This window comes from Urocampus carinirostris, chromosome 11 (genome assembly GCF_059441175.1).
Source record: "Urocampus carinirostris isolate Australia breed hairy pipefish chromosome 11, RoL_Ucar_1.0, whole genome shotgun sequence".
Taxonomy (NCBI): Eukaryota; Metazoa; Chordata; class Actinopteri; order Syngnathiformes; family Syngnathidae; genus Urocampus; species Urocampus carinirostris.
In genome coordinates, this window is record NC_142359.1 from 16,284,919 (window position 1) to 16,558,717 (window position 273,799).

Consider the following 273,799-nt stretch of genomic DNA (forward strand, 5'->3'; position numbering starts at 1 on the left):
TATTTTATTTTCGTAATATGAATAATGCAACCCCTAATGTTGTGGTTTAAACAAAATTTTGTCCCCTGTAAAAAATCCATAAACAAAACTATTTCACCTGGGGCTACTGGAGATCATGTTGATATAGCTCTACCAAAAAAAAAAAGACTTAAATGAAATAATAATAAAGCTCCTTGATTGGCGGCTCTCTGACTTTGCACAACACGACAAGGACACCAAACCCAGGTGGGGCAGCATGATGAATCTTTAACAAGCAAATGTTTATTTTCCCTTGCAGCCTCGCAATCTTCCGCCCTGCGTTGTTGATAACCTCATTTAGGCCAAACAATCTGAAGATGAAGGTTACTGTGGAGGTACTGGAGTTGAAGATTACAGCCGATAAATAAATAATAGACTCTGAAGAAAGCAGACGTTTGAGGGCGGCAAATTCCGGATCTATAACTGCGTCCTTGATGAGCGCAAGAGGGTACCTATACTTGGAAACATCACACTTACTGGTCTGTACCTCTCTGGAGGAAAAAATTTACTTACCTGGTCTTTTTAACACCATCTTGTCATCCTTGGTGGCCTGCTGAAAGCTATCAACGCCGTGAGATAAATGTGAGTGAGTAATTTAGTTTTATGGAATCGAAAATATACTTTTAGACAAGATTTCAATCATTCAACTTTTTTGAATTTTCTGTTGTTGTCTTATGCCATGTCAAACTCAGTGACGTGTGGTAATGTTCATGTCTTGTAAGGCACAGTCAGATATCCAAAAAACAAACGTACTGTACACCTTATTTAGCCACTCAGCCGTCTTGCCAGACTTGAAGGGCTGTACTAACTCTGTTAGCTTGGTAATATTACTTCTTCTATTGGGTGTAGTCTCACCCTTTTGACGCAAGGCACAGAATTATCTCGTAGCCCATCCTGGGACCATTAGACAAAAGTGATTCTCAGCAGTAATGGTAAATGTGAAAATTCAGCAAGGAAGAATACCCGAAATTGTGAATTTAAACGAGAAATAACTTTAACACAGAATAAATATAACCATTAAATATCCAGTATTTCCATCCATTATCTGCACCGCTTATCCTCAGTAGGGTCGCAGGGGTGCTGGTGCCCATCCCAGCCATCTTCGGGCAGTGGGCAGGAGAGACCCTGAACTGGTTGCCAGCCAGCCGCTGGGCACACAGAGACACACAACCATTGACGCGCTCATTCGCACCTAGGGACAATTTTGACCGGCCAATTAACTTAATGTTTTTGGGAAGGTGGGAGGAAACCGGGGTACCCGGAGGAAACCCACGCATGCACGGGTAGAACATGCAAACTCCACATAGGGAGTCTGCGGTAGCTAGACTTGAACCGTGAACCTCCACACCATGGGGCTGTGCTCTAACCACCCATCTGCTGTGCTGCCACCTTTTAATATATTTTAAACTTTATATTTCCTTAATGACAGGTGAGGCACATCCTCATCTGCCTCCCCTGAATGTACATTACTGTTTAAAGATCATTCGACCCCAAACCAACAGAAAATATGTAGTTTTTATTAAAGCGATAGGCCCCATGACATTTGTGTTAAGACGAAGCAGCCCGAGTGGGTGTGGAATTATTTGGTCGGACACCCCTCACTACCGTTGCTATCAATACAGACATCGCTAATTAAATTTGAGGGATTTACACCTGAAACACCAACCTCGTATGATTTTTTTTTCCAAAAAGGACTTATAGGTGACTTCTTTGAGGCAATCCCTAATTAGATGCAATCATGGAGTATGATGAAAATGATCGAGGCAAAGTTTCTCCCCTACGCCTAATTGGATCGTCTGCGATTCGTCCTACTTGAAAAGCTCTCCGCTCCGGTGGTTCGCGCCTTCCTTCGAGTGGCCGCCATTGGGGAGGGAAACGGCAACTGATTGAGATTTTTCGAGACCATCTCAGCGGAATTGCTGTCGTGCAGGCTTTTAATTAGATAAAGCGCGGACGGGTTTCAAGGCGTACTTTTGAGCTGCATCAAGCTAAAAGGCCCCGCGTGTGGTAAACATCAGCTCAGACAGTACTGGAATCTAGATGAGAAGCCAGAATGTGTGGATTGGTGGGATGGAGGAGGCTCCTGCAAAAGGGGAGACTTGATATCGGGAGCTATTTATAGATACTGAAATGGATGGCTCCATTAATAGCATGGCCTACCCTTTATGGAAATGGAAATTACAGGACACGGCTGGACGTTCGTGTCATACATCGCCTGTATGGCAGAATTAACAAACGCCGCCTGCCACGTGGCTCAGATTTACAGTTTTCTGCCTTCAAGCAAAGAACGCATCTTTTTCGAGGGTTTGCCCTCAGCATGACCTCATCAGTCACATATTTAGTTAAAGAGGACAGTGTGTGTTGTTTAGCGCCTCCTAGTGGTTAAAATAAATCGTTACAAAAAAATGTCGGTCGTGAAACTCATTTGATGCCATACGTTTCTCCCAATGGTTTGACTCCTTATCTTTTAATAGAAAAAAAAAGTATGTTTCTAGTTTTTATCACTGTTAAGTCAACAACAATTGAACATTGCTATGTGGCTTGAAAATACTCATTACCTAGAAAACTTCGTAAAAAAGCTTTTTGGGAGAGGATGCATTTCAAGCAAACTTTCATTTCGGCGTGTTTTCTTTTTCAACTTGCATTTGTGATACCGCCAATATCTAAACAATGCTCTCCATAAACACAAGTGCACAAAATAACATTTTATTGCAAGAACACTGAACTTAAGTATGAACAATGCATTAACAATGCAGGAACTTTGCAAGGTTTTTTCAGCGCCTGATGTTTCCAGTGACGTTATCACACAATATCGGTCACCATGGCGATTGTGTTCCAGCAGACATGCAGGAAACACTCATCCCTCTGCGTTGAGGATGACAATGGGACTTCGTCATCTTTTTGGAAAGAAAAAAGCTTGATCTGTACTTCTCCATATAGTTGCTTCTCTCGCAAACTGCTTCACTACCCACTTGCCCTATGGGGCCACCTAGACACCAGAATACAGGAAGCAACACTACGAAGTGGGGGCTCCATCAATGTGTGGACAAATATCTGATCAAAACCACTCCTACCTTTTAGTAGTGATTTATTACACTGAAACAATTCTCAAATGCTTTATATTACTGAGCTGCGCCAAACCCTTTATAGTTTTTTTTTTGTTTTTTTTTTTTTCAAATAAAACCCTTGTTTTTACATTTTGGGACTCAAGGCCAACGCTTCTGAAAACATATAAACTTACTTTACAGCACTAAATTAGTTAAATGAGAAGCAACAAATAAACAAACTTGCATTTTTTACAAATATGCATAGAGAATTATTTATTTTACATGACATGAGTTGAAATAAATGCCCTCTGAATTTAGTAGTTTGATATGATGCTTTTCAGGGAGGAGGTTGTCACCACTGTTGAACTTAAGCTTAAAGGACAGTGGGCGTACCTTCCACGAAGCTTACTGTGAGTTTGTCTTTGAATCAATTGTGTTAAACATGTTTTAACTGCAAGGGCATGGTTATAAAACACAATTCGGCTGTAATTAGTTCTGGCGTGTCGCCATGAGTCATTGAAATTAAATGTGACGAAAATGATTTTGCAAGAATCCATGTTCAGAGCAGTTCTTGTAATACACACATTAAAATCTGAATTAGTGTTTTTTCCTATCTGCTGTATCATTAGATTTAATTCTGATTGACTTGATCCATAATCCTAAAATATATGTTGTCATGTCTTGAGTTTATTTTGTGTAGAAATGAAGCCCATTATCCAGTCCTCTGGCTCTGATGGCCCCCAAGAAAATAGAGTTTGAGACCCCTACTATGGTGTCATCGATACAGCACCAAGGTAAACCAGCAAAAAAAGACTATGACCACAGGAGATGTGTAATTGAAGCCTTACTTCCTTCTCCAGATGGTGAAAACTGCAAGAGTACAATACAATGCATTGAGATCATATGCCAATAAGTTCACAAAAATTAAGCGCTTAAACTTTACATCTGTCTGAACTATAACAAGTTATAGTTGTTTTGTCATCATATAAAAACTTTTAGAAACATATGACATTGCTTTATAATCCTTCAACATGGATAGAGATGGATTGGACATGCAACCGTCCTGTCAGTCATTGTGTGAGACTACTGATGACAACAAATCACAGAACTGAAAGTGACACGAAAAACCTGCAGCATTAGTTTGCTATATTTTTCAAATATCTTTAACACTGAATACTGTTAATTGTGACAGAGGCAAACAAACAATCAAGACACTATAACAATGAGGAACATCTGCCGGGAAAATTGTAAACATGAAAGACGGCAACTGCCCAACTGGTTTCGAAGGGTTGTGAACGAACAAGCAGCTATGAGACACCATTAAAAAAAGAAATGCTCGAATAAATAATTTATGGCCATTTGACTGTTGCTGACGTGTGCATTTTTGTTCAGCAAGCTGTGTGCATTATTGAAGATAGAGACGCCTCGCTGTTCATTCAATCCATTCCACGAGTTTATTCTTGTGCTTCACACGAGTAGTACAAAAACATGCAAGACACGTTGCCTGAAATTTATTCACAACTCAAATAAATAATGAACATTATCTTTAAACAGAAAATGGTAGGGCAGCAACTAACAATTATTTTAATTGATTGATGAATTGGTCGATTATGATATCGCTTAATCGATTAATCAGATATTTAGAATACAAATTTTGAATTTCCAACTTTTTTCATGTATTTAAATTTTTAACGTATAGAAAATTAGTGCACAGAACAACTAAATACTCTATAATGTATAACAGTCAAAAAAAATCAAATTGTTTGTCAAATAGCTTGAAAATAAACAAAAATGCAAACAAATATCTCATCTCATCAGCCGTACCGCTTATCCTCATTAGGGTCGCGGGGGGGCTGGAGCCCATCCCAGCCATCTCCGGGCAGTGGGCAGGGGACACCTTGAACTGGTTGCCAGCCAATCGCAGGGCACACAGGGACAGACAACGCATTCGCTCATTCACACCTAGGGACAATTTGGACCTGCCAATTCACCTGAAAAGCATGTTTTTGGAACGAGGAAACCGGAGTGCCCGGAGGAAACCCACGCAAGCACGGGGAGAACATACAAACTCCGCACAGGAAGTCTGGAGCTGGATTTGAACCCACAACAGGTTCCCATGACATGAACTGTGCCGCACAAGCGCTAACCACTGCGCCGCCGTGCTGCCGGGCAAACAAATATATGCTATGCAAATATAAGATATTTTTGTATTTATAAAAATGCTCATGAGGGGCTCTCCGCTGGGGAAAGTACTAGAAAAGGAAGCATGTACCATCATCTGCACTCATATTTGCATTGGATTAATGTAATGAGTGGCAAAAATCGTGCAAACACAACGAATCGATAACGAAATTTGTTGTAAGAGCTTTTAATGATCAGTTTTAATGAATTTTATCGATTTGTAGTTGCTGCCCGCGTAGCAGGCTATGTAAAGTGAAATTAAATTAAGACTAATCTACGTTTTGTTTGAGAAAAACTTGGATCCCGAGAAAAAGGGTTCAAGTTGAAGACTGAGGAAGAAGAAAACCATTTAGTGTCATTTGACTTGAGAAAATGCTGAGCTTAGTCCTCCTCGGATTGATATACTATCAAACTGATGTCAACTTTTGGAAAATACTTGGATCATCAAGCTAACCACTGACCACGGTGGTGATATGACATCAGAAAAGACTGCAAACTCAAGGTCCAGCTAGCAAATGTGGGCAAACGCTTGGCGCTTTGCAGTCACTCTGTGCCGGCGGCGCTGCGTCCTGTCGCATTCAGCACTGAATTGAGTTCGCTCAAAAGATTTGGGGGCAATTTAGCATCCCTGCCCGCCGGGCTGGACCACCTGCTGGCTGTGCGAAGGCTGCTTTGCTGGGAAGCGGGTAGAGCCTGCGGGTACGGCTGGTGCGGGCTCGCGACGAAACATCGCCGAGACCCAGCGGGATTTGGACCGGTGCTCCCCAAGGTGATTGAAGTCCGCTTATCCGTTGTCACCTGAGGGTGTATACATACATACTGGACTGTCTCAGAAAATTAGAATATTGTGATAAAGTTCTTTATTTTCTGTAATGTAATTAAAAAAACAAAAATGTCATACATTCTGGATTCATTACACATCAACTGAACTATTTCAAGCCTTTTATTATTTGAATATTGCTGATTTTGGCTTACAGCTGAAAAAAACTCAAAAATCCTATCTCAAAATATTAGAATACTTTCTCAGACCAAGTAAAAAAATAATTTTATAACAGCAAAAGTAAATCAAACATTTGAAAATGTCCATTGATGCACTCAGTACTTGGTTGGGAATCCTTTTGCACGGATTACTGCATCTATCCGGCGTGGCATGGAGGCAATCAGCCTGTGGCATTGCTGAGGTGTTATTGATGCCCAGGATACTTCGATAGCGGCCTTCAGCTCATTTGCATTTGTAGGTCTGGTGTCTTTCATCTTCTTCTTAACTATACCCCACAAATTCTCGATGGGGTTCAGGTCAGGGGAATTAGCAGGCCAATCAAGGACAGTGATGCCATGGTCAGTGCACCAGTTACTGGTGGTTTTGGCACTGTGGGCAGGTGCCAGATCATGCTGGAAAATGAAATCCTCATCTCCATAGAGCTTTTCAGCAGATGGAAGCATGTAGTGCTCTAAAATCTCTTGGTACACAGTTGCATTTACTCTGGACTTGATGAAACACAGTGGACCAACACCAGCAGCTGACATGGCTCCCCAAACCATTGCTGATTGTGGGAACTTCACACTGGATTTCAAGCAACTTGGATTTTGCTCCTCTCCAGCGTCTTTGGACTTTGGACCACTCTGCAACTGTCCAGTGCTTCTTCTCCATATCCCAAGTCAGACGCTTCTTCCGTTGTCTTGAGTTCAGAAGTGGCTTGACCATGGGAATACGGCTATTGTAGCCCATTTCCCGGACACGTCTGTGAACTGTGGCTTTTGATACCTGGACTCCAGCTTCAGCCCACTGTCTTTGAAGCTCCCCCAAATTCTGGAAGCGGCTCTTCTTCACAATTTTGTTAAGGCTGCGGTCATCTCTCTTGGTTGTGCAGCGTTTCCGGCCACATATTTTCCTTCCAACAGACTTTTTGTGGATTTGCTTTGAAACTGCACTCTGTGAACAGCCTGCTCTTTGAGAAATTTCTTTTTGTGTCTTACCCTCCTGATGGAGGGTATCAATGATGGTCCTCTGGACAACAGACAGATCAGCAGTCTTCCCCATACTTGTGATTTAGTTTACTGAACCAAGCTGAGTGTTTTTAAGGCTCAGGAAACCCTCGCAAGGTGTTTCGAGTTAATTAGATGATTCAGGTGATTAGTTGAATAGCCTACTTGTATACTTTTTCATGATATTCTAATATTTTGAGATAGGATTTTTGAGTTTTCTTAAGCTGTAAGCCAAATTCAGCAATATTCAAATAATAAAAGGCTTGAAATAGTTCAGTTGATGTGTAATGAATCCAGAATGTATGACATTTTTGTTTTTTTAATTGCATTACAGAAAATAAAGAACTTTATCACAATATTCTAATTTTCTGAGACAGTCCAGTATATATTATATATATATATAATTATCATTGTTTTTGCTGAAGCATGAAAAATCAAAATGACCCAATGAAATGTTGATCTGCTGAGTTCTTCATTTGTAATTGGTACCGTGTGTCAGAAGTAAAATCGGGCCTAAAAAACCCCACCCAACCCGACCCAAGTCTGTGGGGATTAAAGCCCGAACCCAACCAATTAAATTGATTTGCAGGACAGAGCCCAACAACAACCCCCAAACTTCACATTTCATTTGTGAGAATTTTTGAGGAAAAGTGATTTATAATAACAAATTAAAGCCTGTCTTTAATAAGATTGTACAAACATTAACATTATTTTTATTTTTTACATTTTTAATTTTCCATTATTTACTGATTTTTTTCAAGAGTTGACAGGAACCTTTTAAGAGAGTTTGTCTTTTTGATGGGTTCAAAATTGGACCATAAACCACAGCAGCAGTACGTAAGCATTTTGAACGGCACCTTAGGAGAATGAGAGAGGCATAGAGACAAAGAAAAACCATGAGGGGTGGATAATAAAAAAAGGCAGTGAGAGAGAAGCATTTTAGAACCGACCTAAAACCGCTTTAAAATAGCAACATACTTAAAAGATTTGGGCCCAAATATTATTTAAATGTGTGCCTAAACCACAATGATTTAATGCAAAGGTGATGTGCGTTGTTTGAGGTGTCCTTACAAAAGTTGAAAGAATATTTTATCGATTAACTATGAGTCAATATGCCCAACTGAGTTCAAAGAGCCCTTATAATTTTCCGGTTTTATCGTACGTTTAACAGAGCTGTCTAGGGTGGAACATATTAGGTAGGAGTAATGAGGGTACGTTCGCGAACAACATATCACTAATTCGGCATGGAGCTGAAGGCGTAGTTGTAATATCCAAGGAATGCCATAGGTATGCATGTGAGTTAGTTAGCAATTAGCATCATTTCTAATGAATTTTTTTGTGAATGTAATTTTTTGAGTACAGAGTGGTTTTTCTTTTTTTTTTTTTTTTTTTTTTTTTTTTTACCCAATTGAAAATAAAACACGAAATGTGTTTCAGGGGCCGTTCTCTTACCACTGCAGTGGAGGTTGTATCCCTTGCAGCGATGTCCGTTATCGGAGTTCCAAAATCAATAGCGTGACGGATGGGTGCTCAGACTCACCTGTCTGCTGGAAACAGAGTTTTGCTGCAGGCGTGTTCTGCCCCCAGCTACGGCTCCCCCTTTGGCGGCACTTTGAAGTGTGGCGTCCCCCGACCCTGGGCCCAGGTCAGAGCCAAACTGCAAGTGGGGAAAAGGAGCATCGAGGTGTTGAAGGGACTTTTTGAGACAGTCAACCAAGCGCTTGGCCTTTCGACCCGCGAAAGCGTCTTTCTTATCCTCAGTCTGCTGGGACGTGCTGTTGAACGCACGTGGATAGCTACTTGCCACCGCCAATTGCACCTTGCTACAAAATGGTGGACTGTGGTTGCCAGGTTGCTATGGAAACTGCTTTCGCGAACGTTTGATAACAGGTAAAAGGGTAAAGCTCTCTCAGTTTGACAATTTAAATTGTCATTGATATCAAAGTTGCGAAACGTATGCAACAAGATTGTACATGGCACTGCTGGGCCATGTAAAAAATACTTTAAAGGCAAAAAAAAATACAAAATGTATAAAGTTATACCAAAAAAATGTTTTTTGCCTAGTTGTTTTGTACCAACCACACAACCTTTAGGGCAGGGGTGTCAAACTCGTTTAAGCTCGGGGGCCACACGATAGAACAAACATTCTCTCGGGGGCCGGTTTAGTAGATTAGAGAGAAAGAAAAAAAAAGAGAGAAAGAAATAAGAGAAAGGATAGGGAGAGAAAGGGTGGGACAAATAAGGGAAAGAGAGAAAGAGAGACGGACAGAGAGAGAGAGCGTGAGATAAAAACAGAAATAGTGAGAGAGGGGGAAAGAAAGAATGAAATCCAAAGAGAGACAGAAAGAGAGAAAAAGAGGAGAGAAGGAGAGAAAGAGAAAAAGGGGAAAGACAGAAGGGGAAAGCAAGAGAGAGAGAAAGAGAATAAAGGAAAAAAATGGAGAGAGAGCAAAGAAGGTAAAAAGACATAGAGAGAAAGAGACAAAAGGAACAGAGAAAAAAAGACACAGAGAGTGAAAGAGAGAGAGTTAGAGAGAGTGAGAGAAAAATGGAGGAAGAGAGAGAGAGAAAGAGAAATTGGAGAGAGAGAAATCCAAGTGCAGCGTTTGTGAGAGCCACCAGGCTTTGGCAACATCAAGTGGACCTATTGCAACCTACAGCTCTCTTTCTCTTGCGCTTCTCTGAGCCTTGTCTCGCGGGCCGGATCCAACCCCCTAGCGGGCCTGATCCGGCCCGCGGGCCGCCTGTTTGACACCTGTGCTTTAGGGTATTTTTATAAACATTGACACATATTGTGAATGTTCTTTTATCATTATTACTTTAACATAAATCTATGTGAATTTGCAACAAAAAAAAAAATCAAATTCTTCAAATAAAGATAAACACAAACCAAAATGAATAAATAAATAAAAAGGATTGCTGATTTATTTTTGTACGAAACGACCATTTTGTTTTTTTTTTAATTCTCTTCAGTTTAAAAGAACAGACAATCTTTTTAATCCTTAAATAAATTGATGCAGTTTGGGGGGATTTATTTAATCAATATGTTAATTAAAGAACCCAACTTTGGGGGAAATTGATTTAAACAAATTGCTGGAATGTTTTTTTACCAATTTAGTTTTTGGTTTTTTTCAGACAACCCAAAAAAATTCAGTTATCTCAAGTAATGGTTTAGTCCACGCTTGGATCATTTTTAGAGTTTTTAGAGTATGAAGAATTTTGTCATTGCTAGCACAAAAAAAAACATTGCCCCTCAGCTTCAGTTGTCTTTCGATTAAAGGGACACTGTATAACAGTCGAACACTAGATGTTGCATTATTGTGTGGTGCAACCGAAAACGAGTGCTGCAAAAAGTAAAGAAGAATACAAACTGCTAAGCCTCAAAATGACCAAAGTGCACTTCTAATTTTTTTGCCAAGCCTTTCGCAAGGTTTTTGTTTTTAAGGGGTACTCAGAGCATGTTTAAATAATATTTTATGTATTTTTAATTATTATTCAAATCAATATTGTCTTTTGTATTTTTAGTGAATGAACTTTTTCTTACCAACACTCGAAGCTAGGTAATAGATAGATAGATAGATAGATAGATACTTTATTCATCCCCGAAGGGAAATTCACTTTTCCAGCAGCATCCCTAAGCTGAGAACAATCGAAAATAACTGAGAACAATCGAAAATAACACGGGAGCTGCTGCCCCTTTAAGTACATTCAGAGAGGAGCCTTCAACCATTTTGGTGTGATCCCATATTTACTCATCATCCTGCTGAGTGCTACGTCCAAATGCTTTAGAAACAGAAAAATTGAATTCCCCTTTAGATCAATCAGGACCTGCCAACGCTGGCCTTTTTGCTTGCGAGGGCGGTAAAAGGCTTTTAACCGAGTGAGCACCTGTGATAAACAAGGCCGAGTTCCCATAAAGGAAGGCAAGCCAGTAAGGGAGGAAAGGAGGGAGGAGGCGGGACAAATACTAATGAAATGTCTGCACGCCGCCATGAAGCGGCGGGCTTCGACGGCTCGGAGTGATGGAGTTTGGAACGGCGTGTTTTATGAACGTGTGCATCTTGCCGGGAAGAAAAAAAAACAACGGCTCATTTTCAAGAGATTCAGTCGGGTTAGAACCATTTGGACAGCTTTAAGGCAACAAACTATTGTGTTTTGATAAACAGCAGCACATAAAATACTGCGGAGTGGAAAATTGTGCTTGGTCAACTTTGTCAACAAAAATTGATAATAGTAAAAGTCGACAATGAATTGCATTGTCAAGTATTATCGCCAGACACATTTTTCCAACAGAGTGAGGCATCTCTACATGAATATAATCTCTGCTGAGAGTTGCTCAGGATAGTTTTTCAAGTGGTAACAAACAAAAATGACAGCATCAACCTCAACTATGCGTCCGTAAACTTCTAAAGATTTGAGACTGAATACCGCAATTTCAGTTTGGGCTGTATGTTGTGAGTACCGTATTTTATCGACTCAATTTTTTTTTCACAGTTTTGCCAGGGGTTCGACTCCAGTGAGAAATTTCTGAGAAATTGTTAACACATAATTATATAATTGAATTTTTTTTATTACCAGTGCTGTTCATCACTTTACATGTTATTTTCACACCAAACCTCATGATGGCGCCCTATGCCTGTGTTGATAATTTTAACCTTGCCCCGCTGTGCCGAAAAATACCCCCCACCCCAAAGCATATCTAACTCGCGCATAAGTCACTAAAATGACTTTGAATCTCTTTTTTTGAGGAGATGTAATAGAACAGTAAAGCACAGAGAATTTTCATCTTGTATAGCAATTACTTTTGAGCAAGTTGAAAATATTTACTCTGGCTAAATGAAACCTTTTCTTCCAAATCAGGACACGAACGTTCAGAAAATAAGACGTCGTTTCGCCAAAGTAAATATTTTCAACTTGCGAAAAACAACTGAAATAAAATGGCACGCAAAGGAAGATCTTATTCTGCAGATTACAAGCTGAAAACAGTGAAAGTGGTGACAATGAGTCTGACGTGAGTAACGTAGAACCAGAAGACAGAAGCAACGGATTGTTTACCGTGAAAGTGACACAAAAGATGAAATGTCATTGGATTTAGTGAGTAGGTGTGAAAATGATAGTTTGGTAAGCAAGTTATTTATACTTGAGTTAGGGCCCGGTCACACAGCCTTTCACGGGCGTATCGAGGCTGAATCACGGCCAGAAATTTCTGCCCGTGAAGCAGACGCTGTTGGAAGCTTTGAGATCGCCATACAGACGAGATACAGCCGTGCTTTACACGCAGTCGGAAATTCACACACGGTTGGCCGCGCGAAAAAGTTTTGCGCTGCTCAAAACTTTAGACCACGTGTAACCGCGGGCGGCACACGTGGTACACACGAGGTAATGACGCGGTACAGACACGGAACGACGTGCTACGGCCGCGGCCAGGGCGTGGTTACACGCGGGTAGGACGCGATATTTTAGCGGGTAATCGTGGGTGGAGCACGGTCATAGCACGTTTGTTCTGCGCCTGCATTGCGGTGTTATCACGTGAATTAGCGTGTGTAACGCGTGTGACGGTCAAACGCCTTTCTCCGCGTATATACAGCGCGATTTGCCGAGCACACGTCAGTTGTGCTCGAGACGTCAAGGGGTGAACATGGATCCCCGTCACTGTAGTGACCTCGTCTTAATCCATTTTTATTTCTTGACATTTCTTTTCATTTCATAACAAGATAATAAAATAAAAATGAAAAACTATTACAATAATAACATTGGCTTCTTCGGTGCCATAGCTTGAAATCTTGATCTTCGGGACTGTGTCTTGAGCGGTTATGATTTCTACAGCCCGGTGTTGTGCCGAGAAATGCATCCCTGTCGAGATTTGCATCCCCTCGCTACTATAACCACTTTTACTTCGTTTTATCTCACTTTTATATCATTTTTCGAGAATGTGATGGCGAAGATATAACCAAAACCACTTCGACTTGCATTTGTTGGGAATGTATACAATTTAAACCATTCTGTCTTTGTATTTGTTGTGAATGTAATCGAACGGTAATGCACACCGTATATGCACTCTACCATAAAGCTTATTATGCTGAAATAAGCTTTATGGTAGAGTGCATGACAGTTTCAATACGAGCGATTTGAATAGAAAAGGGCAAAATAAACATGTTACCTGCTCAAAAGTGATTTATATACGGTGCATTACCGTTCGATTACATTCACAACAAATACAAAGACGGAACGGTTTAAATTGTATTACATTCCCAACAAATGCAAGACAAAGTGATTTTGGTTATATGTCCACTATTACATTCCTGAAAAGTGATATAAAAGTGAGATAAAACCAGGTCAAAGTGGTTATAGTAGCCAGGGGATGCAAATCTCGGCAGAGATGCATTTCTCGGCACAACACCGGCTCGGCAGCTTTTATACCCGTGGTCCACACGCGGAAATGACGCGATGAGGAAGCGGAACAGTCGCCAGCGTCTGTTTTGCGGGCATACCACCGATGAACAGCGGGTTGGCCAATTTTGCGCATTTTCCATCGCGGGCAACCACGGGCAAAAAAAAAAAAAATCGCAAAATTTTACCCGCGATACAGACGCAAACGGCTGTGTGACCGGGCCCTTACCTGGATAAATTTCAATATGTTACATAACAGGCATGTCAATCATGTAAAGTTCGTATACCATACAAACTCATTCGCCCGTTTTTCTCTTAATCTAAATTGCCTTGTAAGATGATATGTACGTTTTTCCACCTTAAAAACTTCTCGTTTATGCCTATCAAACACCGGTGTCTTGTGTTAATTTCTCTTTCCCTCACTGATCTTGTATTTTGCTAGGAGACCTGATGTACCTCCATCCTGATGATGTCGGTCACCCAGCCCACCTGGTCCTTCCACTCCTCGCAGCAGAAACTCCTGCAAGGGGAAGGTGGCTTTTGCATTACTTGGACGTGAACATCAATGGAAAATGATTCACTGACTCACCACTGCTGTTTCTCTGTGAAGATTGTAAAGCCCCAGCTGTTGAAAAAGAGGAGAAAAAGCACACGCTGTTAGGCTTTTTACATCCATCCAATGTTTCAACTTCATGTTGTCGTGCAGAAACCAAAATTAGCCACTTGTTAAATCAAACAAGGGTTAACATGTTTTCGGCACTACATTATAAAGCTCATCAGATTATAAAGTACACCCCCAAAAAATCTTTTGTCATACATAAGGCATACCAGACTGTAAGGTTCATTATGATAAGACCACAGTAAGTGTTTCCTTTGTATACGGGTACATACTAATTCATTCATATGTGTATCTAAACTAAATTGCAAAATGGTGTATGCAACAAAAATCAAACCTATGTACCAACGGCGAAAGCACTGGGACTTTTCAGTAGTACAGATGACATATGAAATGGCATTTGAGTTTATCCCATTATTACTTTATTTACACAGTTCCATAACACTGATTTGCATAGTGCATTCTGATGGGGTAAACAGTCTCTCCGCTTTTAGGGTGCGCCTTATACTGCAAAAAGGAGGTATATATGCTGCCACGTCCAATAACCTCTTGGTTTAATATGTATGCGTGCATGAAACAGCTTGTATAGTATTTTGTTGGAAGACTTTCTACCCTCTCCAACATTAGTTGGTAAAGACGTGGAGAGACTGTGTAATCTAGCAGAATGCACTATGCAAATCATTGTTCCTGGCGTCGTAAAAATAATGTGATAATGAGATGAGGTCTAATGCCTTGTTGCCTTTCATTTGTACCACTGGTAATCCAGTGAAAAAGTGTCGCCCTTATCGCCTCTACTCTGGTTCAATTCCCATTGCTTACAATGTTTTGCTATTGAAGCCAGCCTTGTTAATCAATTTGATATATCGTTGCACAATCATTGCTCAAATACCTTGTAGGATAATGCATATTAATAATGACTGTATGCATTTCCCATCTTGTACGGCGTATTTTGCGGTATATAGGGCAAGCTTTCAAATTTTTGGCCAAATAGGGGTTTGAAGGTCTGCCTTATATTCTGGTAAATCTGGTAGTAAACTGCAGATAATTATTGCTCAAATATTAGCAGCTTTTAGCTCAGCATTCGGATTGAATGGTCCATTGTGTCATTTGTTGCATCAACTTACTCTAATGATTTTTTCCAACCACTTTTTTCTGGCTTTTTGGAAAGCGTATTACATAAAAGCACTCAATAATATTCCTACAAAGCGGTTAATATTATTGTGCACACTATATTTACGTGAAAATCTTAATCCATCTCCAGAATCTTAAATAAAAAAAGGCAAACTTTGAACAAAATGGGAATCGAACGTGATTGTCGGAGCGGTTTAATCACATGCAAAGACTTCGTTTTGCCTCAAAATAAAGCAGCTGTAGATTAAAATACTAGTCTTGAGTCAAACTAATTTATTTGTTGTTTAAATTTGATAAAATCAGGGGGGAGGGGGGTTGTTTTAACCGGTGAGCGTTTTAAAGGGGAGAAAAGCATGGACAAAACAATGAGTTTGATGGGAAACTAACAAAGCTATCGGTTAATAAGTTGAAGGACAAATTCGAGTTAGAGGAATGCCAACAGCTGGGCGGCAGTAGCTCAGGAGGTAGAGCGCTCGTTTTGGGATCAAGAGATCCCAGTTTGAATCCCGGCTCGTCCGTGTTACATGTCGAAGTGTCCTTGGGTAAGACACTGAACCCCTAATACCCCCAATAAGCAGGTTAGCGTCTTACAAGGCTGCAATACAAGGCCGCTATTGGGAAATGTGGAGCACATTGTAAAGCGCTTTGGGAAGTCATTGACTTGAAAAGCGCTATATAAATGCAGATCATTTCATTTTCATTTCATTTTTTCAGTAGTCCAACATGTTAAGCAGTAGTGTTGGTGAGTATGATTATCTTTACAATAGCGACGATTCTGGCAACACAATTTAATAATTGCCTTTTACTTTAGTACAGGCAAGTAAGACGGTTGCCTAAGGAGCTATGTGGTAAAGTGTGCCAAATTGTCTTATGTTTGCATTGTAATTTTTTATATGAGCGTTTTCCTAAGATATTTAAATATGAATGTGTTCAGAATTTATTAGATTTTCATTTATCATGTGATTATTTTTGTGTTTGCAAGTTGAGGTAGCTGAAAAACGAGCTTCCACGGGTCAACAATATGCAGCCAAGCTTTTGTGTAAATAAGGCGAGGTAGCCCGAGTTAGAGGAATATCTTGAGCAGTGGATCATCGAGCAAAATACTTTTCAGACTCCGTTGTGCGTATCACTAGGGTGCTCTTTCTTTAAATGTTGTTTTATCCGTGTGTTTTACTTTGTAATAAATACGTAAATAGACCACAACCAAACTCAGTTTCGCTCCTGCTGTATTTTTAAATAAGCACACTTCTATGCTTCCCTGTGTCGTTTTAAGGCGGCCGCGGCAGAGGGAACCCACCCCAATAATAAGGTGCGCCCGAAAATAAAACCAGTTATGGAGGCTACGCCTTTTAACATGGTGCACACATGGTCATAAAAAACAGTATATTCGATAGCTTATGCTTTTATTTTTCTGTCCATTCCTGCTGCCTGGCTAATGGCAGAGAAAGGGAGAAGGATGAACCAGGATGAGTCAGCGGACCAGCTCCTGTACCTGAGGCATGTCCTCATCTGCATTGACAAGCTCTTTGAAAGGGGGAGCTTTGTCGTTGTTTTTTTAGACTCCTTGAAGTATTTCAGTTATTACTTAGGTTTATTGTTGATATTGATCATGTTTTGTGATCCGGTGCCCAAGCAACATCCATCGCAGGATGTTAATCCTAGATGGGGGACTATCTTTTGTGTGGTTCCTTCTCAGGGTTTTTGATTTTCCTCATGCAGGGTTTTTTGATGTTTTCCTTGCCTGCATGCAGGTTTCCGATCAGGGGATGTTATAATTGTGACCTGTGCAGCACTTTGAGACTCTCTGTGATGCAGGGCTATACAAATAGGATTGTCTTTACTTGGCACACAGGTATTGTGCAACATGGGCATCCCATGAGGTTTTATAGCGAAGGAAATCAGATGAAGCCCAAAATAAAATCTTAAAGCAAATGTGATGTTTAAAAAAATCCAATGAGCATTGCAATCCCACGCAGGACACATGATATGAGAAGGCATTTGCCGGTGTCTCCTTCAGGTGAGAAAATAACTAATGAGGTGGAGGCTGGAAGCCTTATGAGGAGCAGGGGAGAAGCAAGCCTGCAGGATCGAGTCAAAACGTTCTCTCGCTCTTGCACACACAAACATACCATAACGCACAAACTCACACAGGAAGAGCCAGGCCTAATGAAGTAGCGAAACGCCGCCGCTCCTCACCCCCTTGTCGGCTGGCGCTCTCTGGATTTTCTGCTCTTCATTCGAGCGCATCCCCCAGCCCACTCCACAGTCTATCCATGAAACTGCGCTGTCTCGCTCTTTTTTCGCCGCCGCTGCCTAAGTCAGACACCCCACCCCCGTGCAGCGTGATTCACACAAAAAACACTCGCCTCGAAGCGGCTCCCGTTGAACCGAGGGACCCCTAGTCAGCGATGACTCAAACCCAAATTTCTTTTTTTGCACGGCTACCTGCTTGGAGGCTTCAGCTTCTTCTTCAGGCCCAGGTAACATTTAGCCCCTTTGAGATGGATCTCCTTTTCAGCTTTTGCGCTCTAAAAAACACACGCAGGCATGTTAGCTAGGTGAACCTCTGTCAGGTTCAATAAGACATTTCATGCAGTTCATGCCAAGGAAGAAGAGACACAGACTCTTAATTCCTCTGCCAGCAGGGAGAAACTGAGAACAACACACCTTAGAGTTTGCTCAGCAAATTCTGGAGCAGGGGTCTCTGACCGTTTTCAAGCTAACTAATACTACTTTTTGTTACAAATTAGCGCAATTTTTAGCGCTATTTTGATATGCATTTCTAACTTATCATGCTATCACTACAGTGTTTGTACACCTTTTTTGTGGACAAATTCAAGCAATTTTTAAGGACTTTCAAAACCAAATTCTTCAATTTCTCAATTTCAAAGAAGAAATCAGGGTGAATAGTGTATTTTGCAAAGCCACAAATATATATGTGATTCACACATGCTTTTTTTATAATAGTGCGTGTGCATTTATCAAGCCATATGATTTTTGGAAATAATATATATTTTTTGAGACAAATCTCTCCCCATATAGGTGTTGGGTAAATATGACAGATATGAAGCACGCGTTATTAGTTGTAGTAAGTTCTTCCCATTCCAATTTACCACTGAAAAGCGCTACCTAAATTTTTTTGTACGCCCTAGAATAAATTTTCATAATTGATACGTAATCCATTTGCTAATTCACATTTCATAGCCCCTGTTTAGCTGTAGCATGCATTTGTCCGATTGGGCGCGACCCATAGAGGACTATGACGCTTCATAAGACAATGCTGTACAAAGTCATGCCAGCTGGTGTTAATCACGAGGCACCAGAGAGCAGTGTCAGCATCATTTTTAGGCAGACTTGTTGAGAAACATGGCAACAATTTGACCGACATCATTTGAGGCGGCATTAGAGGCAGAGCGAACATCTTTTGATCAAGAAGTCGCAGGTCCAATTCCTGGCCCCTCCATGTTATATGTCGAAGTGTCCTTGGGCAAGACACTGAATTCCTAATGCCTCCGATAGCAGGTAGTTGCCTTGCATGGCTGACGCTGCTATCGGTTAGTTAGTGTGTAAAAGGGAAAAATGAGAAGCAAATTGTAAAGCGCTTTGGGAGGTCTTCATTGACTTGAAAAGCGCCATATAAATGCAGACTATTTACATTTTCGCCCAAAATCTGAGCGCTTTTCATTCCTTGAAAACACAACATTAAATTCTAGCATTTACAAGGATTTCAAGCACCCGTACGAACCGCTTTTTAAAAAAGCGGCGCTTGTTGTTAGGTAATTAGTTGCATTTTCAGATGAAAAAAGCTTAAGTGGAAGCGCCATTTTTTCGCGCACAGGGCGCCACCGGTAGCCACGGGCGCTCTCCTTCCCGCCAGGATTACGGCACCTTGTTTAATTATTAACACTTCCTTGCACGCCATGACAAATCCCATGTTTCAACTGCGGATACACGGCGAGAAGAAAAAGCCTCCGGGGAAAACTTACCTGCCGGTCCTCACATAATCCAATGCACTTTTTTTTTTTTGTTTTATGGAAAGTCAGCAGGAATTATTTGGCTGATTTTCCATCCGTACGAAAACTGGAGGAAACGACAATTCCCTGGCACGGGGGAAATTAAGCTGTGACTCTGTTTTTTTTTTTCAATTCATTATATAAAGTTTACTGGGATAAAGCAGATGGAAGTCAACAAGTTGTGTAAATGTGAAAATCCACCACAGGGCGAGTGTTTTCTGCAGGGGTGGGCAAACTGCGGCATGTGGGCCCCATGCCATCCGTCAGGCTTTTTAATAGGGCCCACCAAACAAAAGTGGTAAAAACATGGTTCGAAAACCTTTTTCATGGCCAAATTTGATTTCTTTAGTACCGTTAAAAGAAGGAATCCAGTGTGAATCAAGTATTTTGCAGATCCACAAATATATTTATCTGTAATATCCATCTTGTTTGTTATTGTTATTTTACATTTCTGGATCCAACCAATACCTGTGCAAATAATTTTGAAACAAATCTCTCCCCATTTAAGTGTTGGGTAATAATGAATTTTAAAAAAAAAACAGGAATAAGTAGCTTTCATTTTCAGTTGCAGGAAACATTTGCATTACAATTTACTACTGGGAAACGCTAACTTAATTTTTTGTTATAGCACATAATAAATGTCTAAAATTGATATGTAATTCTAGCACTGATACACATTTTATAGTGCCATGTTATCATGTAGCATGCACTTCCCCTTTTGGGCGATGACACTTCGTAGGGCAATGTCATACAAACTAATGCCGGTTGATGTAAATCAGGAAGGAAAAAGAAATGCAAAGGCAAAGCAAAGCCACCAGAGAGCAGGGTCAGCATCATTTTTGAGCAGACTTGTTGTTAAACATGACACCAATTTCAAGAATGGACAAGCACTTCACCGAAAATTCCAGGACTTTTCAATCGTTGACTAAAACACCAATAAAATTCAAGCTTTTTTTAAGAATTTCAAGCGCCTGTTAAAACACAGGAAATATGACAAAAAAATTCAAAATCAATCCAAAAGAAATACAATAAAAATACTATAAAATTGCGTCAAAACTAAATATCAAAACTAAGTTCTTAAAACAGAGACCTAAAATATTATTTTACTTGAATTGTGAGTGTTTCAATACCAATTTGATAAAACTAATCTATTTTAAAATGATGATACAAAGTAATATAATAGTTTGATGTCTTAATGTGTATATATTCATAAATACACATGCAGAAAAATTGGGTAGGTCTCTAGGCAATTTTTCAACCCAATGCAGTCTTGACTCCATAAGTTAACCTACGAAATGGAATATAAAGGTGTGCTCACTTTAAAATCTCTGTAGATAAGCAGCGTCTGGCCACGTAAAACCACAAACTTGTCCTGGAACTTGTGGCCGGAGAGCAGCTTGGAGCAACCATCGGTGAACTTCAGAAGTTGGCTTCTCACCGGCTGCTGCAGGTCCACTTGGGGGAGGAAAACAAACTGCGGTGAAATGCAACTACAGAAAAGCTTGTTTTAAAAAAAGGAAAATATTTGGAATAAAACGGGAAAAAAAAATGAAAAACAGATAAATTCAGACGCTTCCCAACTTATGACAATTCGACTTACGAAAAACATAAGATACGAAAAAAAAATCGGGATGTCGAAAACAATCAGGACATTGCTGTAAGATCAATTTTGTATTGTGTGCACCTTTTTCCGTGTACAGGACAGTACTGTAGTGCTTCTTCTCGCCACAACCGGTAAAGTGTAAAGAAGAGGCGAGCCGTTTCTTTTGAAATGAGAGTTGAATAAGAAAGCTTGATGCGGTTGAGAAAATGGCCTGAACACTTTTTTCAGCCACTTTTTACCACGTAGGAGGACATCTTGAAGCGCATCTTCCAAAAGTAGTTTCAACTCAACTTTATTTATCTTTCTAGAACATATTATTTTATGGAATGTTTATTTTTTAGTACAAAACAATACAAGTTATTTATACAAGCCTTAAACATACTTATATAAACCTTAAACATACAACATAGAGCACTTAAGCAACTTACGAACAAATTAAACATACGAACGATCGTCCGGAACCTCTCTTGTTCATAAGTAGGGCAGCGTCTGTATGCCCAAAAACTTGAAAAATACATTCAGAAAATAACAAAATAAAACCAGTAGAACAAAATAAAACATACTCAGAAAGATATACAAATGATTTTTCTTTTTAAAAAAGAAAGAAAAAAGTATTGAATAAAAAAGGAAAAAAATATTTGGGGGGGGGACATAAAAAATGTTTTTTTTAAATAAAGATAAATATTCTATACTTTAAAAAATGTATAGAAAAGTAAGAAAAAAGAAACAACACTTTTTAAAACAACTAAAAATATTTTTTCTGAAAAAATAACAACCCTATAAAAAATAAAAAAATAAAAAAAACAAGAAATTATTTAGAAAAACTAGAAAAGAGAATTGAGAAAACATAGATATTTGTTTTCCAACAACTACATTTCTGAAATGGTAGGAACAAAGATATTTGGAAAGAAAAATTCCCCCAAGAAAGGCTGAAATACAGATATTCTGGAAAACATTTTCCCTCCGAACAACAAAGGGAAAATAATCAGTATTACAGAAACAACATTTTCAGAAAACAGAAAAACATAATTTAAAAAAAATAACTGAAAATCAGGAAAAACTGCAAAAGAAAATAGTTCCAAAAACAAAAAACTAAACAAAAAATAGTCAAAACCCCTTGAAGATGTTTTTGTTATTCTAGTCTTTAGTAGTGTTTCTCAACTGGTGGGTCAGGACATAAAAGTGGGTCGCAAACCCATTTTTAGTGGATCGCTGCCCTTTTCTCTGGCAAAAAAAATCAATAGAAACCGTCCAAATTGTATATTTAAAGGAACCACGCCTCATTTTTTTGTTATTTTGATTGTTTTTGCCCTTTTTCGGCCTCAAAAAAATGAGTCTTAAGAGAAAAGAAAAAAGGAATCACTGACGACCAGAATCCAGTCGAACAAAGAAATGACGAACGAAATATGAGAATTATTTACAAGTATCTGCCATTGAAGCACTGCTTGAAGGTACAATAAATGGTTCAAAACTATTATATTTTTAGGTTCTTTTAACACATATATTGGTTTTTATCATCCACAAAATTAGGTCATTATTGTTGTTAAGGTACATTATTTTTTAATATTTTAAGTACGAAAACGGTTTAGTATGGGGCTATTTTAAAGCAGTTTTAGTGATCGTTTATGCAATGTGGGCTTATATGCGAGTATATACAGAACCTGAAGAAGTTTTGGTAATAACAATATAATATTTTCTACTATCTCTCCGTTACATTGGGCAATCCTTTCATTTGATACATAGTCTTGATTTGAGTTATAGCTTGTCAAGACAAACCAGTTGAGAACCACTGATCTAAAGTCAATTAACAAATGACAATAATTTGCCCCAACAATCAGCGGGTTTCTGTGGGCATACCTTTGTCTTCTTTAGCTTCAACAAACTTCTTGAGAACCAGAAAAGCCGAACTGGGACAGTCCAGCGTGCTCCACTCTAGCACCTGCTCGAGAATCTTCTCGCTGTGGTGCAACGGCCTCTCTGAATCAAATACAGAAATAAACTTCTTGTATTAAAAAAGCAAAACAAGAAAGAAAACAATGTGGTTATTGATGGTAAAAACGAGCCTCAGGCACTCAATTTCCGCGCTAATTGCAACGGAGCGCATAACAAAACGCCGTTGTTCTCCTCATTTCAGCGGCAGCTACGTTATCTTGAGCGGATCAAGATATGATTATAAAAACACACTCATGTGCAAAATAGACTAATTATCTCTTGCTAAATGGAGATCGGGGTGTAACACTATCAGCACACTTCTCCACTCCCAACTTCTTCCTAACCTGGGGAGGTAAAAGAACATAAGAGGAGCCATAGCAGTGTGACGTATTCACAGTATCACTGTTATCTCTTTTGTTATCTCACCAGAAAAATATTAACTAGGCCTTATCTTCAGACGGCCTCCCAAAATACCACTTAATGGCTCAAGGGCTGCAAATATGTGGCGATTTGCAACTTGCAAATTTAACAATGGAATGAAAAGTATTTCATTTTTATATTCATTTTTTTCCTCATATTTTTTATGGTCTTTATTATTGATCACTTGTTCTTATTCCCCAGCGCAAGAATAAGCGACAAGCAATGAGTCTGCTGTTTTGTTATTGATTTATCAATACTTATGTTACTTACTTTATCATTAATTGTGTAGTTTTCTGCTCGTACAGAGTATCCCAAAAATGTTTATCCATTTTAGCAGTTGATAACTGAATTATTTAACTCTTTCTCTATTGACTGAACCTATTGAACCGAGTGATGGCGACCAGACTCAACTTTGCAGAAAGGGCATTTATTCAAAAATGCTACTGGAAGTATGAAAACAGTAGAAGTGGAAAGATAATTAAGTCAAGTCAAGTCAAGTCATGTTTATTTGTATAGCCCTTAATCAGTCTCAAAGGGCTGCACAGATCAAAGACTATTGCAAACTACAGACTATTATGACACCATCCTCTCATCTAAAACCTACATGAGGGCAAATAATACAGATATTATCAACATAAAATATAGGTTATTCATATGCTATAGAGTAGAAGTGTGTTTTAAGCTTGGATTAAAACATTTCCACTGAGGTTGCAGAGCGAATCTCAGGGGGAAGAGCATTCCACAGCACCTGGGCCCGGATGGAGAACGCTCTCGAACCTGCGGATCTCTTCTTGGCTCTTGGGATCACTAGTAGACCAGCGTTTTCAGAGCGAAGGCTCGGAACCAGAACATGGGGGAAATTAAATCTGAAAGATATGAGGGAGCAAGTCCATGCATGATTTTGTATAATACCAACAGAACCTTATAATCACATCTTAAGCTAACAGGGAGCCAATGCAGGTTAGCCAAAATCGGGGTCATGTGATCAAACTTTCTTATTTTATTTAAAAGCCTCGCTGCAGCATTTTGTACCAGCTGAAGGCTCTTGATTTTGGACTTCGGGGACCAGAGAGTAATGATAATAATGATGATGAAGATAATTAAGAAAGGAGTTTAAGAAAGGACCACCAACAGGAGTCAGCATCACTCGAATTAGAGTTTGAACCTGGTGGAACTGTTCAGAATATCCATAAGATGGATCCTACAAGACCAGATACATTGAAAAGCCCCACAAAAGAAGAAATATTACTGAAAACGATTAAACGACTTCCAAGAGTCTTTGTGGCAAGCCAGTCTTGAAGTAGGCATTTCTAAATCGTCTTTCCATCAGATCATGAAATGTTGTCAATGGAGAAGTTACATTCAGAGATTAATCCATGCTCTTAATGACAATGATCCAAACCAAATAGTACAGTATTGCGAGTAACTGTAGAACTTTCCCACAAAGATTGTGTGGAGCGATGAGGCCTCATTCAAATTAAATGGTCTGATTAACAGGCACAATTGCACCTTGTTGGGACCTGAAAATCCACACGTTATGATCAACTATCATGTTAATTTACCAGGAATTCATTGTGTTTTCATACTTCCAGTACCATTTTAAAATACATTTCCTTTCTACAAAGTCAAGTCTGGTTGCCATCCATCAGTTCAATAGGTTCTGTTTATAAAGAAAAAATAAATCATTGGGTTATCAGCTGCTAAAATGTGCATAAATTTTTTGGGACACCATGTATTTATAAACACAATTTTTGGAGTCATTTTAATTGACCTGATTTTAGGACTTCATTGTCTGAAGACTAAATTTGAGTCGAGACAACATCAACAACACTCTTGGTTTCCCGTTAACTCATTCAATGCCAGGCGTTTTTCTCAATTTGGGAGAGCTGGTGCCTGCCAATTCTTGCCATTTCTACTCAATTTGAAGGCCTATAGAAAATGAAGTTCCCTAGCTATATTGGCATCAAAGCTTCAACACTCATCTTTTGTAAGAGAAAAAAGTACATTTTTAGCTTTTACCATTGTTTAGTAAAGAACAGTTGAACATTCTTGAAAATACTACTTTCCAAGAAAACTGAACAAAACAGCTTTTTGTGAACGGATGCATTTAAAGCAGAACTTTCACTTCGGTGCTTTTTTTTTTTTTTTTTTACATTTGCCTTCCGGTGATCACAGCGTTCCTGCGGACATTCATGAAACGTCATCCCTCTCTGACCAGTCATCCATCTCTGACCAGACGCTTTTTTTTAAGGAATAAGGTCTGCTGAGGAGTTAACCCCCCATTATTAATTGTCCATATATCGCGACTCCCACCACACTGCTTCACTACCCCTACTCGCCTCATAGGGTTGCCTAAACACACTCATTCGCCGGAAAAGGTAGCTACATTCTGAAGTTGGGCTTCCTCGATGTGTGGACAAAGATCTTATCAAAGACACTCCTACTATCTACTGGTAATTTATCATAATGAAACAATTCCCAGAGGCTTGATACTTGCTGATGAGCAGCGGGAAACCCTTTGTAATAGTTTTTTTTTACAATAAAACATGAAAAAATATTTTTACTATTTGGCACTCAAAGAAAACATGACGGCATCGAATGAGTTAAAGAACGCAACGTACCTAACTCGCCGTTCTCAATGACTTCGAAGGCGGTCCACGCGTCGGCGGCATCAAAGGAGACGCGGCGCATACGGAGCCCACTCTCGGCGAGCTCGGCCGAGCGCATGCTGGGCCAAACCTGCCACAAAATTAAAAAGCTATTGTTCCTTTACTTTGCACTTTCACAATCAGTACGGTAGAGGAATAAATATCAGCTCTGAGGTATTCATAATATATACAATAAAAATGTTGGCAACTTTGGTGCTCTCTTTAGGAAAGAGAGACATTAGGTCAGTCCTACTATATAAAAGTCACCATTTTTATTTAGGTGCAACCTAATAGCAGTGAGCAGTATTACTGTATGGAGAAATGAACAATACAGATTAGCACAAAAGTAAGACTTTTAAGTACACAAATTATTATGTCATACGTAAAAGCAAAAGCAGACATTTAGCATTGGGCATATGGTTGGTTGGATCCCTTAACCACAAGGGTAGTAGGGGAACCACTTCCTCTGTGTCCTGGTCAGATACAGCCTGGTGGCACCCATCCCTCTCCAGGCCAACATATTTTTCCACCCGGTCTCAATTTGAAATGTGTTAAACTCCAAAATGAGGCAGCCATGGCATCGCCACAAGCTGAATTGCACTTTACAAATGTGAAAACCATAGTGGGATTATGCGCTTAGGTACCTTGATCAAACAGCAATTTTCTGGCCCTCGTTTTTCCAGGTACACATCCAAGATCAAGTCCCCAGCTGGTGAGAACTACATCCGTAAATAAGAACCAAAAAAAAGGTCACTAAAAATTCATTTCAGGGTAAACTTCATGAAATGCATTCTTGCGGCTTGGGTTTCTTGTCAACAGTAACACTTAATATAAAAATTGATAATCACAATAAAAAATCACCACCTCCGATGATATCAGCAGAAACCAATTCCTCTCTCTCTCTCTGTTTATTATTTGTATAAATCCTCTTGGGTTTTTTTTATTATAGAAACACATTTCTCTCTATTATTTGTATGAATCTCGTTTTTTGATTATAGAAACAAATGTCTCTCTCTCTCGCTCTCCCTCACTCTTTCTGTGTTTATTATTTGTCTATATCATCTTGGTTTTTTATTATAGAAACAAATTTCTCTCTCCATTATTCATATAAATCTCGTTTGTTATTATAGAAACAAATGTCTCCTTCTCTCTCTCTCTCTCTTCTCTCATTTATGATTTGTATAAATCATCATTTTATTATAGAGTTATCAAGAGAGTAATGTTTTTCAAAACATGTGAATATTGAATGAACTGTTGCTCTCCCCCCAAAAAAAAATCCCATGTTGATGCAATGTAAGGTTATGTTGTCCTATTTTGTCCTGTCCATTACCAGGACACACATTATTTTTACAAGTCATTGGCACACAGTTATACAACTAATGTCTGACTTATGACCTGATCGACTTAACTCCACTTGGATGACCAAGGCCAGCAGATGGCCTTTTTTTCCCAGCGAATATTAATTTTTCAAATAGATATTCACTCTTTCAATAAAACTTCTGGAATCGCTGTGCGTATCAGGCCAGCAACACACACAACTATTTTAGGTAGTCAGCTGCTACAGTAATTTACCACTAGACTCAGTACAGTAACTAGATACGGGTTTGACAGCAGCCAATTTTTTTTACGATTTGTTTTCTGTTTTGCGGATTTTTTTCCCCCTACTTTTCAAAAGTCGGAGAATCTTTTTTTGTAAAAGCCGTAAGTAAATATTTTGGGGGGGAAACAAAACAGAAAAGAAAAATAGAAAAAACAGAATTACAGATAAAAAAAAAATAAACAAAAACAGAAAAATTATTTGGAAAATTGGAAAAATGAATTCAGAAAAACTTGAAAATCAAATCCTTGGAAAACAAAAAAGAAAATACTTTAAAAAACAACATTTCAAAAAAAAAGAAAAAAAAGAGGAAAAAAATAAACAATTCTGAAAAAAATGATATATAGCCAGGGAACCTAATAAAACAAAAATCAGCTTTTTTTAAAAAAACTAAATTTCTTAAAAATGAACAATACATATTTGGGAAAAACAGGATTAAATTATACAATTTACGACTTACATCCACCGACAATAGCCGGCAGTTGCTCATGTTCTTTCCACTTTTCCATTGGATGCTCACTCTTTTAATTCAATTTCTAGCACCACAGCGCGTAGCAGTCCGCCAACAAGACGACTAAGTTTGCCAGTCACTCGGCACAGCTATGTACCATTAAACTCAGGACAGTAGCTAGAAACCGTCTCGACAGAAGCCGGTGAAGTGGATCTATGGGGCCGGTCACACAGCCGTTTGCGGCTGAATCACGACTCAAATTTTGCGTTTTTTTTTTGCCCGTGGTTGCCCGGGATGGAAAATGCGCAAAATTGGCCAACCCACTGTTCATCGGTGGTATGCCCGCAAAACAGACGCCGGCGACTGTTCCGCTTCCTCATCGCGTCATTTCTGCGTCATTTTCTCGTGTGGACCACGGGTATAAAAGCTCCCGAGCCGGTGTTGTGCCCAAATCCGACTCCCACGCAACACCCACACCGCCCCACCCCCTCGCGTGACTTTTTCATTCACGTTAACAAACGCATTTTGTAGAATACGATCGCACTTTATTGTTTAAATAAACGTGTTATATAGACTAGGATCTCCCAATTGTTATAATTATCTCGCTTTATAGTTTTGATAAGCGTTTTATATAGAATACGATCGCTTTCGTTGGAAGCGCAGCAGAATGCGCGTTCATGCGAGGGGGGGAGGATTTAACGTTCGATAACGTTCACAACAATAACAATGCCGGAATGGTTTAAATTGTATTACATTTCCAACAAATGCAAGACGAAGTGATTTAGGTTATATGTTCGCCATTACATTCCTTAAAGTGGGATAAAACGAGGTAAATGTGGTTGTTGTAACGAGGAGATGCAAATCACGGCACCGGGTTGTAATAATCATAACCGCACAAGACACAGTCCCGTGAAGATCAATATTTCATGCTATGGCATCGTTTTTATTTTATTATCATGAAAAGAAATGTCAAGACTAAAAATGGATTAAGACGAGGTCACTACGCTGACGGGGGGGAGGGTTATTTGCTATCTTCTTTATTCATTTTCCATTATCGATCAGTTCATAATACGCTACAAGGCTTAGGAGCCGGGACTCTTATTCTCAGCCAAAAGGCTAAGCTAAGGTCCTAGCATTAAAGCCTTGCTGCGACTATTGCGAATGCACCGAAAGATTTATTCGAAATGAAGAGAAACTTCGCTGACGGGGATCCATGTTCACCCCCTTGACGTCACGAGCACAACTGACGTGTCCTCGGCATTCGCGCTGTTTATACGCGGAGAAAGGCGTTTGACTGTCACACGCGTAACACGCTAATTTCACGTAATAACACCGCGATACAGGCGCAGAACATGCTATTACCATGCTCCACCCACGATTACCCGCTGAAATTTCCCGTCCTACCCATGTGTAACCACGCCCTGGCCGCGGCCAGAGCACGTCGTTCCGCGTCATTTCCGCGTCATTTCCGCGTCATTTCCGCGTCATTTCCGCGTCATTTCCTCGTGTTGACCACGTGTGCGGCACGCGGTTTAACACGTGCTCAAACTTTTGAGCAGCTCAAAAGTTTTGAGCGCGGCCAACCACGTGAAAATTTCCGACCGCGAGTAAAGCACTGCTCTATCTCGTCTATATGGCGGTCTCAAAACGTCCAACAGCGCCCAACAGCATTTGCTTCACGGCCAGAATTTTCTGGCCGTGGTTTAGCCTCAATACGCTCGTGAAAGGCTGTGTACCCGCGCTTTGAAGAATTGAGCAGCGCAAAACCCTTTCTTGCTGCCACCCGCGCGCGAAATTCCGACCTCGTGTTAGGCACCGCTGTATCCCGTCTGAATGGCGATCTCAATGCGTCCAATAGCGTCCGCCTCAAAGGCAGAAATTTCTGGCCGTGATTCAGCCGCAAATGTCTGTGTGACCGGCCCCTAAGACCGGTTGGTCGGAACCAATGTCGTATGTCACCTGTACTCTATTGAAGAAGAAAATAACTGGCATTTGCCCAAGAGGGGTTGGGAACCTTTTTGACTCAAAGAGCCATGAAATTATTTTCTTTTTGTTTTGTTTTTAAAGAGTCAAGGCCTATATTTTAGGAAAAATTTAACACAACCACCAAACCCACTCCCCAGACCAAATTTGAATCTTCAGCACATTTTTATTTCACTGTGTGACGTTTGAAGATTTGATTAAATATTAATAATGCCAGAGACTTAAAATCTTTCTCTATCTTGGAGTTACTTAAGAGCATTGAGGCTCATTTTGAGTGTCAAATTTGTCATAAAAATTGTATCAAATAAAGGTTATTTTGTAAAAATATCACAAAACACTGCAAGTTTGCAGAGATCTGCCCACCTCTACCGCTCAACCAATCAAATTGCCCTGGCTGCTTGGCTGGTGCTTTTGTTCTGTGGGTTTTTATTATAAAGTCTCTCAATAATAATGTAGATTTTTTTTTCATGAGCTTTCATATGAAAGATTAATTCGAGACATACAGCCTAAACAGGGTCTGTTGGTGTAACACCGAAGTTGAAACCTTACCTATTTTGACCCGAACATACAACATATCTTGCAAACCATACATTCCGGACCCCGGGCCTAAGAAGTAAAAATGATAACAAAATTTGACTATTTGAAGTTTATGTGAGAGGGATGTTACCATTGAATAGAAAAGTTTTAGTTTAGTTGAATGGAAAACTAAGCAAGAATGTGAGATGTTTTGATGTATCTCCAAGTCCCTGGCAAAATAGGCTAACAGGAACAAAACCCTCATTCCCCACGTTCCCACCCCAGCCTGTTTCTCATCCTGCCCCTTGCCTCAAAGCCAGCGCCCCATTTCCAGGAATGAAAGGCTGATTTGGAAGATCCCAATGCACGCACACAAACAAAAGCCAACCGTGACGGATTTGCATTTGCCGGCGTTGACTTACTGTGGTGTCCTTTTTGTCATTCCAGCGGGTGATGAAACTATTCTCCCTCGCCATCTGTTGCACCTGCTCTTCATTGACCTGTTGCAAGACCAGTCGGGAATCAATTCAAAAGAAAACAGCTAGGTAATGGAAGAGACACTTTTCCCTAAAAACAATTTCTATCTTTCAAGTTGGTGGCAGATGAAAACAAATTCATTGGCGACGATGCACTGGGATGTATTTTGTGGGTGTAATCGCATACAACCTGTCTTATAAATCGATAGGAAGTAAAGGTTGAATGTGCAAAATCTACATGAATGAAAATTGAAAACTGTCAATTCCAGACTACAGAGCACATCTGACTATTAGCCGCATTGCAACATGAGATATTTACAAAGACAGTACACAGAAAGAGTTTTGATAATATACGCTACCTTAACCCTTTAACGTGGCGGGCTGCAGGACTTTTTAACAAATTTGTGTCTGTATGATGTCACTAGTCACTGAAATGCTTCATGCCACATATCATTAAACCCTTGGGATTCAAGATATAATGACCATTTCAAAATGTACTCATCAAAATAACATCACTATCAGTCTGAAACAAGATACCCGTAAGCTACAAAGCCGGCGTAAGTCACATTACGTCCCCTGGCCGTCTTCGACTTCTTTGAATGTCCGCGAAAATGGCTTCGCTACATTAAGAACAATCCATAGATTTCAACCGTGTGTAATATTTACCTAAAAACACCCGATAATGCCGACAATTGAATAGAAATCCGCCTTAAACATTTCTCTTTCGTTTGGATGCTGCTTATTGCAATCGGATTGTTTCACAGCATTATTTCCGTTTACAAATAGCGTAACATTTGGACTATAGAGTGCACCTGATTATAAGCCGCACCCAGTATTTTTTTAAAGGAAAAAAACATTTAGTACATACATAGGCCGCACCTGATTATAAGCCACATGTGCCCACAGTGAAACATGAGATATTTACAAATAAAGAAGATACACAGAGTTTTAATAATATACGGTACCTTAACCCCTTAACGTTCCGACAGCCCGCCGGTGGGCCGCTGGACTTTTGATAAACAAATGTGTGTCTGTACAATGTCACCAGTCAATGTAATGTCATGCCACATATCATTGGAAATCTTAAACTCTTAGAAATTAAGATAGGATGACCCTTTCAAAATATACTCATCAGAGGAACATCACGATCAATCTGAAGCAAAATAACCGAAAACTATAAAGCCGAGGTAAGTCACCATTACGTCGCCTGGGCGTCTTCAACTTTTTTGAATGTCTGCGAAAAAGGGCTTCGTTACATCGAGTACAGTCCAAAGAATCCAACAGTGTAAAATATTTACTCCAAAACACAAGATAATGCTGACAGATAAATCGAAATCCGCCTTAAACATTTTCGCTTCGTTGGACATTGCTTCTTGTAATTCATTCGTTTTGCCTTACTAATTCAGTTTACTAATAAACAGACTCTTAATTATTCCCATTATGGTAGTTAGCCCTCCCTTTTCGATTGACAGCTTTTCCATGACGAGGTTCTGTTCAAGCTAGTTCTATTCATGCAAAAAGAGCGAAGTTTAATGTAACTTACTCGTCTTCCTCGACACCTGTATTCCACGTGTCACACGCTTACCTTTCCTGCTCGCACGCCCCCAGAAAAAACGCATGAATTAGCCATATTGTTGCATAAGCCGCAGGGTTGAAAACTTGCGACAAAGGTCGCGGCATATAATCCGTATTTTACTGTTATTCATAAATATAAACTGTAATTAAAAGTAATGGAAGTTTAGTATTATAATATGTCCCTTTTGAAGCAATTGATAATTTACATTGAAAAACTCATAAATGCAATTACTAATTCCGTTTGCATGAAATTTGACGAATATCTTAGTAAATTTAATTCATAAATAATACAAAAAAATAGCATGTACAGAAAAATGTTGCATTATTTGAACGTTGGTCATGAACTTTTGATGAACTTTTTTAAGCATAGCATTATATTTTCACCATTTTCGTTTGGTGGGCCGTAACAAAACACTTTGTGTGGGCTCGGGCGGCAATTTACCCACCCACGCGCTAAATGTAAACATATATTGCTTCAATGGATGTTCAGGTTTTGAATACCTTTTTATGGCCAAATTCAAACACTTTTTAAAGACTTTCAAAGATATTTTTATTCTTATTTCTCCAGTACCGTTAAAATCACAGTTCATTTGCCAAGTCATATGATATTTAGATCTTAAATAAATCGCTAAAATATTTGTTTTTCGAGACAAATCTCTCCCCATATAGGTGTTCGGTTAAAGTGATGGTAAAATGTAGTTTAGATTTTAAGTTGCAGGAAGGTCTTTCTGTTACAATTTACAACTTGAAAAAGGCTAACCTTCAATTTTTAGTATCAAAACAATCCTAATAAAAGTCCATAATTGACACTTAATCCTTATACTACTACAAAGTTCATAGTGCTGTTAAGGTGCAGCATGCACCTGTCATCTTGGGTGAGATGATGATGATTCTTCACAGGACAACCTCGTACAAACTAATGCCAGCTGCCATTAATCACAAAGGAAACAGAAAGGCAATGGCAAAGCGATTCACCAGAGAGCAGTGTCAGCATGGTTTTAAGCAGACGAGTCAAGCATTTACAAGCACTTGACCCAAAATTAAAGCACTTTTCAATGCTAGAAATCAAAACATTAAAATTTAAATATTTTTAACTATTTTGAGCATCCGTATGAACCTCGACTGTATTGCATATTGGGTCAGTAAAATCACGTGTGGTGACCAGTGTTCCCTCTAAGCTGCGCGCGTGCACAATTGCGCACTGCTCCCACATTCTCAGCGCACAAGAAATTCTAGCCAGCGCACAAAAATAAGGGCTCAAAATTACTAATTAAGAAGCGACTTAAGTCAAAGTTACAGTGCATGAATGTAAAAATACACAGGTTCCCCTGACGTTGTGTCCTAAATGCGGTATTTTGAAGTCAAGTCGAAGTAGAACGAAGTTGAGTAAAGTTAGTAGAGGTTGTCGAGAACTGGATTCTTCGGCTCGGCTCACTAAAAGGAACCGGCTCTTTCGGGTCCTAATCGGCTCTTCAGGTTGTTTTTGCTTCTTTAATCCCAACATGACCAAATATTATGTAAAATTATGCACAAAGGAAGGAGGGAATAGAACAAAAAAGAAAAAAAACACCAAAATGAGAAAGTAGTGAAAAGCTGAGAAAAAAAGAAACAAAAGGAAAACAAAAAAAGAAGGAACAATTTAGAAAAAAGCCAGAAAAAAGAAAAAAAAGAAATGTAGGAAAAAAGGAAATAAAGAACAAAAAGAAAAAAGTAACAGCTCGGAAAAAATAAACAATGAGATTTTTTTAAAGGAATTTAAAAAAAAGTAGAAAAAAAAGAAAAAGTTTGTGATGCATTCAAATAATTTTCAAATATATCAAGTGAATCTTGTTGCCAACATTGTACTTCCACTACAAAATGTATTAAGTACAGTTCTGTATCTTACAACCGACTAAATAATCCCCCAAAAATGTTAATATTATGCGACAAAATATATCAGGAAATAAAAAGAAATGGATATCTTGTGAAGGAATTGTAAGAACAAACGACGTTTGTAGGCCGTACAACCTTTGCAATAATAGCAATTAGTCAATTCATTCAAAAGAGAAAAATGATTTTGCATTGCCGGAAACTCAGCAAAATGTAACTTGATGTCAAGTTTTGGACATGTTTGATAATTAATTATCTTGCCACACTTGGTATTATGGTTGCTCACTGTTGTTTCAAGTGTTGCTCACCGACTTTGTCTGAACGCTCAGACCCGTGGAAAATTAGAGGGAACATTGGTAGTGACACACATCTATAAACATTGTATGCATTTCCAATCGTTCCACAGAACTGTGCGCTACATAAGGCGCCAAATTGGGGCTTTTAGGTGCGCCTTATAGTCTGCAAAATACGGTACTTTTTTAAACATAGGGTTATATTTTTACCATTTTTTTTGGCTGCTCAGATTAGAATGCCTCATGTGGGCCGCGGCCCGTTCACCCACCGGTGTGTTAGACGTATTTTGCTTGAACTGAGGTTATAAGAAATTCAGACTTTATGAAATGGTGAACTCACGTGGAAAAGCGTGACATAATTGTGGATGAGGTCTCGCACCACGCGGACCTCCTCCGGCGTTTGCCCCTGCGTCTGGAACAAGCAGCAGGAGAAGACCGAGGCCAGTTTTTCACTCGACATGAGGTTGAGGTTGCAACACTGCTGAATCCTAATAACAAAAAAAACCCACAGACGCACAGCGTAATGGCTCCAAAATCAACTTGACATTCAAAGCCCTTCGGTAGTCGCATCAGCTATTTCATGCGCTCACGTGGAAATCTATTGTGGGGTGACTTGCGTCAGATCAGAAATTAAATTGTTCAAAAACAAACAAAATACCTGTAAAGGTGTTGAAGCAAAGCATCCAGTGTGGCTCTGTTGGTTTTCGGCAAACTTTCAATAAAGGCTGAGTATTTTTGGACTCTCAGGCTCTCGTTGTCTTCATCTACCGTATAAAAATGACAAAGACGTTTTAGAATATTTAAATGTGTCATTTCTATAGCCACAATAATGTGAGTTTTCCAGTTGTATCCTTTCTACTCTTTTAAATCATCACTTACACAATATTTTAATCAAGTTAATCATGTAGTGGTCATTATTCTGCTTTTGATTATCCATATAATAAAATGTACTTGTTACTTGTAATACAGGTATTCATATAAATGTTATGCAGTCTCTACATTCTTATCAAACCACCTGCAGGATATTCAGTCTGAACAACTATCGTAAAGCTGTTGCCTTGAAGATTTGAGAAGCAACTGTGTTATGCCCATTTTGTATATAAATGATAAAGTGCACTTGTGAACTCCATTCAAGCTTTGTTCTCTACTCCCAAGCCCAGAATATTCAGTTTTATTCATTTTTAGTATTAGAATTACATCATCCAGGGAAATTTTACCCACTCTACTCGGATTTGATTCCCGTAGCATATAATAATTCGTGACTTTGGTCAGCGATACTTAACGACTGATAAATCATTGCTTTTATATATAACGTAAGTCTATAGCTCCTACTGTGGTCATGCGCCTTGTCGTCCGGTAGGCCTTATGAATAAAAAATATATGACAACAGACTATTTTTTGGGGGGTGCCTTGCAAGCCAGTGCGCCTTATAGTGTGGAAAATACAGTAATTTAAATACTGTCAGCTGGACAAACACATTTAGAAAGAAAGAAAACTTGGGTTTTCACATACCCAAAGCTGACAGCCAATAAGGATAGAGCTCCTTGCTCAACAGTGCATCCTCCGCTTGCCATAGAAAAGTCTTGAGCGTGTCGGTCACGTCCTCAAGGTGACGCTCTTTTTCCCGCAGTTTGACATTGCGGGCATCCAGGGTGAACTCTTCCAGGAGGCGGGCCACCCTGTCAGGATCGCCAGGCTGCTGATAGACACCTTCCTGGCACAAACCTGCAAAGACGAAAAAAATGTTTACTGGTGGGTTTCCCTGAGAAACGCAATCTTCACTTACCGTATTGTGTGACAAAGGCCATGCAACTCTCCACCACGATTGGGACGCCATTTTTGGTGAGCTGTTGGTCTCCGAGCGCCTTACCGTCAGTGCCGGCCGCCTGTGTGATGGCGGACAGCCACAGTGCGAAGTCCGTTGTGTTGAAACCGTGGATGTAAACAGTCCTGGGAGAACAAAAGAAGTAAAAAAAAATTCTATAAAAAAGCAGTGTGTAGAACCTTAACCCTCTTCTATTGTTAACTTTATAGCGGGTCGGTGGCAACCCGCAACTTAAATCAGCTGTAAAACATGCTAAAAACAATAGTACATCATCCTTTTTTCCCTCATCTCTTGGTTACCTTGTAAGGCTTCCTTATCAATTAAAATAGTTTTAATTTTATTTTTGGTGTGGGTCTCTGGCTCTTTTTTCTGCCAGTCAGTATACCCTTTAATCTCGATTCATTCAGTGCTGGTGACGTCTTTACCGATCAATAGCTCCAAGTCCAAATTAGCATTAACAATTGGCTAAAGAATAAAAATAAAAACATGCTAACACTGCTCTTAATCACTTATTATTTATCCCCTGCAAAGAACAACATTTATCAGAAACAAATGAAACTCATATTTTGAATCAGCGGCATCTGAACTAGCATTAACAAATCGCTAAATAATAAAAACAAAAATGTTGAACATCATGTACCGGAAAAAAACTCAAAATATTTTGAATCACAGAACTCAGACATGGACTTACTCACAATCAAAATAGATTTAAATTGTAAAAAAAGAAAAACAATATATAAATAGGGTTTTCTGTTACCTGACTACTACTGAGGGGCATAACCACACATATGCTAGATGTTTTTTCCATTCTAATAATATTAACTAACTTTAAAAAAAGTTTTTTTGCAATAAAATGTTATTTTGCAAGCAGATTGCCTTTGTTTTACGGAAAGCTTTGTTTAGATATTGGGAATATCACATATACAAAAAAAAGCATCAGCGTGAAAGTTCTGCTTGAAATGCATTTTTTAACAAAATCCCATTTTTTTCAGAATTTTTTTAGGGAAACAAGTATTTTCAAGATACAAAATGTTCAACTGTTGTTTACTAAACAGTGGCAAAACATGCAAACATATATTTTTTAAATGAAATATAAGGGTTGAAGCTTTTTTATGTCCTGTTCCTATTTAGCTACAGAACTAAATATTCTGTAGGCTATTAAAAATGAGTGAGGATGGCAAAAATTGGCTGACACCAGCTCTTCCTGTTTGAGAGAAACATCTGGCATTGAATGAGTGAAGAAAAATATCATACCCTGGTATTTTTGCTCACGATCATCTTAGTGTCAGGGTTTCGGCTCTTGCCAAGTGGTTTAAATTTCATTTTCACTTCATTCGGCATTCGTTTTTCAATTGCGTCATTGAAAGGAGCTCTTGGCGGCGTCAATCAAGCTGAAGTTTGCCAAACAAATGCACTGCCAATTTGTGCTTTTCAAGACAATGAATTTAGCTACACAGCAGAACTTGATGAAAGCTGAAACTGGTAAAAATCAGAGGAAAGAAGAAAAAAAATCTCCCGCCGACTTGCTTTGAATAAGATCATTGTCATTAAGAAAGAAAAGCAATTGGAAGCGGATCGTTTACTTTAAGGTTGCGTTGTTAAACAGTCATCTGAAGCCAACTTCAACCCAGCATGGGCTTGCTCAAGAAAGACTGTACAAAAAATAGAAAACAAGCTATATTCTGTTGGTATTTTCATAGCTTTAAGGAAAGCTTTTGACTCAAATCATGATATACTACTTAAAAAGATACAGAAATATGGAAATAGAGGAATATCTAATCACTGGGTTAAATCATACCTCTGAAATGGATCCCAAAACATACGGATTGGTGAAAGCAATTCAAGTCTTATAAGCATGAGCTGTGGAGTCCCTCAAGGATCTGTGTTGGGACCTTCATTTTTTCTTTGTACAAAAAATGACTTATCCAAATTAAAATATATTCTTTGCTGATGACACAACAAAATTAGGCTCGGGTACAAATTCACAGGGATTGCAGACAGAAATGAAGTAAAATAGTTTTTGAATAAGTCTTCTCTGCAAGGGAAAAAAATGAAAAAATGTAACAGGGGTGGGCACTTAAAATCCTCGGCTTCAGTGTACTCCCTTTGGGCACATATTTATTTATATTATTGTATTGTTAAGCAGTTTTTTATATTTCTTGTGCAAATATGTTGTTGTTACCTTTTGTTAATTAATAGCTGATGGTGTTTTATTTATTTTTTGTGTACTGTGCCCAAATAAATTTCATTAATTCCTTTAAATACAAAGCACCGGCAAATATTTTTTCTCCATCAGGGATAATGACGTACCTTCCACCTTCCACCATCAGCAGCACTTGGATGTTCTCCTCGCCTTCACTCTGGATGCTTACGGCTGGTCACAAGAAAAGCGAAACGGCGGGTCAAAGGGTAACAATGGATTTCTTCCCAAAAAGTCCCGAAATAGGTTCTTTCACCCTTGCTCCAGTCCGGACCACCTCTGGGATTTGGAATGTGTGCTCCGGATTGCTTACTTGGAGTGTTTGCAGACGACACAATGTATAAAAATGTCAAAGTCATCAGAGAGTTAGCAGAGTTGATCACGGAGTCTCTTAAAACGTAAGCGGATTAGGCCGTTCTGTGCCGCGGGGGTTATACAGATCTAATTTGCGGCCTATTAAAAGCTCCACTTAAGCTGTCTAGCGGGGGACTGTTTGCTTGTGGCAATTTTCAGCACAACTGCCTGACGATGTCACTGCGACAAAAGCGTGCGCTTCTCACTTCGGACGGCCACGAAATGGTGAGCAAGCACAAATCTGCGATTTGCAGACAAAATTGAAAAACGTTTGATAAGATTTTAGTTTATTTGGTTTTTAATATTGGGACACGTGCAAAGGAAATTGGATAGGATTGCAGGTTGTTATTGGGACTATTATAGTTATTATTGTTTGTTATTTCATATTTTATGCACTGTTTTCAGCATTGTCACTACCAGCCAATAATGTTGCTTTGGGGGGCGGACCTGCTTCCGTAGAGAGATTCAAAGGTGGGCTGCACGTTTGAGGTATCCTCAAAGAGAAAGTTGAATATTTTCTCGATTAAGTATGTGTCAAGAATGCCCATTTATCTGACTTTTATTAGAGCTGTTCAGGGCGGAACAAATTAGGTTCATAAAATGGGAGATTGGGGTGTGCTGGAGTGACGTCATGCTCTAACCCAGGCATTTTCAACCAGTGTGCCGCGACACACTAGTGTGCAGTGAGAGATCGTCAGGTGTGCCTTGAGAAATTATCCAATGTCACTTTTTAAAATTTAAAATTTTATAAAACATTTATGTATCATTTTCTGCAAATATTATATCATTGTCAAGTGTCTGTGCTGTGAAAACTAGCTGTATTATAAATTATATTGTAATTAAACATCCTGCACAGTGTCATTTTATAACATTTTTGGTTAGTGGTGTGCCGCAAAATTGTTCCAATAAAATAAACATTGCTCTAACCCACAGGGCTTTTTTCGTTGTTATTTCTAAGTGTGAAATAAAAATTGTGAAAGTAATAAGAGGCCTTCTTCAAGTACAGTCAAAACGCCAACCCAGACCCCAAAAAACGTAAAAGACGAGTTAATTTGAGCGCACTTAAGGAATGCACATACTTGCATGCGCATCATGAATGAGCTGACTAAGTCTGCAATCATGACTTAAGACCAGAAGATGGTGGCGGAAAGTAACAAGGTTCCAAATTCCATAGGGCTCCTTTAATTTAAAAAAAAAAAAAAAAAAAAAAAAAAAACGGGATGGCTTTTATAACAGATTTGGAATTCGGCATTGTGAGTTGATTGTGATCAGCGAGACTTTTCGACTGATCAATCATTGCACAAATACCGTAAAACGTTGTGTTTAATGTGCATCCAAAGTTCTTTTTAAGGTAAAAAAAAACGTGCATTTTAAACAAATAAATACGGTACATGCAGACATCCACGGATGCATCTATATTCCTTTACTTTTTTTTAATAAACCATTTAATCAAATTGGAATTCAAGCAAAGTCATATATCATGCCCCTTTTAAGTTATATATTTGATAATAAGCATTAAAAAAAACTCAAAATACAAAAGTGTTTCATTATATTAGATAAATATCTTCATATATAAAATAAATATATGAGAAAACAATACAAATGCAGAATGTTGGTGCAGTCAAAATAAATTCTCTGTGAAGAACATATTTTAAGGACAGGGACATAGAGGGACACTGGGGACAAGAATGGCATCCAAACAACCATTTTTTTGGTAATACTTTTTTATAAAAACTTGTGGTTCACTGGGCCAGATTAAATTACTGAGTGACTATATGTGGCCCTCGGGCTATAGTTTGCCGATCTGTGTTTGAGGACAAATAACCCCATTCGGAAGAGATGGGAAAATCCCTGCATAAAATGCTAAATCAGGGGAAAACAATTTTTGGGCAAAACAAAATACAAATAGCACCAAGCAACAGCATCGTAACCTTAAAGGTATTCCCAAATTCTAAAACAAGCAAAATGTGAGGAAAAAGTACGTGGTTTTTGCATACAACCCATTTATTTCATCTGTATATTCCAATTTTTTTCCAAGATAATACATTTTGAAGAGAGCCTGTCTCGTCTTTGACTTCCTGAGCTGTGACGTCATGTGAGGAACACTAGCAGGCAAGCGAGCCAGGCAACATATTGGTTCATGTGTTAATTAGTCAAAGAGGGTACGGAGTGTTTTAAGCCAAGTTTTAGTAGTTGTTTGTGGAGGATGCCAAGGCGTTGCTTTGCAGGTGGATGCAATAATGGTACAACAAAGGGCGAGCAGCCAAAAATGGGCTAAATGGCAAAAAACCCCACAAAGAGAGCTAACGGAGGCTAACTGGGAGCTATCAATAAAAGGTGGTTGCAGCCTTGGCATAAAAACTCTAGGCTGGCTGACAAAAAACCCGAAAAGAGCAACCAGGCTAACCGGGAACCAACAGCGAAAAATGGTTACGGCAACAAACCGTATATAAACGGATGGACACGGCAGGCTGGATGGCTAGCTGGCTGCCAATGGGGGCTAATCGGGAGCAAACAAAACTGAAGGCCTTCAGCAGCCCTGACGCTAACGGGGAGATATCCAGACAACAGTTTACCAAATGCGACACTCACAATAAAAAGAACACAAACGAAAAGCCACAATTGCCTACAGAAATATAATAGTTGTAACGAAGACAGCTAAACTCACTCAACGAAGCTTTTGGAGGTTGAAGCATTCAACTCAGAAAAACACACTCACAATGGCCCCAGCAACTGGGTAAGCAAAGTTCCAATTTCTCCAAGTAGAAATGAGTGTTCAATACAATCGCTAGTTGTTTCTGAAATGCCTCACATGTTTTGTTAATGGGATTCGCTATTTTGAAACTATTGAGTTCCTTCAAAGATGTCACAGCTCTAAAGGAAACAAGCCAGATGGGTCAATTTTGACATTTAATTTCTCGAGTCCACCAGCATGTGGAATAGTTTGCAACATATCTGCATAAATGTAGGGAGAAACACTACACGTTCTATGCCTAGTTGAAAAAATATACATATTTTTGAACACAGTTTAAGTTTTTAAAAGGGTCTTACTGAGCTCTTGCAGCTGTTTCAGATTAAGTGTTTCCTCTTCCCCTCTATTATCGCTGGGGCCAAAGTACAGGACCGATCCGGCCAAGACGAACCAACCCGTCCTCCAATGGAAAAGGTCGTGTCCCTCCTTGTAGAGTAGCCAGCCGATCAAACGGGTCGTCTCCTGAACGAGAACTTCGGCTTTGGGAGGCACCAAGCACTGATGGGAAAACATGTGCAACTTTCATTGAAAATAGGATTCATAAACAAAAGTCACCTCCTGACACGATGGTCACCTTCTTGCTACTGTGCTCAGTCTGACACAGATGGCCAAGCATAAGGACTCGCCTGCAGCCGTAAACTTTTGATTTAAATACTGAGATGGAACGTTTGCGTAGGAAGCAGAAAGAAATATGGAGAAGATAAAAAAGCTCTGACCTTAGCAAGTGCTTGGATCCAATCCCAACGCATTTCCTGCGTTTCAGCACCGATGACGAGCGTCCGCGAGGTGCGTAAATACACCTCCACCGTGAACACAGCACTGGGGGATGAAAAAACGTGTACATTTTTTTTTTTTTAAAACAGCCACTTAATGGTAATGTGTGCACAGAGGGTGTAGATCGGGGTGGGCTGCATACAGCGCAGCAGGCTTATTGATGTGGCCCGCTGAACAAAAATGGTCACAATATAATGACAATGTCAAGAACCGGAACAGGAGGAGGACCTAGAAGCGTAACGTTTCTTACACAAGGGAATGGGGCAGTCATGCACATTAACACAAACACCAGTGTTTTGGCGATCACTGGGCGCGAGAAGAAAGACAGCAGTCTGGTGTGGAACAACAGGAAGCCAGAGACCAACAAGATCGATACCAGTTACACGAGCAAATACAGGACACATGGTGTCGATACTGGACAGAACGGGACTGACAGGATTGATAACAGATAAAGAAGACTGAAGACAGATAACAGACAAGACGAGATAGACGGGAACGACACCAGACACTGGAGCCCGGAGACCGATATCAAAAGAGGACGAAATAAACGGGAGCTATACCGGACAGGATACACAAACAGGATACCGGACAGAGTCAAAACACACGTCTTGCGGGGGCAGAGGTTTGTTGACGGACTGACAAAGGGTGAGTGAGAGCACTGAGCTTAAATAGGAGGGAAGCCAATCAGTCAACAAGCTACAGCTGGCGCCAAACTGGCGGGGTCGATTGGGCGCCATGGGCAACTGTGACAAACAATGTGTTTAATAAATTAACAGCTACTTACAAAATGTTTTGGGTGCCACCTTTGTCCCCATTGTCCCTTTAAACATCTATTATAAAGATACTGCAAAATTACTACAAAACTTAAGATTACAATTAATGCTTAAATACAGGGACTTACCGGTAAATGTTTTTACTTTCATTCTAAAAAGAAATGAAATACAAAAAAAAAATACTAAAATACTATAGTACAGAAATACTACTACAGGAAAAACTGCAGCACAAATACTACAAAAATTCAGCTACAGTAATAATATCAAAATATAATGGAAATACTATGGGAACGACAAAAAAAAAAAAAGAAAAAAAAATAGAGAGCCATCAATAAAAAAGAGGGAAAAAAGCAACACAATAGAGAGGAAAGAACCACCAAAAAAAGGAAAAAAATTAAATAAATTCCACCCCCCCAAATGTAGGTATAATTCTGACCAAACTAGGTGGGATTTCCTTCATCTATATTTGGGGCCCACACCACATAACTGCCAAGCAGCGGTCAATGGTAGTCGGTTCAAATGGCCTGTTTTGTGTGGGCGGGGGCCACAGCCCCTGATGGGCCCCGGGCGTGACCAGGCAACGCCTTCTCGGCAGGTGCCCAGACACAATTGAGATAGCGGACTGACTTGGCACCACCAACAGAGAAGCGTTTGGACTCTACAGCTGAGTGTTGCTGAAGGCTTAACGGCGCACTTTGTCTACGGTTCTCCTTTGCCACTGCCTGAAAATTTGGCCAAACTCCAAGGAGAAAATAAAGGTCGTTTTGCGTGCTTTTTAAAAGAGTGTGAAGGTCAGAATCGTCGGCGGCCGCTGCGAGGCGAAAAGAGGAGAAAAGAAACTTATCAGCAGCCGACATGCTCTGTATGCTGGAGTCCCTCTGAAGTGGATTTGTAATATTCATGGGAAGGTTTGCGTCAGGGTCCGAGCTTGAATTCAAAGCGTCCTCAAAAATGATCCAATTTCTTTCACGGCTTTGACCGAAGCGGCCAGCAGTGTAGACAGACGCCAGCGCCGCATTTGCGTTTGTTCAGAGTCCTCATCCGCAACGAAATGCTCTAACCACGGATGTACTACTGTATTTACCACACTATAAGGTGCACCTGATAACAAAGTGTAAGTTAGACTCTGGTGGACCTCCTTCCACCAGGGGGGTGCAGAGCGGGTTTGGAACTGGGCATCGGTGTGTCTAAATTCTTCACACCTGTCCTTTATTATCCTCACCGTTTATAACAGAGGTCGGGAACCTTTTTGACTCAAAGAGCCATAAAAGCAAAAAAATATCGTAAAGTTCAGACTATATGCCGCTGCTTTTTTCCTAAGCTTATGTAATGATGCGGCTAATTTATGCATTTTATGTAGAGGTAAGAGCTTGGGCCCAGGCTGTTAATCATTAACTCGGGCCTGACGGGCTCACAGTTTTTCCCTCATTGAGAATCTACACAGCATGCTCTAACTTTTACTCAAGGAATTATTTAGAAAAAGAAAATATTTACCAAACTATCAGTTCAACTCAAAATCACAAAATCCAAAGAAATGTTCCTCCTCGGTTTTCGGTTAAAAGACGCGCGGGTTCGTCTTTCCACCTCCCTCACATCAGACTTCATTTCTGTTTCTTGCCAATAGCTTACAGGCTTTACTTTTAAAAGTTCTGCTTTTTGGCCAAATCTTTCAATTTTTGCAGATTGTAATCTGAAGAATCAGATTTATTTTCAATGCTATTTTTTTTTTTTGTCGGGTTCGGGCATGATCGAGTTTATATACCCGCGACTCAGGTCAGCCTGATATTTTTTGGCCTGATCTTACCTCGAATTTTTTGTAATGGCCACCAGGGGCACCCGAGCAGTAAATGTAAGAGAAACACAAGAAATATATGTATGGAGGAAGACGCAAGTTGCATTAAACATCACGCTTTGCGCAGGAATAAAAATAAAATGAACAGACCCTCATCATGGAAAAGGTGTCAATTGAAAAGGGAAAGCTAACTACTGTAATGGGAATCATTTTACGAGCCTGTTTATTTGTAGACAGAAACGGACTGATTATAAGAAGCAACATCTAATGAAGCAGAAAGGGATGGATTCATTTATTGTGGTTACACGATGTAGCCACGAAAGTAAACCAGTGAATTATCAAAACAGACAATTGATAATCTTACTAAATCATTTTACTTCAAACACATATAAATCTTAATAATGTGTTCACATGTTTAAAACATTCAAAAATTGAATTTAAGACATTTTAATTATATTAAAGCCTTATTTTTAAATAATGAATTCAACGCTTTTTAAAACTTTTCAAGGATCCGCGGGAACACTGTATACTATTCACATAGGTCAACCTTTTTTTTACTTTACTTTTGTAACAATGACAATAAAGGTAGAGTGGAACCTCAGTTTTCGAACGCCTCTCAGTTCGAACAAATCGGTTCTCGACCCAAAATTTCGAGAAATTCTTTCTTCGCTTTTTGTTCAAAAAATCGGAGTTCCAACGCCGGTACGCTAGGGGCGTGAAGAACTGTTGTCACGTGAGCACGCACTCCGTTTTGCTTTCGTTTTTAATATCGGTGAACGGAGTGTTTTAACCCCTAATTATGCCTCGGAAGAAGGTCGGTGCAAGCAGCAAAGTTGCTACAGGTGAAGAAAGAAGAGTAGTGCGTACAACTATTGCATTTAAGAAAGAAATAATAGCAAAATATGAAGAAGATGTGCGAGTTTCCCTTCTTTCGAGGGAATAGAGCATGGCTTCTGCAGACCACCACAAAGGTAAGAAATCCTATTCATAATTCTTTTCTTTATCCTTTAACCACTCACCACTTGTTGTGGAGACCGTGGTGCTAAATGACGTGTAAACGACCTGATTTTTGTATTTTTACACGTTCATGTTAACGCGAACATACGGTTAGCTTCATGTTTACTTTCATGGTAAACGTTCAGGGTGTTGTAACGGATTAAAACGATTTTACATTACTTTTAATGGGAAAAACGATTTTCGGTGATCGACCAAATCGGTTTTCGAACAGGGTTCTGGAACGGATTATGGTCGAGAACCGAGGTTCCACTGTATATTCTATTCTATTCTAAAACGGTGAATTCTCCTTAAGGTGAGGGAAATGTTATGCGTATTAGCTAGCTAGCTTAATATTACTGCGCAATACGGCAAATAAACTTGATACGATTAATGTTGGCCCAACTACAAATGGGACACAAATCCAATAAAAATAACAATATTTGCATTTCTTGTCATCCTAAAATTATACAAAAACGATTATTGCAGTTTAGCGAATTGTGCGAGCTGGAATTCGGGTGAAGTGGGGAAGGAACCGGGGGGTCAGAAGGGGTGGTGGTGTTACAACATTCCGCCAAAGTAAACAGAAAATACGGCGCTCATAAAGGCTGGATAGGTCAGCGTTAAAGTGAATCATGCGCCAGTGAGAGATATGCTAATGCAACAAGCGTCGCGTGGAGGGAAAAAATGACACACAAGACTGTTTACTAGGGAGGTGTTGTTATATGGTGGGGGTGGGTCATTCGTGATTTACATAGGCAGTCAATTCTGCTGCATTCCAATAAATAAGAAGAAATGCTTTCAAGTGCCTAAGCTGAGTGTGCGCTCTGGAAAATTAGCAGTTGAAACTGCTGCCAATGGTGAATGGCGGTGAGAAATAGGTGAGCAAAATATGGCCGGCGGGCTCTTTATAGACGGCCACATTCCCTTATCAAGCGCTTCAAGTTGTTAAATCGGGATTTTACAGTGGTACCTTTTTATAAAGGCACGAGAATTTCGATACATAGACACCTTGCTACCTCGCACTTCGGTTACTGCTGTTGGACCGCTTTGTGGATTTTCATAGTGTATTCTGATTGGCCAAAGAGGAAGATGCTTTATATAGCCAACTAAGTTGAACCTCTCCACCCGCTAAACCTGCTCAAGAGCCATTTGTGGATCTTTGGCGCTCCCTTGTGGCTCCCAGGCACTTTTAAAAAAATGTTTGTTTTTTTAGGTCGCAGGTTCAATTCCCGGCTCCTCCAAGTTATATGTCGAAGTGTTTTTGGGCAAGACACTGAATCCTCAATGCCCCCAATAAGCAGGTAGGCGCCTTGCATGGCTGACTCCCTATTGGTGTGTGAGTGTGTGTGTGAATGGGTAAGTGTGAAGCACATTGTAAAGCACTTTGGAAGGTCTTCATTGACTTGAAAAGCGCTATATAAGACCACTTACCATTTAACCGGAAGGTAAATGCAGTTTTCTATAATGGCCACAAGATGACAGCAAAGTAAGTAAAGTGAAGTGGATCCAGTCCTTAATTCATAAAGTTGTGCAATAAAACCGCAAATTTATTTTTAAAATTAGAATTTGAAGTGGGGCGTTTTTGTATATTTTTTTTAAAACATGCATAGAGTACAGTTCTGTGATTTGTTAAACAAATACTTGTGTCTGTAAATTTAGTTTGTTCTTGAGTAAATAAATAATGTTATTGAGTAATAGGCGAATAAATAAAAAGGAAATAAAGGTTTCCACCTCTGGGATTTTCACATTTCACCAGTTTGTGCATGTGCCTTTCACCATCAGGCACCTGATTTCGTTAATATCATCTTATTTATTTTGTTACTGTATATTTTTATTTTTTTAATTACTTTTAAAGTGTTGTTTATTGATCAGGAATATGTGTCGTATAGCTAGTTAGGATCACGTTGATGCTTTGTGGGAGGACGGTAACAAACCAACCATCCATTATCTGCACCGCTCATCCTCAGTTTGGTCGCGCGGGTCCTGGAGCCCATCTAAGGTATCTTCGGGCAGTGGGCAGGGGACACCCTGAACTGGTTGCAAGCCGGTTGCAGGGCACACAGAGACAACCATTCACTCACTCATTCACACTTAGGGACTATTTGGCCCAGCCAATTCACATGACATACATGTTTTTGGAATGTGGGAGTAAACCAGAGTGTCTGGAGGATACCCACGCAGGCACGGGGAGAACATGCAAACTCCACATGGGGAGGTTGCGGTAGCTGGACCTGAGCCCTTAACCTCTGCACTTTGGGGCTTCGCGGTACAGTAACAAACCGATTCGTTTTTAATTATATCAGATGGGGAAAATGTCCTCACATGGAATCTGAGCTACATGCACGACCCTGAAGAGGTACAACTGTTTTCAATAGATGCAATAAAAGTTGTCATTCTTGTTATTTTTGGTTAAATGTGCATGCATTTATACCCTGTGTCGGTCATGGTCTCGGTGTCACAGATAGCCAGGCTAACCACGTCGGCGATAGCCAGCCTGCCGACCGCAGTGGAGCTCTTTGCACTCTCGTAGTAGGTCAGAAAACCGCCCTCCAGCGTGCACCAACAGCGCCTGGTCTCTGCAAACATCAGGACATCCCAAAAAAGGTCATAAGCCTTCGAAAGGCAAACACGTCCGTCACTCTATGGGGTTTGGTAAGTTTGATCGGATTAAAAGTGTTGATACTCTAAGGTTGTACAGATTTTCCAGACTATGTGGTGCTCCTAAAACCCCAAATTATAAATAGGTGCGCTCTATATACGGATACAATTGCAAATGCATATCGTTATATTACCATGTTTGTGCAATTATTGATCAACCAGAAAACATCGCTGACAGCAAAAGTATAACAGTGATGGCAAAGGTGATTGAGCCCGGGTAACAACCGCGAGAGCGCTGAATCCTAACCACTATGCCATCAGGGACATAGATGGCAGACAGAAAAGTAGTAGATATATGTCATAATAACATCATTTTTAGTCATAGTACCAGTTACAAATGTTAGAGAATGGGGAAAAAGAAGTGCTTAAAAATGGGTATAAATGTTTGTTTAGCTTTACTTAAGCTCAAACTAAGCATTGCAAGTGAAAAACATTAGTGAACACGTGCGTCCATGATCAGAATTTACTGACAATGTAAACTATCAATACAGTACCAAGACAAATGTTGCAATGTATAAATGTAATGTCCTTAAGTCTGATTTATCATCAAATACACCAAAGAGTTATCTTCTTCTCCTGACTTTTTGTTTTCTCTGATTCCGTTTAGTCTAATATGATACCATGACTAAAAATAGTGTGATGTCGGGAGAGAATGCAATGGCGGCGCCGGAGATTCGGCTTACTGCGGTTAGGTGACTTAAAAACTCTCATAAGCTACCCCTGCCGAGCCTGTATCCCAACTATGCAGGATCCATTACTAAACTGATGACCTGGAGCTATAACTCGTGTGAAATTCTACATTCGGGATGGTTATACTTTTACCGGCTCAATCCGAGGTTATCTGATTTCAGCGTGCAGCTAGCCAGCCGCTCTCCAAGCCGCTTTCTTGCACTATGAGGAGAAGCCCACCATTTTGGTTGTACAGACGCTCCCCTACTTACGACCATTTGACTTACGAAAAACGGTAGATACTAACTTTTTTTTGGAGATATCGAAAAATACCTGGACATTGCTGTAAGTTAAGATTAAGTAAGATTTTGTATTGTGTGCACCTTTTCCCAAATACAGGACACTACTGTAATGCTTTTTTCCGCCGCTACCGACATACGGCGGTGTGAGAGGTCACCCAGCATCCACCCCAAAGAAGAAATCCGCTTCCTCTCCACAGTTTGTGTGTATATATTCTATACTGTATCTCCAGCGCGCTAAGAACTTTGACATTTTCATCACTTAATATCTCGTGCAACCATTCAATAGGGTTGGTGTAAAGTGTAAAGAAGAGGCGAGCAGTTTCATTTGAAATGAAAGGGGAATATGGAAACTTGCTGTTGAGTAAATCGCTGGATCGCTCTTTTTGGCCACTCTTTACCACAGAGGAGAAGGGGGCCTAACTCTTAAAGCTTATCTTTCAAAAGTAAGTTAAACTTAACTTTAATTATCTTTATAGAGCATATTATTTTATGAAATGTTTATTTTCTAGTAGAACCCAATACAGGTTACTTATACAAGCCTTAAACATTCTCATATGAACTGACATACAAATTATAGCACTGAAGCAACCTACAAACAAATTTAACTTACGGATCTCGTTCGTAAATAGGGCAGCGTCTGCACTTTTGTATAATGAAAATAAAGACCATTCATTCAACCGTAATTCTTTGTTTTGTTTTTTCATTTGTAGAGCTATAGTTGTTATTTTGTTAATCATATACCCTCGTTGGTAAAGACGTCATCTCGAGGTAAGTTTGACCCTTTGGGGTTTTCCCATTAACTGCGATAACCAAGTGATTACTGTATTTGAATAAAGAAGCCTTAGTAGGTTATGGATCGTGGCGCTCTATTTTTCAAATGAAAATAACTCAAACCGGGTCTGGAAAGAAAAAAAAAAACTGTTGAACGGATGCCACTTGATACCGCCGCCGCACCGTATCAAAAGCGCATCTTCTTTTACGAGCATCTGACTGGGCGAATTACACATCCAGTAAGAATGAAGTTCATGCAAACATACTAATTTTGGATTTTCAAAGTCGCTATGCCATCTGTTTCTTTCTTTCTTTGTTATGCTGCAAACAAACAAGCTCACACAGAGAAAAACAAACCCGGCGCGCCACCCGTCGCCCCAAACTTTCCACTGTATTCATCTCATGAATATGCTAATTCTTCTGCCAACTGTGCGCGGCGTTTGAGAAGAAGCGGATGGCGTCCAAATGAAAGCGCCTGCCACGGCCTTTTTTTTTTTCCTGCAGGAAAAGGATGCGAGCGGCACAAGGACGCCATTCACCCTTGCACCGCGGCACAGTGTGGCTCCTTTCCGCCGTCCTTTCTCCGAATAGGGCGGACTTGAAAAGTGCAGCGCGGCTACTTGCTGCGGCATTCAGAAGCGACACGGTTAAAAAATAAATCCTTTAAAAAAGAAATTGGAACGGAAGCCACGAGTCAATTTCTCTTGATGCCATCAGTGCAGTATCATGCAAAAAAGGCTTATCAGAAATTGATTCCTTCTAGCATTTAATGTATTAAGTTCAAGTTCAAAGTGTTTATTGTCATATGCACAGTAAAGAACTGCTTACTTTGCTGTCCGCACAGTTGCCAGCGTAATAGAACTAAAAAACCATATACATGTGTACATAAAAGAATAATAAGAATATTAAAAAGAAGAAAATACAAGATTAACTCAAGATGAGTTAGGGCAATAAGATAAAACACAGTTGAAAGTGACAGTAGCACAAGAAAAGTCCAAGTATAGTCCAGTTTAGTGTCTGTAGTGTGCTGAACGCATCTGTGGTGTATTGTTCGATCAGCAGCCGTTTAAGAGTCTGATGGCAGAGGGGTAAAAAGGGTTCTTTAGACGGGTTGTCCTGCATTTCACACTCCCGCACCTTCGTCCTGAGGGCAGAAGTGTAAACAGTCCGTGTTGTGGGTCTTCAGCAATATTTTTCGACTAATCAGTTATATATATATATGGTTATATACATAATGTATATAACACACACCAAAACTTTTAAATATTTTTAGGATAAAAAAAAGTCCATTATACTAGTGTTTGAAACTCATGACAAAAAGTCACTGCACACAAGTTGCCTGCCACATTTTTCACAACTTGAAACACAATAAGACGACTAATCGCGAAAAAAAAACAAAAAACATTGTTGCAAAGTATTAAGGATTGATAATCAGAATATATAACAGAACACTTTCAAATTAAGTTACGTTAGGAGTTAATTATAAATCTACTTATAACATTTATTCCATGTATATGACATCGCTGTTTTCCATCTGCCATCAGTATGTACCTGTATTTACTCATCTTCACGTGAACTCCTCTTTCCACGATTCTTTTAATGTACGTTTACGTTTCGGAGCGTCATAAATTTTGTTAGCTTCTGTTGAATATTTCTTCTTGGGCTGAGGTTTTGGCTTGATTCCTAACCACTTATCAATTTTTCTTGTGCAAACACACAACCATATAACGCTCGGGACAGTCCGGAAGCACAAAGTTATTCGATGGAGGCTTCTGATTGGCTGCAGAGTATGCAAATTGCCAAACGAACCGAAATTCAAACATTTCCAAACCGGACAAAGATTTTGAAATCAGAATAAAGCAAACATTTGATTTAAAAATAATAATAATAATAATAAAAAAATAAAAAAAGATTTTTCTTGAAAAAGTTGTCGGCCACCCGGGCGGAGACGTTTTGTAAGTTGTACGCCCGACGTAAAAGATGCACGCTCCGGGCATCTAGGCGGACGTCATTTCAGACACTGATTATACATATACAGAATATATATTTCCTGACTATTGATTTGATGTGTTTTCATGGCTTTTTCCTCTGAAAAGTGGGGCATGTCTACTCCCTCTGAGTAAATAATGTTTGCAGCATATAAAGATTCGGCACCTTGCAATGCAGCATGCTGTGCAGTACAGAGAGCATTGGGGAAAAAAATTCAAATTGCCGCTTAAACTTGAAATGTGACATTATTTTAAATTATCGGAGGGGGGAGGTAGAGGACATTTGTAAGTTCTGTTTCCACGCTAATTTTGACCGGGCTCCCTCCGTCCCCGCTCTAATAAGCAAATTTGTAATAATGACGAGTCTCCCGCCGTGGTGGTCTTAAGAGGCGTGCTTGATTTCCCACTAGCTCTGCCTGCTCTTATTAAGGACTTGAAATTATGCATGAATTCATGCGAGGGCAAGCCAAAGGCGGCTTGACAAAAATTGCCGGGTGCGCACTTAACGACAATCAGGCAAATGCAGCATGAGCATATTTAGGCCCGATTATCCGTTCTTTCCGGAAGATTATCCCAAGATGTGAGGTGTTTTCAATGTGATTTTTTTTCCTTCGCTGTTAGCTGCAGAAAATGTTGATCAGAAATAGGAAACTTGTACGAGGAATTGCAAATGGAGAAGCTTTTTGCCGTGTTATGGACGAGATAGCGATTGCACAGATATGGGGTAATCTGCCTCCTTAACAGTTGTGGGCTCACATAAACAGATGACAATTGAAAAAAGATGGCTACATACGGTCCATGCTTAATATTGGCCCTAAAACCATTCTGGCATTTTATTTGATTTTGGCACCCCCCCCCCAAGCCAATTGGACCATACAACAAAAAATGCTCCCATCCCAAATTAGAGTAATAGAAGCAAGCAAGCTACTGTTGGAATTCGGACATGAATCATTCTTCAAAGGTAAGATGCGTGATTTGAGGTGTCCTCATAAAATTTGAAAGTTATATATTTTCTCTATTAAGTATGTCTTAACAATCCCCATCCATCCATTATCTGCACCACTTATCCTCAGTCGGGTCACGGGGCATCTTCGGGCAGTGGGCAGGGGACACCCTGGACTGGTTGCCAGCCGGTCGCAGGGCACACAGAGACTGACAACTCACTCACTCATTCACACCTATGGACAATTTGAACCGGTCATTTATCCTGACATGCAGGTTTTTTGGGAATGTGCGAGTAAACCGGAGTGCCCGGAGGAAACCCACACAGGCACGGGGAGAACATGCAAACTCCACACAAGGAGGCTTTGCGCTAACCACCCGGCCGCCTTGCTGCTTCTTAACAATTCCCAACGGAGTTGACTGAGCACCTTATGGTTTTATTTTTTCCACCACACCTATCTGCGATTATTTTACTTTTAGAAAAGCTATAGGGCGGAACACATTAAATACAAGAAATAAGGGGGTAAGGGGGTACTGGAGAGTGACATAATATATTTGTTAGTGAAGCATAAAATTGTAAACTCCATGCCGCAACCCGAACACCAAGAAAAATGAAAAGAGAAGCGCATCTTAGAAATGCACGTACGCGCACACGTAACATAGTAAGCTTGACAGAGGCTGAAATGATGACACAAGCCAGGAGATGGCGGCAGGGAGTAAAATGGTTCCAAATTCCGCTAGGTTTCTTTAAAAACTATTAAAGTAAAAGGAAACTTTAGAAGAAAAAACAGGTAGTAGTTTAAAATAGCTATTAGGTTTTAAAATAATCCGTCATTCTTATGAAATATGCAGTTAGTATTATTTAAAATGTATAAATCAAGTTCCAAAATACTTTTTTTTTTTTTATTTCCATGGTTTTATGGAATACATACTATTCGGTGAGCCTTATGATGCAGAAAATACATATCCATATTTGAAATTTTTAAGTACGCCTTCCAGTCCGGAAGTGCATTTTTGTAGTCCTTGGCCTCCAAACAATGCAGTTGCATAAACTAAAATAGTCAATCAAAGCGTATGCTTGTTTTTATCATAAAATAAGAATGACGTTCAATTCCAAGTTTGGAGATCGATCCCGCCTCCGACATTTCAGCGCTCATTAGCAAAACAGGCGGCACAAAACCCTAACCCTAGCACACACATATACAAATCCTGTTGCCAATCATCTGCCAATCTCATTTCTGGTGATCAAAACAAGAACAGGACAGCTTGTCACTGAGCTTAAAATTTGAGACAATGACAACAAATGACAGCCTACAGACCGGAAAACAACATTACCTCTTGGCACCTTCTCTGAATCCTAATGTCATTAATTCAAACAGCGGGACTATTTTTGTTTGTTACTCGAGCAATATGAGTGATTGAAAATAGAAAGGCAGTGCAAAGTGATTTGATTTTGAAGGCAAATGGATATGTTGTCTAGGATGCCACTTGCTGCCGGGCATCTTACTTTGTACAACTGAAAACGCTGTAGGAGAGGATCTGCCGTGCTCCTGCAGAAGACATCAACCGTGTTCATCTTTCTCCGTTTTGCAGCGTTTCGCCCCCGCGAGCGAGCCCCCCACCCAAAGGCAGCATCTGAGACGGCTCGCTCTCCCAATTATGCGCCGGCCCCGGGGAAGCAGCAGCTGTTTGGAAAGGCCGGAGCTCTGGGGAGCCCAGTTGAAGGTGCGGCAGCAGAGGGAAACGGGAGTGGATTGCGGTCAGGTCGCAGTGGTGCTTTTTAACTAGCTGGCAAAAGTTTGGCTAGCGCAGCAGTCTTTTTCAGGTCAATGTTAGCTTGGGTTGAATTTCAAATATTTCAAAGTACTCTCCTAGGTCTGATTATAAAGTTATCATGATTTGTTTCTTGGGTACAGAGTCTGGCTATAATCTGCCCGGAACAGGGGTTTGCAAAGTTTTTGAGTTAAGGGACACATTTGGTTAAACAATGTGAAAAAATGGCAAAGTTAAAATTGGGTATCAGTATCAGGTATCAGTGCTTGAATACACAAGCCTTAATTGTATGTCACCGGTAATCAAAACCATGGGCATCCTCTAGTGTTATCTGATCAGGAACTTGAACTTGGTACCATATTTTCCACACTATAAGGTGCACCTGACTATAAGGCGCACCACCAAAATATAGTCTTTTGTCATACTTGTTTTAATGTATAAGGCGCACAAGACTAAAGACAAAATTAAAACTACAGTAAGAGCTACCATTTTTAGTCGTGAATACCCATTTAACATTTTATGCCTTTACGGTATATATTATTTCAATATATGATCAGCAAAAATATAAGAAAAATTTCAAAGTTATGTATGCAATGGGAATCGAGCCTAGGCTGCAGGGGTGAGAAAGCCAAAATTGAACAACTCCTTAGTATATCTGAGGATTAAGACGACTTCACGTTTATTTACATCTTTAAGGACAACTTTCAGTTTTTTTCTAACATTCTTTTCGGGCACTGTGAGTAAAAATAGTGTGCTAATGAGATAAATCGAACGTCTTTTTATACTGTATGTCATCTCTACCACTGGTGTTTGTGTGGTTGAATATTGGCACTCAAACTGCCGCTACCTGGGTTTGATTTCCATTGCATACAGTGATTTGCGATTTTGGTATTTTGGTCAGCAAGGGTTTTTAATTAAACATTAACTACACAAATACGGTAGTATACCGTAAAATATCTTGTAGTAACCAACACGACTATCTACCAGATGCATCTCCAATATCCACCGTATTTGTCGGTATATATGGTGCACCGGGTTATAAGGCACACTTTGATATTTCTGGCCATTTGGGGTTCTAAGGTGAACCATACCCCAAATAATACGGTATACAATCCCATGTTTGGATAAAGAATTTAATAGTGATTTTTATTAATATTAGATACTTTTGGCATAATGTTTGTCAACCCGTGCTTTTCTCGTGGACGACATTTATTGATTGTTGTGACCTGAGTGTAGATGTGAGATTAAACGAATGCGATTTTGACAAATGACGGATTGACGCTGATTGATCGATGACTTCTTAACCGAAGCGGAACCGTGAATGAGCCGCACTACATCAATGCCTCAACATTCAATTGATGGAGACCTGTCGGCCCACCCTGAGCTGACTCACCGTCACCTCTGCGTCGATCCACCGGCGTCCTGCCGTGGCCCGGCCAGATATAAAGGAAACCATCCAAGAAGGAGGACGCTTCGAGCTGGGTTGTGTTGTCGGACCACGGATCCTGTCTTGGGAAATCTGAGAGGCAAGTAGAACACAAGAAGTAATCCAATATTGATCACTTACTCTGCAAATACACACTCACAAAAAACAGCCACCATGGAGTGAAATTGTCCTAGCGCTCTCCAACGCTCAAAAGTTGAGTAATCGTTTGACTATGTGACTCCTATGATCAAACGACTTCGACCAGGTTGAACACACTCTTCACGCCTAAGCTCAAGCAGTGTTTAAGGACTTCCAATTCTATTTTCCAATTTTCTCAGTACCATTAAAAGAAGGAATCCAGTGTTAATGTATTTTTCAGAGCCACACACATAGATATGATTAACATATGTGAGTTTTTAACTTTACGTGTACATCAATAAAGGTATAAGATTTTTAGATCTTGAGTAAGTTGTAAAAATGACGATAGTATGAACTATGAATGTTACAGATTCAGGTGCACTTGATAAATGTCCACAATTGATTTGTAATCCTTGCAAGAATGCACTACTTCAAAGCGGCGCTGCCAAGAGCGGCTGCCTTTTCCAGCAGCTGCCCTGTTGTTTTATTGTCTGCTCCTATCTTCGGTGTTTTTTCTTCCCGTTTTGACAACTACACTATGGATTACTTCTATCCTATGGACATGGGTTTCAACGCACAAGAAATGCGTGTATTTCAACTCCTTGCCCTGAGGAATTCTCGTGCCGGCGTGATGAAGGGGCCCATGGTGGAAGAAAAGCCGAAGCTAGCGAAGCGGCTAGCGGCGTTATAAGTCTTCGGTACCATCCGTAATCATGGTAAATGCGAACTCACGACCAAATATGATCATCGAGTGCTTTTTGAAAACATCGAAGCGCACAGGGAGCGCAGTTGCTGTGTTTTGCGGAAACGTGGCTCACGTTTAGCATTCCGGACGCTAACGTGTAGCCACCCGGAGCCACCTGGAGAAATCCGGCTTCAACGTCGCTAAACAGAGACATGAAAGCCGGGGGGAATCGGAGAGGAGGCGGACTTGCTAACACGAGGTGGTGTATCCCTGGATTCTCACAAAGAAAAGATTTCCATCTGCCGCAGGAATGTCGAACTTTTGGACTGGCGTGACGTCATCCACTCCGCTACAAGCACCCTCGGGCATCATGTTAATCTGTTAATAAACAACGGGGTAGACTGCTGGAAGTGTGAATTTCCCTACGGGGATGAATAAAGTATCTATCTATCTATCTATCTATCTATCTATCTTTTCATACTGTCCTGTTTAGGTGTAGCACACACCTGTCCTCTGGGCCACGACCTGTAAGGGGCGATGACGCTTCAAAGGGCAATGAAGTACAAACTAATTTGAGCTGCACGGAAGAAGAAATGCAATGGCACAGTGAATCCACCAAAGGGCAGTGTCAGTGTCATTTTAAAGCTGACTTGTTGAGAAACAATGGAACGATTTTAAGCTTTTACATGTACTTCACCCAAAATTCAAGCACGTTTTAATCTTTGAAATCACAACTTTATATTTCAAAGATTTCAAGCACCAGTAAAAACCCTACTTCCAATTCCAACAGCAAACCTTTACCAAAAATTGCTTGACAAAAGAATAACACGTTAAATTGCAATGTTGAATTCCATCCATCCTCTTTGGCTTATCAGGTCTGGGGGCTGCAGCTTTAGCAGGGAAGCCTTGACTCTAACAGGCCCTTAGCCACTTCATCAAGCTCATTCAACGGGATCCTGAGGAATTCCTAGGCCAACAGAAACAGACCTGGGGTGGGCAAACAATGCATTAAGCAGAGCTTTTTAAGCCAACCCGCTGAACAAAAATCTTAAAAATATCATGACAACATTTTTACTGTAATTGTAAAAAAGTATGAAGAAAACATAAGAATATTGTTGGTTTTCAGAGCCAGGAAAGTAAAGTTTATAGAAATATTTAAAAAATAAAACTTCAGCAATACTACAGAAATACGTCGAAAATACTAGTGCATTAATACAAAAGAAATAGTACCAAAAAAAAACGACAGAAATGCTACAAAACTTAAATCAGGGATTTACCACAATATTTTTCTATAATTGCAAGAACTTCAAAATCAATCTGATAAAACTACTGTATTTTCCAGACAAAAGGGGCCCCTTATAATCAGGTGAGCCTTATAGACTGGAAATGTCGGAAATAAAATCAGAAATGCATGACAATACAATGAAGTGCTTCTATATATGGTAACCGTTAATGAAGTGATCAAGTTAAGTTAGAAGTGAATTTAGATTTCCTGATATTTATATTCTATGAAATACCATTTTTTTTAATTTTCTGATGTTTTTTTTTAACCTTAGTTTTAATTTAATGAGCTTTACAGTCACATGCGACTTATATATATGAAATAAATAGCTCACACAGGAATATTTTTAAGGTGCATTTGATGGTCAAGCGCACCTTATAGTCCTGAAAATAGAGTAATCCATTTAAAAACAAATATAAAAATAAATATAACATGTAGATATTTGCATGTAGATTTATTGTTAAATTCAAATGAAAAAATAGAATAGGTACCTGGGCTAGGGCCCCTGGCCAATTTTTATTTTAAGCCAATGCGGCTCACAAGAAGTTTTGAAATAGACTCGCCAGTGTCGTCCTCATGGCCACCTCCCACCGGACCATATGCCCAGAACACCTCACCTGGGAAACGTCCAGATTTCCAGCCCCGTTATCTGGCTAAGCTCAACATGAAGGAACAGCAGCTTTACCCTGACCTTCTCACCCTATGTATTTTTTTGAATCATTTCGCTAACTATTTCAAAACCGTCCCAAATCAAACAAAACAAAGCATATGTCATTTTGATCTCATGAATCCATGCTATGACAAATAAATGAGCCAGTAGACATGCTGTAATGAGTTTCTTAGAAGGAGTCTTTGAAACGGAACCCATGCCATGGAAACCAGTGCTGGTTTTGGTGGCCCGCGGGGTTGTCGCGAGCTTCGGCTGCCCGGCCGCCACAATGGAGTGCTCCATTAGCCATCTGGTTGCCTGTGGCAAACGCCGCAAAGCGCTAGCTCGCCTGTAGCGGACAGCGGGCGACCAAGAAGCTGAACAAGAACCGGGCCACGCATACTAAATACCATTATCATCGGCGTCGCGTGTAAGGCAGAAGAGGCTCTGATAAGAACATGCAAGGCAACATTCAGTAATAGACCAGCTCCAGCAGTCGCAGAAACTTTCCAGCTCTAAAACTCATCAATTTACAGAAGCTGAATACAACAAAATGTTCTGTTTCATAGTATTGGCTCTCAACTTTGACCAGCTCGGTAGCCTAGATGATAGGGCGCCCGCTCGAGACTGGGAGGACGGTGGTTCAAGCCTCGGTTGAGTCATACCTGAGACTTACAACATTGGTACTCATTGCCTCCCTGCTTAGGGGTTGGAATTGGGGGGTTTGGTCACCTAATGACTCCCAACACAGCAGTTGGGTCTAAAATGTCGGAGCCCTGTTTGGCTGCGGCTGCATCGGCTCGCTACAGTTTAACAGTACGGGTCAGGTGTATCGACATTTCGTTCTGTGTGCATGGTTACAAAGAATGACAATAAACGTAAATTATATTCTATTTCTAACTTCGACAAACCAACCATTAGCCATCTGGTTGCGTGTGGCAAACGCCTGTAGCGGACAGCGGGCGACCAAGAAGCTGAACAAGAACCGGGCATAATAAACACACGTGATCACTGGATCAGCACAGAATGAGTGCACATTGTTGACCCAAAAGTTAAAATTCTTAAGTTGAGTTGCGTTTAAAGAGTCACAATTTACAAAAACAGCAACAACAAGGAACACAATTTTCTTTTGCAATTCCCAGAGGAAACAGGTTTACAATTACACCTGTGGCTGAAAGCAATTAAAAGAACTGACTGGACCTAAGACATCATTAGGAATGCGTACGTTTGCAAAGTCCATTTCATAACTAAGTTACCGTAGCCATCTGGTTTAGCTATACTTGAATGCCAAATGGTTTATTGAGTACAAGCAGGATAGGTGTCAGGGAACTGTGAAAAGGGTTTGTTACCAATGCCTACTATAGACTGTTAATTTGGTAAAACTGATGCAAGCTAGTAGATCTTTTATAATAATAATTACTATAAGAATAACATTATTATTAATATATATTTTATACAATATACATTTAATAATGTTAAGTATAAACTTTTTTAACACTCAAAATAAGGCGAGAAGACATTAATGGATTTTTAAAAGGCCAGGAGAACGGGAGAAGGGCTCTCAGATAAGACAATTTCATCCTTTCCTTAAGCCCTTCCAGAGTCCTTTCTTTTTATTAACTCTTCAAGGTAACAGACAACAGCAACAGCAGGACAAAGACTAGGAACCTTCCCGTGGTGTCCTGCGAAGGGCTCTCTCCCCGGGGAGCCTTACGAATCCAACTCAATCCACTCAGACTCGCTCTCTCTTTCTTTCTTGGTCCTCTCTCTTTTTTTGTCTCTCCTTTTCTCTCTTCCCCCTTTACACTCTTGTCTCTCATTTTCTCTATCCCTCTCTTTCCTACTCTCTCCCCACCTCTCTCACTCTCTTTTCCCCCTTTTTGCGTTTTACTCTGTCTGTCTTTCTCTCTTTCTATCTGTCCCTCCCTTTCTCTTTCTTCTACTCTCCTCTCTCCGTTCTTCTTAGGGCGGGCGACTTCGAGAGCAACCCTGGCCCCCAGTCAAAATGCCAGTGGTGCTTTCGAACCATTCGCTGCGACCACACCCCAATCACCTGTACTACCTGCCTACGGGGCTTCCATGAATCATGCACCGGCCTGTCCGAACGTACTAAGGACTTCAGAGGCTCTGTCTGCTTGGTTTGCTTGGGTCACACCCCGTCAGGCCTGGCGGCACAGGACAGTTGCAGCCCCCTCTCCTTCGGAGAACTACGGAGCCTCCCATGAGCGAGTCTAGCGCTCTTAAGGATTACCTTAGGCGCCTTGAGTGACTCAACAACAACAACAACAGCCCCAAAGAGTGTGGATATAAAAGAACAGCATCATGATGGGCTGATGGCAAGATTGACGCAATAGTCACTGAACAACAGTGAGTCCTTTGCACTTGTCCGATAGTACCAAACTTATCAACTAACTTTATTATATTGTTCAGAAGAATAGTTATTAATTAATTGTTGCTATCATTTTTATTGATTCCATTACCACCAACAATGTATTTACAATGGGTGAAAGCCAAGGAAATACAAATCTTCTAAAGTTCAAATTTAGAACTCTGAACTAAGCTACAATAAATATGAACTGGTCATCTGAGCCACTATTTTCGTCCATTTACTTTGCTGGCATAAAAGGTAATTTACTCATTCCTTACCCGATACATACCAGCACCGTATATGAGGCAAAAAGTCACATAAAAGCTCCACAAAGTAGCCTGCACAAAACCTATGTGTAGTGCTGATTTTTTTTTGTTGACTTGGATCACAAAAAAAATAAAAAATAAAGTCACCATCATGCTGCTAGCACATACTTTATGCCCCTTGAGCTGTTCTATCTCCAACCCAACAACTACTTCTGTCAATCAGCTGGTATAAACTGACATGAATTCTGCCATACTGCAACTACGCGCTGCTTGGCTACTTCACACTTGTTTACAAACACGGAAAGTCCTCTATACAAAGTTCTTCATTTTCAATAAGACCTTGTTGAATCCCATTTAAAACAAAAATAGATTTATAGAGTGTTTCAAACATCTGCTCTGCTTTGTTTCCTTTTCGGTCTAGATCAATCAGGCGGCCCGCGGGCCACATCAGGCCCGTTAAGGGATTGAATCCGGCCCGCGAGACAACACTCAGAGAAGCGCAGGAGAAAAACAAGCTGCAGGTTGAAATAGATAGATAGATAGATAGATACTTTATTCATCCCCGTAGGGAAATTCACACTTCCAGCATATGTCAACTTGATGTTGCCAAAGCCAGGTGCCTCAAAGACACTGTACTTGTATTTATTTGTCTATCTCTCTCTCTTTCTTTTCCACCCCTTTTCTCCCACTCTGTCTCTTTCACTCTCTGTGTCTCTCTCTTTCTCTTCCTTAGTTGCTCTTTGTCTCTTTCTCTCTGTGTGTCTTTTAACCTCTTTTGCTCTAACTTCCTTTTTCCTTTTCTCTCTTTTCACTTTCTCTCTTCATACTCTCTCTCTATCTCTTTCTTTTCCACCCCTTTTCTCCCACTCTGTTTCTTTCACTCTCTGTGTCTCTCTCTTTCTCTTCCTTAGTTGCTCTTTGTCTCTTTCTCTCTGTGTGTCTTTTAACCTCTTTTGCTCTAACTTCCTTTTTCCTTTTCTCTCTTTTCACTTTCTCTCTTCATACTCTCTCTCTATCTCTTTCTTTTCCACCCCTTTTCTCCCACTCTGTTTCTTTCACTCTTTGTGTCTATCTTTTTCTCTTCCTTTGTTGCTCTTTGTCTCTTTCTCTCTGTGTGTCTTTTAACCTCTTTTGCTCTAACTTCCTTTTTTCATTTTCTCTTTACTCTTTCTCTCTTCATACCCTTCATGCTTTCTTTCCTCTTTTCACTCCTTCTGTCTTTCTATTTCTCTTTGGATTTCTTTCTTCCTCTCCCTTTCTTTTCCCCCTCTCAAGCGACTTTTTATCTTTTGTTTCTCACGCTCTCTCCCTCTCTCTCTTTTTCTTTCTTTGTCCCGCCCTCTCTCCTTTTCCCTCCCTCTTTCTCTCTCTTTTTCTTTAATCTACTAGTCTGGCCCCTGACAGAATGTTTTTTTCTATCGTGTGGCCCCCGAGTTAAAATGAGTTTGACACCCCTGGTCTAGATGAACAAATATGGAGCATTTCAAGGGTCACATTGGGACTTAAATGCCCCTCTGGGAAAGAAATACGAAACCAAGCAAATGAAAAAGGACAGAACCCAATGAAAGCCTTTGACTAAAATGGATAGAAGCCTGGCGCCTTTTCACATGACAGCAGCCAGCGCGACTGGTCTATTCAAATGAGAACACTGCAACACCTTTGAGGTGTTCCAGGGTAAGCAGGTGTAGATGTGAAAGGCGGCCCGGGGGTGCAGGGGGGTTTTTGGCCTACAAGCAAGCCACATCGCTGGGGCAGGAAGGTGCACCAGATGAAGGCTTTTTTGCCACAATACGAGATTTGGAGCAATTTAACATTCAGGTGTTCAGACGCATCGTCAGACATCAGTCTCAAGGGGGGCATATTAAAAACATGGAGAGGTCGGGGCACAATTATTATTACTCACAAAAAAACAGATCAGGCTTCCAGTGGGGGACACAAACCCTTAGTAGGGAGGTGGCAAGCCACCTGTGGCCCACTCATTGTAACGGGTATGCAGGTGTTGCATACAATAATAAAGACCAAAATTCACAAGGACAGATTATAATAATCCTCATCAATATTCGTGGGGTTTTTTTTCGTTTCAGGCCCGAGCCCGACCGATTAATTTGACTTGCAGGACCAAGCCCAGAGCAGAGCAGAAATTTTATATATATAGTAAGGAACCGCACCCGGTTCTCTGGGTCTGACAGGACCGGACGCAGGATACAGAGGCGAAGGGTCATCACAAACTGTCACATGGATCCTCCACAACGCAAGATGTAAAGCCTGTCTTTTGTAACGAAATATAAGTTAAACAAGTCTGTATAAACATTTATATATCTATGTCTGCAGAGAATACATTAACCGACAATTTTCCATCATTGATGGACTTTAAGTGTTGACGGGACCATTTTAAGACCATCTGGCACTTTCAAAGAGAGCGACAGAAAGAATAATTATAAGGTTAATAAAGAAAAGGCAGTGAGAGAGAAGCCCGGCCAAAGCGTAACATTTTAGAAATGACCCGATACAAATTTAGGGTCGTTCTCGCATTGACCTTGGACTCGGGTTTAAGATCTCACCTCTAGATTGGATCTTGTACACTACGGGAAAACCTAAAGTTTGGGGACACCCAGACAATTTAGCCTTTTCCTATGTCATCTACAACCCTAGGGGTCTAGTGATTACACAGTAAATTTGGGCTTATTATTATCATTAATATTACTCTTATTTCTATTGTTATTACTATTACAATCACATTAGGTATTATCACTTGTGTTATTCGTAGTAATGAAAAATAGTCAGACATTGAACCGGTTTGTGAAACAGAAATGTTGCCAACCACTGCTTTGAAGGACTGAATTGGCTTGCTCAATTTCAGTCAATTCATTGCCCCGTGCTGGCTTTTTTCCCGTGAAATAGCATCAGCCTTTACCTGTTGTTCAATCAAGTTGAAAGCAGACATTACACTATAATCTTCATCATTATCGCCGTGGCAACGAGCAAAAAAAAATGTGCCGAAAAGATGAACCTGTGCAGAAATTCTGCAAAGGATACATTGCATTTAGGCTTTTGAAGATGGCTGCAAACTAGAGGTGATATCTTGAGCTCGAATTTTGGGTCAGGTCCCTCTAATGACAAAACCTAAAATGTCAATCATTACGTTTAGGTGGCTGCCCTTTTTTTATTATTCACCCGGTATTGTTCTCTGTTAAAGTGTCTCACTAGTGTCTTGAGGACGTACTGCTGCTGTGGTTAATGGCCCGATTTTCCCCCTGTCAAAATGACAGACGGTCAAAAATTGTTCCTGTCAACTCTTAAAAGATATGTAAATGATGGAAAATTGTCGATTGATGTAACCTCTGAAGACACATAAATAATGTGAATATTTTTACAGTCTTGTTTAACTTAAATTCCGCTACAAAAGACAGGCTTTAATTTGTTATCATAGATCACCTCTCCTCCTGAGTCCTCACACATAAAATATGGGGGATTTCACTCATAATTTCTGGGACTGCCCAGAGATATTACATTTCTGGAGGAATATTCAGACAGAAATAAAATGAATTATTGGTTGGGAGATGCGGTTGAACCCAATGACCTATGTATTGGGAATTTTGCCAGAAAAGTTATTGACTGTAATACAACTATGTACTAAGGGTAATGCTTTTGGTAGCAAGGAAAATTATCACAATTTCGTAGTTGAAACCACAACCTCCCGAAACAAAACAATGGAGAGACAAATTAAAGCAAATGTACATTATGGAAAAAAATCACTTCACCTTCAATTTGAGGAAAGATAGAAGCCTATTACACAATTTCTACTTGATGTCTAAACACCTCACCATTTAATATTATTTACTTAAGTATGGGAATGTCAATTGTGTAAAAATGTTTTGCGTTGTTGTATGTTGGGTGACTCAACTCTGTTGAATTGTGTGTGACAAATAAAGTTATTTAAAAAAAAAAAAAATATATATATATATATATATATATATATATATTATTTTTGCTGGGGACGCATAGTCTCAAAGTGACAAAATTGTCATTATTACCCGATTACTTTTTATTAACAAAGATTTACTGCACTCCAAACTTTTCGTCAGGCAGATCCGCCATTATTGTTTTGGTCTCGCGGTTCGAGTTTTCGTCTGCACGCCGATCTCGGCCAACGAGATCTCGTTGTGTAGTGAAAGGAAGTCCGTCTTTTTTTAGAGAACCGGCTTTTTTGGCTCAACTCATTAAAAAGAGCTGGCTCTCAAACGGCTCACTTGCTTTGATGATTGATATTACGAATTATGTTGTATAAAGAAGTTAAGAAAAAAAGGAAGTATAAAAGGAGAAAATAAAAAAAGACAGGTTTGTGGTTGTCCCTTTAATCGGTATTACCAACGATAATTTGATGCAGAAACTGAATGAATATATAGATTTGTATTATATATTTGTTGCCGATTTACGATTTCAACCTCGATAACACAACATTTTGGGGACCCATAGATCTCTGTTGGGACCCATAGATTTTTGAGCATGCGAGTCCCCGGGACCCATCACTTTTCAGAGGTAAAATGAATTAATAATTTGATGATTAAAACTGAATGAATAGATTTATATTATATATTTGTCGCCGATTTACGATTTCAACCTCGATAACACAAAATTTTGGGGACCCATAGATCTCTGTTGGGACCCATAGATTTTTGAGCATGCGAGTCCCCGGGACCCATCACTTTTCAGAGGTAAAATGAACACTGTATATATATATATATATATATATATATATATATATATATATATATATATATATATATTAAATTTTGGGTTTGCTTCGGTCCTGTTAATCAAGTAAATTGGTCGGGCTTTGGCGGGGTTGGGCTTTTATACCCACAAGCCTGGGGCAGGTTGAAATTTTTGTCAACAGGGGGCGTCATTTACCCGAAAGCTTGTTGTGATGCAGGAACTCCATCTGCAGCCTTTGGCCGGCGCGCTGAGCCAAGAGGTACGGCGTGGAGCAGGTCGGGTCCCCGGTGGCGCACATCACATCTGCCCCGCTGAACACGAGCTCCATGGTCCGGAGAACATCGGGTGTCACCACGGCAGCAAGCAGCGCCTGGATGCACATCAAAGCACGTACGATAGTGGACTAGGTCCATCGCCCCCCCAAAGACGCTTGTTTTAAACCTGCTCAATAATGCATAACAAAGATAATACTTAGCCATTTCTGGGTAAAACTTCAAGCCACTGTGTTGATTTGTGATTGCCAACATAATTCACAGATGGTCAGAAGATGCGCAGAATAAACTCAAGTCTTCAGAGTAACCGAAGAAAGTGCACCAGAGCCAAATCTCTATTACCTCTTCTGAATATAGCTCATCAGTGATGCGTCATTGTGATTTTCTAGTAAAATGATTTTGTGTTATTGGTTGACTGAGTCTATTTAACCCTACTTTCAATAACAAACCTACTAATAACATAGTAATAACAAAATGTTATTTCAGAAATGCATATCAAACTGGGTGCCCTTTGCGTTAATTAATTTAAAAAAAAAAAGATTGAAAAAGGTTGGAGACCCCCGATCTATAGTTTTGCTCATTTTAAAGGGACAATGTTTTTTTGGGGGCCACAAGATGTCACTGTATTGTGTAGTGCAGGGGTGTCTAATGTTGTACCTGCGGGCACCAGGAAGCCCCCTAAAACCATCTTAGTAGCATGTGGACTGGTTCGAAAAATGTATATTGGTCATTGTGATTTACAAGGGATTTTCTTTTTCCTGGGAACCCCTGGTGTAGTGCAACCGAAAATGAGTGCTACGAAGCACAAGGAAGAATACAAACTACAAAGTAACCAAACTGTAACACTTTAAAGTTGTTCTTATTTTGAGGTACCCTTAGCAGCAAGATGGCAAACGATCACATCCCTTTAGGTTATTTAAAATAAATACTTTTGATTTATCGACAAGTATTTAAGAAAAATGCTTGTTTGTATCCTAGTTGTTTGGTGTTTTTTTTCACCACAGGGAGGCGATATATAACACACAATGTCCCGTTAAGAGATATCTTCTACCTATATTAAAAGAATATATTTACAAAGTGATCAACTCAATACTAGTTAAGACAAGTGTGCTTATTTTATGTATAAATGTCCAAATTTAAAATGATTTAAGATTACATATCGAAGAAGAATTACACAATGATAAAATATTTCCGCAAATCAGGTAATATTTCAACCAGGGGCTGGGGGTGTAGAAATGTTTTTAACCACTGTGCCTCAATGGAGGAGGTAAGATGTACAGATTACTTTGGCGGCAGGACAACTCTTCCATAAAACGCCACCGCAAGACTACATAAAAGTTTAGGATGAAGTTCTGCACGGTGCTCTCAAAAGAGAAGTTAAAATAAGATCACATTTTAATACTTGCAGCGCCAGTCATTTAATGGCTCATATTCTTCCGAAGGGAGGGGCGACGGTTTGGGGAATACAGGGGATGAGGAGCAAGCCGGAGAAATGGTCCGCATCAAATATAATGATACAATTAAAATGAGCAGGGGGGCACAGTCAAAAAATGAAAGGGTACAAATCAAATTTCGGGGTTTGGTTACTGTTCAGGTGCTGCTTTAAGAAGTAGATTAAGGCTATAAAAACTGTCAAGTCCCGCGAATACTTCCTAAAATGTGTCTAAGACTGAAAGCAAAGTTGTACCCTGAAACTTTTCTAACCACAGTTTTTGAGCAATGAGAATTTTTGCGAGCGAAGAATGGAATTCAAGGAGAGCATCCGTCCCCTGCATCAATCCCATTCCTTCCGTCTGCTCCAACGATGTGACATTGTGCACAATGACCCGCGACAAAGTGGATGTAAGAGCGGACGCACGGAATCTCAAAGAGCAACCTTTCCTTTTCATCCCCGTAAGCGAATGAGCCAGCAGCATTGATCGGCGTCCGCCCAAGTCGGGCCACGTTCTGAGGAAACAACCTGACGATTACCTCAGAGATCTTGCAAAAGGCCACCCAAAGAACAAGTTTAAATATTACTCCCATTGGTTATCCTTCTTCCTCCAGTATAAGGATTATTACTGCGTTTTCCAGACGATAAGGCAGACCCAAAATTTGTTATAAGTACGTCCTTTAACCCTGTACGCTTTAAGCAATGCAGAATACAGTTTTACTCACAGTGACAGTAACACTGTTAACACTGTGAAAACACTAATATACACAGTGCATTCTGAAAGGTTTTCTCCACTTGTGCGTCAATAACATTGCGAAAGACTGAAACAGGTAACAGAAGGTCTTTGTAAGGTTTGCCTGAACATAAGCCCAGTTCTTTTATCTTAAATGTTCCCTATACTAGAAATGAGAACCAGCAGACTGCATATACTCTTAACTATTTACTGGAAGTCAGAAAGATTGAAATCACAGCTGTGGAGCATTTTTAGCATGACGCAGAAGAATATAGTTCCAAGTCTTATACTCTCTTGGCCGCCAACCCACACTGGGGTGAGGAGACCTCTTTAATGTGCCTACATGACACTCTCAACAAGAATGCAAGAGTGCTTTTAGATTGTAAAACTACGAAGCATGAACAGGTCACAGCAACCTAGTGGAACAAATCTTCCATCTGAGTTGGCCTAATCCATGTTAAACCGGGAGGTTATTGAAGCATAGAAAAGTTGTAGAGACAGTTTAACCTATCACTATGCAAATAAGGGTTTCTGGCACTGTGAGTAAAATTACTGTGATTATGTGATAAGTTCTAATGCAGGGCTCTCCAACATGGTGTGGACACTGAGGACAGCAGCGGTGCCCACGGACATGATCTGAAAATAGTTCAACATTGCTGGGTCATTGTGATTTTTTAGTAAAATGATTTTTTTTCAGTGATTGACAGAGTCTATTAACCTTAACATTGTAATAACATAGGAACAACATCGTAATAACAAGGTAGTTATTTTGGAAATGCATATCAAACTGGGTGCCCTCAGTGCTAATAAATAACAAAAAGTAGCTCTCAGGTTGAAAGTGCTTGGAGAACCCTGCTCTAATGCCTTTGTTGGTATATTGTGAACTGTGTTCTGCAGCAAACAGCGCACAGCAAATCCTATTACGGGGGCAGTGTGTGTGTGTGTGTGTGTGTGTATGTGTGTGTGTGTGTGTGTGTGCGCGCAAAGCATGGCTAAAGTTATAGATAGAATTTCATTGGCTCTCCACACTGAAAATAACTGCATTAATTAAATCAGACTCTGACGGAAGTCAAAAGAGCGCAAAGAAATTCTGACCAGAAGCGTGTGCTCCATGGATTATTAGCGGATTCGGGAACAGACTGAGGCAGAGTCAAGAGATAAGGCATAAGCCGCGTCGCAGACCGGGCCTACTGCAGCTAGGCATCTGTTGGAGAAATTGCTGCCAGTTGACTCCACTTACAAGGCAGGGACTAAGACCTGCCCTGATACCTATAAAAAGCCACACACAAGCCCCAATCGTCTCTTGCTCCCAACATGCGCTTTGCCCAACACCAGCTCTCCCGCCATGGACCCCCGTGAGAAACCTTGGAGGTCTTCAGAGAGCTTGGGCTAGCCTTTGTTTCTTCAGAAGGCCGAGACTCCATGCGGGCCTGACCTGAAAGCAGAAGGTCGGCGTCTTCTGGTCCGCCATCCTTCTCAACAAACACTTCCAACAAAACACCTTTAGGTTCCCGTGAGGTAAACCAAGAAAATATTTCACTATAGACTGTTTTGGTACAAGGGCAACTAATAGTTCATTTTGCACATGCTATGAAAATAGTTCCTGATCGTATAAACACATTGAGAGTTTTAACACAGTTTATAGTTCAATGATTTCATTATGGCAACCAAATTTATTTCCCAATTCCTGTTTTCTAAGACTGTGACGGCTTGTGTCAACGGCGTCCTTCATTTCTTTTGTGTGATTTAATTCTCCTTGTTCATGTAAATAAATGAAATTTGTTAGTTTTAAACACATGCATTATTTATTTGTGTGACTCTAATATTTTCTTTTTGGACTGATCAATCATTCTCCCTATCAATGAACTGAAAAATCAACAATTTAAAGCTAAAATTTAAAAATGTTTAGAGTATTGCTTCCTTCGTGATGTATGCTAAACACAATATGAGGCTATATCGAATTATTTCAGGAGGAAAACCATGAGCCCTACCTGCTGGCCGAATCAGTAACCACCTAATCAGATTCTGAATTTAAAGCAATTTATTCTTCACTATGTAACAATTCTCACAAGCTACACTTACCCGTTTACCCATGAAATAGAGGACCTGGCGCTACAACTCGTGGGAAACTTTTACATCCGGGACAGTTGTTTTCTAACTATCATGGAGAACCGGTTTAACTCAAGGAAACCCAATGCTAGCGTGTCGCTTGTCAGTAGCTCTTTAAACGGCTTTCTTACATTGAAAGTAGAAGCCCTCCAATATAGTTGTACTGTATTTTCACAACTATAAGACGCAGCCGGCAAAAATATTTTTTGTCCACACATAAGGCGCACCGTACTATAAGGCGTTACAGCGGGAACGTCAACAAAACATTCAGATAGTTCAGTCAAACTTATAAACCCCTTAACATTCCGACGGCTCACAAAGAAGCAAATACGTGTCTCAGACGCGTAGGGACACGGTGCGTCACATCTTTTTCGGCCAATTGCAGGCTTTGTTTTGCCCCGCTTAAGACTATGCGAGCTTATAAATGCTAAAAAGGACCCGCTTCCTTCACCTCCGAATAATTTTAGCCAATAGTGACTGATTCAAATGATAATTGACACATTAGTTAGGAAATAAAACGCCGGTATATATATCCGAGCATACACCACGGATTTCGGACACTACTTCGCCTACGGGGGGAAATCTAGTCGACGGCTGCTTATCTTAGTTGCAAGACCTTGCGACTCAATATTGATCCATACATAAGGCGCACTGTATTATAAGGCGCATGGTCAGCTTTTGAAAAAAATAAAGGCTTTCGGTGCGCCTCATACTTGTGAAAATACGGTACTTTAATATAATGACAGTAAAGACCATTCATTCAACCACATTGTAGATCTATAGCTGTTATTTCATTACAGTCGTATACACTCAGACGGGAAGGACATCATAGAGAAGTAAATTTGATGCTTGAGGGCTAATCTGTGGATTAACCACGATAACCAAGATAATACTGTAGTTTATTTGTTTTACTCAATTATCCTTTCATTCATTTAATTTGTGTTATTTTCTTGCGACATAAATCGTCTCAGTACAACTCGAGGGCCTGATTATGGATCCTCGGCTGGCCAACCTCCCTCGGTACCAGTTCTGCAAACGCCCTTTCTTGAGGGGGCAAAGACTGCAGCAGCCGGTGGGAATTATACTATGTTTATGTGTGCGCGGGATGTCATGCTATAAAGGGTCGTGGAGGTGCTGCGCCCTGCAGAGACAAGCCGAGGTCATCGGGATATGAGCTCCTAATGGGGAATGCGGGAATTCAGGAGGAACCGGCACAGAGGATAAGTCTGAAACATTCATTTTTAATCCATAGACCCCAAAGATCCATAAATCTCAGCAGGGACCTGGATTTTATCAGTGTTCTTTAAGGAGAAATGTACTCTCTTTCAAAGTAAACGTTAAATTATAGACATTACAATTGAATTTGCATTCAGTTATTATGTCTTACTTTAGATGCAAAATTTGCAAAATTATAGTTATTTTAGTGGAGACGATTATCACTAAACCACGCTACTCCCAAGCGAAGCAACCGATTGCATTCTTCGCTGATCATGTTGCATTAAAATACCATATTCACAGTCGGAAATGTCAAATATTCCTAGATCATTTTATGGGGTTTTTTTCAATCTTGTTCCAGTATGCTATCTAAAGTACTTCTTTCTATTAAGTTTCACTACATAAACGCTTATTGTATCTCTAAACTTCCAGTGAAGGGTCTGCACAAGTCTATGTACAAAAGTATGCACTAAGCAGTTTAAGAGCCAGCTTGTAGTGCAGTGTATTAGTCGATTGGAGCAAAATACCATGTTTTATATTTATGTGAGGAACTGGCAATAAAAAGCACCCAAAGTTGGGTGGATTGGTTCATATATAAATAATATCAATACTAATCAAGTACTTGAATTGAATTTATACTATTGTCCTGGGATCCGTACTTGCACATATTTTCTCAAAATATAATTTATGTGGTCAGAATTGTATTGCACTTTTTGACTTTTTAAAATACTGTGCAAGAAATGGTATAGTTGCTACATTTGTATTTTAGTTACATTACTCCTTTTTAGGATTGACTTTTGTGACTTTTGTTATGAAACAGCTATGGTAGAAATATAATTATAGGAGTTTTGATACTTTCAAAGTTTTCATTGTATTTATTTAATAAAAAATAAAACCTGTTTGTGCTGTGTTTATCATAATTATAATAAACAAACTAATACTTGATGTTATTTACTTGAATTGGATCAGCATCGCAAATTCCTAATATCGCCAACACGTACCAAATAGTGGATTCAGGATAGGTTTCCTTTAAGACATTATATAGCAGGGCAAAATGGGCTGATAGAGAATTGGATTCAGCTGCTTGGAATGGTAGGTAGTTGGGAGCTGCAGTACCCTATTTGGTTGCCAGAGGGCATTAGAGACCCCACAAAAGCCGATCACATTAAAGCAGATGTCTATCGATTTTTTGGGGTATTTATTGGGGGTGCCTTGACACTAAAGACACTTGCGGAGGCCTAAAATACGACTGTGTACATTTACACGAAAATCAGCTCAGCCGTTTTGGCGCCTATAAGTCACACACAAAAAAACACACACACACAAATTGGGATTTATAAAGTACGCAGTTTTACTATTGAGTAGTTGAAAACAGATTTTTTTTTTTCTGTGCATTTAGTGTTGATATTATCCATGCACACTCATACCACACTTCACAAGTTCTGGATATTTCTCATTTTTACTGTTAGAGAGACTTGGGGTGATGCTTGATGTAAAGCAGTTAAGAAGCAACGCCGCAAACGTTCAGCGAACGAATATCAGATTTGTTTGATTCTGAAGTGACACTAAAAAGCGTCTTTTGCGATCCAAGCCGCTGACCCATAAGTCTTTGGTGCTTGTCAAGTGTCCCCGAGGACCAAGCGTCGGTGGTACGCGAGCAAGAAGAGCCGTCACACCCAATTAGCTGGGCTGGCAACGCTTGCGCAAGGACTTATAGTTTACATACATTGTTTGCGATTTGTGCTCTATTTTCAGGCGCTTGCAGTCGGATGATCCCATCTAATGTCTGTCAAGAGCACTTAGTGGATGTAATCGCTTTCTTTTTGAAATAAATTTGAAAAGAATGTGGCTGAGTCAGCTATTTCAGAATTTATTATGCCTATATTTAGTAAAGAAGTAGGTAAAAGCGGGCCTCAAAAATTCGTCCTGACCTGACCCAGGCCCGCATGCATTGAAGCCCGACTAAGCCTGAGCCTGAATAATTAACTTGTTTAGCAGGACCCAGCTAGAAGCAAACACGGATTTTCATATTTATTGGTGAGGCCTCAGGAGGAGGAGAGGTGATTTATGATAACAGATTCAAGCCTGTCTTTTGTAACGAAAGTTAAACAAAACTGTATAAACCGTATGCATATTTTACATTTATGTGTCTGCAAAGGTTACTTTAACCAACCATTTTCCCTAATTGATTGAATTTTTTAAACATGAACATTTTAGGACCGTCTGTCTATTTGATGGTATTAGAATTGGGCCGTTAAGCACAGCAGCAGCACGTCCTTAAGAGTCTAGGCAGCACTTTGGTAGAGAGAGGAAGGCAAAGAAACAAAGAAGAACAAAGCCGGATGGAAAAGCAGCGAGCAGGAAGCACAGCCCCACCCGACCCTAATGTAACGATTGACATTTTCGGCCCGGTTGGGCGAGGCGTCAAAATCTTACCTCGAGAGAGAAGGCGCCCATTCACAGTAATCATTGCATTGCAAGGACAATTCTTTGCATTTCTCCAACTAGTCTTAAAAGGTGGGGTGCATAGTCTGAGGTGTCCTTTAAGAGTTGAAAGTGAAATATTTCCTGTATGTGTTAACAATGCTGAACTGAGTTCAAAGTGCTTTATTTTCCATCACGCCTATCTGTTTTTATCTTACTTTTATCTTACTTTTGTTTGTCCTGTTCGGGTTGGAACCAACCCCTAAAAATATAAAAAAGAAAAGTCTATTTGAGTGCGTTCAAGGGATTTCACGTACTTTCATGCAAATCATGTATTAACCTGCCGCTTAAAGTAATGATTGCAGCCTTGAATTTTCAAATCGCGCATCCCGCCTTTAGGGAAAATCGTAATCTGTGATCGAAAGAATACCTTGATGAGCTGCTCCGAGTTTCGGAGGCCCTCCAGTACACGCTGGTACTTCCTCTCCTGGTACTTTTTGCAGATGAAATTAGCGCGCTGCTCGTCCGAAGTGTCAGCATGGAGCTCTTCTTCCGGGGGGAGGTTGGCTGCCCAGAAGCTGTTGGCCTTCTGGTTCCCCACTTCCAAGAAGAGCTGAGATGAAAAGAGGGGCTGTAGGCTGGCAAAATACTATGGAGGGGCCTGAAAAGTCTGACAATTTGTTCGCATATCTATAACATTTCATTGCCTGTCGGTACCTCAACCAGCTCGTTGCTCCACACGCCACTGTCCAGCTTCAAGCTCCTCACCTTGGAAATGTTTGGGCCCAGCGCACAGTGTTGCCCTGGCACGGTGGATAAGAAATACATGCGGTGATCCCCACGCCACTCTTTCAGTGCTAATCAAGATGCTATTCATTGCTAATGGATCATGAGCAATTGATTTTTCCTGCTGCTCGGCCCGTCTCTCGGCGTGAGGCCCAAGAATGATTGACCTGTAAGCAACATGGCTCGCAGCAAGCAAAAATGATTCCCCAAGTTACCTCAGGTAAAGCATGCTGCCTGTTGTAGCGGAATTTGGAGTATTTTCACACAAAAGCAACTGTGGAAAACACTTGATAACACCCAAGCTCTGCAACTATTAGTGATAAGTTACACCTCATCAAAAGATGAACTGAAGCTTAAAGGAAAGTGGATGCATATTGCACGCAACTTTCGGTAAGTATCTTCCTTTGAATAAAATGTGTCAACATGTTTCATATGCAGCAGCACTATTGCCTTCTCTCCCGACGCTGCCTCAGTCGCCTCCCGAACCCGATAATAATCCACGGAGCACCCGCTGGTGATCACCGTTTTTTGAACTCTTGTGACTTTCCTCAGAGACCGATTTGATTGATGAATGTCTTTTCAATGTAACAAGCCGCTATAAGCTAGCTGTCCTGCTCTTTGACTGCATGAACTAGCCTATCACAGGCACAGAGTAAGTCACGCCCACCCAACACACACCGCTGCCCCCGTGACAGCATTTGTTGTCGGCTGCAGAACACAATGCACAATACGTTGATATCAAGAACAAAAAATAAAATTGAAAATCCATGAAGCAGTAAACCAGCTATAACCAAAGCAGGAAGTAGTGAGGGGTTACTGTATTTGTTTACAGTTATTACTGTACATAAAAAAAAACTTGAAATACGTTCAGGAAGAGATTTGAAATGAACATTGTGTAACTTCATAATCTCCCAAAGATATGGAAGTAATAGGAACACTCAGGAGGGCGGCAGTTCAGTAATTTTTCCAATGTTAGTGATCTGTTCCTTGATAAATTTTCACAGTTGGTCACTATCGGCAAAAAGACTACTTGCCCACTTGTCCCGCTTCTGGACTTCCTTGTGATATTTTTGGGACTTTTTGCACAATTTCCGTTATTACTTATATTTATTATTGATGTTTTGTCTATTGCTGCCCAAGCAACACGTATTTCTATACAGAGATAAACAAATAAATGTGACTGCTTCTGCACCCTTCAACATAAAATCAAAAAGGTATAGGCTTTGAGTATGCAGTTGGTTCTTACCTTGAACTCAAACTTAAAAGTACAGACATACAAAACTTGCAAAACAAGGGTAGAAGAGGTAATGGAGACGTGTTGGAGGTCGGGTAGGTCACGTTAGCATGAGCAACATTTAATCTGCAAGCAATAACATCCATCAGACCCACTGAGAGTCGCTAGTCCCAAATGTAGCCGCTGCGTCACAGAATTAGCATAAGCTGCATGTGTTTCCTCCGCTTATTTTGACTAGCATTTACTGCACAAAGAAAAATAATATAAAAGAGGTTACATGATACACACAAATGCACTGATTTGGATTTGTGCACATGCTGACCTAAGGCAGTGCTCTGACGCTTGTTGTCGAGGCAACAGCAACGGTGTGCAACCGTCGCATCTCGGCCAAATGTCTTCATGTTTCCCCGGTGAAGCTCAACAGAAGACAAAAAAGGGCATTCCTATCACAGCGACTCGCTTACATAAAAGGCCAAGCTGCCTCACATTTCACTCCCAATTAAAAACTTTTCTGCCGAGTTGGACGTCAGGATCCCCTTCCTTCTGCAAAATTGGCCCGTGGTCTCTATGCCGAGGGAACGCAACCTGCGGCGGCTCATTTTAGCAAACGCTACAGAAGAAAATATGACGGTAAAAATGTTCTCTTCAACGGGATGATAAAATATATTCCATCTTACAATGAGAAGGAGCCCAAAAGCCAGCCTGGGATCATTTTTGTCATTAGTTTTCTCATTACTCCTTCCCTCTTCCTCTTGTTGAGTATTTCTCTTTATTGTCCGTGACATGAGCGCGCTAATTAGAAGTGCGGCAAGTCTTTGGCACATAGACGGCCGTCTAATTTAAAGGGGGGCGGGGGGGTCTTCTTTTAGAGAGCGTGTCGTCCAAATGTAATATTAAACACTTTGGCAAATGAAATCATTTAAGGCTGTTTAAGAAGGGATGTTGAATATCTGATGGCTCCCAATTACAAAAACTTTGCAGGCATTCAAAATCAGGCCCTCCAGGCACGGAGCCACAACAGAGTAATGGAAAATTTGTGAATGTGCGTGTCTTTGTATACAGTTTATATTGTTCCCCAACTTGGGAACGAATGGCTCGCGAGCCATGTGTGACCCTTTTAATGCGTACGTCTGGCTCGCAAATAAAATTTAGTTTTTTTAACGCAACACAGTCGTACGACTATTAGCTGTGGTGCTGTAACGCCTTGCTTCCTTGACCAATGAGATGCATTAGAATACACACACAAGTAGGACGTCTGCCTTCAACCATTTCCTGGGTATTTTATCTATTTTTGCGCCATCCATCCATCCATTATTTACACAGATTATCCTCAGAGGGGGTGCGGGGGTGCTAGAGCCCATCCCAGCTATCTTTGGGCAGTGGGCAGGGGACACCCTGAGCTGGTTGCCAGCCAGTCGCAGGGCCCACAGAGACAGACAACTCACTCGCTCAATCATAGCTAAGGAGAATTTGGACCGGCCAATTAACCTGAAACATGTTTTTGGAATGTGGGAAGAAACCGGAGTGCCCGGAGGGAACCCACGCAGGCACGAGAACAACATGCAAACCCCACATGGGGAGGTTGTGGTAGCTGGACTTGAATCCTGACCCACTGCACCATGGGGATGCGCGCTAACCACCCACCCCCTAGTTTGCGCCAGTTATGAATAAATGAAAAATGATCAACGATGTGCATGAGGATATTTAAAACAAATGTTAGTAGATTTCTAAGAATCACATCTATAAAATGAAATGGATAACGAATAATGACCAGTCGATTCCCAAGGTTAGAACTGTGACCACATTACATAGCCTGAGATAAATATAGCCATATCATTCTCGTATTTTGTTGCATTTTTTAAAAAGAACTCTGCTCGCACCTTGTTTTAAGACCATTATTAATGACAAAAATGACAGTCAAAATAAACATAAAAATCGTAAGAAACTGAGAGAGACAAAATTTAACTAGGATTTTGGTTGATGTGGGAAATAGGGTCAGGCATTATTAATACTTCATATATTTCATGAAATTTTACAACGTCACACAGTGAATTAAAATGCAGCCCAGAGTTGCAAAAAAATAAAAAAATGTTTACGCTACATCAGTTTTAAGTAAATGCTTTTATTTTATGTGCACTTCCGGTTTAGTGTAGTTGGCTTTGTGACTTCCAACTTATTTGTTTGCTGGCTCCTGGAGAGGCAAAAGGTATATTTTAAGTCAGATTAATACATCTTAAGTTTAGATGAAAGCAAACTTAGCCATTTGTTTGCGAGTGTATAGTTGTTTCAGGTAACACAAAGCAAATCACAGTCAAAAAACTGCCATGTTTATGGACTGTTAACAAAACTACCAGTAAAAGCATATTTTGTATTCGGTTGGGATTCAAAAGAATCTAAATTAAAAAATCTGCGAGAGGAAAGCCCAAGCCAGACCCCAACGTTGTAATTGACATTTTGGCCCCAATCAGACTTCAAGTTTGAGCCAGGTAGAGTTTGGGCTCAAGAGCTCTTTTACATATATGCATTCTACATATTACCTCATTGACCGGCAGCCCAGTTAACTCATTGTAAGACGGCATAAATTGAAAATGGAGAAGTGACTTCTAAAGCAGTCAATGGCACTGAATTTAAAAAGGATTTTTGACGATTATAGTCATTATTGGCAGCGAATGGCTTACGCCAATATTTTTTTTACTGTCAGGTTGTAAGAGTGAATTTCTTGAACACAAAGACCGATTCAAGTGGACATTTGCTTTTCCAAGTGACATGAGATAAGTCTTGCTTACTTTCACACTTTTTACAGATGACCACAACCAGGTTGACTGATGCCCACTCGGGCTGGGGGGCGCCACAATCGGCGCAAGTCCTGTTGGCCTCGTTGAACCAGATCTTCTCGGCAACCTCGTAGTCGCACAGCGTTTCGGCAATAGATTCTCGAATCGCGTCCATCCACTCCAACTTTTCTTGTTCCGACTGCGCCACAAAGCTGCAGGCACAAGCAGTAACTAATTGATAAGGCGGACTTTAATCGGGTAAGTACCATATTTTTTCCCTGCTATAAGACTCACTGGGTTTTAAAGTATGCCCCAAAAATAGTCTTTGGTGAAATACTTTTCATATATGAGGCGCACTGGCCTATAAGGTGCATGGAATAAAAACTACTGTAAGGATTCAGGTAATTATTTTTTTTTTAAAGTGACATATTTGATTGCATACAATTGCATAATATTGCATGTAACAGGAATTGAACTTAGATCGCGTCCTGGAGTGTGCAGGATCCAATGCGCTAGACCACGACACACTAGTGTGCCGTGAGAGATCGTCAGGTGTGCCGTGAGAAATTATCCAATGTCACTTCTGAAAATGTAAAATTTTATAAAACATTTATGAAGCATTTTCTGCAAATATTATGTCATTGTCAAGTGTCTGTGCTGTCAAAACTGGTGCTATTATAAATTATATTGTAATTAAACATACTGTTCAGTGTCATTTTATAACATTTTTGGTTAGTGGTGTGCCGCAAAATGTTTCCAATGTGAAAAAACGTGCCCAGGTTGAAAACACTAGACCAATAGGGATAAGGAAGACACATGAAAATAAGTCACACTCTTTTAGTCACGGTACCAAATTGTTGATACTATTATTGGGCCGGCTCGCAAGATTATTGTCAGACATAAAAACGGTCCATTGTACAGTTTTCCCGAATTGCACGGGATTCTGAACTAAATTACAAGAAAGGCATTGTGGACAGTAAGTCAGTCGTTCTGAACTGAACGAAGAGAATGACATTGTGGGAAGTAACTTAGTCCTTCCGAAATATATAAAGCTTTACCCACATATTCAAAACATTTATCACTTACAATGCTCAATTTGAGCTGAGAAAAGGTCAAACAACATTTTCTCCACTCTATCATATCTGGTACCCTGACTTAAAATAGTGTGTTAAAGAGATCAGACCTCATGCCTTTTTGAGTGTGGTCTGTCTCCCTTGTGGTCAAGTAGATAGAATCCGGCACTCTGATATTTGAACTGAGTCAGTGTTGGTGGCGCGGTAGCTTGGCCTGTTAGCTTTGCTAATGATCAAACAATACCAGGTGCTTAGCTTGGCCTTTTGATTTTTGCATTCCGGAGATGGAATAAGAGCTTGCGCTGTCCACTCCACGCATCGGCCCGGTATTGCAGTACCTCCGGGAACGGTGCATTCGCAATGATCGCAACAAGGCTTAAGGGCTAGGACCTTAGCTTAGCCTTTTGGCTGAGAGTAAGTGTCCCGGCTCCTAGGCTTTGTAGCGTATAATGAACTGACCGATAACGGATAATGGATAATGAATAACGAAGATAGAACAATAACCCTTAAAAACCCCACTCTCAAAGAAGTGTGCATTAGGTAACGAAATTGTGAATGTGCTTTTGCGCAGAGGCAGTATCGTAGCCTATGGTCCTTGTGTACTAAAAGTGACTGTGTGATTTGGTTTTTGCAATCCGGAGATGGAATAAGAGCATGCTCTGTCCACTCCACGCATCTGCCCAATATTGCATTACTTCCGGGAGCGGTGCATTCGCAATGATCGCAGCAAGGCTTTAAGGCTAGGACCTTAGCTTGGCCTTTTGGCTAAGTGTAAGAGTCCCGGCTCCTAGGCTTTGTAGCGTATTATGAACTGACCGACAGCGGATAATGAATAATGAATAAAGAAGATAGAAAAATAACCCTTAAAAATCCCTCCCCCCACTCTCGTTGCCGCGATCCAGGTGCAGTTTCCGTTGGATTCAACTTTCTGTAATTATGAATAATCATTCATGTTCCTCGCAGACTTGTAGTTAGAATTCAGTGCTCTTAGCCTTGCTATCCTGTTTCTTTTTAATTGTCAGTATTGCAAGAAAATGTTTAAAGTAAGAAAAGGCCTGTGTCAAGTACAGTTCAAACGCCAACCCATACCCCAAGAAAAATTAAAAACGTAGTTTATTCGAGCTGGTCTCAGAAATTCATGTACTTGCATGAGCATCATGAATAACCAGACTGAGGCTGCAATGATGACACTAGACAGGAGATAGCAGCAGAGTGACAGAGTAACGAATTCTATACATCTCCTTAAAATTTTTTTTGCCAATGATTCAAATCAATGGTTGTTTTTAATTAGTGTTATTTTTTTACCAGAAGGGTAATAATACACAGTGTGCCTTTAAAAGTACTGAAAATAGAAGAAAAAAATCTAACTCACACACACCCTTGAAAAAAAGTACTGTACACAATAACAAGAATGAAATAGCCATTTTTAGTGGGATGATAAATTTAGCTGCAACTCAGCCTTTAGCACCATAATTACAGAGGCGCTTTTAATGCAATCTGGGGCATTGTGGGAAGGCGTCAATCACGGGCACAGCCGCCGTCTCCCAGCATATTTGCTGCAACAACGCTGCAATCACGCAGCCCTTGTGCTACATTACAACGTCACAACAGCGAGTCATCAAGTCCTCCGGCTCTAGTCTTATCAGAAATTATAGCTTACAAAATGGTTGTGGAGGGAAAAAAACAAGAAAATGTGATTACAAAGCTGTGCAAATTAACGTGGGCGAAACCAACTTGAAATAAGGTTTAGAGCTATGGTCAGGGTGCAGATATAGGACATTAAGATTTAGGAGGGCCAGTCTTGGGAAAAGCCTGATCCCCACTGCCATTACCATTCAAAACAACAGGCCCTACTGATCCATCCAATCAGTTCGCCATGTTGTCCCACTGTCAAGTATGTTGTTCTTCTGCAGGTTTGTTTGTTTTGTTTCGGGGGGGGTTTGTAATGTAATGCCAGTTGTTTTCCCCCAGTATAGTGGGTGAACATCCCCAAGTGGACCAACAAATTAAAGATAAAATCTAAATCTTGTGTGTCCTGCCAATTGAAATTTAAGCGTTCTTGCCCGTCGACATATTAGAAATCTAAAATTGACGGCCATTGTCCAAGACAGTCAATGAACTCATGGAGATCATGATGTATTTCCACTAAAATCAATGTTTTAATGCCATCTTCCAGTTTCATTTGATCTAACCCGAGCGCACTGTAATGTAAAACTAAATAAATTGGCTTTACAGAGCCACGGTGGAGGGCATTCTGGCATACGGCATCGCATTGTGGTATGCAGGGAGCATGACAGCTGATAAAAAAAAAACATACAAGGCAATAAACACAGCCCAGAAAATCATTGGCTGCTCTCTGTTTATTCTGGAGGACATTGCCAACTTGAGGAGGACACCAGTGAACGTCCAAAGATATGTGATGTTTGACATTACAAGGATGTAAAAAATCTAAGTCGATGCAAAAAATCTGTCTGAAACTATAAACACAAAAATAAAAATATTAATATTCTCAGTACTATTAAAAAACGTTTGAATACAAGAACGTTTAACTATGTACAATTCAACTTCTAACCAGTGGACAGAAACAACACATAACCTCTGAAAACCATAATATAAAACAAAACATGTAAAACAAAAATACCATTAGTCTTGACTTATTATTGGCATTTAGGAACACATAGGGCCCAAGTTTTGATGAACTAATGCAGATTCTTGTGTCAGTGATAGACAATGCACAATTTTTGCCATTTCGACTCATTTTTGAAGGCCTAGAGCAAATTTAGTTCTGTAGCTATATAGACATAGGACATATTAAAAGAAAGCTTTAACCCCCATCTTTCATTACAAAAAATATGTCTTTAGCTTTTACTATTGTTTAGTAAACAACAGTAGAACGTTGATAGGTTTTTTGAAAATACTTGTTTTCCAAAAAAACTTATGATAAAAATAGCTTTTTGTGAAAGGATGCAACTTAAGCAAAACTTGAGCTTTAGCATTTGTGATACATCAAATATCTAACCAATGCTTTCTATAAACACTAGGACATTTTGCTAGCAAAATAGCCTTTTATTGAAAAAGTACTGAACTTGTGCATGAACGCTGCATAAACTTTGCAGGCGTTGTTTCAGGTGACGTGATCACACAATTTCAGTCACTCGAGGGGCGCTCAAACACTCAATCGTTGGATAGCGGAAGTAAAGCAACACGAAGAAGTTGGGGCTCCTCAATGTATGGACAAAGATCTTTTTAATGTCATTCCTGATATTTAGTGGTGATTTATCCTAACGAAATCATTCACAGAGGTATGATACTAATTGATCAGCAGCACTTAAACCTTTAAAAAATGTTTAAATAAAGCACAAAACCTTTTTTTTTTTTTTTTTACATTTTGGCAGGGACAATGCTACCGCCGTCTCGGTGGCCTTGCAGGTAGGGTGCCCGCCCCGGGACTGGTAGGTTGCTGGTTTGAGGCTCAGCCGGGTCATACCTAAGACTTATAACATTGGTACTCATTGCCCCCCTGCTTGGCGGCATTAGGGGTCGGAATTGGGGGGTTCAGTCACCTAATGATCAGTTGGGTTCAAATGGACCCATGAGAATCTCATTGTAAGAATGTGGTACCATTAAACTAAAACTGAAAAAGTGTTTTTACATCATTTACATTTATATGCATTTAAGAATATGATTATATTTCTAATAATAAAAGTTTACGAGACTCTGGCAGAAAAAGTTACACCGAGGCGACCTGCCAGAGACTTCCTTTGGTATTGGAAACACAGCCAAGGTACAATAAACAATTAACATCAATAAACATCCCCTGCACTCCCAAATTGTCCTTCTCACGAGTCATAGACGGTAGAAATCGCATTAAGCAGAAAAAAACAACACAAAAGCCAAAGTGAAGCTCCCCAACCTATAGTAATCCCTCGACTAATCCCCCTCCTTGAGCAGGTAGCAAAACTCCTCGGATGACCGCAATCCATTCCACACACAAACGATCCCGCTCGCTCAGTATTCACCTCGTCAAAACAGTTTCAGTTCATTTTAATTCCACTCTCCCCCCCCCCGCCCCATGCAAGGGTCCGCACAAAATAGCAATTAGGTCCATGTTATTAAGAAAAGGGCCAAAAGACGAGACCATTACAGAGGCCCACACAAACAGATCGATTGCAGCGTTGGAGGAACCGGGGAGGATCTTACACAAATCAAGTCAATCTACAAAAGGGAAAGGGGGAAAAAAAGAAGCGTGTGTCAGGCGGGAGATGGGCGGCTACGAGCAAACGAGGCGCGCTTTGTGACGGTTGTATTCTAAATGGGCCATTACGGCCCCAACTAGCAGCGCGTTTATTGATTGGCGGGCCTGAGGGGAGGCCGAGTCGCATCAAAAGGTTCGACACGCTGCAACCAAGCTTCAAGCGCAGGCAGGCTTCTCTTAGCGTGCATTATGCTTTATTAACTCATTCTGTGCCATTACATCCACATACTTTTCAGAAGTATTGTCCATAAGTGGCAAAGTGTAAAAACAAGTTTTGTTTTGTTTTATTTTAAAAAAACGATTCTAAAGACTTTGGTGCTGCTGATCCATAAGTATCAAGCCTCTAGGAGCGCTTTCAGTAGGATAAACCATTACTAAATGGTAGAGCTGCACGATTAACTAAAATCTAATCGATATCGCGTTGTGACATGGTGCGATTGTATGATTGCAAAACACTGCGGTTTAAGCCATTGTGTGAGCAGATGGCAACCATAACAATGTTCCCCAGAAGAGAGCGCTGTTCACTTAAGTTTAAAATATCTCAACTTGATTTACCCCAATGTTTTCATTTTAAGGACCATTTTTGTACAGGTTACATAGAAATGCGAATTAAAAACATTTCGTTTTTCTGACCAATTTAGTAAAAGTCATAACATTTAGCATGTTGGTTTCAAATCAGATGATGGTGTAATTGTGGCCTATCTAGTCCTTTGAGACATTTTGTGATTAAGGCCCATACAAATAAATGTGACGTGTCTTCTGTTACATAAAATATAATTGGATTTTTCAGGGTTTTTAACAACGCAGAGGCAGGTCATTGTGACCTGAGGACAACAGGGGGGTTAAGTACTCACCCCCCAAAAAACACAAAAAATACACTCTTCTTTTAAAATCGAAAATCGCATAGAAATGTAAATACTGGCATGAATATTTGCAATTGGGGTTTTTCCAAAGCCCTACGAAACAGCAGGATTGACTTTGTCCACACATTGAGGAGCCTCCACTTCGTCGCAATGCTTCCGTTACCCAGCGATTGAGAGTGTGTGGGAAGCCCCGAGTGATGAAAATCGTGTGATCATGTCACCAGAACCATTGGGGGCTGAAAAGTTCTTGAAAAGTTCATGCATAGTTCGTGCATAAGTTCAATATTCTTGCACTAAAATGTTATTTTGCAAGGAAGGTGCCCTTGTGTTTATGGAAAGCATTGTTTAGATATTGGAGGTGTCACAAATGCAAAAAGAAAAAAAGCACTAAAGTAAAAGTTCTATTTGAAATGCATCCTTTTCACAAAAAGCTGTTTTTCTCAGTTTTCTTGGAATAGAATATTTAAGAAACTCAGCAATGTTCAACTGTTGTTTACGAAACAATGGTAAAACCTAGAAACTTTTTTTCTAATGAAAGATGAGGGTTTAAGCATTTGTGTGATATGTCCCAGGCCTATACGACTACTGAACAACATTTTTGTAGGCCTTCAAAAGTGAGTGTAAATGGCAAAAGTTGGCTGGCACCCAACACTTCCCACTACTGGCATTAAATGAGTTAAAGCCTTTTTGCATCGGACTTGAGTTTTAGTTTGTTTATCTGCTCAAAAACATTAAAGTATAAAGTCAACTCCTTATTTATTACTATTGTCTTTATTTTTTAAGAGTTTCAAAACGAACTTTTTCACTGCCATCGACGTCAAAGATTTACATCGACTGGGCTGCCAGGGAATGATCGACTTCACTTATTCATTGCCCTTCAACAGAATAATTGTTTATTGGAAAGATGGGGACGGTCATTGATTTGTGCTCTGCTGCAAATGTCGAAATAGGAAACAACTGAAATTGATTGACAGACTAATGTACAAGTTATATACAGAGCTGCCAAATATTGAAAATCGTATTTTGGAAGGGATCAAAAGAATTTTTATTTTGGGGGAAATAAAGAATCATAATAGTATTTACAGTGTAAACCCGTGTATAAACCTGCATCCCATAAAAGACAACCCAGTAGTGTCAAGGACCAGAACAAGATCTGGACCCAAACGCGTGACATTCTCACACAAGCCTTTTATTTTACGGGAAATGGGGAGTCATGCACGTTAGACAGCGGTCTGGCGTGGAAAGACAGGAAGCCAGAGACCGACGAGATCGATTCCAATTGCCCGAGTTGATATCAGACAGATGGGGTCGATACAGAACAGGACGGTACAGACAGCATGGATAATGAAACAGGATATCGAAAATAAACAGGACAAACAACACGGGGACGAAAACTGGGGAGAATAATGATTGGGACAAAAATAGACAGGAACGAAACTGGAAACCGATATTAAACAGGACAAAAATAAACGGCAGTAGCTCAGGAGGTAGAGCGCTCGTCTTGGGATCAAGGGATCCCAGTTCGAATCCCGGCTTGTCCGTGTTACATGTCGAAGTGTCCATGGGTAAGACACTGAACCCCTAATACCCCAATAAGCAGGTTAGCGTCTTACATGGCTGCAATACAAGGCCGCTATTGGGAAATGTGAAGCACATTGTAAAGCACTTTGGGAAGTCATTGACTTGAAAAGCGCTATATAAATGCAGATCATTTCAATATCGGACTGGAAATACCAACAGGAGAACAGAACCGAGTCAGAACCATGTCTTGCGGGGCAGAGGTTAGTTGACGGGCTGACCAAATAAGAGAGAGCGCACTGAACTTAAAAAGACGGAAAGCCAATCTGTTAATGAGCCGCAGCTGGCGCCACACAGGCGGGGCATCCGTGACAACTAGAACTGCCTTATAAAAGCCACATACTCAAAAAATGTCTGTAAAAAATATTCATGACATTTGTACCTGAACTCTGATCATTATTGTAATTGTAAGATGGAAAAAAATAAAAAGTGAGTTTCAGCATTTAAGGTGTCCATAAAATAGTTAAACGTTACACATTTTCTCTATTAGTTATGTGTAAACAATCTCCAACTGAGTTCAAAGAGCCCTCATGCTTTTTTTCCACCGCACATATCCGCTTTGATCTTATGTTTCTCTTTTTTTAACTCGTTTGCTAACATTGAAAACTTTACAGTAATAGATCCATTTAACTGTATATCATTTTACTGCCTAATGCATAGTGGGCAAACAGATATTATAGATAACACAGTTGCTAACATTGTTACCCATTTGGGTTTTTTTTTCTTAGTTATTTTTCTTTTTATGTGCTTAGACAAATATTCTTATGCAGACATACCAGAAGTTCTTAAAGGGCGTGTTGATTTCAAAAACCCTTTGGTCGACCTCTCGGACGTTGGCGTCAGTCAGATCCACTTCACAAATAGCCAGGCCTGCTTCGAAGTCCTCGGGGGAACACAACAACAAAAACCACATTAGAAAAAGCGGAAAATCTTTTGCCGTATATTATTTCGCGATTGGGTGGCACAGCGGCTGAGTGGTTAGCGCAGCCACGGCACAGTTCTGAAGTCATGGGTTCAAATTCAGCTACCAGCCTTCCTGTGCGGAGTTTGCATGTTCTCCCGGTGCTTGTGTGGGTTTCCTCCGGGCACTCTGGTTTCCTCCCACATTCCATAAACATGCAGGATTATCCCTAGGTGTGAATCAGTGAGTGTCTCTTTGTGCCCTGCAACTGGCGGCCAACCAGTTAAAGGTGTCCCCTGCTCTCTGCCCAAAGACGGCTATAATGGGCTCCAGCACCCACGTGACCCTACTGAGGATAAACAGTGCAGATAATGGATGGATGAATATTTCACAATTTGCCCTTGTGGTGGAAATCCTATTTACTGTATATAAAGAGTAAACGTACATTTTTCCCTATTTGTCAACTTCAAAGCCAAAGCTAAGACCTAACTATCCAATACAATATGTAACACGGTTTATGTTTTATTATTCAATCGAAGCAGACACTGCTTTTCATTTGTGCTGCTGAAAAAAAAACTCGGTCCACCTTGAAGCAAATCTATAAAGCATTACGCGAGATGTGCATTAGTCTTCAGCAGACAGCATCCCGGGCTCCGAATTTAGCAGCCCTCCACAATAAGGCGCTATCACCTGCTTGCCTCATTAAAGTCACAGCTCGTTTTCTCCACGCTGGCTCGGAATCTAATTCGCTCTCATCCGAGCTAACAAACACAGAAGGAGAGCTACATTTACAACAAACGCATTGACAGTGCAGTTGGATTTTTTGTTTTTCCAACTAGTGGGAAAAAAAGTGCCCAACTAGAAATAGTTTGTGACAGGCAATTGCACAAATCTCATTGCCTTGAACCAGCTTGGTACGCTTGTGCTTGCTCAGCTCGTGCGTGGTTGTGCACCTCAACTCTGTGTAAAGCAAGAGGTGCATCTGAGGACTCCAGGTACTTCCAGCCTGCAGTGGAGACCATTTTCTAAAGCCCCGAGGACAAACGGCGAGAAAAGAAGCAGACCCACGCATGGCGGGAAAAAAAGAAACCATGTCAATGCAGACAAACGTTTCTGGAATGCCTCGGGAGCTGGCAAAGGGAGAACATGAGCAGAATCAAATGAAAACCAGGCAAGGTGGGATAAGGGAAGGTTAAGTTTCAGTAGTCTTGGCTCAAAGTGGCTTTGGTGGCAAAGAGGTCAAATGTGTTGTTGATAAATCCGGATTTGCGAAAACAAAATACAATACCGTAATTTCCAGACAACAAACTGCTACTTTTTCCCCATATTTTAAACACTGTGGCTTTAAATACAGTGCAGCTAGGTCCTTTTTTTTTCGCGAGGCGGATGGTTGCAAGGGTATCCGCGACGACTTTGGGCGTACACCTGGCCCTAACTGCGGATCTCCCCAGCTGCAGTGTCCGTCCAGGCGGGATGCGAAGCAGCTGTCTTAGAACTGGCACCGACTAGCGGAATTCGACTTAATTTAAAACAAAACATCGCAATTTCTGCCAACTGCTCTGAATGTCAAAGTGAACCTATTCAATAAATTGCGTGTAAATGGCGCAAGTATCTGACTCTCTTCAGTAGCCAAATGCTTCTCTAATTAGTAATGTGCATGAATGGATGAGCAAGATTTACACTGTCCCTAAGGAGTAAGGTCTTGGCAAAATCAGCGGGGAAATGTAAGAAAAGTAAGACATTGTGCCGAAATTATAACACTCGTTTCCGGACTCTATCCACAAATATCAATCTCAATGAACTAGCGCAGCAGTTGATATTAATTAAATTCCATCAACATGTATGCACAAGTGCAAAGAAAATCATTATACATAAATGCTTGTAATCTGTGTGTTTAAAAAAATGGCAGTGTCTGCTGTTAACTGTACAAACTCAAAACTTTTTTGTAATTCCAAACAAAGTAGGATTTAGCAATCCTAATATTTAGATGCATGATCACAGTTTTTTAAAACTGCTTCACGTCTGTGTGGCATAGTCAACCAACTAGTCGAACCTTTGAGTTGTTATTTCACTCCATGATTGCTTAACAACATTCCACAATTAATTTACATTCCTTGGTTTTGCTTTACAAACTGAATTTTTGATATCACCACGCAGGTTTTAGATTGGATTGACATCTGGGGATTGGGCTGGCCACTCCATAACACAAATTTTATTGGATGGAACCAAGACTTTGCTCCTCTACTAGTATGTTTGGGGTCATTGTCTTGTTGAAACACCAATTTCAAGGGCATGTCCTCTTCAGCCTAGGGCAACATAACCTCTTCATGTATCTTGACATACACAAACTGATCAGTGATTCCTGGTATACGATAAATGGGCCCAACACCAGAGTAAGAGAAACGTGCCCAGACCATGATACTTGCACCACCATGCTTCGCTGTCTTCAATGTGTACTGAGGTTTGAAGTCAGAGTTGGGGTTCGTCTCAAACACGGTCTGTGGCCCCTGGACCCAAAAAGGGTAATTTTACTTTCTTCAGTCCACAAAATGTTCCTCCTTTTTTTTAGGCCAATCGATGTGTTTATTGGCGAATTGTAACCTCTTCTGCACATGCTGTTTATTTAACAGAGGAACTTTGCGTGGGATTCGTGAAAATAAATTTGCCTGACACAGACTTCTAACTGTCACAGCACACACAGGTAACTGCAGACTGTATTTGATTGTCCTGCAGCTGAGCCTTTGCCATTCTCGTTATTCTCCGGTTCATTTTAATCGTTGCCTTCCATTTTCTTCCATGTGTCTCAGGTTTTTCAACCCATTTTTAGGCATGGGAGATCATTTTAGCTGAGCCGCCAACAATTTTTTGCACCTCTTTTTTAGGTTCATCCCTCTCCAATCGACTTTTTAAATCAAAGAACGCAGTTTTTCGGAGCAGTGCCTTGAATGGCCCATTTTTCTCAAATGCATGTTCAACCTGTGTTGGCTTCATCATCCTTAAATATGAGCCTCCTGATTCACACCTGATTCACACCCGTTTTTTCTCTTCCCCGAAATTGATGAACTCAGAGATTGGTTGCCACGCTATTTTTAACACACCCCTTTGAACTATTTGCCCAATTGCACATCATTTGGAGCGTGCCTATCATGAATGCTGGGTCTTTTTTGCTTTCTGAGAATCAACTGCACCTACTGGTAACTTGTCTGGCATGTGACAATAAAAAGCATACTAAAACCTGAGCTATTCTGGTTAGTCATATTGCACTGTTATTATTTTGAACAGCACTGTATGTGTGTTTAGTTTTCTTTAAGAAAAAATTACATAAACTAATTACCATGAGGTCCAAAAACATGAAGCAGAAAACAAGACATTCTAAGGAAACTGATAACCTAATTTATCAGTGGAAGATTTTAGTTAACTACTAGGTCAAATTGTATATTAAATGCAAGATCCATTTACAAAGGATGTCAAAAAAAGCAGAAAGTCCTTTTTTCTCAAGAAAACAGTTCACACGGATCAACCATATGAAGAACTAGCAAACTTATAGAATCAATTACGCACAATAAAATAGTTAAAGCAAAGTCTGGGACATGCTGTCAAAACTAAATAATGCACATGTCTAAGGAACAGTAGTGACTCCTCAAGGATTCTAAAACTGTGTTCAAAAGCAGGGAAACCCTTACCGTGGGCCAAAAATTGTTTGTTGCATGAAAATCCTATTCATTTCTGAATACTTTTATCATGAAATATTGTAGCAAGATTCTATTTTTAAATATAAGAAAACAGAAACTGACAGGTTTGCATCAATGGAAGAAAAAACATTACAACTCTCTTTAATTGGGCATGTTTCGGCCACAAATGATTAATAATCATAGGTAATAGATTGTCAAGTCATGTTTCTTTGTGACACCCTTAATCACAAGGAGTCTTAAAGGCCTGCACAGACGACAGACTATTGCAAACCACAGACTATTATTCCACCCTCCCCTGATCTAAAACCTACATGAGGGCAGGGAAAAACTCAAAAACCTCAAGATGAGTCAAGTCATGTTTTTTTGTATCGCTTTTAATCACAAGGAGTCTCATAGGGCTGCAGAGACCACAGACTATTATTATACCAGCCCCTGATCTAAAACCTACATTAGGGCAAGGAAAAAACTCAAAAGCCTCAAGATGAGTCAAGTCATGTTTGTTTGTATCGCTTTTGATCACAAGGAGTCTCAAAGGGCTGCAGAGACCACAGACTGTTGCAAACTACAGACTATTATTACACCATCCCCTGATCTAAAACCTACATGAGGGCAAGGAAAAACTCAAAAACCTCAACATGAGGAAAATAATTGATGGACGTTTTTATACACTATTTAGAGGTACTTTTCCTAACCTGTCATTAATATTGTTCAAGTCATAGTGAGATATTGGGGCCATTTTATATTGCAATATTCTCTTAATATTGCTAAAAAAAACCCGATTTATGCTATGTCATGACCTGTTTTCAAAAACGTCTCCGAACCTTGAAAAATGTATTATCACCCAGAGTGATCCCATAAAAATCTAGGTGTCAGATTTTATCCTAATCTTTGGTTTCAGTTATATGTCGAAAATATAACTGAAATGGCTTTCTTCCACCTTCGCCCAATGCTGTCTAAATTAGAGTCTGAGATTATAATGCATGCGTTTAATACTTCTCTCGATTATTGTAATCAGGGGATGGTGTAATTGTGGCCTATGCAGTCCTTTGAGCCATGTTATGATTAAGGGCTATAGAAATAATGTGACTTGACAATGACTAGCGTAGGGAATAACGGCATTATCTACACCCTGTATATGTAATCTAATAAAAAAAAAACGTTCTGCCATTACAACGCAGGTCAAAAGTGGTGCCTTACTTTGGCTGCATAAAGCAAACTGTGGCGTGTCCCCACACACCAGACGCTGTTTATAGCGGCGCGGTTTTACGCGCTCCTCAGAGTCGTCTTTTGGGATTATTACAATTTAGTGAGATAGCAATTCCAAATACAATATTTACTAATGCATCGCAAGAAAAGGCGTATGAAGGCTGACCTGCTAAAAAAACTGAGCACCCTGACTCGTGTCGTTCACGAGTGAAATGTCGCTATGAGCCAGTCCTTGGAAGTGAACGGAGGGAGCCAGCTCCCTACCAATCAAAAGCTGGTTCCCTTCGAGATGACTTTTTTCTCTTATGATTGGTCAAAATGCACTTTTGGGGGATTCTATGCTGTTGACTATCAATGTGTTGGTCATGAAAAATGTTAAATTTGTTTTATTTTAATTACTTTATCTTTTTTTGTAGGTTTACAATTATTTAAATTGAATTACCTGTGTTATTCAGTGTCTATCTATCTATCTACCCTGGTCATATCCATCGAGAGAGGTGACAGACAGCAAGACAAACACATACAAAAACAAAGAAAATTAAAAAAGGGAAAAAGTTGCAGAAAAAACATTTTTTAGACCATGGCCAACCCAAATGCCCAAACGCCCAAACACCCAAACAAGTTAAGCACCTCGGCACCCAAGTTAGTCATGCTTTCGTCCCTCCAAATGAAAAGGGACACAAGAAAGCAGCCATGTCACTCGGGTCAGGGTGCTACAACACACTCTTCTGTTCAACAGCAGGGCCGACAGCTTTAACTGGTTTACCCCTGCCGCATCATACAGGTGCCCTGCCCATCCCTTAGAACACGTAGGTCCTGTGGTGAGGGCCCCTCTCCCTCTGGGAGGTGTGAGAATTCTCCCACCGTGGTCGGCTGCGTGTCGTAAGAGGCGACTAAAGTGGAGGGAGCGAGGGAACTGGGGATCCTCTCCTCTCTATCTCTACTACCTAGGAGACAGCAAGGTCAAAAAAAAAAGGGGGGGGGGGACCAAAAGGTCTTGCAAACCCTAGTTATGGGGGTATAGGGCATCTATAAAAATGTAGTTTATTCTTTTTTCTTCTCTTATCGGTCTGTTTTCCCTTGTTATTGTACTTTTTCTTTTGTTTCTTTTTTCTTTATTGTCGCTCTTTTTAAGCCCATACATAATGTTACATAAAGACACAATTTAAAAGTGCTGTTTGGGACCCGAAAGACACAAGTCTACTAAAATAGTCGGAATTCCCATCTCTTCAAGTAAACCCCGGTCAAAGACATCACCGCGGTGTCTTTTTTTTTCCCTGAAAAATTCAAATTATTTGACATTCAAAAACGTATTTTTAAAGTAAAGGAAAAAGTTACTTTCCCTGGGTAAATATGTGCTTTTTCTATAGAGTAATTCAGTTACTAACTCAGTACTGAGTAGTGAGTAACTGGAACTGATTATGTTTCTAAAGTAAAAGCCCTATGTTGACAATGACCCAACGTTTGCTGATCATTCTAAAAATACCCACTTTCCAAAAGTGACACACATTTTTATTCAAGAGTTTGGGGAAAAAAAATTTGGCCCACAATCACAAGCAAAACAGAAGCCATTGTCTGGAGACATAACGAGGGTCGATGAAAACAACACGATTCCGTCAGCATCTCGGAAGTGTTACAATGTTTAACATGAAATTCTCCAACAGTCCATCCATCGATGTGTAATACACGGAAATAACTGGTAATTCTCAGCTGCAGCCAATTCATGCCAGCAAGCTTTGCTACATGATATTGTAGACACCTCACACAGATGGGGATTGGATTCCCTTTTCAAAAGCCAATTGATTATAAGATGGAAGCAAGGAAAAGTGAAGGGCGAGGGTCAGAAAGGAGAACGCTATCTTGCCTTTGACTTTGTAAGTCTTGTGACCGTCTTCTACCTTAGTGCTTAAATGACCTCGTACACAGCTCCATCACAGAGCTTACGACCCGTGAGAAATGAGTCCAGGGGCGTCGAAGGAGGAGCCGGCAGGCCCGTGTTTCCAATAGCTCGTTCATCATGTTAGATTAAATACTCCACTCCGCTGAGCTCCGACAGGGCCACGCTCTACTTCCCCCTACCGCCTTCTCCGCTTCTGTCTCGCACGACCCCCATTAACACACACATACACAAAAGCCAAAACAAACACCTCCGACGCCTCCTCCCCCCAGCCGCTCGATTGATCTCCAGCTGTAGTAATACAATTAATTTGGATTTTCTCCTGTCGGCTTGCGCTGCGATCGGAAAGCTGCTGACGTGGAGGGAAAAAGCCGAAAGACGAATATCACCGAGATGTTTGTACACTCTAATGAAGAAAATAATGAAAGGCAAACAGCACAACAGCGGGCGAAGGCAAGGATGAATGTTGAATGTGAGCTCAAAAACGGGCAAGGACATTTAGAAAGCGGCATGAATGAAAAGAGAGACCCCCGCCCCCTTTTCAGTCCCTTTATGGATCGCAGAGAGAACTTCCGGCAAGAATATGAAGACTCAATTCGAAGGACTTAAGAGAATGGGAGGACCAAATAAGAAAACCGAACATGTACAATGCTTCTTTGAAACCAACAACCTATTTCTGTGCTCCTGAAATTTAAGCCTGGAATCACCCACATTATTTCTTTCATTTGGAAATGTGCAGCTCTTGTGCGCTTACTTCTAAAGCGCATTGTTGAATATGAAGCAAGGACACTTGTTTGTGCTTCGATGGACATTGGGCTGCTGCTTCATTGTCACCGGGAAGCAGTGCAATGCCGCAAAGACATTTGGATATATTGTAATCCCTCGCTACCTTGTGCTTCGTACTTCACGGCCTTAGTGCATTGTTGGTTGAAAAGTATTCCGCGATCCATTATTCCCGATTGTATATTGCTGCGAAAGGATGCGGGCATAGTGTTTTTTTTAATCATGCCTGGCAACGTTTTTGCTGTACTGTCCACCATACGGTGAACTGCACCTGTGAAGCCACGATCCATTATCCCCAATCGCATATTACTGTGAGTGGTGACTGTCAGAGCGCACTTAAGTTGGGCCTAGTGACTTTTTTTTGCAGTAATTTTCACCTATAAGGAATTGGACTCATGTGGTCGCGATCCATTATCCCCATATTATCCCTAAATTGCTAAGTTTCAATATAATGAATCAGAAATGTGTACATTGCAATCTCTACTAATGTGTACAGTAGAAAAATTGCCATCTGATAAGAATAATATATTTCGTTTAGCCAAGAGATGTGTGATGTTCAGGATTCGAGCACTTGTGTACAGTAATGTTTAGAAATTACATTTTCACCTAACTTACATACCCTACAAACACATGCACTATATGTTGTTCGGATTTGTTTTTACTCTGCTTGCTTACGATGAAGAATGTGGTTCTCTTTTTACTAGAGGACATCTGCAAAGGGGATTGCTTAGGATGCTCGGGATGTTCATTATTTTGACTTTTAGTGTGCACTCTTGTTCATCGATTTAGGCTGACTCTTGTTTGTTATTTTAACAATTACGCGTTATTTACATCATTGTCAATAGGTGCCAGTCATGTTGCTGTTCTCTTAGACTCCACACTCTTAAGGGATAATCTGCTTTTTGTAACCGAGGCGCTTTCAAAGGAAAGGCTCAGAGGGGGACTTTTAGATCATGTGGGAATTTTTGCATCGTGAGGATTTTGATTCAGTCCTCTACTGTTCTCCTTGCAAGAGTCCTTTCGATGTTTTGGAGTGTCTACTTAACGATAAAATTATCATGATCCAGTTTTGGGAGTAACTAGTTTCAACGTACAATAACGCATTCTTGGAAGGCAATTCATTTTCAAGGTAAAGAGTGCCGTTATGCATTCTTGTAAAATTTGTAACTCAAACATTGTTACAACATTGAGTGTCATTCCGCTACTTATTTTACACACTTCTAAAATTTCACCGTCATTCAATATTATTCTGTTACACTGTCGGTGACGACGGATAATAGAACCCATAGTCCACCTGAGGCACACCGCCAATGAAGTTGTCAAATTGGAGTTGGCATGTTTGTATAGCCCTACAAAGTACAACTCAATACAGTTACAGTGACACCATCTCAAGCACAAACAAGAATTTTTGCCTACTGATATTCTCTTCATCATGTATACAGTACTCATGTCTAGGCTGAATTTATTACTATAAAATTACAAAATAAAATACTGAAATCAGGGGGTCAGCTTAAATGCACAAATTTGGTCGTGAGTCACTTGTAGTGGTAAGCAACACGCTTGAGGGAGGCTTGGCTTATACAGGGTAAAACCACCAACGGGACAAACGTGAGCACAGAATTTATGGTAAAATTGTGCTGAATTGTGGTGTTTTTGTCAAATTACTTTATTGCTTTGAAAAAAGAAAACATTTTGGACAGTATTTAGCAACAGAGGAGATATTCGAGTTGTTTGAAGCCCATAGACAACAAGGATATGGAGTGTCTATGCTAAGTGTTTGTTTGCAAGCTCTTCAGAATACAGAATAAATTCGAAGGCTTCCACAGGTTGATGTACATGTTTTCTTCCATTAATTTTATTTTGTGGCTATTTTTAAGAAGTTTTGGGTGGTCAGCTTCAATGCGAGTGTATACTGTAATTTGTAACTAGATAGGTATTTTCAAAGTAACGTGTTACTTTTGGGTGCTAGGAGCTAACAGAATTACTCTCAAATGGAGTAACTAGTAACAGTAACTAATTAATTTTCTTCAGTAACACGCCCAACACCGTCTGTATTTGAAGGAATAAAGCGGTTATTATGCATTCCTCATTTAAACGGTCTTTGTCAGTTTGCTAAGAGCGAGATGCAAGTCCAAGTCAACAAATACCTGTTCTGTTTTGCAGAGTTTGACTTTGCTGCCCGCTAATGACACCACAATTCTGCCCTTGTAGGCTCGAACTTCTAGCGTGCCGCGCTTGTTCACAGAGCAGCGCCTGCGAAGGCGGGTAATCGGCGAGCAATCGCAGGTGGTTTTCTGGAGGCATTCCATCCACTGCTGCCGTTCACCTGTGCAAACAAAATTGTCCAACAAAGATTAAACCTGAGTTCTAGGATTTTTGCATGGTCTGCAGCATGACCTGAAAACTTTAGTTATACTCAACGTAAATGCAGCCGGGAAAAGGTAAAAAAAAAATCCCCAAAACACAAAACCAGTCTACATGATTCCTGTCTGTGTGTTTCAGAGGTAAGATCTTCAGCTCAAGCTACAGCCCTACCTAAATTTTAGTCCAGGTCAGGCCTAAAATGTCGATCCTTATGTTCAGGTCAGGTTTCTCTCTTCGTGACCCTGTGGTGTTTCGAAGCCGTGAGTAGTTTTGGCCACAAGAGACCATGGTCCGCAAAAAAAAATCACATGTACTGGACTAAACTATTCCAATATCATTTCAAAGAAATCCTTCTCATTACTCAATATTATCTGCCCATCATTGTTATTATGTGTTTTTCTGCTTCTCCCACTCTCTCTCTCTCTCTCTCTTTAAGTGACACACCAGATTCTTAAGGATTTACTGCTGCTGTGGTTAATGACCCAATTGTCAAACTGTCAAAATGACAGACGGCCATATAATGTTCTCGTCAACGCTTAAAAAAATCCATCTATGATGAAAAATTGTCGATAATTGTGACCTCTGCAGGCAGAAAAATGTAAAAGACGTAAAGGGTTATACAGTCTTGTTTAACTGAGATTATATCACAAAAGACAGGCTTTAAGTTGTTATCATAAATTACCTCTCCTCCTCTCGAGTCGTCTCAAATTATATGAGAAATTTTGTGTTTGCTTTGGGCTCGATCCTGCAAATGAAGTTACCCAAGGCTCGATCTTACCTCTAGCACATTTTAGGACCGTAATCATTTCCCATGAAATCCATTTTTTAACAACAATTAGTAATAACAAGTAATAAAAATGTCAGAAAAAAATAATGGATTGCTTCAATTAGGATCGTAAGAACATGTTTGCAAAATGTAGATATGGAGAACATGACATGAAAATTGCCCTCTCGGGTTGAGTTGACTTGAGCCAATTCACATCTTGTTTCGTTTTTTGGCAACAACTGCACATTAAAGAAGGATACGTCTCAGTCAAGTTGACAAAACAACTAGCAAAATATCTTTTTTTGCAATGCAAACCTAAGGGCACCATAAATGTGTCTTCAATATTTGTATTTTTCATGGGAGTGTAAAAAGATTTGATTTGTGAGATATTTCTGTAAATGGAGCCAATAATACATATAATTTAAAAAGATTTGTTAAGTACCTTTAGATACCTTTAACAAACCATTGAAGGGCCATTTAAAACAACAACAGACGACTTACGTAAAACGGTAGATACAATGGCTTTTTTGCGGGATGTCGAAAAATATTCTGACATTGCTGTAATTTAAATTTTATATTGTGTACACCTTTTTCCAACTACAAGACAGTACTGTAGTGCTTCTTCCCGCCGCTACCGGAGTGTGGCGCTGTGAGACGTCACACAGCATCCACCCCGAAGTAAAAAGAAAAACCCGCTTTCTCTTCCCAGTATGTCAGTAAACACACTATACCCATACTGTATCTCCAGCGCGCCAGGAACTTTGCAATTTTTATTGCTTAATATCTTGTGCATCTATTCAATATGGTTGGTGTAAAGTGTAAAGAAGAGGCGAGCCGTTTCATTTGAAATACAAGTGGAATAAGGAAGCTTGATGCGGTTAAGAAAATGGGCAGAACGCTTTTCTTTGGGTACTTTTTATCAAGGAGGAGGACCTCTTGAAGCGCATCTTCCAAAAGTAAGTAGAACTCAACTTTATTTATCTTTATAGAGCATATTATTTTATGTAATGTTTATTTTTTCGTACAAAACAATACAGGTTACCTATACAAGCCTTAAACATACTTATATAAACCTTAAACATACAAAATATAACACTGAAGCAACTTACGAACAAATTCAACTTACGAACATTCGTTCGTAAGTAGGGCAGCGTCTGTAATAAGCATTTCAGAGAAAAGTTCACAGACGTCCATGAGAGTGTTTGAGTTAATAAGTGAAAAATGTGAAAGGAAAAAAAAACCAATATGTCCATTTTTGTTTGAAATTGAAAAAAGAAGCAAGTGCCTTGGGGGTCAATTATTGAAATTAAGACTACTTTCCTCTTTCACCTATCCACTTAGTCTAGTTTTTCTTTCTCATCTCCCTCTTCTTCTTTGGTGAGGGCAAGGGAACAATTCCTTTTGGAATAAGGAACAATCTTCCCACTTTCTACATCATCACTGTTTTTACTATGACGTATTCTATGCAACAATTGTTCTTTCTTTTTTTTAGCTTTTCTTTTAATTTCACTCACTTCAGGACAGTAACATTCAAACTGGTTACAATAAACTGTAGTGTTTTACTTGCAAAATAAATAAGTATCCTGCCAGACGAGAACTTTGCTTCACACTTGTTTATACTTCCTCGTTTTCCCTGCAATCACCCATCCTGCCTTTGTGCTTTTGTATTGTCCTGCATCACCCTCCGTAGAAAATTAAATCCCATAACACAAAAAAAAAATCATGTGATTTGTTAAATCCCTCACACGATAGCTTCCAGGTGGTCGATGATGCAGAGGACGCGCAGTTCGGGAGAAGCAACGAGGCTCCCGAGTTGACTTAGCAAGAGGGGCTTATGTCCTTCACTATTCCACCGAATTGTGAAATTGCATTGCTAGGTTAAGGAGTAAAATTGAGGGGAAGGGGGGTAGAGGTAAGATCGGGCGTAAAATATTCAGCCTGACACAACCGAGTCGCGTGTATATAAACATGAACCCGCCGGATTAACTTGATTTGATAACCAAGCCCAAAATAAACACGAAGCTTTAATTTTCCGCCTAAGTCAACACTAAGCTTTACTCCGGCCGTATGTACTTCAGCGCAGAACTGTGCCTTTCGGCTGAACTACGCAACTTGGGGTTTACTGAGAGCCGAGTCCCTGAAATCAAGTGTGCACTGGAGGTGCAGTGCCGAAGTGCGCATTTCGACGACATACAAACCAACAAAATTGAAACTGAATGAAACGGCACAGAAAAGAAAATCAGATTCTGTAGATTACACGCTGCAAATAGAGAAACATCTGCCCGAAAAGCAGAAGGAAAGTTTGATATGCGTGTAAGCTATTGGCAAGAAGCGCAAATGTCTAACGTGACGGAGTTGGAAGGAGGAAGCGGCGCGTCTTTTACCACAAAACAGAGGATGAAAATTTCTTTGGATTTAGTGATTTGAAGTTAAACTGATATTTTGTTCATCATTTTCTTTATCTAAATAATTGTTTGAGTAATAACATGCTACTAGCATGCTCTGCAGATCCTCCACGAAGGGAATAAAACAGCGAGAGAGAGAAGCCCGGCCGCCCTGGGTTTGGCTCGGGTTAGAGCCCAAGATCTTACCTCTAAACGGGAGTAATCGGATTGAGCCTAAGGGTACCTTTTGTTTAAGGTATTTTTCCCATGTGCTTTTTCTGTTACAAACTGGAAATTTAGAATACCAATGATGTTTTTTGCTACATGTTCAGTCACAGATTGCAAAATGTGGCATCCTACTCCACGGTCATGTGGATTTGAATTTTTATCCAGCCCTTCATTCTAACAGACTCCTAAATGTCGCCGAATATCGTTCATCAACGACCCCCTGACGTGTCCTCGACGGAGTGACAGTCGGCCTACTTCAATGAGCTGTCAGTTATCTGAAGAAGCTGACATTGTCTCCCAGTGACCTTAATTAGCTTCCCAGCATGCTGGAGCTAGACCCTACCTCCTTCATTTTGACCTCTAATGTTGCTTGGTCCCAGTACGGCTGCTTCCAAAATCTCTCCCAGTGCACCCGCATCCATAATGAATGGCTTCCTCCATTATTGACTGCGCTTTACATCAGCAGACTCGCTTTTGGACTTCCATTACCTTTCCGTCCTACTTTAACTTTTTTTAGTCTGGAGTTTCCGCTCCGGTGTTCATGCGGTCAATCTGAGACAGGAAAAGAACGGCGGGGCGTTTTCACTACATTCTCTTGTTTGCCTCGTACACCAGATGAAAACTTTCATTTTCACTCACTTTTCCAAGCAAAACTTAAATCAGATGTGACATGTTGATGGATTATGAGCACACAGTGTTCTGCTGACTAAGTAAAGACACAGGACAATACGGAAAGTACCTAAGAGCGGAAGGTTGGATGAAAAAACAACAATTAAAGGTAAATGAATGATTATAAATAGTAAATAACCATTATTTGGATGAAATTTAATGGTCAAACTCTTTCTTCAAAAGCATTTTCTCATGCATGAGCCTATAGGGAAAAAAGAACACATTGGGATGGGAGAGCTGAGGAGTGAAGGAGCGAGCAAGGCATCCAAAGTGGATGAAAGGATAGGCGGGTCCACTCTGCACCCGGCGAGGAGATCTTAAAGGCCGCCCACGCTGCAGCCATCAAAAGGAATACATTAAGAAACTTTTTTTTTTCCGGAGAAGAGCGAGCATTTTCTGTGTCTGCTTCAACTCATGACATTGGTATGTTTAAACAAACAAACAAAAGCTTCTTTATTCATCTCGTCCATGAAGAAAGATTGTATGCAACTGAGACAGTACAATTGACCTGTGGCTAAGCCCCGCCCTCGAAAGCGATGAGCCAATCACAGTGCGAATTGCAGTCTCCATACACTAGGACATGCTCTGCTGGCATGTCCATTAAATTGCATTTCAGTTTTTAGGTATTAATTGGGGTTTTTTGGGTGTTTCTTCTTACATTTTAAAATTTAAGCTGGTCAAAACGTGTTAATGGGGTCTATGCAAACCTGATGCAAGGTATCTTAAGAGACTGGTATTTTTTTTTTACCCAATTGAGCCACGTCTAAATAGTGACAAGTGTTATTCGTCGACCACTGCACCAACTCAACGTGGATAAAGGATGTCTGCATCTGTTTTCAGGTAAGTAAAAATTGTATTTAAGGCAACATATTGTCACTTTGATGGAGAGAAATATAAAGTTATTAATAACGTTAACATTTTTAACATTACATTGATGCTAGCTAACGATAAATCATGTTTGTTTACTGGAAGTTCAGAAGCCTGTTATGTGCTAGTTTTCTACGTTTGTAATCATCCGTGAGTGTTAGCTGTTTTTCAAAGAGCTCTAGTAAACATCGAATTTCAACAAAAAATCTGAATTGAGCATTTAACTCTGCTGTGAACCAAGCCTATTTATATCTTTTGGAGTGTAGCTTCTTTAACTTACCTGAAAATAACGAAGATAACATATACTGGCAGTGTAATGCTGAATGATTCAACGTAAATAACTATCCGAGAGCCACTCCCGGCAGCCTATTCTATCTATCTTTACACCAAAGCTGTATCCCCCAGTGGGAGGTGGCTAAAGTCAAAAACACACTCACATTCACTAAAGGTTCATTGAAAAAATGATGGCAATGTTATGCTAAATGATTCAACATAAATGCAGTAGCAGCACACTTACGTAGAGGGACTCCTGGTAGCCTACAGATAGTAAAAAGGCTAGTCCTGGGAAAATATGCAGCATAGACTTAGACTAGTGGAAGCTTTCAATCAACCTATTCAACAATTAAATCATAAATACAACATTTTAATGCATAGTTTAGGCCATTTTAGTGATTTTGAGATGATATTTGATCTTTCTAAGTCCAAAAAGCATCAATTGCCCCCTCCAACTGTAACTCTTGCCTAGCGCTCTTCCCAGAATGTTGAACGTTTGTCCCAGTGACTAAAAAGGGCGGGGCTTAGCCGTAGGTAATTTTTTTTTACATTTTGTCCTCTTCCCTTTGATAGTTTTTAGTCCCCTTGGTTCATTGCTAGTGTGTTGTTTTCCTCATCACCACCTAAGCACCCTTGTCTCCGCTCCTTGTTCTTCTACCGTAGCAAATCCCTGCCTGCACTTTTGGATTTATGCGTGCCGCCTGATGAACTCTTGGACTGCTGCCTTTGCTGCTTGGGTTTACTGGAAACCCGACCACTCGCCTACCTCTTTGATCACAATTGTTGCCAGTGGTATTCCAGATTCTGTTAACTCACTACCTGACTTTCAGTGTACAGACCACTGCCTAAACAAAAGACCATCATTTTCTGTAATAGTCTGTGTTTCAGTACTGTGCTTCCACACCATTCTGAGTGTGTTCTTGATACTTTCCAACTAAAGACTAAACTTAAGCTTTACATACAAAGTCATTTAAATTAACCAAAGCCCAGAAAATAACTTTTTGGGAAATAACGGTTTCCTTTAAACAAATGGGTGTCTGTTAACAAAGAATATGATAGTGAATAAATAATTCATTTATTTTGAGGAAAATATTTTGAGGTAGACTTTAAAACATCTTCTTATTGTTTCAGACAAAATACCGTACTCTTTTTTTTTCAGTGAATCAATCAGATGGATGGGAGAGTCAGTCTTTTAGGGTTAGCTTAACGCTAAGTAGTTTCTAAAGAACATGGCATAAACTGACTTGAATCTTTACCACAAGATGCCCTCAGCCAGTTTGCTGTGATGAGTCACACGGGTGATATAAAGAACAAGCTTGCATGCTTACATCATTGTGAACAATAATGTGCAGTGGGAAAACGCAAGTATATAATTGCCATGGCAACTATCCAGAGTCCTGAATGGGTTATCCTGCACGCTACTTTCCCAAAAACCATAAGTTACATAGATTCTCAATTTTCAGACTGTCTGGCTCAGTTTAACCTAGGTCTAGGCAAACATTTTGGGTCATGGGCTGCAATGATTGACTGATTTTTTTTCTGCCAATACTGTCTTGATCCGATACTTTGGTGATGTACAAGGAAAACGGTTACTTTATTTTTATAATAATCATTTATACATAAATGTACATGCAGATATGTACATGTTAATGATATATTTCTAATTATATTCATTTATTTATACATCATTTTATCAAACTGGTTTTGCACTTAAAGGGACACTGTGTAATATTTGACATTTAGATGTCGCTGTACTAAACGAGTGCTACAAGACACAAGGAAGATTTCAAACTAGTGGTCAAACAGCACCATTTGTATTCTAAATGTTTTTCTTTTTTGGGGGGGTATCCTTTGCAGCAAGATAGCGGATAATTACGTCAGCTCCCTCTAGGTGAGCCTCATTTTTTTTTTTTTTTCGAATGCTTGCGTATATGATAGTTGATGTATTTGTGCTCATTATCTAAATAAATATTGTTATTTTTTTAATGAATGAAGTTTGTTAGGAGTTTCTACCTTCTTTCTCAGCTCGGAAAATGAAAGTCCGAAGCAAAGTGATGACCTCAAACTTGTTGTCGCCTAAAGGCCGAACCTGTCGAATGGCAGCCGCCGCGATCATTCCTTTGGAGTACATTTCCTGCAACAAAGAAAAAGCAGATAGGACAGGGAACTGGATAACTTTCCCAACGCAGGCAACCACGGCAGCATTATCGAGCTGTTGTTCTTTTCTCGAGTCGGAATTACTCTCCCCCAGCTTGCGCAAGAGCTTTGTTTGCATCAATGGATGCGTAATTCTCTCCTGCGTCGCTGTCACTGTTTGGGCGCATTCAATTTTGAAGCCCGGCTGACGAATTTCCTCATCAAAGTCCAGCCGTAAGCCATCAATATGCCATCATATTTATTTACACATATTTATTCCGCCTCTCAAGCAATAACGTTGATAAAAGACGCTCAGTTCCAGTATGAGAAGCGCTTGGATGAAAACATGCTGACTGTGAAAAATGACTTTATTAGCCATGCTGATTTTTGGATTTTGTACTTTATTATGGCGCAGAACCAAAAGGATTATGGTTTGAGAAATTTTCAGATTAGAAACTCGGGTCCTTGGGACTTCTTCATGCATTCTGTTTGGGTAAAGGTTTTCCATATTTTTTTGTTGATTGGTTCTACTGGTTAACTGGATTTGGTTTTTGGTTTTAATTTCTTAACCCCCGATTGATGGAAATTTCTGTGGAATTTTCTGCTTCAACAAAAACTAAAATATGAATCCTCGAGGCCTTTTCTTGTTTCCTGTAAAGATAAACATGTCCATCTAAATTTCTGTGAGTCGGTACTCAAAATTTCCAAACAAAATCGTTTTTCCTGTCAGAATTGTCGCATGCCGCTGCCTGTCAATGCCAAAGGCCGGCTCATCTGTAAAAGAGCGAAATGATCCTTTACACCTAAAAACAACAGCAACCAGATGATGAGGTGTTGAATCTGGGTCAGATCAGAGGCTTCATCTCGCTAATGGTAACCATGGAAACCAGTCTGTTTCATGTAAGGAAAAATACCCCTATCCTGCAGAGGAATTGGCGCCCCCTAGGCTGAACTTACCCAAAATACACCACAGCAAGTAATGTCCCGCCAAACCAGGGATCCGTGAAAATGAACGTGAAACAATTTTGTAAATAAACTCTAACGGGACAGTGTGTATTATTTGGCGCCTCTTAGTGGTAAAGAAATGCAATGAGGACTACATCAACGTTGTTAGTAAGGCCAAGTTGGCGTTAGTTTGTGTAGTTAGAGCCCCCTCTGGTGGTGTGTTTATTTGTGGTGTTCCTTTTTCCTCAAGACGAGTGCGAGTCAACAAGCAGGTGAAATTGTTTCGCGACACACTTCATTTTCCCTAGCAAATGATTAAGTTGTATGTGTGTGCATTAGCAGGTATGGTTATATATTAGAGTATTAGTAGTAGTTTTAAATCTATATACATATATATTATATACATTCTGTTAAGTTAATGTTGCTAGGGCTAACTTGAATTAATACGAAGAAGGGACAGTGCCCTACTTGATCTATGGCTTGGTTGCATCATTGTAAAACCGGTATGGTTCAAAACGTAGGTAAAAAAGTAGCGGCTTATAGCCCTTTTTTTAACTGTACATTTCCAGAAGAAACAACATCTCCCTGAAAACGACATTCTTATCAGTCTTTCTTAAAATTGAACAAAAGCCTAGGTAAGGCCAAAGTGAGATTTAGCGTGATGGTCCATGCACACCCAATGAGGGTGCAACACTTTGCAGTAGTCAGTCTTTGACATGAACAGGAAGTCTGAAGATGGGGGCATCGTTTCCAATCAGTATTCAAGCCCTGATGTGACAAAAAAACACCCTTAAGAGTTCGGGGGAAAACATCCAGAACATTGCATGTTTTCCTACTAGGGACGCGCATTATGTTGCTTTTACGGTGTGAAACCCGCTAGCTCGTGAAAAGAAAAATAAGACAGGCCTTGCATTATTCATGCTCATAGTGTCATGATGGTTGCCGAAAGGCGTCATTTGGTTTGCAGCGCTATGTTCTACATGGAAGCAAATCCGCAAAGGCAAGCGTTGAACTTGTGACTCTATCTCGTCGTCCCTTAATTAAGCCGGTGACCTTGGCGTCCACAAAAGGAGAAAAGCGGCCAAAAATATCGGCCGGCGCAGTGCAGACGGGGCCGCCGGGAGAAATGAGGTTCGCGTGAAAGGCCAAGGAGGACCGAGCGAAAGAAACGCAAGATCCAAGGAGAGATGACGCAAAAGCGGCCAAGACCTCATCATTGCTGGGCCGCTCGATCTCGTATGAAAAGGAGGAGGCTGCCCAACTTTTTTGTTAGTTTTTGGAATATTTTAAATCAATCATTCTATTACAATAGCGGCTTTTTTACTAATTGAACCTTTTTGTCCAGTTGCTGGTGCCGAGACCTCTCACTACTTTGCACTTCGGTTTTCGCTGGTTCATTGCTTCGCGGATTTTGAATTGAATTGCCCTTGTCAGTGATATCAACACATTTAGCATTATGTTCTGAGCAGACAGCATACAGCAAATGATATCATGGGGGCAGGTTGTATGTGTTTGTGGGGTGACTGTCTGTGTATGCGACAATGATAGGCTGGTCTATCCTCTCAGTCAAACAGCCGCAGTGGATGGGAGCACAAGTAATTGAGACCATATGCACTTATCTCTTTTAATTTCAATTTTCTCTAAAAGCCGTCAATAAAACACTTTGAACCGGCAAAAACAACAAAAGGCAGAAAAAGAGGCTTTCTATTGCCAACTAAGTCAGACTTCTCAACACATTGAAGGACGGTAAAAGCATGGATCCAGAATTTCCGTATGATGATGACAATATATCACCTAAAGTAAAAATGTTGTGTAATGCCCCTTTGTGCAATACAGGATAGTGTGATTATTCTGAAAATTTTGTTTTGATGGTACCGGTCTTTTATCTATTAAACAAATTCCTTAACCTATAAATAGGGTTTGTTTTGGTTTCAATGTGTAATGGTGTATTCAATAAAATAAATAAATAAAGGTTTCTACTTGGCGAATTTTAAATATTGTAGGTTCTTTTTGGAAGGGAACCCCAACAAAAAACATGGAATTACTGTGTATTGGATTCACTTGAAATGTTAAATATCCATCCCGGTATTTCTGACTAAAGGGTTTTGAGTGTATTGTTTTTTGATACTTTTTATAATGACTTGATTTATCCAACTATTTCTTTAAATTGTATTTTATTATTGTATTACTTAATAATAATAATAATAAAATAATAAATATTATTTTATTTTGATTTTTTTCCTGTTTTTTCAATTAATCTTTCTCATTTTTTTCTGAATAATCTTTACAGGCAGAAAACAATTATTGCAAAAAAACACATATTTAAAGAAAAATGAAGAGTGAAAAGCAAAACTTTAATTTCTTGGACGTCATTTTCTTTTTATACTCTGACCTCCAAGTGACGATTTCAGTGACCATCAGCGCACATTTGACTCCACACGTACCACCCCATCTCAAACAATGTAAGAGGGATGTAGTATAATTGATAACATTTAGTATTAGTAACGTTATATGCTGTGTTTTAATTGCATGGTATATTCCAATGTAAGATATTTATATCATTTAATGGAGAACGTAAGATGCTGGTTGGCATGCTGAGTAAGTTCTTTTTCTGAAAGGAAAAAAGGATTCTGAAAACGAAAACATAAGTGTTTTCAAAAACAGATCAAAAATATTTAGAAAATCTGAAAGAAAATGCTTCAAACAAGAGAAAAATATTTTTAAAAACGGAAATGAATGTTCAGTAAAGGAGACCATAAACAAATATTCAATAAAAAGCACCTAAAACAATTTACTCCCAAAGAATTATTTCAGTTTTATTGTTTCAATTGTTTCAGTTTTTCAAGTAAGTGCAATATCTTTCCGTGCAAGTTGAAGTTGTAGGTAAAATGCTTAAAGCTTGATTAATTGAAAAAAGAAGATCTGAAACTGAATTGATACTTTGCCTTTCATTATAGAAATATACAGACGCTGCCCTACTTACGAACAAGATAAGTTTCGATTGTTCGTAAATTGAATTTGTTCGTAAGTTGCTTCAGTGCTATACTTTGTATGGAATGTATGTTTAAGATTTATATAAGTATGTTTAAGGCTTGTATAAGTAACCTTATGATAAAGCATAGTCCTGAAAAATAATATTCTGTGGTCTGTGAAGCCCTTTGAGACTCCTCGTGATTAAGGGCTGTACAAATAAACATGACTTGACTATAAAGATTAATAAAGTTAAGTTTAACTTACTTTTGGAAAAGCTAAGTGACATCCTCCTCTGTGGTAAAAAAGTGAACATAAAAAAAAAAAACAATCCAACCATTTTCTCCACCGCATCAATCTTTCTTATTCCACTTTTCATTTCAAAAGAAACGGCTTGCCTCTTCTTTACACTTCACACCAACCATATCGAATGGATGCACGAGATATCAAACGATAAAAATGTCAAAGTTGTTAGCGCGCTGGAGATACAGTATAGTATGTTTACACACGAACTAGGAAGAGGAAGCCGGATTTCTTCTTCGGAGTAGATGCTGGGTGACGTCTCACGGCACCACGCGGCAGAAAGAAGCACTACAGTACTGTCCTCTACTCGGAAAAAGGTGCACACGATACAAAATCTAACTTACCTCAATGTCCGGATATTTTTCGACATCCCGAAAAGAATGTTCGTATCTACTATGTTGCGTAAGTCAAATGGTCGCAAGTAGGGGAGCGTCTGGAATTTTTATAATATGTTAAAAGGTGCTAAAGTTGTTTTTAAATTTCTTTTGTTTTTTTCTCATTAAAAACACAGAATCGTCACACTATTTCATAGTTATTATTATATTATTCATACAATTAGTATTTAACGTATTACTGTGCTGAGCCTCTGCAGATGAACGGTGAGGCATGCAGTTCTCTTGCCTCACAGCAGAGGCCGATAATGAGATCAAGGATTCAGATTTGGCACACATCTCAGCCCCAAACATTAGAATTACTGAGCTAACAGCAAGTCAAGCCATCCAGTATATCTTTTACTTGTCGTATGAACTTGTTTTCCCCTTAAGTCAAAAGGAGCAGCGCATACACTTGATTTATAAGTTAAGGGAAGACAATAGGTTTTTTTCTACGCTACAATTTATATATAGCAATCTTGCTCTTTCAATCAAAGTACAAATAAGATTTAGGTTCATTTTCTACAAAATCTGAGTGGCCTTCACCATTGAACAGCACAGCCCCAATTCTTAAGAAACAATTATACACTAATTAAAGAAAAGCCAACCTATTCAGAGCATCGGGTTACGTTACAGGTTTGAAACAAACAAAAAACATGTTTGGTGAAATGAGCTGAGTGGCTGATAATTACGCCACCGGTATGCTTTAAAGGTAATTAATTGTCTTAATTCCAGTTTGAGGGTCAGGAAGGAGAGTTGTTTAATTGCCACTCGCGCATCTATAAATACTCTCGGGAACAAGTCTGATGAAAAGACGAGGTCAGGCGAAAGACACACACGAGCATGCACACAAACACTCTACCCTCATGAGGACAAAACAAGAAATGAGAGCTGGCTCTACCCAACCAGCTCTTTCTGCGATAACACGTTCGCCCAACTTGATTTTTCCTGGCTGCCCCCCATATTTTGCCCCCCTCTCACGCTGACCTCTTCCCTCTCCACTGCATTGCTGCCTCAAGGGTTTGAAGAGGGGGGGCGTGGTGTTTTTTTTTTTCCTGCACATTTTGCTCTCCCCTCAAAAAAAAAAAAGCCAGTAAACTTCACAGAACAATTATGGCTGAGTGCTGGAGCTAAAACACACAACAATGGAGGGAGGCACCATGTGGAGAGACAAGAAAGGAGGAGGGAGTGGGATGCACTGAAAAAAAGAAGTTGCAGTGGGTTTGCAGTGGAGGCATGAGGACACCACCTGGTAGCAATGAAAAGCACACTTATTCAATCTATTTCTTTCCTTTTTATTTTCCAAAATGCTGATCTCTACATTGCCCCCAATTAGTCTAACCGGCTATGTTATCAGATTATATGAATAATCAACGTATTTTTTTCTCACATATCACAAACTCTCAGGCTACCTGCTAATGAGTTGTATTAAAAATCCTGGCCGTATAAAGAAGGCAGTGTTCTGTTTTTCTAGCTATTTTAATGTAGGAATGTATTCAGGGTTCAAGGGGGATGGAAAAGGTTATTGTTCAGGGTTCTTTCACCTTTCTAATGGCCAAATTCAAGCGCTTTTTAAGGACTTTCAAAACCGATTTTCCAATTTTTCCAGTCACATGTCCGTGATCATGTGACTGGAAAAATTGGAAAATCGGACAGGGTGACTGGTGCTGAAGAGGCCACAAAATTCAGAAAATATAGAGATTGCTTTATTAGGTAGTTGAGACGTCAGGACCTAGATATGGGGCCCTTGGCTCTAGACAAAGACCGTTACGGCGCCAAGACGATTTCACAACTACAGCAAAGAGGACTGAGGGGGCCCCAGGAGCCAAGGATATGGACTATTGCTACAAAAAGGCCCCTGAGAGGGCGATTCAATATAACCTTGGGCTAATTTCTAGACCTGCTACTTGAGCACAAATACTGGTTTTGTTCTAGCATTATGAACTATATGTAATTCAGGAACAAAATAGTTTTTCCCCATTGATATAGAATCTATTATCAATATTGTCACATGTTGCGACCCATCAATACCGAGGTCCGGCTCATCTCTGAAGGCGGGATGACGCGAAAAGGTTTTTGAGTTTTTCCTTGCTCTCATGTAGGTTTTAGATCAGGGGATGGTGTAATAATAGTCTGTAGTTTGCAATAGTCTGTGGTCTGTGCAGCCCTTCGAGACTCCTTGTGATTAAGGGTGTCACAAATAAACACGACTTGACTTGACTTATCCTGAGGTTTTTGAGATTTCCTTGGCCTCATGTAGGTTTTAGATCAGGGGATGGTGTAATAATAGTCTGTAGTTTGCAATAATCTGTGGTCTGTGCAGCCCTTTGAGACTCCTTGTGATTAAGGGCTATACAAATAAACATGACTTGACATGAAAAGAAGAAATCCGGTGTAAATCGTGTTTTTTTGCAGATCCACAAATATATTTGTGTTTTACATATGGAGCTTTTTAATGTTGTGTGTGCATTTATCAAGACTTAATGAATTATAGATCGGGAGTAAATCGGGTATACATTTGTGGATCTGAGACAACTCTCTACCCGAATAGGTGTTGGCTGAAAATTACATTAATATGTAGCTTAATATTTTCAGTTGCAGGAAGATTTTCTCGTTACATATTAACACAGGGAAACGATACCTTAATTTTTTTTGCATGGCCCATTATATAATTATATAATTGATAATTGATAATTGACACGTTTTGAGTCTAAATTTTTGAGTAATGTAACAGAACAGTAAGGCATTTGCACCTTGTATAGAAATCCCATTTTAAGATGTTAAATATATTTATTTTGGCAAAATGACGCCTTATCTTCTAAACATCCGTCTCCCAGTTTATCTGTTGATAAATTGGCAGGTCAGTTGGTAGTAATAACGTTTATCGTAGAGCAAATAACAGTTTTCAATTCATGTGATATTCAGAGGTTTACTGTTTTGAATCCCTGTTTAATCACAAAAAGCAGCTCCTTTAAGGCCCGGTCACACAGCCTTTCACGGGCGTATCGCGGCTGAATCACGGCCAGAAATTTCTGCCCGTGAAGCAGATGCTGTTGGACGCTTTGAGATCGCGATACAGACGCGATACAGCCGTGCTTTACACGTGGTAAGAAATTCACACGCGGTTGACCGCGCGAAAAAGTTTTGCGCTGCTCAAAAATTTAGACCACACAATAAGGACGCGGAACAGTCGCCGGCCAATTTTGCACATTTTCCACCGCGGGCAACCATGGGCAAAAAAAAAAAAAAAAAAAAAAAATCGCTAAATTTTACCCGCGATACAGACACGAAAGGCTGTGTGACCGGGCCTTGAAATGGCAACGGTAAGCCCCTAACGTAACTTATTTTATTGCGTGTCTTTGACGGAACTCGTACCTACTTAACATAAGATTGCTCTGCAAAACGTTTTTTTGTCTGCATTTATATGGCGCTTTCCAAGTCACTGAAGACCTCCCAAAGCGCTTTACAATTTGCTTCACACTTACCCATTCACACACACTCAAAATTGGGCTTAGAAGCTTGCCCAATGCACAGGAAAAAAATCGCCATGGTAAAAAGTGGTGGTTATATTTTTCTCTCGGGGTTATAGGTATTTGTTTCAACTTAAGTGCTGTGCGCTCAAGTGCTTATTGCCATCCGTCATGTCTCTCATTCTGACAGAAAAGGCAATGTGACATGCAAAGGGTCAATTCTCAGTATTGTAAGTGACAAATTTATTGTCATGATGACATTTTAAAGGAGAACAAAATTAACATTCATTTCTGGTACTGTGACTAATATTATTTATATCACTAGTGGTCCAGTGGTAAGAGTTTGGCTCCCAAACTGCGGTAGGATTGCAATGAGGATTGAACCTGGGTCAGGCAGAGTGAGGATCTAATTATTACCATTAGCTCACTAGTGGTGTGGGTAACGAGTCAAAATGCTGTCGATTTTATCTCATAATCACACTATTGTTAGTTACGGTACCAAAGACGAATGTTAAATCCGTGCATTTCACATGTTACTATGACGATACATTTTATTTAAATTTAAGCTTTGGAACTAAAGGTAAGATCTTAGGCCCAGGTCGGGCCTAAAATGTCAATAGGTCGGGTTCTGATCAAGCTTCTCTCTCATTGACTTTTTAAAAAATTATCCACCAGTAATTTGTTCTGTTCTATTTCTTTGTGGAGGATTTGTGGAGAACAGCATGCATGCTCGCTTGGCGACACAGTTAGTAAATCAACCCTTCTTCCTCCACCCGAATCCTCACAAATAAAATCTGAAAATTCTGGCATGCGTCGGGCTCGGTCTTGCAAATCAAGTTAATTGTTCGGGTTTGGGGTGTATCGAGTTTTAGTTCCCTCGGGTCGGGTCGGGCTGGATTTCTTTAGGCCGGATCTTACCTGTGATTATAAGTGACTAATTTATTGTGATTGTAGCATTTGAAATACAAAAAAATAAAATTCATTTCTGGTAAAGTCACTAAACATGGTGTGATGAAGAGATAAAACCAATGCCTTTACATATGTTATTCTGATCACTGGTCGTCTAGTGGTAGTAGTTCAGGGCTGTCACTGCAGCGACCTGGGTTTAACTCCCGTTACAACCAATGCTTTGTGATAATACGTGCACCCAAACTTTGAGTTCTTTTTCAGATAAAAGAAAAGTGTGCATCATTCACATATAAATTCAATGATTATAAAAAATTTTTAGTAATGAGAGACAAACAAAAAAACAAAAATTCAGCAAGGTATCAGATGAAACGTCAGCTGCCTGTCAATGGAGGGATTTGCTACACTATATGAGGCTGACACACTGCCATGACGGATCCTCCATTCCAATAGCTGCCCGTCCTCCTCCCTATTTTATCTGCTCAGTCCCTTCAAGCCAGGCTTTGGACACACACACCAAGCCTGCACGACAACGAATATCAGGACCCCGAGGACTAAATCCAAAGGCCCAAAGTGTTCTCCCGGGCCAATCCCCTCATCTTGACGGAACGGATCTGATTGATGAGATGGATTGAAAGCGATGCGGCGAGCCGGCGGGAACAAGTGAGACCGATGATCTCGATACTCTCCCACGCCACCTCCGTACCCGCCCGCCCCCAGTGATGACATCACAGGAGACCTTTCAAGCTGCGACTGCGATTAAGTGCGATTAGTTCTGTCTGGGGCTGACAGATCTCGCAGGATTTCACACTACAAAAGAGAGTTTGCGGGTGTTAAAAGTTTCTGAGCGAGGACAAGCATGGCAATGTTTGCCTGTGGATCAGGGGTCGAAAACCTTTTTGACTCAAAAGAGCCGTGAAAGCAAAATAAATTAGGGGGGTACACACCATATATTATATACACGCTCTCCAGACAAAAGCTATTTCTTCAGCTCATTTTATTTCAATGTTTGACATTCAGTAATTTGATCACATTTTTGAAAGAATGATAATAGAGCCTGTGTCCCACATCAAAAAATATAAAACTTAAAATGCATCTCTCCCCTGCAGTTACTCAAAGGTACTGCCGGGGTTTCAAACGTTGTTACTCTGCGCTGCCATCTCCTGGCTTAACGTCATGATCGCAGCCTCAGTCAGCTCGTTTATCAAGTGGGTGTATTTCTTAGACGCGCTTAAATTAACTCTTCTTTTTTTTATCTTTTGGGGTGATTGGGTTGGCATTTGTAATGTTTTTGAAACAGGCCTTTTCTGAATTTTATCATTTTCATGCTACACTAACAAAAAATTGTGGTGGCGAGCTTAAATCACGCTCCAAACCCCCCTATCTCCTCTACCTAATGTGTTGCGCATCCCGAACAGCGTTGATAAAAGTAAGATAGGCAGATGGTGAAATGTTTTGATTCTTTTACTGATCTACTTTATAAGCTCTTTTTGAGTATGCTGAGTTACTTTTTTGTTGGTGTGTTTATGTTCCGTTCTCTTAGTTATTTGTTTGTTCTTGTTGTTGTGTGTATATTAGATTGATTTTTTTGATGTCGTATTGTCACCTTGGATGCTGCCTGGTGACCAAAAATGCAACAACATTTTTTAAATATATAAAGGCTCTTTGAACTCATACAGTCATTGTTAACACATATCTAATAGAAAAAATATTCAACTTTTAGGGACACCTCAAATGACGCAAAAGATCGTTAAGGCGCATTTTGATCATCTTTTTTGTCTGATGGTTACAAAAAAAAGTGCGAGCAGAGTTCTTTTGTAAAAATGTCTCAAAATACTGCAAACGAGAAGGATATGGATGTATGTGTCCAGAGATGTACCCATCCTGACCGTTCACCCAATCAAACTGCTCTGGGTGGTTGGCTCGCGTTCTCAGGTGTTTACAGTTTCTACATTTCTGTGGGTTTTCATCATAAAATATCACAAAAGTAAACAGAGGTTGTTTTTTGAGGATCCATATAATGGATTCCTTAGAGACGTACAGCCAAAACGTGGTCAGGAACCTATGGCTCAAGAGACCAATATGGCTCTTTACATAATTACACCTGGCTCTGAGATAAAGGACAACATTTGCGAATATTTACTGTATTGGTTCATGTGGAGCCGATCGTGGCACGTGCCAAGCCAAGGCGACACAGTCAAAACATTCGAGTCGGTCCAGTATACATAGAGCATAGTCAACTGTGGTTTATAGTCAGGGTGTCACACCAACAGACCCCGTTTTGTTTAAACAATTTATGTGCGTTGTTGAGACACATTATGATGAAAAAACACAGAACACACTATAAACACCCAAAAGCTCTAGCAAAGAACTCGGAGCAATGTCGTTGTGTGAACGGTAGGAATGGGCAGAGCTATACACCATCTGCACTCAAGGTAAATACGTTGGTATCTTCGTTTGCAGTATTTTGTGACATTTTTAACAAAGAACTTTGCTTGTACCTTGTTTTGAAACCATTATTTAGGACAAATATAACGGTCGAAACAAGCTTCAACACTTTCAAGTAACTGCAGGAAGGAGACGAATTTTAGGTGGTGTATTTATATTGATATGGATCATAGGCTCTAGTTTTATTATTATTTCATAGATTTTATCAAATCATCCAATGTCGCACAGTGAAATAAAATGTGCTGAAGAATTAGCTTTTGTCCGGAGAGCGTGTTTGGCCGTTTTGCTGAATTTTGTCTAAAATATCTATGGTGTAGCTCTCTAAAAAAAAATAGAAAAAAAAATGTTTTGTCTTTTACGGTTCTTTTGTGTCAAAAAGTTACCTGAACCCTAGTGTAAACTGTAGTTGCCCCATATAATTTGTACCGAAACAATGTTTTTGTGCTGCTTCAGCTTTTCGCATCTATTAAAAAGTCACAAAGAATACTAGGGCCCGCCAATCAGTGTTTCTGGAATGCAATGATGTATTCATGAAAAAAACCATAACTGGCTCACGAGCTATACGTTTCTAACCATTGCTGTGAGCCTAGCAGTGCACAATGGCACGCCCGCTTCACTTTGTCGCCAACGGGCAGGTTGGCCTTCACTAAATGCTGTCAAGAGATTTCAAACTCAAAGTCACAAACTAGAAGGCGATAAACGTTATATATATTTTTTGCTTCAAGGAGATAAAAGTGCTGGACGAACGCGAGTATTTAAAGCCTCCGGTGGCTACATATATAAATCGAATCTTTTTGTGTAAATCTGAGCACAGGCTCCGATCAATATCTATCCCGAAAAAAACAACAGCAGAGGGAGCGTCTCAAACTGAACTTTACTACAAAACTAAACAAGAAAACAAAAAAGAATTACATGTTTATTTACCCAAACCACAAAACTGCCCGGCTAGCTTAAGGCTAACCTATAAACAAAGCACCTTTGAGCTAGCCATTTAATAGAACTAGCATAAATGTTGCAGTTGTTATAAAACTGTAAATAGCACAAGAAAATAATCATTCAACCAAAGCTAAGTATTCATAATGTCAGGGTCCAAAAAGGAACACATAATTAGACCCATCCCAAAGACCTAGGCAGACACATCAGGAGTAGCACAATGTCCAAGGACTTAAGCATTATTTTGAGTACAATAATGCCAATATTACGGAAATGATAAAACTGTAAATTAGGTTACAATATATTAGTACAATTGAATAGTATATACAAATTGTATTCGAGGTATTTTATACATATAACCATATTTTAGTAACTATTTTTTTATATCTAATAGAAATTTTACTACCCTGTGACCCAAGTGAGGATAAGCGGGTCAGAAAATGTATGGCTTTGTTAAATGTATTAAGATGCTGTTAATGAATACAAATATTTTTTGTACAATATAGCTGAAATGATGTGGCATAATAATTTTAGAGCCGTTGAATAATATAAATTAAATGATATAGATATAATCATATTTTAGTTAGAAATATTTTTATAAAATATACATTTTATAAAATATAAAAAAATATTACAATTAATTAAAAAATAATGACATGTAAAATATCGCTGATGCAATAACATAGATAATTTGTTAACCTCTTAATCTTCCGGGATGTCGAACGTTGATAAACAAAGTTGAATCATATCATTGGAAAACTTAAACTCTTGGAATTCAAGATATGGCCCGCGGGCCGCCTGTTTGACACCCTTGCTGTAGACCTTCGAAAAGCCCCTAAGCCCTCCAGCTTAGGCACGATGTTTTATGCCATTCATTTACTAGGTTTTCCTACCATTTGGCCCCTAAACTAGATTAAGTTTGACAACCCTTAACTTGGGGAAAACCCTTAACTAAATTCCTGAATAGTTAATAATATTTTTTTCATCCTCCTAAAAAAAAAAAAATAATAATAAGGAAAATAGTGTTTTTCACGGGGCAGCAATGATTTATGTCAATATAAAGGAAAATATAAGTTGTAATATTATAAGTAATATTATCAACAGAATATTGATATTTGGAATTGTATGACATTCTTTCTATACTAATGATGCATCTTGAGTTATTCTACTCTTTTTTTTAATCCCACAATGTCGACTTCTTGCTTTTTGTCCTTTTTTCAAATACTGAACTGTATTTGGGGGCGCGTCTAAGTTATTAATAACATTGCCATTCATCTCAATCTTGTTGGTCGGTCTGAGCCAACTAAGTTTTGCATTTTCATTGTGGACCTATGTTAAATTAAATCCCGGAGTGTAAGTATTATGAACTTGACGTACTCGTGTAAAAGGCAATATCTGTATTCCAAATAATACAAGGAGCAAAAATGTTACATGACTATCGGGCTCTGACTCGCCTCCCTGATGATTCGTGCCTGTGGCCATGCTTGTCCTGATAAATAAAGTGGCCAGTGCAATGGAAAAAGGCGGAGGGGAAATGTGGGGGGCTGTAATTAGCAAGTGATTAACAAGGTGCCATCACACAGCTTGCACATCATCGATTGGGATGTGGTTAAAAGTATTCCCAAATTCCTAAACATGCAAAATATTAGAAAATGGTATTAATCTTTTGCATAAAAACTATATATATATTTCATTGCTATATCCCATTTATGTCGTCTTTGTCATCTTGAGCTGTGACGTCATCAGGAGAACACCAAAAACCCAAGAAGCCAGTCGCCATTTTGTTTTACATGTTACTTAGCCGAGTTTACGAGTGTTTTAGGCAGGGTTTTGGTATAGTTTTCTAGGAAGATGCAGTTGTGTTACAACAAAGGAGGAGGAGCTAAAAAGGGCCTAACTGGCAAAGATAACACACGGTAGGCCAACAACGGGGTGCTAACCGGGGCCCAGCAACGAAAGGCGGGCGCAGCAGAACAACACAAGGCTGGCCGACCAAAAAACAGAGTCAACAGCAAGGCTTACTGGGAACCAACAACTAAAAGTGGCAATGGCTACAGCGATAAACGCGAAGCCGGATGGGAGTATATCAAGGGACACGATAAAATCAGCATTAACGCTAGGCTAGCCAGTCGGACAACACATAGTGGGCAGCCAACAAGCGCCAAGTCAGAGAAAGCAAAACTGGAAAGCCCTTGGCAGCCCCAACGCGAGCAAGGAGCTAGCCGTACAAAATAATAAAAACCGCGACACACGCAGCAAAAAACACAGACAAAGAGACACAATTGCCTACCTAAATGGAGGCAAAGGCAAAAAAGGAACGCACGCTGTTACATCTGCAGCATTTGAAAGTTAAAGCACATAACTCCGACAAAACAGTAACAGGGAACCCAGCGACAGGGTAAGCATAGTTCTCATTTCTCTGGCCAGAAGTGAGCAGTATGCTATCGCTGTTCACTACAATCGCTGACTGTTTCAAAGCTGCCTCACATGATGTGTTAATGGAAATCGCTATTTTAAAGTGTTGTGTTCCTTCAACCACATCACAGCTCTAGGGGAAACTAACCAAATTTGAGACTAAATTTCTCGAGTCACCCAGCGCGTGGAATATTTTGCAACATACTTGCATAATTGTGAGGAGGAACACAACCCTTTCTGCACTTATTTGAAAAAACATAATCGGTTTATGAATAGCTATAAGATAAATGGAAAAGGGGAATGTAAACATCTGTTCACGGTACAGCGGTGTTTCCAAGTTACCTTGTCGCTGTTGTAGTAGGCCAGGCTCTCACCGTCAAAGCGCACCCAACGCCGCTGAAAGACGCAGTTCCTGTAAAAACAGGTCCCAAAGAAGTTAGCCTCAATTCCTTTATTTTACCAAAAACAACTCACCCAGATTGACAAGTATGTTAATTGTCAAGAAAAGACTACCAGAACATTGATACTTTGTGTTTGATCATTTAAATACATAAACAATATGAATTTTTTTTACAGCAAGGGCCTGGGGTATTTTTAATCCTTGCTGAAAAAGGCAAAGAATCGGAGAGGCAGATGGGAGAAAAAATGATGAGTAAGCGCATATGTTCCTATTTTCAGGTAAACATTTCCATTAAAAAAATTAAAAGCAAAAAGACTTTTGATCATTGTATCAATCATTTGAATTAGTTTTTGTATGTTATTTTTCTCACTTTCCAGGTTGCATTAGTTTCTCTGAATTAAATAAACGGTAGAGGAAATCGTTGTTTCGCTTTTATTTTTTCCACAAATACACAGTTGATAAACACTCGAAGATATAAAATCTTAGTAAAGAAAAACAATATTGAGGAATATAAAACCCTCAATAATCCTTTCATAATCAAATTAGGTTAAATTAATATAATTAAATTATAATTTAAGGTGGCACGGTAGATGAGTGGTTAGCACGTCTGTGGCACAGTTCTAGGTCATGGGTTCAAATCCAGCTACCAGCCTTCCTGTGTGGGGTTTGTATGTTCTCCCCATGCTTGTATGGGTTTACTCCAGGCACTCCTGTTTCCTCCCATATTCCAAAAACATGTATTTTAGGTTAATTGGCCGGTCCAAATTGTCCCTAGGTGTGAATGAGCATATGGGTGGTGTGCCCTGTGACTGCCTGGCAACCTGTTCAGGGTGCCCCCTGCCCACTGCCCGAAGATAGCTGGGATGGGCTCCAGCACCCCCGCGACCCAACCAATGTTCCCTCTAAGCTGCGCGCGTGCGCAATCACGCACTGCCCGCACATTCTCAGCGCACAAGAAAATCCATCCAGCGCAATGTTCCCTCTAAGCTACGTGTGTGCGCAATTGCGCACTACCCAGAGTTTTTCCGCTTTCCGCGCACAAGAAAATCTAGCCAGTTCACAAAAATCAGGGCTCGAAATTGCTAATCAAGAAGCGAATTAAGTCAAAGTTACAGTGCATGAAGGTAAAAATACACGCATTCCCCTGACGCTGTGTTCTAAATGCGGTATTTTGAAGTCCAGGTCGAAGTAGAACGAAGGTAAGTAAAGTCAGTAGAGTTTTTCGAGAACAGGCTTCTTCGGCTCGGCTCACTAAAAGGAACCGTCTCTTTCGGGTCCTAAACGGCTCTTCAGGTTGTTTTTGCTTCTTTAATCCCTACATGACCAAATATTATGTAAAATTGTGCACAAATTGACTTAAAGGAAGGGTGAGGGGAATAGAACAAAAAAGGAAAAAAATACCAAAATGAAAAAGTAGTGAAAAGCTAAGAAAAAAAAAGAAACAAAAGGAAGAGAAAAAAGAAGGAAAAAAATCAGAAAAAAGCCAGAAAAAAAGAAAAGAAACAAAGGAAAAAACAAATAGAGAACAAAAAGAAAAAAAGTAAGAGCTAGAAAAATAAACACAATGAGATTTTTCTTTTTTAAGGATTTTTTTTTTTAAAAATGGAAAAAAAAACAGGGAAAAGAAGAAAAAGTTTGTGTTGCATTCAAAGAATTTCCAATTATACCAAGTCAATCTTGTTGCCAACATTGTACTTCCACTAAAAAATGTGATTAAATACAGTTGTGTATCGTGCAACAGACTAAATAAGCCCCCAAAAATGTTAGGATTATGTGACAAAAGATACCAGGAAAAAAAAGAAATGGAAATCTTGTGAAAGAATTGTTGTAAAAACAAATTATGTTTGTAGGCCCTGCAACCTTTGCAATCGTACATTAGTCAATTCATTCAAAAGTGAAAAATAATTTTGCATTGCCGGAAACTCAGCAAAATGTAACTTGACGTCAAGTTTTGGACATGTTTGATAATGATTTAGTTGCCACAATTGGGGTTGCTGTTGCTCACTGTTGTTTCAAGCGTTGCTCACTGACTTTGTGTGAACGCTCAGACCCGTGGAAAATTAGAGGGAACATTGGACCCAACTGAGGATAAGCCGTGCAGACAAGGGATGAATAATGGATTATTATAATTTAACAGTGAGCCTCCGAAAAGACCACCAAACCTCAAGCAAGGGTACATTTTTTATGACATTAATTTACTAGTCCAGCCCCCCTGAGTCCTGTTTTTTCCACCATATGGCCCCAAGCTAAAAGAGTTACCACCCTGGGCTAAATGAATAACCCAAGCCCAACGCTGTGTCATCCATTTCATTTTGGGTTCCTTCTAACAGAGCAGTCAGTTTTACTCAACTCACCCTTGAGGTGAAAGCTTGTCCAGCCAGCCCATTTTCAGCACTTTTGGTTCTGAGGTTCGGTAAAAACACGCATAAGGAGAAATATCTGGCAGATGTTCCCCAGGAGTCTCATGTGATTGAACATAGAGGTCACAGTCCACCGTGACGACGGACGCAGAACCAGAATCGAGACTGGAGGCCGCCGGGCCCACCGTGCCGTATTCTGATGGACTTTGGAGCATACTGCTAGTGCACTCGTCCACCGTGGAGTATTCATCCTTGTATAGGTCTGGGTGGGTCAGAGCCGGAGGGATGTCGTCCGTCTTGGATCTGTATTTTTTTTTGACAAAAACCAGAAGTAAACAATATAAAGTCATTTTGCCTAAAGGGACACTGTGTATCATTTGCCCACTAGATGTCTCTTTATGGGGTAGTGCAACCAAAAAGAGTACTAAAAAGCCTAAGGCAGACTATAAACTACTGTAAATAATAGTAGCAATACTGAGTCTCCTCTCAACAATTTTGTTATGTGCGCAAGGGATGGGAGAGCTTAAAATCATGCAACTGATCCTGCGACTCTAAAAAATATCAAATAAGGCTTCTGAATTTGATTAAGTATAGTACATGAGTTTTGTTTTGAGAATATTTTTGTTGAACTTGTGCGTATATGTTAATGTCGATTTAATTAATATTGACTGCTGCACTCGTTGATTAAGAATGACAAGTGCGGGCACAGTCCACAGATGAGTGTCTTAATTGTGGCACAATTTGTTACTTTTCTGTTCTAGGCATTTCCCCATTGTTTTTATTAATTGTAAAAAATAGACATTAAGTACAGTAGTTCATTTTTATCACTTTATAAGCCAATGGCTTTAAATCTGGTGCAGCTTGTACAAAAAAATATATTTTCTTCCTTAAATTTGCGAATGCAGCTTTTAATTAAGTGCGCTCTGTAGTCTGGAATTTACGGAACAGAGAAAATGCACCATTTTACTTTTAAATTTCTTTGACATAGCAGCAGGATGAGGTACAATTTTGTCAGCTCCCTTTAGTTGAAGCTCATGTTATGTAAAATGAATGCTAAGTTCTTGACCCACGAGTTTTCCCCAAAAAATATGTTTATTTGATAGTTAATGTACTTATACATTACTTATTATTAATTTTTGTTTTTTAATGATGTTTTAAAACGTTTTTACCACTAGGAGGCGGTAAATAATACAAACTGTTTCTTCAAAGGGACACTTTGTAATATTTGAGGACTAGATGTCGCTCTGTTGTGCAATACAACCAAAAACATCTGCTACAAAGCACAAGGAACAATACAAACTAAGGATAACCAAAAGGGTCATATAACTCAACTTTCCTTCTCCTTTATTTGCTGTCTTTTACAAGGTTCTTGTCTTTTATGGGGCACCCATAACAGCAAAATGGTGGAGAATCATGTCAGCTACCTCTTGGTGAGCCTTATGTTATGTAAAATAAATACAAATGTCTCGACCTACGAGTATTTTGAGAAATGCATGTGATCAATATAGTTTTTTTTTTGTTTGTTTCTTTACGTTTTTTGCCATTAGGAGGTATTTATTAATACACAATGTCCCTTTACCTTTCTCCGATTTTTATTTTCGAAGGTCTACAATCAGAACTGGAGACACATTAACCACGGGGTGTTATATTTTCTTCCAATGACTCCTCTGAGTACATCCCAGAAAATAGTCAAAAAGCGGTCCATACCTGTGCCTGGTCTTTTCCAACTCATCTTTTGGCACGGCGTCACCTGTTCCTTGATTCTGCGAGGTGGAAGAGACCAGCATCAAATGAAAAGTGTCTATCGTCGTGCTTGGACACCATTATAGCGAGGTTGCTTTTAGCGGTGCTAACTTTTCCAGGCCAGCTGACATTTCTATTAACCTCTCGGGCAGCAGAGAAGCAAGCGCTGTGTTACGTGATAACTTTAACACTGGAAGATGGCGCTTCGGCCTGTGATGCAGTTCAAGATGTTGCGGGAGGAAGACAGTGTCCTGCAGAAGACAGCGTCCTGGACTAACCCAGACTTACCAGAGTGCTTTGAGCGTTGTTGTAGAGAAAGGTTTCTCCGTAGGGAGTGATTGGCGTCAATGTTCTGTGAAGCAAAGCTAAATGGGAGACAGGACACAAAAACATAGATTTTATGTCGTGGAGCAGCTAACATAAAAACAAGAAGATTCATGATGTCTGGGAGGTTTTAAAGACGGTATGGTGGGAAGTTAATTATTCAGGTTTTTGACGACAGATTCAGTGCCCGCACCAGAAATTTTTCATAGGCGTGGCCAGATAGGGCCGCATAAAATCTTGGGGTGGCACACCAAAACCAAAATTTCAGATTATTAAAAAAAAAGGTCAGGGGAAACCTATCAGAAAGACTTAATGACACTATAAGAGTGTCTCGTTCCAACGTAGGACCAAATACTGGCTTCTTTCATTTATTGTTTATGTTATGCAATTATTATGTCAAGGATTTTTTTCTTTGTAGATAGATAGATAGATAGATAGATACTTTATTCATCCCCGAAGGGAAATTCACATTTCCAGCAGCATCCCTGAGCTGAGAACAGTACAATAATAAAGCCAAAAGAATACAATATACAAATACCCAGTGTGACGTGCAAATGCCCACTGTAGCTGTTCACGAGTGAGGGTAGGATGGAACGAGAGATCGACAGACGAATCGGTGCAGCCTGTGCTGTCATTTGGACCGTGTACCGGTCCGTCGTGGTGAAGAGGGAGCTGAGCCGAAAGGCAAAGCTCTCGGTCGATCTACTTTTTTACCCTCACCTATGATCATGAACTGTGGGTTATGACCGAAAGGACACCATCCCGGATACAAGTGACTGAAATGAGTTTCGTCTTCAGGGTGTCTGAGCTCTCTCTTAGAGATGAGGTGAGAAGCTCAGTCATCCGGGAGGGACTCTGTGTAGAGCCACTGCTCCTCCGCATTGACAGGAGCCAGGATGCCTCCTGGACGCCTCCCTCGGGAGGTGTTCCGGGCATGTCCCACCGGCAGGAGGCTCCGGGGACGACCCAGGATACGCTGGAGAGAATATGTTTCTAGGCTGGCCTGAGAACGCCTCGGGATCCCGTCGGATGAGCTGAAGGATGTGGCTGGGGATAGGGACGTCTGGGCTTCCGTGTTAAGGCTGCTGCCGCCGTGACCCAACCCCGGGTAAGCGGAAGACAATAGATGACAGAACCATGAGAAAATATGTTTTCCTTTATCTGATCATATTGGTATATAGGTTAGGTTATGAGGAGGTAAATTTGGGTTCAATAGACAATATACGTAAATTTGAACACGTTCAACATTCAATCCTTTATTTATTTGGAACCACTGTTTATTTGACTTTTATACCTCTTCTTCAGGTGATCCTTAAGTTACGTAACACAGTGGCCCCCAACCTTTCCTTTACTACAGACTGCTTTATCGTCTGACTATATACTCGCGGGCGAGCCCAATAATAATATCAATAATAATAACAGTAACATCAATCAGAAGCCTGAATCAATTGCATAATCACCAGACCACTCGGGATGTAGATAACAAAGAAAAATACATTAGATTGTTTCTCACTATTTTTACTCACAGTAACAGAAACAAATGTTAGAAAATATGGAAAACTCAAAGCTGTCCTTAAAGATATTATTAAACACATAAGAGCACAATAAGGAAAACAACTTTTTAGTGTATCTGAGGATTTTGCGTTTTCCCAATGTCATCTACATCCCTAGTTGTCTAGCGGTTAGGATTTGGTGCGATCATATCTGCAATCTGGGTTTGATTCCCATTGCATATAATAATGTCCAAATGTTGTCGGCGTTATTTTTCAACTGATGAAACATTGCTCGCTCAAATGTGGGTAATATACTACTGTAAAACCTCATGTATGCACACAAACGTTCTGTCGGTTAAATACATGTGAATTATATACGATGTAAGCAAAATATAATGCAAGTTGTTTTTACTAAAATAGGACTACTTTTCTGTACGAACAGGTACCAAACGACCCACGGCCCAGTACCAATGCGCGGCCTGGCGTTTGCGGACAACTAATGTAATATAAAGATATGTACAATACATTAAAAATGCACACAGATAAAAAACAGAATAATCAACACAGGCCATGAATCATCAGCTGCTCTCTGATCAGTCTAGAGGACATTGCCGGCTTGCGATACCGCAGCAGAGCTTCCTGTTTGACCTGTGCAATAGATCCCTTAAAAACAAGGACAAACAGGCTCAGAAACAGATTCTTATACAGAGCCATCATCACCCTAAAAAAGCGCACAAAACTACAACTTTCTTACATTTTTGTTGTTGCTGCTAAATGTTGTTGCACACGACTGTGAAAAACATACCTTGTGACTTGTTGTGACCTTGTGACTTATCAATGACAATAAATGCAATTCAATTCAATATGTCGTGTATTATCGCTAATTATTCAAAACAATATTGTTGTCTATTTACGACGAAGAGGCGCTAAATGATACATTATATCCCTTTAATAATATTTCAATCTATTTCAGCTAGTCCTTTTTGAAACTGAGAGAATTGAACATACATTTTGGTCAAAAACATACTTTGCACCTCAGAGGTGCAAATTCATTTGGCCAGCTTTGATTCATGAAAGCATTCGTCCCTTTTTCTGCGCACGCTTTGTTCAGGCCGCGACAACGTTTGGGGGCGTCGGAGAAGAAGAACGAGAAGAGACCGCGGTCAGACATTATTAGTCTGGAGACCCGCGGGCCACCGTGCGTGGGCCACAGCCTGTCAGAGTGAAAGATGACACCAACTCCTCCCGAGGACAGCACAGGACGGAAGATGCCGCCACAGGCTCTGCACATACGCGCCGACTCAAAATATGTCGGGGAAAGATCCAAACACCTTCAGATGTAGGAATACGCCTGCAGGAAAGAGGACGGTGGGTCAAACAAGTGCAGAGCGCACCATGTCCTCATAGATGTTGGTCAAAAATACTTGGGGGCCATGACACGAGAGAAGTGCTTAGTCAGCTTTCTCGAAGGGTTAGATGGGCTGAAGTCTTTGACGTGCAGTCGGAGAGGCAGGTGAGGCACTGCCTCACCTGTCATGGAAATATAAAATTTAAATTTAAAATCAATTATATGTCTATATTTTTTTTAGGTTTTATGTTTTGTCTTGTTTACCATAACAATTTGGGTAATTTTCTTGTTGAAAACTTTTCACATTATGGTAGGAATATTATCAATACAATTAGTGACAAGTTCATATTTGTTTATTGGACACCTGCAAAGGCGATTTCATATGATGCCAGTTTGTTATTTTGACTATAACTGTGCACTGTTGTTTTAACTGTTACATTATTGTCACTATCAGCCAGTTCTTTGCTGTTATTTGCTGCTGTTTTATGATTACCACACCCTCAAGTCACTTTTATTAATACGATACAAAAATTAACATTTATACATTGTTATTGGTATTGACTCCCCTAGGCTTACAACTCAATATGCAAAAATAACATTATATTTGAAAAATAAGGTTTCTTCTTTTTATCCAAAAGTGTTTCATTGAAAGTTTTTTACTTTCTTTCATCTGCAGGATAAACAGGCAAAAATGTTACAAAGTAGTGCTTGGAGACTGGCCCAAGTTGTAAAAATAGCACATTAAAACAGTGCATCGTAACAATAAAGCAAATGAAAAGTAGTGTTATAACGTTTAGCTCCTCAGTGGCTTTGCTTTGCCATTGCATTTTTGCTTGCATTAGTTTGGTCTAGATCAGGGGATGGTGTCATAAGAGACGGCTCAGCTAAAAAGTCTCTGTAGTGCGAAGTGGAAGGAGAAGAGGACGACGAGGTGAGCGGAGAAGATGAGGTAAAATTTTGGACTATTTGATAAAGTTTCAGGAGCGAGCAGAGAGAGTGGGAAAGGTGAGATGGCACAACATTCATTTGGACAGGTAACTTAAAATTAGTTTTACCTGGTTATATCAGTATCAGAAATTATTTTCCCCCCATTTTATTAACACTCCACTTATTGAAACATAAATATTTTGTTTGTTTGTTGTACATGATTCAATTGTTTGTTTGTTTGTACATGATTCAGATTGAATCGTTTCTTGTACATGATTCAATTGTTTGTTTGTACATGATTCAAATTGAATCGTTTCTCCGGCGCCGTCACGAATGGCAGCCACTCCAGCAGCTCCCGTGTTATTTTCGATTGTTCTCAGTTATTTTCGATTGTTCTCAGCTTAGGGATGCTGCTGGAAAAGTGAATTTCCCTTCGGGGATGAATAAAGTATCTATCTATCTATCTATCTATCTATCTATCTTTTGGGTGTACCGTAAATTCCGGACTATAAGTCGCTACTTTTTTCCCAAATGTTCAGCCCTGCGGCTTATTCAGTGAAGCGGCCAATTTATGGAATTTTTCTAACGGCCACCCGCGGCATTGGAGTATAAAAGGTAAGATTAAGACCAGTAGAATATGTGCGCCGAGAAAGAATGCAACCTCTAAGTTTATGTATACATTGTCTGTAAAGGAAAGGTACGTTTCGATAATGGGGAAGACGCCCTTTATGGCGACAGTTATGAGGAGGAAATTGAGGACGACCTACCGTGAAATTCACTATAACGGGATGCTTTCTTTGGACAGACACGTTTGATGCATTGCGAGCGTGATCTTACTAGCGTGTTGGTACCTTTCAAAGGCAAGGTTTGGGATGAAAGTTATATTATTATTATTAAAGCTTTGAAAACTCTTCGTAAATATGTGTAACCATGTATAATATGTATTTGCAACTGTATATTTTTGTAATGTATTTATTTTAGAGATTTATTCTGTGATGTGTTCTACGAGCGAATCAAAAAGAATGGGCGGAGCAAACGCGGGCTGATGGGAAGTGGGGTAAAGCTGAGTTACCGGTAGATCTGTCTGTTGTCGCAGCGGACAATAGTGGAAATATATTTTTCCCACCCTTAACTTTGGAAATATACATTTTGTTTCCTTGGATTACTTTCAACGGGACCCGGACTTTACAAGTCTGCATCATACGTTAATTACGGGTATCATTTTCCATTCATGATGCCGATTGTGAAACTAAGATTGTCTGTTATTTATTTAGTTACAGTCGTGGGACTTACAGCCTGGTCTGGGTTAATCTTGTAATAGTGTCTCAAGTTTTAATGCGTGTGCACGCGGCTTGAACAGAGGTGCGGCTTGTGTAAGTACAAAAGTGGCAAACCACTTAAAAAGTGGTGGGTGCGGCTTACAATCAGGTGCGCTCTATAGTCCTAATTTTGCGGTATCTACTTTTGTAACCTAGGGGATTCGAAAGAAAGGGCTCATTGGAAGGCCTTTATAACAGGTTTGACTTTCCCATCTGAAATCTTCTCTCCTTATCCTCCCGGCTAGTTCAAAATCCATTGACGTTTTCTCTCCTTATTTTAAGTGTCTACTAAAGTTTGAACTCGACAATTGGTAGATAAAGTTTTATTATTATTATTATTACTGTACTGGACGTCTGCAGACTGAGGCCCGCAATTCTCTTGCCTTGTGGCAGAGGACAATGGGATTTATGATATGGCGCAGAGCAAAAGAATAGAATTAGTGATCACTCCACTATTAACCGAAATCTAATCAATATTGCAATGTGACCGTAGTGCAGATGTGTAATCGCAAGACTCTGCGTTTTTTTTTAATGGATGTGTGGTCATGCCAACCAGAAGTGTCACAGTTCAGGTTTAAATAGTGTCAGCCAATCAGCAGCAGGTTTGAACTGCACTAGCCAATAAAGGCGAGGCACAGTTTGCAAACAGCACACAAAGACACACATCCTCGTGTAAGCCTTGTCTGAGCAGACAAAAACATAACGAAGCTCCCCAAAAGAGGGCGCTGTTTTTTCATATAGCTTACATAGAAATGTGAATAGAAAAAACATTTCAATTTTTTACTGTTGGAGCCAGTCTAGGAAAAGTCATGGCATTTAAAGTTGAATAAAATATAATTGAAGGGGATTTTTCTTGTTTTTTAACAACACAGTGGTAAGTCATTATGACCCGAGGACAGGAGAGGCAAGAACTTTTAAAAACAACAATTGGAATTTTTTTCTCAAATTGAGCTGCCCTAGTGATTGTATCACAAGCTAACAGCAAGACAGACCATTCATTTTTTTCTTGTTGCTTTTAGTTTTTTGCAATGGATCATAACCTGTCTATTGATGCTTTAATGGAAAAAAAGCAGTATACAACTTATTACAGAGCCGAGAGTCTGCAGGTGCAGAATGAAGCCCGCAATCCTCTTACCTCATGGTAGAAGGCGATAACAAGACGAAAGATTATGATTTTGCAAATACCTCAGCCTAAAACAATAGATTTAGTTGTAGTACGTCAAACCATCCTGTTTTTCTTGGTGCAGGGACTTTTTTTCATTATCTCTACCTATATATTGATGCTTTTAGAGACGCTGACAGACCTACAAACGAGTTAGGTTCAGGACGATCATTCGTAAGTTGAATTTGTTCGTAAGTTGCTTCAGTGCTATATTTTGTATGTTTATGGTTTATACAAGTATGTTTAAAGGCTTGTATAAGTAACCTGTATTGTTTGTACTGAAAAATGAACATTTCTAAAAATAATATGCTCTATAAAGATAAATAAAGCGAGGTTTAACTTACTTTCGGGACTTGCATTTCCAGAGGTCCTCCTCCGTGGGAAACAGTGGCCCAAAAAAAAAAGTGTTCCGACCATTTTCTCAACCGCATCAAGCTTTCTTATTCCACTTTCGTTTCAAGAGAAACCGCATCACCTCTTCCTTACACTTTACACCAACCATATTGAATGGATGCACGAGATATTAAACAATAAAAATGTCAAAGTTCTTAGCGCGCTAGCGATACAGTACACGTTGTTATGATTACACACGAACCAGGAAGTAGAAGCCAGATTTTTCTTCAGTGTGGATGTTAGGTGACCTTTCACAGCGCCACGCAGCGGGAAGAAGCACTACAGTACTGTCTTCTACTCGGAAAATGGTGCTCCCAATACAAAATCTAACTTACAGCAATGACCTGATATTTTTCAACATCCCGTAAAAAATGATCGTATTTGCCGGAATCCGCAAGTAGAATGTACACGAGCGTCTGTATTCAAAAAGAGCTTTTAATATTCAAGTTGAAGTAAGATAATTAAACGATTTTTTTCACGCTACAGTTTTTATATTGCTGTCTTGCTCTGACAATCAAATGTTGAATATGAATTTAGGTTCATTCATTTGGAAATCTGACTGTGCCTCACCAGACACGGACCTTGCCGCACGTCCATTTAGCATCTCTCACCACCTGACGTTTGAGATCCATGAGCGGCACCACTGGAAAAAACCTGCGGGCACTTTTTAAGGGATACACGGCTCTCGACTCCAAGTGAGCGTTTCCATCGATTTTGCTTCCAATAAGGCGTCCAATTTGAAAGGGAGCCGCTCACGGGTCAGCTTGTTGTCAATGTTGATGTGCGTCACTCCTGCGCTGATGACTCAGGACAGCATAGCTGACCGCAGGTGAATGCTAATGAAAGAGAGAAGGCTTCACCTTCCGGTCACCTCAAGTGGCTGAAACTTTGCAAAGGATACAACCATCTGTCTCCGTTTTCAGCATATTGTTTTAAATGCTATGCAGGGGCATATATTTATTTGAGTGTTTATGATATTTTACCACACACTAGCATGTTCTCGATGTGTACTACTGATGGGGCTCTTAAGAGATTACAGACATTAAAACAGAAATGGGCTCAATCCCATTACTTGAATAATCTTCCCACTTTGTCTTGTATCTCTCAAGAACTAGCTCTACTGACTGTGAGCTTTTCCTTGTCTCATTGAGCCCCCTCTAGGAATTTATGTTCCATAACACAATGCAGCATATAACTGGTTTATTCTCTACCACAATTGTTTTCAGCTCTCCAGTAATGCTGAAGGGGTGTTGATAGGGAGAATCTTGGGCGCTCCCAAGCTGACCCCTTGAAACAAGAAGGCTCGTTCCCCTTACTATTCAACCTTTTTCTACGCTCTACACAAGAATTGGACAGTCCACTACACGGTTCCAGCCTGCCTCGCATCACCTTTTTTGGTTTTGCATCATAAAAAGGTATCTGGTTATTGGTCCCTGGCACCACCGTTCTTGGTACCACCTCGACAGAGGTTCCATGACACAGTGCCGGGGAGTCAAATGTCACCGGGGTCACTGGCAACCACGGATTGGTCAGCGACGTCAGACACTAATTCGACGCAGAGGATCTTAAAGAACTGCATCCAAAACGCGCCGCCATTGTGTGTCCGCATATTAACTTTTACAAAAAACTATTTTTTCAAGCAAATTAGGTTGCACACGACGCAAATGTTTTATTTTGTCTATTAGTCCTTACTGGTGGTTGTTATTTTGACTATTATGCACTCTATATCATAGTCACTATCTACCAAATTGTTGCTGTTCTTTGATTCCGTCACTTTAGGGCGTATCTGCTTTTTAATACCTAGGTGATTTATTAATAATAAATGACTTGGGGGAGGTTGCCCTGCGATTGGCTGGCAACCAGTTCAGGGTGTCCCCTGCCCACTGCCCGATGATTGCTGGGATGGGCTCCAGCACCCCCGCGACCCTACTGAGGATAAGCGGTGCAGCTAATGAGATGAGATAAGATAAGACTCGGGGGAGGTCTTTTAGAAAAGATTTGGAATTTTGTAACTTGAGGGTTTTTTTGTACAGTCTTCTTGCAAGTTCACAATGTGCTTGTCCTTATTTTGAGTGTCGACTTAACTATAAACTTACTCATGAAGAGCACAAATGCACTCATATCCGTGGAGTCTACTGTAAACAAAGCTGGAATGAGGCCAGCCATATGCCCAAATGTGACGGGATGTATTCAACCAGAGGGAGGTAAGTTCCTGTTTGCCAGTGATTGAAATATCTCATTTCCCTCCTTAGGTCCTAAGAGCCTGTTCTGCATCCAGTCCTCGTTCCTCTCCCCAAACCTATCTTACTACTCTCCCGCGGCTCTCAGAGAGGGAAACGAGGCCTAGCGACAGACTTGAATCGGTGCAAGTGCCTGAGAAAAAGATGGACAAGTGAGAGATGTCCGACTACAACACTAAGACGGTTCCTAAAACTGTTTGGCCCTGACAACATTCCATCTTCAGTCTGATCAAGCATGAGTGGGAGCCCTACTTGCTTCAACCCTCCCATCAAAAAGAAAAAGCACAAAAAAGTTCTTCAAAGCCGCCAGATAGGAATACAGACTCAGGTATTACTAGTCAGAGGGGTACAAGATATGAGTGGCGCTATTCCCCGAGACGTGCGCCGCTGCTTCCCACGGCATAGCCGGCAAACACCAGACTCGGTGCCATTCTCCCACTAGCACTCTTTCATGCGGGCAAACAAGAGCGCCACCGACTCCACCGCCAAATGAAATATTCATAACGCGTGGCGACTGGAAGACGACGTGTACCTTTCTGTGTGTCGTTTGTACCGGAGGGACCCCCGCAGACGGCCGGGTGTTGGAGCCCGCTTGTTTGCACCGGCGCTGCATGCCTGATGGGGGAAGAGCACCAACAACCACAATCAAAACAACTACAAACTCCCAAAGTTACTTTCAAAAAGTGCAGCACGCTCGCTCGTCAAGACATGCCAGCAGTCTTCTATAGGGTACTTGAAGACATACTTGAGTAATAGTATATGAATCTGCGTACAAAATAGCTTAGGTTGAATTGAATTATCTTGCAGGAATGGAAGTATTGATGATGGCAACAGTAGTATCAGAAGTCGTTTTCAAGAGTTATGGTAAATAAACCTGAAAGTGCTGTCAGGAATTTGTAACTTTTTAACTTCAACGCTAACTTAAATAGTTAAAGGTGTAGAGAGATCGATCAGTTGGCTGATATGAGCTAACATGCTAAATTAGCAAGCAACTCTGGGAAACCATAATTGAAGTTGTTCTGTTCTTAATGTTAGTTCATGTAGGCTTCTAAAAGTTGGGCAATCAAAGTTGATGAGATTGACAATCGTTCTTGTGTTTAATTTCAATATTTGCTTCATCCACTTAAAGGGACATTGTGTATTATTTAGTGCCCCCCAGTTGTAAAGAAAAATTCAATTCATTAAAAAAAACATTGATTTGAATGACACGCAAAAAAAACTACATAAACTGTCATATAAATGTGTATTTTCTTGTTAATATTTGCAGGTCAAGAAATGTATATCTTACAGCAAAACATTACAAAAAATCACTGTGTTTAACACAACTGGACATTGAAGACGTTGAGGACGTGAAACTGTTGTTCTTCATTTTCATCAGAGGAATTTGTGCGTGTACTTTTATGTGGTGTTTATGAACACTGAGGAGAATATCTGACCAACTGATCACAGATGCGACCAGCGCAACTGAGGTCTTACTTCAACGGCGTGATGCCATCCTGGCCAACAGCCTCGCCGAAAAGACCACCACGCTCAAAAACGCCTTGGAAAAGCTGACTTCCACCACAGGTTCAACGACAACTTCGAGTTCTTCAACTTCAAAATGGAAACTACTGACTGATAGAGCCGCTAGACTGGTTTCATCGGGTCAAGATTGACCTTTCCCAAACAGCAAAATCTACCAGGAACAGAACTGGGCCAGATGTGCTGAAAGGTTTGGTCGGAAACAGGAAAACACATCCGTGTCCTGTCGTCCAACGGATGCTCGGTCCACCTGCAGTAACTTCTTGCGCTGGTTACTTTTTTTGTTTTTGGTTTTTTTAAATGATGGTGCCTTCAGTCTGCAAGGTCTGTCCCATAGCAGCTCCGAACCAATCATCTGGACTGTAAGACCGACGATCCAGGCCATAAGTGGTACAGGTGTGCTGATCGAACGTGAGTGCTATGCGGATCTGGCAACTTGTGGACGGATCCGGCACCGTGTCAGCTGCTATCTGGGTTGGCTCTTCTCGTAGAAATTAAACCAATACCAAATTAATATAAAGGGTTGGGGCGGCAGTAGCTCAGGAGGTAGAGCACTCGTCTTGGGATCAAGAGATTGCAGTTCGAATCCCGGCTCCTCCGTGTTACATGTCGAAGTGTCCTTGGGTAAGACACTGAACCCCTAATGCCCCCAATAAGCAGGTTAGCGCCTTTCACGGCTGCAGGGCCGCTATTGGGAAATGTGAAGCACATTGTAAAGCGCTTTAAGAAGTCTTCATTGACTTGAAAAGCGCTATAAAAATGCAGATCATTTCATTTAATAAAAAAATGTTAAAAATGAGGGGGAGATGTCAAAGCTAACATGAAATAGATGCATTCTGCTTATGCTTATACTGGGCAAAATATTCCATATATGATTTTTTCTCTTGTATAATAATAAAATGTGATATGTGTTACTCAAAATGCTTGGTCATAAAATCCTGATTACAAGACTAAAAAAATGTGGAAAGTGTTTTAGTTGTTAAGGGGACAGGACCGAGATAAGCTCTGGCTTTTTCCTGTCTGCCCTTTTTTCCTTCTGTTATGTGAATTGTTTATCAAAGATTTTGGTTTTCAATTTATGGAAACCTTGTATATGATGACCAGTGGTAAAAGGATAAAAGGTCAATCAATAACATGAGGCTCACCTAGAGGGAAAACGTTGCTAAAGGCTGGTCAAACAAATGAAAGGAAATTGGTGCATACGACTTTGAGTCTGTGTAGCTTGTATTTTTCCTTGTGCTTTTTTTCCTACAGAATCTGAACGCATGAAGGCGTATATCTCTCTAGGGCTAAAAGTGGCTTTGTAATTTGGCTTTGTCTCAATTCTTATGTGCTCATCATCTTGTACAACTGATTTGCTAGTGTCAGCATGCCTGTAAAGGTTTTATTCAGAAAATATCCTAAGATGCATTTCATGCTTTCATTACTGGGATAAATGTAAGGAAGGTGCAATGTCATGAACACGTACACAGATGTTCTCATACAAGGAGACACATTGACAGATTTTGTAGGCTTCATAAGTTTCAGTTTATGCTTTGAATGGGAGTTGGCTTCCTCAAATGAGATGTAAAACATTGATCTTTTAAGAATCGCAAGTAAATCAATTAGTCGACATTGTTAACAAAAATCAATACTAGAAATAGTTGACAATGACTCCTTTGTCGACTATTGTCGCAAGTCAAGTTTTTCAAACTGAGTGAGGCATCTTACCTGATTATAATCTCTGCTGAGAGTTGCTCATGCGCAGTCTCGAGTGGTAACATACAGAAATGACAGCGTCAACATCAAGTGTGCGTACCAATACGCGTAAAGTTTGGGAGCATTTTAACTTTGATATGGCAGATAAAGACTACTTGCGAATGTTGCAAAGGAGACGTTACGTATCATGGCAGTAACTAGGTGACATATGAACATTTAAAGAAAAATCACGTCAGACGATTAAACAAAGCACAGTTTGACTCACCTCGGTATGATTCAAGTAATATTCAAGCCAATTCAGTTTTGATGACATGCATTTTCAATTATATACGCGTATATTTTCCTACAAAAGAGAGCTTGAGCATTATGCCAGACTGTGCCTGATTAACAAAGTTTGAATTCAAGGCCTGTAGCCCGAAAAACATTGTTAAAAAGTTAAGAATGACAAAATTCAGTTGTTAAAACCGTTTGATTTCAAAATGTTTGTAATTGTTAAGTTCTTTTATTAAAGACTTCGCAGTTGACCACTGAATGTAGGTCACGCAATGAACATAATATTGTTTTATTTACTGTTCTACTGCTGCTGATAAAACTGTTGTTGTCATGATCCAGCATGCCACGGTTCGCTGGAGGGCGCCAACGGACATTGGGACTGGAGAAACCCCAACCCTGTCTCCAATAATCCACACCTGAGTTCCATTAGGGACCCAGAATAGAATAACTGCACTAATAGCTTCCTTTGTCAGGTTATCATCAATATTACCATCACACTGTTCACCAGTTTCATCCTGTTTGTGAGGTTTGATTTTTGTTTTTGCTTTGGACATTTTGCTGTTGTTTGCTTTTTGTTCTTGTTTTTTGTTAGTAAATCACATTCTTTCCTGAGTAGACCTTCCTCCGTATGCTTCCCTGCATTTGTGTCCACCTCTGCAAACCATAACAGTTGTTGGTTTACAGAAATGAAAAATGTTTACTTGATTTTAATGTTTTTTATTTGCCTGTCCTGAAGAAATGGGCAGAGGTTTTGTCTAATTGTTTCAATAGTCAGTGACTACTTGACTATTACCTGTTAGTTCTCAGCGTAAGTGTCAAAGACATACATCATGTGGAAAATACCTTTTGTCTTGATGCGGGAGATCGGGCACTGGTCGATGCCTCAGTCGGAAAGAGCGGGTCTGTCGTGGACTTTTGGGGAAGGTGGAAACAGGCTGACCGCTGTAAAGTGCATTGTCCACCATGTTGCAGCTACAAGACTCGTGGTCCTCGGCAGGGACACCGGAAGAAGGCACGGAGGTGACGGCGGCATATGGAGGAGCATCCAAGCCTATCGCCAGTGACTCACCACCGGAGGTGGAAGGGGGCAGATGGTCCACCATCAACACTTGGCCGTTCTTAGAGAGATGCTGGCCTTGTGGCGGTGTGACAGTCTCCTGCGTCGGCGCTCCAAGGCCAGCTCCCGGGGGCAAAGTCTGACTCCCTTCCAATTGCCACTGCTGTTGTTCCATAAGACGATATCGCTGATAGGAAGCACCTCTTTTTGGATCCCCCAGGGAGTTACTTGTCGTGTGCAGTTTCTGGGCTTCTTCTGCTTGACATTGCTTTTTGATGCCCAGCGCCTCTAAACCGCGAAGGATGCGTCTGCGGTGGCCAGTCGGGAGCACGCCGAGCTCTCGTAGGCGCTTGTCGGTGAGGTCGGCACAGTCTCGCGTCGATCGATAGCCGCCTTGCAGGAAAAGCGGCAAGTACTGGGAAAGACGGAGGGTGTCGAGCCAGGGCTCCAGCTCCTGGCTCGGCTCCGGAGCCTCCGACATGATGTTCTAGTGCAGCATGTGGCAGACGGCACGGGAAATTCTCTGTGCTGAATACAAAACAGTGGCAGGCTTTCACTTCCCACATTACAGCAACAACAAGGCAGATTGCTTTCCCGAAGCTTACACGGCATCCGACCAAAAAGAAGGGCCAAAGAGATTTCATGGCTAGCTTTGGCCTGCCCACTTCTACTCTTTTGGACTGCATGCAAGCGACACTGCAAGCATTACTTCTGCTTTCTGGCGTAAGTGTTTTGTGTGCAATGCCAAAAGTGGAAGAGCCGCGATAGTTGGCTCTTGTTTGAATTGGGGCGAAGGTGGGGTTTGAAAATAAGTCTGGTTGGTTTATTAAATATTTCTGGATCCTATTATATGTTTAGTAGGGGCTACAGTTCCCTAAAAACAAGGACTAACAGGCTCAGGGACAGTTTCTTCCCCCAGGGCAATCACCAAACTAAACAAAAGCACAAGACTGTGAACGAATAATATATCTTGCCAAAAGACATAGATGAGAATATGAATTACAATAATTGAATTTTCAACTCACATATGTAGTCTTTCCCGATTGATTGATATTCTAACAAATTATCAATATTTTATTTTTGTTTCTGTAGATGAGGCTGTTCATTTGTGTGCGTTTTGGCATGCGCAGTTGCGCGCTGATGATGTGTTTAGAGACATTTAGTCAATTTGTTTGAATATCTTCTGTTTGTATCCATCCATCCATCCATCCATCCATTATCTGCACCGCTATCCTCAGCCCATCCCAGCCATCTTCGGGCAGTGGGCAGGGGACTCCCTGAACTGGTTGCCAGCCAATCGCAGCACACACAGGGATAGACAATTCGCTCGCTCATTCACACCCAGGGAAAATTTGGACCGGCCAATTAACCTGAAATGCATGTTTTTGGAATGTGGGAGGAAACCGGCGCAAGCAGGGGGAAAACATGCAAACTCCACACAGGAGGTTCAATCTCATGACCTCAGAACTGTGCCGCACACGCGCTAACCACTGTTCCGCCGTGCTGCCCTTCTTTTTGTATATTGCAGTTAATTGTTGCTCATAATCCACTATGCGACTACCGTATCATTATGTTGAGATTGTTTTACTTCAAGTTCATAATTCTTGTAAGACCTGCATTATCGCTTACTCCTAAACTGGGGTTTAGCATCCCCGCTTCAAACAAGTAAAACTTGAACGCAAGACACCCCAGAAGCAGAAATGTAGAAACAGAACACTTGGTGAAACATTATAGGGTTATCAATATGCTCTTTATGGGAACTACAATAGAGCATATCTCGTAAGCCATGTGAAAAAAATATGTATTTTTGCTTAATAAACTATACTACTACTATACTTCTTCAGGCCAATTATTTTTCAAGTTTAAATTGTTAATTTACCTCAAAGGTGGGGTGCGTCGTTGGAGGTGCCCTTAATAAGTTTAAAGTTAAATATTTTCTCGATTAAGTATGTGTTAACTATGTCCAACTGAGTTGCTTTGTTTTCCATAGTGTCTATCTGGTTTTCTCAGTCCTGTTTCGGGTAGAACAAACCCCAAAAAGATGGAAAAAAGAAGAGTTTATACAGTGTGTTTAAGAAATGTGCGCAAATCAGATGTCACTATGCTGCCGTCTTCTGGTTTAGAGTCCTGATTGCAGCCTTAAGTTTTCAAATCACACCCCCCACCTTTGAAAATCCATCCTTCCATGTTCTGTGCTGCTTATCCTCACTAGGGTCGCGGGGGTTCTGGAGCCCATCCCAGTCATCTTTTGGGCAGTGGGCAGGAGACACTCTGAACTGGTTGACACCAAGCCGCATGGCACACGGAAAGATACAACCATTCACATGCTCATTCACACTTAGGTACAATTTGGACCGGCCAATTGATCTGATGTGCATTTTTTTAGAATGTGGAAGGAAACCCAGGCAAGCACCGGGAGAACATGCAAACTCCACACAGGTGTGCTGCAGTATCTGAAGTAGAGCCCTAGACCTCCGTACCGGCCAATTTCGTCCGACATGCGTGTTTTTGGAATGTGGGAGGGAACATTTTATAATTTATATAGTGTTTTTATCTTGTCTTTTATTACCATATTTGGTATTGGAGTCATACCTGTCAACCTGTACGTTTTTGCTGTACAAAGTACATTTTTTTTTATGCATTTTAAGACGAGTACGACGTACAAGGAAATCTGTACGGAAAAACGCAAATTTGTCAATGATGGGTACCATCCGGTATACACAGACTATCACGAAACGGCAAATCAATCAAGTCAAATGAGTTCGCCGCGGAAGCCTCTATCTCGGTATCGTTTTTTTCGTTGCAAACGAAGCGAGCAGTTTGATGCTACTGTGCGCATGCGTCTGCCGCCTGGGGATTTCCCATCATGCATCATTCAGAAAAGAAAAAAATATGGCGTACGATTATTTTGTATTTTGTACAGGAAAATTCGACAGTTTGTACAGGCATGGAGCCAAAAGTAATTGAAAGTAAACAAGTTAAAATACTGCAATATTTGAGTATTCTGATTATGTTATTAATGACATTTTTCATCAAGTAACTAGTTACTGTATTGGATTACATTTTTAAAGTAACCCTCTCAACACTCTGCTTGTTGACAATCTGGAAGAGTTCTGCATAAAGTGCCATGAAGCTTCAAAACATAGCCAGCAAGGGGTGTGTCGAAATACAAGCCGCAAACCAAACAAAATCAAAAGGAGGACACTCATGTGCAAAACACCTGAGCTAAGACTCACCTGCACACGTCACTTTCGGGATTTAACCGCACCAAGATGCCCACAATGCCAGTTTTCTTGTGCAGAAATCAGCACGCATGAAACGACCGCTATTTCCGCATTGGCCGCAAAAGGTCGTTTCAGATTAACCCGCCTGCGCACACACACACTGCCAGAAGTGCGTATTCATGTTTGAAGCTTCCTGGTTCCGAACTTCCAATACAAGCACAAGGTGAGGCCGAGAATGACGTGTGTATTTCGGCGTGTCCGGGCTTGGTCTGCACCCCCGCATGACATTAAACATGTTCTGGTATGCAAGGTCGCAATAAAAGATAGCCCGGTGTCTTCAATTTTTAAACAAAATCGTCTAGAAATATGTACAGAAATGGTATAGAATAGAATAGAATAGAATAGAATAGAATAGAATGGGCAAAAATATTTTCAACGTAGTGCTAAGAGACTGGCCCCTGTTCTTAAGAATAGTGTCATAAAAGAATAGTACATCGTAACAAAAGTGCCATATTTCAAGTTTATTATCAATGATTTTCCAATACATGTTTTAAAAAAACGCACCACTTAGTTATTTTAACTTTGCTGCCCTCTAGTGTTCTTATTTGGTAGTCCAATCTCCTGTAAACTACGTTTCTGAGAAGGCACAAGGGAGAGATGTTGGGGGCGTTTCTGAGTGACGTCACCAGAACAGACTGTAAAATAGTGATGGGTATTTCGGCTCTTTTTAGAGATCCGGCTCTTTTGGCTTGTTTACCTAAAATAAGCTCTTTTGGCTCCAAAACGGTTCTTTGGATTCTTATTTGTTATTTGATTGATTTTTCATCAATATTGATGAAATGTTACGCACAAAATAATCGAATAAGTAATTTTCAACAATGTATTACAATACTATATATTGTAAATATGTTTGCCTATTTATCCGGACAGTGTTTTATTTTTCATTTTAAAGTCTTTATAAGATGTTTATCTTGTAGGTGCTGTTTGTGTTCTTGTAACAATTATATCCTCTTGGGGCCTGCTCACTATTAATCAAGATGGCCTTCACTTTAGCTTTAGCTTGAGAGCTTGCCTCCCTACATTCCTTTCTTCTTCCAGAGACGCATTGTGTTACAAAGTTTCACTATCCTTATTACTCATTTATTATACTCGCACGCCATCTAGCGACCAACGTTATACACTGCATTTAAACATGCGATTCCTGTCTAAACCAATCAGATTTGTTTCCTGTGCTCGTATAATTATTTCTAAACCAATCAGATGTGTTGTTTCATTCTTGTGTTTTCCAATAAATGAGCCTCTAGCCATAGGCGGAGAGTGATTCCTTGATGGGCCGATTTTAGAAGCATGCGCCTCCAATGGAAAGGCTATCAAAACCTAAATCTCCGACTGAGAGTGTGTTCTTTTCTTCATCCTAAAACATACCTGTAAACTTGTACGTTTTTGCCATGAAAAGTACGTTTATTATGCATTTTAAGACGTGTACGACCTACAAGAAAATCTGTACGGAAAAACGCAAATTTGTCAATGATGGGTCCCATCCGGTATACACCAACTATCACGAAACGGCAAATCAATCAAGTCAAACGAGTTAGCGTCTATCTCGGTATCGTTTTTTTTCGTTGCAAACGAAGCGAGCGGTTTGATGCTACTGTGCGCATGCGTCTGCCGGCTCGGATTTCATGTGGTAGTTGTGTAGTGAAAGGAAGTCCGTCTCTTTTTAGAGAACCGTCTTTTTCGGCTCAACTCATTAAAGAGAGCCGGCTCTTAAACGGCTCACTTGCTTTGATGCATTATATTACGAATTATTATGCTTTATAAAGAAGTTAAGAAAAAAAGTATAAAAGGTGAAAATGAAAAAAGACAAATTTGTGGTTATCCCTTTAATCAGTATATTACCAACACTAATTTAATGAAAATGAATTAATAATTTGAATAAGAAAATGTATTATTCTACCTAATTATATTTGCATGTATTTTTTCCTTCTACAGTGAACGTCCAAACTACTTTTTTTTAACTTTTTTTATAATAAACCTCATTCATGTCGAGCAACTCAGCATCTCACAACCAAATGTTCATTAACAATATATATAACAAAACACGTGTTCAATATAACATGTTAAACTACATAAATAAACACGTTTGAAAAAAAATGGTGTAAGATTATTTTGTATTTTGTAAGGGAAAATACGACAGTTTGTAAGGGCATGGAGCCGTGGAGGTTGACAGGTATGCTAATACAATCTCAAGTTTTAACCTTGACACTTATATTGAATTGCTTATGAATGATGTTGACCTCATACTCTTGTCTTATTTTCCCTGAGGGAGAAGGATGAGCCTGGTTGTTGCACGGTGCATGCATTTTAGGCCATTTTTCTGCTTTACTAATTTATTTTTTACTTTATTTTTGGTCATATTTTGACCAATCATGTGGGCCTTTAAGAGAACAAGCGAGAGGAAAAAAGGTCTCTCGAAGTGAGTTGGTTCCACTGTTCACTTCAAAGAGTCAGCTCATAAAGCTGTTACGTTCGCGAACGACTCTTCACTACTGCAAAAGCGCACGCAGGCTGGATTGTTTTCCTTTTTCTCAGCTCTAAACATTCGCATCACTGCCGATTTGGTGTGTAACATCATAACATGTCAGGTAAAGTTTGATTTATTCAAATTTTCAATCGAGCAAGATACAATTTGATACTTAAAGGAATTGCGATTGTGTTGTGATGAGAGCCAGATGTTCTGTTGACTGGACTTCCGTTGGTTGCAACAGTTCCTGACGTTGAATCACTTGGAAAGTAATTCGTTACTGGCTACTTTATTTAAAAACACTTGCGTTGCCTTCTAGATGGCTGACACCCAAAAGTAGCGCATTACTCTGAAAGTAACTAACAAATTACAGTTTATACTCACATTGAAGCTGACCCCCTAAAACTGCTTACAGCGTTGCTGTTTTGGACTTTTTGGGCAATTTCTTTACATCCAACCAATGTGGTTTTTATTGATGTTCACTAAGTTTTGTGTATTGTTATCCAAAGCAAAATCTATTGCACTCTGGTCATCATGGATGTCACGGTTGCCCATTGCTCTCAATTGGCCCCGCCCATTTGACTGCGGCTCTGATTGGCTTCCCTCCTATTTAAGCTGAGTGCTCTCACTTACCCTTTGTCAGTCCGTCAACGAACCTCTGCACCCGCAAGACGTGTGTTTTGACTCTGTCCGGTATCCTGCTTGTGTATCCTGACCGGTATCGATCCCGTCTATCTCGTCATGTTTGATATCTGACTCCAGTCCCCATTGTCTGGTATCGATCCCGTCTGTCTGGTCCTGTCTAATAACTGACTCCAGTCTCCAGTATCGGGTATCGATCCCGTCTATCGCGTCCTGTTTGATATCTGACTCCAGTCTTCAGTGTCTGGTATCGATTCCGCCTGTCTCATCCTGTCCAATATCTTGCACCAGTCTCCAGTATCCGGTATCGATCCTGTCTGTCTTGTCCTGTCCGATATCTGACTCCAGTCTCCAGTATCCGGTATCGATCCTGTCTGTTTCATCCTGTCTGATATCTGACTCCAGTCTGCAGTATCTGGTATTGATCCTGTCTGTTCTGTCCTGTCTGGTATCGACCCCGTGTGTCCGGTATCTGATATCGATCTTATCGGCCTCTGGCTTTCTGTTTTTCCACACCGGACTTCTGTCTTACTACTTCCGCCCAGCGATCAACAAATCACTGGCATTTGTGTTCACACGCATGACTGCCCCATTCCCGTAAAATAAAGCTTGTGTGAAAACGTCACGCATCTGGGTCCTCCTCCTGTTCTGTTTCTGACAATGGAAGGGTTTTAACCACTTGTGAGGCTCCTTTTCAAGGTTTCTTATTTTCCTCACATTGAGGTTTTTTAGTTTTTCCTTGGTTTAAGATCAGGGGGTTGTGTAATTTTAACCTGTGCAGTCATTTTAAACATTTTGTGATTAAGGTTATACAAATAAATGTGACTTGACTTGAAAATAGACATGCGTTAAAAGAAATAGAAGCAGTGAAACTTCAGATTTATTGTCTTGTGAAATCTTAAGAGCTTGAAAACTAACACAGCCGAGACACACCATATCCATTTTGTTTTCATCTTCAAACCACTCTTTTCCTTCTCTCAAAACGTTTTCTTTTTTTTATCCAGGTATGGTATATATTGCAAAAATATTTTACAAAAAAAAAAGACAAAAATTAAAAACTCACGTTTGCCCTATCGATTTCGTTGTTCCTATCCCCATGCGGTACCTAAGGTTGGCCACTGGTGACACACAAGCAAATTTTCGCATATAAACTGACCCCCTGATTTCAGAATGTAATTGTTGTGAATATGCCTTAAATGTGAGTATATACTGTAGAGAGAATATCAGAATATCAGTACGGATTGATTACGTCTCCTCATACTCGTACGTGCTTGAGACAGCGCCACTGTAACTGTATTCAGTTGTACTTTCTATGTACATGAAAACACTTCCACCCTTCATAGTTGTATTGTCACGGTTGGCATGGCGCCCAATTGGCCCGGCCCGTGTGGCGCCAGCTGCAGCTCGTTGACAGATTGGATTCCCTTCTGTTTAAACTCAGTGCTCTCACTCACCCTTTGTCAGTCCATCAAAAAACCTTTGCGTCAGACGTGGGTTTTGACTCTATCCGGTATCCAGTTTGTGTATCCTGTCCGGTATCGATCCTGTCTGTTTCGTCTTGTTTTGATTTCGGTCTCCGCTCTCCAGTGTCCGGTATCGTGCTTGTCATTCTCGTCCTGTCTGATATCTGTCTCCAGTCCCCTATACCTGTTATCAATCCTTTCAATCCCGTTCTGTCCGGTATCGACATCACCTGTCCGGTATCGGCTCGTGGACTGGTATGGATCTCGTTGGTCTCTTGCTTTCTGCTGTTCCACGCCAGACTTCTGTCTTTCTTCTTTCGCCCAGCAATCGACAAAGCACTGGCGTTTTGTGTTAACGTGCTTGACTGCCCCATTTCCCGTAAAATAAAAGCTTGTGTGAGAAACGTCACGCATTTGGGTTCTCCTCTTGTTCCGGTTCTTGACATGTATTCAGTTTTGTGTTGATTGAGGATAGTACATTTTTTCATGAGCAAAGGAGGAACCGCCAAAGAACAAAAAACATTGAAACCAATCAGCCGCTTTTTAAAGTAGAACAGTAACGCACCATATTGTAACGACAATTGAGTTACAAAACTTTATTCATAATTGCATTCCAAGAACGCGTTCCTCTGTAAGAAGCTACTGCGGGGGGGCGGCAGTAGCTCAGGAGGTAGAGCGCTCGTCTTGGGATCAAGGGATCCCAGTTCGAATCCCGGCTCGTCCGTGTTACATGTCGAAGTGTCCCTGGGTAAGACACTGAACCCCTAATACCCCCAATAAGCAGGTTAGCGTCTTACATGGCTGCAATACAAGACCGCTATTGGGAAATGTGGAGCACATTGTAAAGCGCTTTGGGAAGTCATTGACTTAAAAAGCGCTATATAAATGCAGATCATTTTATTTCATTTCAAGTTACTCCCAACATTGCGTTGGGTTTTTTTTTCAGACCAAGCTGCAGCGTCGGGCTCTGGAACCCAAAACCCGCTAGTGACTGTCACCTTTCAGCGAGATGCCAACAGGAAACGGAAATACCTGGAAGCGGAGCCTAAAGCTCTCGGGGTCAGACTGGCCATGTGGCAAAAAAATGTAGAATACTGCAAATATCAGATTTCCTTTTCCATCACAGGTCACCCAAATTGTCCTGACCATGCATCAGATCTTGTGCTTAAGCCTATATCCGGCTAGCAAGAGTCGTCATCACAACAACATCCCTTTCTTGGTCGCATCAGTTGTGGTAAGCATGTGTCGGCACTCTGCACACCTGTCAACTTTTGTCGTATCTTATAAAAATGTTTGCTAGAATATTTCAATAGGATTGAATTTATAAATTGACATAATTTTCTTTCAACATACTTTTTTTCCTGCTGTGCAGATTGCTATGCTTTTAAACCTACTGTGCCTTTAAGAAACAACTTGATGATGTCATCTTCCTCCGGACAAGTGTTTTATCAAAAAAAATCTCGGGAGCACCATATGTCACAAATATTTATAAATATTCCTGGAGCCAGTTTCGTGGTTTGTTTGTTTTGAGTTTAAATTATTATGTTGCATAAATTGACCGAAAAAAGGTCTTCTTAGGGGATATGCGTTATTATTTTTCAATGATTTTCATGTACATTTGATTTTAATAAAACTGTAACATATTTTTCAATTTTACTATATTTGTATATATTTTTTTGAAAAATAACAAGCATAGTAATTAAAATGAGCAGAAAATACCTATTTTTATATATAGAGAGAGAGAGAGAGAGCGAGAGCGAGAGAGAGAGAGAGAGAGAGAGAGAGAGAGAGAGAGAGAGAGAGAGAGAGAGAGAGAGCGAGCATTTGGTTTTTATTACTTTCTAACTTTTTCTATTTTTTTCAAAAAAAATAATGAAACTCAGCAAAATTATGTAGAAGACTTTTACTGTGTTTATTGTATTTTTTTGTTTGTTTTTTTTGCAGTGCAGTCTTTAAGGGAAACTGTGTAATATTTGGCCGCTAGATGGCACTGTATTGTGTAATGCAACCAAAAACAAGTGCCACAAGCACAGGGAAGAACACCGGCTTCGAAGTCTTTAACCGAGCAAATCGCTTTTTCCTAAAGTTCTGTTTTTTAGGCGTAATCTTGGCAGAAAGATCAATCATTTCAGCTCCCTCTAGGTGAGCCTCGTGTGATGTTAAATAAGCATTACAATTATTTGAAAAAATGCATTTTTAAAATGATTGTTGGTGTATTTTTGCTCATTATTCAAACCAATATTGTTGTTATGAAGTATTTTACAACTAAGAGGCTCTAATTATACACAATGTCTACGTCCTTACCAGATAAACATAAAAATGATATATATTAGAAAAATTAATTGGCGCACTGGTTGAAAAACAGTTGTGTAAAGTGTATTTTTACAGATGAAAATTCAGGCATATTTTTAAAGATGGGGTGCATCGTTTGAGGTGTCCTTATCCTTAAAAAGTTGGAAGTTAAATATTTTCTCTATTGAGTATGTGTTAACAATGCCCAAAAGAGTTCAAAGAGCCTTTGCGCATTATATTTTATTACACCTTTCTGCTTTTATCTGACTTTTTTCAGCACTGTCCGAGACGCAGGGACCAGGAACGGGGGCTGGGGTAGTGCTGGAGAGTGATGCCATGTTGGTCCCGGCAAAGTTTTATATATATATTTGTCAATGGAGCATTAAATGAAGAAAGTAAGAAAAGGTCTGCTCTTAGTAAAGTCCAAAAGCCAACCCAAACGCCAAAACAATAAAAAAAAAAGAAGAGTTTATTTGAGGGCAGCACTGCAGCGCAGTGGTTAGCGCGTGTGCAGCACAGTTCTGAGGTCGAGAGATAGAACCTCCTGTGTGGAGTTTGCATGTTCTCCCCGTGCTTGCGTGGATTTCCTCTGGGCACTCCGGTTTCCTCCCACATTCCAAAAACATGCATGTCAGGTTGATCGGACGGTCCAAATTGTTCTTAGGTATGAATGAGTGAGTGAGTTGTCTCTGTGTGCCCTGTGACTGTGCGGCTGGCAACCAGTTCAGGGTGTCCCCTGCCCACTGCCCAAAGATAGCTGGCACGGGCTCCAGCACCCCCGCGACCCTACTGAGGATAAGCGGTCCAGACAATAGATGGATGGAGTTTATTTGAGTGTGTTTGAGAGCTGCCTAAGGCTGCTTTAGGCCAGGAGATGGTGTCAGAAAAATGAATGAATTTACTTTTATTGTCATTCTTGTGCCCATGCACACAGAATGAAATGTCGATACATCTGACCCACACAGTTAAACTGTGGAGAGCCGAACAGGGCGGCGCCATTTTAACTGCTGTGTTGGGAGTCATTAGGTGACCAAACCCCCCAATTCCAACCCTTAATGCCGAGCGCCAAGCAGGGAGGCAATGAGTACCAACGTTGTAAGGCTTGAACCAGCGACCTCCCAGTCTCGGAGCGGGCGCCCTGCTCACAAGGCCACCGAGCGGGTTTAAAGAGAGTGACAAAGTTTCAAATCCTGCACCCCACCTTACACATTAGACCTTTATTTTCAAATGTCTTCATCCCACCGAAAAGAAAAATGATTATTGGGGTGTAAATAATATTTTGGAGCTCAAATTTTGCACTCAGGGTTGACAGGCATATATCTTATTTTATTTGCACGATGACTGACTTCCTTTAGTTAAGGTCCCAATTTGTCACCAGATACTGATCGCTGGAAGTGTATCAATCGCAGCCAAGAACCTCCACCTGCCTACTGTGAGTGAGCCATTGGAAACGTTTTTGTCTTTGCGCTTTGTGAGCTTCTCACTGTGTTAATGTTGTTTCCTGTGTCAGCTGAGGGCAAGTTTGGGGATGCAGATCGTGTCCACTGGCGTCTGCTTGTTCAATGTGATTTGGCTCATCATCGACATCGAGAGCAACTTTTTGTATTGCTGGCGCTACGACAGAGATTACAACAACACTGCAGCTGAGATCTGCCACTCCATTGAAGTCAGTTTCACTTTGATATGCTATTATTTGCTTGTTGTGTTTTATGCTGCCCAGACTCGAAACAAAAGGATACTTCCTCGCCAGCCACAATAAGTGTTGAACATAGAGGACACTTTTCTTCCCTGCGAGTTTGTTTAACGTACAGGTTGCAAATGAAGCAGTTCCGTTGATGTTTTTAATTACGATATAAACAAATGAAATAAAATATTCTGGGCCTGTGAGTACAGAACAAAGTTGTAATGTTTTTGCAAGTGTGCCATCCAAATTACTGACAATCATTGATATACCAAGGGCCAGCCGGGGCTATGTCAAAAATGTAAAGAGTCATTGTAAAATTCCCAAAAATTCTGCTTCACACTAGGCCTCAATCAAGTCTGAATCCTGCAGGTGGTTTAATAAAACTCATAAAAATAAAACAGTAAATCCAATATAATTTGGAACAATATCGAGACTGTATAACAGGGATTGGGAACCTATGGCTCTTTTCATGAATACATATGGCTTGGAGATAAAATGCTTCTTGTCCAAATTTCGTACCAATTCTGATAAGCTCAAAGTCGAGTTCGGTGCATGCGTAGCCGAAGCAACACTGATAATAAAAGCTGTTAAGTCCAGTATAATGCACACAGGGAACATTCTCAACTACAGTTAATAGTCAAATTGTCACAACAACAGACCCAGTTTTTGACTGAACGTTGCTAAAAAAATCCTTTATACGGAAGTCATTGAATTATGTATTTTTACTGTTGAGACACTTTATGATTTAAACCCACATAAACTGTAAAGACCCAAAAATGCTGCAACGCACACAGAACAATTTGATTGGGTGAGCAGTAAGGGTGGCCAGATCTCCGTCTCTCACACACGTGCGCACTGCGCCAAATGGAAATATATCACTGAAACTTTTTGTTTGCCAATTTTGTGACATTTTTACAAAAGGACTCTGCTTGCACCTTGTTTTGAAAACATCGTTTGTGAAAAAAAATGAAGGTCAAACTGAGCCTCCACGATTTTAAGTAACTGTAGGAGGGAGACAAGTTTAAAGTGGTATATTTCTTGATATGGGACACAGGCTCTGCCATTTTAGTTATTTGATACATTTCAATTATACCAAATCATCTAAGGCAGGGGATGATTTGTGTGATGTTACGGTAAGTGCCCTAAAAAATTGGCTTTGGTCTGTAGATCGGGTTTGGCAGTTTTGTTAAAATTTGTCTGAAAGGGATAGTGTGTAATTTTTAGTGCCTCCTGGTGATACAAAAACACTTTCACCCAGTAACAAAAAAACATTGATTTGAATACTGGGTGCAAATACATGAACAATCATAACAATGTTAATTTTTATAAATATCATCGGTCAAGAAATGTGATTTTCTTTTTCACCTTGAAATCCTTTCTTGGATCCTCTCTTCCGGCATCCTGCCGCCACACTTTGTACCAGACAACCGAGTGCCATCTAGTGGTCAAATATTAAAGATTAGAGCTTTAAAATAAAAAAAATCATTATGGCTTTTTGGGTCAAAAAGCTGTATAATGACTAAATCAATGGAAACATGAACATGAAGTAAATAACTACATTTGAATGTATGGATAATCACAAGGTGCATTTATTGCCACTAAATGTTGAACTTGATTAAAATAATGATAAGTTGATTAAAATGTTGAAATAAGATGTAACTACAAAACTCACACAATTACTACTATACATGTAAACACAAATTTCAATAGCTTCCATCCTATTTATAAATTCACTTATGGACCTTTTTTTTTTGCATTTTATTTAACAAAAATATATGGAATAGTGAAACAACGATACAAAATCAACAATTCAGGGGAAAAATAAATGCTGCAGAATTCCATAAAAAAAAACAAATTAAAAGACAATAATTACGACATGTTCTTTGAAAACAGTTCAACGTGCGGACCAGGGTTACTACAGTTTAAGGCAAGTTAAATTCAAGACTTTTTGATGCCTTTTGTAGTCGAATTCAAGACCAAGTCAACAAGAAAAAAACACAATTGAAACTGACAAACCAAGAAAAACGCAAATATTTTTGCACACAATGCATCGTGCCTTGTACACATAACCTGGCACAGCTTTTAGTTATGGTGAAAAACGTTTTGGTCCAATGTTTCTATGTGTTTTTTGGGTACAACTAAGACATGCGTCTGATAGACCCGACTGAAACCTCATCACCGTTTTGAAAGTTCCGTTATCGTGGTCACGCGATGTTGCCATGAAAGTAAATCGGTGAATCACAAAAACAGACAATTGATAAATGTTACTAAATCTTATTACTTACGCATATAATTCGCAATGTTTTCACATTTTAAAAATTTTAAAAATTCGATATTAAGACGTTTTAATGCCAATAAATGACTTTTTGTAGAATAATGAATTCAATGCCTTTTAAGACTTTTCAACGATCCGCAGGAACCCTGCCGATTGTCATGTGCTTGAATGAAACGCTCCAAAAATCGGATAAGATTCCCGTTTTGGTAAAATGTCTGGTTTTAATCAAGAACAGGTTGGTTGTTTAGTAATATTCTGGAGAAGGATTTTGTTTTGTGCGTAAGAATAGTGAGCGCGATAAGATCTACCGTGGTTTAGTGTCAAAAGGTCTGTAAGGTTTGTAAATTATGTATGTATTATGTATGTTTGCATCACTTGTAAATAATTTCTGGCTTGCAGCACACGAAGAATCACCTTTTTGCACAGAACATGCTCGTCCAGGTTGCCGTGTTGGCCATCTCCTTCGCTCTTGCTGTTTATGCCTGCAAGGTAGTCAAGTGCTGCGGGCCTGATCCTAAAATGGTGAGTGTCTTATCGACCAACTGAAGAGGAAAGAGTGGTAGACTAGAAAGTAAATTTGCTCTCTTGTTAACTTGTTTTTTCTTTGTTTCATGTAGCCTGTGATCACATTGCAGACCCGACCTGAAGAGCCCAGAGCTGAACCAGAGGCCACTTTGTGAGGAAATAGAACTTTCAGTATATTGTATTCTTAATGCACCTTTTGTCATGTACTGCAAGAAACCAGGTACAATATTAGCTATGTCTCATTTATAACAAGGTTTAATCTTCAGTGTTGTGTCTTCTACTAGCCATTTAAAACGATCGAAGGGACATTTTGTATTATTTAGCACCTCCTAGTGGTAAAAATAAATTTACTCTCCAAAAAACAATATTGATTTGAATAACAGCACAGCAGTGCAGTGGTTAGCGTGTTTGTGGCACAGTCCTGAGGTCATGAGATCGAACCTTCCTGTGTGGAGTTTGCATGTTCTCCCCGTGCTTCCGTGGGTTTCCTCCGGGCACTCGGGTTTTCTCCCACATTCCAAAAACATGCATGTAAGGTTAATTGGCCCGTCCAAATTGTCCTGATGTGTGAATGAACAAGTGAATTGTTTGTCCCTGTGTGCCCTGCGAATGGCTGGACACCAGTTCAGGATGTCCCCTGCCCACTGCCCGAGGATGGCTGGGATGGGCTTCAGCACCCCCGCGACCCTACTGAGGACAAGCGGTGCAGATAATGGAAGGATGGCGGTACCCTCAAAAATCAAAAGCAAAAAAATAAATAAATAAATAAAATACAAGCCTTACATTAGCATTTTTTTTTAATTCAAAACAAAAAAAGGGTGTTCATACATAAGAGGTACTCATAGATAGATAGATAGATAGATACTTTGTTCATCCCCGAAGGGAAATTCACATTTCCAGCAGCATCCCTGAGCTGAGAACAATCGAGAACAATCGAAAATAACACGGGAGCTGCTGGAGTGGCTGCCATTCGTGACGGCGCCGGAAGAAAAGATTCAACTTGAATCATGTACAAACAAACAAACAATTGAATCATGTACAAACAAACAAACAAACAAAATATTCATGTTTCAATGTTATTTTTATTATGAAAAGTGTTGATAATGTTTGTTTTGTGTTTGTACTCCCACAGGAACCAGATTTTAAAATATATATATGTATATGTCCCTACCTCATCTTTTTACATTCTCAAACATTTCTGAGAAAAGCTTTATGGAGACCTGCATGTGACCTTAGCACCACAAGTTGCTGACCACCGCACTCAACAATACAGCAACACCTAGTGTTCAAATATTACAAAGTGTCCCTTTAACTTTCTTAGTGGGCTTGATTATTTGGTTGCGCAGGTCACCTTTCCCAAATTACATTGTGACCACAAAGTTGCACTTGGTCAGTAATAAAACATTTTATTGTGTCATACTTGACATTAAAAACATAAACAGGATTGTAAAATGAACTTTCATGTTTCAAAGACTATTAAATGATGTCGGTTGACTTCGGAGATGACTTTGAGCTGTGTTTCTGTGTCTGAAAGTTAATATACAAATACGTTTTGATTTGATACGACTACTTGTTTTTTAATGCAGTTAACTCATTCTGTCGTCCAGTGCAACACATAAAAGACATATCAAGAGAATTTAGATACAAGCTTATAAGTTATTATGATAGTTTGTGTGCGAGTTGAGAGTGCATATGTTATGCCTTTGTATCATGGATTTATGACTGTTTAAGTCAGGCATTTTAAACATGTAGCCCGTGGGCTGGATCCAGGCTGTTAAATGAATCTGGTTCGTCAAAATATAATCTAGTCTCTAGGTAATTTTTATCAAAGGTTATGATTTCTTTAAAAAAAAAAAAAGCAAAACAAATGCTATCTTGGGCCGCCATAGGGCAATTTTGAGTTTGTATAGCGTGGTAAGTTGGTTCAGGTGTAAAACATTATTTTAACTGTTAAAATAGACCAGTTAATCAGTGAATACAATGTGTAGAGTAGGTTACTAATGTAGACCAAATGTTAAAGCATAAAACTGAATAACAAAGCTAAAAATTTGAGATCGATATTCTTTTAACTCATCCGGCCCGCGTCAGAATTAGAAAGCCTGGATCCGGCCCCAGACCTAAACGGAGTTTGACATCCCTGGTTTACTTGCTTGCTGTTGTAACTGACGTGATCCCTGCAATCAAGATGAAAAATCGGACTGAGATGAGGTAAACGCATCAGAGTTTCCCTTGCAGCCTTGCTTGAGCCGAATGAGATTGCCCCACAGCAGGGTGCGATAGCACAATGGGCAAGTGCCCTCCACAGGCAGCAGGTGGGACGGCTCTGGTCGCAGGAAATGTTTCGCCAAGCAGATCATGTGGCTGCGCATGCTGCAGGATGTGTGGGAGCAACGCAGATTTTCCGAAGTCTGGGGAGAAACCGGTGCCAGTCAATTGATTTTACATCCACTTGGCAGAAGTATTCTCTATTTAGTAGGACTACTAATCAGTAATCTCAGTGTTGTGATGTTTCTATTTATTCATCTTTCCTTTTTTTAATGCGAGTCCAATGCATTATTTACCGAAATTAACATTATTTTATTACGCCGTTAGCTAGCTATATGTACATATTGTATTTTAGTTTATAGTATTATTTTAGATTTTATATAAATAACTTGATATACAAAATTGATATGATAAGTTACAATTTCTGTACTTGCAATTTATCTTTTCAATTGTTGACCTCCACCTGGTATGGGAGTTGCACTGAGGCGGGGAAGGCTGCAGAGGACAGTGAAGGCAGCAAAACCCATTATTGCCAGCCCTCTCCCCTACCTGATGGACATCTACTCCACTCGGTGCTTCAGCAGAGCCTAAAACATTATCAAGGACAGGTTACATCCAGGTACCTGGCTGTTTGACCTGCTGCCCCCTGGGACGCACTACAGGTGCATCAAAGCAAAAACAAACAGTATAAGGGACAACTTCTTCCAAAAAGCCATTACCACCCTGAACTCCCATCTACAGTGTTTATGAGCATAATGTACTGTACAACTGCTACTGTCAATATGCACACATTATTAAATAGCATAAATATATTGCTTCTATGTTTTAATTATTTTACATATTTGTATATCTTTGATCTGTTTTCCTTGCATTGAAAACACAAGCCCTCCAATTGTATCATGACAATAATTGAATTGTCTTTATTGTCATTGATATATATTTAGGTGCCGAGGTGCCTGACTTTTTTGCAATTGGGTTGGCCATGGTCCCAAAAATTTTGTGTGTGTTTTTTTGCTATTTTTTTCCCTTTTATTTTCTTTATTATTGTTTGTGTTTGTCTTGCTGTCGGTCACCCCTCTTTAGGGATATCACCAAGGTAGATAGATAGATAGTCATTGATATAAACGTTCTGAAACATTGTATCCAACGAGATTAGACATGGCACTTCAGGCTAAAAAAATAATAAAGACTTTGAAGAGAAAAAGGATAAAAGACTGTGAGGATAAATAGGCAAAAATAATTAAAACGTACTGGCTGGAAAATAATAATAAAATAATAATGTAATAAAAAAAGAAAAGTGCATTGTAACGATAGTGCAATGAAAAAACGTGCAATAACATTTAGCAACAACAAATAAAAAACCCAAAATAAGTCAGTTTCATTTAGTAACAGAAAAAAAATCGGATAAGATTCCCGTTTTGGTAAAATGTTGCCACATCTGGTGAACTACAGTTAACAGTTAAGGTCTAACACCAACAGACGCAGTATTGACTGTACGTTGCGGAAAAATCCTTTATGCAAAAGTCATTAAATTATGTATTTTCACTGTTGAGACACTTTATGAATCAAACCCACATAAACTGTAAACACTCAAAAATGCTGCCGCGCACACAGAACAATTTGATTGGGTGAGCGGTAAGGGTGGTGAGGTCTGTCTCTCACACACATGCGCACTGCGCCGAATGGAAATATATCAGTGAAACTTTTGGTTTGCAGATTTTTGTGACATTTCGACAAAAGCACTTTGCTCGCACTTTGTTTTGAAACCATCATTTGTGAAAAAAATGAAGGTCAAACTGAGCCTCCACGATCTTAAGTAACTGTGGGAGGGAGACAAGTTTAAAGTGGTATATGTGTTGACATGGGACACAGGCTCTGCCATTTTTATTATTTAATATATTTGAATTATGCAAAATAATCTAACGCAGGGGTTAGATGATTTGTGTGATGTTACGGTGAAATAAAGTGCCCTAATAAATAAGTCAGTTTCATTTAGTACAAAAAAAAAAAAAAAAAAAAAAAAAAAAAAAAAAAAATCGCATGATATATTTTTACTTTTTTGTTTGTTCGTTAAGGGTGGTGATGGCCCTGGGTAAGAAGCGGTCCCTGAGCCTGATTGTCTTAGTCTTGAGGAACATGCAGCACCTATAAAGGCCATTCATTCATTCATTAAGCGCAGTACACAATAATACTTCATGGATTTTTTTTGTTAGACACACATAGGTCACTATGAAGAAAAGTCGCACCAATTATAAAACTATGTTGGTACCATTTAGATTTGGCGGGCTGGATTCAAAACCCAGATGGGTTGTGTGTGGCCCACAGGCCTCAGTTTGCCCACCCCTGAACTGGGAAGTATTGAAGTGGATCAAATTAAGACAACACAGCTTCCATTTAATGAAACGGCCCGGAGATTGTTCAAAGGTCAGCAACTTACCATAACAGGGCTTTTGCATAGAAAACACCTGTAGGCCTCTTCCTGGTCATCACACTCATTTACCGGGCGCTGCTTTTTTACTTTGACACCTCCGATTGCAAGAGAGATGTGTGATGGGGGTCGCAGAGCAGGATCGAAGTCCACCCTGTACTCCGGCTTAAGCCAGCGGGCCGTCAGAGGGAGCCTGCTCCACGGGGCCACGCGCAACATATTGGAGACCACTCGCCAGTGGAACTGAAAGCTGGACTCTTTTCTACTCCGCCGAGAGACGTGCGCTAGACGCCTGGAGGTGTGCGGGTTTTGCCACGCCCACTCAAACTGTCAGGATACAATTAAGAACAAGCACTTAATCGCAGCAAAATAGGTTGATTCATTTAAATAAACCAATTTTCCGTAGAATAAAACCCAACATTTAAAGTAACAGTGTGTAATAAGTCACCAATCGAGGTGGTTATTGCATAGAATGATGCTGAAGCGTGCACATTTGAAAAATATGCACTACAGAAGCCCGGAAGGATAGGTGGGATGGGCTCCAGCACCCCCAAGACTCTAGAGGATAAGCGGTGCAGATAATGGATGGATGGTGAAAGATTTTATTTATTGGACTATAAGGGATTTTGTTCAATTTTATACAAGTTAAATCTATTAAATCCAATGAAGATTTTTTTCACAGAGAAGGCTTAAGGTCAATGATAACAGAATTCTGATGCAGGTGGCGGGCGATGTTTGGAGAACAAGGCCCTGATGACGTGGAAGCGCTTGGTGTTGTTTTGAGTTTCTCCAGACGAGGTGGCGACGAGGTGGAGCCCACATAAGTGTTCCTGGCCCGCCCATGGGGCTGGCCGACGCGGCGGCTTGTGAAGGGACATGGGCAGAGGAACTTCAGAAGATCGATCGCGAGGGACAATCGAGAGGGAGGTTCGACAAAGACTAATTTGGCTAATTCGATGGAATTCACTTAGTTAAATACTTTAAGAAAATTAATCTGCCCCCGTGTGGAAATGCGGGTCTCTTGCCCATACTTTCCCGATTAATGGAGTCAGATAACTAATTCGAATAATTTGGAAAACGACACATTTTATAATAGTTTAATTCCCAACATTTACAGACGGACGGACGATGCAATTTTACACCACTAGGGGAGTGCTATAGAATATGCATTAGGGCTTTAAATTGCGCAAAATTGAGTTTAAAACCTTACTGTTAAGGCGGCAATGTCAGATGGAAATCCATGAATGATAAGGACCATCTCCCTGCAACACAAGCCAAATTTAATGTATACAAGACTCTCACAGCAGCCAAGTTTATATTTTAAAGGGAGATTTATTTGGTTTCACCATACGTACCAAGGCCCTCTTCCACTGGTCCTCTTTGCGCCTCCTTTGAGCCGCCCGGCATTGTGTTGTCGAAGTCTCCGTTCGGGATTCACCGTGAAGCCGATGTATATCCGCCCTTTAAACTTGGGGTTCAGGCAGTAGAGCATGTACACACCAAAAAAGTTTTCCACCTCTTCGGCCATTGAACAGGTTTTTTTTAAAAACAACGTACGCTTGAATTATCACCTACACATTTTTTAAAATTATATTTTTATATGAATGTCATCGGTTCCCCAAAGGTTGTTTACAATCCGTTCGGCATTGACATAATAAGAAGTCCTTGGTTTTTGCCTGTTTTAAATTGTGTAAAAATCCGTCTTGTAGTGGCACTTTCAAAAAATACCAAAATTTCGGTAAATATAACACTCTGTTTATTATGTTTCCCTGGGGTGTGATATACTATGTTTAATATTCCAGATAATAAAGCATTTTCTGTCAGGCACCTACCGGTGCATCACATTAGGAAAAAAAAATATTTGCGGTGGTTGTGCAGTTCCTGCTGTTTGATTGGATACGTTACAGGACCCTTTTTCAAACTGATAGACAAACCAAAACAACATGTCGAATTTGACAATAAACGTTTGCTTGTGTCTAAAATATTTGCAATTGCTTTTCACAACTGTCCCTTTCCCCGGGACACAGACAGTGTGTTTTCCTTACACCTCATATTGTATCAAAAAAAGTTAAAATGTGTTAATATTTATAAATAGCTGGCCAGCTAAATTTTGGGTTAAATGTTAATGTGACCGTTGTTTAGCCAATCGTTTAAATGAAATAAAATGGCACAATTAAAAAAAAAATCATTGATTAAAAACATTAATAAAAATTATCATCCTCAAATATTCCTAAAGATCACACTCATCCCATGTCTTGATTAAGTTATAGACTTAAAAATAAAATGTGAAAATATGTCCCGGTTGTTTTGTTCGATATTGTTTCTGTGATTAGATTTCTGAGTGTTTCCTTGTCATTGTGTAGGTTTTAGATAGGAAGGTTGTGCAATGGTGGTCTGTCCGTGCATCCCTATGAGCCATTATCTTTTTCAATAAAGGGCCGTGCAAATACACATAATTTGATTCGTTTTAGTCTTTCTTCCTTTCTGTTTCTTTCTTACGTTTTCTCTCAATACCAACCGTTTGCTTCCTGTTAATAGTCCGTAAAGAACGCCAGTCTTAAAGTAGAAAACTTACTTTATGCAGTATAAACAAAGTGATGTATTTTTTTCAAACTTATATCGTGTTGGTAAATTGTTTGTGTTTTATTTGAAATAACACTGAAATATGTTTTTTTCTACAGATGGAAGGAAAAAAACAGACAGGCAGTCAACAGCACTGGCTCATACTTCGCAAATCTTTTGATTGGCTATTGGTCTAGCGATTGGATTGGATGTTTTCCGCTTCGTCTATAATTATCAGGAAGTCTACTCCCCACATACAGTAGGTGTTTTTTCAACGCATTATATAGCTTATCTTCATTTTGGTGTGATTTGACGTTAAACATGACAATCACGGTATTGGTATTCACTATGGATATAAAACAGCGTGACTTTTGTGTTTAATGACGAAAGTCTAAAAGCTACAGCAGATAAAACGTGATCTGTTTTGTGATGTTGCAGACATGGCATTAACATCTGATCACATCCGAGATAAACTTAAAGCGGAACTATCGGCGCAGTACGTGGTGAGTGGTCTGCAATGCTTTTTAAAATATAAACATGACACATTACGCTTAAAATAAACATGTGCACGTGTGCTTGTGTTTTCTGCAGGACGTGGAGGACATGTCCGCCAACAGATGTGCAACCAGCTTTAAAGTGCTTGTGGTTTCTTCGCAGTTTGAAGGAAAACCACTCTTACAGAGGCACAGGTATACTTAACGATGCTCAAGTTAAAGGGACATTGTGTAATCTAGTCGAGTCAAATTTATTTATATAGCCCTTAATCACAAAAATGTCTCAAAGGACTGGACAGGATTACAATGACACAATTACCTGATCTTAAACCAACATGCGGGCAAGGAACAACTCAAAACCTCAGCGTGAGGAAAAAGAGAAACCTTGAGAAGGGACCTCACAAGTGGTATCCCCCTTCCAGGATGACCAGGGTGAATTACATTTAGCTTTATAGTACACAAACATAGTAAACACTAGGTAAAATGTTGAAAATTTGTCCGGAAATTGCATGACAGCAGCGACGCCCCAGCCTGTAAACTAGTCCAGAAAGTCTATGACGGCCACGACGCAGCTTCCCATCTCTGCCAGCTGGTCCATGCAGGCGTTCACATGCATCAGGTCAAACACTGGTCCGCTGACTCATCTCAAATCGTCTTTCTCCTTCGTATCACCACCAGGCAGGCAGTCGGAAAAAGACAGGACAATACAGAATATGAGGTGGAAATCTAGCGCCTAGAGGTTAAAGAAAACTTATTTTGTTTAATACATATATAAATTGACCCTTTGCACACACACACACACGTGACCTAACCACGTGACGACACCATAACGGACGTTAGTAGTCCCTAGTAAACAGTGGACGAGGGCAGTAAACAGTAGACGACAACAACAAAAACAGCTATTTTATTCAACACCATTGGCAATGACTATCCAAACGAATATTGTGCATCTGTGGGATGAGGTGGCTCACTTTGTCGGAAAGCACAAGGGGTGCTATTTAGAGATACCAAGGATATCATTAGCATTGTGGGCTACCAAGCCAGGGTTCTCGCAGAGCCTTGCAAAGTCTTAAAAGGCATTGAATACATTCTAAAAAAAAAGGCCTTAATTGGCATTAAAATGTCTTAAATCCAATTTTTGAAAGTCTTAGACATGTGAATACATTAATATACATTTGTTTGATATAAAATGATCTAGTATAAAAAAAGCTTCATGAATGTAGCAGTTGGAATTAGTAGTCCTCTTCCAGTTTTGACTGAGGATTCATGATGTACTGTAACCATCCTTATTATTTATTGTTTTTCCATGTCTAAAAATTTGCAGAGTGCTATATTTGTCAGATGGAAAGTTCATCTGGACTTAAATGTTTTTAATATTTTAAAATAAAAGGATTAAGGGCTATACACGTAAACATGACTTGAATTTCAAAATTGCCTTTAATTAAAGTTTTTTGTTTGTTTCAATTGTTTTTTGTCGACTTGGTCTTAGATTTGATTTCAAAAGGCATTAAAAGTCTTAAAAAGTCTTGAATATAACTTGCCTTAAGTTGTAGGAACCATGGAGCCATACAACTTTCCTCATGACATATTCACACATCTAAATAAATTCTCCAGTCTGCCTGACTTCAGTCCATACAATCTGTACCATTATATTGTAGAGTATCTCCATACACTGGTGCTGATTTTAAAGCTAATAGTCTGGATGCTTACCAGTACTTCGTAGCTGGTATAGATCCTGTGCTTCATTTTGCTGATGAATTCACCCCTGGCGTAAAATGTCACGCTCACGCAAATGTTACTAAAACAAGAGGAAAGGGATGGGAGCCACCAGACTGTACTTGCCCAAGACACACCACATGAAGTGGTGCCATTGCAACCCTAGTGGTCAATGATACAACCAACCAATACAACAGTAAAACACGAGACATTTGCACATTGTATAGCAATCACTTTTGAGCATGTTGAAAATATTTATTTTGGCATAATGACATTTCATTTTGGCGTAACAAACTTTATGGTAGAGTACATAACAGTTTTTAATACATGCGATATTCGGAAGATTACTGTTTTATATCCCTGGATTATCGCAATAAAAGTAGCTAATTTACATAGCAAGAAATAGCAACAGTAAAGACACCTACCCAATTATATGTACTGTAGTGTGTTTGACATGACTCAAACTTACTTCACATAAAATTGCTGGGAAATGGATCAAACGTACCTTGTGAAAAATGTTCGGTGCCAAATCCTAGGATTCCACCCTGTCAATTTTATGCCTCCTTCCATTTGACTGCTGATAAACATTGCTGTCTCTAGTCTTCACCAATATAAATTTCGAAAATCGGGCTTAGACGCTTGCCCACTGCACAGGAATTAATCACAATGATAGTGGTGGTTTTATTCTTATTGTTTTTGCTCTTGATTTTAACTCACTTTTCTATTCAACTGACTTATGCTCAAATGCTTCTTGCCGTCCGTCATGACTCACATTCTGCCAGAGAAAGCATCGGGACATTACATGCAAAGGGTCATACAGTATATATATGTATCTGAATTAGAGGTAAGATCGGGCCCAAAAAAAGCACCCGAGCCCGACGCAGGCCCGAGGGGTAATAAACCCGACCCGGACCGAGCCCGACTAATTAACTGGATTTGCTGGCCCGGCCCGAGGGGCCCGAATTTACATATTTTATTTATAAGGAGGGGTGATTTATGATAACAAATTAAACTCTGCCTTTTGTTACAACATCTAGGCCTAAGTTAAATAAAACTGTATAAACATTTACATCTTTTATATTTCTGTGTCTGCACTGCAGATGTCACATTAAGCGACAATCTGTCATTGACGGTTTTTTTTTCGAGGTAGCGAAAACATTTAAGGGCGTCCGTCATTTTGACGACTTGATCATTGGGCCATAATCCACAGCAGCAGTAGTAGTACGTCCTTAAGATTTTAGCGCACTTTCATTGAGGGGGTGTTGACGACGCGTTGTGCCCTTTTCCGACTCCTATGAAAATCCCCCCCCCCCCCCAACCCCCCCCCCCCCCCCCCCCCGATCGTATTCTATATAAAACGCTTATTAAAACAATAAAGCGAGCTAATTATAATAATTGGGAGATCCTAGTCTATATAACGCGTTTATTTAAACAATAAAGCGCGATCGTATTCAACAAATTGCGTTTTTTAACGCGGATGAAAATGTCACCAACGTCAATGTACGCTTCCGACAAAAGCGATCGTATTCTATATAATACGCTTTAAAACAAAATAAAGCGAGCTAATTATAATAATTGGGAGATTCTAGTCTATATAACGCGTTTATTTAAACAATAAAGCGCGATCGTATTTTACAAAATGCGTTTGTTAATGCGGATGGAAAAGTCACCAACGTCACTGTACGCTATGATTTCCGCAATCACAACTAATTGTACACAAATAATATTTATTTGATTTACTATATTCTTTGGTCTAGTATCCATACCTAGTTTAAGTATATATTTTTAATGAACATATATTTATAATTATTAATTAATTAAAAAAAAAAAAAAAAAGCAGGACCGAACCCGACCCGACCCGACCGTATGACTGACATTTCAGGCCCGACCCGGCCCGAAATTGCCTCGGGTTCGGGTTCGGGCTCGGGCCATAAATCTTAGCTCTAATCTGAATAAGCAAAAACAATAATTGTAGGTCAAGAAATTTGCATTTATTTTACATAACATGATGGAACTGACGTGATTGGGCAACAGGCACCCCCCAAAAACATTGTGAAAGGCTGGGCAAAAAAATGACACAGCAAAAACTGTGTGGTTTGTAAGTGTGGGCGATACTGGGAATTTTGGTACTGATCTGATCCAAGTAAATATCGATTGCTACTGATGCGATACAGATACTTTTTGCTTGGAAATGTTATGATCAGGGCGGCTGAGTGGTTGGTGCGTCCGTGACACAGCTCTGAGGTCATGGGATTGAATCCTCCTGTGCGGAGTTTGCATATTCTCCCCAGCTTGCGTGGGTTTACTCCGGGCACTCCCAGATTCCAAGAACATGCATGTCAGATTAAATGGCTGGTCCAAATTGTCCCTCGGTGTGAATGAGCGAGTGAGTTTTCTGTCCCTGTGTGCCCTGCGACTGGCTGGCAACCAGTTCAGTGTCTCTTTTGCCCAATGATAGCTGGGATGGGCTCCGGCACCCCGGTGACCCTACTGAGGATAAGTGGTGCAGATAATGGATGGATGGATTTTATGATCATTAAACACATGAATTGAGTAATTTTATAATTAGATTAAACACAGCAGAAGGTTTTTAGGCACTAAAAATGTTTGATGGGAACCTTTGACGGTATAAAAAATAAATTTAAATATTTCTGTTAAAGCTGTCTCAGAACAAAAGCCAAGACACTGAAACCAAAAAAAGAATCTACATTACGAAAACACAAATACTGTAAAACAACCCCAACAAGGCAACTAAATTGCATAACATTGTACAATATTTTCAAAATAAAGTCAACAATTGGCTCTCTTCAGCCTGGCAGGCAGAATGCAGCAGCCGGACAGATGGGGAGCGGTGCTAAAAGTGTGCCTGTCAGTCACACACTCAGGCATAAACTTGGAGAACATAGAATGGCCGAGGGTGCTGGGTGAGAGAACGGCTGCAGCATTTACATAGTGAAGCGGCGCTTTGAGGAAATTGGTAGAGGAGCAAAATATCTATCCCAAAATAATAGTATTGATTCGATACTAGTACTTGTTCAGTATAGATATTGATATGTGAATCGACCCGCCTACCACTAGTGGTATGGTCACTTTGAGTCACCATAGTTTGTCCTTGTCCGTTTTAGCATGTGTCAAATATTGCACACTGTCCCTTTGAGAAAATTATCAACCGAACATGTTATTAATTCATTGTGTTATATTAAGGACTGTGTCATTTTCAGGATGGTAAATAGCTGCTTGGCAGAGGAGCTGAAAAACATTCATGCGTTTGAACAGAAGACGCTCACACCAGAACAGTGGGAAAAGCAAAAGTCTCAATGATGTTATGTTTTAGAGATGTGATCATTGACAAGAGATGAGGACCCTTCACAATTATAATTTTATAAATGAATTTGAAAATGCTGCACCCAATAAAACATCTCTTCTTTTGTTGATGTGCTCACTCATTTTTTTATCTGTTGAAAATTAGCTCTCGAGTTTTATGGATGGAATCCAACACACAATGGAGAAAAGGGGGTGAACATCCAGTAGTTTGTATCAAAGATAACATATTCAAAGACAAATTCTGTGAGCATGTGTCGTAGTTTTATTAGAAAATCAAAGACCACCTGACCCCCCAGGTTTTTTATTGCAAGTGTGTGTACGTACCTCATTTTCATATACAGCAATGTTTCCCAACTTTTGAGCAAAGACACTTTTTTTTGTAAATAGGAATTTCTCTCGGCCAACCATCCATCAAAAAATTTTAATTACCTGCACTAGTTTAACATGTTTTCTTTTAATCCTTAAATTGTTATGTTGGCTAATTTTACAGTAGTACGTTTTTTTTCTTCATTTGTCGTCAGTGGTTGTAATTCAGGTAATTTATTTTGGATAAGAATGTTGCAGTCTTTTTGGATTTTAATATATTTTAATCCATTTCTCTGACTCAAATGAGCAAAATTATCTGCCAGTGGAACCATATTTGTATTATGTTGGAACTTAATTTGTTTTTTAAAAACCTATTATAAATAAATCAGCAAAAAATCAAGTGCAAAATGTTCACATTTTTAGATATGTTTCTATTTTCTTACAGTTCAATCTTAAACGGCTTTTTTTCGAATAAGTTGTTAAATACACTGTACTGCGTCATGAGCAGATTGTTTAGTATAATCATAGAAGAGAAAAAATCTATCTGCCACCACCTTCTAATATGGATGAATGGTACAGTTGCTCTGCTTATTATTCAGAAACAATACTGAACAATTGCATAATTTGCAAAGATAAAATCGGCCACTTTCCTGCAGCACACTAGGCTAGGTTTTACATCACACTAGTGTGCCCTGGCCCACTGGTTGAAAAACTGATAGTTATTTTACACATCTTTCCTAAAGTAACTGATTGCTTGAATTACAGTACAAAGTCGCTGTCCAAGGCGTTTCAAAAAATTGATATATTTATTATAATTGATAATATTCAAGTATATGTATTTCCCCTGTACTAACTCACGAGCAGATCATTTTTAAATAAAAAGAAAAAATGGGAATTTTGCTGGATCCTGTTATTTAAGATGTGCTTCAGCTTGTTTGGCAGGACTTGGATCACAGACTTGAAGTATGCCGTGTCTCAGGCGATGCACATATTAAACATTTGTGAAACTGTTTACATTATCCATATGCTTTGGAATTTTTTTTTCGGATTTGGATGAATAAATCTTATCTTCAACACTTTTTATTTCATTTGCCTTAATCATGTACTATCTCACATTTACATCTTGAAGCATATCCAATTTTTCAAAACACCCTTTACATGTTTCCGTTTTTATTTTGCACACAAGCTTTGTTTTGAATACAGCATTCAATTGTGAGAGGTTGTAGGTGTTTCCCTTAAAAGAAAAATCAATGTGCTTCCATTTTCTGAATGAGTTCTAAATATATAGTTCTTCTCGAGTCACCAGACAATGCATTATATGTAACAACACTGCAGCTCGTCCCGTTGCGGGGTTGGAGACACCTGAAGCGTAAAGGCAACGGTCAGTGAACAGTGAGACACTGTTACCTTCTGTGTACGGGTTTTATTTTCACCCCGGGAGCTTAGGTGGTCACCATTCGTCACCTTGTTTTAACACTGATTCCAAATATCTTGAGTATTCATGGTCAACCCACACTTAACATTTGGTATTGAGGACAAAGACCACCCGCTCTCGCAGCCCCCTTTCCATTAAGGAAAGTGGCGGAAGTAATCCGCACACGCTCGCTTGCTGCGCGACATCTTGTTCACTGATTTGTAAAATTAAATCAGCTTCGGATTTCATGCAACAAATCTGACATTGTATGCTTTTAATAGCATTTTGAGCTCGGAATCACACACGGCCTGTCTGTAAACAGGAGTGACAAAGCTTTTAACCGAATCAGTTAAATCCTGGCAAACAACAAACGGAGTCTTAGAAGTTGGCTTGGCCTGTCAAGTCCCATCTTTGCGCACACTTGAAGGCTTTAGCTAACTTGCTGGAAAAAAGCATGTGGATGAACACTGCATGACATAAGCAATGAGCTGCAGTGTGCAGCTGAGCTTCTCGTCAGACCCCCGCTCCCTCCAAATAAAATTTGACTAATTCGAGAGGTTGCCACCTTCCATATTTGCAACAGTCACTCTTCGTCTTTTTCCAATTGTTAGTTGGCAGCGCGGATGTCCAGCATGGCGTGCAGCTCACCAGGCTCATATCCCAGAAGGCCTTGTAGGTTGCAGACAAAGCGGTAGACATAGCGCTTGCCCACAGTCTTGCGGATGATGTTCTTATCGTAGTAGTAGCGCAAGCCCCGGCTCAGCTTCTCATAGTTCATTTTAGGCTTGTGCTTGCGGCGGCCCCACAGCAACGCCACCTACAAGACAAGCCAGCACCGATTCACACGTCTGCTCTGTGTAGCAACTCAAGCATCCACAATACAGGTTTGCCGTCTAGGCCCTAAATCACGGGCCGGATCAGGCCAATCAACATGTTTTTTCCGTTGCTGTGAGAACCAGAAGGAAAAAAATGACCCGCTTCTTGTCAAACTATCACCTGCAGTTTTAAATATGTCCACGAGATGTCCCCAAAGCCACGTGCCACTCCAAACCACCCAATGAAGCTGTACATGCTGACTACCAGTTATCAAACAAAGAACATTTGTGGAAACGCCCTTCCCAATGTTATTTTATTTAAAATAGAAGTCTTTGTTTAAAGCAAAACGATTGCACTCACCGATATTTCTAGCCTGTGTCCCTTTGTGTACCCCCATAATGATATATAATTTTTTTAAATCAGTTTTATTTACTAAGATACTACATTTCATACAAGAAAACTCCTCTGAAGTACCCCATTGAGTATTTCAATGCAAATGATCAAATTTAGGCTTAAAAAGGAGATATCACTTTGCTATTACCCTTAAAAGTTTTTGTGTACATTATTTTTGGGGGTATATTTTCTGTGTTTTGATCAATTGAATGAAATGATCCCTTTATAAACAAATAAAACACAACTTATGCAGGTAAATGCTAAGGATCAAAAATGGACTGGCTTATGTTATCCATTTTCCTCATGTAATGCTGATATAATAGATGTAATATTAATAGATGACAATTAATGTTTTTTATTAGCATACCCAAAAATATAAATTCATCAATCAGCTATTTTTTTCTCGGCCCGGCCGCTGTGAAAGTTTTTTCGAAACAATGTGGTCCGCCACTCAAAAAGTTTGCCTACCCCTGCCCTAAATGTACCTCGTCTGGGTCGGTCAACTTGAACTCCCAGCCGTCTCCGGTCCAACTGATGCACGACTGGCAGCTTCGGTCGGTCAGCAGCTCCAGCAAAAATTGCCAAAGCTGGATGGGTCCACTCCCTGACAACCAAAGAGACGGTTGCTAAGATCGCCATTACGCTAGCAGACACATGTTGTGACTCACCTGTGTAACCGGCAAGGACAGCTGCCGGGATGACGGGTGAGCCAGCATCTGCTTTGTCCCCGACGTATTCCTTGAAGCTTTTGTAGGGTTGGACTAAAGTGAATACGTCCCCGCATGGGCCCTCGTCCGACAAGGCTTCCATGTCGTGGACCCCATCCGTCCAAATCAAAGAGCTGGAGTGAGACATCTCAGCCTCAGAATCAGACTCTGCAAAGAGCACGACGCAACACTGTTTTGTTTTTTCAGAAAAATCTAGCGTCACTGGCCTTTTCAATATGTGCCACATCCAGTGTTGGGAATAACGCATTCCTGTTCTCCTTAACAAGTATTGTTACACATTATTGATGAAAAAAAAAAGTATCTCAACTGTTGTTCTAACATGGTGCGTTACTCCATTACTTTTTAAAAGCATACCGTGAATCACAACGTCTACAGCAACTTGGCATATTCTCCTTTACTCTTGAAATAAAATAGAACCTGCTTTCTGACAGCAACACAACGCTGAATACATTAAAGGCGAAAGCTGGGATGTTTCTAGTTATACTACCTACAAAACACATCTGAATAGAGTTACGGTGGCGCTGTTTCAAGCAAAGAGTGCGAGGGCTCCAAGAGCCAAGAAGAGATCCGCAGGTTCGAGAGCGTTCTCCATTCGGGCCCAGTGCTGTGGAATGCTCTTCCCCCTGAGATTCGATCTGCAACCTCAGTGTAACTGTTTAAATCTAGGCTTAAAACACACTTCTATTCTATAACATATGAATAACCTATATTTTATTTTGACAATATCTGTGTATTATTTGTTATTGCAACATCCATTGCAGCAAGGTCATCCTGGAAGAGAGACTACCTCATGTACGGTCCCTTCTCAATGTTTCTTCATTTTCCTCATGTTGAGGTTTTTGAGTTTTTCCTTGCCCTCATGTAGGTTTTAGATCAGGGGATGGTGTAATAATAGTCTGTGGTTTGCAATAATCTGTGGTCTGTGCAGCCCTTTGAGACTCTTTGTGATTAAGGGCTATACAAATAAACATGACTTGACTAATTGCCCACTACTGATATTTTTCTTACCGTATTTAATCAAATCCTAGTCATATTTACAACTATAAAATAAAATACTGAAATTAAGGGGTAATATGCGCATATTTGGTTTCGGGTCACCATTTGTAAATGGTGGGCAGTGCGCGGGGACATTTTTGGCTTATACAGGAACAAAACAAAAAAAATCAATGGATCAAACGTGAGCATGAGCTTTACGGTAAGAGAGTGCAGAATTTTGGTATTCTTATTTGTGAAATATTTTTTCCAACTACACCATGCCTGAAAAAAAAGGAAAACGTCTTGGACATTACCCAGAAATGAAGAAGCAGAATCTCGAGTTTTTTTAAATCCCAGAAACAAAATAGATATGGAGTGTTTCGGCTAAATGATAGTTTCCAAGCTATCAAGATTTGCACAAGCCAAGAAATATGAAGGGTTCACCTCTTCTACAGGTTGGTGTACACGTTTTCTTCTATTATTTTTTGTTTTGTGGCTATTTTTAAGCAGTTGAAGGGGGGGTTGTCTTTACTGTGAGTATATAATTTGTAACTCAGTAGTTACTTTTAGAGTAAAATGCTGCTTTTTGGTGTCAATTACTTTTAAAATGAAGTAACTAGTAACTTAACTAATTACGGTTTTCAGTAATGTCCCCAACACTGGCCACAACTATCTGTGGAACAAACCTCGACTGTTGGGAAGCTGGCAGGGGGAAGAAACGGCACACGTTGGCATCACAGCGCCACAATCACGATCATAATCTGAAGATGAGAAACATTAGGGGGTGACAGCAACCAGTGCGAAGTGGGAATTGTGCCATTCTCACCACGTCTCATGATCTCTAGGTGTTCCCACAAGATCTCACCAGCGGCACCGTCGGACGTCAGACTCAGGAAAGCATCACGGTCCAGTCGGCACAGCTCGTGACCGCCGAGGCCCTTCAGGTCCGAGCCTAATGAGTGCAGCCCGAATTCGGCCCGGCACCAGTCAAGCCAGTGATTCACTTCCCACTCAGACCATAAAATGGGATCTAAAAGGCAGTCCCATAAATTGCAGAAAGATATATCAAAATCCAAATGACCTAAAACTCACTCTCCTGTTTGGACTTTCACCTGGCGGGAAGCGATGGGTAACCCTCTCTTGAGTGAAACCAGCAAAACTGGCTCGCAGCGCCTGGCACAGAACCTCTTTGCTTGTCGGGGTGAGCGGAGGGACCTCCATGGGGTCCAGCTCTGTTTCACAAGACATTCTAGTCACAAAATGAGCATCTGGATTTTTTTTGCAGGAGACCTAAACAATAACATCTTAAAACATCCACATTGTGTAAGGCATGTCTATTTACACCCCAAATAAGGTTACTTTACCTCCCTTAAAATGAATCAAAGAGGTCAAAAAATTCCAACTTAAAAAATTCACATTTCCAAGCTCAAATCGAAAATATTTCGAGAAAGGAGATAAAATCTTACCGTACGCAGTGCAGTCCATACCAATGTGAGGAGACAACAGGTGAGGTGAGAGCTGAAATGGAAAAATTGAAAGAGGGTGGGAGGGGCCGTCCCCTTAACAGGAGGGGGGGTTCTTGACAAGTGTCAATCAGCAAGCCAAAGGAGGGGGCAGATATCCATGAGGTAAAATGTCATGCTTGCTTTTATATATATATATATATATATATATATATATATATAAATTTTCCCTTCAAATGATTTGAAACATCCCCCACCCCGTCATTTTTTTCTCTAACACACAAAGCTGGATTTTGAGTCAACTACATTTGCCATTTATTGACAAAGATAAACTTGGACAGACATTGAAAATGACAGTGCGAGAGTTAAACGTGCAAATGTTTACAATAGATCAAAGTGCTTTTACATCGTTTGTTAGAATTCACTAGACAGCACAATAACAGTTTTTTTAGTGGTCTCACTGAAGTATGACAAGGCGCTCAGCTAAGATCCGACGAAGCATTGTCGAAGGGACGTCAGCATGCAGGAGAATGAGACAATGATAAAGACCTCTTACAGTAGACCTGCCATCACAGTGCAGAAGTTGACGGTACGTAACAGTGTTTTCAAAGGCTTTTGGGAGTGTGTATGCGGGTGCGGTCCCAGTCCACATCATATCATTTGACTAAAGAACTACTTATTTCTCTTTTCATGTGGAAGTTTAGGTTAAAAGCTGCAATCGAGAAAGGCTAGATAGGTTTTATTTTTACTTTTTTTGAAGATGGGGGCTTAGTTTGATGGAGCATGATACTTTCACGCGCACATTAGCGGGGGTCATCTGGTGCGGGGATCTTCTCCAAACTAGGCTCCATGCCCCAGATCTCCCGAGCGTACTGGGAAATGGTGCGATCACTAGAGAATTTACCCGACCCGGCAATGTTCCTGATCACCATCTTTGTCCACTCTTTTGGGTTCTGGTAATACACAGGATCAAATTGAGGAGAACAGAGAAAGGAGCATTCAGGTCAAGCAGGTTCATTTTTTGCATGGAATGGAAGAAAAGTAGCCATTGATTGCTGACCTTGTAGAGGGCGCTCACTTTTTCCTGGCATTTGATGTAATCTTCATAGTCTGCAAACACCTTGAACCTGTAGCACGTGCATGCACACACACACACACACACACACACACACACGTGGACACAAAAACCATGTCAATTTAGTCGAGCAGCCATATGTCGGCGTAAAAGGAGCCTATTGGCGTTGATTTTTAGACCTGTCGTGATGCATCAGCATATTAACCAGATCCTTAAAAAGGTCCACCTGACCCGGGCTGAACATGCCCGCCGCGATCTGAGAGACAGCCTGCTTCAACTCGGGCAGACGGTTGTAGTAGCTCATTGCGTCATATCTGGAAAAACATGAAACCACAGTCACTATTGTATTAATTTAAACATCCACTCATTACACTGAGAATATTTTCATCAGGTTCTCCATAGGGTTGGAATGAGTGTATGGTGATGACAGGCATCAACATCCTCGGCTTTGTGATTTTATTTTCTTGAAAAATCTAAAATGTTATTTTATCAAGTCGACGAAAAAAATGTTATGTTGATATTGCATCGTGTTGTGAGGAATTATATCAAAGTGTCTTTTGGCAAAACACTGAAGAGTGCCTTACATGGCGGCAGGTAACCCCCAGTGTAAATGGGCGAATGAAAGTTGTTGTAAATCCCTTTGGGCACTAGATTTTAATATATAAATCTCTACATAAATTAGGTAAATTTACCGTTTTTTTATGAACTATAAATTGGCATTAGTGAAATTTTGGGGGGAAAAAATTGTAAATTTGGACCTTCTATTACAGTTAATGGATCCAACTTAACCACCTGGATTGTAGGGGCACCACTTCAGGCAGCGTCCATTCCTATCATTCCTATATCTTTTGGGCAAGGATTTGCTCCCCCACATGAAACAGATAGCACTGGCTTCCCTGGGTACTAGTACTTGTAGCAGGAGAAACCTCCAGATTAACTCAGATACAGCACCATCATCAGCCGCTTGCCCATTTTTTAGTAAAAAATTAGGGGTGACCATTATACACGAGTGAGTCTTAAACATGAGTAAATACTGTAAGTTAGATTCTTCGGTGAACAAAATACTGTGGTTCTAATAAAATGAAGGATCTCATCTCATTAGCTGCACCGCTTATCCTCAGTGGGGTCGCGGGGGTGCTGGAGCCCATCCCAGCAATCATCGGGCAGTGGGCAGGGGACACCCTGAACTGGTTGCCAGCCAATCGCAGGGCACACAGGGACAGTCAACTTGCTCGCTCATTCACACCTAGGGAGAATTTAGACCGGCCAATCCACCTGAAATGCATGTCTTTGGAAAGTGGGAGGAAACCGGAGTGCCCGGAGGAAACCCACGCAAGCACGGGGAGAACATACAAACTCCGCACAGGAAGTCCGGTTGCCGGATTTGAACCCACACAGGAGGTTCCCAAGACCTTAGAACTGTGCCGCACGCGCGCTAACCACTGCGCCGCCGTGCTGCCGCATCCAGATGTGTGCTTCCGCATCCAGATGTGTGCTTCAGTTTTTGTGCTATATATCCATAAATGAAGGATATATTGCACAAAAAAACATATTTTTGTCAAAACAAACGAATAGAAATAATGTCTGATTATAAAATGACATAAAGACAAAAAAAATCAAAACATTGAAACAAATTCGACTTGATTCTAAGATGCCTTTAATTTTTAAGACTAAATTTTAAAACATATAATTAAGTATACTCTCATTCTATGCCAGTTTTTCAATGTCCTAAATCTTTCTACATTAATTGGTTGGTAAATTTGGACCTCTTTTGGGTGAATTTTGAAGTTGTGTGGTGTCAGTGAGCGCTCACCCCTTTTTGTCCAAAGCCTCTACGTCCTTGACGCGCATGCCAAAGATGAAAAGGTTCTCCTCGCCAGCCTCCTCCGCCATCTCCACGTTGGCACCATCCATTGTACCGATGGTGAGGGCTCCATTCAGCATAAACTTCATGTTGCCCGTGCCTGAGGCTTCTGTGCCAGCGGTGGAGATCTGCTCGGACAGATCTGCGGCCGGGATGACTGCAGACGCCGGTGGGATTCAAACATCAACGCTTGTGTTGCTGCTCCGAGGGTAAAGTTAAGGGGATAGCTACCTTTCTCTGCAAGAGTGACTCGATAGTTCTCCAGGAAGATGACTTTCAGCCGATCTCCTATCACAGGGTCGTTGTTGACAACGTTTCCGATGGAGGTGATCAGCTGGATGATGAGCTTGGCTGTGTGGTAACCTGGAGCCGCCTAGACAGCAATGGCACGTGAGGCACATTTTGGAGGATTCATTCTGATAAATTATTTTGATATTTAAAGAAAACCTGTCATTGTGCATTTTGACGGACCCGAGAGTGATGGAAATATTTTAAAAATACCGGAACGTTGAAACGGGATGGAAGAGCACAAATATGACACATACGACGATTTGTGTTGTAATAAATGCAATAGGGAGATTAGATTGCTAACAAAAAGTGCATTGATATGGTAAATTAGTGAAAGGCTACATAAAGGAATTTGGGATAATTGCCAATACGTCTGGGCAACTAGCGGGATTAATACTCAGTTACTAGGCATGTTTGAATTATGCATGGGTATTTAATGGACATCTCCTCCAGAAATTAAGGTTGTACTTGCTACTTATGATATGAAATCCCTTTTATTTTGTCATTTGTGTTTGCTGCCGTTGGTGCATGCACAAAAAGTAACAATGCAGTAAAGTTTCATTCATTCATTCATTTATTCACTTACTAATGTACTTGAAGCAGGCCTCTTCCTACTCTTAACATTTTGCATGATTGTTGAAAGCCGGTCATATATTTCTCTATGCAGTGTAGTATGCTACACTGACAAATGGAAAAGCGGGGACGAGAAGGATGACACTCTCCACCACTGCTCCCCGATTCCACCCATTCCTGATTGGCCCAAAAAGCTTTGCCAAAAGTAAGACAAAAGCAAGTAGGCGCGGTGGGAAAATAAGCACAAGGGCTCTTTGAACTCAGTTGAGCATTGTTAACACATATTTAGTAGAGAAAATATTTAACTTTCAAGAGTAAGGACATTTCAAACGATGAACCCCACCTTTGAATACTAAGATGTTATAAGTTTGTAAACACAAAATGTTGAGCATGTTGTTAATATCTTGTTTTCTTGGTTTGCCTAATTATATATTCAATCTTAAATGAAATTGCTTTTGAATATCAGAAAGGCGTTGTTGCTCCCCAAGTGCCCTCATTCTAGGTAAGAGAAGCGTGATACAAAAAAAATAGTAGATGGGTCACCTTTCCTCCAATCATGACGGTCCTCGGGGTCCATGCTTTGTTAGGCTCCTTCCTGATTCCTGCATTTAAAAAGAGAAAAAGATCTTTGTGTCAGCCGTTTCTTCAGAGTGCTTCGTTTGTGGTGGTTATAGGAAGCACCCACGGTTGTATAGTGTGATGATGTGCAGACAGTTGAGCAGTTGCCTCTTGTATTCATGGATGCGCTTCACTTGCACATCGAACATGGAGCCGGGGTTGATCTTCACGCCATAGTGCTCCTCCAGATGGGCGGCAAACTTCATCTTGTTCTCCTGCAGTCCAGAGGTTTGCTTGCAAATATTCTATCAAGGAAGCGGTTTGGTTGTTGCAATTCGCCAGCTCACCTGTTTGACTTTGGCCACGTCTCGGATGAAGGCGTCGTCATTGACAAACTCCAGGAGCCCCTTCAGTCGGTCCAAGTCCCGGATGTAGTCATCACCGATTCTCTGTGGATTGGAAGAATTCAGCCGTCATCGGGAAGTATTGCCAAGTAGCAGCTTTTTGCTTGTGCTAAGTTCAGGAGGCTTAACATATTCAAATTAACCCTGGGGGCTACAATTATTTTGTCATGTTGTCATTGACAAAGGCGCAACAAACCTCTGCAATGACATCAGCCAGACCAGGATTGCACATGAGAAGCCAACGCCTGGGCGTGATGCCATTGGTCTTGTTCTGGAACTTGTCAGGATCCATGTCGTAGAAGTCTTTGAAGCTAAGAGAGAGACACAGCTACAGCCAAATTGCAGCCACGAAGCTATACGCAAGTTGCTTACACCGTGTCTTTGATAATTTCTGAGTGGATGCGTGCCACTCCATTGACGGCATGGGAGCCCACGATGCACAGGTGGGCCATGTTGATCTTCTTGACGTCCCCCTCCTCGATGAGAGACATGCGGCGGAGGCGGTCACTGTCGTTCGGGTACAACTTTGCCACGCGCTGTAACACAGTGACCATGACAGTACCCATTTATATGTGTCGGTAAATCAAATATTGAAAGGGCCACTGGGATTGTTTTTCTTGCTGTATCGAGCATGGTCCCATATTTGTCAAAAAGATTTTGGGGTGATTTAGATCACATCGTTTGTGAAAATAGAACATCTTTTTTTTTTTAATGTGTTTGTGTTTTTTTGGAAACTGTTCATTTGCATTTTAAAAGGGACATTGTGTTTTAAAAGAAGTAACTTCATTTATTTAAAAAAAACATTGATTTGAATAATAAGCAAAAATACATGAAGTATCATTTAAAAAGGTGCATTTTTAAATACTCTTAGTTTAAGAAATTTGTATTCATTTTACTTAACATGAGGCCCACGTAGAGGGAGCTGACATGATTTTTTGTCATCTTGCTGCTACGGGTGCCCCAAAAAGCAAAACCTTGTGAAAGGCTGGACAACAAAATGGGAAGAAAAAATGGTGCAGTTTGGTCACTTGAAGTCTTCGTAGTTTGTGTTTTTCCTTGAGCTTTGTAGCACTTGTCTTCCGTTGCACTACACCAGACCTGGGCACTCCGGTCCTGGAGGGCCGCACGTCCTGCCAGATTTTGAAGTTTGCTCTTCTTTAACTCAGGTGATACAAATTATAACCTCGTTAGCAAGCTAGCAAGTGCTCGTTAACAATACTGGTGATTGGAATCACCTGTATTGGATCAGAGAAACCTCAAAAATCATGCAGAACATGCGGCCCTCCAGGACCGGAGTGCCCAGGTCTGCACTACACAATACAGCAACATCTAGTCTTCAAATAATACACAGTGTCCCTTTAAGGCAGGGGTCTCAAACTCAATTTACTTGGGGGCCGCAAGAGCTGGGGTCCAGGTGAGGTTGAGCCAAATTAGGTTTTCCACAAGGAAACCTCTGATTAAAAACATTCCACTGTTCTCAAATATATTTTGAAATTATTGCTCCATCAAATAAGATCTAAAAATAAAATTAAAACATCAATAATTGATTTGAAAAAGAATCAATCAATCAGTAATGAATGAATCCGTAGTTTGCATGGGCTGCATTTACATTAAAATAAAGTGACAGTGTGTACGATTTGACCACTGTATTGTGTGGTGCAACCAAAAACAAGTGATGAAAAGCACAAGGACAAATACAAACTATGGAGACTCAAAGTCAGAAAACTGTTTTTCTTTTTTTTTTTTGGCAGGCTTTTCGTAATGTCCTTGTTTTTTTTGTTCCAGCAAGATAGCAGACAAGTATGTCAGGTCCCTTTCGGTGAAGGTTATTTTATGTAAAATAAATGGAGATTTTAACTTTAAAAACATACATGTTTATAGCATGTAATTTTTCTAATCGATATAAATATATTTATATAATTTTCAATGAATGTTTTTTACAACCAGGAGGCGCTTAATAATACAAGTTTTCCCTTTACATTTTTATATCAAGGCAGGGGCCTATAAGTATAATCCCGCAAGCCACGAGTTTGAGACCCCTGCTTTAAGGAAAGCTCCACAGTGTAAGAAATACAGCTATTAGCATTGGGTGGTCTTTACCTCCAGATGCCTCTTGTTGATCTCATAGACGATCTCCAGGTGACGTGGCAGTAGGTTATGGAAGAGATCCACAGGCCAGCGCTCCAGGGCCTCTGGCAGCACTGTGTGGTTGGTGTAGGCGCACGTTCGCACCACCACGTCCCAAGCCTGAACCCACACCAAAGACGGTCAGTTGCACGCCGGTCCACCAGATGATACCAAGTGCAATATTTACCAACCTTCTCCCATGTGAGCTTCTCCATATCCACCAGGATCCTCATCAGCTCAGGGATGGCTAATGCAGGATGGGTGTCGTTCAGCTGAATGGCCACCTGCCCCATGTAAACAAAAGGATAAAAATTGGAAAAGCTGTACGGCCGGGCGCAAGGGTCCAGGCGAGCTGTACAAACCTTGTCGGGCAGTGCCGACAGGTCCAAGCGCACAAAGTCGGTGGAGCCAAACTTGGACGCTTTGAATCGGCGAATGATGTCCTGCAGTGTGGCCGCCACCACAAAGTACTCCTGCTTCAGACGCAGCTCCTTGCCCTCGAAGAACTATACAGACCCAAAAGTATTAGGATCAAATTGGACCGCTATTTAGTTAAATTTTCTGTAATCATTCAATTGGGGCAAACCAATTTAGATCATTGAGGGGATACATGACACAGCACTTGAGACATGACTCACATTGTCGTTTGGGTAGAGAACCCTAGAGATGTTCTCGGCCAGGTTCCTATCCAGCACCGCCTGAATGTATCCGCCCACATTAACTGATGACAAAAATGTGTGAGACAGTGATCCAACAGTCGTTAACGGAGACAAGACGGGACTCACAGTCTTGAAGGTTAAAGTCACACGGGGCCTTGGCGGACCACAGCCTCATTGTGTTGACCACGTTGTTTCTGTACCCGGGCACCGGAGTGTCATAGGGAAGAGCCAGGACCACCTTTATCACAAAGAGTACTTGCGGTCCATTTTTCCTCTACACACGGGTCCAGGACATATTCTGGCAATACTTGCCTGCGTGTCAACCCATTTAACACCCTCAGGTGTGTGTTCTACTCGTCCGTAGAATTGGACCGGGCGCATGTACTCAGGCCGTGCCTTCTCCCAAGGGTTGCCATAACGCAGCCAATCGTCAGCCTCCTCCACCTGCGTTAACGCAGCCACGTCAATTTATTTACTTGATTTGTTGAGCAACGCAACATAGCCAATGACTTCTCTAAAGAAAAAAATCTGGCTTCAGGATTGTTCTTTGTGTCTGTATAATGACATTTACGATGGATCTTTAAGGGTTGTGGTCAAATGAGTGACAGAATTCCAATTGCAGTGGATTCAAACTTTCTATCCTCGTACCTGACGGCCATCAACAATCTTCTGATTAAAAATTCCAAACTCGTAGCGGATGCCATAGCCGTAAGCGGCCAGACCCAGGGAGGCCATGGAATCCAGGAAACAAGCTGAGAAGAAAAGCAGAAAACAGACTTCACCATGACCTGTTCGCACAGAGTGGAGTGCAATACTGAGAGCCTACCGGCCAGACGGCCCAGACCACCATTGCCTAAGCCAGCATCCTCCTCTATGTCTTGCAGTTCCTCCATGTCAAGGCCCAACTGAGAAACAAAACGGAGGTAGTTGGCTGGCGGTGCTGCAAAATCTCATGGTGCTCAGCCTCACCTGGTAGGTGGCCTCGTCACAAGCATTCTCCAAGGCCAGGTTTACCATGGTGTTTTGAAGGGTACGACCCATATAGAACTCCAAGGACAGATAGTAGACCCGCTGCATCAGTGACAGTAAAAGACAAGGGCTGATGTTTTTCAGTAAACACAGATTTGACTCTTTATTTCCACAACTGCCATTTTCTACAACGCTTTCCTGCTGTCAGGACAGCATACCTGTTAACCTGTACGTTTTTGCCGTACAAAGCATGTTTATTATGCATTTTAAGACGTGTATGACATACAAGAATATCTGTACAGAAAAACGCAAATTTGTCAATTATGGGTACCATCCGGTAAACACTGACTATCACGAAACGGCAAATCAATCAAGTCTAACGAGTTTGCCGCGGTAGCCTCTATATCGGTATCCTTTTTTTCGTTGCAAACGAAGCGAGCAGTTGGATGCTACTGTGCGCATGCGTACGCCGCCTAGGGATTTCCCATCATGCATCATTCCAGAAAATAAAATATGGTGTAAGATTATATTTTATTTTGTAAGGGAAAATACGACAGTTTGTAAGGGCATGGAGCCGTGGAGGTTGACAGGTATGGGACAAATGAAAAAATGCTGAGAACTGGCTCATGTTAGGCAGTGGTCAGCAACCACTGGGCAGCAGACCACTATGAAGCCAGGGGGCTTTTGGTACTGGACAACACAAAAAGAAAAAAAAAAAATATATATATATATATATACATATTTTGCTTTTACTATTAGTGAATACACACATGTTTTCACACAACCCTTAAAGTCTGGGTCTGCGTTTTACATTAGGAAGGTAGTTGGATGGGTGGATCATTTTACCACTAGGGTCGTAGGGGCACTATTTCCTGCGGTGTTCCTTGGGCAAGTACAGCCTGGTGGCACCCATCCCTCTCCAGGCCAACATATCACCATAATTGAGCAATGATTGATCAGTTGACATACATTGCTGACCTCATCTGCTAAGCATTGGATGCAACGGGAATCGAACTCGGATGGTGGCACCGAGAGCGCCGAACCATTATCCTAACCATTAGGGTTGTAGATGACAAAGGAAGAGGAATTGCGTTTTATCTCATCATCACACTATTTTTACTCACAGTGCCACGTCTATTTATCTAAATCCAAACTATAAATCCAAATGTGTGTGTGTGTGTGTGTTAAAGGGCTCGGAAACAGCTTATCTGAATTTCGTGAAAGTTTACACAGTTGTGCTTTAGGCCTTTGCGAGTGTCTTTAGCTAGGTTTCGTGTCAAGGCACCCCCAATAAATACAAAGACCACCCCCCCCAAAAAAAACACAAAACTGCTTTTGTTGGGTCTGCCTTTGTGGGGTCTAAAACACCCTGTAGCATCCAAATTTGGTACTGCAGCTCTTGAACACTCCATGCAGCCGAATCCAATCTATTAGCCCGGTAACACCTGGCCTTTTTGCTTGTGGAGAGTTATAGGAAAGAGTTAAGCCAAACCAAAGGTTTACAATGTTGTACTGTGAGTAAAAATGGTGGAATAGTGAGGTACAATCTGATGTCTTTTTCTATGTCATCTAGTGAATACACAGTGGATACGGGCTGTTTATTAATTACTTTTTTTACTGCGTACAGACATGAAACAAATCCAGAGTGCAGAAAAGGTGGCTGGCCACTGGTGTAAGCCTGTAAGGGATGCAGAGAGCCTCATCGACTGTTATGTAATCACTTGCAGTCACAGCTGTCAGCGGGATGGATTGACTATATGGACACGTTTTTCTCTCCCTGGGGCTCTTTAACTCTATGCCTCAAGCCCAGAGCACCGCCTTCCCTTTGCTACTTTCGCTTGCCAACTTTTCGCCCTCTTTTCTCTCAAGACCCATTCATGCCTTTCTCATCCCGTTTCCCCTCTTCTCTCCATCACGTTCTCCCTAAGCGCTTTTCTATCCTTTTCTAACTGTTCATCGAGCTCCTCCACCGCCCACCCTTTGGTCCCCGCCCCCTCTCGATGGTGCGTACGTGCAGGACTGCTGCACCAGACCGAGCGACCCACCTTAGGATCTGTCTCGTAGTAGTGCTGTTGAGTCCGGATCCAGCGGCCCACCAGGTGGTCGCGGACCGTATTAGCAAGGGCGAAGTAGTAGTCCCTCTTGGTGGCTACATTGCGGTCCTTCACCAAAGTGAAATGGAGATGTCGGTTAAAATTTAGCTTGAGGTCCGTGACATTCTCCACGCCGGCCAGACCCCGAACCGAAATTTGTTTTCTTTTCTCCTGGTCCGTCAAAGGTTTGGACATGGTGACGAGCGGCTTTGCGACAAAATCAAAAAATCGGATGGACACCTGTGTGAGGCGAGCGCGAAGTCGGAAATCGTCTCTCTGCAGTATTTATACGGCAAGTCTAGTTAGCGGACGCAAGCAAGCTTGGTTCCGAGTCGTGCTTGTCAAAATAAAAGCAGACGAGTAAAACCCTTCCTAGGAGGAACGCGAAACACTGGTTTCAAGAGGCACAGCTATTACTGCAGCTAAACCCCGCCGGAAACTTTGGTCACAAGTCTCTCCTTGACAAATGAAACAATGATAACGGGACATTTCCTGAAACCATTGAATTGCTTTATTTCAAATCAAAATTTTCGATCAAATGAGCGGTGTGACAACAGCAAAAAATATATGTTAACGTTTAAACTGCGTTTACTTGGTTTGCTTATCCTTGGACACCCAAGGGTAGAAATAAAATTTAAAGCATGAAAGTGATGCAGGAACAGTCAGAAAGTTGAGGACACATTTTCCTCTGTTCAAACTTAAATCGCAAACAAAAAAATAGAACTGACAAGTTGCCAAAAACACACATTTCAATTTACAAAAATATTACCTATCGCGTCACAAACCCAACACCAGGAAAAGGGATCAAACTTCATCCATTTGAAATACAATCAGCTCTTGAAATGGCTCATGCACGTCATCAAATATATCCTTTTAAGTTTTTCCTCAGTAGACAGAGAATCTTCAGAACTCAGGCCTGAGAGCACTTATGCGCCATCTCTCAGACACACAGACGGAATCTTGGAATTGATACACACGTTTTAAAAAGAGAAGTACTCTTTAATTTAAACAAAAAAACAGCCTATCTGCTGCAGACATGTTGTTACAACAGAGGAGGAACCTTACAAAACTAGAAATACGTGCTCATGAACAGCCACATTGTGCCCAGCAAGGCATCGCCAATCATATGCCACTTTGCGTCTCGCCGGAAGAATCTCCATTACATCAGGTGGCATACTAAAATCACTGGTTATATTAGTGCGCAGACAATCTGTAGATATCTTCGGTCTATTGGATGTGGTGACGTGGGCGGTTCTCTTCACAATAACTTGTTAATTTTGGGGTGGGGGAGGAGGAGGGGCTGGGGGCATGCCAAAGGGCGGCATGCCCGGTACCCCCATCCCCATCATGACAAAGTTGGATGGGTCCATTGGTGGTGGGGGTGGCGGCGGGGCGTACATCATATTGGCTGAGCCAGGAGGTGGCGGAGGGGGAGGAGGTGGGGCACCCGGGGGCAGGGGGGGCTGGACTCCTGGGGGAGGGGGCACCATGGAGGGAGCGCCCATCGGGGGTGGAGGCTGGGGCCCAGATACCGCCGGTTGCTGCGGCTGTTGCCACGGAGGGAGAGAGCCTGTGCCAGGGCTTGATGTGGTGGGGGTATCTGCAGAAAAACATAACGCCCTAAGCATGGAACACACTGGTGACAGCAATTCATGTCTTATAAGCATTAAGTGTGAAGTGCCTCAAGGGTCTGTGTTAGGACCTTTATTGTTTTTATTTACTTACGTAATCTACGATCAAATTTTAAATATATTCTGTTTGCTTGCGACATAATATTAGGCTTGGGGACAAATCTATAGAAATTGCAGGAAGAAATGACCGTAAAACATTGGTCTGATGAAAAAAAGAAAAGCCATAAATAAAAGTATCAAACAAGTTTAGGGTATTTTGGAAATTAAAAAACGACTTAAATACAAATAAAGACATTTACTGGTCAAATAGGAAACGTTAAGAGTGTAGAGGTTTCTCGGAGTAATTAATTAGCCATGATAATACAAGATTTTTTTATGATTATTAGCTGGGGACCCCATATTCATAGCATACAATCCAAATTAGCAAACAACATAGCGTTATGAGTAGTAAAAGGCATATATTTGACACACAAAAAAACACCTTCATATGATGTACGGTTCATTCATTTAGCCTTATTTGAGGTAATTAATAGGGATTTGGGGACATTCATACAAGAGTCGCTTATTTGATTACAAAAAAGGCTATTAGGATTGCGCCTTACGCTGGAAATAAAGAACATACAAACTGTTAATAACTTAAATCCGTATTAACATACAAGGCAAGTAAGCACAAAGTCCCAACAAATATACAAGTTATTTTCTCTACAGAGAAGAAACAGAATAATCACAGGAAAAATCTATATTCTCACAAAACACTAAAAAGCTATAGTGCCACCCTAAAAGGTATTATCTATTGAACAATCTAAAAGATAACTTTAAAAATGCCCCTCATTTACATAAATTTAACAAATCATGCAAAATATGTATTTTAGATTAATATACTTAAGAAGATTAATATATCGAGTTACAAGGATATTACATTATAGGAGTCACTGGTGATACAATTATAAGTTTGAAATGTCAAGTCATTTTTATTTGTATAGCCCTTAATCACAAAGAGTCTCAAAAGGCGGTCATTTCTTTGTTTTCTAACTTTAGTGTGTGGTTTGCGGTTCCGTTTACTTGTTTTGGATTTAAACGTTTACCTCGCAAGGAATCAATGGAATATGGGTAGGCCCCCTTCAGCCTACTCCCCTGAGAGCACATGTTAATAGTACTGTTACAGCGGTTTTTGTGCAATAGTAAGTTGTTTCCATTTGTTAATCAATGATGTTTTTTTTAACAAACACTTGCCAGTGTCACTTTTTGTTCTGTGTCCTTACTTTGTTGCCAGGGCAGGGGCGAGCTCGTTGCCATGCTGCTTGCCGGGGGTGGAGGAGTCTGTTGTTGCCATGGTGGCAAAGGCCCGGAAGGGGGCGGCTGACTGTTGGGAGGTGGCGGCGGAGGGGGCATCATGCCCATGGGAGGTGGCATCATGCCTAAAAAGAAAAGACAAATTTAAATTTTAATGCATAATTACGGGCAATTCAAAAATAGTTTTCAGTCATTAAGATCAGTTTTTATTCATTTTAAACCCTCTAATTTACTTTAATTTGGATCTACGTTTTTATCACAATAACTAAGAATTTAGGTGGTTTTTATTAATTAAAATAAATATTAGTCAAAAATGTAAGAAATATGACACAAAAGTGGTCCAAATTCTAGTCAGCTATGACTCAGAAAATTCAAATATTTTGATAAAATATGAAGTATCACAAGCTTTTTATTATTTTACATTGACTGATTAGTTGAGTAAATTGTCATGATATTGGGGTGTACTCCATAAACAGCAATATCAGAATCAAACACTTGTAATATTTAAGTTGGTTGATAATCAATCCAAAAACATTAGCCATGTTTTTTTTATTTACATTACAGAAAATAAATAATTGTATCTCCGTATTCACCTTTGTCGAGACAGTCCTGTAAGCACAAGTATGATATTAAATTTAGATGCAATGTTTTTGTATGCTTGCAAGTTACTTTTATCATGAAGTATTTAATAACTTGTTTTGGGTAAATACCTGTGTCGCACAAATCATGTTTGCAACAGTGCCCCCAAAGATTATTTGTACTTCTATGGTTACATATACAGTATTTGCTATTTTCTCCACAAGGGGAGCAAATGAACAGAAATTTTGTGAAATACTTCTTGTCATATCTGACACCATTTCTACAAAACATACAAGTTTACAGCAAAAGATGGTGTGTAATTTGTCGAATAGGGATTCTCTTTACCCATGTGGTGTCCATGAGGTCCTGGGCCCTGCCCCATCGGTGGTGGAGGAGGTTGCATCCATGGGGGAGGCATACCATTTGGATTCGGGGGCATCGGAGGACCACCCATGTTGGGCATGGGAGGAGGGAAATTGTGAGGCCCTCCACCATGCATGCCATGGAAGTTCCTGTTGTCGTTGGAACCAGAAGACATCCAGGGAGGCCGGCTCTGTCCCAAGAGACAACAATTCAGTCAAAAATTAAAACCAAAACAGGAAGGTCTAGGGAGTAAAATAAAAATTACCGGGTGGCCCTGGGTGCTGTTTGGCATTGGGGGACGGGGTGGTCCTCCCTGAGTGCCAGCATGCCCCCCGCCAGAAGATGGCAGTGGGGCCTCACCCAGCTCAGCCATTAGCGACAGGTATTCTTTGTCCATACGAGCTTTGTCCTGAGCAGACTGTGGGGGCTCACCACCTGCTGCTCTTTGTGCAGCAAAAGTACTACACAATGCAAACATAAGAACGTTTTTCTTTCTCCATGGCAGGATAAAGTTGTCCAGAAACACGGGAAATTTTTCTTCACTTTACCTGGTGTACTTGCAGTCAGAAGAGATGTGGCCCGCTCCACCACACTTGGTACATAAGGTGGTGTTGGTGATGCTGCGAGGCTCTGTGTTTTGCCAAGGACGCAGGATCCTGCCAACACAAGTGGTTTAACGAGTTTATTAAACTCGCTTTGAGTTAACAAGGATAAATAAATTTCTAGTACATAAACAATAAGCCGAATTGTTTCTTTTGTAAATACAAAACAGAGGACAATGGCAGGAGATGTAACTAGTTTTTCTGGCCCATTAACACAGAAGTCCCCACACTTTTCACTTCTGATGAGGGGCCGGGGTCAGTAAGTAACAGAAAATGTTTGACTATTGCATGAGCGCATATTTTCATCTCATTATCACCATATTTGTAGTCGCAGTAACAACGACGAATGTTAATTTTGTTGAGCATTTCAAGTGACAATGACAACAAAATCTGGTCTAATCATTGTAAGTGACAAATTTATCGTCATTGTAACATGTGAAATGCATAAATAAAAAAAAACAACAAAAAAACAACAGCCATCTCTGGTAACAGTACTTAAGATCGTATGATACATAGAATAAAACCCAATGCCTTTTTATGTCATCTGTGTCACAAGTAGTCCAGTGGTAAGAGTTGGTTGACTTTTTTATTAGATAGAAAAAGAGTGTGTCAAAAAATTTCTGTTTTTTTTTTTTTTTTTTTTTTTCCAAGGGCCGGACTGAATGTGAAGGTAGGCCATATTCGAAGACGGTCCGCGGTAGTTTGGGGACCGCTGCATTAACAGGCCATAAGGATTTTCTTTGAGACCCCAAAAATCTCTAACTGACCTGTTGTCATCTTCCCTCAGCGTGCCGTTGAGCCGAGCGAGTTCTCTTAGCTGCATCTTTCGTAGATCGTTTTGGTCTTCGGGCGTCTCTATGCCTTGCTTGAGAATGTTGCGGATCTGAAGCCAAATCGTTAATTAGAAAGCACCCAGAGTGAAAACCAAGAAATAATTCACGGGTAATAAAATAAGAACCTGTTCCACTGCTTTCTTGACATTCTCCATGGTGTTGGCCGTGACTAGCGCATGTAGAGGCTCATCCTCGCCAGGCAGCATTTGTCCGTCCTTCCTGCCCACCTTGCCCTCCTTCACAGACCCTTTACCCCTGATCATAATTTTGGCACAACATTCCTTCTCGATGTTCTTCAAGGTGTTACCACTGTTAAAAACAAAAAAAACACAAATAAGAATGCACTAAAATGACTGAGAAAATCGTATTATTGTTATATTGCTAATTATTACTTACCGTGGTCCGATAAGGAGACCGACAAAGTTTATCTCAGGGTATTCGTCTTGGGGAATCATCACTTTATCATTGACTCTGGTCGCCGGAGGTCTGCACCAAAGAAAAATATTACGGTCGCAGTTGAATAAGTGACACAAATATGTTAGCTGCACTGCAATACCAACACCAAGGGCTGACAAGGTCACAATCCAATTTGTAGAGTCTTGCCGTGTTAGGTTTTAAAACCGTGGTTATCTTGTGAGTAGTTGAATTGAAAAAAAGGTGATTTTATGTAAATAATGAATGGGCTAAAAATAACAATTTTAGTAACGAATTTGTTCAACAATTTAAGAATCATTTAGAGAAATGGTTTTAAATGAAAATATCAGCTTATCAACCAAATCATTTTGAGTAAGGAAGAGTAAAAATGTCCAAGCTTCTTTACCCCCCTGATGTACAAATGGAAGCACCACCGACCATTCAGTGCCCAATACTTTACGTACTTATAATCAGCAGGCGGCTTGAACTCTGGGTTGAGTCCGACCATTTCCGTGATGAGGGCGTGGCGCTCCTCCTCGATCTTCTTGCGTGTGCGATACTCGCGTGTGTTCAGCCTCTTACCCTCGCTGTTGTAGATGGGCTCCGGCGAAGGCGACCTGGAATCAGACAGTAGACACAAAGAAACTGTCAGCACCTTTTCTAAATTCCCTTTGTGGGCAAATTTGCAATTATGTTGTCAGAAAATATCCCTAAGTGTATACTCCGCAACAATCAGTTTGTGTTTTTTTTGGGGGTTAGATTAACGGCGAATATGAACTAACGTGACAGCATAATATGTCAAACTACTGAGTTACAATTCTTTGTTGTACATTAATTGTTACGGCAGCACTAGGAAAATGATTGGTGCAGTATATGGCCATGATAGCTCACACCCTGTTTCCATAGCACTCGGAGCGTAACAAAGTCAAGCGGTGTTGGAATACTCTGAGGGGGCATCAAAGGCAACCAAACGCATGGCCATAGTTATACCTGCATACAGGATTGTTGGCCTAAAAAAGAGATGTGTTGGGAGGAGAGTGAAACTCTAAGCAGAAGCACTGAGAGCTCCTCGGTGCTGACGCAGAAGAGGTCCGTACCTCCCCCTTGGATGCTGAAAACCTGCGTTGCTGCGTTACAAAGGCTCTGTGCTTGAAAAAGGGTTAGGTTGACCGTGGGGTAATTTGGGTTAGAGGAAAGGAATTAGCATTAGATATCCACCTCTTCCTACGCTCTCCAAATAGAGAAACATTTATTGACCCAAAAAAATATTGAAGAAATAAGTCCAGCGGTGACGATGTGAAGCACCTCCGCTTGGTCGTCCCAATAGAGCACGGAATGAGGCATAGGGGGTTCATCTCCATAATTGCGCCTTTGGGATGCTGTAGAAACGCTACTTTCTTTGTTTAAAAATTTGTCAGTTGACAGGGATCACGTCAGGGCGGATTGGAGCTTTCGTGACCCCGAACAACCGATGTCAGCAAAACATCCAATACTGGATGTCCATGTAAGATAGGAGGGAAGGGGACAAAAACTATGCTCCATTTTGGGTTGTCGGCAAGCTTTGCGCATAAAGGGGGTAATCAATTATGTACAGAGATGTAATATACATGTAAATTATACTGCCCCAATAAGGTGCAATCCAAATGTTGATCACTTGACATGTAATGAGTGATGAAATTTAAGAGTCACTGCATGATTGTGGTAACATATTACTAGCACAATATGCCAAATTGTGTGCATACTTGAGTAGAATTTGTTAAGATGTCAATGTGACCTACTTACTGACTGCATATCAAAGTGTGAAGAACACAAATAAGCCAAGTTGAAGTAAATTAAATCTTTAGTTCAAAAATTGTTTACTTTTGTAATGAAGGTACGCAGTCATATAGCTTAAATTTTTACAACCCTTTGCATTGCAGATCATTTTAATGTTTAATGTGTAGGAAAAAATTAGGAAGAGGATTTTTCAATAACATTTTGAGGCGGCAGGGGGTGGAATTCTAATTGGATATCGGAAAAATTAGCCCCCTTTATTTGGTTTATTATTCCTCAGCCATTTTGCTCAGAAAGAACCGTTAAAGTGGACTGTTGATGAGAAATAGAACTTTTTAAATTAATACAAACCATTTCTACGAATGAAATTATCGGGTGCAAGGACCTAAGAGGCCTTGTCCATACCTACGATATTTCAAAGTGCCAAATTCAACTTTCCTGCTCTTATCAATTACGTTACACACGTTTGCATTTTCCTCTTCACTAGGAAGGGACAAACAGGCAGGACTCTCCAGCTACTTTAATTTTGATCCCCCCAAAAATTATTCATTTTTTTAATAAATTATTTTTTAACCAACACACAACTACACAAAAAAACAATAAAACTTGGACTAATTTGACAGAAAACTCAAGAGCAAATTTTAAATTGTATACAGTAAATCTCAATACATCATATTATTTTGACATGATGAGACATCTCTGTCACGCAGTCTTCAAGAGACTGTTACCTCTGAATGTATTGCCTCCCAAAATGTCAAACAATTTGTGCATTGTACAAAAGCCAATTATGTATAAAAAGACACTTTTTGAAAACAAAAATAAATAAATAAAATACACCTGTCAAATCTAAAAACTGAAGAGTCCAAACCTCAAACTGTAGTCCTGAAGGGTCACAGTTGAGAATATTTTAGACTTCCCTCCTCCAATAGATGATCAGCTCACACAAGCACTGGAGACACCTGATAAGCTATCATTTGACCCATTATTTAATTCAGTTGTGTTGGAAGAGGGAGCCGTTGATAAAGAGTATTGTGACACTCTCACAGACTTGAGTTTGAGGCATGACTCACTCTAATGCAACTTCAAGAAAGAATTACACTAAAAATATTTTTTTTACGAAAAAAAAAAAATGTTAGCAAGGTAAAGAAAGGTTTACTGTTCATAGGTTTAATCTTTTTCCGACCTGTCCTCAGGGTTAACAGGGATTCCCAGGTCTCCTGTACGCAGCTTACGTGTCAGGTCTTCGATCTGGAGTTGGACTGGAAGAATTCAGGTTAGGAAAGAAAAACAAGGATGGGGAGAAATTCGGTTATCACAAAACCACCAACAAGAGACAACACTCCCTAGCAGGAAAGTGCGATCTCGTTCAATTATGAGTTTGAAAACACTTGAAAATAAACAAAGATTTAATGCAACAGTTATATCAAATACATGAGAGAAAAAAAAGCAATAAAGCCGTTTCATTTCTAATGTTACCCATTATGCTCATTTGGACAATGACAAAACGGGGAACAAAATCTCACAAGCAAGCGCCGCAACAATGATACATGTTATAATTGATAAATACATAAACACTAAATAGATAGGAACACATATTAAAAGCAAACATTGACTTGGCAATATAGCTGAACCAACTGTGTGGCACTGTTCATGTCATACTTAAAAGTTGAAATGAAGAAAAAAAAATGTTTTACGGAATAACTGGCGAAGTGTGTTATCAATGTGACTGCCAATGTATACTGACAAAATGGTCAAATGCTAGAAAACTATACATTATACAAATAACATTATAAAAACATTGTTTAAAGATGACTAAATATATGTTTTGTGACCTGTCCCCTTCTACGCATAACTGAAAAACATTGTGAGATGCAATGGTTTCTGCTGAAAACTTTACATGAGATTTTTGAGAAAAACAGTAGAAAGGCACTTAACAGGCTGCCGCAGACTGCACATATGAATTATTCCTAACACATCCTATGTACTTGCTTTTCAGATTAATTTTTTGTTTGATCTGAAGCTTATGTCAATTTTATGGTCTCTGTGAAAATGCTCTATGCCCAGTGCTTCTTATTACTTCCGATTTCTTTCAGGATGAGGCCACCTTTAAGGAAAAGTTTATTTTTGTCACCTTATTCACTAGTCAGATTGCTCCTATGAAGGCATCTCCCTACCCACCCTGAACAGGTTATCCTAAAAATACCACTGCCAATTTGGGTTCAAACATCATTTAACAGACGTGAGCGTGACCGCGTCTGACACTGAGGCTTTGCGTTTTTTGAAGTAACAACCACCCAATGTTAATGGATGAGCTAAGAGCTTGGAGCTGTGGGCTGAGAAAGCCAAAGTTGACAAACGCTACGCCCTCACGTCTATTCAAACTGAAACATGACACGAAAAGGGAAGTGGCTAATGCCCTTTGGGGCGCCTGGTTCTGTCTTAGTAAAAGGGCAAAAGAAAGGGCCAAGAGTGAGAACTTAAAGTGGGCTAAAACGAATGTTGACATAACAGCTGCAAGCAACCATTACGAATGACTAGACATCAATACTATGTCAGTAGTTGAAAAAAAAGGACACGTGTTCTTCAGAACACCCAGTTGGAGGCCCATGAAGGCAGTCTGTGTGAGTGTTACACTGCTGCTAAAAAGGCATGCATGATCCAAATTATTACTCAAGATGAGTTCTCCAACAGATTAGCTTGCTTGCTGCACTGTTGTCTGTATGATTTTGAAGATTGTGCACTTGGCTTGCCATTGAAGCAGCATTGCTTACACTTGAACCAATAAGAAACACAAAGCAGACCTTCAGCGTGTTAAAAAAGGATTCCCATGCACAGGAACAATATTGATGTTTTGCTCTGCGGTGGCGGTGAGGGGCTTCAAGCAAAATGGCAAATTATGTTTATGGACAGACATCAGCAAGCACTGGCGTTAAATCATTCGGTAGACGTTAGACTTGCTAATGGGTGCCCAATGGTGTGCTAACCACATCACGTCAAGGAACAAAGAACTGTCACAGCACTTTTTACACCACTTAAAAGATGATCAGTGTTAATTAACTTCGGGTGGTTAGGTAAATTAAAAAAACGGGAAAATTGGCATTTGTACGCATTATGCAGATTTTAAACACAAACAAAAAATGTAACAAGAATCGTCCTAGATTACAATTTCTTTGAAAAAAAATCTTATGACAGACAATACAGAAACCATTTCACATTTGATAAAAGTTAATTACTGAAGATTTACCTATATAGGCTCTCTCTTGGTCCCGGGTCAGACCAGGTGGGATGACGGTGGGCATACCCGGTATAACTGTTTTTTGATCAGGCGTCTCACTACTCCAACGGCTCTTCTTCCTTAGCTTTTTCTGACCGAAATCTAAAGAGAAAAAAAAAAAAAACAGCAACATGTCTGAAGGTTAATGATATTCTTGCTGCTTATTAAAAGAAATGATGTAATTAACACTTTGTGTATGCAAATCACAGGGGACATGACAAAAAAAAAAGCAATGCACACTATAAATATAAAATAGATAAATAGATGTTTTGTTTGATGTCAGGCTTTGGTAATTCACTTTCAATACTAGCGCTCAAGATGTAGGTCGGGATGAGGCAGGGCTTTGCAAATAATGAAGCTTCTTCAGGGGGCACATTTGACCACAGGGATTTTTCTTACCGTTCTGAAAGAAAGTGCAATTGTACCTACACTACCAGGGGGAGCAGTGGCGCTTTCATTGCAGTCGATTTTGAAGAAGTTTTATTTGGATTGAGCATTCACATTTTGCACATAAAACATATGACGTGTAGACAAGTGTGGCAGTGATTCCATGAGACCAGGTATAAGGAGACAAATGGAAAGAGACGGAATGAAACAAACAGAACGTCTTTCGAAAGCCAGGAAATATGATGGAGCTTATTATGCACATTAAAACACAATTATGCTGATTAGACGCTTGTCTTTTCAAAAATGTGCCCCAAAAGGGCATATATTGGGCATGGGAAGAAGTAACGTATTACCACCAATGTCAAGAAATCATTGTTTTGTCCCTAGCAATATTATGCGATCACCTAAAAAACATCCAAATTAACAGACAAAGCAACACAGAAAGGGTTAAATCATGTTTTCTGCTAAAGCGCTGACGCATAGTACAAATGTGTTGGTGCAACTTTCGCCGTTTTTATGTGAAACTGTTTTATGAGTTGCTTCCCACCCTAGCAAAGACCCGACCTGCATCCCTTATGCCCAATGTTGCCAATAATCATCGCGCTTTGTGACTACTTCAGTGAGGCAGCAGGTGTTGTTGGCAACATAGAATTGAACAAGAGCTGGGAATTGCTGCGGCCTTTAATTTAGACATCTTTGATTTTTTTTTTAATCATGACAATTTTATCCTTCTTTATTCATTATCCGTTATCGGTCAGTTCATAATACGCTACAAAGCCTAGGAGCCGGGACTCTTACTCTCAGCCAAAAGGCCAAGCTAAGGTCCTAGCCTTAAGGCCTTGCTGCGATCATTGCGAATGCACCGTTCCCGGAGGTACTGCAATACCGGGCCGATGCGTGGAGTGGACAGAGCAAGCTCCATCTACGGATTGCAAAAATCAACTGTACAGAAAGTACACATTAAGGATAAGAACAGATACTAAACTTCAAGTGGGGGTTTGGGGTTTTTAAGGTTTATTGTTCTATCTTCGTTATTCATTATCCATTATCCGTTATCGGTCAGTTCATAATACGCTACAAAGCCTAAAAGCCAGGACACTTATTCTCAGCCAAAAAGCCAAGCTAAGGTCCTAGCCCTAAACTAGGGCCTAAAGCCTTGCTGCGATCATTGCGAATGCACCGTTCCCGGAGGTACTGCAATACCGGGCCGATGCGTGGAGTGGACAGATCAAGCTCCTATTCCATCTCCGGATTGCAAAAATTAGAGCTGTTATCATATTTCTCATAATTCTCAAACACACAGTCCAAAAACAACAGCAAAGTGATGTAAATGCAACACTATTGATTTTATGTTTGTTTTTATCTCTGATCAATTTAGATTTAAGGAGTGCGCGAGGATTTCTTACTGGGAGGAGAATGGCATAAACTAAAAAAAACAATGGGATAGAGCAAGACAATCAGAGGGTTTTTTGATACAAATTGTCTTCAAAATGCTCGTATTAAAAAACTCCACACTACCTCTGGTATAGGCGCCAAAAGGTCATGACGTCATATTATCTCAAAACAGACAAATGGCTACGCCCATATAAGAGTCGTATTTGACCATCGAAACGAGGCTGGGAATTGCTGACATGTGATTTAAAGGGGCAAATCCAACTTTTCACCACGTAAATCTTCATGTCGACAAAAGTGGAAAATAAAAATACAACTACGGGAATTGTACGTTTCTGTTCCGTTAGGCGAATTGTTGGTAAAATATGAAACGTCCTATAGGCCCTTGTGCTAACTAGCCACGCTGTCGTGGCATGTGCGTCCATGGAGCAAGCTGAGCCAATGCCTTTTATGATTTTTACCTTGTCCGCCGGCCTGTTGCTGTTGAGGCTGTGGCGAGAATCCACCTGCCGGGCTGAATTGCGTCGGGGTAAAAGTCGAGGGAGGCATCGGAGCTTGGAATCCCGGCAAGGACGCAAATGACACAGGGGAACCGGAGTTGGGCATCATCCCGTTGCCGGCCCCAGGGCCTGCGTCGAAGCCTCGTTTGGCCCCGATGCTGGGGTGCAACTTTCCTAAAGGAGTGGCGTTTGCTCCCGTGGCCATTTTCGGCTGCCCCCGTCCACCCGCTGTCGGGAAAAAATTTGGTTAATAGAGGACCTGACACACGTGCTAGAAACGAGCGACCGAACGCTGCACACTCTTCGTTTTGCGAGCTAAATTGAAGTCATCAAAATGGCGCCGCTATGTAAAACCACAATAGAGAGCTGCCCACGGGAGGGAGGGGACGCAACAGTAAAACGACACCCTATTGGTTGAAACAAAAATCTGCTCAGTGACGTAACAAAGAACTGCGCGAAGAGACGTGCAGAAATAGTGGCGAATCTTGAGTGACATCGTTCGGAACAATGCGATCTTTCACTTGAAATACTTTTTCCATGACAATGGCAGCGCACAGACGGAAACTTTAATGCCCGAATCACTATAACCTTCAATTTTCTCAAAGACGTGCAAATTGGGTACATTCTAGACGATTTTTTTTCTAAGTCAATTTCTTTTTTCGAGTGTGAACGCTTGAGCCCTCCATCAAATGCAGTGACCGCTCAATTATCAATTACCATGCATCCAGGCAGTAAAAAAGACACATTTTTTTCTTTTCCTCTGCATTCGTGACATGTAGCGTATTATGAACTGACCGATAAGGAATAACGGATAATGAATAACGAAGATAGAACAATAACCCTTAAAAACCCCAAAACTAAAAGTATATGTAACTAGTTACTTGGGAATTAAAAGGAGTTACTTTACAGCTATGGTGGCATTTATCACTATCAAAAATTACATTGAAACACACCCAAGGATTTACTTAATTGTGTTTATTTAAGAGGCGACACAAAGACATCAAATATAATGAAACCAATTTTGATGGGAAAAAGTGTGGGTGTTACAGCATGGCAAGTTACATTTGTCTTTGTAACATTTCCATTATATCTTAAAATGAAAAAGGAAGCATTTCTGTGACAGCAAACACGTTGGCCCATTTGATAACCTAGATTAACGGAATACCCAAGTCTAAATAAAAATGTAGGCAATTGAAGCATGGTACTTACATTTTACACCAAATGTAACTTCACAGATAAATTAAACTACACTTTAAAAAAAAAATATTCAACCCAGACTCGCCCAAGAAAAAAAAAAAACATCAAATACATGCACCATGCAATGCAAAGCAACAATACACTTACTGAACGTTGCTACTTTCAATTGGAGTGGACCATGAATGAGTTAATATGTTTTGCCTATCAAAGCTAGACACTGTTAATTTTTTTTTCCTAAATGACACATGATCACCTGGATCTCATCGGTAATACTAATGGTTGCTTCCTTGCTTAGTGACAAAGCTACCTTGACAGCAGTTGTAATGTTGCCGTATTAAAGGTAGTATTTATTGGCAGAACTGGACACGGTGGGGATCTGCGAACCCGAATAAGCGTATCCTTCACCATCGGCGGGGACTCTTCGAATCGGACTCCGATCACGTGTGATGTATGGAGGAACCGGGACGGGGGCCGATGTGACCTGGGGGACCTGATATGGGTCAACGCTAGACGACGGACCACGTTCCCTCATAACAGATGCAGAGGCAGCTGCAGCGACAGTGGGGACAGTGCGTTGTTCTTCGTAATAACCGGCGCCGTACATATTGGCCCTATATTTCCCGTAGTAGTCCACAACTCCGTATGGATCTCGCTCGTCGTAAGGCGAACGCCGCACCGGGTAGCCTGGCACCGCGCCATAGTACGAGCCGTCGGTCTGGTAAGCGGTCCCGGTTCCGGAAACGCCGTAACCTGGATGCGCCCCGAATCTCGCTGCGTTGTCGAAGCCCGGACCCGGACGGAACGCCATCGCATTGCCGGTGTGAGCGGCACCACGGGAAACGCCGGACACAGGAGCGTAGCCGGCGCCATATTCCGGTTCCGCGCCGCTGAAGCCCGCTTGATAAGCCCGGTTCTGAGCACGCCCGTCAAATCTCGAGGTATCAAATCCATCAGAGTTTGGCTCTGAGCCATTTCTGTGGAAGCCGTTTTGATCTAGCGGGCATTCTTTGGACCAGTGGCCTTCTTGCCCACAACGATAACAACCCGCTCGGTCTCCCATTCCCGGCGCAGTACGGAGGCGGCTAGTCGAAAGCTTCACGCTCATCAGTTTGCCTTGGAAAAGAAAAACTCAATAAGGACGTGGGCAATCATTAAAAAGGAAAAAAAAAAAGTACAATGTGCTTTGCTACACCAAAAGTATGATCGAAATAAAATACACACGAGATTTGAACATAACACAGCACATAAGCTAATTAAAGCTGAAATCCGTAACCTTTTCAACTCTGGTCCGCCCGCCGCGCCGTGAACTAACAGTGCAATAATTAAATATTTAGTTGGTAGCGCACCTATAAATGCTCGGCGATTGATGAATCGAACATCACGCCACGATCAAAAAGGCATGCCGCGTTCACGTTCGCGAATGTTTTGAGGTAGTGCATAAATTGTGACGTAACCAAAAATGTGCGACTGTCAAGGAAAAAGCCAAATGCCCTGGCCATTGACACTATATTACTATCAAACGAAGAAAAATTAAGCAGCGTAATTAGATGCTCGCGTAATTGGCTCCAGACACTACAAGTTGCTTTAAAAGAATACATACAAAACTAAGTACCCACTTGAGCATTGTTGGAAAGATATCATCTATTGGTCCAACTCTGCAGAGTGTAAAATCACATTAACAACACGACAAAGCTCGAATTGGAAAGGCAGCAAAAGTGGATGATTGTAAGTTGTCTTTAAAATGTTTTTTCATAACCCCGTGTCGAGTCAGTACAGTTAGAATATTGTAAAATAAGTGCCGAGTTAGCGGCAATCATGTTGCATCAATGCATATCACAGATCCAACATGAGCCCTTCAATATCATTCTGAATTAAACCACCACTGACCAGTACAGATGGGCCTGGACAAACCTTCGACAAAATGCAACATTACGGATACCAGCTTTACAATCGTAACTTTCAGCAGAGCTGGATGAATATCATTTTTCTACCCCTTAATAAACTTTGCTCTTATTATAATATTAAACACTTGTGTAATTTGTTTTCCTATTGTTAAACAAGCTTTTGCGTCAACCTAAAAAATGTTAGTCGTAATGTAAAAACATGCATGTTGGCAGACATCTTTTGAATTTACAATAAGTCATTCATGCATCTTTTTTTCAAACTGGACCATGATTACGTTCAATTACTCCAATTTTCAATTTTCTTTTCTTATCCAAGAAAATCCGTAGGCAGACTCATGAGACATTTTGAATTTTTAAAATGATTATCAATGGATCACCCAGCCCTACTTTGCTGACCTGTCTTTCGACTCACCTGTTGCATTTTAAAGACTTACCTTGATTTATAATCAACAAAACGGTTAAATAACAAAACCCAGAATGCCCAGCCCAAGGGGTCACCTTTAAAAGCTGTGTTGTCTAACTGATTAATGGCCTCCATGGCATCCTCCATCCGTTCCATATGGACAAAGGCATAGTTTTTAACTATATCACACTCCACCACCACACCGTACTCTTCGAACTTGGCCCGGAGCTCCTGGTTTGTGCAGGCGATGTTGCCAACATGGAGCTTAGTGGAGCCTCTTGTCTTGCCACGGCTCAGCTCCACATTCATGGCCTGGCCGTTCAACTGATACTGGTTGAGGTTTCGGATGGCTTCCTCTGCCTCTGCCTTGTTGTCCATGTGCACGAATCCGAAACTCTTCAGAATGGAGCACTCAGCGATTTTGCCATATTGAGAGAAGAGTGATCGCAGTTCATCTGATGTGGTGTCAGGAGACAGGTTGCCCACGAATATTTTCACCATTTTGACTTTTTACACTTTGCCCCTGAATAAATGGAAAGGCGACAATGATCAAACAGTCTCATAATTTAACCCTGTTTACCTCGTCCGTACATTTAGAATAATCAATATTCAATGTATCAGACGTTTATTCCTCACTCAAGCTTGTGCTTAAAACCCCATAGTATGGGAAGCATACTTATCTTTTTGTTTTTTAGCGAAAAAAATATGCTGTCATGTTTGCACTATGTATCCGCGAACCTTAGTGCTCAACACACCTTAGCAGGATATCACAGAAGCATATATATATGTTCACACCCCTCCATCGTCCGACTTTACAAATATATTACATTTAGCAATATCCAATGCAGGCCTGGACTGCAACACGAGTTTAAAGGACCCTAAAATATAGATGCATTAGCTTTCAGACTAGCCGCCTTAGCAGCGGTAAATACAAATTGCGGCCTACCTTTTCAATAAGTAAAGTAACTGAAAACCTGCCAATTAAGAATAGAATCGAAACAAAAATACCCAATAGGCATCAATCTGCTATATTTACATACTCACAAAACGGAATTCGTAACAATAGCGCGTATTGCACGTGTAAAAGCAGCTTAAGATTCATTCATTATACACACAGAGATGACACGAGCGGTAGAATTTTGCAACAGAACCCGTAGCAATTACTTTCAGATTACAAACGAGAACTCGTCGATTGTAGTTATTATTTAAGTGTTATTCGACGGCCTACCTTGAGAAACAGTAAGGCTTCACTATTGTCGGTGTGGAAAATGGCGACTAACGTTACGGCTAATGCTAAGGGTAAGGATGGGGGCTGGGCTGGAACTACTTTCCACCTGATTGTTGTCGAATAGTTTGAATTGTTTGGTTCATAATCACTTTTAATGGCACATTAGGGTCACTAAGTTTGGGTTGAAATGCAGGATTTGCCTAATATATTTAGATCTACCAACGTTACATAGAGTTTGACATCTAGCACTGTACGGGGCTGGTAATGCTACTTCCGCTCTGGTGAGAAATCTGTGTAACCCTCCGCCTTTTAAATTTACGCATTTAGTAAAGAGGTACGAATTCGTGAATAGCATTTAATATTCGGCCCCAATAAATAGCTTTATTATTAAAAATATAGTTTCCCCAAAATTATGTACTGTAAAAACATGTGGCCGTGGGGTCAAAAATAACCCCGTGGGTTGGTTACTTTTCAAAATTTTTAATACTTTACAAAAAGTTGAAAGGTCGTCATATTCCAGGTATTCCTCATAAACATGTTTACGACATGATGCCAGAGTATTTTCATCGCCGCCCTCTCCCCTAATATTCGACACCACTCATATGGAAGAATATGCACTGGTAATTCACACATCCAGAGGTTAACGAATGAATATTCCATGATGTACAAAAGAACGAAGCATTTACGACATGAATTTATATTTTACATTGTTATGCCATGTCATGTCTATTTGTATGACCCTTAATCACAGAGTCTCAAAGGGCTGCACAGACTACAGATTATTGCAAACCACAGACTATTATGACACCATCCCCGGATCTAAAACCTACATGAGGACAAGGAAAAACTCAAAAACCTCAACATGAGGAAGGTGAAGAAACCTTGAGAAGGGACCGCACAAGAGGTGATCCCCCTTCCAGGATGACCAGCGATTGATGTTGCAATAACAAATAATACAGATATTGTCAACAGGAAATAGGTTATTCGTAAGCTATAGAAGTGTTGCAGATCGAATCTCAGGGGGAAGAGCATTCCACAGCATCAGGGCCAGAATAGTCTGCCACCTTGCTGCTACAAATACCACCCCCCCAAAAAAACCTTGTGATCGCTGGCCAAAACATTCTCCTTTAAAATGTTGGGGTGGGCAGATTGCTCTAAGTATGGATATTATCGATAGTAAGCAAGTACTTGGATCAAATTGATACTATTCTCCTGCAATTCATACAATCCTCCAATTACCTCAAAGCGCTACACCCATATGTAGATAGCGCAGCGCTTCTGTCTCACCAGGGCACTCTTAGTTTATGCCCGAGTGTGTGACTGACAGGAACACTTTGAACAATTCTGCCTACCTGGCCAGGTGCCATTCAAATAATTTGCATTTTAAACGACCTAGAATTTTATCTGTTTTGTTCAGGTTGTGAAAATTCATTCTGGATTCTTGAAATATGATCGTACTTCTGTCACTGCCGTCATTTTACTTGATGTTAAAGTGCTCATTCAATAATCAACGGTATAAAAAATAAAAAAAAATAAACAATTTACACAAAAATATTTTATTTAAAGCTGACTTTCTGTACGCAGATACTTTAAGCTAGAATGGTGTATTTACAGTTTAACTCCATGTGAAGGGGTGAAACATCCATAAAAAAAGTATTGTGTCCTGACATCAACCCTGAGCTATTCACCCTTGGGATTGCTGCATGTAAAATCTAGAAACAATTGCACGAAAACAATAAAGGCAATTGCAAACTGCATGCCCTGCTATCATTCAAACTTTATTTTTAAGTACTCTCAGATGGCAAATGAACAAAAGGGATATAAAACTTTTATTTCTGACACACAAAATCAAACGGGAGCTTGCTACATGGAATGTTCTTTAAGCATCCGTTTTCACTTTCAATCCAGAACTTAAAATTTAAATGGATTATTTGAAGTGGCATTAAATATATAAGTCGCACTAATGAAAAGCATGAGATTCATTAAAAATAACAGAATCCGAGACAAAACAAAGTTCCTGTTATTTTTCCAATGATTTCTATCTAATGTATGCCGAAAATAATTCAGCCATTACTTTAGGTAAGCATACAAATACACAAAATAATAAATGCTGTTTTGGATACTTGCCACGATCATAAACTGGGTCAACTATACATCAACAGTCTTTAAATCAAAAGTGGGGCGAGATGAAATTTTACCTCAATTTGTGTGTGTGGTGAAAAAAGACTTAAAACATAGAGCTGAAAACAAAAATCTGCTAGACATGCCAGCAATGAATATTAAAAAAAAAAGCTGGAATATTAGGGTGTGCTTAAAAAAACATGGCACCAGTCTGATGGGATTCTGGAAACTTGAGAAAATGACAGCCACAGAAAAATTCCAATCAACGACCTACAAATACAAAGGAAAAATAATTACTTCATGTTTCAATCATGATTTGTAGTAACCCTCGTGGCATGCACATTTTTTGTGACACAATGCATGTCAGTGTACATGATAACTCAGCCATTTATGAATATTTTTTTAATTCCAACCACTCAAAATGTTCGGTGGCATGGGATTATCCATACTTTAGTTTTTTATTTATTTATTCCCTGTCCCTTAGGACAATACAAGTCCTAAAAATGACTAAAGAATAGAGCTTTGAACTATAAAAAAAGTTGTGACAGTTATTTCCCCCAAAAAACTTAAAAGGTTAAATTAGCAAACCACTATTATTTTCGCATGTGGCGTCACTAAGCTAGTGTAATGTGTGAACATTCTTTTTTACTTTGCATACATTTGACTCCACACCACTAAAAAGGAAAAATACAAATATCCTGGGAAATGCGTTGAAATACACCATGTTTATCATATAAAGATAATGAATTTATCATGTATGTCTTTACGTCTAAATAACGTACAAAACATGTTTTGTGTGTAGTAGGCGGTTGGCTACCAAATACAATAACATAAATCACTGCAATATGCCATTTTGAACGTCTATGCTTTCACAACCCAGGGGAACTTTTAGTTCCCACTTGTTTACTTTTCAATACTGTCCAACTGAAAATAGAAAAAAACATGAAAAGTGACATAATATTTACCTGAATGCCACGAGGGTTAAAAAAAAAAGAAAAGAAAGGAAGGTTGAGTCTTACCGTGGGCTTTCAGTATGGCGCAAAACGTTGCACATAGTGCTCCTTGGGTCGCGGTGGCATGTATGCACCCCGGGAAGCGTAAACAGGCGAGAGCCGTTTTCGCTCATATGCATAGCCTTCCGGGTTGACGGGTGCCCGGCTTATTGGGTTGTGCTCTCTCGCATAGTAAGCGGCAGCGGAGTTGGCAGCCGATACGGGCGCACGGCGCTCATACGGATCCACCCCCGAAAACTTTGGGTGGGCAGAAGGGGGTGGGGGAGGTGGCGGCGGGATATAGGACATGCGGCGCTCCTCGAAATAACTCGAGCCGTAAGGGCGAGCTCGGTACTTCTCGTAGTAGTCGACACTACCGTGCATGCTACCTTGCCCGTAAACTGCAGACCTCTCACCGTACCGACCCCCCACCTCGGGGCCGGGCCTCCGAAGAGGTGGGGGTGGCGGCAGAATCCCGCCACCATAACTAGCACGATTATACGCAGCGCCGGCCATGAAATCGGGGGGCGCGCCGGCCATGAAATCGGGTGGCGCGCCGGCCATTCCGTAACCGCCTCTGCCGAAACCTTGGGTACCGCGGTGGTGGCCGCGGCCGCCGAAATCTCTGTCGTCACCGTAGCTATTGTTGCGATCGACTGGACAGTCTTTTGACCAGTGACCTTGTTTTCCGCAGACAAAGCAGCCGGTATGATCTCCCATTCCGGGGGCCGTGCGCAGACGACTGGTGGATAGTTGTACACTCATCAGTTTGCCTTGTAAGGAGAGAGAAGAAACGCATGAGACCGGAAGCCTTCTACACGGAGATTCTCACCGACGGGAAACATAAGCAATCGTGATAGTGGTTTAGTGTCTGTTAACCAGCTAGATTGAAATTTATAGCATCCAAACTTGAGTGAGTCCACATAAAGCCGCAGTGTGTAGATTTTTTTAACCAAGCGTGTATGATTTTATTTGCTTATATTATTTTGGCCTTAGTATCATTGAGCGATGATTTGGTCTTTAATCCTTGGTTTAATCTGGAATAGCTTCCTTAGCCTTGTTAGATTAAAGTTTAATAATGAAAATAATTCACATTTCTTACGGGTAAAAATATTTTACATTTTGTCACCGGGATTCAACCGTTTTTACTCAAGTATAAATTTTTCCACCAAAATGGTTCTATATTTTCAGACGTTCTCTTAGCAGGCATCTTGATACTTGTGTCATTGGAGATTTTCGTATTCTTGCACTATTCCTTGTAATGCAGTCTAAAGATTTTTGTTTAAAAGTTTCCACGAAAGCTTAGTTACGCCCACTAATTTTGAAAATGATCAGTTTATAGGGTTGATTTTAGGGGTCACGAGAGCACAATCCAAATCTATGGACAGAGCAGAGCACCGAGGTCACCTTTGAAGGCGGTGTTGTCCAGCTTATTAATGGCCTGCATGGCATCCTCGATTCGCTCCATGTGAACAAAGGCATAGTCTTTCACAATGTCACATTCTACTACAGTTCCAAATTCTTCAAACTTAGCCTGTAGAATGTCCGTCGTGACCCCTTCATCAAGGTTGCCCACGTGCAGTTTAGTGCAAGACTTGGACCTTCCCTTGCTTATCTCCACGATCATGGGCCAGCCGTTCAGCTTGTACTGGTGGAGGTTCCGGATGGCCTCTTCGGCCTCGGACAGTTTGCTCATGTGGACAAAGCCAAAGTTCTTGACAATATCACTCTCTGTGACCGTGCCATACTTCTCGAAGAGGCCCCGTAGCTCTTCTGCGCTGCTGTTGCCGGCAAGATTGCCTACGAAGATTTTCACCATAGCTGCAGGTGCTCAGTTGATCCTAAAAAATCAAAGATAGAATTACTACATGTCAGTATTCAATGTCAGCGCTTTTAAAAGTCTTGGTAGGTCTAACTAGGCCTAAGGGAAAAAAAATTAAGATAACCTTTTGTTCGTCCCACAACGGGGAGATTTCTTTTGTTACAGCAGTAAGACAGTGAATAATGGATAACAGCTAGAATATGAGCAGTATCAAAAAGTATTTAGAAAAAAAATAAATGAAAAAATAAAAACTGAATATTTCCAATGAAACCAGAATATTTCCAATTCTGGTTTCCTTTATAGAACCGGTTTTAAACTCATGGCCCATGACATTATTTTAAATGGCCAGCGAAAAGTTGTTGAGAAAGCACAAGAGTAAAATGAGCCAAATTATGGCCCGTGTTTTCAAACATCGCCAAGGCCAGGCGCCACTGTAGCTGAATTTGCTGACTACCATTAATCAATCAACCTGAGAACCTCGAGGAAACCCTTCCCGAAGTTTTTACTTAAAATAAAAGTAATGGGTGTGATGTGAAAGCGAATTAAAAAATAGCACCTTCACAGAAGTTTAAAGAAGCTTTAGAGCCATTTCAAACATCAATTATAAAAAAGAAATAGAACAGCAAAGTTCCCATATTCAGGTCAAGTCAAGTTTATTTGTATAGCCCTTAATCATTAAGTCTCAAAAGGCTGCACAGACCACAGTTTATTGCAAACCACAGACTATTATGACACCATCCCCAGATCTAAAGCCTACATGAGGGCAAATAATACACAGATATTGAATAGAAGTGTGTTTTAAGCTTAGATTTAAACATCTGCACTGAGGTTTCAGATCGAATCTCAGGGGGAAGAGCATTCCACAGCACCGGGGCCCGAATGAAGATCACTAGATCTCTTGGGATCACTAGTAACGTAGAACGACTTTTAAATCATTTAAATTAATGTTCGTCTGTTATTTATCAATTTCAAATCTGCACGAGTTATCAAAAGTTAAATAATAGTAGATAATTCAACATATTTCCTTTTTTAACAAATGTATTTGATAGACAAAAAAATTGATCTTAGTGAAGGTTTAAAAAAATGAGGTGGAAATAACTCAATAGTCGTTTTGCAGTAAGTCTTACGTTCATGAATCATACTTTAATTGTGAACCCCCGAAAAGACCCCCAGTCCCCCATCTAAGGCACACTTTTTAAAACATTAATTAATTAAAAGAAAACAAGAGAGAATAAACTGAAAACTCCTCCCCAAGTCAAACAAACTGAGGCAAATTGTACAACCACGATGCTGACTAAAATTTAACACCCGACGCAGAAAACACAACGACACGAAAACAACGCGAATTACGTTGCTATGAGCGACTTTTTGGCACGGTTAGCAACACAAAAAGAACGTTGCCTGGTGAATAAATTCAGGACATAGAATTCGAATCCGTCCATCTCATCCGAAAGAACCATTTTCCATTTATAAAGCGACACCCTTTAAGAGATTTCAAACGACGAAAGCTCTATATACATGGGAGTCGTTCAGCGTTCACACTCAAATGAAATCGGGCTCAAAAGCAAGACAGCGTTTAAGCAATGAACCAAGCTCAACAATGGCCTGTAACAAAAAAATATATACTATTTAAATATTCACTCCAGGGTTATTTTGCACTGCATGTGTCGCGATAAACGCAAAACTTACCTTCGTGTCAGAAGGCAGGCCTGGACGCCGAAAAAGGAGTGAAATGGCGCCGTCAATGAAGCGTCTTGTTCGATGCCAAATCGTGTCAAAAGACACCACAAAGGCACGTTGCTGCCTCTTACTGGTGACGTAAGGGCCGCGCACCTCAACGACGTATTTTGGCAAACATCGTGACGTACTGTGAGGTTCGTGTTTGGTAAAGCTCCGTTAGATTTGCAAATAAAAGATCCTTCTTCTTGCTCTTTGTTTGATTGACAGAGCAAGGAAGCAATAGGGGTGTCAAACTCATTTTAACTCGGGGGCCACACGATAGAACAAACATTCTGTCAGGGGCCGGACTAGTAGATTAAAGAGAAAGAAAAGAGAGATAAAGAAATAAGAGAAAGCGGGAGGGAAAATGAGAGAGTGTGGGACAAAGCAAGAAAAAGAGAGAGAGAGGGAAAAGAAAGGGAGAGGAAGAAATAAGTCAAAAGAGAAATAGAAAGACAGAAGGAGAGAAAAGAGAAAAAGCGCAAAGGGTATGAAGAGAAAAGAGAGAAAAAGAAAAAAGAAAGTTAGAGCAAAGAGGTTAGAAAACACAGAGAAAGAGATAAAGCGCATCAAAGGAAGAGAAAAAGAGAGTGAAAGAGACAGAGTGGGAGAAAAGGGGTGGAAAAGAAAGAAGGAGGGAGAGAAAGACAGAGAGACAGAGAGAAATAAATACAAGTACAGTGTCTTTGTGAGAGGCACACGGCTTTGGCAACATCAAGTTGTCATATTTCAACCTGCAGCTTGATTTTCTCTTGTGCTTCTCTGAGTGTTGTCTCGCGGGCCGGATTCAATCCCTTAGCGGACCCGATCTGGCCCGCCAGTTTGACACCTGTGCTCTGAACTATAGCATAAGAAAACGTCTTATTTTCTTACCATATAATTCCCAGTGTGTATTATTTGACCACTAGATGGAACTGTATTGTCTAATGCGAACAAAAAAGGGCCACGGAGCACAGTGTAGCAGCAAGTTGCCAGACAAACAATTGGTAGGGATTCCACTATCTATACACATTTTCCGAACTATGTTTTGCACAGACCACAGATTTTTGCAAACCACAGACTATTATGAAACCATCCCCTGATCTAAAACCTACATGAGGGAAAGCAAAAACTCAAAAACCTCAATATGAAGTTGATAAAAAAACTTTGAGAAGGGACCGCACATGAGGTAATCACCCTTCCAATGGATGTTGCAATAATAAATAATAAACATATATTGTCAACATAAAATCTAGGTTATATGTTATAGAAGTGTGTTTTAAGCCTAGATTTAATCAGTTCCACTGAGGTTGCAGATGGAGTCTCAGGGGGAAGAGCATTCCACAGTACCGGGGCCCAAATGGAGAACGCTTTCGAACCTGTGGTTCTCTTCTTGGCTCTTGGGATCACGAGTAGACTTGGTCGTTTTCAAATCAATGTTTTTTTTTTCTTAAAATTTTTAGTGTCCGTTAACCAGCTAGATTATCTGATGGCCTAAAAATATCTTTATCATGTCATGTACCTGTGATTATCAATACTTATTATGTAATTACAAATTGTCTGGCAGCTTCTTTTCATGGCTCTCCCTGATTGTGCTTCATATTTAAGCATTTAACCAACATTTCAGCCATTCCTTGTTGCCAGACTTGGAAATCTGCCCGCAAACCCTCACAAAACATTTTTAAGGCCCAGAGGCATAAAATAAGTATGATAACTGTTAGTTCATCTAATCAGATTTCAAGTATTTTCTCCCTACAGTGAAATTTTAACTTACTTGAAATTTGAACATTGTTATATTAAGCAATTTTAATGCTGATCAACTCAAAATCCCTGAACAACACAACAAAATGTCAACTGAAAATAGTCTTCTTAGTGCAACAACAAACTATGAAATATTAGAATAAACTTTACATTTGTCATGTAAAACACATTATCCCTAAAAAACACATAAAATAAATTAAAAAATTTACAAATGTACAAAAAAAGATTGCATGCATTTAAAAAAAATGTTTTATACTCAACAAAATTATGGTCTGCAACTCAGAATTCCCGTGAGAAAAACTGCACATGGACTAATCACAAGAGAAATAAAACGTCTCAAAGGAAACCGGCTCTTGATTGGTGGACACGAGATCCTGCTGTTCCCTTCCAAGACCAAGCTAAAAGAGCTGGATCGATCACGAACAATATCTTACTAAAGGCCATCACTGAAGGCCTAGGTGTGAAATGCTGCTTGCCACTGATAGATACAGTAGATAGATGGATAGATAATCTTGCATTATGAAAAAAAGTCCATGCAACGAGAAAAAATACTGATGGGTTAACTGGCGGTTAGCTTGCAAATGCTATTAGAAATTATACTGTTAGGGGTTGGGGTGTGCGCTAAACTGGAATCCTTGGTCCGACGATAGCCTTTTGCCATGAGGCAAGAGAATCGCATGCCTCACTCTGTATTTGCAGACACTCAGCACAGTAATAAGTCACATTAAGTGTATTAATAATAATAATATTATAATGTGAAAATTCAGCAATTTAGAAAAACAAGAATCAGAAATTTTGAAGCTAAATGAAAAATAACCATTACATTGTATAAATAGAATAGAATAGAATAGAATATACCTTTATTGTCATTGTTACAAAATGGGTTAACATATTGTGACAACAAAATTGGGCATGACACTCCAGTTTCACACCTTCACAGTGAGGTAAAAAAGGCAAGAAGATAAAAGAACAGAGAAGATAAGGTTATAAAACAAGGAGGATAAGGTTATAGTTATAACAACAATTTGATGTATTTTAATGTTCTATTTCTATGATGACAGGTGAGGCTAAACCTCACCTGCCTACTCTGATTGCTCACGGATCCCTTAAACGCCTGGGTCGTTTGGGCACTGCTTCCCGTGGTGTATCTTGGGCAAGTAAAGCCTGGGTCCCCCATTCCTTTACAGGCCATTGTTGGAGGGGGAGGTTCGGGTTTGCTCCCCACATGAACTATATAGTACTGATTTACATGAATACCAGTAGCAGGAGAAGCCTCCTGATCTGACTCAGATACAGCACCTTCATCAGCTGGTTGCCATAGTTGTAGGTGTAAAGTGTCCTCCCACTTTTCGTCCGGTAAAGAGCTTTACGTTTCATATATTTTTGTGAATGTATTCAAATTATATATGCATTTATTTTGCTTGCTCGTAAAACATAATCAAATGAGCATAATTATCCGGCAAGATTTTATATCAAATAGTATCGTACAGCAAAAGTAGAATTCTGTTATTTCTGGTCGAATTAAGTCTTTGTCCCTAATGTGTCGGGACCAGAAGGGAAACAGGACCCAATTGCGTTACGTTTCTCACAAGGTTTATTGAAGGAAGGAGGAAGGGCTACGCCCACGATCCTGTGTTCGCTTGACGCAGGAAGCAAGTCGCTCTCGTACTCTGATTGTGATCCGAACACGGATCATCCGTAGCGAGCAATGGCAGTGTCAGGGACGGAAAAACCGGGTCGGTAGCCGGGACTGGGAGAGCAAGGTGTGGTCGGGGTCGGAAGCGAGTTGGAAGCCAGAACGGGAGTGTAGGCGTAGTCGGGGACAAAAAGAGGTCGTAAGCCGGGACGGGAGAACAGACGTGGTCAGGAGCAAAACTGGTCGTAGCCGGAGACAGACGGGAGCAAAAAAAGGTTGGATTCAGGGTCGAAAAAGGCTTGCCTATTATTCACTGAGGTCTTCAGACAGACTGACAACAGGGGACAGACAGGACTGGGTTTAAGTCAAGACAGGGAGCCAATCAGAACCTGCGGCGTTTGGCGCCAAATGAGCGGGCACAGGTAATTCACATCAGTAATCATGACATAATGACGCATCACTCTAGACATGCACACAAATCTCGAAACGTTGTGAATTCAATTCTCATTTATTGCCCTGAGAAAAAGCACGAGAATCTTTGTTGAGCTGTTGTTTTGGGGAATCTGAATTTATCCTATATGTTACATGAACCACATTTAAGGCAAAGCACACTCACTTTTTCCCTTTGTAAACACATAAGCATCTTTATTTTATTTGTGACACAATGAACAATATTTTGCGAAAATTCTAGTATTAACCATCATTCTAACACAATATCAGTCAACGTTATGAATGAAAATATTGACCATATAAAAAAACTTACATTCTTAGCAACGGTGTAAATTTTTATAAATGTATACATTTTTTCCATTAAAACACATTTACAGGCGAATTATCTTCAAGACATTCAGGGATAGTTGAGTGTTTTTCTACCCAGCACACATTCCTTAAATAATATAAATATATCATACAAAAGCACTTTTAGTGTAGTAGAAGTTCAATAACAGTCTAGTGATCTGATTTTATTGGACACAAATTGTCAGTGTTTGAATGAGGAAGTTCAACTAAACATGCAATCGCTCACTGCTATAGCAGGGGGCTCAAACTCATTTTAGCTGGTGGCCACTTGCTACAGAAAAAAAATCTCATGGGGGCCGGACTAATAGTTTAAGAGAAAGAGGTAAAGACAGAGAAAAAGATAGAAGGAAAGAAAGCGAGATCAATAGAGAGAGAGAACAAGAAAGTCAGTGTAGGAAAGAGAAATAGTAAGAGAGACGGAAAAAAGGGAGAGTCACAGAAATAGAGAGCACAACAGAGAGAATACAACACAGAAGAGAGAATAAAAAAGAAAGAGGCACAAAGAGAAAGAAAGACACAAATGGAAAGAAATAAACGGAGAAACAAAGTGAGAAAGAGAAACATCAAAATAATTTAAAAAAGAGACAAAGACAGAAAAAAAGAGAGCAAGTGAGAAAGAAGAAGGAAAGGGCAAAATAGAAAGAGAAAGGGAAAAAAGGAGACGGTGAGAAATAGAATAAAGGAGAGAAAGAGAGGGAGAGAGGGAGAGAGAGAGAGAGAGAAGGATAGAGAAACAGAGAGAGAAATACTACTACAGTTGCTTCGAGAGGGGTTCCTAGCTTGGGTGACATCAAGTGGACATATTTCAAACTGCTGTGTAGTTTTCTCTTACTTTTCCCTCAGTATTGTCTTGTGAGCCAGATTAAAACCTTAGGCGGGCCTTATCCGGCTCGCGGGCCGGGCCGCCTTTTTGACACCAGTGTGCTATAGTGACTGTTAGCATTAGCCTCAGCTCCCTACAGTAATTTGCATTTCCAGACACAACAGTTGTCAGTACAACAGTAAGAACTTGGCACAAATCCGGTTTGTACTCTCTTGCGAATCACCCACAAGTTGAGCACCTCGGCACCCAAGTCGGTCATGCTTTTATCCCTCCAGATGAAACTGAGTAGTCACGTCATTCTCAATAACTGCTTTCATGGCCTGTCAAAATGTAGATGTTGCTCGGGGCTGAGGGATCGTTGGTTGGTGTGCTCTGAAGAACGATGTCCCTACCAAAGTGAAATATTGGACAAATTGAAGGGGACTCACGAGATGAAACTCCACTCTTGTTTTGTATATTATCTAGTGTCAATAATATTTCAAGAGAATTTAGAATTGTCTTTATTGTCATTAATGACAATGTAGTGAACATTGTTTACAACAAGATTGGAAGTGGCATTAAGATAAACACATAAAAAAGACTTAAAGGGACACTGTCCAAAATTTGACCACTAGATGTCGCTGTATTGTGTAGTGCAACTGAAAACGAGCGCTAGGATATAAACTACGGACACTCAATGTGACCAAACCGCACTATTTTACTTCTAATTTTTATGCCCACCCTTTCACAAGGTTTTTGGTTTTGAGGGATATCCAGAGCAGCACGATGGCGGACAATCATGTCAGCTCACCATAGTTGAGCCTCATGTTATGGAAAAAAGATAAAAATATCTTGGCTTACGAGTATTGTAGAAATTTCACGTTTCTATGATAGTTCACGTATTTTACTTATTATTGAACTCATAAGTCTTTTTTTAATGGCTAAAAGGCGCTAAATAATACACAGTCCATTAAGTACCATCCATTATCCTCTGCTTATGCAGGATTCAGGTCACAGGAGCAGCTGCCTCAGCAGGGTAACCCAGACCCACGTTCCCCAGTCACTTTGTCCAGCTCATCCGACAGCTTAGAGACCTAGTCTCTCCAGCATGTCCTGGGTCGTTCCAGAGGCCCCTTGCTGGCAGGAGATGCCCAAAACACCGTTTAGGAGGCATCCTTATCAGCTGGCCCATCTCAATGCAGAGGAGCAGTGGCGCTACACTGAGTCCCTACCGGATGACTGAGCTTCTCACCCTATCTCTAAGGGAGAGCCCAGTCACCCTGCGAGGAAACTCTTTCAGACGCTTGTCTGATGAAACGACTACAAAGTCAATAATCGAACTGGGTCCTGGAGTGTCTTGGGGCCAGGTGTACATAGGAACACCCTTTTGTGTCATATGGAGTTCCTTATAGACATGCCATACAGGGCACAGAAGTCCAATAACAAAACACCACTCGGGTTTGGATCAGGGGGAGGGTGTTTCCCCCAATCACGCCCCTCCAGGTCTCACTGTCATTGCCCACGTGAGCGTTGAAGTCTCCCAGCAGTATGAGAGAGTTCCCAAGGGGCGCACTCTCAAGCACATCTTGGGGTACTCTGAACTGCTGTTAGGTGCATAGGCATAAACAACAGTCAGGACAGAGGGAAGCTACCTTCTCATCTACCGGGTGAACCCCAACGTACAGGGGCTGAGCCGTGGTTCAGCTAATACTGTATGCCCACTCCTGCTCTTCGCCTCTCGCACGGGCAACCCCAGAGTGGAAGAATGTCCAATGTCCCTCGAGAGGATTAGTACCAGAGCCCAGGCTGTGTGTGGAGTTGAGTCCGACTATCTAGTCAGAACCTCTCAACCTAACACACCGACTAGGTCCCTTACTGCCAGAGAGGTGACATCCCATGTCCCAAAAGCCAGTTTCTGTAGCCAGGTTTCAGTGCACCAATGACGCCTCCTTTGGCTGCTACCTGGCTCTCAATGCACACAATATTACACAGTTGTCATTCAAAAGATTAAAATAAGATAAAAAAAATGTCAGGCAAAATATTTACAAGGAGACAGGCCCAAGTTATAAGTGTTTTATAAGCCTATCCCTAATAGTGCAATGAAAAACAGTGCAATAACATTTAGATGCAAAATATTTCAAAAATAAGTCTATAAAATTGATTCTATACATAGGCAAGATATACATTTTCACAGTTTGAGTACAACCAGGCTCATTCTGGTAAAAAGACAACAACCCTTTCTTTTGAGTTTGTTAACTTACCTGTTTGTTCCCAAAACTCGGAAGACTCGACTCTCGTCTGTAATTTCTTGTGTTACCTGCAAATCACAGGCACATTGCATCCATTAAGAGACGTATGAGGAAAAGTTGCAAATCAAGCATGTTGAAAGTCCCAACTCATATTGTTGGGATATGATACACCAAATTGTGTGTTTAATTGCTGTTAAAAATGTCGGAAAAAATTGTTAAAACGTCACGAAATTGTGAATATGTTTAATTGCTGTTGAGATTGTCGAGAAAAATTGTTCAAACCTCACATTGTTTATTTGCTAAAAACCAAACCAAGAAGTATTTAATTGCTGTTAAAAGTGTCAAAAAAAATTGTTAAAACGCCATATATCGAAATTGTGAACATGCCTAATTGCTGTTAAGATTGTCGAGAAAAATTGTTCAAACCTCACATTGTTTATTTGATGTTACTAGTGACAATAAAATTGTTCAAACCCAAAAAAAAACAAACCGAAAGTCCCATCACCTCGTTTGAGCGAAAGCTCCTTCCTTTAAGTCCGTGCTTCCAGAAAGCCAGCACGCTGTCCTGCAGGCAAACTAACACAAAAGCATATCTAACACATTGAGAAAGACATTCACCCTCCTCCCTTTGTGTTTTTCCTTTACCGAGCGTTTCAATAGGGAAGTCAAATACCATCTCAGCGGCTAGCTCTCGGCACGGAAAACCCTGCAGGTCGACAATCCTGACGCTTCCTGTAGCAATCGACAAAAATCACATTCGGCTCATGAGCATCCTTTGCAAATTGTTGGCTCCCAAATAAATAAGCTGGCTTACTTTCCAATGCAATCAAAACGCTGTCCCGGTCCAACTGGGTGACCTGTACAGCTTGAATTGCCCCATTTTCTGCAAAAAAAACTTTGGAAATTATTTTTTCCTCCTTTACGGGCGAATCTTAATCTATTGATAAGTAAATCATTTAATGCTGGTTCAACTTTGCTTTTATTCTGTTTTTACTCTTGGACACCTGCAATGTAGATTGCTTAGGACGCTGTTCTTTATTTTGACTATTATTGCACACTTTTGTTTGTTATTTTTGCCCACTGTTGTCTGTAATTTTTGAACGTATGCACTGGTTACAAAATTGTCACAATTGGCCAATCATATTGCTGATTTCTATTTCCACACCTGCATACCTCCTTTTGTAACCCAGGAGATTTATTAAAAAGAAAAGGCTCCTTGGAAGACCTTTGGAACACGTTGGAATTTTTGCATCTTGAGGGTTTCACCTGTTCTCCTTGCAAGCTTAAAAAGTATTGTTGTCTTCTCTCCTTAATTCAAGTGTCTACTTAACTATGAACGTATCGCCTATAATTTAAATTGAAATAATTCATAAGAATAAAGTATATGATAGAAACTACTTTTTAATCAAATGAGTCATGTTTTGTGTCAAGTAACAAATTTAACATGTTTTAGGTAATCTTTGAAATTTAGACACAACCATTTTTCAAACAAAGATTTTTCTTTTATACACTCTTACAATATTGTCTTCAGTAAAGATTATAGGCATAAATTCATGAAATTTTAAAGTGAGACATCAAAATAAAGTAATAAATGATAAAGTAATGAATTGTGTCATATTCAAATACGTATACAGTGTTATTACCAGAAAGTATTATTCCTTGTTTGCTGGATTCACAATGCGTCCAAAGACCAAATTTGTAGTCATCACTTTTCAATATTCAAAGAAGAAACCCTGGCATCTTAATTTTTAGAATTTTGTTTAACTTCTAAGTGATTGTTTTTAATTGACATTTTCAAATAATCTTTAATTGATAAACGTTAATTGTATTACTCTCTCAAGCATGACTGAGAAAATGAATATACAATGAAGGATACCAATTATATCTGGTTGTACAGACTTGTTTTTAGCAAGGGATTGGCTTTTTAAAAGTTTCAAAGTTCCAAAAGGTGGATTTCGCGAGTTATGTCTCTATTAGAATATGATGTTAAAATAAATTAAAACTGGCCCACACAATTTAGTGCAAGGAGCAACCTTACCTGCCTCAGTGATGGGGGCACCATTCAGCTCAATGATATCAAACTTGAGCTCTCCTTGATCGCAACCTCGTACGCCCACACATAGCTGGGGGAACTCGTCACTCATCAACACCAGCAGCTCAAACACATTCAGGTTGTCAGGAAGCTTGGCGGCCAGGTGCTGCGAGCGCAAGTATCCGTTCATACGCCCTGCTATGCTTGGCACATAAAATCCTGAGGTGGCGGGATACCCACCTTGAGGTGCATGAACTTCTGTAGCGGCTCGTACCACAGCAGCAGAACTAGGCCGGAAGGTACTGCTCCACATAAAAAGGTGCTGTCGGTGTATGGGTTTCGAGCTGCGGGGAAAGGGGTCAGTCATACAGTTGCAGACTGGATCAGTAAAAAGCTTGTGTGTCCTTACCCACGCTACATCGCCTGCAGCCTTTTGTGTCAGGGATTTTCACAGATAAGGCAAACTTTCTGCGGACAGCACATTGGCAAAGCCTTCAGTCTGAGCCGAAAGCAGTCTGATTGAACTTACAGTCATAATTAGAATGTTAGGCCCAAACCCAATACTTCCTAATTCATCTACCCAATTTCTTTTGTTAAACTCTCTCCTCCCCTTTGCACTTCTTTGATGAGGGCAAGGGCACGATTTCTCTAGAAAATGGGAGCATACTCAATCCATACCATGTAATCACTTCAGGCCACGCAAGTCGTGATGTAAAATATGTGACAATTGTTCTTTTTTTATTGCACACAACTCAAAACAGTAAATTGGAAGTGGTCACCCCAGTAAACTGTGGGGTTAAACATAAAAAGAAGTAATATGCGCTTCACTGTAGTTTACTCTTCCTTGTCTTTCCAACAAGCAACGCTCACACTTCTTCATTTGTTTCTGTGATTTTGCTTATACCACAATTCCCTCTGTAGGAATTTAAGTTCCACAACACAGCATTAACACATAATTGGTTCATTCCGTCCCACAATTGCTTTCACTTTGTCTTTTATGCCACGTGGGCATGACTATGGAGAAGCTAGAGCACTTCTGAAATATCTTTGTGACAGGAGGCTTGTTTCCCTTACTCTTTCCAGCCCCTCTACGCTTTGTGGAGGAATGGGACAGACTTTGTGTTTTAGTAAACGTGCAAAATGGAGGGGGAGGGACAGTAATGGGATTGAGCCTGGGATTAAAACAACATGAAATTATGTGTATGTCACCCCTCACCCTTAGAGGGTTACATTCGGATTTTTTTTGTCTGTGTTAGGGGTTTTTCCCTCATTGTTTTTTCCCAGGTTTAAGACTTTGAGTTACCTTGTGGCAAACTTGTCAGAGAAACGGCTGGTGCCTAGTGACAGACTGACGTGTCTTTTGGTTAACTGCAGCTTCTGCTCAAACAAGCTGCTCAGACTGTGGGAACACAACTGTGACGATTTTCCTGCGGTAGGATGAAGCGGGGATATTTTCACCCTGAACGGGCGAGCAAAAGTTTTTTACATGAAACTTACGAGTCTTACCTGACACGGACATTAGCACGTTGTTCATTACGTACAACCAAGTGCATCGCTGGGGTAGCAGCTGTGTCAGTGAAGACAAGACAAATACAAATACGTTAAGGGCGCGTACCTTTTTACCATCCCAAAACCACTTCTGCAATGGATGGTAGGTTTCACTTAAAAATAGAAAACAAAATACAGTGGAAAGCAACTGGGACGTCATCCATTTACCTTCTCAAGCGTGTCTTCATGAAGTTCATTCAGGTTCAGTGTGTAGATTCCCTCCTCTGCCCCAAGAATCAGATATTGGTCTGAAAAGGGAGACATAAAGTCTTTACTGGGGAGCTCATCTCAAGCAGATTTAATCTACTTGCATTTGTCACCTCTTGTTTTGGGAAAAATCCAAGTGACTGCACAGTGTATCCTCAGAGGGCAGCCATTGAAGACTTTGGAAAAGCAGGCCCCCATCTGTGGCATGCACCCAAAAAATATCATAAACCACCCTCCGCTGTTTTTGGCTTGACTTGTTCCAGACCAATTCAATTGAGTTTACGGCATCTATTGTCACCGATTTCAGTTCAATATCAGTCACTGTCAATTGCATGCACTGTTGATTGGCGCTCAGTGCAAATACAGGGTGTCCCAAAAAATGTATACACATTTTAGCAGCTGATACATCAAATTATTTATTATTTTTTTGTAGAACCCATCGAATCAAGTCATAGCAGACTTTACTTTGATCAAAGGAAATTACATTTAGTTGCCTTGCATGGCTAACGCTGCTATCTGTGTGTGAGTGTGTGTGAAGCACATTGTAAAACGCTTTGAGAGGTCTTCATTGACTTGAAAAGCGCTATATAAATGCAAACCGTTTACATTTTACATTTAAATGGTTACTGTTAGTATGAAAACGGAATTAATTCCTGTGAAAATAACATGGTGGTCGGCCATAACATGTGAATTCTCAAGTCCCCAGTAGGTGCAATTGTGTCTGTTAATTGAGCAATTTATGTGAACGTGGCCTCATCACTCCACACAATCTTTGTAGGAAAGTGTGCATCTTCGTATTTTTTTTCAAGTACCACTCACAGAACTGTACTCTTCGGTCTGGATGTCCGTCCTGAAGATCATGTACTAATCTTGGAATGTAACTTTTCCATTGACAACGGTTCATGATGTGATTGACAGCTGAATTTGAAATGCTTACTTCATGACTAGCTTGGCGCCAACACTTTCTTGGATTTCGTTGGAAGTTTTCGAGTAATCTTTCTTCTTTGTGGGGCTTGTCAATGTACACGTACATCCAGAATACTTGTTATGGATGTCCTGAACAGTTGTACCAGCTTGTCTCTATTTTGAGTGATAGTAACTCGTGTTCGTGTTTAACTCTCTTTTAAATTCTCTTTGCACGGCTGCTGTATTTCATACTTTCAGTAGCATTTTAGAATAAACTCTTCATATTTTAAGTCGAGTGTGGTTGTCATCACTCGGTTCACAGGGTTCAGTCTATAAAGAAAAAATAAATGATTGAATTATCAGCTGATAAAATGTGTGCATTAACGCAGTGGATATTTGAAAAATAATGTGGAACAGAAAAAAGATAATGTTACTTTTCATGTGTGCTTCTGTTTATATTTGACACTTACATGGACCTGAGGGGTTGGAGGAAGTCCATGAAAATCAGCCGTCTAGAAGACAAAAAAACGTAAGGATACAATAAGCCAGTAATAGGTAGCGGGCCGCACAGAAGGAGAATGAGTTCCATTATTTTTCAAATATTGTTATTTTAATGACACTGCTACATTTCAGAGCAAACTTGAACTGGGGCTTTAAGGTGATAAGGTGGTTTGAATTAAATCATTGTTGTTTGCACAGGTGGGTGCAGTGTCCTGTTGGAAGGTGCAAATGTCACGTTGGAAACAAGGATTTCCACAGAGGAAACAGTAAAGTATGAATCAAACCAAACATTTGTGGTTATATCCAATCAGCGTGAAGAATGGTCAACTACGTCACACTAGAATTATTTTAAACAAACCAGCCGCTATAAAAAAACATTTGGCAACGGAGTTGGAGGATGCATAGACCCCTGAGTCAAGAGCAGGACACAGAGACCACAAAACACCAACAAGCTATAAGCAGAGTTAGTTCATTTGGTCAGTTTGTATTTTCAATTACTTGGCACACAAATCGGCATGACGTTTTGCTTTAAACGTTACGGTAGTGACCAGAGTGTGTTGCTTTTGGCGTATCCACCTCACAGTTCACATGTCCCGGGTTCAAGTCCAACTACCAGCCTTCTTGTGTGAAGTTTGCATGTTCTCCACATGCCAGTGGGTACGTTGGTTTCCTCCCACATTCCAAAAACATGAATGGGATGAGTCCAGAACCCCTGCGACCCTTGTTAGCATAATCAGTTAAAAAATAAATGTGAGTTCAGTGTGATGTTACGAGGACATCTAAATGTTCTATATGACTAAACAGTGGATTTTTGCTCATTATTACTATTAACTGTGTTATTATTGTAAATATTATAAATACCAACATGTTTAATGCCGTCCTTGGGCCGGGCTGTGAAAATATTGGCAATGAACCAGTCCGTGGTTGCGGACCATTGCAATGAGCCACTTTTGTCAGAGGAGCAGTTCTGCCTCTGTCTAACAGAGGTGCTTCATCTTGGAAAAAAATATGGTCAACGGCTAAGGAACTCACAGATTCCTTCAGCTTTTTTCTCAGCGTGCTCCACTCTGGTGAAAAGGGCGGGCCTTTTCCTTCACCTATTTTTTCAGGCTCGGCAGATGAGACGGACGCGCCTTCGGGCAGACATGGGTTGCTGATGTGCTGCCGGATGTCCGGTGTGGCCGCGCAGCGGGCCAGGACGGCTGAAAAGGAGAACGTTTTCACAGGTCAAGAGCTGCCAGCCACGGGCTGCAAATGTGCCATGATGGAAGGTACCAGATGATGAAGCGCAGTCAGGTGGCGCCTGGCCCAGTGTGCAGCTCGGCCTTGGTGTTGCGTCTCTGTGGCCGCTATTGGCGCCCAGGAAGCAGAACGCAGGCAGGGAGGCTGTAGTTGCACTCTTCTTCCCTCCCTAGATCGACAAATTAGCACGTACAGTAAGAAACATCTCACACAGTAGAGGACAGTCAGTGCCTGCAAGGCCTTCTCTGCTAGCCTAAAAATATCGCACTCAAGTGATGTGAATTATATTTTCTCAATGAATACTTATTAAATAATTCCAAATTGTCTGCCAGGCTCCTTCTAATGCTTTTCCCTAAGCCGCACTGCTCCCAGATGTGTTTTTTTATATTCGAGCATTAAATCTATCATATTTCAGCCATTACTTGTTGCCAGGGTCAGAAATCTACCTGGAGGCCTTCAAAATCAGATCTGCAGATCTGTGTATAAAATAAGTGTTGATAAAGCTGTTGCTTGGCACACAGTGTAAAATAAGTGTTGATAAAGCTGTTGCTTTTACCAATCATTTTTTGATTTGGCGGGACCAGGGTCTTCTAGCTGGCATAGGGAAACATTCGTTTTTTAATACCAATTTAGTTTACCAATACTAGAAACTATGACTGGCTATGAGGCGGTAATGCATCAACGTTGTGGTGCAAACAGTCGTTAAACTTAAAGAGGATGAAGAATGATTGGCTAGTGATAGACTGTAATAACCAGAGCTAGCTGTATCTGTAGCGAGCTGCAGAAGCAAACACAGTATATTGTTATGTTGATATAATAGCAGGTTTGTTGACCCACAATGGCTTAAGGAGAAGAAGAGAAATGGTTTAACCAGGGCAAGCAGGAACTTTCATTCTGGGGACACGGTGAAAGCGCTGGATCAAAAAACAGGCAACCATGTGGAACTTCTTCTCTTACTATCTGTTCACTAACAAGTGAATAAAGGAGAATTGTTAATATGTGACTATATTCCTAAATAATCTTGCAATTTTTTTAGGTTATTATTGATGTTTTTTTAATATGTATTGCAGCTGTACCTGATGTAAAAGTTTTATAGGCATAAAATAGATATTGAAAGTTGGAGTGATTCAGATGTAGCAGTACTCAAGGGCTAGTTGGGAAATGCACACCCCACCACTGTATCTCACAAGTTCTGCTTTTTAAAATTTTCAAAATACACTCAACATAGTTGACCAAAGATTTGAGATTAGCTGCCAACTTGAGTACCTGTGAGAAAAGAATGGCTAAGTTTGATTTTTAAACAATTTGCAAAAGTGTGAACCAATCAAAGTAAAGATGACAACAGTTGATCAATATTCCCGAATAACATGTGAAAAAGACATTTCAAATGGGCAGCCAATTTTCAAAAAGCACATATACAACATGAAAACTTTAAGGATTTTGTTTCATGTGAGTGTGTGTGGCTCAACACTCACATCAGTCGATGGTGTTCTTCTGATTGTTAAGCTCCTGAAACACCAAAATGAGCAAAACAGTGAATCAGCCTCTGACTGGGTTCTGAAAACCTAAAAACTGAATTATGCACATGAAGCTCACTTGACATACATACAGATGATGCATACCTGTCAACTTATACAGTTTTGCCGTATTTTATACAACTTTTTGCTATCCGTGCAGATTTCCCTGCTCTTAAACATGCTGTGCCTTTAAAATACAACCTGATGAAGTCACTGCTGTTTCTTCAAACATGGGCATTGTTCAGTCTATTTGAAGTTGTGACACATGTGCCATAAAATGTCTCAGACTCTCAAAAAACACGTTTGATCTAAATACTTGCTTTTTTAGCTTGATTTTTGCACATTTGATTTTGGCACTCTCTGTTGACAGGTATGATTAACACAGCAACATTTGGGGTGGGATAGGGGTCTTGATGAGAAGCGGCGTTGAACACAGAGCCACAACACGGCAATCACAAATAGGAGCTATCTGGCAAGGATGAGCGTAGCCTACCTCAACTGCAGCGCTTGCTCCACACATTCCAACAGGCCCCTGCAACAGGAAGACCTGCGGTTTACGGCCCAGCGCCATCCAACCGGACATGGCGCTTCCACATCATTCAATCCATCAAGGGCCCTTCTAATTGCAAGCAGGGACCTTGGTGATGGCCATTTTTCCTCTGCCAAGGTTTAACTCCTAATGAGCGAAGTGTAAAAATGTACCAAATATGGAAAGGTCTTAACGTATCTTAAGCAAATTTGAGTCCCAAATTACTAAACAAACTATAGAGCAGTTTTTTTTCCCTAATGCAAATATCAGATGATTAAATGTGATTGTTTTCATTTTGTAATAGCTTCGATTAAAAATTCAGAGAAGAATTCCACAGATGCTCGTAAATAAAAGATAGTGTTGAAGACAACACAATACTACTCAGTCTGGCGGTCTTCAAAAGGAAAACAAAGACTATTCTTCCTTTTTTTATGTGACGCAACTGCAGATATCTTACGGTGAGTCATCTTCACCGCCGAAGAAGCTCCAGTTCTCGTCATCGTCATCATAAGCGCTCTGGTGGGAAGAAAATGACCACAGTGGCTTAGATGCAACACTGTTAGGTTCCAGATGTCAGTAAATCGGGTGGCGGATTGATGCCGTTACCAGATCCGGATAAGGTTCTGTGACTTTCCTCAGAGGCGCACCAAACCTCACTTGGACAACTACAGGGGGGAATAGAAAGGCATTCGTGTGTAATGGAAGACATGACATTTTATGGTTGGGTGATGATTGGGATGGAGGAGGAATATTTGTAATTTAGATATTTGTATATTTTTATAGTATTTTAAGGCATTAGTTTATGTACTAAATGATGAATTAATGAATGTTTTAAAGTGGATTTGTTTTCTCAATCCTTTTCAAAATTTTATTTTAAATAAAAATGATATCATTTCTTAATAAAATGAGCCACAGCTAAATAAACAGTTGGAATTGTGTGATTCGTAAACAATCACTCTAAAATAGGGTTAGCCGAACTGAAGTCTACTGGCCACATACAGCCAGGCATTTTAAACTGGCCCGCCAGATGAAAATGGTAATCATGATCTTGTACCGATAATACTCTTGTCCCCCAATGTCCCCTTCCTTTGTACAAATAGCTGACTACATTTCTCTGTAGCGGCTATTTTGTAGAATGTATTTATTTTATTTATCAAATTTCATGCAAAAAAAACTTCCAAGCCTATTGCATTTTGAGTTTGTCAACGCAGATCAGTTTAAGTGCTTTAAAAAGTATATATTATATTATTTTACTTTAATTGTCAGTGTTTCATAACCAATTTAATGAAATGGTCTATTCATAGACATCTGAAATGAAATATAACATGTAGATTAACATGCATGTAGATTCATTCATAAATTCTTATGAGAAAAACTGAGAAGGCCCACATGATCTCATTTACTGTTTTATTCCCAGGGTATCGAATTCAAGACTCTGTATCTTCAGATAAAGAATAAAAATTTAAAATAAAATTGTTTTTTTCTCCCGGCCCGGGGCCTTAAGCCCTATTTTTTGTAACCCAATGCAGCATAAAACTAGAAAGGTTTGCCCATTCATGCTCTAAAAGAATCATTGTAGAATGTAAAGCTCGATTCACCTTTATACGATATAAATATATTATGAAAAACAGTGTTTCTGGCACAGTGAGTAGTAATAGATTGATCATGACATAGAATGTAATACCTTTTCATGTGTCATCTGTATCACTGGCGTTCCAGTGTTAATGTGTCGGCGCTCTCACCGCGATTACCCGAGTTGGAATCCCGTTGCATCCAATGTTTAGCGATTACAGTCAGTTCATCGATTGATCAATTATTGCACAAATACAGCAGGACATCTCATGGAGTATTTGACACCTATAATTACTGTATGCGTGTCTTATCTCATTAACTGTATTCTGCGGTATGCGCACCGGGTTATTAGGCGAAGTGTCACATTTCTAGCAAATTTGGGGTTTATAGGTGCGCCTTACAGTCTGAAAAACACGGTGGCAGTGTGTATCACGCACACACCGCTGGAACGTTTGGTGTGGCCTCCAGTGAGCAGGCATTCTTCCCACATGCGTAGCCGAGGGCTGACTGAGGCTCTTTTGTCTTGACACAACATAGCAAGACATCCGGTGTGTTTTCGAGCTGACAATTTTCCGCTTTCTCTCATCACCGTGGTTCGTACAAAACAAGGTTCAACCAATGAAATGTAAACGGCCAATCAATGAAAAAGGGAAGGAATTGGAATCAATGATGGGAAATACTTTGGTGAATGTGTTTGAAGGCTTACATTGTTCCTCAGACGCCGTCCTCTCCACGGGCAGATGTTTCCCTACGGATTGGATCTTGTCTGGAGCCTCAACTTCTGTCTGGCAACACAAACAAGATTTCAACATGCTTTCAAGTTTGTTTGTTTTCTTTCAAGTTTTTGCATTTTGGGTTTGGTTCAGATGGTTACGCCGGCAAGCCTTAATTTTGTTGAAGATTTTTTTAAATACAAGGGATTTTTTTCCCTTGCCTCCACACTTGTGTATTGGGTTCAAAGTGTTAGTTTGTCTGGTACTATTTATTGTAAACCATGATGAAGAGTTCACAACTGAGTGATTAGGTGGTCAACACGCAGCCTCACAGTGCGGAGGTCCAGGGTTTAAATCCAGCTACCGCAGCTTCCCCGTGGGGGGTTTGCATGTTCTCCTTGTGTCTGCCTAGGTTACCCCCGGGCACCCTGATTTCCTCCCACATTCCAAAAAACATGGATATCAGGTTAATTCGCAGGTTCAAATTGTCCCTAGGTGTGAATGCAGATGTGAATGGTTGTTTGTCTCTGTGTGCCCTGCGACTGGCTGGCAAACAGTTAAGGGTGCCCACTGCCCGAAGATAGCTGGCCTGGGCACCAGTGCCCCCGCGACCCTAGTGAGGATAAGCAGCACAGAAATGGATGGATGGATGCCTGATCCCCAATTTAGCACGTTGAAACTAGTAGCCTTCTGACACTGTTGTTATGGTAATGCTATGGCCTACATGTGTCAAACTTATGGCCCGCAGACAGAATGTGCTCCGCCAAATCATTGTATGAGGCCTCTAGGACGATGCTGAGAGAAGCACATGAGAAAAATGAGCTGCATCGCATCACATAATGACTTGCACTTTTAAAAATGTCCACTGTATGTCCCCAAAGCCAAGCGCCTCTCGCAAAGCACCCACTGTAGCTTTTTTTGCTGACAACAATAATCATCTAAAGAACATTGAGTAAACCCATCCCGGTGATATTTTACTTAAAATCAAAGTCTTAGACAGGCTGTTTAGGGGAGTACAAAAATACAAAATTTTGCACTTTGCAGAAGTTTAAAGAAGCTTTAGCTCATTTCTAAAAAAAAAATATTAAATCTAACAGCGAAGTTTACATATTCAGGTAAACATTTTCATTTAATAAATAGATAAATAAAAACATAAAAAGCAGAAATACTTATAAATCCTTAAATTAAATATTTACATTAGTGTTTGTATGCTATTTTTGGCACTTTCCGGTCTGCATGTGTTTCCCCGTGTTAAATAAACTGTAGTGCAAATGAATTCAAATGTTATTTTGCTATTGTTGTTTACAAGTGCAAAGTTAATTAACACTACAATAGATTAAATAGATTGAAGATTAAAAAAAAGTTGAGGGAAACAAACTTCAACAATCGTTTAATAATCAAAATCTTACATCCCTGAAACATAATTTAATTAAAATAACCCCCCCAGCCCTACAGCTAAGGCACACTTTTTAAGCTATTAATTTACTACTACGTGTGGATGTTTTTTTCTACCATGTTGACCCTGAACTAAATGAGTTTGACACCCCTGCTGTAGCCGGTCAGAGCTGCTGCAGCAGACCTCCAGCTGGTTGTGGTCCATGTGTAGTTCAGGGTTGTTGGCAGCATCTAGCAGCTCCAGGATCAGGTTACGGGTCAGCAATTGGGTCACAAAGGGATGCTGAAGGACAAGGGAAAGGAGGCGGTCACATGTAGCACGCTGAGTCAAAGGCAAAGATTGGCTGTTAGCGCACTCACCTGCAGCAGTGTCACAGCAGGAGGTCTTTTCCGAGGGTTTTTGATGAGTGCCATCTTGACGAAGCTTTGGAAGGCCGAAGACCTTCAAAAGGCAGACCATGAAACAACCGTGGGATCATCATCATCGTGGTATCCGTCCTCGTGAATACTCACCATTTGTTTTTGTCCTTTAGTTTTGGTGGTTGGAAGCTGCTCTTGGACATCAGCATCAGAGCTCTGTCAAATTGGGGAGAACGCAGTGAAGAAGCATGATTTGGTAGGGTACACACCAGGTGTGCCTTCTGCTCACTTCATGGGGTGGAGGTGGAACATTGGTGGCTGGAGCTCAGCCAGCTCCATGGCGGTGATGCCAACGGCCCAGATGTCGCACAAGTGGTTGTAGCCGCCTTTTTTCTCCACTGCTGCCACTTCGGGAGCCATCCTGCAGTCACGCAAATCACCTGCTTCGCTCACCTCTTCTTCTTAAATATATGTGACTCTTCAATGTCACTTGTATGCTTTAAATTCTTTCAAAAACTTTGACTTATTCCCACCGTAAACCCTGTTTTATGAACGCAATTTTCGACGGGTTCTGATTATCAATTCCAATTTGAGCATTTTGTCTATTCTCCATTTCAAAAGGGTCCAGAACAGGGTGAATGATCTTGATCTGTTAATGATTTACAACCGCAAAACCCTGAGATTTGGTCTTGGTCTCCAAAAGAGAAATTCCAGGAATTTTAAAAAGTAGACAAGATGAAGACCCCTGAGCTCCACACACAATGGAACCAGAAAAGCACTTTGTCTACCTTCGATCAACGTCATTCACGATCTTATTGTCCAAATCTGATTGATAAGGTCTCGAACCTTATCCGATGTTGGTTGGGATTTTGCTTTCTCTGGTTGGAAAATGGATCGAAAATCCTACAACTGTTCGTATTTGTCCGAGTGCAGTCAAAACCGAAAGAGGTGATCTGTTGTGCATGATCATTTTTATGGCGAGTGAGGCGTAGGAAAATGATTAAATTGTGTTTTAGCGCACAAACGTCAGCCTTACCAATATGGCGTCCCGATAAAAGAGTTGCGTTTGGCCACAGAAGCACTGATTTCTGCTGCTACACCGAAATCCGCTTCAGGGAACAAACACACAAATATGGTGAGTTTTAAAGTAGGAACAAAATCGGTATGGTAGGGCTTCAACTCTCAACTGACCAAGTTTAACGTCCCCTCGTTCTGTTAGAAGGATGTTGGCCCCCTGTGGAGGGATATTATCTTTCATTACACAATCAAATCTAGAGTTCTGTTGCCGCAGATTGACTCACCTTGACGTCTCGATGCATTTTTCCAGTTTCATGTAGATGATACAAACCCTAAAAGATACATAAAAAGCCATCGATTTATATGATCACAAATGGACAGACAAAGACAATTTAAACTCGACTTTGTTTTCGAGGTAATTCCATTCTCTGTCCCAAGACGGCGGCACTCAATTGATTTTGAGACGGCTGTTGCGACAGTTTGAATGAATGAATGAATAAACAATGAATGAATAAATTAGTGTATTACATAATTAATAGAGTAATTAATCAATGAACGAATTAATGAATGAAACGTTTTTTTCAAAAATGAGAAAAACACCCCCGCGACCCAACTGAGGATAAGTGGTGCAGATAATGGATGAGAAAAACACGAACAAAACTAAAAGTAAAAAAAAAGAAACAATGTTGAGGTAAAATGTTTGAAAAGGAATAGGAAGAAGCATATGATTATTTAGTCGACTTTTTCAATAATTGTGTCTTACAGTTAGATCTCCTGTATATTTACATATAACAAATAGCTAACGGATAGACAAAATTACATTAGTTCATATTACCAGAAAATAGAGAAAGGATAATAATAATAATAAAATACAAAAACAATAATATTCTTCTTTTATATTTCGAGCTACAGTATACATAAAGTAGAACAAAAAAAATCACATGATAACGTGAAAGAAGACATGCTTATCTGGTCAAAGCCCCTATTCAGTCTTTTATCTTCTGTGGATGCACAGACACTTCATCACCATGACCATTACTATTTTCACCATGTCAACTGACAGTTTTGTGGTGTGTGTTGACCATCATACAAAGCATATTGAACCTGCTGCTAGAGGAGGGGGGTGCCCCCAGGCAGCAGGACCACCCATTGTTATGTTATTTGTGCATTAAAAAGACAAAACACGGGAGCTTAATCCAGAGGGAACGAGCCTCCAGCTGCAAGGCTCCCACTTTTCTGCCCTGACTATGTTGTGTAGTACATGTCTGTTTTTGGTCTGATCAAAAGTGATCTCAATGTAATTGTATCTCCATTTATTTAGCTTTTGTTTAGTTTTAAACATCATCACCAGCATATTTATTCAACTTATTGTTTTGTTTATGAATATAAATCTAGATTAAAATAATTTGCATAATATAATGGTGACAGGGCAGCACGGCGGCGCAGTGGTTAGCACGTGTGCGGCACAGTTCTAAGGTCTTGAGAACCTCCTGTGTGGGTTCAAATCCAGCTACCGGACTTTCTCTGCGGAGTTTGTATGTTCTCCCCGTGCTTGCATGGGTTTCCTCCGGGCACTCCGGTTTCCTCCCACATTCCAAAGACATGCATTTCAGGTGGATTGGCTGGTCCAAATTGTCCCTAGGTGTGAATGAGCGAGCGAGTTGTCTGTCCCTGTGTGCCCTGCGATTGGCTGGCAACCAGTTCAGGGTGTCCCCTGCCCACTGCCCGATGATTGCTGGGATGGGCTCCAGCACCCCCGCGACCCTACTGAGGATAAGCGGTGCAGCTGATGAGATGAGAGATGAGATAATGGTGACAGCATAGTAAAACAATAACAACATTTGACAATAACATTAAGAAGTCACATAGTTGATAATGATAATCATAACAACACATAAATAATAGTCAGCTCACATTATTTGGATATCGATAATAATAATACTAAAAATAATAATGATAATAATAATAATGATAATAATAGTCACTATAACAGTTATAATAATAATAATCATCATCCTAATAATGTCATAATAATAATACGACATTAATCATCGGTAATAGTTTTACCCATCCATTAACTTACTAATCACTAAATATCATTCAAAAACTAATAGTGACAATAATAAAGACAGTGATAATAACAGTTAATGACAGTTATGATAATAATAATGATAATTATAATAATAATAACTAGTTTAATTGGCTTAAACCATCCATTTGCTATACAGTGGTTCTATTCTCTTAATGTAATTCAGACCCCATTTTCTTCCTCGCTGTACTTTGAGAATATTATTTTTTTCATGATTACCGATTTGATGCACCTGCGCCCGCTCCTTTGGCGCCCACTGCCACTCCTTTCTGTCACCTGTTGTCAGTCCGTCTGTGAATCTCAGTTTACTCTAGGCAAACTTTTTCGACCCTGACTCCCACCTGTTTTTGCTCCCGTCTGTTCCCCAGATTTGATCCATTTTTTATCCTGACGACATCTACTCTCCTCTCCAGGCTTTCGACTCGTTTCCGATCCCGACCACGTTTTTTGCTCTCCTGTCCCGGCTATTGACCCATTTTTTCCGTTCCCGACACCGCCATCGCTCGCCACGGAAGTCGCACTTCGGCGTTCAAAGCGACCTGCTTTCCTCTCCTTTCTTCCAATAAAACTGAGAGAAACGAAACGCAAGTGGGTCCTGTCTCCGTTCTGGTCCTGACAGTTTAATTGTATCGAGATTTGAACAGATGACCATTTGGACATTATTTGAGCTCGTCCTGTAAATGGTTGCAAGGTTTCACACACATACTCTTCCTGGTGGTTTTCACCGGTTGGATCTAAAAGTTACCACATCCTCTCAAGTTATATATTTCGAGGTCGCTGGTTCGCGCCTCTTCCGAGTCATACCTAAGACTTATAACATTGGTAAAATGGCGGCGCCCTCTGTTGGCTGCGGCTGCATCGGCTCGCTACAACGGGTCAGGTGTATCGACATTTCGTTCTTACAAAGAATGACAATACAAAGGAAATTATTATTATTATTATTATTATTCTAATTTTGGGCCCATATGATCGATGAGTTTGACCTCAGAATTATGCATCAGTTTACTAACCCTCTTTTATTTGAATTGGAAAGCCTCCCATTTAAAGGCCACACTTTTCTTTCAGATCCATTAGATGACACAAAACGTTTGTCCAAGTCAGAACGCCAAGCATGTCAGATTTGAGAGTTAAAATTGCTACATGTCCTGTCCGTGGCAAGGCTAGCGTGTAATGGTGCTGGCAGCATACCAGCGCAAATTTAACTGGCACAGAGTGGTATTTAAATTAATAAAGATGAGAAAAAACAAGTACCTGTAAGGTCTCTCTGCACACATATGCAATCTGTGTCTCCTTTAATGGGCCAGTCACTTTGAAGAAAACACAAAAATTACTTAGGAAAATGAATGCATCGAAAAATTCATACCTTGGTAGATATCCTGAAGGGAGCCGCCCCCGCAGTACTCCATGCAGATCCACAGTTTGGTGTTCCTGGCCACAATACAGACAGTATGCCCAATAGAAACAGTCAAACCCTTGAACAAGTTAAGAGGAACGCATTTTAAAAGAATGTAAACCAAAGACAACACACTCTAATAACAATAATGGTGAAAAACGCTATTTTTGCAAATATAACAAATCAAAACCTGACAGCTTTTGCTTTCTGTAGGTGTAAAAAGCTGAATTGAAGATTATTTCAGTTTCTATCATCTTCAGCAAGGAAATTTTGGACTTTTCTTCTATCAAATATCAACAATCAGTGGCGCCACCAGGAGATGGCCAGGGGAGGCCACGACCCCCCCCTATAAATGTGTTGGCCGCACCGCTTGCAAGTACATGGTTCGATTGTTGTAGCATCAGCTATGCATTTCATCCCAAATGCACAGCCAGGCAAGCCATTGCTCCTCACCTTCACAGTAGCCCCCCGCCACGCCCATGTCATTTCCCACCCCCAACTATGTTCTGCCTTGACCACGCTTCCATCAATGTAGTGTTTCCATTTGCCTCACAATATAAATGAACTACAGAGAATCTCCAATACAAGATTCCACAGCTTAAGCGAATTCTTGAGAGGAAGTAGTGGTAAGGAAATACCAAAGGCATTAATAGAGCTTACCGTCTTTCTGGAGCCATTTAGGGAGGTCTTTCACAGAATTTTTTAATTGTGTAAAATAGTACTTGCATTAACTGTGAGCAGTGCATCCTGTGAGCACAGTTTTTTATAAGCTTACAGGTAATCTGTTGATCCCTGTTGGGAAGTACTTGTTATGTTTTGTTCATTCAAAAATAATAGGTTTTGTGTTACATTAATGAATTATATGAGTGTATGTTGCACACACAGTGCAGCCTGGTAATCTGTCGATCCCTGTAGGGAAGTTGTTTTTGTTATATTTTGTTTATTCAGTAATAATTATTTTTTGTCACATTCACATTGTGTTGGGAATTATCCAGTTAAGATGTGATTGTCTCTGTACTTGCTTTTATTTGTATTTGCCACCAACCAGTAATAATTTAGTTAAATGTACACCTTATGCCCAATATATATATACATAACACAATAAAAAAAGGTTGGTTTGTGAAACTCAAAATATTGACTGGACAGTTATGGACTATACACATTAAATCATTAGTAACATCAAATATTCAGGGTTGAGTAGGGTTACTTTAACTTGATTACTTTCAATTACTTTTGGATTACTCCAATACCAAATATGCTAATAAAAGACAAAAGAAACTAAATATGAATAAAATGACTCAATTTTGTGCAGGCTTTGGGAGTAACGGAATACATGGAACGGCAAAAATGATGTTGGCAAGCTGTTTGGATTTCTTTTCATTTTGTTTCTGTTGCATTTTATCTTAGTTTTGCCTGAGATCAAAGAGATCAAAGCCAGGAGAGAAAGCTTACCACGTGTTGTGAGTCATAATTTTATTCATATTTAGTTTCTCTTGTCTTTTATTAGCATATTTTGTAATGGAGTAATCCAAAAGTAATTGGAAGTAATCAAGTTAAAGTAACCCTACCCAACCCTGCAAATATTACATAATACACCAAAGTATATCAGTCGCCAAGTCCTTCTTTCTCGTACTTCAATAACCTGAAATTATGGATTTTAGTTTTAGAGTGCCATTCCAAGAATTGAAGTGGAACAATCTTGCCATCCCTATGAAAGATTTCTGGAGGCGCTACTGTCCACAACACACAAGAGATGGCTTGGAAGTTGTTGAAAGTGAACAATTTGATTCTGTTTTGTCCCCAAATACCTGTGGTAGCTTCCAAAGTAGGCCACAATGTTTTTGTGCTTGCATTCCTTCATCATGGTGATCTCCTGCTGGATCGACGTGATGTCATCACCTGGAAAAGCGCAACCACTTCAGGTCAGAAGGAACTTGCTTTGTGGATGGCCAGTTTGGAAGTAGATTAAAAATGTATATATTAAAAAAAACACTACTGACATGGGTCCAGTTTGATGATCTTGATTGCGGCCATTTCCGATGTGTGGATGTTCCGAGCCTTGATTGGGATTAGGAGCATACAGGAATTCATGCGTACAGCAAAAAATACATAATGAAGTATCAATTCTGAGTAAAAGCTACAAGCCTCATGGAACTGGACAAGGCTTCGTTAAATTGATGTTTAAGCATAGGCGCTTCAACGCTACATTGCCTTTTTTTCCTCATATAATTCAATCAATTATTAAAATTGCTTTATGTCTAATATTGGAAATAGACTCAGTGCCCGAAACGCACGAAGGACTTCTTTGTTTTCCCATCTTGAGCCAAGGTAAAGGGCTATTTTCAGTTTTTCACTTTGGCATCCATAACACGTCAAATGCCATTCGTTTACTTCCTGTTTTCCTTCCTGTGAAAGCGCCGCGCTTCCTGTCGTGCAAGCCATACTTTCAGTGACCAAAATGCACAATGCCCTTCCCACTACTACTCACATATTATATTATAATTATATTACATTACATACCGAGTATGGGACATCATCCTTTTAACAGTAGCACCAATGACAGCATGTAAGGTAACTTAAATGTGTGTGTTAATCAGGGCAATTTTTCACACTAAAAGTGTTGTAAAGCTTGAGAGATGACACAAAGTTAACCAAGGTTAAGAGAATGAGACAAAAGACCTGTGGTACATTTGACTGTACTTCAGCAATGTCAAATGACGTATAAGAGTCTATAATCATGCTTCAGTTCCAGGCGTGTGGGAGTAGACGCTGGATTAATAGTGGCCTATCTGCCAGGGAAAAACTGATAAATAGTTGACAGTTTCGCGTTAGTGGTGGAAATTTGGAGATTTAGGTGGAAAAAAAAAAAATAATACTGATGCAGGTTTTTCCAACATTAATATAAAAGCATTTTTTGCTTGAGGGGAAAGATCTGCCAAGAAAAAGCAACTAAAGACGATCTCAAGATTTCTTGAAATAACACATTAATTCTAAAAGTTATGTAACTAAAAATGTCTGAAAATATTCTTCAATATGGTGTTTATTAATAAGGCTTTTGTAGTGCAGCTCGAAAGTAATCAGCATTCACTATTTTTTATCAAATTTGGAGTATTTGAATAACTGGGCATTCTATGAAATATCACCTAGACATTTCAAAATGATAATTTAACATAGTTATTGAAGGTATTTTGTTTCTTTCTAATTGTTTTTCTGTTTCTGGGCAACTCGAGTGGGCCACTTGCATTCTTGTGAACGTTTCCCTGGTATTTTATGTTTTTTTTGTACGCTATATAACATTTTTTGTACAGGATGGGCTCCAGCGCCCCCGCAACCCTGGTGAAGATAAGCGGTGCAGAAAATGGATGGATAGATGAATGGAAAAATATACTATATAGTATAATAACCAACACTAAATTTACTGCAAGATTTGAGATTTTTAAAATATTGCTTTTGTTTACTTAGTAAATAAACGTGTTTGCCTACATGAGCTTTGATTTTATTCCACATAGTCTACCTTGCTGTGAGTAAATAGGTGCTGTTTTGTTTTTGTAAGTTTTATTATCGCTTAAAAAGCAGAATTGCAATTATTAATGAGAGCAACTGACTGAGGTTGACAGGTATGCACTTGGTTGTAACCCTCATCATCACCCTGCACTGCAGTGCAGAAACTTAGGGAGAAATCCTTGTGTAGGTATTGCAAGGGCATCAGCAAAAGGGCACAGAACCAAGTTCAGCGTTTTTAGGGAGAGGGTCGCGTAGCCCACTCAGGAGTCCCAAACACATCAAATTGTGAGGCGAGCATTTCAAGGGCTCAGTCTCACCTTAAAGACGTCCCCGTAAGTACCGCAACCGATCCGGTGGATGAGCTCGTAGTCGTCCAAAGGGTCGAGGAACGAAACCCCCGCGCGCTCCATGCCACGACCGTGCTTTCCGCGCGTCCTGCGTGGGTTTGGCCGTCCAGGCTGCGCGCAGCCCGCTTTGCCGCTCCTCACTTGCAGGACAAAGAACTTCCACGGCAGCCCCCTCCCATCCTTTCTCCAAAAAGAAGGGAAATACGCCGAAACAAACGACTTTTAAAGGGACACGCGCGCGTAAAATGGAACACAGATCAGAAAAATCAAAATGTTAACACTCGTGCATCTCTACGGTGACTCTGCTTTGTTTTGAGCTGTGAAAACAATATAAAAAACTTTTTTTTTCTTCAAATAGTCAGTTCGAGCCACAAAAAAATGTTTTTTTTAATTCGAGAAATGAAAACGGAGTGGCCCCCTCGAACATGCGACGATTGGTGTCGTGGAAGGGTTATGTATCAATCAATCAATCAACCAGGGCCTGTAAAGCCTTCTTTGTTGAGAATCATGTGACGTTAATTATATTTTGTCCATCAACACGTATTCAATAATGTCAGCTTCCTTTCATTGTTTCTCCCTGGTTGTGCTGCATCCAGATGTGTGCTTCAGATTTAAGCATGTAACCAATCATTACTTGTTGCCAGGATCAGATATCTGACTGGGCAGGGAGCAGCCAATGATCTGGGCTGTTGATTACAGTTTTTACTGTCTGATGTCATGCTCCCAGCTTACCACAGTGATACCATATGCCAGAATGCTCTACAGCACAGGTATCAAACAGGCGGCCCGCGGGCCAGATCAGGCCCGCTAAGGGTTTGAATCCGGCCCGCGAGACAACACTCAGTGAAGCGCAAGAGAAAAAGAAGCTGCAGGTTGAAATATGTCAACTTGATGTTTCCAAAGCCAGGTGCCTCTCACAAAGAAACTGTACTTGTATTTATTTCTCTCTCTCTCTCGCTTTCTTTTCCACCCCTTTTCTCCCACTCTCTCTTTCGATCTCTGTGTCTCTTTTTCTCTTCCTTTGTTGCTCTTTCTCTTTCTTTTTCCCTTTTCTCTCTTCATACCCTTTGCGCTTTCTCTTCTCCTTTCTATTTCTCTTTGAATTTCTTTCTTCTTCTCCCTTTCTTTTCCCCATCTCTCATAACTTTTTATCTTTTGTTTCTCACGCTCTCTCCCTCTCTCTTTCTTTGTCCTGCCCTCTCTTTCTCTTATTTTTATTTCTCTTTCTTTCTCTGAAATCGACTTGTTAGGCCCCCGACAGAATGTTTCTTCTATCGTGTGGCCCCCCAAGTTAAAATGAGTTTGACACCCCCTGCTCTACAGTGTGGCTTTGTAGGACATCAGCAGCTTCTGTTCCAGGTTGTTTCGTTCATCCTCAGAACTCAGGAAGTTGAGACGCTACCGGGCCTTCCCCACAATATCCCAGGAGTTCTAAATTATTGAAAATAATATTTTTAAAGAGTCAGTTCGATCCACAAGAAATGCGTTTTTGTTTTTCCATGAAAGGAACGAAGCCGAGCAAGTCAAACAGCTCAAAGTTATGAAAGGGTTGTGGATCATTCATTCAATGTTTTCTTTCATTTGCTTTATTGGAATGTTGGAAAATACGGCTGAAGAATATCTCATGTGGACATTGTCTATAGCCTCAACCAAGATACAGGTTCACGAGGGTTCAATTTGACCCGCCAAACACAAAATTGTTAAAACATACAAAAATAACTGTGCAAAATGATACTTTTGACACTACTCTAGGAAAGAGGAAAATTAATACCTGAAGCACAATTTCTAATCCACTAAATATCTAGTACATTCTCACATGGTTCCGCAGGAGCAGCAAAAAAATAAAAATTTCTAAATGGTCAATTTGACCTGCAACATTGGCCACACTGAGGAATATGGTCTAAAAAGCTTCAAGTTCTCTTAGCTGGTGTCGATGTTGAGTTACTAACACAACTGAGTTTGCAATCAAAACTCCGCTAGATATGCAATATGATTCAGAAAACGAGAACCCAACAGGTCAGCCTCAACTGATTGGTTTTATTACTTCCTGATACAAAACCAAATCACAAGAGAACGCAAGCTACAAGTACAGGCTAAAGCAAGCCATCCCGGCCTTCGTTGGGTTTCAAAACTCCAAAATTTGAGCAAAGTCCAAACTAAAAGACCCTGTCTAAAAATACAAAGAAAAACAAAGTAAGGCAACATCCAGCTGGCAATACAGAAGCCATCTTAACCCCGAGTGGACAATGTTACACAGTAACTATACTAAGCGGACTTTTGCAAACATGTCGAAATGAAACAGTCTGTTGGCTCATCCTCGTGTTGCTTTGTTTACAGCAGGTCGCAAGACTTGACTTGTTTTAGGCATTTAGCTTCCAGTCGGATTAGAGTCAATCCTGTGTAGAAATTGACGCATCGGGGAAGCGTTAACTTCGGCCCCATGTACAAGCGGGAAAAGCTTGATCAACTCTAAACAATCAATACTAAACGTCGGCGAGGTTTTTATGAATGGGAGCAGAATGTTTGTAGAACTCCGTAGCATTAGAGCGACTTGCGTTGCCTCTTCATAAAGGAGACGGAGTAGTCGCCCGGTGGCGTGCTCTTCTGCCGCTTCATCTGGACCTGAGATTGGGCGGTGAGCTGGAGCTTAATCGCACTGGAGTTGACTTTGGCGGCACAAAGAAGACCCTTCATGCCTTTCATCTTCTCGCTAAGGAAAGTGACTACAGGAGCAGCAGGGTGGTCTGGCGTCACCCCGGCGTCGGGCGACTTGGCTTTTCCCTCCGAGCGGCGGCGGGCACCACCTTCGCCCGATTTCTTGGGCGGAACGGCAGCCTGGGGTGCAGAGCTAGGTGAGGTGGGGGTGCCGGGTAGCGGGGAATTCTGCTCTTCCGGTTTAGACTCTCTTCGGGGGACTCGCCGTCGGCCTTCCCACGGATCCTCGCTGGACGCGTCTTCCTCGTCCTGGCACTCTGGCTCTTTGGTGACGATAGCCACTTTCTGACGCACCTGTAGATTAGCAGTGGACAAAGAAAAGACAGTTAGCATCTGACAACTAAAAAATCTCAATGATGCCAGATTGGCAACCTTTGCAGAGCATGGGATTTTTGTCAATGTAAACTTTTATTCACTCCAATAAAACTCCTTGACAATAACAATCAAGCAAAGTGTGCCTTTTGAAACTCTTTTATCTTCATCATTGTTTCGTCTTTCCGATATGTTACAAGATAATACTTGTGGGCAATGTTCCCTCTAATTTTCCACGGGTCTGAGCGTTCACACAAAGTCGGTGAGCAACGCTTGAAACAACAGTGAGCAACCATAATCCAAAGTGTGGCAAGATAATTCATTATCAAACATGTCCAAAACTTGACATCAAGTTACATTTTGCTGAATTTCCGGCAATGCAAAGTTATTTTTCTCTTTTGAATGAATTGACTCATGTACTATTGCAAATGTTGTACGGCCTACAAACATCGTTTGTTCTTACAATTCTTTCACGAGATATTCATTTCTTTTTATTTCCTGATATATTTTGTCGCATAATATTCACATTTTTGGGGGCTTATTTAGTCGGTTGTAAGATACAGAACTGTACTTAATCACATTTTGTAGTGGAAGTACAATGTTGGCAACATGATTCACTTGATATAATTGGAAATTATTTGAATCTTTTTTCCGTGTTTTTTTCTCCTTTCTTTTTTAATTCCTTTAAAAAAAAAATCTCATTTTGTTTATTTTTTCCGAGCTGTTACTTTTTTCTTTTTGTTCTCTGTTTACTTTTTTCCTACATTTCTTTTTTTCTGGCTTTTTTTCTAAATTTTTCCTTCTTTTTTTCTCTTCCTTTTGTTTATTTTTTTTTCAGCTTTTCACTACTTTTTCATTTTGGTATTTTTTTCTTTTTTGTTCTATTCCCCCCTTCTTTTAAGTCATTTTGTGCATAGTTTTACATAATATTTGGTCATGTTGGGATTAATGAAGCAAAAAAAACTTGAAGAGCCGTTTAGTGAGCCGAGCCGAAGAAGCCGGTTCTCGACCAACTCTACTAACTTTACACAATTTAGTCCTACTCTGACTCGACTTCAAAATACGCATTAAGGACACAACGTCAGGGGAACCCGAGTATTTTTACCTTCATGCACTGTAACTTTGACTTAAGTTGCTTCTTAATTAGTAATTTTGAGCCCTCATTTTTGTGCGCCGGCTAGATTTTCTTGTGCGCAGAGAATGTGCGAGCAGTGCGCAATTGCGCACGCGCGCAGCTTAGAGGGAACACTGCTTGTGGGAGGCAATTGGTCCTTTAATATTTTATATGGAGTTTCCCTGCAGCTATATTAGCTTAGTGTCTTATTTCGGTAATGGATAGGTGTGATTGTTGTTTCAGTTGTACAGGAAATTGAAATGAAATAATTTAGTAAATAACTTATTTTACATGACTGGCTGAAGCATACAGTCAAAAGTTTGGAACAAGTTGCAATGGTTTCTTCATTTTCCACATGTTGAGGTTTTTGAGCATTTCCTTGCCCTCGTGTAGGTTTTGGATCAGGGGATGGTGTAATAATAGTCTGCGGTTTGTAATAATCTGTGGTCTGTGCAGCCCTTTGAGACTCCTTGTGATTAAGGGCTATATAAATAAACATGACATGACTAGTAAGACATCCGATAAATTCATTCCGTCCAACTAACTGTAAATTCTGAACATAAGGCACCATATTAAAAGCTGCATGCACAGATTTAAAGAAGAAACCTAACTTTGATTTTGTATAAATTGCACATATTTCAAGCCACAGTCTTAAACAGCCCTAAAAACTCATTCTTGTCCATTTCTTCCATTTAAGAAAAAAATCAACAGCCATGATTAAGCCACTCGCTTGAGAACTGTGTCTGCAGCAGTCATGAGTGAGCACAAGAGTCTGTATTAATTAAATTGGCATTAACATAGACGTTGGAGTGTGAGAAAAACATTCTTGAAACAAAACTCAATCGAGTGCCCTGACTAAAATTCCGAAACATCATACAATCACAACATTCAGTACACGTGCTGAGCCATGTGACCTATCTTTAGCTATCCCATCCCTTGCACACATGACAGTGATGGAGAGGAGACCAAGTATTGTAAGTACTACATAGAAAATCATACATAAATGCTTAGAATCCTTCAGACAAGAAGTGTCAGCGAATTATTTTTTTTACAGTAGCAATAGGCGACTAACTATCTGGTATACATTTTTCCTACTGAGACGAAAACTGTGCAACATATTCAGCTGTTATGAGTTTGCTACATTTTACCCAGATAATTACCATGTACCCCTACTGAGTTAGTAAAAAGTATAGACATGTGTAAAATTTTGTTTTATTATTTCAACAGTGAGTCTTTGCCCAATTTAAACACCAACAAGTGTGTCAAATTTTAAATGTACCCAAAAAGGCGAATGCGATTTCAAATACAATACTTTTCTATCTTTTTGATTGACTCAAGTGGCTGCATTAGTCTTTCTAGATCAGGGTTGTGAAACTCAATTCCACAAAGGGCCAAAACTCAGACCCCACCTTTGGTCGCGAGCTGAACAGAATATTGAATAAACTAAAACTTGACATATATTTGAATTTAAAAAAAGAACAGGAACTTAAATACTTTGCTCTCCTTGAAAATATCTAGTCACAAGTACAAATTCAAATTATGTGCTTTTAACTTAGGGATTTTGTTTGATGAAAAACATCTGCCGGATCTTCATATTCTTCTTTAACCTTTTAAATTTCTGTTTCTTCTGCTCTGCGTTCAGGTTTTTCATGTTATCCTGATGTTTTGTCTCGTACTTTTACATTATATTCCTTGATTACGGGCACATTGGCACATAGGTTTAAGCAGCAATGTCAGTAAATATATATTCAGCGTCCCATTGGTTTTGAAAGGCTCAGTTTTTAGTATCAACTTTTCTTTTGGCCATTGTGAGGGTTTACCATCTGCGTAATCCAAAGCAATAGAAACATCAACCTGCTTTTCTCCATTTAGCCTTCCGTTTCATCGTGATTGATAAAAGCTCCTCCACGAACGTCACGTCTGACACTAAAGGCTCACTGTTACTGCACCTCCACGTCTTGTTTTTTAAACTAGCTGACGTGTTGTTTGTCAGTACATAGTTTTAGAGGTGGCTGCGCTCGTTAGGCTACAACTAACTCGATTGATGCAGGAATTTTCATTCATTTCATTTCAAGGCAGCTGAAGTGCTGTTATTGGACCTGTAGTTTGAGAGTTTTCTGCAGGGCCATTATAGTAGATGTATATAAAATTAATTGACGGGCCGGATGTTTGAATCTTATGTTCTAGATCAGCAACAGGTCACTTGATTTTCTTTGCTAGACATGCGCTGTTGGTCACTAACTGCCGGGCAGTTTCTCACCTGTGCCTCAAAGCGACTTAGGGACTGGACCAGGTAGGTGGCCCAGCCCACGTGCAGCACAGGCGTGGGGCTCCCCTCCTCCCACTTGCAGATGCCGTCATAAAAGCGCAGCAAGTGAGCAAAGCATTCCGGGTCCTGCAGAGCCGAGAGTGCCGCCGCCGCCTGCTGCTGCTGCTTGGGCTGTTCCTAATTCCCCAAAAGAAAGACATTTACTCTGGATTCAGCTGAGTGAAAGTCTAAGGTCCCTGTGTTTCACCGCTTGATCAGCATCCCCAACGTCTGAGGGACACTCAGCAGCAGCTGCCGTCTCCTTGAGCAGAGTGGGAATGACGTCGTTGGCGATGTCGAAAAACTCTTTGTAGATCTCCTCGTCTTCGCGGAAGTAATTGTAGCTGCGATTAGAGGAAGCCAGTTTGAGATTAGGGGCTTCTTATGATCGCAATGTTTCTCGTAATTCTTCCAAAAGACGATCCTGATGGGAGGACAGTCTTGACAAAAATGGGACAACCAGGTATTTAATCATACCCAACACAGTATGTTTCATTCCAAAAACCAAAACCACATAAATTGTAGTCTCCCCTTTTTCTGTATGTTCCAATAAATCAGTTTGGTCCCAGGAACAAAATACACATTAAAAGGCCATACAAATAAATGAGTGTCTGGTCCTAAGCTAAGGCAGGGGTCTTCAATGTGGTGCAGGCGGGCGCTAGGATAACCTTAAGGACAGTTGATGTGCCCCGGACCTGTTCTGAAAAAAGCTCCACAGTGCTGAGTCCTTGTGATTTTCGAGTAGAATATATTTTTTAAGTATTGACTGAGTCTACAGATGCTCCCCTACTTACGAGCATTCTACTTACGATAAACGGTAGATACGAACATTTTTTTCGGGATGTCGAAAAATATCCGGACATTGCTGTAAGTTAGATTTTGTATTGTGTGCACCTTTTTCAGAGTACAGGACATTACTGTAGTGCTTCTTTCTCCCGCTACTGACGTGTGGCGGTGTGAGAGGTCACCCATGATGCACCCGGAAGAAAAGAACTCTGCTTCCTCTTCCTAGTTCATGTGTAAACATTCTATACTGTCTATACTATAGCTACACTATCTCCAGCGCGCTAAGAACTTTGACATTTTTATTGTTCAATATCTCGTGCATTCATTCAACATGGTTAGTGTAAAGTGGCGAGCCGTTTCTTTTGAAACAAAAGTGGAATAAGAAAGCTTGATACAGTTGAGAAAATGGTTGAATTGCTTTTTTTCGGCCACTTTTTACCACGGAGGAGGAAGTCGCCTAACTGTAGAAGCTCATCTTCCAAAAGCAAGTCAAACTTAACTTTATAGGGTATTTTATTTTATTAAATGTTTATTTTTTTAGTACAAAACAATACAGGTTGATTATACACGCCTTAAAACATACTTATATAAACCTTAAACATACAAAATATAGCACTGAAGCAACTTACGAACCAATTCAACTTACCAACGATTGTCCGGAACCCATCTCGTTTGTAAGTCTGTATTTAACTTCGCTGCTAATAATTAACCTGGTAAAAACTAGGTACCAACATGGTAATAGCACGATAATATGTTATTTTAGAAATGCATATCAAACTGGATGCCCTTTGGTTAATTTGTAACAAAAAGTAGCTCACAGCTTAATGAAGGTTAGAGACCCTGAGCTAAGGAGAAGAAAAGGATTCAGTATGTTTGATGCAGCCTTGCCCCTTTGGGTCACTAAAACATTTAATGAAAATTATATTATGGGCTCCAAATTGCTCACCAAACCAGGTTTAAAACACGCTACAAAAAGGTTCATGGCTTCAATTCGAAGTGTGATGACGAATCACAACGTTATGGGAAGAACCTTTGACATGTTTGACAGGAAAAGGCTGAACATGCAGAACAATGAGGAGGAAGTTGAATCTTTGTGTGCCTATTTTTAGTTCTTGCTGTTGATATTTGTTGTTGTTGGTGGTAGATGACAGGATCTTTGTAAAGGATACAGGCATAATGAGAAAAAATATAAAAGGTTTCTCCCGATTATGTTAAAAAGAAACAAATCTCTGGCATCTACACATTGCATTATGTCATTTGTCTGAAGATAAACATAGTCATGTGAATGTAAAGTGAAGGACTCACTCTTGCATGACTTGGGCAGCGTCGGCCCATGCTCGAAGCGCGTCGCCCACGTTCCGATGTCTGTAGTGGAAGCCCGCCAAATACATGTATGGGTAGATGTGCTCGTTGTTGTAATGTTTCTGGGCCGAGCCGACGGCCTGAGGAAAGGGAGGAAAAAGTGTTCAGTAAGATCCCACAGCCCAAATTTACAGCTAGAAATAAATACCCACGGCTTTCACTACAGATTTCAAGCAAGCCTAATGTTAATGCTGAATAGCATCTATGTACAGCGCTATCTTTAATCTAGAAACTGCAAAATTAAATACGAGGCATCAACATAAAAGAAAAGTGCAGAGATCCCTTGGTTTGCGCGGATAATGGGGACCAGAACCACGCGGGAAAAGTGAAAATCTGCACAGTAGTGTCGCATCTTTTTGGAATGGAAACAGTTTGATTTTTAAGGGATACTGTATTTTTACCGTATTGTCTCGACCACAGGAAGCACCATGTTAAAAGGCGCAGTCTTCGTAGCTATTTCTATTTCTGTATTTAACACATACATTTGGCGCACCTGATTATTGGGTGAGGGTGCCCCTCTGCTGCGGCCGCCTTACAACAACACAGGCAATCATACAAGTGTGCGTAATTAAAAATACAAGTGAGAGAAAAACTGAGATTGGTTGTGGTTTATTTAAGTATTGATTACTAAGTAAAACAAACAGGTAATTATTATTATTATTATTTAATTAAAAAAGGGTCAGAAAAGTCTTTTACTGTTGTGCTTTGCTCCACGACTGCAGAACAGGTGTCAGGTCACAGTAGAGTATGAAAGATGCTATGATAGGAATAGGCCAATCAGCATCAGAGATCTCAAGTCAAAAAGGGCTGGACAATCGGCGTGAATCTTGGCTGTCAGAAACGTTCAAACATCGGGAAGCATTTGTTTTTTTTATCTATTTTCTTTTTTATTAGAATGGCTGACAAGCTTGAATCTTGGCTGCTCAAAATGTTCCTTGGTGGTGCGGGATAGTTTTTTTTTTTTTTTTTTAATTAAATATTTTTCTCCCTGTGAAGGAGTGAACCGACACAAAGCAACGATGGGTCTCTGTACTCAGGTCATAATATAATTTTCCAATTGCAGTGCGTGACAAGTATTATTGTCGTGCTGATGAGCTGGAAGAGTTGAACAGTATATAGGTTACTGTATTTATCCGTGTCTATTGCGCACTCGTGTATAATGTGCAATGCTCGTTTTTTTTTTTTTTTAATTGTGTCTGATTTTGTTTAACTTTTTCTTGGCTCGAACAAGGCATTGTGAGTGACAAACGTTGTTGAATATGTGCGGTTATGATAAAAATAATTTATTGAAAATGTTAACTATGGCAGCACGGCAGCGCAGTGGTTAGCGCGTGTGCGGCACAGTTCTGAGGTCGTGGGAACCTCCTACGTGGGTTCAAATCCAGCTCCCGGCCTTACTGTGCGGAGTTTGTATGTTCTCCCCGTGCTTGCGTGGGTTTCCTCCGGGCACTCCGGTTTCCTCCCACATTCCAAAAACATGCATTTCAGGTGAATTGGCCGGTCCAAATTGTCCCTAGGTGTGAATAAGCGAGTGAGTTGTCCGTCCCCGTGTGCCCTGCGATTGGCTGGCAACCAGTTCAGGGTGTCCCCTGCCCACTGCCCGATGATTGCTGGGATGGGCTTCAGCACCCCCGCGACCCTACTGAGGATAAGCGGTGCAGCTGATGAGATGAGAGATGAGATGTTAACTATGAACACAATGCCATATTAAACTAATGTCCTTCAAAATCAGATTCATCATCAGATGCAACAAATAGTTGTTTCCCTCGTAGTTCTTTTATGGTTTTATTTATATTTTTTAAGACAATTTTCTGTTTTCCCCTAGCTGCTCAATTTCCATGGATTTCAGCATGATCGACTACTTTTGAGTCATATGCAAAATGTTTCCTCTTTCCAGCCCAAGATGGCATCAAACAGGTACAATATAACAGTAAATATATGAAGAAGGGTTAAAATAAATTTTAATAACTGTGGTAATTGTGAAAAACAACAATGCCTAGCTCACGTTTCAGTGTGGGCGAGGAAAGAATGGAAGACACGCCTCACTTTTGCGCATCAAGAATTACTGCACTTTTTATAAAACGTCCACACAAGTGATTTGAATATTGTACTCAAAATAGACCATCTGTGTTTTGTCGGTCGAGAGATGTGGTTGCGTTCCATGTTTGGTGATTGTGATCAGCGATATTTTCGACTGATCAATCACTGCGCAAATAAGGTAAAATACTAACGTAAGATTATAAGTATAACTCCCACCCAAACTTTTGAGTTATTTTTAGGTTACATTTTTCGTGATAGACATGAATAAATATGGTATATTGACATTATAATTTGAGGCACAATTTTCAATGTATTAAAATAAAAAGGTGTTTACCTTGAGGTGAATTTCTAGCGGATTCTCCTTGCCTGGCATGGGTTCCTGGTCTTCCAGGTCTGCCAGGGTCCCCATTGCCATTGGATACCTTTGCACAGGACAGGCTTTAAAGATCCTGAATTCGCTGATTTTCTTTTCTTTATAACCCTAAAACACTTACCTGTCCAAGTCACCACGTTCATAAAGCAGCCAAAGAAGTTTCTGTGAATTTAAGATAGAATTGTTAGAATAGAATTGTCTCTATTCCCATTGATAACATTGTTTGTAATGATATTAGGACAGGACCATCCACGATAAACACGTAATAAAGACTTAAACGAGAAAAATAAAAATGTCAGGATAAATAGGCAAACACATATGGCTTACGTTGTAATAATAGTGCATTGAAAAATAGTGCACCGTAACAATAATGCAATTAAAAGTAATGCAATACATTTAGCAGCAACAAAATTCACAAATACGTAGAGAAATAAGATATTAATTGTTGCAAATAAAAGCGTTTTTTTTATGTCGTCTAACAGAGTTGAAGACAAGCCCCACTAGAAAAAAGTCCTAGACCATGACCTACCTTTCAATGAGATATTTTATACATTACTTATCCCTCAAATATTTGATAATGTATTTTGTGGTTAAAATACACTTCCCTTGTGAGCTTCTCAAGGTATGACAAAAAAAAACATATGTGATGGTTGTTCTGAGTTTGGTTTCAACACCTGCTGAAGCTGCAGCAGCTCCGAGCTGTCCGTGTGCATGTCCAGTGACGGGTTAATGGCACAAACCATGAAGGCCACCTCCATATTGCGGTCGCATTTCATGAAGGAACCTTTGAGGTAAAGCCAACTCTAAAGGACGAAAAAACACATTTACAGAGAAGAATTGCTTGTAATTCAATGCAGTGACCTGGGGAAAAGCCATTTTTAACAAATCCTAATGCAAAGTGTGGGAAAACCTTTTGAGATGAGTTAAAAAAATTGGCAAAAATTGATTTGAGATATTTTTGTATCTGCCTATCGTTATCTCTGTATACCTAACACATCAGCGATACATGAGAAATGAACAAAATGTTGAACTATCCAACTTTTCTCATATCATCATTCTATTTCAAAAAGACGTAGGCGAAACCTTGTTTATTGCCGGGTTTAGTTTCCAGAAAGCACCTAATTAGCAAAATCCATGTACTAGAAACCATTATTAAGCAATTATATACTATAATATACACTAACATTTTTTAAACAGGCTCATACATTTTTTTAATCAATCAACGTCCTGTGTACACATGTTTTTAAAACGAATAACTAGAAAACTGTCAAATAATAGTAAGCCTAGAGAGTGTTTAGCCAATCAGATTCAGAACACAATGCAAATCAATGTAGTAGCGAGACCGTGAAGCGTGAACCGCACACATATATGAATAAATAAACATGATGACATCTCCATGTACTGTCATTTCACATTTTATTTTTCTACAAAAAGACCATTTAATATGGTTTTAAAACACACAGGATCAAAGAGTTTTTAACTATGTCACTTATTAATAACAAAAAAAAAGGGCTAGCGGGAAGAATTACTTTTCTCTATCACTTTGTCATGTGTGCAAGGGATGGGAGCGCTTAAGATGTGACTAACATGCGACTACATATATAGAAAATAAACATAAAAATAAAAAGGATTTTGAATCTAGGTCACTACAGGATATTGGGTCTTGTTATCAGAATGTTTTTGTCGCACTCCTGGTATAACAAGTTAATTCAAACTTGATACTGTGCTAGTTGATCAAGATTGAGAGCTGCAGTCACAGTACGGAAACCTGTGTCTTAATAAAGGCCAGGGTTCCTACAGCTGAAAGAATGTTAAATTCAAGGCTTTTTAAAAGACTTCTTTAATGCCTTTACGAATCAAATTTAAGAACAAGTCAAAAAACAAACAATTGAAACAAAAATCACCACATGAATTATTTTTAATTTTTTTTAAATTATATTTTGGTCCATTTGAAAACTTTCCCTCTGAAAAACACAGCTCACCCCAAATTTATACACATGGAAAACAATTATAAAAAAGGATGCTTACAGTACATCATGGTTCCTCAGTCTGAATTGGCAGATTGCTACTGATTCCATAGAACTCTTCTGCTACATTGATGAGCAGTTTTCAGATTCAGATATACTTTATTGTCATTCTTGTACACGTGTATACAGAACGAAATGTCGATACATCTGACCTGCACAGTTTCCTTGAATGTACAGATATAAATAAAATGTTGTATTGAGTTGGAGTATTGAAGTACTAATAATATACTAAATAATTTAATCATGAATCATGAAAAAAAAAAAGATTTTTTTAGGATTTTTTTTTATTTCAAACTAATATAATTTTTATTGGTTCACATCTTTAAACTTTTAAAAATTGGATTTAAGACATTTTATGCCATTTAAGACCTTATTTTTAGATAAGGAATTTAATGCTTTTTAGGACTTTGGTCTGTAGGAACCTTGGCAACGCAATGTGTTACTTTTCTGTGGTAGACATTTCCCCCACTAATTTTTTTAAGATGTAAAAAATCGATGTAAATTATGTTTTTTATGGCTGGTTAAGCCTTTGTCTTAAAATCCAGGTCGGCTTGCACAAAAACAAAGTTTACTTTCTTCATCAAATTCGAGCATGCAGGATTTAGTGTACGGACGCTCCCCTACTTGCGACCATTCGACTTAAGTAAAACGGTAGATACGAACATTTTTTGGGGGATGACGAAAAATATCCGGACATTGCTGTAAGTTAGAGTTTGTATCTTGTGCACCTTTTTCCGAGTACAGGACATTACTGTTGTGCTTCTTTACGCCAAGTGGCGCTGTGAGAGGTCAACTGGAAACCACCCCGAAGAAGAAATCACTCTTCTACTTCCTAGTTCGTGTGTAAACATTCTATACTGTAGCTCTAGCGCGATAATTACTTTGACATTTTTATTGTTTAATATGTCGTGCATCCATCCAATATGGTGGGTGTAAAGTGTAAAAGAGGCGAGCCGTTTCTTTTGGAATGAAAGTGGAAAATGGAAGCTTGATGCTGTAGAGAAAATGGTCGGAAGGCTTTTTTCGGCCACTTTTTACCACGGAGGACCTCTTGAAGCGCATCTTCCAAAAGTAAGTTAAACTCAACTTTATTTATCTTTATAGAGCATATTATTTTATGAAACGTTTTTAAATAGAAAATTATAAAAAATAATATTAAGGTTACTTATACAGGCCTTAAACATACTTATATAAACCTTAAACATTCAAATTATAGCACTAATTCAACTTACAATCAATCTTGTTCGTAAGTATGGCATAGCCTGTCGTTCGGAATTTACGGTATTAAAATTTTTGCTAGACGGGCCAGATTAAAAAGCCTGGCTGGCAGCAATTGAAACTTCCCAATTAGCTTCAGGGTTACATTTAGATATGTGACAGTCAGTGCTCGGATTGACCTAACCTTTTCGTTGACCCCTGCTGCCACGGTTTGCCCCCTGCGGTCTTCGTTGCCCTTTCCATGCCAGGTGACCTCGGCAGTCTCTTCGCCGTTCTTGCCGAAAATGACCCAAGCGTGGTCCTCAGACAGGGCCAGGTGAACGTCCTTCAGTGCCAGGACCTGGCAGGCCGCCACCACTGCGAAGGCCACCCCCGAACTGTCCAATTTGGTCCCTTGGTTGAAAACATGAATTTGTAATAATGCCTCTCAAAATACATCGTACAAAATTCTGGTAAAAATCGTTTTACCAGTGATGAGGCTGAAGAGCGACTGGATGTGAGCACGGTCTTTAAAGTAAGATCGACTCAAGCTGTTCCAAATCACATCCGATACTTTCTTCACCAGCTCTCGACTGGACCCCGCTGCCGTCCTCTTGTACTGGGACAGGTCCACGGTCCCTCGGATCTGCGCCGTGAAGCGTTCGTACAGTGCCGAGATCATGCCCAGCTCCACAGTGGGGAAACACGAGTTGAGACAATCGGGCTCCAGCGGCTCGAAGCGTACCCCGGGTACGTTGACGGGGACCACCCGGTTGACGGCCAGGAAGTGCTCCACAAAACCGAGGACCAGAGAAAGGAGGGCGAGGTCCGGCTCCGACTTGCGGAGTTCAGCGTCGAAGAGCTGCACCACTCCGTCGATCCCCCGCAGGGGGAAGTGTTTCTTCTGGGACGAGTGCAATCCCATTGTGTCCTCTGAGGTAGGTAGTTTTCACCTTCACTGCTGGGTGGTAACACAACATATCCAACAAATTAAGCTTTTTAAAATTATTTGTTGCAATGGATAATTCCTAATCCCATGATCACATCTGGGCAACCCGAGTAGTGGCGGCCCTTCTGTTTGGGTGTAAGTTTACCCCATTAGAATAGTGATTGACATTCGAAACATGGATATCAAGACTCAAGTTTGGCAGTCATTTAGGATTCCAGGCTAATAACGACAACACATGCTCACAGATGTACAAACAAGACCCGGCTTTAGAAAAGCATGTCGTGTTGAAGTTAGGGATCAAATAAAGCGATCTATGGGTCTCTTCAGCCGGCGAATGGCGCAGTATCATCGAATTGCGTTCATTCTGTGCCTATCTCTGCCTTCCACTCAACGGATATGGGTGCACTTTTTTCGGGCAGCCATCCAAAGACACTTGAGGCATTCTTTGAAACTCATTTCTGCTGGGAAACAGCGCAATATTATCGTTATGGGTTGATTCGGACACTGGCCGAGTCTTTTTTGAGAAAGTAAGAGGAGGAATTCAGTTTTAATTAGAGTGAAAATAAGTCACATGGTTCCTACCGCCTAAGGGAAGTTACATTCAAGACTTTTAAAGACTTTTTATTACCTTTAGAAATCAAATTTAAAACCAAGTGCATAAAAAAAAATTAAAAAAAATAATAATACTGTAGTGGTTAGCGCTTGTGCGGCACAGTTCATGTCATGGGAACCTGTCGTGGGTTCAAATCCAGCTCCGGACTTCCTGTGCGGAGTTTGTATGTTCTCCCCGTGCTTGCGTGGGTTTCCTCCGGGCACTCCGGTTTCCTCCCACGTTCCAAAAACATGCATTTCAGGTGAATTGGCCGGTCCAAATTGTCCCTAGGTGTGAATGAGCGAGTGAGTTGTCTGTCCCCGTGTGCCCTGCGATTGGCTGGCAACCAGTTCAGGGTGTCCCCTTCCCACTGCCCAGAGATGGCTGGGATGGGCTCCAGCCCCCCCGCGACCCTAATGAGGATGAGCGGTACGGCTAATGAGATGAGATGAGATAATAATAATATTTCTTGCACACAATACATTGTGCATCGTGCAAATAATCTGGCACAGCTTTTAGCTATGGCAGAAAATAGCTACTTCTCATGAATTATACACCTTCACATGGTCCAAACTAAAGGTATGTCAAAAGTTGATATGTGTATTGTGGGTTAACCTAATTTATGTGTCTGCTCTGAAAGGCCTGACTGAAACCACATCACCGTTTTGATAGTTCCACTATCGTGGTCACTCGATGTTTCCAAGAAAGTAAATTGGGAATTCTTAAAAAAAGGCAATTGATAATGTTACAAAATATTTTAAGATCAAACAAATTTATATTGTATTAATGTATTCACATTTTGAAGACTTGAAAAAAATTAGATTTAGGACATTTTAATGCCAATTAAGACCTTATTTTAAGAATAACGGATTCAATGCCTTCCAAGACTTTTCAAGCAGCCGCGGGAACCCCGAGTCAGGACTGGAAGGAACACTGACTGCGCTGGAAGGCAGGCCTGAAAACTACCACAGGAAGTCTACCTCTGATCGGAGAAGCGCCTTTGTTTATGGACCTCATCCCCTGTTTTCCCAAACCGTTTTGGAGCAGTCAATAAACCCTTTGTTCAAATCTGGAAAGCTGTCTCTTGGTTTTGTTTTTCCAAGTGTAAAACCTGCCTTTGATTCCCAGGTTGCCACATCGTCTTCAAGCTGCTCTGGTGGTGCATGCGGCCATATGGCTCTTATAGGCATTTTTTTTAAACAAACCACAGCCCCGACAACCTCAACCAAGTAGAATGCCCACCAACGTTAAGCAAGGGCCATTATGCTTGTATGTAATAACTTATTTAGTTTGATTAAGATGTTTGAATTTGCACTGCAAAATAAAAAAAAAAGTCTAAATGTTTCTAAAATAACTATTTTACTAAATTAAACCTTTTTTGTATAAAAGGAAAACAAAAAACTTTATTTGTTCCCCTGGCAGATCATTTTTTTCTTATTTTAAGTATTATTTGTGTTACATTTTTAGGTGTAAATAGTTAAGATTTTCTGAAAAACAAGTAATAAAATATGATAAAATCCCAAATTCCAGCAAAATGACTAACCAAAACGGATCACCAGTACAACCTCCTGAAACACAAATGTTATAACCCCTTTGAACCGTCAATTTAGAAAACATAATAATTAAAGCTTTAAAAGTAAAATATAAATAAACAAAACTGGCCCCGGGAATTGTATTTCAACCAACAGTGTGCCTTAAGATTTAATAAAGAAATAATAGTGCCTTTGCTCAAATTAAGGTTGAAAAAACAATCAAATAATAAGGGAAGCAATTGGCCGAGGTTTAAGAATGTTATTTGAAAAGACTTCATCAAAATAATAATAATTAAAAAAAAAAAACAAAAAAAAAACGACAGCTCACTTAGCATTTTAAATATAAAAACTTTAAAACCTCATTTTAAGGAATTGTTGTGCTCTTTTAATACAACTCGCTTAAAAATGTGAACAAAAACATTTCATTTTTATCTACTGTTGGGACCAATCTACAAAACGTCATATAATTTCATGTTAAATAAAGAATCATTTAGAGCAGGGGTGTCAAACTCATTTTAACTAGGGGCCGAGAACAAACATTCTCTCGGGGGCCGGACTAGTAGACTAAGGGGCAAGAAAAAAAAAGAGAGAAAGAAATAAGAGAAATATTGGGAGAGAAAAAGAGTGTGTGAAAAGGAAAGAGAGAGAAAGAAAGAGAGGAATAAATAAATACAAAGAAATAGAAAGAAAGAGAGAAAAGAGGAGAGAAAGAAGGGTAGAAAGAGAGAAGGGGAAAGCAAGAGAGAGAGAGAGAGAGAGCGAGAAACAAAGAAAGAGAAAAAGGGAGGGAGAGAGAGACACAGAGTGAAAAAGGGAGGGAGAGAAAGAGAGACAGAGTGAGAAACAAGTGAGGGAGAGAGAAAGAGAGAGAAATACAACTCTGATACAGCGTCATTGCGAGAGGCACCTGGCTTTGGCAAAATCAAATGCACATATTTCAACCTGCAGCACGTTTTTGTCTTGTGCTTCCCTCAGCGTTGTCTCGCGGGCCGGCTTTCAATCCCTTAGCGGGCCTGATTTGGCCCGCGGGTCGCCTGTTTGACACCCCTGATTTTGCAGAATTGTTTTTTCTCGGTCTTTAACAAAACAGTGTCATTTTGACCCGTGGGCAAACAGAAGGCCATAAAAATAAGCGTTGCAGGAAAATAACACTGGAATGATTACTAAAAATGCTGTTATCATTACAAGTTTGGCTGTTTAGGAGGCTAAAATGAGTTTAGACCCAACACATGAGTGTGCAAATGTAACACATTGAGGGATTGAAATCAAACTCACGATTACCAAAATTCCGTTTGAAATGCATTGTCCGCAAATAATTTTTACATACATTTTAACTGAGGCTTGTGTTGCAGGTGGGCGGGGCGCACACGCATTCACAATATGCTAAGCTAACGTTAGCATTTAAAGTTAATGCCACCTGCGCTCGGCTGATTTGCATCATTTCAAAATTAGGTCCCCCTTTAAACGAATAAGTTTAGATTTAATATTTCGCAAGACTGTAAATGTAAGCGATCGTGATCCAGGTGCACACATCTACCGGCGTCACATGCGGCTACATGCTAACGAGCGGCTAGTTAGCGGCGCCAACTGGATGGAACCGAACGCTGGAGGAATGAAAGAGTGTCGCTCTCCTAGAAAATGGCTTGGCTTTAGAATACCTTCGACGTGGTTTTAGTCCAGTAAGTGGATCCGGGTCTGGTTGCTCAGCGGCATCTGGTCCACATGTTTTGGCTTGTTTTGTTTTTGTGCCGCAATTTCTTTTTTTGCCGCGCAGGGAGCGCGCTTCACTCTGCTCCGAAAGTCATTTCGGACGCGTCACAGCTAGTGAAGTGTAGTTCAAGAACGGAACGGCTCTGTAAACAGACTCTGGGAGTTATCGGTGAGAGCCGGCTCTCCACCTATCAAAAGCTGGTTCCCTCTGAGACACTTCCTGTGATTGATCAATATGTTTTTTTTTCTTCCAGGGATTCTGTGTTGTTGACTTAATTTTTTTGCTTTTTTATTTCCCCCCCCCAGTCTTTTAATTTTCTTGTGTTTCTCTTTTTCTTCTTGTTCATTTTACCTGTCTTTCTTTCCCCCTAGCTTTAATATTTTTGTATGGCTTTTTTTCCTCTTTCCCTTGGCTGTATTTTTTCCATTGTACAAAGTTGACTGCTGTCACAGTCTTGTTCCACGGACAAACTGAGATAATTTCTTCCTCATGCCATGAGGCTCTTTAACTCCACCCGGGGAAGTAAAAGCCTACATTAAACCCCACACCCACATTTGCATATAACCCTATTTTTATTACAGTGTGTATTTGATGTAGAACTATTTAAATACTGTATATCAACGAGTTATATTGGGTATTTATGTGTTCTGTTTCTTTTATTTTAATATTTTTTTCAACACAAGGATACTGCTGGAAGTGTGAATTTCCCTACGGGGATGAATAAAGTATCTATTTTTTACTATATATTTTTCTATTTTAAAGTAATTGTTGCATAATTGTACTATATGGATTAAAGCAACATTTTTTCCTGAAGACCCGTTTGGGAGCCAAAAGACTCGGCTCTTTTTAATAAGCCAAGCCAAAAAAGCCGGTTTGCTAAAAAATAGCCGGATTTGCCATTACTAGTCACCACGCGTTGCGCAATGACGTCATTTACGAGAAGATCCCTTCACAAAAGAGGAAACGGTCGGAAAACTGGAACCCCACCGCACGAATATGAATTCTATATTTTACTGGGTGTTAAAATAAAATCAGCAAAATACAGTATTTTTCAGCATGGCATAATAATTATTGCAATGGTTGCTCAATGTGTCGAGGCGTATGGCACTGAAAATATCACTCCTTTTTCAACTTATCAATTTTCCCTGTACTGTACTTTATACGTTTACTGATTTATACTGCGTACGCAGATGACATTTTTATATAAACCGTTACGTACAATAAGCAACACTAAATTTGCATCGAATAGGTAGAGTGGGGAGAACTGCTTTGGATTCAACTAGTTTACATAAATTGTTTTTATTCTACAGTCCGTCTTGATGCGAGTGAATGGTTGCCGCAGTGTTTGTAAGGTTTACTCATCCCTTCGAACTTGCCTTTTCTTGACCACCTGCCTCACTTACCACATAATTCTTTTACTGGATCTTAACTTGCATGTAACATCCTACATGCCGACATTTCTTGTGTAAATTATAACTATAACCTTATCCTCATTGTTTTATAACCTTATCTTCTGTTCCTTATCCTCTTGGTTTCTTTACCTCACTGTGAATGTGTGATACTGGGGTGTCATGCCCAATTTCGTTGTCACAATGTGTTAACCTATTTTGTAACAATGACAATAAAGGTATATTCTATTCTATTGTTTTACTATTCGAAATACAATGTTTTATTACTGTCGCTTAGTAAATGAAATGGCAATCATTAGGCTATTAAGGGGAGCAATTGGTTGAGGTTGACAGGTGTGTAAATGCTTAAAGTGCGTTGGACTTCACCTAGCAACTAGGACGATTTTATATTTAAAAAAAAAAAAAAAAACTCACCATTTACTTTCTTAATCTCCAGAATAAAAACAAGTGCTTGTTTAAAACTAGCAAAGTAGCAAACCAACCGAAACAGAAACTTGTGCTGAACTTGAGCAATTCATTCACGCCTCAAAATAATGCAGCTGTACATTAAAATACTAGTCTTAAGGCAAGCTTTGTGTTTAATTTGAATAAGGGATACACAAAAAAAAATATACAGGCATATTTTATAGGAGAAAAGCGGTAGTCCAACACAAAGCAGTCGTGTTGGCGAGTACTGGATTCTGAAAGCTTGTCAAGTCATGAACATGTGACCTACTTTTTGATTTTGAAATGTACATGCAAGGAAGTCTTCAATATTCCTCAATTTTTGTGCTATTGCAACTTACCGGTACTAAAATATCAAGACAAAAAGTTAGCAAATAGATCTTTATTGGCAGAAAAAAATCCCAATACACCATCAACAAACAATGTACATGGTCACATTTAAAAAAGCAAGACAGGAATATGCACTTCATGTATTAACCCCTTCCTGCAATAAGTGCAAATATTAATTGTACCTTTTCAATCGTTGTTGGCAAAACATCGTTTTAAGAGCCAAATTAAATTTAACACTGAGCAGGGCAGATTGTTCCAGCAATGTCCTAACACCCAACAGTTTGGTAGTTTCCAATATTTCTTTCCAGCCATATTTACATGCTAGTTTAATTGAAGCAGACAGTTCCCCTTTTGGACATTGAATCATGACACTGTATACAAGATAACGTACCGATTTGCTTCAAAACCATTCGAGCAAACAAATAATCCCGAGAGCTGCCACAGTTAATTTTACTTCTTGTCTATGGCAGAGATCTGTTACATTTCAAATGCTAATTGGCTTATCACTGTATTTTGGCGACATTTTTAAATTAGACAAAACAAATTCTGACAGTGGATCTTAACGTTAGAAGTAAGCACAAATTTTAAATGACTTCATAGTACTCCAATTACTCAAAAGGTTTTTGCAAACATTTGATTCGTTATTTAGATTCAGGCAATCGAATGTTAATATAAATACAGCAACCTGAAATTTGCAAGTGGGAAGGCAAGAAACGACAAGACTTTCACAGTCAAACCATTGCAAAGAAGACGTGATGGGGCCCATCACAGGGACTGGTAGCCGTCCGTCCTCCTTTTTCGACCCAGGAGGTAGACCGCCACTACCACCAAGATGAGCACCAGCAGCGCCACACCCACACCGATGGCCACCGTGTAATCGGGCTTGTCGGCTGCGCAGTGGTCCGCTGAAACAGAGGCCGGGCGTTAAAGTGTGCAGCAAACACCAGGAGAGGGAAATTTAAAAAAAAATAAATCATGATGACTGGGCTGCTTACTGATCCCGAATTCGCCACTCTTTGTCAGATCGAAGGCCTGCATCCGGTCATCTTTCACGTCCACGTACAAGCTGTTTCCCATGTAAATGGTATCACTCCTGCACGAGTACGAGTGGGCAATCTTGGCAGGGAAGGCGCGCAATGACTGGTTAGCAGCAGCGTAGTGTCCGCTTCCTGAAAAGTAATTGTTTTCATGCATGTTTATATCATCAATGTATGTATGCATGTAAACTTCCCTAAAGATAAATCGGAGAGGAAAAAAGAAAAATTAAGTAAATGAGGCTCACCGTTGCTCAAGGGATAGACGAGGCTGAAGGACAAAGTGTCAACGTAGGCGATGTTTTCATCAGTGCTCTGAGGGAATTGGAAGGGGAAATACGGAAGAAAAGTCAGTTGGGGACACTAACGCAGAAGCACGCAAGCTTGTCAGGTTTACTTCCTCTTTTTCCAAAATTATTTTTCTCCCGTGACTGCTTACAAATGAAAAATCACATGATATAGCAGTCAAAAAAGTGATGGGAAATTGTAAATAAAGTTGTTTTATGAAAAACTAAAATACAATTGAACAAGCTCTTACTGAAGCATATTGTATTCATCTATAAAATATTGAAACATTCCAATTTTATTAAAGAACTTTGAGAACATTTTTTTTATGTGTTTATTTTCTGAATCATTGTTTTCCTGTCTTCGGGAATAATTATGTTGTTTTTCAGAATAGTTATACAGAATGTGCATATTTTGTTCTACTTTTTTCCAGAATAGTTCAGTTTTTTGGAATTCACCACACAGCCAATATCAAATGCATTGTTTTATCTCAATGGAGCATACTACTGTATACATGTCCAACGGATAAAACTTTGTTTAACAGCACCACTGTCATGTTGAGTTACAAGCTCTCGAGAGAAAGTGTCAACAGTATAGATGTTCTCACTCCCCAAAAACAGCATGCCGGACAAAATTATAAAAAAACATACATATTAGTCGGAAAACGATGGGTTTTTATATTGCGGCAGTAGCTCAGGAGGAAGAGCAATCTTGTCACAGGTTAGATTCCTGGGTCCTCCAAGTTAAATGTCAAAGTGTCCTTGGGAAAAACACTTAACTCCCAATTCCCCCAAACAGCAAATAGGCACCTTGCATGGCTGACCCCACTGTGTGAGTGAACGGGTAAAGAGTGAAGTGTATTATAAAGTGCTTGAGGTTTTCACTGACTGTAAAGCGCTATATAAATGCAGTCCATTTTATTTTCCAATAAATGCAATAAGCTTCCAAGTTCCTAAGTTGTTTTACTTGAAGGGACATCAATATTTGACCAACAAGTCACAATATTGTGCAGTGTCATCATGAATAAACGCTACAAAGAACAAGAAAACAACCTACAGAGACCCAAAGTGAACATCATTTCCAAAAAAAGAATTTGCCCAGCCTTCTGCAAGATTTTTAGCTGAGGTGCCCATAGCAACAAAATGGCATATATTTATGTCAGCTCCCTCTAGGAGAGCATCATATGTAAAAATATGCTAATACAAATGAACATTAAATTCTCAACATTAGAGTATTTTAGAATAGCATTTTAATGCGACCGTTCGGGTATATTGCTTTGTATTCAAATCAATATTTTGTTTATCGATGACGCGTTTTTTTTTTACAAATAGGAGGCGCTAAATACAATATCCCTTCAAAGAATGAAAAACAAAATGATTCAAAACCTATTTTTTTGATTAATTGCACAGATTAATTAGCTTTATCTCTAGTACAGAGATTTAGTCAATTGAGAGAAGCAAACCTTGTTGAACAAGAAGGTGATGAAGCCCTCCTGGAAGGTCAATGTGAGGTTGGCCAGGTTCTTTTGACACTCCCCGAAGGCATGGGTCTTATTCGGCTGCACGATAAAAGTACCACTTGCCTAAAAAACGGCAAGCAAATTAGTTCCAAAGAAAGCTCTGTTGGTTACAAAGTCCAAAAAACAAAAATGTACATTTGGGGTGACATATCTGATCTGCAGGGCCAGATGGGCTTTCAGGCAAACAACTTTGTCATTCATCAGCCAGTAGTCCCCAGAGCTGAGTGTGGCGGGCGGAGTTGGCCTGGGTGCAGTTGTGGTAGGTGCAGTTGTGGTGGTCGGCACGGCTGTCGTGGTAGTGGCAACAGTTGTCGGCTGGGTTGATGGCTCTAATGTTGTCGTGGCGGGAGGGGTTGTTTCCGCAGCCGGCGTCGACTGACCTTCTGAACTAAATTGCTCTGCGGGGCTCACCGTCGCAGGAGGATTGACATCTTGCGCCAGTGACAGTGCTTCAGAGAAGAAAAAAAACATTAACACATTTATGTTGGGTCCAAATTTGAATTTCACCAAACTGCCTTTAGAGTGCGATTTTTCCCCCAGTGTCTACGGGGTTATGCCAGTTTCCTACCATGTCCCCGAATTATGAGTCAGTGAGGCAGACGGGTCGGTCCAAATATCTTTTTTTATACTAAGCTAGTACTTTGATCGATACTTTGTTCCTCTACCAATTACCTCAAAGCGCCACTTTTCCATGTAGATAGCAAAGCCCTTTTTCGTACCCAGCGCTCCCTTGGCCACACCAAGTTTATGCCCGAGTGTGGGATTGTCAGGCACATTGTACCACAATACGATGGCACCACCCAATTTTACTTGGGGTAGCACATGTCTTAGCAGAAGAGGCTTCTTCCACATTACTCTTCCATAGAGGGTCTACTTGTGCAAAGTTTGCTGAACAATTGAATGATGCACAGTGTCACAATCTGCAGCAAGATAATCTAGGTCTTTGGGTAGAGTTTGACTGTTCTTCATAACACTACACTATTTGAGAGCCACTGCCTTAAACCATGATGTCGACAGTTTTGAGACCCCAAAAACATATGACTTAGCCTATAGTCAAATGGGCGCCACTTTATTGCAACTTTGATGCCCATGCTTGCTGTGAAGGTGTGTGGGGAGACTGAGCAAGGAAAAGCGTAGGAGAGTGGCAGCGTGGGGGACACTTCACCTTTGACTGGAGGAGGGGGAAGATTCGCTGAAATATTACTATACATAATAGTTGGCGGCAATTTCTGAATAAACGACATTATTCATAACTTACAGGCCAACTGCTGCACATTTTTCCCCCTCTGCCAGTCACTGTGGCTCAGGCAGAGAACTTTTCAAATGGAAGTGGATAAAGTCGTACTTGAGGTCAACCATGTCTCAGGAACGTCTCACTGGCCTTGCTGTCATCAGCATAAATCTCGAAATGGGGGAGCAGATTGCTGATGACGATTTTATCGATTGTGCGTCACAGAGCCAGAAAGGTAAGGTTTTAGTTAGTGTTTTTCTTCATTATAAAACCATTTTCTTCAGTGTGGTTTCAAATGCGTGATTTGCTTTATAATAATACAAGTCTGTATTATTTTAGATGTTCTTATTTTTTATAATCATTTGCCATTTTTATGTATATAGTGCATTTGTATTTTTTTTCGTGTTAAAAATGAGTCTTGGCAAACAAAATTTCTTGATGTGCTGAGGTGGTCTCGCCCATGATTAAGTGTAGAACCGCCATTGGCTTTACCCATGTGTGATGGTCAAGGGTCAATGAACATGTCAAACGAATGGTGTTCAACCAATTAGTGCTTGAAAAGGGGAGGGGGTTAAAAAAAAAAAAAAAAAAAAAAAAAAAAAAGACTAAAATTGAAACAGGGGTGTCCAGAAATGTACTCACAATTTTTTCTAGTCATTATTGCTCACTTTCTGTACATCCTATAAACTTAACTACACTTCTCAAATATCACCGTCTACCAGTGTCAACCAGTGTGCGGGGCACACGAGTGTGCCGTAAGACCTTGTCTAGTGTGCCCATGGAATTTGCCCTAGTCAAGTAAAGTCATTTTTATTTGTATAGCCCTTAATCACAAAGAGTCTCAAAGGGCTTCACAGGGTATTACACATAAGCAGTTTAGGTTATTCATATGCTATAGAGTAGAAGTGAGTTTTAAGCTTAGATTTAAACATTTCCACTGAGGTTGCAGATCGAACGCGTCTTTCTACCCCTCAGCCCTATTTTTTTTTTCTTTCCAAAAATCAGGCCATTGTTCAATATTTTTGATATCTTCAGCCAAGGAACTGTAATAGTCATCCATATCAGTAGGTGACAGTAATTTTTATATACTAATTAATTTGTTTAACGGTTTAAGATTGTACTGTAAAAAAAAAAAAACCAACAAAGAACATTATTCTTTTTGAAGTATTTTTTTTATAAATACCAATTATCTGCTTATGAGGTAGTACAGTGAAATATTTGACATCATTTTCAAACATTTGACGGACGGTGTGCTTCGGAACTTTTTTATAGATAAAAATGTACCTTGGTTCAAAAAGGGTTGAAAAACACTGATATTTTTGACCGAAATTCCTGACCTGAACCAATATTTACGGAAGGAGAATACTGAAAATGATCAGGAGTGCCTAAAGCTTTTCAGACACCAAATATAAAAAAGGTTGGGTCATGATAGTGGGGAAAAAAAACTTTTGTATTTGAGCACTCGTTTAAACGGCGACAAGTCAAGTCAAGCCATGTTTATTTGTAAAGTCCTTAATCACAAATAGTCTCAAAGGGCTGCACAGATCAAAGACTATTGCAAACTACAGACCATTATGACACAATCCCGTCATCTAAAACCTACATGAAGGCAAATAATACACATATTATCAACATAAAATATACATGTGTGATATGTAGGTCAAAATGTCTTGATAACATCGCGTTCCGTGGAGTTCAAGAGTACAAAACGCATTTGTGACGAAATATTTGCTCAAAAACACAACACAATTTTAAGTACGCTGAGTAAACGTCTGCCATTTTAAAAACAAGGTAACTGCGTACACTGCAAAAAACTACGTTATTTAAGAAAAAAAAGAAAAAGAAAAAAAAAACACACTTGATGACAGGTGCAAAAGCTGCTGAAGGCGCCTAAACAAATAAAACCTAAATTTAATCAGCAATGTAAGAGAATAATGAACTTTTTTCCAACCTTAAATTTGCTCATAAGACCATGCCTTGGAGACGCCCTGCTCTTTGATCAACCTCACAAACAAGAGTCAGACATGAGTCATTAGAAAAAAAATAAACGCGCACTTAAGTCTCCAAAAAAAACTTAGGTCTAACCCAAAGTAATCAAGAGGATGTATCCATTAGAGTATTCGATTATTGTTTTAAAAAGGCAATAGTCATTCTGAAAAGTTAAAGATTACCAATTCAAACTTTTGGCGTCCGTAGCCTATTTCACGTGTTCAAAGTAAAACACGAATGGAACAAAAACAAAACAAAACAAAAAAGCCAGTGTTGCAACATAGTGTTTTAAAAGAAATAAGTTAGACGCATTACCTGCAAAAGCACCAAAAAGGATTAGAATTGCACTTTTCATGGCGACAGGTGTAGTTCGTCAACCCTCTCCAAGCCGGCCAATGGCGTAATAACGACTCCTCTGGTTTTTAAGGAGTTAGGCTAACCAAGAGAAACTAATGTATCACCGGAAACGTAGAGGAGTCAAAATAAAACTACATTTTGGAAATAAAACTGTTTGTTGCTTGAACTTTTGCCATGAAAAAGGCTTCCAAAATCTTAAATAATATATATATATATTTAAATTTGATTAGTTAAATGGCTATTAAAAACTCAATTATTATAAATTCTCATGAATTTGTTTTAGTTTGAAAACTGTTTTCGGAAAATGTTGGTGGTTATTACGTTTGAAAAGTTGATGTAAATTTCAGGAAACGAAACGAAAACTAGCCCCATTCAGCATTTGTAGTTAATATATGTTCGCTTTATATCACATTTACAAAGTTAAATGTATTCATACGTTCACTGTTCTTTTGTTCCTAATTTTTTATTAAAGTATCGTCACAATTTGACATTTACACACGGAATCAAAAAAATTTACATTTGCTTCAGAGGGAAAGATGAAGTATTTCGAGCAATCGTTTTGAACTTTAGTTTTCATTCTCAAATGTCTAAAATATGATCATATTTCATATGGTGATTGCTACGCCACAAATAAACAATGCTATATTTATTGTTTAAAAAAAAAACTCTAAAGGGTCAAGTCATGTATCGCCCTTAATAACAAAAGAGTCTCATTTATTGCAAACCACAGACTATTATTACACCATCCCCTGATCTAAAACCTACATGAGGGCAAGGAAAAACTCAAAGACCTCAACATGAAGAAAATGAAGAAACCTTGAGAATGGACTGCACATGAGGTAATCCCCCTTCCAGGATGACCAGGCTGCAAGAAATGTTGCAATAAGAAATAATACACAGATATTGTCAACATGAAATATAGGTTATTCTATACAAATGCAAACCATCAACCATCCTCATATGCTATAGAATAGAAGTGTGTTTTAAGCTTAGATTTAAACATTTCCACTGAGGTTGCAGATCGAATTTCAGGGGGAAGAGCATTACACAGCACCGGGGCCCGAATGGAGAACGGTCTCGGACCTGCGGATCTCTTCTCGGCTCTTGGGATCACTAGTAGACCAGCATTTTCAGAGCAAAGGCTCTGGACCGGAACATAGGGGCAAATTAAATCTGAAAGATATGAGAGAGCAAGTCCATGCATGATTTAGTATACTACCAATAGAACGTTAAAATCACATCTTAAGCTAACAGGGAGCCAATGCAGGTTAGCCAAAATTGGGGTAATGTGATCAAAATTTCTTGTCTTAGTTAAAAGTTAAATATTCGTAACATGTGTTTGAAAGGACAGATTAGAGTCGAATATGACACTTAAATTTTTCACTGAGTCACCCTGGGTGATATTACCTTTGTCAATGTTCAGAGGCGTTTTTGAGAACAACTCAGGGCCTTTAGATGGACCAATAAATATCATTTCGGTCTTTTTAGAGCTAAGGTGCAAGAAGTTGAGTGACATCCATTCATTTATCCCAGTGAGGCAAACCTCAAAATTTACACAGTTTAGTGTGGCAGATTCCTCCATCGGAAGATACAGTTGAGTGTCATCTGCCTAGCAATGGAAACTGATATTATACTTGTGTTGTGTATGTAGTCGGGTTGCAGTCGGATTCAGAGACAGGCACGGACGGTACAGTCATAGAGTGTTTACTCAACTTCTTCTTCGGTAGTTCTCTAGCACAAGTACAAGGCTGCGCATAAGTATACAGTGACACCGCAGGAAGGGGAGTGTATTACACGACACCACATATTCCCTTTTTGTTAGCATAGGACACAACAGTAGCATTAATCTAAAATACGCAATAACTCTTCGGTAAGTATGAGCTTGTAGAAAACATACATTTCAATATTCATTACCAGATTAGAGGTAAATATTTATCAGAGGTAAGCAATAACGTAAGGAACTATACTGTCAATATCGGTAAGCAAAAGTGTGTAAACCTTGTAAACTTAAGCAGACTGTATGAAGATCACATCATAAACAAACATGACAATTTTTTTAACAATGAACATTCATCATGTCTTTTTTTTTTTTTTTTTTTCATCATCACATCTTTTCTGTATTTTTTTTTTTTTTTTTTTTTTTAAGTCACACAATCTTGAAGCCATGCAGGAGCATGTCGTATTCTCGGTGCACTAGGAGAGGGATGTGTTGAGGGCACAGTTTCAGTTTCGGGTGGCTCAGCAACTTGGTCGCTTGGCAGGAGGCAAGCATCATTATCAGGAGGCTGTGGCGCTGAAACAGCAGCACAGGTGGAAGAATGGGCAAGGTGGAAAGCATTCCACACCTTTCCATCAGACAGCAGATAAGTGGCTGGACCCTTTTGAGCTACCACTGTCAGTGGCTTGGTGAACCTTGAGTGTCCTTTCGCAATGATTCCAGGTTTGCGGATGCGAACCGCAGAGCCAATCTGGAAGCTGGGTGATTTTGCACCGCGACGTTTGTCGGTGTATCGTTTGGACTTCCGTTGTTTGTTTTGTATGTTTTGTAGCATGTTGCCTTTGTCAGCAGTGGGACGCATGGTGTGAAGACCTGTGATGTGAAGCTTTGTATTCAGTGGTCTACCATGCAACAGTTCAGCGGGGGATACTGAAGTCACAGCATGTGGTGTGGCTCTGTAAGTCTGTAAAAACTCAGTGAAGAAGGCTTTCAGTGGTTTACCTTCGATGTTGGCTGTTTGTAGACAGTCCTTGAAGACTCTGTTGAAACGCTCAATTTCACCGTTGGCTTGGGGGTAGTACACAGAGCTGCGACGGTGTGTGATGTTCCTGTCACTAAGGAATGCTTCAAACTCGGTCGACACGAACTGAGGGCCATTGTCAGTAACAATTTCCTGTGGATTACCTTCTCTGCTAAACACAATGGAAAGAAAAGTCATAACAGAGGCAGAAGTAACATTTGAGCATAAGGCAATCTCAGGCCATCGGCTGTAATAGTCAATGAGGGTGATGGCGAAGCGGCAATCAGCAGGCGCAGAGTGAATAGGACCAACAATGTCCACAGCAACTTTTTCCCAGGCAGCAGTTGGGGTAGGCACAGGCTGTAATGGTGCAGTACGCGTGGTTGCGGTTTTGTCATGCTGCAAGCAGGTGGTGCATGATTTGATGGCGAGCTCAACGTGAGAATCCATTCCAGGCCACCAGTACAAGTCTCTCAGTCTTTGTTTTGTGCGAACTATCCCTTGGTGTGAAGCATGAGCAAGTTGGATCATTTTTTCCTGTAGCTGTTGTGGTATCACAACACGATGAGTGCCACGCACAATGACACTGTTCTGCAAGGCAAGCTCATTTTGCACACGGAAGTATGGCACGATGAGGGGGTCAAGGCCTTTTGCAGTACGAGGCCATCCCTTCTGCATGTACTGTCGCACCTTCTGTAGCACTGGACATTCCTCACATGCACTGGAGAGCTCATCAGCAGTGACTGCAGCAAAATCAGGAGACACAGCAGCCACCATCTCCAACTCCATCTCCTCGTGGTCGTCTGTGATGGGTAGAGGCAAACGTGACAAGCAATCTGCAGTAACATTCTCATGTCCCGGTTTGTATTCGATTGTGTAGTTAAAACACAGCAGTCGGGCAGACCAGCGAGCTACCCTCATACCTGCACGTCCAAGGCCTTTGGATGTGAGTAGAGTGGTCAAAGGGCTATGATCAGTCCGTAAAGTGAAGTGATGGCCCCAGAGGTAAGTACGCCACTTTTCAGTCGCCCAGACGCATGCCAAAGCCTCTTTTTCGACTGTTGAGTAATTTCGCTCGCATGCAGTCAGCGTCCTGGAAGCAAATGCAATGGTCTGCTCTATGTCACCTTTCATTTGTGTCAACGCAGCACCGATGCCATAGTCTGATGCATCTGTTGTCACGACAGTTGGCAGGGAAGGGTCGAACAAGGCGAGTGCAGAGCTAGTAGCGATGATCTCCTTCACTTTGGAAAAGTTTGCTTGCACCTCTTCAGACCAGTGAAATGTAGCAGACTGTCTGAGTAGAGCACGGAGGGGTTCCACAAGCATGGCGTAGTTGGGGATGAACTTTGAGTACCACGCAGTCAGGCCTAGGAAAGATCGCAGAGATTGAGCGTCGTGTGGAGGTGGAGCTTCAACCACAGCCCATACATGGCCAGGATCTGGATGTATACCAGAGGCAGAGATGAGATGCCCAAGGAAGGACAACTCTGTTTTCCTGAAGTGGCATTTTGCAGCATTGAGCTTCAGCCCACTCTCCTGTAAACGTTTGAGGACATCGTTCAATCTGGCGTCATGTATTTCAGGCGTCTCCCCACTAACAATGATGTCGTCCAAATAGCACTGTACACCCTTTTGACCAGCCAGGATCTGAGACATCATGCGTTGAAAGGCACTGGGTGCTGATGCCAGGCCGAAAGGCACTCGTGTGAAACGAAACAGTCCATCTTGTGTTATAAACGCTGTAAGATCTCTGCTGCTTGGATGTAGCTGCACTTGGTGGTATGCATTTTGTAGGTCAATCGTGGAAAACATTGTAGCGCCACGGAGCTCAGTGAACACTTCCTCAATGTGTGGCAGCGGATGACTGTCGATCACCACAGCCTTGTTTGGTTCACGTAAGTCCACACACACACGAAGGCCACCTGTTTTCTTGCTCACGACCACCAGAGGCGACACCCAGGCAGACGCGTCGACTCTCTCGATGATGCCATCATTTTCCAGTTTTTCCAGCTCCTCCGACACCTTGTCACGCACGGCATATGGGAGTCTGCGTAGCTTTTGCTGGACTGGAGGGACGTCTGCACGCACTTTAACTTTGTGTATAAAGCCTGTAGCAACGCCTAGAGCATTTGTAGTGTTGACAGTGTAACTCATCTCCGATGCGGCAGGTGTTGCAATCTGCCCATCTTGTATGTGGAGGCGAAGTGCAGTGAACAGGTCCATTCCCAGTAGTGGAGTACCGTCAGGAACTATGTAGAAGTCAGTATGTGCACTCTGGTTGCAGTATGTAGCAGTAAGTTGAAGACAGCCCAACACTGGAATTGGCTTCTTCATGTAGGTCACCAGACGCACAGTAGGCTTTGAGAGAGGCAAGTGCATGAATGACTGTCTGTAAATTCTCTCTGGCAGAATTGAAACTGCTGAACCAGTGTCCACAAGCAGGTCAGTAGTAATTGACTGTTCATCATTCGCATGGAGAGCAACTGTACACGTAAGGCGCTTTGGGACTGCAGCTGTAGGGGCTACATGACACACAGTAAGTTCTGGGACAGTAACTTCTCTTACTGATCGAGTAGGAATTGCGCTGCGGCACACTTTACTAAAATGTCCAATTTTTCCACATTGGTTGCATTTTGCATTTTTAGCAGGGCATTTGGGGTCATTTGCTAGATGAGAGTTGGATCCACAACGGTAGCAGGTTTTGTGTTGATTCCTTTTATCTCTCGAGCGCTGTGTATGTGTACTGCTCTGATTCCTTTTATCTCTTTGTTGCACAAACTTCACAGGAGTGTCGGACACGTGCACATGAGTAATAGCATTAGCTTCTGAAATAGCAGATTCGACTTGTGTAGCAATAGCGATCGCTTTGTCAAGCTTTAAGTCCGTTTCCGGCAGCAAGCGCTCTCTGATTCTCGAAGAGGACATCTTCTCAATGAATTGATCCCTGATCATATCATCAGCAAACGTGCCAAAGTCACAGTTAGCAATTAATTCCCTCAATGCGGCAATGAACTGAGCAGTGGTCTCGCCCGGTCTCTGAGCACGCTGACGGAACTTGGTACGCTGAGCAACGACATTAATCTTCGGTACAAAGAAAATTTCTAGCGCATCACAGGCGGATTTGTAAGAAGTGCCAGTGTCAGGAAGGGAAAGAAAAATTCTCTGCCCTTCTGTGCCTAAACAGTGCAGCAGTAGTGCGCGCTTTCGTTTGTCCGGCATTTCGTTAGCAGTCAATGCTAGCAGGTAATTTTCGAACATCTGAATCCACGTGGAGTACAACATCGTAGGCTCACCCGGGGTTTCAAGCAAAGCAGGGGGTTGTGAAATTCCGATCCAAGTCATCCTCGTCGCCAATATGTTGTGTATGTAGTCGGGTTGCAGTCGGATTCAGAGACAGGCACGGACGGTACAGTCATAGAGTGTTTACTCAACTTCTTCTTCGGTAGTTCTCTAGCACAAGTACAAGGCTGCGCATAAGTATACAGTGACACCGCAGGAAGGGGAGTGTATTACACGACACCACAACTTGCGAATAATATCACTTAATGGAAGCATGTAAATGCTGAAAAGAAGGGGGGCAAGTACTGAACCCTGCGGAACATCACAGGTAACACGAAAGGGCTCAGATTTCATTATGCCATATTTAACACAGTGCATCCTATCTGAGATGTAGGATCTGAACCATGAGAGGACGGTTCCTGAGAGTGCAATCCATTTTTCCAACCGTTCAAGTAAGATATTATGGTCCACGGTGTCAAAGGCAGCAGTAAGGTCCAGCAGCAGCAAGAGGGATGAAGCGCCGGAGTCCATTGCTAGTAGAAGATCATTGGTTACCTTAATCAGGGCTGTCTCAGTAGAGTGGTTATCCCTGAATCCTTATTGCATAGATTCAAAAATATTGTTCTCGGATATAAAATCATTCAGCTGCTGTGCCACAACTTTTTCCAGTACTTTAGAAAGAAAGGGTAGGTTTGACACAAGTCCATAATTAAATAAGCTTTCGGGATCAAGGTTGGGTCGTTTCAGTGTAGGTAAAATAAAAGTGGACTTAAAAGACAGTGTTTATTATTTAGTGCCTCCTAGTGGAAAAAAACGTATTTCATTAAAAAGAAAAAAAAAGATATATTGATCTAAATCAGTGGTTCTGAAATAGGGCGCAAGGCTCTGTCAAGGGGGCACAGGAGCCTTTCAATTTTTTTTAACATCTTTTCCAGCATAAAGTGCAATTGCACCTCCAGCTACGAATAACCCCTACTTACGAATGTCTCCACATATGAAAGTTTCAGGTTACAAAGTACCTGAACAGGAAAATATTTACTCTAGTTACAAAGTCAAAAATACAGGACAGTACACGCTGCTATTCACCGCTTCAGATTTTCCAGACTGTCAACAAACTGGCTATCGTTTCAAATCTGCCCGGCAACCCGAGCGCATGCGTGCTCCCAGCATGCTTTTCGTGTCACCGTCACAGTTCACAGACGAGGACAATGAGGGTTTTCAGCAAGATAGCAGGGAGGAAGACGCACCCATCACTCAATCAGCCCTAATTCAAAATATTTTGGCAAAATTTCATGAACTTTCGGAATTTGTGGAAAGGAATCACCCGGAAAAAGTGTTGACAAGCCGGGCTATCGCTACGTTAGCCTCACGCATTTCCGACTGATTGTCAAAACCTAGAAAAAAGCAGATGTAATTGTATCAGTTTTTCAACAAATGCAGGGCAAAAGGGTAAAGGAATATTTGTATTATTTGCTTTTTTACATTATGTGCCTCTTGTTCTATGTTTATTGTGCGGTAATCTAATATCAACATGTATTCGTTTCATGTTCTGATGCTCTTTTATGATTTATCCCAAAAATATCATACTGTTCTTTTTCGGGGCTTGGGTCGGATTAGCGCATTTACATACAAAATGCGTCTCTACTTACGAAGTTTTCAAGTTACGGAGCTACTCCCAGAACGAATTAAATTTGCTAGTAGAGGTACCACTGTATAAGCATCAAGTATGAAGTGTAGACACAAAGTTTAGCACACCCTCATATTACAAAAAAATTAACACTGATTCGAGGACAGGTGAAGAGAGACTAGGTAAAGAGGCGAACAAAAGTCTGACAAAGCATACGTTGCATTTAACTTTGACCACAGAAAGAGACGAACAAAGATCGGTGTGCTTGCTATGTAAAAAAATGTTGGCAGTGGACAGCACAAAGCCAAATACATTAAGCTGTCATTTAACAACATTACAACCCAATCATGTAAGGGGTTTTGGGGTTTTTAAGGGTTATTGATCTATCTTCGTTATTCATTATCCATTATCCGTTATCGGTCAGCTCATAATACGCTACAAAGCCTAGGAGCCGGGACACTTACTCTCAGCCAAAAGGCCAAGCTAAGGTCCTAGCCCTAAAGCCTTGCTGCGATCATGTAAATATGACGTGTAGTCTGAATTGTTTTAAATGATGTTCATTTGGTTCCGAATATGATTCGGTTTTTACCAATTTGGTCAGTGAGTGGTGCTCACGGTTTTCCACATGAATAACTTCCAAATAGCTTCATATTGTGTCTAGCATTTCTTTTAAAGGAAGCAATACTCTAAACATATTGTATTTTAGGCTTTAATTGTCAAATGTTCAGTTCATTGATTAATTGTCCAAAAGGAAAATAATAGAGACACACAAATAAATATTGCACGTGGTTTGAATCTAACTACTGAGGTTTATTTCAAAAAGCAAGAAAATCAAATCATTAAAAAAAATAAACATTGATGGTAGGAGACAACAGAAACCGTGTTAATGAGGAGGGCAAAAAAAAAAAGGGGGGGGGGGTGCTGTAGCAATAGTGAAAGTACCTGCAAAGAGTGGTTAAGAAAACTCTGAGGATCACCAGGACTCCACTGCCCTCTCTGCAGAGCATATACCACCGCAGAGTCCACAAGAGGACTGCTTCCATCATTAAGGACCCCACCCACCTACAACACAGACTGTTTACACTTCTGCCCTTAGGACGGGGGTACAGGAGTGTGAAATTCAGGACAACCCGTCTAAAGAACTCTTTCTACCCCTCTGCCATCAGACTCTTAAACGGCTGGCGATCAAACAATACACCACAGATACGTTCAGCACACTACAGACACTTTATTACACTATAGACACTTTAAACTGGACCACACTTGGACTATTCGTACACTACAGTCACTTTCAACTGTGTTTTATCTTATTTTATCTGATTTCCTTTACTCATCTTGAGTTAATCTTGTATTTTTTATCTTTTTAATATTCCTAATATTCTTTTATGTATACATCTATATGGTTTCTTAGTTCTATTACGTTGTTAACTGTGTGGACAGCAAAGTAAGAATTTCATTGTGCACGAAATCGTGGTTCTTTACTTTGCGTACGACAATGAACACTTTGAATTGATTTGATCAATAAACTCGGGTTTAAAGGTAATCAACTTATTTAGGGATCAAGATAATATCATAGCGTGTCAGTATGAAATATTTTCCCAATACACTAAAGACAGGTTGTTGCATTATCTTTTCTTATCTCCGAGAACAGAGGGGGCCCCACAGAGGAGTGGTGTGTGCAAGGCAAAACATGGCCTCAAAGGAAGCTGGAGAAAACCAGGTTCTTATCCTTTTTTTTGTGGTTGATCTTAAGGCAGTTCACAGGGACGGAGAGAACCATGGGCTTTCCAAGCCTGGGGGCTCTTGAGTGGCCAGGCCCCAAGCCTGTAGACCTCAGTCGGCCATCTTAATCACGAATCTGAAAGCTACTTTTTTGTTACTGATTAGCGAGAAATCCACATGTTTGATGCCCATTTCTAAAATACCAACTTATAATGTTATTGTTATGTCTTTTCTATGTTATTACCAATCATGAGAAGTGGTGTTACCAATTAATAGAAGTAGGCTCAGTGGGGCCCCTTTTTCAGCCTGGGAGTTTTATACCCAAAGCCGGCCCACTTAAGCTATGGAGGATTTGAATGAATGGAACAGCAGCAAGCTCCATTACTGCATGTCAGCCACTTGCGATTGGTGCCTTGCTTGTTGTAGGACACCTTACAACAAGCTTGTTTGGAGTTTTGTGGGCTGATGTAGATGGTAACTGATAAACATTCGCAGAGCTTGTCTTTTTCCTAAAGATGGTAAAACTCACCTCAACTGCTACGATGTTGGGGTTGCGTTGAATGTGGCCAAATAGCTGACTAAAGAATAAATGCATGAGTAAGGTTAGATAGTGCAAGTGACAGATACATGTTAAGTTAATTTTCTCATCCAGCACTCCCAAATTCCACTGTGACATGAGTCGGCCCATCAGGAACTCTACCGTTCTTCCCGATTAGTCACTCCGGCATTGGGCTCAGTCGACCACTGAACATCATGCCAGTTAGACATCAAATTTCTCCGAATACCTGTCCGCTGTCTATTCAGGTGTTCTTAGGAGGCTACCTGGTGCCCGTAGGCACCACGTTGGAAACCCCTGGACCGGAAGTACACTCTAAAATGACGTCATGAAAATTGAGACAGTGGCTTTTTATTCTTTTAAATGTCTTAATACACTTTTTCCTCACTTTTATTTCAAATGGTTTGAACTGTAATTTTGTTGAATATGTATTAATAACAAGACAGTTCTTCTAACCCTGAAACTTTCCTGACATCCAAAGAAATCACATTGTACGTTAAGTTTTTTTTTTTTTAGTAGACGAGCGACTTCTCGTGGACACCTAATGGATCAACATAAACTCACCCCAACCAATAGCCTTCGTAAAAAAATACAAAAATAAATAAATAATCATTATAAAGATTTTCTGTGTTAGCCCTGGTTAGTCCAGTGCAATTTGCAATAAAACAATTGTATATTGTATCTATTTTCCCCTGGGAAAGCATTATGTTAATGAAGGCTCCTCTCAACCAATCGCAACGTTGCTTCCTTGCCAGCACCGCCTTGAAGGCCGACATAGCAGGGCGAGGAAGCTTCCAGCGCCATATAAGGAAAATTCTAACGCATGCGCTCTGG

The 273,799-nt window shown here is 40.3% G+C and overlaps 11 protein-coding genes, 1 long non-coding RNA gene and 3 pseudogenes across 17 annotated transcripts; 4 read left to right on the forward strand and 11 right to left on the reverse strand.

Annotated features, from left to right (window-relative positions):
- Positions 1 to 5,188: 5,188 nt before the first annotated feature.
- Positions 5,189 to 142,189, reverse strand: arap2 (ArfGAP with RhoGAP domain, ankyrin repeat and PH domain 2). 2 transcript variants are annotated; one of them, XM_088348474.1, is made up of 33 exons: positions 142,014 to 142,189; positions 138,564 to 139,305; positions 134,761 to 134,843; positions 125,311 to 125,387; positions 124,987 to 125,042; positions 123,274 to 123,582; positions 120,862 to 120,931; positions 105,636 to 105,756; positions 98,219 to 98,397; positions 88,369 to 88,475; positions 79,836 to 80,035; positions 75,747 to 75,832; positions 75,460 to 75,642; positions 67,040 to 67,214; positions 56,708 to 56,833; positions 48,643 to 48,787; positions 42,593 to 42,695; positions 42,176 to 42,374; positions 38,881 to 38,944; positions 36,532 to 36,695; positions 36,258 to 36,470; positions 35,404 to 35,509; positions 35,086 to 35,233; positions 30,955 to 31,032; positions 26,630 to 26,704; positions 25,959 to 26,076; positions 22,843 to 22,962; positions 20,701 to 20,837; positions 17,815 to 17,897; positions 14,212 to 14,247; positions 14,079 to 14,142; positions 8,773 to 8,889; positions 5,189 to 6,044 (listed from the first exon to the last, which is right to left on the reverse strand). In XM_088348474.1, the coding sequence occupies exons 2-33, from the start codon at positions 139,256 to 139,258 to the stop codon at positions 5,790 to 5,792; spliced, it is 4,692 nt and encodes a 1,563-aa protein (XP_088204600.1). In that variant the 5' UTR covers positions 139,259 to 139,305; positions 142,014 to 142,189; the 3' UTR covers positions 5,189 to 5,789. The 2 variants fall into 2 exon arrangements, with proteins under 2 accessions (XP_088204600.1, XP_088204599.1); XM_088348473.1 differs by having other exon boundaries at positions 75,460 to 75,678.
- LOC148356551 (uncharacterized) lies at positions 36,480 to 51,030 on the forward strand. Its single transcript, XR_015852122.1, has 7 exons — positions 36,480 to 36,587; positions 38,867 to 39,349; positions 47,425 to 47,512; positions 48,673 to 48,863; positions 49,721 to 49,833; positions 49,938 to 50,044; positions 50,127 to 51,030. It is a non-coding gene; the product is annotated as an uncharacterized LOC148356551 (long non-coding RNA).
- On the forward strand, positions 81,101 to 81,256 carry LOC148356552 (U2 spliceosomal RNA; annotated as a pseudogene).
- A 2,348-nt stretch (positions 142,190 to 144,537) lies between the features above and the next one.
- On the forward strand, positions 144,538 to 154,912 carry LOC148356553 (membrane-spanning 4-domains subfamily A member 4A-like). Its single transcript, XM_088348477.1, has 7 exons — positions 144,538 to 144,646; positions 147,577 to 147,689; positions 147,757 to 147,864; positions 150,301 to 150,354; positions 150,433 to 150,588; positions 153,281 to 153,403; positions 153,499 to 154,912. Exons 1-7 carry the CDS (start codon positions 144,640 to 144,642, stop codon positions 153,559 to 153,561), a joined length of 624 nt encoding a protein of 207 aa, XP_088204603.1. The 5' UTR covers positions 144,538 to 144,639; the 3' UTR covers positions 153,562 to 154,912.
- On the reverse strand, positions 154,797 to 159,826 carry slx1b (structure-specific endonuclease subunit SLX1B). The gene is made up of 4 exons (XM_088348475.1): positions 159,455 to 159,826; positions 159,310 to 159,361; positions 158,109 to 158,426; positions 154,797 to 155,814 (listed from the first exon to the last, which is right to left on the reverse strand). The coding sequence occupies exons 1-4, from the start codon at positions 159,625 to 159,627 to the stop codon at positions 155,587 to 155,589; spliced, it is 771 nt and encodes a 256-aa protein (XP_088204601.1). The 5' UTR covers positions 159,628 to 159,826; the 3' UTR covers positions 154,797 to 155,586.
- Positions 159,827 to 160,812: 986 nt separating this feature from the next.
- LOC148356555 (bolA-like protein 2) lies at positions 160,813 to 166,313 on the forward strand. Of its 2 annotated transcripts, XM_088346614.1 has the most exons (4): positions 160,813 to 160,920; positions 161,100 to 161,164; positions 161,253 to 161,350; positions 166,093 to 166,313. In XM_088346614.1, exons 2-4 carry the CDS (start codon positions 161,102 to 161,104, stop codon positions 166,190 to 166,192), a joined length of 261 nt encoding a protein of 86 aa, XP_088202740.1. In that variant the 5' UTR covers positions 160,813 to 160,920; positions 161,100 to 161,101; the 3' UTR covers positions 166,193 to 166,313. The 2 variants fall into 2 exon arrangements, with proteins under 2 accessions (XP_088202740.1, XP_088202739.1); XM_088346613.1 differs by lacking the exon at positions 160,813 to 160,920 and having other exon boundaries at positions 160,933 to 161,164.
- Positions 166,314 to 166,434: 121 nt separating this feature from the next.
- LOC148356556 (protein C-ets-2-like) lies at positions 166,435 to 172,488 on the reverse strand. The gene is made up of 6 exons (XM_088346612.1): positions 171,940 to 172,488; positions 171,654 to 171,857; positions 171,514 to 171,588; positions 169,793 to 169,999; positions 169,610 to 169,728; positions 166,435 to 168,732 (listed from the first exon to the last, which is right to left on the reverse strand). The coding sequence occupies exons 1-6, from the start codon at positions 172,073 to 172,075 to the stop codon at positions 168,523 to 168,525; spliced, it is 951 nt and encodes a 316-aa protein (XP_088202738.1). The 5' UTR covers positions 172,076 to 172,488; the 3' UTR covers positions 166,435 to 168,522.
- Positions 172,489 to 172,588: 100 nt separating this feature from the next.
- Positions 172,589 to 183,204, reverse strand: LOC148356557 (glycogen phosphorylase, muscle form-like). Its single transcript, XM_088346611.1, has 20 exons — positions 182,853 to 183,204; positions 180,808 to 180,909; positions 180,665 to 180,743; positions 180,487 to 180,590; positions 180,151 to 180,282; positions 179,965 to 180,076; positions 179,818 to 179,900; positions 179,542 to 179,685; positions 179,371 to 179,463; positions 179,153 to 179,299; positions 177,425 to 177,588; positions 177,249 to 177,363; positions 176,996 to 177,097; positions 176,776 to 176,923; positions 176,634 to 176,692; positions 175,461 to 175,602; positions 175,179 to 175,386; positions 173,545 to 173,679; positions 173,351 to 173,417; positions 172,589 to 173,243 (listed from the first exon to the last, which is right to left on the reverse strand). Exons 1-20 carry the CDS (start codon positions 183,093 to 183,095, stop codon positions 173,094 to 173,096), a joined length of 2,529 nt encoding a protein of 842 aa, XP_088202737.1. The 5' UTR covers positions 183,096 to 183,204; the 3' UTR covers positions 172,589 to 173,093.
- A 184-nt stretch (positions 183,205 to 183,388) lies between these two features.
- Positions 183,389 to 200,975, reverse strand: sf1 (splicing factor 1). Of its 2 annotated transcripts, XM_088348390.1 has the most exons (14): positions 200,674 to 200,975; positions 199,541 to 199,968; positions 195,903 to 196,169; positions 193,633 to 193,764; positions 191,572 to 191,647; positions 189,080 to 189,232; positions 188,598 to 188,687; positions 188,327 to 188,510; positions 188,136 to 188,251; positions 187,315 to 187,422; positions 187,032 to 187,227; positions 186,749 to 186,956; positions 185,794 to 185,949; positions 183,389 to 184,500 (listed from the first exon to the last, which is right to left on the reverse strand). In XM_088348390.1, exons 2-14 carry the CDS (start codon positions 199,944 to 199,946, stop codon positions 184,172 to 184,174), a joined length of 2,421 nt encoding a protein of 806 aa, XP_088204516.1. In that variant the 5' UTR covers positions 199,947 to 199,968; positions 200,674 to 200,975; the 3' UTR covers positions 183,389 to 184,171. The 2 variants fall into 2 exon arrangements, with proteins under 2 accessions (XP_088204516.1, XP_088204517.1); XM_088348391.1 differs by lacking the exons at positions 183,389 to 184,500; positions 185,794 to 185,949; positions 186,749 to 186,956; ... (7 more) ...; positions 193,633 to 193,764; positions 195,903 to 196,169 and adding an exon at positions 196,902 to 198,251 and having other exon boundaries at positions 200,674 to 200,965.
- On the reverse strand, positions 194,902 to 195,047 carry LOC148356559 (U2 spliceosomal RNA; annotated as a pseudogene).
- LOC148356560 (U2 spliceosomal RNA) lies at positions 195,219 to 195,375 on the reverse strand (annotated as a pseudogene).
- A 1,455-nt stretch (positions 200,976 to 202,430) lies between the features above and the next one.
- LOC148356561 (RNA-binding protein 4.1-like) lies at positions 202,431 to 207,464 on the reverse strand. Its single transcript, XM_088348392.1, has 4 exons — positions 207,298 to 207,464; positions 205,194 to 205,627; positions 203,814 to 204,559; positions 202,431 to 203,064 (listed from the first exon to the last, which is right to left on the reverse strand). Exons 2-3 carry the CDS (start codon positions 205,603 to 205,605, stop codon positions 203,823 to 203,825), a joined length of 1,149 nt encoding a protein of 382 aa, XP_088204518.1. The 5' UTR covers positions 205,606 to 205,627; positions 207,298 to 207,464; the 3' UTR covers positions 202,431 to 203,064; positions 203,814 to 203,822.
- A 3,828-nt stretch (positions 207,465 to 211,292) lies between these two features.
- Positions 211,293 to 235,553, reverse strand: map4k2 (mitogen-activated protein kinase kinase kinase kinase 2). 2 transcript variants are annotated; one of them, XM_088347550.1, is made up of 32 exons: positions 235,395 to 235,553; positions 233,574 to 233,631; positions 233,382 to 233,472; positions 231,544 to 231,608; positions 231,432 to 231,487; positions 228,376 to 228,423; positions 228,266 to 228,308; positions 228,111 to 228,183; positions 227,364 to 227,495; positions 227,228 to 227,290; positions 227,075 to 227,156; positions 226,899 to 226,997; positions 225,313 to 225,391; positions 223,641 to 223,699; positions 223,492 to 223,550; positions 222,999 to 223,037; positions 222,464 to 222,497; positions 221,022 to 221,157; positions 220,779 to 220,948; positions 219,716 to 219,757; positions 218,453 to 218,537; positions 218,301 to 218,380; positions 218,091 to 218,151; positions 217,888 to 218,011; positions 216,994 to 217,052; positions 216,825 to 216,928; positions 216,591 to 216,750; positions 215,367 to 215,435; positions 215,198 to 215,284; positions 215,058 to 215,128; positions 214,565 to 214,620; positions 211,293 to 212,712 (listed from the first exon to the last, which is right to left on the reverse strand). In XM_088347550.1, the coding sequence occupies exons 1-32, from the start codon at positions 235,485 to 235,487 to the stop codon at positions 212,625 to 212,627; spliced, it is 2,565 nt and encodes an 854-aa protein (XP_088203676.1). In that variant the 5' UTR covers positions 235,488 to 235,553; the 3' UTR covers positions 211,293 to 212,624. The 2 variants fall into 2 exon arrangements, with proteins under 2 accessions (XP_088203676.1, XP_088203677.1); XM_088347551.1 differs by lacking the exon at positions 222,999 to 223,037.
- A 1,888-nt stretch (positions 235,554 to 237,441) lies between these two features.
- On the reverse strand, positions 237,442 to 254,560 carry men1 (multiple endocrine neoplasia I). 2 transcript variants are annotated; one of them, XM_088347145.1, is made up of 10 exons: positions 254,390 to 254,560; positions 250,148 to 250,616; positions 249,864 to 250,072; positions 247,109 to 247,237; positions 246,556 to 246,596; positions 246,396 to 246,483; positions 243,965 to 244,101; positions 242,082 to 242,217; positions 241,826 to 242,011; positions 237,442 to 238,433 (listed from the first exon to the last, which is right to left on the reverse strand). In XM_088347145.1, exons 2-10 carry the CDS (start codon positions 250,581 to 250,583, stop codon positions 237,966 to 237,968), a joined length of 1,830 nt encoding a protein of 609 aa, XP_088203271.1. In that variant the 5' UTR covers positions 250,584 to 250,616; positions 254,390 to 254,560; the 3' UTR covers positions 237,442 to 237,965. The 2 variants fall into 2 exon arrangements, with proteins under 2 accessions (XP_088203271.1, XP_088203270.1); XM_088347144.1 differs by having other exon boundaries at positions 250,148 to 250,619.
- Positions 254,561 to 256,662: 2,102 nt separating this feature from the next.
- LOC148356564 (lysosome-associated membrane glycoprotein 1-like) lies at positions 256,663 to 263,118 on the reverse strand. Its single transcript, XM_088348238.1, has 6 exons — positions 262,999 to 263,118; positions 259,599 to 259,912; positions 259,407 to 259,526; positions 257,908 to 257,974; positions 257,621 to 257,794; positions 256,663 to 257,530 (listed from the first exon to the last, which is right to left on the reverse strand). The coding sequence occupies exons 1-6, from the start codon at positions 263,036 to 263,038 to the stop codon at positions 257,391 to 257,393; spliced, it is 855 nt and encodes a 284-aa protein (XP_088204364.1). The 5' UTR covers positions 263,039 to 263,118; the 3' UTR covers positions 256,663 to 257,390.
- Positions 263,119 to 273,799: the final 10,681 nt, after the last annotated feature.

What these genes read in the sequence shown, in the direction of transcription:
- men1 (XM_088347145.1), bottom strand. Translation starts at nt 250,583, where the DNA reads ATGGGATTGCACTCGTCCCAGAAGAAACACTTCCCCCTGCGGGGGATC. An exon ending in CAGCAGGGGTCAACGAAAAG is followed by an intron (nt 247,238 to 249,863) that starts GTTAGGTCAATC and finishes TTCGTCCTTTAG; the next exon opens with AGTTGGCTTTACCTCAAAGG. An exon ending in GCTGCCCAAGTCATGCAAGA is followed by an intron (nt 242,218 to 243,964) that starts GTGAGTCCTTCA and finishes CTCTAATCGCAG; the next exon opens with CTACAATTACTTCCGCGAAG.
- slx1b (XM_088348475.1), bottom strand. Translation starts at nt 159,627, where the DNA reads ATGGCCGAAGAGGTGGAAAACTTTTTTGGTGTGTACATGCTCTACTGC. An exon ending in ACCAGTGGAAGAGGGCCTTG is followed by an intron (nt 159,362 to 159,454) that starts GTACGTATGGTG and finishes CTTGTGTTGCAG; the next exon opens with GGAGATGGTCCTTATCATTC. An exon ending in TATGCAAAAGCCCTGTTATG is followed by an intron (nt 155,815 to 158,108) that starts GTAAGTTGCTGA and finishes GTTTCTCCCCAG; the next exon opens with ACTTCGGAAAATCTGCGTTG.
- LOC148356561 (XM_088348392.1), bottom strand. Translation starts at nt 205,605, where the DNA reads ATGGTGAAAATCTTCGTAGGCAATCTTGCCGGCAACAGCAGCGCAGAA. An exon ending in GGACAACACCGCCTTCAAAG is followed by an intron (nt 204,560 to 205,193) that starts GTGACCTCGGTG and finishes TCTCCTTACAAG; the next exon opens with GCAAACTGATGAGTGTACAA.
- LOC148356553 (XM_088348477.1), top strand. An exon ending in AGAACCTCCACCTGCCTACT is followed by an intron (nt 150,355 to 150,432) that starts GTGAGTGAGCCA and finishes TTCCTGTGTCAG; the next exon opens with CTGAGGGCAAGTTTGGGGAT. An exon ending in AGATCTGCCACTCCATTGAA is followed by an intron (nt 150,589 to 153,280) that starts GTCAGTTTCACT and finishes TCTGGCTTGCAG; the next exon opens with CACACGAAGAATCACCTTTT.
- LOC148356557 (XM_088346611.1), bottom strand. Translation starts at nt 183,095, where the DNA reads ATGTCCAAACCTTTGACGGACCAGGAGAAAAGAAAACAAATTTCGGTT. An exon ending in GTGACGAGGCCACCTACCAG is followed by an intron (nt 180,744 to 180,807) that starts GTGAGGCTGAGC and finishes TTTGTTTCTCAG; the next exon opens with TTGGGCCTTGACATGGAGGA. An exon ending in TTAAATGGGTTGACACGCAG is followed by an intron (nt 180,077 to 180,150) that starts GCAAGTATTGCC and finishes TTTGTGATAAAG; the next exon opens with GTGGTCCTGGCTCTTCCCTA.
- LOC148356555 (XM_088346614.1), top strand. Translation starts at nt 161,102, where the DNA reads ATGGCATTAACATCTGATCACATCCGAGATAAACTTAAAGCGGAACTA. An exon ending in AACTATCGGCGCAGTACGTG is followed by an intron (nt 161,165 to 161,252) that starts GTGAGTGGTCTG and finishes TGTTTTCTGCAG; the next exon opens with GACGTGGAGGACATGTCCGC. An exon ending in CCACTCTTACAGAGGCACAG is followed by an intron (nt 161,351 to 166,092) that starts GTATACTTAACG and finishes TGTCATTTTCAG; the next exon opens with GATGGTAAATAGCTGCTTGG.
- sf1 (XM_088348390.1), bottom strand. Translation starts at nt 199,946, where the DNA reads ATGGTGAAAATATTCGTGGGCAACCTGTCTCCTGACACCACATCAGAT. An exon ending in AGACAACACAGCTTTTAAAG is followed by an intron (nt 196,170 to 199,540) that starts GTGACCCCTTGG and finishes TTTTCCCGACAG; the next exon opens with CGGGTGGACGGGGGCAGCCG. An exon ending in GGTCTCCTTATCGGACCACG is followed by an intron (nt 188,511 to 188,597) that starts GTAAGTAATAAT and finishes TGTTTTTAACAG; the next exon opens with TGGTAACACCTTGAAGAACA.
- map4k2 (XM_088347550.1), bottom strand. Translation starts at nt 235,487, where the DNA reads ATGGAGCGCGCGGGGGTTTCGTTCCTCGACCCTTTGGACGACTACGAG. An exon ending in TGTGCAGAGAGACCTTACAG is followed by an intron (nt 228,424 to 231,431) that starts GTACTTGTTTTT and finishes TGTATCTTTTAG; the next exon opens with GGTTTGTATCATCTACATGA. An exon ending in GAAGAACACCATCGACTGAT is followed by an intron (nt 221,158 to 222,463) that starts GTGAGTGTTGAG and finishes TTGTCGATCTAG; the next exon opens with GGAGGGAAGAAGAGTGCAAC.
- LOC148356564 (XM_088348238.1), bottom strand. Translation starts at nt 263,038, where the DNA reads ATGAAAAGTGCAATTCTAATCCTTTTTGGTGCTTTTGCAG. An exon ending in TCACCTTCTTGTTCAACAAG is followed by an intron (nt 257,975 to 259,406) that starts GTTTGCTTCTCT and finishes CAATTCCCTCAG; the next exon opens with AGCACTGATGAAAACATCGC. An exon ending in GAGTGGCGAATTCGGGATCA is followed by an intron (nt 257,531 to 257,620) that starts GTAAGCAGCCCA and finishes CCTCTGTTTCAG; the next exon opens with CGGACCACTGCGCAGCCGAC.
- arap2 (XM_088348473.1), bottom strand. Translation starts at nt 139,258, where the DNA reads ATGTCGGAGGCTCCGGAGCCGAGCCAGGAGCTGGAGCCCTGGCTCGAC. An exon ending in ATTATGTCACGCTTTTCCAC is followed by an intron (nt 31,033 to 35,085) that starts GTGAGTTCACCA and finishes GTCTTGCAACAG; the next exon opens with GTCAATGAAGAGCAGGTGCA. An exon ending in CATTGAGAACGGCGAGTTAG is followed by an intron (nt 22,963 to 25,958) that starts GTACGTTGCGTT and finishes TATTTGATTCAG; the next exon opens with AGAGGCCGTTGCACCACAGC.
- LOC148356556 (XM_088346612.1), bottom strand. Translation starts at nt 172,075, where the DNA reads ATGTCTTGTGAAACAGAGCTGGACCCCATGGAGGTCCCTCCGCTCACC. An exon ending in TACCCATCGCTTCCCGCCAG is followed by an intron (nt 171,858 to 171,939) that starts GTGAAAGTCCAA and finishes ACTGCCTTTTAG; the next exon opens with ATCCCATTTTATGGTCTGAG. An exon ending in CCAGCTTCCCAACAGTCGAG is followed by an intron (nt 170,000 to 171,513) that starts GTTTGTTCCACA and finishes TGCTCTTTGCAG; the next exon opens with AGTCTGATTCTGAGGCTGAG.